At 40.6% G+C, this 288358-nt stretch overlaps 7 protein-coding genes across 11 annotated transcripts; 4 read left to right on the top strand and 3 right to left on the bottom strand.

Moving 5' to 3' along the window:
- The first annotated feature begins 26852 nt into the window (after positions 1-26852).
- NIPA1 (NIPA magnesium transporter 1) lies at positions 26853-42423 on the top strand. Its single transcript, XM_066545194.1, is given in 7 exon segments — positions 26853-26877; positions 26880-26925; positions 26927-27180; positions 30368-30415; positions 34342-34432; positions 35669-35829; positions 37118-42423. Coding segments are annotated over 7 exon segments (1137 nt in total). The 3' UTR covers positions 37630-42423.
- Positions 42424-45163: 2740 nt separating this feature from the next.
- Positions 45164-59022, top strand: NIPA2 (NIPA magnesium transporter 2). 2 transcript variants are annotated; one of them, XM_066545192.1, is made up of 8 exons: positions 45164-45186; positions 49317-49373; positions 53149-53212; positions 53568-53783; positions 55515-55571; positions 56346-56436; positions 56976-57136; positions 58051-59022. In XM_066545192.1, the coding sequence occupies exons 4-8, from the start codon at positions 53645-53647 to the stop codon at positions 58686-58688; spliced, it is 1086 nt and encodes a 361-aa protein (XP_066401289.1). In that variant the 5' UTR covers positions 45164-45186; positions 49317-49373; positions 53149-53212; positions 53568-53644; the 3' UTR covers positions 58689-59022. The 2 variants fall into 2 exon arrangements, with proteins under 2 accessions (XP_066401289.1, XP_066401288.1); XM_066545191.1 differs by lacking the exon at positions 45164-45186 and adding an exon at positions 46085-46299.
- Positions 59023-61518: 2496 nt separating this feature from the next.
- Positions 61519-137622, bottom strand: CYFIP1 (cytoplasmic FMR1 interacting protein 1). Of its 3 annotated transcripts, none has more exons than XM_066545188.1 (31): positions 137465-137622; positions 119856-119979; positions 119201-119290; positions 118325-118402; positions 117191-117292; positions 115506-115687; positions 114340-114436; positions 114073-114201; positions 112509-112613; positions 112257-112348; positions 110925-111042; positions 110119-110241; positions 107004-107129; positions 106531-106697; positions 104603-104750; positions 103065-103212; positions 101211-101367; positions 100528-100624; positions 100065-100141; positions 99860-99968; positions 99168-99287; positions 97014-97213; positions 90037-90124; positions 79041-79184; positions 77421-77511; positions 68565-68695; positions 66176-66248; positions 64964-65058; positions 63635-63873; positions 62590-62737; positions 61519-62134 (listed from the first exon to the last, which is right to left on the bottom strand). In XM_066545188.1, exons 2-31 carry the CDS (start codon positions 119970-119972, stop codon positions 61970-61972), a joined length of 3756 nt encoding a protein of 1251 aa, XP_066401285.1. In that variant the 5' UTR covers positions 119973-119979; positions 137465-137622; the 3' UTR covers positions 61519-61969. The 3 variants fall into 3 exon arrangements, with proteins under 3 accessions (XP_066401285.1, XP_066401286.1, XP_066401284.1); XM_066545189.1 differs by lacking the exon at positions 103065-103212 and adding an exon at positions 102607-102760 and having other exon boundaries at positions 137465-137619; XM_066545187.1 differs by lacking the exons at positions 103065-103212; positions 137465-137622 and adding exons at positions 102607-102760; positions 137383-137404.
- Positions 81268-85884, top strand: LOC136553566 (fibronectin type III domain-containing protein 9-like). Its single transcript, XM_066545193.1, has 2 exons — positions 81268-81664; positions 83978-85884. Exon 2 carries the CDS (start codon positions 84098-84100, stop codon positions 84767-84769), a length of 672 nt encoding a protein of 223 aa, XP_066401290.1. The 5' UTR covers positions 81268-81664; positions 83978-84097; the 3' UTR covers positions 84770-85884.
- A 6390-nt stretch (positions 137623-144012) lies between the features above and the next one.
- On the bottom strand, positions 144013-167668 carry TUBGCP5 (tubulin gamma complex component 5). Of its 2 annotated transcripts, XM_066545185.1 has the most exons (24): positions 167487-167668; positions 164945-164998; positions 164752-164860; positions 162647-162743; positions 161946-162056; positions 161307-161386; positions 160694-160829; positions 159014-159131; positions 157503-157592; positions 156716-156809; positions 156126-156372; positions 155807-156009; positions 155022-155137; positions 153473-153741; positions 152387-152585; positions 151021-151209; positions 150300-150482; positions 149952-150036; positions 149732-149852; positions 148871-149049; positions 148010-148135; positions 147369-147457; positions 146144-146244; positions 144013-145060 (listed from the first exon to the last, which is right to left on the bottom strand). In XM_066545185.1, the coding sequence occupies exons 1-24, from the start codon at positions 167645-167647 to the stop codon at positions 145014-145016; spliced, it is 3204 nt and encodes a 1067-aa protein (XP_066401282.1). In that variant the 5' UTR covers positions 167648-167668; the 3' UTR covers positions 144013-145013. The 2 variants fall into 2 exon arrangements, with proteins under 2 accessions (XP_066401282.1, XP_066401283.1); XM_066545186.1 differs by lacking the exon at positions 161946-162056.
- A 29103-nt stretch (positions 167669-196771) lies between these two features.
- Positions 196772-203461, top strand: CHST7 (carbohydrate sulfotransferase 7). The gene has a single exon (XM_066545184.1). It carries the CDS (start codon positions 196775-196777, stop codon positions 198176-198178), a length of 1404 nt encoding a protein of 467 aa, XP_066401281.1. The 5' UTR covers positions 196772-196774; the 3' UTR covers positions 198179-203461.
- A 13295-nt stretch (positions 203462-216756) lies between these two features.
- Positions 216757-285821, bottom strand: SLC9A7 (solute carrier family 9 member A7). Its single transcript, XM_066545183.1, has 16 exons — positions 285511-285821; positions 253357-253556; positions 251978-252055; positions 251238-251314; positions 250496-250608; positions 249092-249197; positions 248668-248809; positions 245300-245405; positions 244859-244947; positions 244633-244746; positions 242143-242254; positions 240490-240643; positions 230197-230260; positions 227424-227506; positions 224125-224230; positions 216757-218492 (listed from the first exon to the last, which is right to left on the bottom strand). Exons 1-16 carry the CDS (start codon positions 285776-285778, stop codon positions 218244-218246), a joined length of 2061 nt encoding a protein of 686 aa, XP_066401280.1. The 5' UTR covers positions 285779-285821; the 3' UTR covers positions 216757-218243.
- Between the last annotated feature and the right edge of the window lie 2537 nt (positions 285822-288358).

The following is a 288358-nucleotide window of genomic DNA, read 5'->3' as shown; positions in this document are numbered from 1 at the left end:
TATCAATTCAAAATAATCACTTCATAAAATATTCGAGATGTATGCTGTTCTCTGACTTGCAAAGTAGCTTTGGAAATGCCAGCTTGAGTATGCCCACTAGACAGATCTTCATGAGGCTTTGGATTTGGAAGCGTACATCACACAGATATTCAGATATCTATTACAGACCTGTTGGAATTAAAAACATTTGACATACAGTAATGGATATGTCAGCAATTCAGATGGAAAAAAAAATCTATATATTCCATATACTAAAAAATAGCATCCTCCATATACTTGAAAATAGCAACTTCCATAGGCTGTCTATCATTTTCAAATTAAATACAATTCTCAGCTGAGAGCCAAGAAGAAAATGCTTGCATTTAAAAGGCCTTTTCAATTACAAGAACATTCTGTATAAGGTTAGGTAATAATACCATCTAAACATTTATTACAGTGCTAAAGTATATTCATAAAACTGTTCACCTACAAACACTAGATTTGCAAACTGGTCAAGATGTAATTTAAAAATCCCCCCAAACAACAAGGAAATGCTAAGGGCGGTAAAAATCAACACTGTATTACACTGGAAATTGAAAACTATCATTGTTATACTAAGCTATCTCTTGAGGGCAGAATTGTCCTAATACCATGGAAATACATTATCAGTATTCAAATTTGCAAATTAACCCTTCAACGGGCAATGCAACAAAAGTGCTTCACAATCATTTAAAATGATGGAGGGAGGTTCAGTAGGCACTTCCAGCAGCAAAACCATTTTGAATTTTGAGTTTAAAAAAAAATGTTGCAACTTTTTCCTAATTCATTAGGCAAAGCTAGGTCATTGCAGAAAACTTAGAACCAAAATGAAAGTGATTTGCCAAAATGAGAAAAAGCATTACATCTATTTGATCTCAAAAATAAAAAAGTCTCATGCCCTTTAGTTAGGGTGGGTGGCTGCAGCAGAAGGAAATTTTACTAGATAGAGAGGAGAACAGTAACCTTTAGCCAATAATCAGTGCATAAGGAAAATCTCCCAATATATGAGAAGGAAGTGGGATGCTAATTTTACTTCTTTCTATTTAGAAGCTACCGAGTATTGTATTTCTTGTAATGCCTGGAAGGTGGCCAAAACTACTTTAGCTTTTATACATTGCTCAGGATATAGGGAAATCCTTTGTGAATGTTGATAGGGAACCTTTACTCATTTAAGCAGGAAAGGAAGTGGTATTTCTATAAAGGATTTGTTAACCTAGAGCCATATGGTATCCTTTCATACCAAAATGCTTCATAAGGAAAAAAGAACAAATTTACTTTAAAACAAGAAAATGTTAGGACAAGTTCATCTTTTGCCGTGGATTGTCCTGGCTACAGGATGTTGGGAGGGGCGTAGGCAGTGGAATAGAAAGGTCAGGGGCAGGTGGGTCAAAACACAATCCCGGGTATAATGGCCAGGGTGGGGGAGGAGGGAAGAGAATAAAGACAAATTGTTAGGTCTGTCCTTTAATATTTTAGATAAATCCAAGCCCAAAATAACAACAGGCTACTCATCTTAATGAATCAGGCAAGTGTCCACAGCTCTGTTTAGAGAGAGGTGTAAAAACTGTTGTGGAGAATCTGTGCTGGGCTTCTCTAGCATGCCCTTTCATGAACAGAGTTTCTAGCAGCTCTTCTGTTTAGCCAACCCCACATATTACAATTTCAGGAACTTGTTTTATCCTCAAGAGAGAAAGGCATGATATTTCAGATATGTTAATAATGAAAATTGCACCATAAAGTTTGGGGTTGGAACGCCAACAATGTTAGTGATCTAAGATTAAATGAGCTCAAACAGGAAGGAAAACAATCTACTGGGACAATGTGTGCTTCAGCTTGTTCCAGCACTAGGTCTTCTATGGATTTGTGTTATGTTGGCTACAAGCACAATAAACTGTTGCAACCAACAGCATTTGCACCTGTTGTCTTTTCTGCTTTCAGTACAGAAGTATTAACACCACTGAACACTGCACAGGACCTGGGCCCATTATTTAATGCTTTCTTCAGAGCCATAGTTTTGCATGCCCTTTCAACCAGATCACAGATTTGTCCCTGACACATAATTTCAACATGCCAGTTTTTTGAAAAATCAGACTCAACATGCCAGTTATCAGTATTTTTGAAAAATCAGACCTCCGCTATCTTTTCTGCCTTATTCATATTCCTTTGAAGAAAATTAGAGCCTGGCAAACTGCTGCTATGAATCTTCTCATCTGTATCAATTTCAAATTACTGCAGTATTTGCAGACAGTATAGAAGATTTCAACAAACATTTATGAAAACTTTGCTTTAAGGTTGACTGAACGCTCCTCTGTGATAGCCATGCTGTGGGAGGACTCCTGCTTTATCACAAATCTCAGAGCCCTTCCTCTACAGCTTCCCTGCCACTCACACAAATGACCCCTTGTAATTGTGTGCACTTCTGGCTCTGTATACACATGCATTTCAAAACACCAAATACTCATCTTCCACCACCTGAAGAGTCTGATTCCTGCTCCTACTTCTTTCCAGAGGGACTCCATCTTTCACCGTAATCCATTAAAGAGTGATTTTCACTTTTTTATCCTTTATCACTCATACAATCAACCCTTTGCATTACTGATGGCATTTTAAATTCTTTTCAGTTTCCTGATAATTCACTTTTCTCTTTGATACTATTATTTATTACCATAGACTCAAGAGAACCTGAGAAAATCAAAACTGGCTTTGAAGGTAACCTACTGCTTTTGAAAGCAAAGCCAAAAGGTAAATCTTGTTTTACAGCCTGTCACATTTATATTGAAATAGTTCTGATTCTGATATTAGTGATGTTTGTTAATATCTTACTAATTTACAATATGTCATAGGTAAAAAGATTACTTTATTTTTATGAGTTACTCAAATTGTGACCATCTTCCTTCCTGTTTTGAGGACAAACAGCTGAAATCCCATTTGAAATATGCAGTTGTATTTACTTCTTGTCTGAGAAATACAACTGTAGACACAAAGTTTGACCTGGAGTAAACCAGGTAGAACTGATTTACATGGGTCTAAACTAGATATAATTGGAGGTATGTCACTAAGATTATGCATATAAAATACAGAAATATCAGATATAATACTCCAGAAGCATATTGTTTTATTATAATCAGTGACCGTCAATTCCCCTCCCACATACACTGCTGTAAGTACAGGTAGAATTGATTTTAGCTAGCATTATCCATTCTGAGATAGTCCTTTGGATTACTTCTAGTGTCAGTGACAAGGGATAGACACCTCAAATGTAACTCATTCTACCCCAAAGTGAGATGGAGGAATTGAGAAGTACAGGCATCTTTCAGCTCACTACACAGGAAAGAAAGAGAGTGAAGTGCAATCTGAAGCAAGGTTGTAAGGCTGGAAGAATAGACATATACAGAGGGTGCTCAGAGTAAACTCTTGTCATGGTTCTGTGACATTTAAGAAAAAATCGCAATATTTTTCTCTTTTTCTTTTTTTTTAATTAATAAGAGAGGTCACAGGACTCTCATCTCATTTCTAAAATCAATTCTGATAATAAGTTAAATGCAGTCACTCCAGTTATGTTAGTCCTGTTACATTACATTACAGCTGGCTTACTCCCAGGAAATTACAAACTAGATTTGGTTAGCAGTTCATGTGTTAACAGTAAAGTTCTCTACTCAGAAAATGCTAGTTCAAAATTGTCATTACAGCTTCTCTTCACTATCAGAATACTTTTTAGCAGTGAATTATGATGCCCAGATTTAAATCAAATTTATAAACCTTAGTCACCTCAACAGAAATATCACTACAAACACAATGCTTCTTGTCATATTAACAAGCTATGATGATGTATTTCTCATGTACATAATAATTAGGAAAATAGTTTAATTCCAGAATATAAGATGACAATGTATTAAAGAAAACAGTTACTGAATCTACTTAGGAACTTGGTAAGGCAAAAACATATCCTTTAAGCCTATAGACTCATAGAATATCAAGATATTTTATGTTATTCTAAAACTGGAAGGGATGCATAAAGGTAATGAAGTCCAACTCCCTGCTTCTCAGGGAGAAGTGACTACCTAAAACTTAGCCATATGACTTCTTGGACCCTGACATGCTTGGTGCCATCACTGCTGCCCTGGGGAGCTGTGCATTCCAGTGGACAACTGCCTGTGGTGAGCCTCTAGTGAAGAACACTTTCCTGGTATCCAACCTAAACCTCCCTGACAATGCTTCATTCCATTTCCTTGTGTGCTGTCACTGGTCACCAGAGAGGTTCATCACCCATCCCTCTGCTGCCCCAATGTCATCTCTTTTCTGAGACCTGCAAGCCAGCATGAGTTTCACTAGGAGATGCTTTTTATTGAAGACTCTTCTACAGTGAGATTTTCTCTAATGCTCCAGCCCTGAGGAAGGGCTCCAGAAACCTCTGTTTTAAAAATTACTTCAGAATGGTAATTTAGGCTGTATTGTCTATTTTCATTGTTCACTAACTGGTTAATTAATAGTAATTTGCCTGTATCCTTCCTTTTGGGTACCAGATACAGGAGTTGTTCAGAACACAGTCCAAAAGAAGTTCAGGGAGTTGTTCCACCATTTAATGCAGATATATCACAAGAGACTTCACAGAGTAGATGAGAGAGCACTCCACTATCATAGAGTGAAATGGAAACAAAAGGGAGGAGCTAAAAGGGCCTCCCCATACAAATATTACAGCACATCAACCCACTTATGCCCTAATTTTTCACTTTTTACCAATTGTCCAGAGTATTAGTGACAACGCTGAGGCAACATCCTCACTACTATGTCAATCCCCTGCCAACAAGTAGAGTAATATAGGAGATGCTGAAACATATATGGCTGTATGTATTCTGGAAGATTTTCCATATACTAAGAAATCAGTGTGAGTTTTAATTATCTTCAACATTTTGGAAAACATATGTTGCATCTGATTTTAGCATTGTTTGCTGTTCTGTGGAAGAGTCTCACAAAGTCTTAGCTGTAAATTATCTTCCCTGACAGAGTCCAGCAGGGGCAAAAGTAGACATTGCCTTGGTTCTTTATAAGATGAGCAACAAACAGATCTTCAACTACTTTACATAACTGTCATAAGTAGCTTTGTGGGTGATGCTTTGAGTGGTCAGAACTACATAAGGACAGAAGTTTTGCATTTATGCAAACAGCTCTCATTTCAGTAGCTAACATGGCACTAACTCCTCTGCATGTAACAAAGGCTTGCTGGCTGCTGACTCTGGTCAAGTGGCCTTGCAGTAGCAATGAGGACATCCAATATAACTTTAATATTTCACTACTCTAATTCAAAAACTAAATCAGTCCCACTGCTTTTACAGCTTCTTGATACATTGGATGTTTTGTAGATTAATCAAAACATAGACAACTTGGATAGACTCTAAGTGATGCTTTCCCTGACTTCACTGGTATATACTATCTGCTATCAAATCTACATGGCAGTCTTGTTAGCTTAGTTCAGCTGGAAAGAGCTGCTACTGGGCTAAACTAAGTTAGAGTTTGAACCTTAAAGCATTAATATCCATCAAAATGGACAGCAGCAATTAACATGTCACTAATTCTAGTACATCAAAAATATTACTGCAACAAAGTAAAGAATTATAATAATGGGAAAAGTGCAAAATAAATAACCCTGTAAATGAAAATTACTTTGCATGTATTAATTCATCTTCGCTTTTCAGAGTCTTGTTTCAATACTGTGCTGGTGATACAGAGTAAATACAATTTTGCACTGTAAGACATTTTTGCCTGTTATGCAAATATTACATTCAAATTTAGCTCTCAGGAGCATCCCATGTATTTTCTTGACACATCCATCCTGGACATGAGAAGAAATGAAAAATGGTGTCCAGTTAGTCTTCATTAACAACCCAACTGGTAACTAAAATAACAAACAATCCATTTGTTCACTGATCAGCACCTTTTGTAATGAAGGCATCTTGCAGAGCCATCTTTATATTAAAAAAATTAATCCTCTAACTAAAGACTGCAATCCTTGAGTAGTCGTGATTTTCCACAAGACTATTAGAAAGCCATACAGACCACACAAATTCTATTTTCATCACTATAATGTATAGTAATTTGTTATGGACATCAATAAAAATATATCAACCAATTTTTGTTCGATTTTTTTGTATTTGGCACTATTCTGGACTAATATTTTATTCCCAGAGTTCTCCAATTTTGAAATATATGCAAAAGCCAGTGTATCACCAGAGAGCACCAACAAGGCTAAGTACAGAAGAGACTGTAAGGAAGAGAAAGTACTTGGATGAGATGTTATAGTCTCAAAAGTCATATCATTCAAACATTGTCTGTCCTACTGTACTGCTACATCATGGATAAGTCTGGAAAAAATTTATTGTTGCATCTTTTGATTAGAACTTCTCATAAATTACTTCGTTTGCTAAAAATAGTCACCAGGATTTACAGTATGCTGCACAAGCAGGTGAATGACCTCCAGAGTACTTTGCAAGAAAACAACTACAAATTTCTGAGTGGCAGCAACCAAATGGCTGATGCTGAGACCACCTCTGGACTGCCAAAATTTTAAGCAAAGCCTATAATCTCAGTATGTAAAAAACATTGCAAGAAAAACCTCAGATTATCTCAGTGAACTTGAAAATCCCTTCCTCTTTGGTTCTAGAACAGGTTTATTTGAGTTCAGAATCAATGTCTGGGAGAAGAGCCAGATATTTATGCAGCCATTGCATTTGAAACTGTACAACAATCAGGTTTAACAGTTCTGCGTATTTTGGAACTCATCCACTTCACAGTGGGACATTGTAGAGATCAAGGACAGGAGAGGGTGGTTTTTACCCACCCTACCATTACTGGAGAGAAGAAACATTTTAGGAGCCACAGCACTGGCTGCATGCCTTACAGATAAATTTTTATTGCCAGTACTCTACCCTCATATTTAGAGGTGGAATTACACTGCATCAGTTTTTAAAAAATTGCACTGAATAAATATACATTGCAAAACACCAGTTAATTTCTAGAATACTTTGAATGAAACAGGGAAATCCCTTCTTTAGTAATTAAAATTATTAATAATTATAAAATAATAATTACCAAGGAATTACAGTCCTTATTATCAAGAAGGTAAGAGGTATGGTGACTAGAACCCCATGTAAGTGGTTAATAATTCAGTGTCTGCCTTTACAAGCATCCTTCCACCTCTCCATGAAAAAAGAGCAGCTCAAGTGCTCACCTTGTGGTTTTTTATTAGAAAAGGTCACAGCATAAATTTCCTGGAGTTCAAGTATGGCCATTTTTGCCTCTCTGTCCAAGGCCTGTTTATACAATTTAAGGGAGGCTGGACTAGCCCAAGCCCTGGCTCAGAGACTGTGTCACATGGTGCACCTGAATGTGTCCAGAGCAAGGACCCAATGGCCTGGAGCATGGCCAGCAGGCTGAATAAATGTCACCTGAAAGCAGCCTGGGAGACACACTCTGGGGGGCTGAGTGCTCATTCACACAGGGGGAGAGGCTTGGGGGGCAGTGACCTTCACTGCAGGACAGGCAGAAGGGAGACTTGCCAGCATTTCAGGCCAGAATACTGGGAGCTGAGATCAAGTGACTCAGGTGCTCCAGCTCATGAGAGCAAAGCTACTGAAAACAGAGTGGGAAGGAATAACATGAAACAAGAAATGGCAATGAACTACAGACTATAGAACCAGAAAAGCTCTAAGCAGAAAAGTCTAATGTTGCAGATTATAAAACTACATCATTAAAACACTTCAGGGCAACTAAGGATCAGAAGGAGACTGTGGCTGTAATTATTGCACTACCCATTTACAGAGGTGAACAAGAAAAAACTGGCAAGATACAAGGGTTCCTCTTCACTGAATATTTTCTGATCAATTCCCACAGTGTTACACATCTTTCCACATCTTAAATTAGTCTAACTTCTATGACTGTATCATGCATACAACTGTAAACCTTAATTTCAGAATTATTACATCATCCAGTTCATTTTTTCAACATAGCATTGATTGTAAAACTTTATGCTTTCAGGATCAAAAGCAATTGGCATAAAATATGTACCCAGTCTAGATATGAAGCCATCTAGAACCAAAGATGTATCAGGGGCTGAGTATATCCTCCTCCATTTCCCAGGTGTTTGACTGCTTGGGCCCCAGGCTGTGCAGCTGTCCATCCTTGAACCAGAACTGTAAGAAGTCTCATTGGTGGGACCATTCTTTTCTCTAGAGATGCTTTCAAGGTGACAGTCTTGTCCTTGGTCTCTGCCTAAGCTACATGGCAGCTCCACCATGCCTAGTGTTTACCAGTGACCCAGACCCTGACTTGCTGCCTTGATTTCCAGGCTTGACCTGAGACTTGATTCATCATTTTAGTCTTGTACAGTGATCTGGGCTGTTGGATGAGCCTGGTTACCCTCATGCCTTGTCAGTGTGGCACTGCCCCTACCTGCCCTGCTGCCACAGCTCTCTCCTTTCCTTTGCTGGGCAGCTCACAGTTGGACCAGATCTTCCATGACTTCCACTGGGAGTTCTCTCCAGCAGGTCATCACCTCTGCAAAACAAAATCAAAGAAATACATCTTTTTAAACTACTAAGTACTTATTCTTGCTGGTTTTCCCACAGAACTGAAGAACATCAATGCCTCCTCACCATAAGGAAGGGATTACATGTTTTGATCAAATCGCTGTTTGATTTCCCATAGAGATGTACAGGAAGTTCTTGAAGTTGTTCAGTCTCAGACATTTCCTTTTATCTCTCAAATAATTTACAAGCCCTTTTCTACATCATTGGCTTTTCAACATGCTCATGAAACATTATGAGCAGCATCTCCTATTTCTTTATGTTATATAGAGCACATCATACAGAGATCCTGTTCTGTGTCACATTGCCTATTTCTGGAAGTCCTCTTAGCTCTGCCATATCAAGATTGCACATTCAGATGCTTGTTCACTGAGGTGCTCCATCCTACTCACAGCAAACTGCTTTTGACAATGCACTTACCCTTCCTCTTCTTTCTCCCACTCCCTTCATTGCCTTCTTTGTTCTTGGGTCAAATTTGATGAAACCCCAATTATGCAACAGTGTGAGTTTCTCTACCCCACGAGAGCAGGGCACTTGTGCTGTCCTTCTGTGTGGCAAACTGTCAGAACAGCAGTGTTGCTTTAAGATAGTGAAGAATTGATGAGGCTGGTTGGGAAAACAAGCATTGTCATAAATCTAGTTTGTTGAGGAGATCAAGATGCACACAAAGACACTCTGATAAAGGTCAGAGGGCCCTACTGCTGCCTCAGTACATGGAGGAAGAGGATCAAAGTGTTTATTCTACCTCTTTTGTCAACTATAAACTTCAACCAAAAGTACTTGAGACCCTCATTAAGCTCCAGTAACATATTAAGCTCTTGAGATGCAAGTGAAAGAGAACATGGGCTGTGTAATGCACGTATGACCAAATAACACGTGATTGTTCTATCCTACTGGGACAGACCAAAAATTATCATATAAAAGGGGGACTTTGGGTAGAAAGAGTTGAAGGGGAAAAACATCTTTGCCTGCTCAAGGTCAGTCAACAGACCATGTCTCTCCTCTTCTCCCAGAGGGAAGCCTTTGCATAAGCTTTGCACCTCCATCTGCATTGAAACACAGCTGGGAATATTAGTTTATAAATATATAGTATGATTAGATCTTACTAATCTTTCTATGGCAACACATATGAACACTTTAGTTGGTGCACTTACCACCCACAATCCTGAACTTGCTTGCCTGGTACTTCAATAAATTCATGAATCTGCAACATTCCTAGTCCTTACTGAATTGATCAGACCTTCAGTAATCCTATAGCAGTTTTTTTCCCTGTAATTTGCCAAGCATCAATGTAAATCCAACCCAACTAGTTATCCAAAAAGGGTACATAAGACATCCTAGGCCAGACAAACATTAACATCTCATTCTTCTTATAATTTCCAAAATCTTTCCAGATATATTTTTATAACGAATGCAGAGATTGTCTCAAATAACTTTGTGAGAATTAACTTAGTGTTGTCATTATAACCATATTGTTGTCTCCTTAATGTAAGAGTTTCATACCTCCTTAATGCTGCTCTCATAAGCAGCTCCTCTAAGCACTGACTCTTCCTTCTTCTCGCAGTAGCCAACTGACTCCAATTCCCCTCCCAACCAATCCACTCTTTTATAGCACTCTTCTTCTTATTAGCTACAGCTGTAGCCTGTTAAAGTCAGGCCTGTTCTTAATCTCTAATAATTGGCTCAGCTGCAACTCCTTAGGGGTAAGATTACTTTCTATACTACCTTTCTATTCTATCCCCCTACAACTTAGACCTGCTAATTCCAGAACATTTATGGAAAGGTGATTCTGAAGGAATCCTAATTCCACATCTTTTGACTCCTGGAAGAAAGGAATGGAGATTTTAATGATACTATGAGGTCAGAGGAGCACTGAGAGATACACACAGCTATTGTATGGTACTGCTCCCATAGGTTCTATGGAATTGACAGACTGGAATTTAAGTCTGCAGCCCCAAATGGCTGACCTTATGAAACCTCTAAGACAATTCAGATAACCATTATACACCCAGGTCTGCACCACTAACAGGTTGACACTACAAAGCTTGGGCACAAAGTCTTCAAAAGTTATAGGCAGGAGACTTCCAGAGCATGTCCTCCCTTTCCTATACACATTGTGGCCTTTTTACACAAGGATAACTGGCTTGTATAGTATGCTACACAGGAGATGGCAGGGCAGCTCTTAAGAGTTTCTTCTTCTTTGTGCCAGAGAAGATGGAAATGGTGCTGCTGCACTAGCCCCTCATCCATGGCACAGCAGGAAAGTACCTTACCTACTGGATAGAGACAGGGCTAATAGAGTTATCTACACCCATTACCCACTATGACTTCGATTTTTTGGTTTCAATCATAATGAAAAACAGGTTGAAATTTTTCTTTAAAATAAAGAAGCTCAGCCTATTTCTCTCAACCATCATCTTTCCACAATCCCTTCCACTTTATCAAAACATCCACACAATTATGCTTCAGACTGGTTTATTTCTTAATATTTCTTTCAGCCTCTTTAAGCTACATTTCTGGATCAATGCCCGTTCTAGCTGTCTTTCTAAGGAAATGAATTTGAGTCATATCATATCTTGGCCTCCTGCTTTTATTTCTCTATCATGCTTTTCAAAGATATATATTTGTTTGTGACTGTTATGAGAGCTCAGTTCTCTCTTAATTTAAATCTAGCTACTGTTCATCTGTCCTGGGGTGACTTTATGATGCTGAATTGTATCCCCATTCATCTGTTTAGCCCAGAAATAAGTTTTGCACCTTTAAAACTGGATCTGAGAGTGAAGGGGGGAAGAAGGAGAGGTGGTGGAATGTCTGAGGCAGTTGTATTCAAAGACATTGGAGATAACAGTTTTCCTTCTCACAGCCTGTGTTGTCTGCAGTATGGACATGTGGGAGAGAGCTCTCCTTTGCTTTTTAGTTAGTTTTATTTTTAGATAGCTGAGGCAGAGAAGTTCCCTGGACTGTGGTTTTTCTTTTTCTTGGAACTGTTCAAACCTGCTCTGGACTGAAAACCCAGAAAAGCACCAGGAGCTCACACCTGTGGTCTGGGGCCAGGGCCAGGGCCACAGCATTTTCCAGCGCAGGAGGGACTGGTAAGAGACTAAGTGAGCCAAGCTACACCCCATGGAAAGGACATTCTGCATTTGCCATCTCTTCAGAACAGCAAGAGGTTCCATTGTTCAATATTATTCATTTTTTATGCTTGAATATTTTGCTTGTTAAATAAAAAGTTTTTTTCCACTTTTCTCCAAGGAAATCTTTCCCTAAACCAGTAGGGGAAGGGGCCACTTGAATCTGCTTTCTAGAGGGACCCCTTTTGAGGATTCATCCCATATTTGTCCTAAACCAGGACATATCTTTCACTAGGCTTGTAACAACAGCTGTTCCTGCAACAGCCTTTAAGAGTCAATCGAAAAAGAGCAGCCATTTGTAATTGCAAAATTCACGTTGAACATTATCCTCGTAGCCTCAGCCTAAAATTTTATGCTAGATTTAGCACATGGCCTGCATTAATCCCAGCCCAGCTGCTGCTCTGGGCACCTCTCGTGCACAGTTCCTGCTCCTTCACTCTACAGTTGTACTGCAGCACATTTTCAGCAGCCTCAGATATTGCTCCTGCTTCATCACAGTAAAGATTGAGCCAAGAAATTTAATTATTGATTTATATGTAAGATACCACTACAAGCAGGAAAACAAATGATTCAGTGCCTCTGCCAGCATCAGTTTTACTAAAATTGTGGCATAAGGTAATTTTTTACCTCCATCCTCTCAGAGATAACCAGGTTCTTTTCTAGTCCAAAAAGGAGATAATTGCTCTAGTTGGAAAAAAATCAACTTCAGTCTGTACTTGAAATTTGAGGAGAAAAAGGGAAAAAAAGGAATTATGCAAATGGAAAAAGCATTTTTCCTTCAAATAGGTCTCATTTCCATGTCATTTACTCATATAATAATTTTAAAGGAACCGTATTTTTGGGTGAAAGACTATTTGTGGGGAACAGGGAAAGAATGCTTGTCTATGTTAATAGCAATTATCCTCAAGTTTTATGTTTCCACGGGAGGAAGAGGCTATTAGAGACGTGTTCACCTATGAGAAAGAAGCAGCAAGGGCTCTACCTGGCTGCCCTTCTGGGCACCCTTGTTCTGCCACATTGTGCTACCAGGGACTCACCTGCCTGTGCTGGTTTTATCTTCTGCTGTAAATAGACCCAGCCTCTCAAAGGCACATCCTTCTCCTCAGCACCATCCACTCATTTACTAAAAGCAAACCTCCTGCAAATCCTGCTCCTCAAAGGTGAGTGCTCCAGAAGAGAATTCAGCTTCAACATTTATGGACAGCTATTGTATTTGTAGGGAATGCCCCGACAAAGGTGGGAATGATGCATCTGACTCCATGTTTTCAGAAGGCTAATTTATTACTTTATAATACTATATTATATTAAAGAATACTATACTATCCTATACTAAAGAATACAGAAAGGATACAGACAAAAAGCTAAAAAGATAGTAATGAAAACTTGTGATTCTTTCCAGAGTCTTGACACAGCTTGACCCTGATTGGCCAAGGAGTGAAAACAACTCCCATCAGAATCCAATGAAACAATCACCTTTGGGTAAACAATCTCCAAACACATTCCACACAGAAGAAGCAAATGAGATAAGAAGTGTTTTCCTTTTTCTCTGAGGCTTCTCATCTTCCCAGGAGAAAAATCCTGGGCGAAGGGACTTTTTCAGAGAATGTGAATACCACAGACAGGAAAGGGTCCTTGAGCAGCAAGGGGATAATTAACTGTCATCTAATCCTGCCTCTCTTCAGCCTCCAATCTCCTTCCTGCTAGCCTGTGCTTTGGGCTTCAGGAAAGGGCCTGAAGGAAACCTGGGCAGATGGAAATTCTCAGCTGACACTTCCTTTCTTTAGATCTTTCCCCCTTAGTCTTTAGGAGTAACAGGCTACACATATATTTGCACATAGGTTAATACTGTAAGGAATAATCTATATTTGATTCTGTCTCAGTATTTGATGCATCACTTTTTTAAGCTTTAGCTTTGTTAACCACACAGGTCTTCTGTTAAGTTTCTGTTAAGGCAGAAATATCATAAAAGTGATATTGCTTATAGTTAAATCCTCAGTACAGGAAACTGTATCAAAAAATAAGATCCTCTACTTTTAACTCAGTGTCCCTTGGGTTGAGACTGAGAAGTTTGAGCAGAAGTGCATCATTCAAAGTTACAAGAAAGTGAAATAATTGTATGAAAGAGTGCATAGCTCATTATTTTTGCAGCACAGACTAGACCATAAACATCTTGCACATTAGTGAGCACTTACACATGGTACCAAAAATTACCAGTTAATAGCAACAACTTACCCAGCCTATCCTTTGGAACAGAGCAAAAGCCCCAGAGGCATCAAGCACTGTGGAGCCCTGAAGCTCTTTCAGTAGAGGAACAAGTAAATCCTTTGTTCTTCTCCAGATGTTTCTCTTCTCACCGATACATCTAAGGCTTTATCCCACCTGAACATCACTGATGTTTTCAACACTATAATTTCACCAGTTACAATTCCAGTGGCTGAGCATTCCTGAAATAAACATGCCAAACGGCTTCTGTGTGAATCTTGTGCGATCACCCAGCCTCAGATCTGCCAGGTGAACCACATTAAAAAGACTTGAAAAGGTGTCCTTTGAGCTGTGGGGTCTCTCCCATATCCCTGAAGTCTAAAAGTACCTTGCAGTCAGGATTTTTCTTAAGCAAATGCAAGAGAAAAGTGTATGGAACCCACTCCCATGACCTCTGAAGCATGGTGATGGGACTACCTTCTGTGGAGACAGACTCCCCATTTCAACCACAGTTTCTTGCCCCTCTCCATACTTCCTTCAGCCTTGACTCCCTTTCTGCCCACTTTGCCTGCCAGTTTGTTCTGCTGGTCCAGAACAGGAGCCAGTCCCTTCTGCCTTGCTGCCACAAGGACCAGTGTGATCAAAACTCAGCAGCTGGGGAGGAGGTAAGCAGGAAGCTGTTCTCCCTGCTGCCCACTGGCATGATTTTCTCTTAGGTATATAACATGCAGCATTCCCAAGTTGAAGCACAGGCAAATTTAAAATAATTCCACTACAGGGATACTACTTCATACTCATAGTGGCATTCTCCATCTTCATAGTCACATAGCACAAGATTAAAATATATCAAGACCTGTACAATGATCAAAAATGTTTCAGACACCTTAGCCCTCCCTTGCCATAAAGGATGGAAGGAAACCTGCAAGCTGGTGTAATCAGTCTATATAGGTACAGCAAATCATGTGGTACAGGTACAGCTGCTGTAAGGAAGCTATTCTGAAATGGCTTTAAATGAGATTTGTCAGGGTTTGGGGCCAGCTCTTGCCTTTGTTCTGAAGGATTAAGTGAATTATCTCTCTGAAAGGAACAAAAAGTATTCCTTTCATGTATGCATTCAAGAACCTATTTTTTGCCTATTTCACAAGAGCTGCCTGTGTATTTGAGCTTTCCAGTATCTTGTCCCTGAGTGAGCCATAATTTATAAAAATTCAGATTCATGCTGGGCAAAAAAGGGAAGAGGAGCCTGGGAACCAAGGGCTGCAACCCTAAGAGCTGAAAGTATTTGGCTGATGGTTTGCAGCAGATGGCTCACCTTAAACACTACATTTCCTTCCCTAAGTGTATAGAAAATTATTTAAGGCATTACAACAAGGGTTTTTAATATAGCACTGATGCTTTTCTATTTAAAAACCATCTTTCCCTCCAAAATGTTGGCCTACTGCCCAAGAATTCAGCATAGGGCTGCTCTTCAGTGCAAGTTTAGGATTTACCAACCCATCCACCTATTTCTCTTGTGGCAGAGCTCCACATTGTGGGAGGAACATGCACAGGAGCAACAAAAACAAGGGATGCTGAGAAGAGAAAGAATTATCCAGAATTTACTCTGCTATTTCACTAAGCAGTTTTTCACAGTAATAATGTCAGGCAAAAACTCTAATCTTTCTTTTTTCAAAGAGAGGAGACTTATGATGACAACATTGTTTTATCCTAGTCTTCCCAAGCATGCTAGATGCAGCTCAGAAGTGGGGAAGTAGAGAGCCATCCAAGTCCAGTCAACTATTTAAATACACACCCAGCTAAACTAATGGTAAATTTAGATGTCTTGGAACCATAGGCACGGATCAGCATCCAGAAACAGCTAAATCTGAAGCTAGAAAATGTGTTCATCTTGCTGAAGCAATGATTTACTTTAAAAGTGCATGTGTTAGAATTTTCTATGCTATCATTTCATACCTGTTAAGTTTCTCAATGAATTTTAGACTTTAAAATGTAAACTGCATGTTTGCCTGTATTATTTTTAAGAAAAGTTAATAAAGGAGCCTATTAGTTAGCTAAAATGCAGGATATGAGAATCAGAATGCAATGACCTTTAAAAACGAAGTTGCTCAGTACCATAAAATTTTGTTTGTGTGCCATGACTGGGTGACATTTTGTTGTGCCAATTTTGTACTTGGCAAAAACTTCAATTAAAAAATAATTCTTCCAGCCTGTTAGTGACAGTGGTCAGCCTATTCTCTGTAACAATTTTTTCTCATGAGGCCAAATTCTGCTCTTTCAGGGGAGACAAGCCAGGAGCTGAGGGTGACCACAGGGCAGGCAGTGCCTTCTCCAGCAGGGCTCAGTCCCTGAGCAGGGCAAGCAGGGCACAGTGGTGACTGGCAAAAGCAGGGTGACAAATCAGATCTCAGTCTTGGAGATACAAACAGTTCAGGCATGTCAGGGAGCTGGCTGGGAGCACACACTGCTGTGAAATAGCTCACAGGCCCTGACAGCAGTACAGGACAGTCCAGCCACCCCACAGGTGCTGAAGAAAATGACAGTCCTGTCCATCTGCACCCCTAAGCCATCTGACATCTTTCAACTTCTCCAAGAAGGGAAGATCTCTGCCTCATAGCAGTCTCCTTCCTGATTCCATCCTTCTTGTACAGGTTCAGTGCTTCATAGGTTTATGATATAGCAATATTGCTATATCAGCAAACACCTTCACTAGAGTGTCAAATTAGAATTTCATGGAAAGGCTAAATTTGGGCATTTCTTGTCTGCAGCACCATTTTAAACATAATTTATGTTTAACCCAGATGGGCCATCTGAACTGTCCAGACTTCCAAACAGACTATAAAAATACACAGGCTACTGTTAAGCTGCTGATTCACTTTGTAAGTATTTCTTAAATGGAAGAAAAATACTTTCACAGCAAGGACATTGTTAGTTTAATTCTAGCATATAGGTATGGGGTCAAAGATAATGACTTCCGTTGCATAAAAGCTCAATAATCTATATTGATCTCCCATTTTCTCTACATTTCACTGTAGGAAACCTATTGCAGCAATATTTAAGTGTCTGACTAGAAAGGAGATAGAAAACACAAGGTTTCACCCATTCAAAACCATTAGTCATTGGGACACAGGTAAGCAACCAAAAATACTTAGAGTAGAATAGAAGAAGAGTTTGAAAATAAATCCTAGGAAAAAAAATCCTCTAAAAATACAGCAGAGAGGGAGCTCTGAAAGCTCATATAAGCAGAGGGACTCTGTCAAAATTTGAATAAGAAGCGAAGACCAGCAGCCAAAATTACAATTTTCCTGGCTGTTACGTTTTGCATGAATGATGCAGATTGTAGTTCTTGTCATGTAGGGACAGGAGACAGACCTGAGGCTCCCTCTGTTGGAGGGAGCATCGCCGAGCACCACCCCAAAGGACAGCGGGAGTTTAACAGCAGCAGTGCACTGCAATATTTACACCCAAGTGACTCCCAGGCAAGTCTGACAGGCTGCACAACTGCCAAGAGGGGACAGAGAAGGTGGGGAGATGACACCTGTAATTTCTTCAGAGTGGACATCTGTTCTCCCAGGTTCCCTAGCTTTTTCCCTGGGAGCCAGACAGGTACTAGCACACCTTGGCCCCTATAGAGGAATTTCCTGTGACAAAGGAGAGCCCCTGTCACATATGCACAGAGTGGCATTTGGGCAGTCAAATGTTGTCATGCTATTTTGGAATGCAGAGAAGTGCTGCTTTTCCCTCTGCAGTGTGGAAGAAGACACACTGAGCCAGCAGTCCTCAGATTGCTTTTCTACATCCCCCTCACCATAAGTGTGTTCTGCATTTTGGATGCTCCTCCCACGCAAGAGCTGCTTTTGCTTTGGGTGGATGCAGGGTGGGTGCTGGCTGGAGTGTAGCAGGGCAGGTGGCAAGGCAGAGGGAGAAGGGGACAAAGTAGCCCCTGCCAGCCAGGCTGAGGAAGGTCTCAGAAGAAGGCTGTAACTGCTGCAAGGCACAGAGCCAAACCAGCACCCCTGAGCTGGACAAGGAGACAATAGAAGAAGAAGGTTTTTCCCTGCAGCTCTCAAAATCCACAGATTGCCTCAGCCACACTTTTTGGTGAAGCCTGCCTCTCACCCAAAGGAAGCTTTTTAAGCACTTTGCTCCCTATGTAATTTTCTTGCTTTCCTACCTCCCCTGCTCATCTTTCAGCAGCTCCTCAGGGACAGGCCATCTTCCCTCACCAGAAGATGTATTCCCCAAATCCCTAATGAAGCATCCATTATCAGTTTTAGAATAGCTGTGCTAAAATGCCATGTCCTCTCCAAAATCATAAACAGTAGCCCACAGCCCAGCATCCAATTAATGAATTAAGATGTGTAGCTTTACTGAAGAAAATTGTTGTCAGGAAATGAAAAAACCAGGCAGGATAAGAAAAGCACACATAAACCAAACCAAAACACACACACACAGAAAATTAAAGAAGTGAAAGTGTTGACTCATATTCATTATTAACTCAAGCCCTCAAGAGAACAGTGCTGATGTGAAAGTTAGAAACTGAGGAAAAAACCTCAGAAGGCAAGTAGAAGACAACAGCTCATCAAGACAAAGGATTATCCTGCTCCAAGGAGCAACAGAGGCTGATGTTTTCCCACATGACTGACCAAGAAGAACATGTTGCCCTGCGCTGCTGAGGCCTGCATGCCAGACATGTTAGGCTATTTATCCCCACGGGTTAGACCTTGCTCCCTTCTGTCACATTCACCAAGGAATAATTGCTGGGTACTCAAAAACCTGTATGCTCCTGCTTGCAATTCTCTGTGCATGGAAAAAGATGCCCAAACATTAGTGAAGCAGTGGAAAAGAAGGCTCACAGTCCAGATGCTCAGGTGGCACTTGTGTGCCACTTTCTTCTCACCACACTGCTGTTGGTAGGTCCTTTTGCCCAAACTTAAATACAGAGAAGAGCTCAGTTGTGAATCTCAGAGCCTAACTGTAATGCAGTCATTTCACAGTTCAGATCAGCAAGTGTTCACATGGATTTGCTTTAGGCACTACTGCAAATAGCAGGCTGTTTGTTTCCTTACTTGCTAGAAAAAAACATTTCCATCCACTTTTTCTCAGCACCTCAGCATGGGGATCATTTCCTCGAGCCACTGTGTGGTGGTAGCCCACCTTGCAGTAGCAAGGCAAGCTATGGCTTTGATTCTGCTATTATTGTTCTTTCCATTTAGATCAGTTGATAGTTTTTTGCTTTTTGAGGAAATTCTAACAGCCATGGCTGAAAGCCTTCCCTGCTCTAACATGGCAGATGTTTCAGCACCTGTCATTGTCCCTGGGTATAACAGAAGATGTTAAAAGGAATGGCAGGAGGGGGAGGGGGGCAAAACAAACAAAACAAACAGACAAACAATGATTTATTTAAGGTCCCAAAGAGGGAAGTCTCCCAAATATCAGTTTTGGGGGTTGGCAAAACTGAAGTCAGCCAAACAGAGTCCAAAACAAACATTAAGGTAGAGAATTATTCTGTTCCAGCTACTGTCTAAATCTCAGACAGGAGGGAGCTTCAGGCACTCCTGCTGTTCTATTGCTGAAGTAGCAATTATCTTATCTCCCTTTCACAGTGCTATTATGCAGGCAGTCTCATTTGAAGGAAAGATGTCCTGAAAGAAAAGATTTAAAAATACTCTTTTGTTCACAGGTTCTTTTTAAAAAGTGTTGTTTTGTTCTGTTTCCTTTTTTAAGTGACGTTTATTTGACAAAGGAACTTCATAATTTCATTGAATTTAAGATTAGATCATTAAACCTGAGACAGTATTGTTATGGTCATCTATGACTCTCCACCACAACATCTCATTTCAGCAGTGGTCATCATTAAAATCATAATTAAAATACTCTTAATCAGTAAAACTAGAGACAGTATGATGTACATCAAAGATCACTTTATCTCTCTGCAGTCTATACACAGTCTATACATACATTGCCCTGAAGATTCCTGCAATATTTGCTGGACATCTCACATAGCCAGTAAACATTTCTCAGCACTTCAAAGTTAGTGACAGCTAAACTCAAGGATTCCTGTTCTCCAGGCTCATTCTGACAGTTTAGCACCTAATATCTTTTGTGGAAAAGGCAGCTGCTGCCAGGGTGCCAGTAATCACAATCTCCATATAGCCTGGATAAATATAACACTGTGACAACTGTCAGTAGAACTGTGAGACGGACCAAACCCTCTAGAGTTAAGTATTTGAGGAAAACAACATTATCAAATGAATCCATAAGACAGATGTATGTCAAAGAGAGCCTCAAATATATAAGTAGAAGAGCTGAAATAAGAAGAAACTCAGTAATTCAGTAGTCCCATGTCCCTTGTTCCTCATCTGCTAGGGACAAGAAACACGACTTCCAATTTCACCTAAGTAGTCAGCATTCTTGTCAGCTGCTTTGTATGAAGTCAGACCAAACTCAACCCAAACATTTTAGTCATCATTAAAACCCCAATTATGTTACAATCTATGATGTACAACAAGGCATTAATATTGACCTCTCACATAACAGGTCCTTTAACTATGAAAAATGACTTTTCAGCATGGACGCTGACAGGATTTAGAGAAGTTAAATAAATTTCCCTAGAAGGTGACAATACCATTCTGACCTTGACTGAGATCTTGATGCTACATTTAATACAAATTAATATAGCCTTGTCTTATTAAAAGGTGCACATCAGCATGTGCAATGATTGTGGCACAACACTGAACATTTGCTGAGCACAGTGAGATTAACCTCATGCCAAACGGTTTTCTTCCAGAATAGGTCAATAACTACAACAGCTGGCTTTAATTACAACTCTTTAACCAGATGTTTTATATATTAAACTCTATTTTAAATATATATTAAATACTGTCCTGGTTTCTGCTGGGATAGAATTAATCGTCTTTCAAGTAGCTGGTAAAGTGTTGTGTTTTGAATTTAGTATGAGAATAATAGTGCTGATATCACACCAGAGTTTAGTCCTTGCTAAGTAGTGTTGATACTAAATCAAGGAATTTTCAGCTTGTCATGCACTGACAGTAAGAAGGCTGGAGGGGCACAAGAAGTTATGTGGGGATACAGCTGAGACAGCTGCTCTAAACTGACCCAAGGGATATCCCATACCACAGGCCAACTTGCTCAGCATATAAATGGCTGGTGAGAGCTGGCCCAGGGTCCCTGCACAGGACATGGCTGGGTATTGATCAGTGAGGGGTAAGCAATTGCAACACCTCTTCTAGACATTATCATCATCACCATCATCAATAATAATTGTCTTCCTTTTCTGTCCCATTAAACTGTCCTTATCTCAACCCATGAGTTTTCTCACTTTTACTCTTCTGATTCTCTTTCCCACCCTGGCTATGTGGTTCTTCGTTGCTGGATGGGGTTAAACCACAACAAATATTAATTACTGCAGTAGCTGATCATAGAAAGCCTTCTTCCATCATGAACTGTCTGTAGACTCTCCCTAGAAACAGTTTGCATCAGCCTATCATGATTTCTTCAGCTAGAACTTTGTTTAGGCCATTAGTTGGGAATCCCAGCAACTCAGCATTGCTCTCCCAGAGCAGACAGACTGCTTCTTTGTGCTCTCAGAGGTAATGATGAGTGATGTTGCAAATGCAGCTTTGCTGCTGGGAAGTACACATTTAGTAAACAGAACATTTTGCTATGGTGGCATACCAAAAGCACCTGGAACTAAATAACTGGGTCCCAGAAGCACAATGGCTTCACAGTTTGCAAATGCATTGTCAGTTGAAAGTGAAGCTTCAAGAGGAAAGTAGTTAAATAGGGGCCATTTTCATGATATCCTATTGTTTGGTTTGAAGGAGAAAAATACAGTACAGATACATTGCAATGCATTTTCAGTTTTCCAACAATATTGAACAGTGAAACCCCATTCAAAAGTATCCACATAAAAATAAAATTTATCATGACATTCCAGCTTCAGAGTAGAATATGCGCTCAAGGATACAAAGATTGATCTCTGAACAGCCAGCTGGTTGCAATATTCCTTGAGGTCTTTGCTAGGAAAGATGTTTTGCTGAAGAACAATGTAGTAGAAAATCCATACATACATTGTTGGAACTACCCAGCAAGTCTGATGAGTGAGTTTACTTGATTAATAGGAGTGTCTGCTATGTTCCTCACTTGAGAGAATTTTAATTCTTCAAAACTCCAAGGCAAACCCTAAAATGTAGTCTTCACTCATGGAATTCAGCAGCTGGCCAGTTTAACAGGAAGAGACTTCCTGTAACCACAGGTAGGCTACAGGTAATTCAATGATTACTATGCTTTATTTAGGTATGCAGCTTATGAAGCAAAAAAGATCACCATGTCAAAGCTTAAGATAACATACAGACAACATCTGTAAGTCTGAATCACAAACCAGAACTCCCTTTATCTCAAACAGAAGATCAGTATGTCTATTTAACAGACAAGGTATGGGAAAGACAGGACAATTCTTCACATGAGAGATTGTAATAGAGCCAGGGGAGGGTGGACTTTAGGATGATTGTGATGACCATGCCTTGGAAGCCGTGTTCTAAAGGTTCATGCTAAAATACTGTGCTGGGCTTTTACCACACTCCTAATACAGGAGGAAAGGGAGCTGGATCTACATATGCTATACTCATCACATGAAGATTTTGTAATTATCTTTTGGAAATCAGCATAGAAAAGAATGTCCTCATCAGAGTTTGCAATTAATGTAGGTGAACTATAACATCTGCTACAGGATTAACTGGGAAATCTCAGCTTTCTTTTGTGTTCCCTAGTCATTCTGCAGAGCAAATGTGAACAGACATGATGCTAATTAGTGTGGATTCTCTGCAGCATGGTCATGCACACTTATCAGAACTAGCAATCTCATTTCTGCTTGCTGCATGAAGGACAGATTCTCTCTGAAGAGATCTGTTTTCCTGGCAGAAAAGCTGAAATGGTAAGGTCTGTTTGCAGTAGTCTTGCTGCACTTCCTGTGTCAATAACTTAAAATCAGTCTTGCACCACCTCTTCAGGATGCTGAAGTCCTCCAAACCCCTAGAACTATGTGTGGCCACTGTCATTTACAGAGTTGTTTCCCATGGGCAGTAAGCCTTCATTACTCATTCAGACCATACTCGCACATCACTAACAAGCTTCCTTGCACCAACCTTTGACCCTTTGAAAAATGAAACCACCCCTCACTTTTCTGCTTAAGACTGCACTGAGTTGCCTTGATTTGCAGCTGGTTGTTCTGTCCTTGAAGAGAGCAGGTGTATGCCAAGGGCTACCCTTCCTCTTGTAACCCATAGGACAGACACCACAGAAGCTTGTGTGAGCTCAGTATTGCAGGCAGAAGGCAACATTTCATTGCAGTCCTAGACAGTCAAACTCAGACATCAAGGCTGAACCTAATTTTTAGTTCCAGCAGCAGAGGAGCCAGTCTTGTGGCCATTGTCAACAGTGCAGGAGAACTCAGCACTACAATTTCATTTCACAAAGATCCCTCTGGACTTTAAAAGCCCAAATCTGGACCCATAAGATGAGAAGACCCTGTGGAACTTCAAAACCAGCAACCACCTTAAAACATACTCACCCACTGGGTTCACTGACACATAAGCTACTGGTCCTTGTTAATGAAATAGAGAGCCAAGAAGCTGACAGGACCCATCTTTGCAGAGCAATACCTTTCAGCAGGCTTCCGTACATTCTCCCATCCATACATATGGATGCACATAGCAAATCAAGGGTTCGAGTCCCTTCCCTTCCTTTCCAAAGCAGGACCACCTGTACCAGTGATGTCCCACTTACACCAAAGCCACTTTTTATACTCCCAACAACTGATCAAGGCTGCCTATAAAGGATTTTTAGGGTTTTTTTTCTGGCCTGGATCATTACACAAGTCTTCATATAACTGCCCTTGCTTTGGTCTTTGGTTCTCAAGAGCTAGAAAAGTAGGATTGCTGCTGTCTTCTTGCTGTTTAGTTTGCAATCTCAGTTCTTACTGCTTCAGTTGCTGGCACAGTGAATCTTTATAGTGCTTCTGCCAAGGAGATTTACTGCTGTTGCTTCAGGGTCTGATTGAGCTGTTGGTAAACTTCCACCCTGCTCTCCTAGCTATTTTATAAGGAGTTTCAGATTATCTTCTGGGCTCAGCTACTGCATTTTCATTCTATGCCAGATACAGAATTATCTGATTTTCCTCTAGCCTTGATAAAACAGCCCAACAACTGATTTAATTAAAAAAAAAAATCTTCTTTGTACATAAACCAAACATAATAACAGAGGAATCCAAGGCATTACAGAGGAAGCAATCAATTCCTTTAGATCAGGCACAAGCATTTTTCTTTGCCCTAAAATCGGGGGAAAAAACATCCTAATCAGAAAAGGTCCATTGACCCTGCAAAAAAAATGGTGTAACCTCTACCAACTTTGCTCACCCACTTTGAACTCCAGCTTACCTCAATCACTCATCCCTTCTGGAGACTTACAAAAGTCTAACAAATACTCCTCCTACCTCTTGGCTGACCCTAAATACCCATGCTAATGGAGGGGAGCAGAGCTTTTTGGAGGAAATGTCACATAAATCTGAGGTTCCTCCTCTGCAATTTGTGTGTCCATGAGACATCAGGCTGATATGGCATCAGTAATACTGATCATTGCAAGGTCAAAGCCAAACTAACTCAAAGCCTGTTATTTTGCAACACATGATGGCACAGCTTGGGCAGGAGGGATGATGCTATCACAATGAAACTAAGTCCCAGAAGACTAGATGTACCTAAGGAGTTTATATGTGCCATATATGTAATAGTTAAAAAAAGGTCATCAAATTTCCATTCAAATAATGATAACAGCTGTTTTCATTGAGGTACTTTTGTCTTGGTTCAAATTGCTTGTAAGCTTAATAATGCAGATATTGGGTGAATTCAGGCTGTTTTTCAAGATATTTGCAAATTTAATATTTATCACTGCTGCACACATTATTTTAGTCCATGACTAATCCACAGGAACACTATACCTATTATATGGCAAGTGCAAGAGTAACTACTGAATCAGGCAGATTAAGTATGCTAGAATTACCTATCCAAATACATATTCTGGAAAGGCATATATAAGATTTATAAGTAGGATGTTAGATTTATAAGCAAGATATTAAAATGACATGGTTGGAGTGGGCTGGAGTGAAATGAACTTGAGATCTCTGGTACCTGCTTTTGTCTTGCTTTAACCACACCAGGGAGAGATTTTGAGTGTAAAAACTGGCCAGGTTTGAGCTGTGTTTAGAAACTTGCCTGGTAATTAGATGCAAAGGCTGTTAAATATATATCATTTTTCCACTGTGCAAGCATAAATTATTTCCTGTAATAATTTTTTCTGTACATGTTACTAGGCTGTATATAGATCAGAAATGGGTATTTATAATTAGCCTGTATTTGTCTTCACCTCTATCTTTGTTTCCAAGGGTTGCTATGGATAACTGTTCTTCCACCTCCTGTGTACTCATTTTGCAGGTCTTGTGAGTCTCACAAGGATGAATCCTCTCTTCCATCACATTCAGTATTGATACAATGATCCGATGAAACAACCTAGGTGAAAATATGGGCACTACTGCAGTAAGCATTACATATCTTGCCATTAAATCTAAAAAAAAAATCATCACAGTGTTCCTGTGCCTTCCTAGGACAGCTGCCTCAAGCAGTGTAGGCAAACTAAGAAATATGCAGACAAGAGAAATATTTCCAGGAGTTTGCCTCTTTTCTAAACTCATATTTCCTGAAAATGCCAAACTATGTGCGAAGAACCATGTCCAATTGCTAAAAATTACAAAAATATCCACTTTCATTTATATTAAGCCAAGATACCATAGCTCGTTTCCTTAGACGGATGTTGCCACAGGAATCCATTATGGATTGATTTATTTCAACATATATCTGGAAATAGTAAGAACTGCAGTGAGATACCTGCTACAAAATATTTTGCTGAGCAAGTAAGATTACTTTCAGCTCAGCACTTCAACTTTGAGAGATTGAGGTCTCTCAAAGAGAAGTGGCCCTGTGATGGCCCAGCTGTATTGCTGCCAGAGGGATCTCCAGCCCTTCTCTGCAATGGCAGGATGGCTTCTCTTCTTGCCCTCCCAGGACCTGGAAGATGCTGAATGATAGCTGAGAGAGGAGGTTCATAAACGTGAGAATCTGACCTTGTTCTGTGCCATTAGAAGAGAGTGAATTTTTCCTGGAAATAAAAGTGGATTATTGGATTTACAGCAGGAGGGATTAGGGATCCCCCAGTTTTCAGGCAATGTGCGTGACTCCCGGCAGAGGCCAAGCTTTCCCAGTGTGCAGCCACACAGTGCCTGGCCGATTGTCCGGCTCTGCCCCTCACACTGACCTGGCAGGGTGGATGGAGGGGCAGCTCCAGGTCACGGTGGCGGCTGCAATGGCAGCCTTGACCCCCGCCTGGCCCTGCTGCCGCAACATCCCACGCTCTCGGGCGGACGTGAATTTTAGAATTAGAGCCAACGTGAATTTTAGAAACCCCACGGGAAAGCGAGAGGGCTGGAAAGAAGCGCTGCTCGCACACCTGAAACTCTGGCCCGGCGGGACTCATCTGTCCTGCACAACATATCCCTCTGCACGTCTTCTCGCATCCCTCTGTCTTTCCGCATCCCTTCGCCCTGCTGTCTCCCTCCTCTCCTTCCACATCCCTGCGCACATTTCTCCACATCCCCCTGGCTTACATCGTCCCGCACCCCCTGCCCACGAACGCTGGCAGCTCCGAGCCTCTGCCCAGTGTCTGCCCCCGCCGGAGACCCCCGAGAGCAGCGGCGGCGGGGCGTGCAGGCTGGCAGCGGGGCGGGCTGGCTCGACGCGGCCCGGAGCCAGCGGTACCGGCCCGGCCCGGCCCGGCCCGGCCGTGGGGCAGCGCGGCCATGACGTCACCCTGCTGCCGTGCCCGGCGGGACGCGCGCCAGGAGCCGCCGCTGCCGCCCGGAGCCGCCCCCGGCGCGGCGCAGCGCAGCGCAGGGCGGGTCCCGGCGCAGAGCCGCTGCCGGGAGCGCTGGGCCCGGGCAGCCGCGCCTGCAGCTCTCGGCGGGGCCATGCGGATGGCGGTCGGTGCGGCAGCGGGCGAGGGGGCAGCGCAAAGCCCCGGCCCCGCCGCCGTGTCGCTGGGCTTGAGCGTGGCCGTGGTCTCCAGCCTGGTGAACGGCTCCACCTTCGTCCTGCAGAAGAAGGGGATCGTGCGGGCCCGCGGGAGAGGTAGGGGCCCGGCGCCGCGGTGGTCGCGGGTGGGAGCGCCGCTCCCGGGGCGTCCCGGCCTCCCTCCGCACCCCGCGACCCCCCGGTACCCTCCCAAGTCTGCGGGGCCTCGGCTGCCCCCGGCGGGGCCGCTCCCTCCCTCCCTCGCCCGCAGCCTTCCCCGCGCTGCGGCGGCGGCCGGCCCGGAGCGGAGCGGGGCGCGGGAGGCGGCAGGGCTGCCCGGGGACCCGGCCCGGCGAGCAGGACGGGCACCCTCGGCTGGGTCGGAGCCTGTGTCGGTGGGTGGCCGTGCCGCCTGGTGTGCGGGACACCTTCCCGGCGTCTGGAGCGGGGAGCCGGCTTCAGTTTGTCACCTAAGTGTGTTTGACATCAGAGGTCCATGGCTGGCTCGAGGCGCAGGGGAGGTGGTAGATGAGAGGAGAGGCGGCAGGTGGGGTGCGGGTCAGTCAGGGGTATCAGCGCTGGAGAGCTGCGCGTCAGCAACAGCTCCCCGATGTACGGTCAGAGCCCTGGTCTAACACGCTCTAACACGGCACTGGGGACTTGGACGTTGTCTGCACTCCTTCCCACACACAGGTTCTTCTTTTTCATGTGCTTGTGGGACTTTACCACCAGTTTCTGTGGCTTGGATAGTTTCTTGCCATGAACAGCACCAGCAAGCACATCTTGTTGCTTGTTTATACCAGCGCTTCCACAGACACAGTCAAGTTGTATCAGTCATGTGGTGGTTTCCACTTTTTGAGAAGAGACAGATCAGTAACATAAATATTTCTTCTAACAAAATGTTTCTTCTATTTTTCATATTGAAATCCCATGCCTCATTATTATTTCCTGAGGTGCACATATTCAGGAACTGACTGTGCTGTCTAGACAGTTTAGCCAAAGCAAAGCTGTAAATTCACAAGTGTGAAGATCTTCTGAATTTTATTTTGACATTTGAGCTCCCCAAAGCATGCAGCTGAACAGCATTTGCTAGTTGCATCTTCATGCTTTGAACATAGGAAAATGCAATTTTTAAACATTTATTTATTTGTTTTTAGTATAATGTTTTTATGTAAGGGGAAGACTGTAAACACAGGTTGCATCATGCCTTTGAATTCTATTACTGTGGTCAATAGCCATTTGTTTTTGTAGGTGATGGTGTCTGTGTATGAGCATGTGTCCATAAGTTCTAGGAACTCTTTTTGATGAAAAATCCTTTTTAGTTCCAAGACAAGGTATTTTCTCTGTATACACTGCATATATGTAAATATGTACCTATATGTGCACATACATATAATATACAAATATATATATATAGATGTATTTGCATTTGCATTTCCATTGCCTGCTGCATCTAGCATGTTCAGGGTGAATGCAGTGGAGCAAAGCAAGCTTGGAACTATGTTACTACAACCTGGCAGCCTGATCTAAAAAGGTTTTTTTGCTTTTTCTGCAATGACCTTACATCTAAAGGCATCAGACAAACTTTTGTTTTGCAAGCATAGTCTCCCTTTCCCTCCAAGATGGCTGTAACCCATTTTGATTGTCCACAGAGAGATCACGATCACGTTTGCATAAATACAAACTTTTTTTTTTTGTAAGGGAAACAATGAGAAAACACACGAGAAAAATAATAATTTTGCAACCCAAGGCAGCTGGAGGAAGTTTCCATGAAGCTGTACTTACTCCTGAAGAGCTTTCAGTGGAGCACTGGGTTAAGTGAGTGACGGGCGTGTGCCTGTTTTCTCAGTGCTAGCAGCTGTAAAACTTCCTGTTTTGAAGGTATTACTGGTGTTTGTGCATCTTGCTGAGCATTTTGTAGTTCTTTCTATTGGCATGCTCAGTGAGGAGGCATCCAGGAAAATACCCCAGGTTTTTCTCTATTTCATGTTATGAAGCAGTAGGGATCTGCCTTGAATTAGCAGTTGGAGCTGTGAGTCTGAGATGGCCAGTGTCAAATGATGTCTTCTTTCCATTGTCTTCAGCAGGTGTTGTATAATTAACAAGGAGGCACTTCAAGTCTCTTCTGTCTTCTCTCTCGAATCAATATCATAGTATTGATGTAATTAGCAATCCTTGTCTAGTTAGAAACAGCAGTGGGTGACAAATATTTTGCAACGTTACCTTACTTGAGTCAATATTTTCTATAATTTCTGTCCCCAACAGGGTTTTTATTTTATATGCAATAACAAAAGTCTAAAAAATTACTACGCCCACTCTAAAGCTGGCCATTTTCATTAGTCATATTTAATCTCTTTTCAATTGTGTAGTGTGATTTCCAAGTGCTTAATACTTTATATGTCTCCAGAGTTAATGATGGCTGTGTTTTCCTTCCATTCAGGATTTCAGAGTAGGTACAGTATTGCCTATTATTCCAGCAGCTTTTGAGAGGGCATCTTCCCAAATGAATGCAGAGCTGTGTTGTTAGAAAGAGGAGCAAAACATAGGAGCATGACTTGATGCCAAGGCTGTGCTCAGAGAAGGCCATGCTTTAGTTCAGGAAGTGGTCATGAGCCTTGATGTTCTGCAGAAGCAGAACTTCTGTGGTGCACAGGCTCCACCTGGGCACATCCCAAGGCAAGAGCTTTTAATCTGACAGTGAAAATAATGACCCTCCAGTTTGGGAGGCACTAAGGACAATGCAGAGATTTTACTCCTCACTGAAACTGAACTATGTTAGAAATTCAGAGGCTTCAGTTGTAGCACTTTCCAATGCTTAAATGCAGGAAGATAAGGTGACACAATGGTCCTGCCAAACCTGTGTGCCAAAACTGCCAAAACAATTTCTCAGCTACATTTTTTCTGATACAATTTCACTGAGGTTGTATTAGCAAACTAACTGAACCAATTCATGTTCTGTTTCCATAGGTTTACAGTTCTCCTAGAAGTGGTTTTAATTTGTATGTTTAAATGTCACCCTCAGAAGCATTTGGTAACATTTTGGATGCTTTTCTACACAATACTGCATTAGTGTCACATAGGTGGTACTTCAAACGGGAAACCAGAACTTCTGACTAACACATTGTCTTAAGAAAGTCTTACTTGGAAACATAAGCCAAATCCAATATTGTTCTCTTTTTTATCTCAGATTCAGTTGCCTTGAAGAGTAGTTTTAAAATTAAGGTCTTTAATAACTGAGACAATTGTTTCATAGTTCCAATACTGTGATTTCATATTTTTCTAATACATTTTCCTATACTTCCAGGTACTTCATACTTAACTGATATAGTATGGTGGTCGGGCACCATTGCAAGTAAGTATCTTAAAAAGTTTTAATTTTTTTTAAGGGAGTTTTGCTTATATGGTGATAGGAGACATCAGGAAATCTGGGTTTTCATCTTGAATCTTGCACTTCCTTGTCATGAAATTTCCATCCCTAGAAATATTCCACTTTTAGTAAACTCTTACCATGGCTACCAAGCCTGGTGGTGTTTGCAGAGGCAAAGAGCTGGGACAAACATGAGTCAGCCATCTTTCCACATTTCTAAACCATTTGGTGCTTGCAGCCCTTGGCAGCCACACACTGCTCTGACTCTGGGTTCCTGCATGGTTTGTGTCTCTGTATTGCACTGGCCAGCTCAGTTTTTAATAAAAGTCAAAGCTGAATTAAAAATTGTTGCTCTGCACAAAAGGGCTCATTGAGCACATGTTATGTTTTAGATCAGAAAGCATTTAACCAGCCTCAATTAAAAAAAAAAAACCAAAATGCTTTTGGTTTCTTGTTCAACAGATACAGTTTCAGTTTTGCTTTTAATCTGCAAGATTAATGCAGAGCCTTCTGTGGTGCTGATATGAGATCAGTGTACTTTTACCCTTAATATCTTTGTAACTCTGCTAACACCAAGTTCATTTTCTGATGGGAATCTGGAGCATGGGGAGCAACTCTTTCTCCTCTTACATGAGCCCTAGTTCTACCCACAAGCTTAGAATCATACCCCACTTTTAGATTCTAATCCAGCCTTTTGTGAATTATTTGGAAAGTTCTGATGCTGTTTCTGAGAAGTATATGGGTCCAGTTTTGCCTCTGGTTTTGTGGCAGCAAGGTAGGTCTCTGATTTTTGGTTTTGTTGTCCTAAAGCCATGCAAAAAGAATGAAAACCAAGAGATCCCATTGAAGGACAAAGTTCACAGCAAGTGCAGAAGCCAACAGAGCTTCAGAAGAAAAGTCCTCAACTGATTTAACCTGAGTTTAGGTAGATCTTTGACAGCTTCCTCCCCTGACAGGATCACTACTGCCTAAGTAAAAGTAAATCTGTGCATCAGTCACTGTTTTCACTCCTGAGGCTCCCATCTGTAATCTCTAAGCAGAAGGAGTTTGAAAAAGGGAGGTCTTATTACAGGACTTATCTTGGTGAATCAGAAAAAACAATTTCATGCTTAAAGGAGCTGACTGAATTGAATGAAGGCAAAACAGCTGAAGGGAATGGTATCAGCTGGCTTTTTTCCAGTAGCTAGTTGCAGGTATTTCAAAACAAAACCTCAGTGGCTTTACCGAGGAACTGAAGAGTTACTTGTGGATATTACAGACTCAGAATGACAGCATAGTCACAAACAGCAGCAGCAAGGGCCAGGGAGGCACCTATGGGATGCAGAGAAAGGTGCTGTGTGGGGAAAGGTGTTACTTGTGGAATTAGCAATGCCCCCAGTTATCTGGGTGAAATGGCAACAGCTGACATCATTTTCTCAAGCAGAGAATTTGGAGTTTATATGACTAACAAAAACCACATAAACTCTATCAACTTGTTCTCATGGTGTTTGTTCAGATGGTGAATAAGTGTTTCTGTGTTGGCATGCTGACTCAGCATAATGCTGCCCAACCATTTGGGGGCCCTGGGATCCACTGGATTACTGAAGACTTCAGAGGAAGGGCTGCACATTCTGCTAAGGGACTTTTCCTTACTCTGTAGTCAAAAGAGTGATTGCAGCATGTATACAGGTATTTCAATGAGCATTAAACTAATTAATTGGCTAATTAATTAGTTTCAGTGCAGGTTTTGATAGCAGCAGTGATGTGGCTGGTTCTTACAGTGAAAACATCTGCATTAGTGTTGTATTATAGATGGGGAGCACACTTGTGAAGTGTATCTCCTGTTTGTCACCACAGATTGGGCTGTATTTCACATTTCATAGCAGAGTTGGGGCTCCTGACCTGGTCTTTAAAATGAAACTAGGTTGGAAGATGAATTCTAGGAACATACTTAATGTACTTGATGCATGTGAGCTGCAAATAGACTTTCAGTTAGTGGGAGCAGGCTGAAGTTTGTCTGAAATAAAGCCCTTGGCATGCCTACAATAGGTATCTTTTGCAGTTTAGGTCTACTCCTGGTCTCCTTGCTAATGGAGACATGCCAGTGTGCATCAGGTTTTGTGTTGCAGTAACTTTGAGGGTACTGATACTTGTTTATCATATTAAAAGCTTGGTGTGCCTTCAAGAACTGAAGTCATGTCTTGACTTACAGCACTGATGTATCTGATGAGAAATTTCTGTTCAGAGAGGACTGGATAGGTTGGCAGCAAAGGTTCTCAACATCAGGTAGATGGTAACAACCACTGAGCTGCTTTTTTAATTGGTGTTAACTAGTCCTGTTCTGTCATTTGTGGTGGTAAGGGACTGCTCCTACTACTGGTTGCTACTACATGGTGATATGGAAAATCTCCAGTAAGTTCAGTTACCTTACAATATGTTCCATTTGACTGAAGCTTCAGAGATCTACTTTATGGATTGATGTTGGTGCCATCTGTTAAGAGTTCTTCCAACAGAAAGTTCAGACACCTGACCTCCAAAAAAAGCAACCTTTTGTCCGAGTCATTTGGAGATGTATGTAATCTGCAGAAATGCAGAGTGCCAGCTGTGCACCATTCTCCATCCAAGATCTGCCCCAATGCCTTCAGATGCCTTGAAGATAATGCCAGAGCTGCTGCATAGATCTCCAAACAGCCTGAGGCTCATAACTGAGTTACTCTGTTCCTAGGGACAGGGAGACCACCACCGTCTCTTGTGCCTCAGAAATGCTGCTGCTTATCAATTTCTGTGTCTTACTCCTGCACATAGAGAAAGCCTCAGTGAATTTAATTAGTATAATTTTTCCACACTCTGCAGTTTTGCAAGTTTTTTGTCTCCTTCATATTTCCTGTAGGTTACACAGGTCTTCAGCTCTACTGATAATGTGAGCTAATTGGTAAATTAATTAATGTTTGCAGAGTGCTTTGCAGATGTAAAAAATTGGATGATAGTAATGATATTTGATAGTTGAGGGCAGTGCCAGCCTGAGCATAAAGACATCTTGGATTCTTGAAATGTTTTTAAATGCTGATAATGGCTTTTAACAGCAACTGGAAATTTGAGCTGTATGTAATTTGTGCTCAATCTCAAGCTTCTTGCCAGTTACCACAGACCCTGTAACTATGCAAATATGTTGACCTATTATAAACTTGCCAGCACTTGCAAAACCATCTAGCTTTTATTTTTTAACAGAAAACTTGAACACATGAACTGTTATCACAGCTGTGATGTGCAATACTGTGGTAAATCTTGGAATTTGCTTTTACTGGAGGAAAGAAAAATAAGGTTGGGGCTGTTACTGTGTCTTGTCAGGCATGTTCTTTTTACGGTTGTCAAGAATGAGTTTGGATGTTGCATAGTGTTATGAAAAGTTGGTGTAGTATATTGAAGAGCCCTTATGCATGTGCTTAGTGTTTCAGTAGTAGATTCCTCAGCGCTGTCTTTATTTCCCCCCAAAAACTAACACTGCTGTTAGGAACTATAATCAAGTACATTTGTTTCATGAGAATGCACATTCTAAGGATGAAACCATGGATTATATATACTTTTACCCCTCCTCATACAAATATTTGAGTGTAATACTGCGATTATAATCCATGAATGTTTCTAATTCATAGTCTTATTTATATTTAACTAAGAGAAGTTACAAATGAGATTATTTACTGTGCCCACTTGGATATTCTTGTGTGGCAAATAAAAATCTTGTATTAACAAATACAAAACTATAGAAAATTTCCAGCCATTTTGTTTACGTGCAAAATTACCAGAACTAAGCAAATTGTAACATCTGTTTTCCAGTTAGGTCAGTCTTTCCCAAACAGTATTGGGCAAGTTTTGATTACTTATTTTTAAGTAATCAAAGGGATTTAAAGGCTTATTTCTGGTTCTCTTGACAGTGGCACTGGGTCAAATAGGGAATTTCTTGGCCTACACTGCAGTCCCAACTGTGCTAGTGACGCCCTTGGGAGCTCTTGGCGTTCCATTTGGGTAAGAGTTTGCTTTTCTTGTTCTTATCTGGATGACATTACTACTTAATAAAATGTCAGATGGACTCAGTGCTCACTGGAGGTCCACTGAGAAATGTCAGGCTTATGGCTGTTCATGATGTGTTACAATGTCACCTATTCCTGTTTTCCCTGCGAAAGCATGGCTGGGAGAAGGCAGTGAAGAAGGGTTTTCCTCAGTATCTTCTGCTTTTAGTTCTCACTATGATTTCGAACAGATAAACTTTTTTTTCCTGCCTTTTCTGTGATTGTTCTGGACTTTTCTGCCTATTCTCTTGTTCACTTACTATGTAGATCTTTCCTTTTGTCTCACAGTTTTTCTCTGTCCAGTTATCTGCAGCCCACGTGTGTTTATTGATGCTGATTTCATTTTATTAGATCTGGCCTCTTGCCAAGGAGGAAAACTCAAGGGAGTTCCTTGCACATGCATGCCCCTGGCTTCTTAGAAGTTATGTTTGTGGGAGGCACAGAAAAGGCAGTGAGTTTAAGGAGTTTAATATGTAACTAATGTTTTGTGAATAGATGAATTACGGTTGTTGAACTACTGCAGTGAAAAAGCACAACTCTTTGAAAACAAAGCTGTGCATTACCTTGAGATTTTTCTGTTGCCTGCACTGGTCATCTGCTTCAGAGTATAGATGGCATTGCTTCATGTCTGTCTTTAGCTCTATCACAATGAAACACACTGATGATGCTTTAAATACCTCCTATTATTTTAACCTAGGCCACATATTTTTGCTCACTTTGGTCAGCTACATGTCTGAGCCCAGCCCTGGGATCTTTGTAACCAAAGGTCACTTTTATCTCCTGACTGCTTAGCATCTTTAAAATGGGGCTTTGTGACAGCTCATCCAATTGGTAGTGGGTAGATGTCTGCCTCGGGGGTCAGATGTCTGGTTTGGGGGATTTTAGTTTTTTGGGGGGAGGTTTGAGGGGGTGGTGTGGTTTTGCTTTTTGGGGTGTTGTGTCTAGAAGTTTTGCTGGGGTTTGTGTCTTATTTTGTTGTATTGTTTTGGGTTTTTTTTCCTAAGGTGAGATGCCAAGGATGGAGTAAAACTGCAAATGGATAAATCTTCCCTCAGATAAGTCAGAAATACATTTTGAGAATTCATCAGCATTTGATAGTATTCCTTTAAAAGGGAAATTCTTACGGCACAGCACCGTTAAACATTATTAACAGGATGCAGTCAAACTTCTGTTTTTCTTCCTCTTTTCAAAGGTCCATCTTAGCTTCTTACCTGCTGAAAGAGAAACTGAACATTCTTGGCAAGCTGGGATGTTTGCTGAGCTGTGCTGGGTCTGTTGTTCTCATTATCCATTCCCCGAAGTCCGAGAGTGTAACGACTCAGGCTGAGCTTGAAGAGAAGCTTACAAATCCAGGTAGTTTGTTTTTTCATTAATTCATGATTTTCTGAGGTTGAGCAGGAACATGCTTGAGGAAGAGGCTTACCACTTCTTCCAGGTAGGGAAATTGACTGATGAAGAAATCACAATGTGACAGAGGAAAATCAATACGGGTTTTGTGTAAGAAAACTATGCCCTGCTCTTCTTAGAACTTGTCATATTTATTGGGACATGTGTGCAAAAGGAAAACATGGATACTTTTGAAAACATTATCCTGCACAGCAAGCTCAGAACAATGGCCAGTTGAACTTGTAATTTTATAACATTATGAAAGACTGTATCTTGCTATGTAGAGATGAAAAGTGTAAATCTAGGACCTCAATTTAAGTTGTTTTATACAAAACAAAAAAAAAATACTCTCTTTCTTCTCTCCTTTATTTCTCCATGGTTTTTTAATTAAAAGTTTATACTAAATACCAGTTGTGTTCCCAGATTTATTTGCACAATAAAGGTATGTAGAAATAGGCTGTTGAGACATATGCTGAAATGCCTGTTCTTTCTCACCAGCTGCTGGAGGACACATACTGGTACTAATATGTTCCAGGCTCATTTTTATTTTTCTTGCTTAAGCGCTAAACTGCCAACTATTGTTTTTCTTGTATTTGCTTGAAGTGAGAGAAACTCAAACCTAATAACATCAGCTATTCAAAAAGTCTGCAAACAAAGAAAAGAAAACAAATACCTTAGTCTCAGTTTACCATTTAAATCTGCACAAAGAGCATTGGCTCTGTATTTTTTTTAAACTCTAAAGCATGAAATGTTTTTCACTGATCTTATATGTGTACTGATTGTATAATGTAAATAATATGGCCTCATCTTTGTTCTAACTGTCCCTACTCATGTGCTCACCTTAGTGGGATCTAATTTTATGTTGAAGCTCTTTGCTGGATCCACACACTGTGCTTTAATGAACTGTTTATGAATGAGGTGTTATCCTTCTGTCTGTCACAGGAGACTTTAAGGAGTATAGTCCTAATGGAAAAGAGAATAAGATTAAAAAAAGCCATCTGAAATCCATTTCAAATGTGCCACAGTGTGTAATTTTCCACATAGTTATTTGTTTTTCCCAAAGAACATGACATCATCATCAGGTTTTGATGCCAATATTTCTGGAAGCTCAGTGATTTGGGTCTATCTTCAATAGCAAATCTTAATTGTGATGTATCCCTGTAAGTCACTGCTAGGACATGATTTGCCTGCTAAAATCTTTAGAAGACCAAGAGTTCTCATCTTGATATTTTCTTGTTTTCTTTTTGTTTTCCAGTTTTCGTGGGTTATCTCTGCATAGTGCTGCTAATGCTTCTCCTGCTTATCTTCTGGATAGCTCCAGCTCATGGACCTACTAATATTATGGTTTACATCAGTATTTGCTCTCTGTTGGGCAGTTTCACTGTTCCCAGCACAAAAGGCATTGGGCTGGCTGCTCAAGATATCTTTCACAATAACCCATCAAGTCAAAGGGCTCTGTACCTCTGTCTGGTACTTCTGGCAGTATTAGGATGTAGCATTATTATTCAGTTCAGATACATCAATAAGGCACTGGAGTGTTTTGACTCCTCTGTGTTTGGTGCCATCTACTACGTTGTGTTTACCACCCTAGTCCTCCTGGCTTCAGCCATCCTTTTCAGGGAATGGAGTAATGTAGGAGTTGTAGATTTTTTGGGCATGGCTTGTGGATTCACCACAGTGTCAATTGGAATTGTCCTTATACAAGTCTTCAAGGAATTCAACTTCAATATTGGAGATTTAAACAAACCTAACATGAAGACAGATTAAAATATTTTTGAGGGGAAACTGGATGGCTCAGGGAAGGATGCAGAGCTGTTCATTTCTAGGTCACTATTTCAAATAGGATTCAGGTTGGTAACTACCCTCTGACAATTTGGTGGCCTATGTGAAATGAACTGGAGGCCTCCATCCAGTTTCAAAGGAACAGCTGTCCATGTAACCCAGTCAACACAATAAATGACCTTAATTGGAGCTACTAATTGAGTCAGCATAGAGACCGATGTATTTCCTCACTGTAAAAGGTAGTCCATCAGAAAAGCTCTGTGAATATTCTGACAGACCTGTGTGAAAGCTTGTATTGTGACTTCTGAGATACCATTTCTGTGAGCAGAGGACATCAGTTTCTAATGCACTCAATCTGATACCTTTCATCATAAGTGATGTATACCTTAAAATAAAGGGGGAAAAGTAAGTGGAACAATTTGTGAATCTCAGTATAGCAATGTCTTCACCATTAAGGCTGTGAATTCTCAGACAAATATTGGTTGGATCATGGACTGTAGATTTGTTCTTTTCAGTGACTGTCTTGGCAACTTTGTCTGCCATGTGGTGAAGACACAGGGGAGTTGTAAATTGAATTCTCTATACAGAGCAGTGGACCCTTAAATATCTTTCACTAATTACTTATCAGCTCATGGTAGTGTCCAGGTATGCATTTTCCTTTGTAACTTACATACATTAAGACATACTGCATTCATCTAAGAGTGTTTAAGTGGGAGCAGGTAGAAAGAGTGTGAAGGATGTGGAAATGATGCACAGGCTTACTGCCTACATTGTGGCTTATTTGTAAGCAGCTCAGAACTGTTTCAGTGCCTTTGCAATCAAAAAATACTGCATAATTTTGAATGTATTTGTTTCAGATGGCCTATGCTGGTTTAATAATTCAATTTTCTTGTCTACAATATAAGACTATATTCAAATTCTAAACACATAAAGCATCTAGAAGGACCATATGTTTTTGGAAGAACTTACAAACCTGAACTGAAACCCCTGGATGCCTTGACAGCTTCTGAAAAACTCATAGTCCTAATGGGAAAAGGAGTGTTGAAATCAGTCCAGCATACCTTTATTTTAGTTTAGTGACTAAATGCAGGAGACCATTTTGTTGAACAGCTAATAAATAGGGACCATTTAAAAAAAAAGTAATTTAAAAGAGAGAGGAGCATGAGATTTCTCATAGCTCAAAAAAGATGGTCTGATGTTCTTGTAATGTGGGAAAAGGAGGTTAAAGACTGAAAAACCTAAAGCATTCAGAGAGTTTTAGGTAACTGACAGGGACATCCATTCAGATCAGTAATTCATAGACTTGTGTGAACACTTCAGGTGTAATATTTTGACAAGTAGTACAGACAGCTTAAGCTACGATGAGGATGACTCCAAACAGCTCGGTTTAAACCATTTAGAGAATATTGATATGTTAAAGAATGAAATAGTTAATTTCATGTTCTACTTACATTTGGTAGCAAAACCATAATGGGTCAAAAAGTTGAAATCTTGAAAAGCAATCAACGTTTGTTTCAGTCTAAGTACAAAAATGAGTACAGTGGAACTCAAAGTCTCTAGATGAGAACATCTCCCAAGAAAACACAAAATCCCAATGTGATTACAAAACAGTATTTGAGAAAATTCACAACATTTTATCAAGAAATCATGAACGTAGCTTTGTGGCTGCCTGACAGGACCATGGATGTTGATTAGTGGGGAGTAATACTGTCTGCTCTTGTGAGGTTTTGTGTTGACCTGAATTGAGGTTTCCTTAAAACTCAGCCTCCATTTTCATTTAAAACGAATGCTGTAAGCCCTACTAATGGCAGCAATAATTGCAAAAGTGAATCCAAAAGATTTAGTGTTCTGAAGGGACTGTTCTGAGGGAGTAAGAGCCCTACTATGTTATTTGCAAGGTTGTTTTAAAACTCCATATTGCAGGGAATGGCTCTTGAGTTGGCAGAAATCTGCATTGTTACAGGCCAACATGCAGTAACTGGGTATCTTAATGAAATAGAGTAGCTCTAGCAGAGAAAAGACCATCTTCATGGATTTTCAAATATTATGCAAGGTTTTTAGAAAGTCTGAGAATTGTAGATGAGGGTAATTGGGCTATGAAATCTGGGCAAACTAGCCTCTGTCCATTCTTGATTGGAAGATGGTATCTTGGTTCTCAGCAAACATTCATATTTTGTCATGTTAATTCCCCTTTTTTTTTTGATTGAACCTGGAATTGCACATAGGTTATGAGACCTGTACTAACCTACTTGTTTTAAAACAATGTTACCTGTTTTCTGAGCAGTCAAGTTGTCTTTTCAAAATTCAGCTGAAAGTTCATGAGTTGTATGTTGGTTTTGTATTAGCCTTTAATCTCTGAAGACTTCTCTGAAAATCTTGATGTCAGAATGGAAATTATTGTGGTTTCATCTTACTCCTTCTTTGGCCATATTTGTTTGTCTTGGTTTTAAAATTAATTCTTAATTATTTATAAAGTGCCTGTCCTAGTATGTTAGATGCATATGCAAACTATTAGTAAATTTTAGATTCAGAATAACTTGATTGCCCTGTCTAAACCTTGACATTTTCTGCACCACACGAAGTTTACTTGGTAAGTGCTCACTATGCAGAGGAAGAATAAAGTAGCAACCATGTTCTGTGGTCCTCTGACCATTGTAACCACTGATAAATATCAGCACAGTTCTCTTCTCTTCTCCCCAGCTGCTCCTCATCTCTGATGAGCTTTCTAGAAATGTCTAATTAACCTTGATGTTTAAAACAAAGATGTCAAAAGCCAGCACATAAGGTGAAAGAAATTCTCGTGGCCTTGCACATCATTTGTATCTGCAGCCTTTTACTTCTTGAATGCTAAGTAACTGAAAGCTTTATTTTTGCTACTTTGTTCAGTGTAGCAGTGTTCTTTCAAGTTCTGCTGTACCTGGATCTGGTTCAGTTCTAACTTTAGAAATGTATTAGCATTTTCTGTTGTCACTGTTGATATGATTCTTTCCCCCTCCATCCCACACCCTCCTCTTTCCAGGTGTCCTACCTTTTTTAGTCCCATTGCTTTTCTGATTTAAAAGGAGGCACTGATGAAGTTGAGTTTTAGCTGTTCCCTCTTTTTTTCCACCCCTTTGACAAGTAAGCACTTTGAATAAGACAGATATGTGAGTTCCATCATCTCAGGGAGCAAATGTGCATAGTTGTCTCCTGAGCTCCGGCATTCCTCATGGGTCTGCCCTTTTCACATTCTCATTGTGTTATATGCATTGATAGCTGTAAGCCAGATGATTTCAGTTCTGATTCCAAAGTAGAAGTGGGAGAGGCTACCCATGGAAAAACTGGATTCATTACAGTGGTGGAATGCATTTGAATTCTGTTCAAATCCACAGGAAAGGTGTTTCACTCTGTATGTCTGACTTCTGTTATACTTGTCAAACATATTTACTTGGTACTCACTTGAGGATAGCTCTTTGATCATTATCCCTTCAGTGTATGGAGGATTTGCATTTGTCAGTCACGATCTCTATTAGGTGTCAAACACAAAAATCCCTCAAATGTTCAGTAGGAGAATAGAAACCTTTTTGATACAACCAAAAAACCACATTTGTTACACTTCAAGTACTTCTGTAAAAAAAGAAAAATATCTAAACAATTATCTGCTGTATTGACTTTCCAGGACTCTGTATGTGTAAATAGAGCCTATTTATTAGTGAGCTGCAACTAACATTAATAAGAACCTGTCATACCACAGTTTGACAAGTGAGGCTTCCTATTAATAATATTGATTTTATTGGAACATGTATTTTTCTGAAGTAACTAGCACTGAAAAATCAAAACACTGGATTAAGTTGTTGAAACAGTAGAAAGTAAGGTTTAGCTTTCATTTTATTTTTTAAAAATACAGGGTTTGTATTTGAAGAAATTTGGGGTTAATAATTGGGGGGTGCTTTAAATGGGAAGTTGTTTGCACATTGTACCCCCCCCCTCACATTCTTGTTTCATAAATGTAAGACATCAAGGATTCTACAGATATTCTCTGGTTGTCTTGAGATGGTGTAACTACTGAAGTTTTACTGTTAAATCAAGCATTATCAAATGTTTATCTGTTACCTGTTATCTTTGTAATAATTCTTTGGTGCTATCTATGGGCTTACAGAATGCAGATTTTTAATGTGTACTGTGTTAGGCACCAATGTTTTCAACAGTTATCATTACTAGTGCCCAAGTGTATCAGACAGCAATGTTGAAATGTTACAGATTAAGAAATATTTAAAAGCTTCAAATAAGTTTGTCTTTTCTTTATTGTTTGTGGTTGTGTTGGGTCCTTCCATGTCCACATCCCTCCCCAGACAGTTGCTCTATAGAGTGGAAAATATTGAAAAAGATTACACAAAAAGGGTATTTTTAAGTTTGTTTTTTTTTAACTGTGGAACTTTCTCTTTTTTTTCTTTTTTTTTTTTTTTCCCCGGAATGTAAAAAGTAGTTCTAATGGGATATAGGGAAAAGGTAGTTGGCAACAAAAATACAATGTCAGGTTTGGTTGCTTCAATGCTCTTGCAATATAGTTAGTACAGATTACATAAAAACAGTTTATTTTATTAGCTTCCAAATAATGTATATATAGATTTGTTAATGGCTTACAAGTCAAGCTTACTCTCTTTGCTTTTTAAAAAATAGTTATAGGCATGTTGTATTTGCCTTGTGTAAATTATAAAAGGCTATTTAGTAAGTTTTCTGATAACTAATCTATTTATTAACCTGTATTGTTTTAAAATAAATGATTTATTTCTAGCTCAATGCTTGTTTTGTGACTTGTTTTTAGCAAATGGGGTCAGGGGGAAATCAAGTTTCCTACGCACTGCTTTACAGGCTAATTCCAATTCATAAGCCTAAACTATTTCCATTACCCTTTCATAAAATAGCAGCTTTGCTTTTAATCAGAATAGCAGATTTGTGCCTGGGTACAGATCAGTTGGCCTACAGAGGGCTCAGTTGCCCTATACCAGTATCTACCAGCAGGCTGCAGTCTTAATGTTCTTTGTTGGACTGAAGTTTGCTCACAGGTAGAATGAAGACTTCTCTGGCAAAAATGTTTGCTGGGCCTTGAGTCACTTCAAACTGTGTATTCAGGGTTAACATGTGCTCCGTTCCTGCATTGCTGTACATTGGTTACTTGCTAGAGCTTCTGTTTCAAGATTTACTGCTCCACACTTGGGTGTGCATCAAGTGGCAACAGCTGTAAAGAAGTCTGTCACCAGTCTAATTTACTCTGTCATAATAGCTCTCTGTAGAAAGAATTGCTTGGAAAACTACAGTGATTGCCCATCTCATTCTTCATCTGAAATTCCTAGCCCCTCGTATCAGGTACTGGCAAATACATAACTTAGAGTCTGTGTATGTCTCTTAGATTTTGGTTGGCTGGGGTTTTTTTTAATAGTGGGATTTATGATTAGAACTGCTCCATTCTATGCATTTGTGTTTTAGGGGATGCATTGATATTATTGCCAGTCAAAATTCGGAGTTATCTTTAAAAAAGGAAACTAGCTCCTCAATAATATTAAATGTGTGCAGTGGAAAAGATGGATATGGATTTTTTATTGCAATTGTATTTTTAAAGGTATTTACAATATTAATGCAATGTACAAAGATAGCCCAGAAATTTTGAAAGGCTTTCACTTCTCCATGCAGCATCTCTGATTTTTAAGTAGGTAGGATAAGGAGTCTGTATGTTGTTAGCAAGAAAATTCAGCTATCCTTGTCTTGTGCATGTCAGGAGCTAGGCCTCTAAGGCAGCAGCATTGTGGTAAAGGTAAATGTGCCATTTACACCACTGGTGTTGTTGAAAAGTCTGGGACATAATGAATCCTAAGCATATTTATCTCAGCAACACAGTTAATATATTTATCTCAGCAATGCAGTTCATATTGGAAGAGCATTAAAGATAAAAATCTCATTGTGTCAAAAGAAAAAAAAATTCCTGTTGATTTTTTTGAGGCTTGTTCTACAAATTTTAAGTATTAAGCAGAGTCCCTTAAGTTCCTTGTGACACTGTAGATGTTGCACAAGTAGACTCACAGATGTGGTTTTTGGTTAGCTCAGCTGTCTTCACAAAACACAGCTGGAAAGTGGTCATCAGAGACCCTGTTAAAGCTTCCTGAGGTTTAGGTGTATTTTTAGGTGTATTTTTGCCCTTTGCCCTTTTAAATTTTACAAGATATTTATACACATATAGTAGATACTAAGCCCTAAAAAATCTGTCCACAGCCACACAAAAGGACCTACATTGACTGCTCTCATTAAATTCCTTGGGCACAAGGATGGTTTGTGCACCTGAATTACCCTATGAGAACAGGTTAAATTAGGCAGGTTACCACCATTCTCATGCTTGGTGTTCTTGCCAGATACTCAGGCAACATGCCTGAAATACTGTGCTGTTGTAAATTACTCTGAGATAGTTTGAGTATTTTCCATTACTGAGCACAACCCCAGCTTTGAAATAAATATTTATTGTGCCAAATTTTGTGCCAAATGCAAAGCATTGAATTTGTACTTTGAACAGTTGCATGTATGTTTAAGCATAACTAACAGCTGAAAAAACACGAGAGGGGATTAACAGAACAACTGAAGTTCCACAAATGTCTAAACTGCTTAGAGGTTAATATTAGAGTGAATATTTTCAGGTATTTATTCATTATTGTTTTAGCTTGGTTGAGAGGTGTTTTTGAAGGGAGGAGAGCAGAGGGAGACAAGAGTGGAAGGGGAAGGCTAAATTGACTTGCTTCAGTCATTACTCTTATCTCAGGAATATGTACATATACACATTATCAGCATTTGGCACAATCACAGGCACATGAAGTTCTTTAGTTTCTTTAAGCTTTGAACCTAGCTATCAGTACTTAATTGCATCTGTTTATACTGTACTGGTTTAGGTGGCACAGGTTTTAATCTTTTAATCCATTTGAGAAATTATTTTCACCAGCTGTTAACTTTTTCAAAGACTTCACAGTTTTGATATCTTTTGGTAAAACACAGAAAAGCCAGTGTCTTACTGTGTCAGTATGTAGGTAATTACTGTAAATTGCTTAGCAGCTTTTTTATCTTAAAGTATATTTTCATACATACATACATACATACATACACATACAACACTATTTTCTAAGTGCAAAGTTCATGTCAAGAATACTAGAATAGTTTTATATTGGGGAATGGAATGTTGCCTTAGAGAATAAAATAGGCCTAACATTTATCCATGTGCTTTGGGTGGTGTAGAAATGTAATTTTTGTGTCAGAGCAAGGGACCATTTTTAATGAGATATAACACAGCAGGTAATGTGATGAGGAGTGGCTTTGTCATGGGTATTCCACAAGGGAAAGCCAAGACTGGTTTTGTTTCCATGTCTTTCCAGGTGTTGCAAAAATGAAGCAGCTGCTTGTGCAGACTGGGATAATGTCAACAAAAATCCTGAGAAGACTGAAAAAATAGGAACTGCTGTCACTAAGGGATGTGACAAAACTGTCTTGAGTTTAAAGAGCTGCATCTTCCATGAGGAGATACCACAGGTATTTTGGCAGTGTTGGTTGTTCAGACTTAATGTTACAAGGCAGCTGTGTCAAGCATGCTCAGAGATAGTCATGAAGAAACCAAAGAACCCTCTGAGCCTGATGCTTGTTATGACTTTCAAAGACTCCTTGTGTGTGAGGACAAATATTTGTCTAACTGTATTTATCCATTTACTTTGTATGAGATTAGAGCAGTTTGGGTAAAGCACTGCTGAGAGTGGATGACCTGGATTAAATTGATTCATTAACCATTCCCTTTACCTGGCCCAGTGAAATGTCTCTCCCTTATGGCAGACAGCTTGTGTTTATTTCAGCCTGCAAAAGAGAAGGCTCGGGGTGACCTAATTGCAGCCTTCCAGTACCTGAAGGAAACTTTTAGGAAAGATGGGGCAAAACTATTTATGTAGTGACAGTGCAGGAGAAAACGGTATCAAAGTGACAAAAGGCATGTTTTAGATTAGATATTAAGAAGAATTCCATGCTGTGAGGGTGAAAAGGAGCTGAAACAGGTTGCCCAGAGAAATTGTGGATGTCTCATCTGTGGAAGTGGTAAAGGCCAGAGTGGATGGGGCTTTGAGCGAGCTGGTCTAGTCGAACGTGTCTCTTGTCCACGCCATGAAACTGGATGATTTTCAAGGTCCCCTTCCGACCCAAACCATTCTGTGACTTTACGATTTTCTGTGAGTGTAAAATCCGCGCAGCGCGGATGCTGGCGGGGCGGGTGGCGGCAGTGACCTACCCGGCTGCAGGGCGGCCGCAGCGAGCCCGGCGGGTGTGCCGGCACTCAGCCCGGCCGGGGATCGCCGCCAGCCCGGGGAAGGCGGCGCTGCGGGAAGGGCAATGTGACCCGCGGCGGGCGGGGCTCGGGCCGGGCCGCGCCCCTTCCGGCGGCCGCTGCCGGAACCGCGGAGCGGAGGGGGCGGACGGGCCCGGGACACCGCCTCGCCTTGCGCTGCCGCTGCCGGTCCCTCCCGCCCCGTCCTGTCTCGTCCCCTCATGGCGCTGGAGCGGACGGGCACCGGCCCCTCCCGCCGCCCACTCCGGCCTCCCCCGCCCCCGTCTCCTCTTGGTTCGCCGCTCCTGGCGGGCATGTGAGCGGGGCCGTGACCGCAGGTAACGGCGGGGAGAGGCGGGAGGGAGCCCAGCCGGCCCCGCGGGGGCGGGGGGAGGCGGCGCTGCTTCCCCGCGGAGCGCTCGGCGCAGGGCCCTCGGTGAGAGCGAGCGGGCCGGGGGCGCGGGGCTCCGGGCCCGAGGGTGGTTTCTCCGTAGTGGGAAACCTGTGCTGCTTTGGTCTGAGAGGGCCGAGGTTAAAAGCTCCAAATCGGGCTGTTTGCGGGGCTCTCCCACCGAGCGGGGTTATCCAGGTACAGTGTGCTGGCTCTGCCCGTGCTCCGGAGCCGCTGTGCCCCGTACTGGGGTGCGTGTGGTAAACCGGGGAGATAAATGGTTTGCCTTCGGTTTGGTCCAGGGTTGAGTTATCCCAGGTTGAGTCTTGTGCAGTATGGTTCCAGAGCACCTTCAGAACTTCAGAGCCCTGGTACATCATTCTGAGGTGGAAAAAGTAGTCGTAGCTTTGCATTGTAGCTCATTGTAGTCTTAAGCTGACGTGGGGAGGTTTAGATTGGACATTACGGCGAATTTCTTCATAGGCAGGGTGATGAGATGTGGAGTGGTTGACCAGGGAGGTACCTGGTGGAGTCACTGTCCTCAGAGCTGTGTAAGAAAAGACTGGACATGGCACTTAGTGCCAAGGTCTGTTGACATAGTGGTGGTTGGGTTATGGGTGTGACTCCATCTGACATGTCTTTTCCAGCCTAGTTGATTCTGTGATTCAGAGTGAAGATTTTTGTTCATTCATACACTGTGAAGATATTGCCTGGATCTAAGTCCTTCGCCCATGTTTTTCCCCAATCTTTTTCAAGCAGTCAACTTTCTCTATTTCACTACAATGTCTTTAACATTGTTTGTACTGAAAACGTGATAAATGTAAATCACTGTGGTTCTATCTTAAAGCCTTTTATGTGCCTTGTATACAGTTAGGGTTTTTCCCCCCGGAAGGTAACAGCTTCATCCATAGAAAATTATTCCATAGGTTTTGTTGGTATCATTGTATTTAGAATTCAGTGTCACATTAGTTCTGCTTTTGTTAAAGTTCTTCATTCTGATGATAAAATCCTGGTGACAAGAAGGCAGGTTATATTGGGTTGTCAGTCCTGTCAAAAGAGTAGCTGTGACTAATGTATAGATTGGACTTTACCTTCCTGGATTATCTTAAATTAGAAACTGCCCATATAAAATACCAAAGGTGGAATTTCAGTGACCCTGTGCTGGTTATTCCTCCCACAAGAGGAACTCATGTGCCAGGTATAGCAAAGATGAGGCAAGTCTTATCTTTAGTCTATTTTGATAGCTTTCCCTGAAAACAGTCAATGCAGTATCAGTTGCAAAGCACTGCCTGTAGTTTGTATTCAGTTAATGAATTACACTGTTATAGTGAAGATACTTTTTAGCTTTATGGGAAAGTGCTTTAATTAAAGGTCAGGTTTTTTTAGAATAACTACAAGTAGCACATGCAAAGAAAAGGTTTTAATGTGGATTTTTTTGTTTCCTCCTAGTTTCATAAGATCAAGTGCTTGTTACTTTTGCTTTATAAATAGAAATCTGCTATAAAGTATTAATTTTCCCCATAGTTTATCTAAACCTTTTAAAATAGAGAGCTGTAGGATAGTTAATGTATGTTTTGCTTTCTGAGCATGTGATAGTGCCTCTAACATTATATATATATGTGCATATATATAACATAAATATGATTTTAGCTTGCCTATGTGTAATATGTAAATAATTATGTGTATAAGTTTAGGCAGTCTTTAACTTTGGCAGAGCTGGAAAACTGTATCCTGTATTGGGGTAAATGTGCAGTACAAAATTGAACATATTGTTTCATGAACAGTGTGTACAGAATCTGTAGGTACTGTGTGCATCCATCTTGGCCTTTTAAAGGTGCACATGACTAAGGTTTGAACTCTTTTATCCTGATACTCTGTTGTGTCTGTCCTTCAGTATTCTCTCTGTACCTCTGTTTAAAAGATATGTTTGTGAGTGGAAGGAACATGACTGAGGAAGGCTTGCATTTAATAATTAGGTGTATTTGGGGGGTATATTTAGTAATCTAAGATCATTTCTGTGTTCATACTCCCCACTGCCCCAGCATTCTGTGTATCCAAAGGAGCGCTGCAAAGGTGTGAAGGGGGTAGAGGGGAAGATGTATAAGGAGCAGCTGAGGCCACTTGGTCTGTTCAGCCTGAAGAAAAGGGGACTGAGGGCAGACCTCATCAGGGTCTGCAGCTTCCTGATGAGGGGAAGCAGAGGGGTAGGCACTGGTCTCTTCTCTCTGGTGACCAGTGACAGGATCCAAGGGACTGGCCTGAAGCTATGTCAGGGGAGGTTTGGGTTGGATATTACAAAAATGATCCTCGCTCAGAGGGTGGTTGGCAGTGGAACAGCTCCCCAGGGCACTGGTCACAGCACCAGCCTGACAGAGTTTAAACCTGTGTGTGTTCAGGCACATGGTGGGTTTCTTGGGGCTGTCCTGTGCAGGGCCAGGAGCTGGACTTGATGATCCTTGTGGGTTCCTTTCAACTCAGCATATTCTGTGATTCTATATAAACATCCTCTGAAAACTCACCATATCAAAGCCAATAATTAAAACTTTCTTATTAGTTATTTTGCAATAAACGTGCCTTAGCACTTTAGTTGCAGAATGAAACTGAAAGAATTAGGAAAGTATTTCAGTTCAACTTTAATATGGTACCTTCCAAAGAATAACTTAGATCACAGGTTAGTTTCTTTGATTTGTGAAGTGAAAAACAAAAGGATGAAATAACTATGCCTTCAGGCAAGCTGTATCTAAGGAAGATCAAATCTAAAATCACACTGATTTGTTATTCAAAACATTCTGAAATTCAAATATTCAAAATATTCTGAAACAAAATCCTCTTCCTTTTAAAGCATACATTGGACATGGTCTTGTGTGTCATGCATGAAAATTAAATTGTCTTGAAATAATGGACATAATATTTGTGCCAAATTCTTAGCATGCCAATTAATGCTATTTTTGATATCTGTTTTAGAAACCTAACTTCCAAATACTTAAGAAGTGAATGCCTCTGGATTTCTGAACAAAATTGGTATGTATAATGAGCTGTCTACAGGCTCACCACCAAACATTTGGATTTCTGTTTTGTTAGGGAATGTTTGTTTCATGTAGTTTAATGCTCTGGAAGGGAAGGGAACACATAATAGCCAACATGAGACATAATAGTCCATGTGTATTTGTTAAAGCAATTTGTTGATTCAACCTCCTTTTCTTCTCTGACAAGCTTTATGGCTAGAAGGGCATTAAATAGGTGCTTAATTCCAATGTTAGAAACATAAAACTTAAGCAGAATTGACAGTAAAATACCATAGAACAGTTCAAAAGATACAGAATGGCTGTACCTAGAGTATTATTGTCTTGTCAAAGCAGGCTTTTGTTCAAAACTCTTCCATCATGTCTGAATCTTTGGATGTTTAATGTTATTGATCTGGCTCAAAAGACAGAGCAATAATCAGTAACATTGGGCAGGGAAGGATTGCCAGTGTGTAACCTTGATTGAATGTTTTCAGGAAACATTTCTAAAAAAAGAGATGTTTTTAAATAGGAGTAAATGGAAGGTATTACACCCAGGCAGGAGTAATTTGCTATACAAGTGCAGGAGGTTATACCAATAGAGAAGTTGAAAATGACTCAACAGTAGGTGACTGCAGAAAAAGGGCTAAAAAACCCACCTGATTTGGATGTTTCTTAAAAAGAAATACAGTCTACCACTTATTGCAGAAGTGATAATAACTCAAGCTGAAGTACTATATACAGCTTTGGAAATTGCACTTGAAAAAAGCTTTTGGGAAAGGACCCAGAGGGTGCCACAGCAGGAGACACCTGCAGGGTAATGTTGATATGGGGATTCAAAGATAAAGGGACTTGTATCTTTTTCCAGCAGTGGGATTTGGTAGTAAAAGTGAAGATGATCAGATAATGAGAGTTCCTAATGGCATCAAAGCATGGCTGCCACGTTTGTGAAGTTTCCTTTACAAGAATTTTGTGGGAGAAGCTTGGCTGAATTACCTATAATGAGGAGCAGCAGTGAATTATGTAGTAGATGGCAGAGGGTTGAAGTAAATGGCCTGTTAAGGTCATTTTTTCTTGCTTAATGACATCATCCTGATCATAGCTGAAAAGAGCAGGTTTTAAAAAAGATTCTTGAATTTAAATAATGTAGTGTATATTTAGATTGTTTCTTGTAAGTCTTTTATTAACTCTAGAGGGCTTGTTGCCAAGTAAGCAAAGTTGGAACAATGCACCATGTCTGCCTTTTCCAGCTCTTATTATTGCTTCCATACAATGTACAGCTTGTGGAAGTGATACTAATTTTCTTTGGCTGGTAACTCCCATATTCTTACTTATGCTTACCTGCTTTTAAATGTAAAATATTACTTCTTCTCATTACACCACTTTTAATGTTTCTGAATATTCAGAGAGGTCACTTGCTGCAATAAATGTAACATCTTTGGAGCACTGTGTTTGTGCTGCTTTTGAGAGAAAATGACTTCTGAGCACAGAGGCAAAGAAGTGTTATCCTGTGTTTTACATCAGAGAGTCTGTATCTTGCTAGCATTTATGATACATTTGGTTACATCTTGAAAATAAGCAAAAAAACTTTGTGGCTAATCTGGATTTGTTTATCTCCCACAGTTTTTTTTTTCACATTCTGAGTTTCTCCATCAATCCCTGTCTGATAACCTTCAAACCCAGGTCCCTGTGTGATCTGTCATTGCACTGTTGCACACTGAGAGTTATGACTCACGACGCCAGCAGATCCACAGGCAATTCATTAATGAGTGGCTCTTGGAGGCATGGTGGATGTTGTAGTTTCTGTGAGTAGGAGAGTCTCAGCCCTTCTTTACTTCTCTGAAGTAAAGCAGAAGCAGGAAACTAAGACGCCTCCATGACACTGCTGGTCTTGAGTGGATGAAGTGTTCTATGTGTTAAAATCAGCTGTGAACTTGATTAGAGAACCTTTGCAGCACTGCACAACTGCCAGCTTTATTTAACTCCTACATTTTCTGGCTCTTCTCTGTTTATAACCTAGTAGTGGCCCTAGCTGCTGGAATGCAACAGCTTTGGCATGTCCCAAGGCAGAAACATGAGAGGCGTTATTTATTCCAGAAACTGCTCATTTCATGGCATTTTCTCATGCCCATAGAGAAAATGGGCATATTTTTTCTTGATTATATTTATAAGCATGCATTAATTCTTCTTTTAGTAAGTCTTAGGGTTAGAATTAAAGTCCTGATTTCCTAAAGTGTAAAACTTCCAGTGCCTGGTACTGCTTTGACCTTCCACATGTCAGTTCTGCACATGCAAATTATATCTGCTGTATTCAGAGGGAACCAGATCTCTTCAGAGGGAAACTGGGTCCACCATGGCTGTGTGACATGTCTGCAACTGTAGACATCTGAATAAACCTTAGGTGGAAACAAGGCAGTCCAGCCAAAGTAACAATGGGCTGCTTGTGTCTGTGAGGACAAATAAATTCGATGGGAAGAGCTAGCAGTAATTTATCCGAATGTATGTAATTTAAGTGGTTGAGATTTGAGTTGTTTACAAGGTTAACAAAGAAGTTCACAGGGCACTTCAGCATATTTGGGACATGGGGGAAAGTAGAAATACTAGTTTTGAAGTGTAGCAACCTTTTAAAGTCTAAATTCATAAAATTACCTGTGAGCACACAAGGTTCTTCATTCTTCTGCGATCTAATTTTTCCTCTGCTGCAAAGAAAAGCAGCCTGTGCTTTCCCCTTGTTTCTGGAATGCAGTGGGTGGAAGTGTCAGGATGGGACTAACTGATGCTCTTTTCCTCTGTCAGTGTAGGTGAAGATATGCAAGCCAAGGAGAGAGGAAAAGAAAAAAAAGTGGCTTTGCCAATATGGAGAGTTCTCTTTTAGTAAAAAGCTGCACTAGTAAAATTAATCCCATTAATAATGGGATAGCTAAAGTAGCAACTAGTGAAAAAACTGGTAAAATATAAAGCTTAGCAAAACCAGCTCCTCCTCCCCCAGGTGATGCTGTAGTACTGTCACATTTTGCACCAGCTGGAGTTAGAAGAGCATTCTTAGCTCGATTACCTGAACAGAGTGCCTTACACCTGCTACAACAGATGGTGCAGAGAACAGCCACAAAATCTTATGTCTTTTCCTTGCATTAAAAAACTTCTTCAAGGGACTGAAAATCTTGTTTGAATTTCAAACCAGGATGATATTTATGCATTTGAAGTGGCTGGGTTTGGTCTCACACACTGATGAATTGTCTTTCTTGGTTTTATTTGTTAGGTGGTTTTGTGTCATGCAAGAATCCAGTTTATTTTTAAAAGTTTATAGAAAGTGAAAGCACTTTCTTGTAGATCATTTACTTAGCTTCTCCTACAAAATAAGATGTTAAAATTTCTGTGCAAGGATTAAGGGAAGTGGATTTGAGAATTTTGAGCTGTGGCTCATGCAGCATTTTGAGTATTGCTATGTTGAGTGCTTATTGTTTTCCTTTACTTTTTCACAGCCTAACTGGATGCAAGTAAGAGGATCTGTTCTCAGTTTTAATGCTAACCTACCAGTAGCTCTCTGTTAGGTTTTCCTAGAGGTACAGCAAATTAATCAAAGTTGAAAGCATAAAAGTACAAGGAAAAGCAATATTGAAAGGTACTTCATACAAGTATGGGAAACTGTGTAAAATAATTTAACAAAGGACTTATTTCTTGCCAAATTTTCCTGTTAAAGGGTAATTGCATGTGCATGCATATGAAGTTTGTTTGTATTATGAAAATGGCTATATGATTAAACACCCTTCTAATACTCCCTTTCATTTTTCTAGGGAGTTTATATGGAAGAAATGCTGCTGCAACTGTTCTCAAACTCTGTTACAGGCTGATTTCAATGTAAGTCATTTGTTGGTCGGTATCATGGTGTGCCAGACACAGATTTGCATACTCAATGAAAAGAAAAATAAATTACATATTTGTAAAATGTCCCTGAAGTTTCTCAAAGAATTTTTGTTTGGGTTTCAGTTTTTATATACCAGGTCAGAAACTCTTCCTTCTCTGTGTTCAGACTTGTTAGTTACTCATCCTTAGTGCAAGCTTATACATGCTTCAGATTGCCTTATTTTTGTTAACCACTCCTTGCAGAAGCCACTTGCAGGAGAACCAGTCACATGAGCTGTTGAGGATTTTCCTATACAGCACCTTTTTCTTTCAGCTTAATCCTAATGTGATTATTTTGCTCATGTTTCAGTGTTGCATCATTTTTTGTTGAGTATCAGAAGTTGTACTCCTCGTTGATCAATGTGACAGTGTTCAGCAGTTTACGAGATGAGCCAAACTCGTGGGAAGTATGACTTCTGTATTGGTCTGGTGTTGGCTATGAGTTCCAGCATTTTCATTGGAGGAAGTTTCATCCTGAAAAAGAAAGGTCTCCTCCGGTTAGCCAGGAAAGGCTCCATGAGAGCAGGTAAATACATCTTTTAATACATTGCTGATGTTTAGCTTTTGCTGTTTAACAGAAGGACGCTTTTGTTCATTAGTTCATCAAACTAATGATGTTGTTTTGACTTTCTTGGGTTTTTGTTACGTGTGTATGAAACCTAAAACAGAGCTGATGTGTTTTTTCTCTGGTGTCAGATACCCTCAACTCTGTGTGTGACACATGCTATTTAATGCATATGTAATGCCCTCTGGGGACACTTGTCAAAGGATTCCTTTGTGTGTCAGTTAAGTCTAAATTGTACTTGCAAATTGCAAGCAGCACTCTTAACTACGTCTGTGCTCCTGAATGAGTGAATTTAAGAGAGTTTTAACCATGTTTGGGCGTCAGAAGATTGTTTTAGAAAACTAAAAGTCACGTGTAGTAACTGTGATGAGTAGTGCACCTCAGGGGTTCATACTGGAAGCAATGCTATTAAATATCCTCATCAGTGATACAGACAGTGGCATTGACTGAATGTGCTGGCAGCAGGGTCATGGACCACACTGAGCTGAGGGGCGCAGTTGATGCTCTAGAGTGAAGGAAGTGGCATCCAGAGGTATGGATGGGACCTGGATGGGCTTAGGGAGTGGTCTGTGCAAACCTCAGGAGGCTCAACAAGAGCCAGAGCAAGGTGCTGCACCTGGGTCAGGCCAAGCTCCAGTATCAACACAGGCTGGGGAGGGACAGATGGAGAGCAGCCCTGGCCAGAAGGACTTGGACATGCTGGCACATGATAGGCTGGATGTGACCCAGCAATGTGCACTCACAGCCCAGAAAGCCAAATGTGTCCAAATCAAGTGTGACCAGCAGGGCAAGGGAAGGGATTCTCCCCCTCTGCTCTGCTCTGCTCTGCTCTGGTGAGAGCCCACCTCCAGTGCTGCATCCAGCTCCAGGATCCCCAGCGTGGGAAGGACATGGACCTGTTGGAGCAAGTCCAGAGAAGGGCCATGAGAATGATCAAAGGGACAGAACAGTTCTGAGGATAGGCTGACAGAGCTGGGATTGTTAAACTTAGAGAAGAAAAGGGTCTTGCGACCCCTTATAGCACCTTCCAGTACCTAAAGGGGGACAGAGAGTACCTAAAAAGGACAGAGAGATGAGACTTGGTTTTGGGTTTGTTTTTGGTTTGGTTTTGACCAGGGTCTGTATTGACACGATGAGGGGCAGTGGTTTTAAATTGAAAGAAGATAAATTTAGGTAGGATAGTTGCAGCATCCTCAGATGATTCAGAAGGTTGACTCTGAATATTTTTATTCAGTACCTGTCATCTTTGCTTCTAAAAGATGGTTGATCTTGAGATACATAATTCATGCACCCTGGTTTGGAATGAGAAAATGTGATGCTTGCACATGTAATCAACCACATATAGACCATGTACAATTTCTGCAGAGTAGCAGTCTTAGTAAAGAGACACATAACTTGGCTTTTCATGTAATTTCAGTGATTTGAAAGAACCCTGTTTCTCAGGGTAATGCAGTAATCATCAGTGCCATTTCTAACACTAAAGAAATAAAAAACTGGTTGTAGGAGGCACAGGCACATCAGAAACTGAAGATGCTTCGATTTCAACCCTTTTACCTAGAGAGCCTAGGTACCAAAAGGCTGCTCATGTTTTTAAGGGCATGAGTTGCAAAAATTATTTTAAGTCATGGCAGTGTTATAAGTGACAGGGTGTCAATGTTTTTAGTGGACTAGCCAATGTTCTTTCAATTTTAGGTCAAGGAGGTCATGCATACCTTAAGGAATGGCTGTGGTGGGCTGGACTTCTTTCAAGTAAGTATCAAAAATTATTCATCTAAGTGTCAAAAATGCAATCTGCATTATATAATTTTAATAAATAACTATGCCACAGATGGCAGCATGGTTACAAAAAAGGGAAAGAGATTGTGTTTCTGCAATACATGGAAATGTCACCTTGTGATTTGATGGATGCAGTTCAGATTTTAATGTAACTTCTCTTACATCAGAAGCTCTTCCTTTAATGTAACTGCCCTCTTTGTGCAGTGGAGCTAGGCAGACATTTGTTTTGTCTTTACTGCCCATATGCATTCTGGTTTTTATCTTAGCAGAGAAGTGCTTAGATATATAGGATTTTTTGAAGGGAAGCATATTTTGGCATTATGCCTGTCTTAATTTTTTTCATTGCTTGAACTGTCAACTTACTGTCTGTATTCAGGTAACTGGCTTACTGTATGTGTTGTGCTATATCTGCTATTGCAGATTTCTCCATGCAGAACTTCATGAGTCAAGCTGGCAGGCTGGGGGGAGCTACAGCACAGACACTAAAATAAAACACCTGATTTGATAAAATTAATTTTAATACCTGTTGTATGTAGTTCCACAGCCTGCTTTTAAAATCTAATAGTGGTGGTCAGGAGTAGGGGTGTGTTCTGCTAGTACTGTTAGCTGAATGCTGTCATTAGAATTTTGCATTGTTCCCTTGCTGCATGTTTGTGTCTACATGAACACTGTGGACACTTGCCCTGATCAGAGGTTTGTTACATGAGGCAGCCTAACTCCTGGGTTTTAATTGCTGTTCCTCTGCAGTGGGAGCTGGCGAAGTAGCGAACTTTGCTGCCTATGCTTTTGCACCAGCTACGTTAGTGACTCCTCTGGGAGCTCTCAGTGTTCTTGTAAGGTAAGAAACACTAACAGAAAGCAGGGTGACTTGAGACAGAAAAGTAAAATATTTCTTTAGAAATATGTCACTGAACTATGCTGTAATAAATGCATTCTACACAATAGAGTGCTCATAAACATCAGGAGTAACTTTTAAGTTTCTCCAAATACGTAGTGGCTATGATACAGAAGGGTTCCAGCAATGCATCTACATGTCCATCTCCAGAAAAAGCTATTGTCTTCTGCATTTCAAAAACATGGTGATCACAGCAGAGCAGTATTTTCATTCCTAAGTAAAGATTTTTGTCTTAGTAACATTATGTTTGCAAGTTCTCAGATCTCACATTTTTTTGGCAGGCAACATAAAAAAGGGGTTCTGGGCAGAGATGTCAAATACTAACAGGTAGTTCTGTCCACAGCAAGTATCTCAAGATAGAAAATTGTATATGTGTGACTTGTACAGTCAAAAGTGACTTGTACAGTCAAAACAACCTGTAACTTGATGAGCAAATTAATATTACTAATCCCATGTTTGTTGATGCCTTTTTTATTTCTTAGTGCCATTCTGTCATCCTTCTTTTTAAATGAAAAACTTAATTTACATGGAAAAATAGGATGTTTGTTAAGTATACTGGGATCAACTGTGATGGTAATTCATGCTCCACAAGAGGAAGAAGTAGAAACTTTGGATGAAATGTCCCACAAACTAGGTGATCCAGGTAAGAAAAATACTGGCTTGAGCTGTACACAGCCCATCATTTCTTCATTTTATAGTTTCATTACTGCTGCTTTCAAGTTCCAGGAAGATGGCCTGTGTCTGCTTCATGTAGACAAGTCCAAATAAAGTAGAGATTTGAATTCTGTAACATAATTCCATAGGGTGCTTTGCATGATGGCAAGATGAACTTGTCTGGCCTTGAATAAAGTGCCACTGATGTGATGGTTTAAACAAATGCAGCAGTACAGCTGGATAAACAAAATTTCTATAAATTTTGATTGAAGTGTGTCATCTCTAAGCCCAACTTTGAGCTGTCCTTAAAGTGAAAAGGTAGGTGTTGTGGTGCCTTCTGAGAAGTAAAGTCTTACAGATGAGCTGCTGCGTGGAAGACGAGGCACTCACAAATGCACATGTGCAAAATACTATTTATACAAAGGCAATTCTCATCTTAAACATGAGGAAATAACACAGAGATTAAAAAGTTGTTCTTAAGGAATGACCTAATTGTTGGAAATCTGCTGATGAATACAGCCACCTGCCAAAATGTATCATTGCCTAAAAAAGACTCAGTTCAGACTCAGCCTGTGTCCAGTGGCATCTACACCTCAGAGTTTGGGTGTAAGGCAGTTTAGCAATCTAATCCTGTAGTAGTCTTGCCAATAGACTGGTAATACATCATGCCTGAGCTACAGCCTTTGCTTTGGCTTGCTCACTTTGAAATCATCTAAACTGTGATGCTGGAGGAATAATGAGAAACATCCTGAACTCCTCTGTTTAAGCTGAGTTGGTCCCATTGTTAATGAGTGTTTTCCCTGCACCTCTAAGATAAATATTTCTGATAAATAGAGTCCATAAGTAACAACTGTGTCCATTAGTGTCTATAAATAACAAGATTTTTTTTTCCTCCAACCACAGGTTTTGTGGTGTTCGCAACGCTCGTTGTCATTGTGTCTTTAATTCTAATATGTGTGGTGGGACCTCGCCATGGACAGACCAACATTCTCGTGTACATAACAATTTGCTCTGTAATTGGAGCCTTATCAGTCTCCTGTGTCAAAGGTCTGGGCATTGCTATAAAGGAACTTTTCGCAGGAAAACCAGTGCTGAAGCATCCATTGTCTTGGATTCTGCTGCTAAGCCTTACTGTCTGTGTGAGCACGCAGATCAACTATTTGAACAGGGCTCTGGATATATTCAACACTTCAATAGTGACTCCAATATATTATGTAATCTTCACAACATCTGTTTTAACTTGTTCTGCCATCCTCTTCAAGGAATGGCAAGACATGGCGGCTGATGACATTATTGGCACCTTCAGTGGCTTCCTGACTATAATTGTGGGGATCTTTTTATTGCATGCCTTCAAAGATGTTAACTTCACCCTAGCAAACCTGCCCCTCTCTCTGCGGAAGGATGATAGAGCGGCCAATGGCACTTTGCTGAGCACATATGACAGCTTTAATGATGATGAAGAAAGTTCTGCCTGCCTAGGTGAAATGCAATCCACTGAGAGTCTCTCAGCCAGAAGAAATGGAAGCCTGTCAGCCTTCTGAAAATATCTACGTGTTACTTAAGAAAAGAACAATTCTGTAACCCTGGATTTTTTTTTTCCTGCTGTGAAACGTCTGAGCTTGTCTGGAAAGTCATGTACTTTTTAACAGTATGTGTAGACAATCGTTGATTTTTGAGTTTGATTCATTTGGATAAAGAACACTGAAATATTTTTTATTTGCCTTACTTTTACTTTAAAAAGTACTAAAATGACCTCAGACCACAATTGGTTTTGTTGCTTAAGTTATGTGTAAATACTTTCATTTCATTCTTCTGTTTTTAAGATGTATTGCACTAATTACAGTTTTATCAAAAATAAATGGCTTTATTTCTGCATTGGTGGTAAAAAGGTTGCAGCAACCCTGAATCCTTTGTACTCGTGCCCTGACTGACCATGGAGTAACCATATTGAAACAGGAGCTGCAGCAACTACTCCTGTCCCAGTTTGTAAAAGAGAAAAGGGAAGGCTACAACCAAGCACAACCAATCCTTGGAAAATACTGGTTAGGTAAACCTGTATGCAAAACTTGCTGGATTTACATCAAAAATCCCCAACTTTACCAAACCAGAGTGACAGGCTGGCAGAAACAGGAAGGCAGGAGCTTGTGTTCTGAGTGGATAGGTGAGATGGTAGCTCCTGCTGTGACAGTTTAAGCAGAAAGAAGGATCTGAATCATTACTAGTAGCCAGAGAAGCTGCTTCCTCTGCTGTAAGAGAGGTCAAGTTCTGTCTCTGTGCTGCAACACGTGCCCTGGCTTTGCAGACCTGTTCTCTGCTCCTGATGTTACAGCTTGAACTCACAGAATTGCTGTTTTGTTTGCTGTGACACTGAGATTTTCAAAAATAACCAAAATAATGAAACATTAATGACATTGCTTAAAAAAAAGAGGGGGGGAGTGGTGAGGCAGGTAGGGGGTAATTCACTTTAGTAAAGGCAGAAAATAAAAATTAGGGAAGAAGGTTTTATAAGAATTTTCTACTCTGCATGTGAAAGTTGGAAATACCTGGGACAGACACTAATAGTTACTGCTTGATGTTGTCAGGTTTAGTGCTTATTGTTTAAGAGAAATTAAGATTTTTCCTAGGACAGAAAAACCTCAAGTTATCACCTGTGAAACAAAATTCTGATGCCTTCCTTTCTTATGTGTCATAACATACAGGAGGGGTGAAGGTGTCAAACAAGAAAAACGTTTTTGCTAAGCGCTAATTGGAAATGAAAAAGTTACGCTTTTTGTGCACCTTGCTGCATTTTTCCTTTTATGTAGGAAAGGTTATACTAGGCAAAGAATATTTAGCTCCTATCAAGTCTATAATCCTTTTTGAAAAATAATAAAAATTTACATTATAAAAATGGGAAAAAAATCTCCTAGGACTAATGTCTGAATTGTCTTAAAATTTTTTCCCCCTCAGTGATCATAAAATATGTATTTAATAGCAGTTTTAGGATGTTAAGGGACCTATTCTCTTACTGCTGAAAGTTAACTGGTAAGAATTAGAAATTATTCGCATCAAGGTTAATTATTTTTAAATAGTTCTTAAACAAAATCAGGCTTTATTAATTAACCATTTCTGCACCAGTGCTGAGCCAAAATCTCAGGTGTATGAGACATCCGTAAACCAATGATGATGTCAGCAAATTAGGAAAGTTGTTCATTTGCTTAACTGGAAGTTGTTCATTTGCTTAACAGGGAAGCATCTGGCTGACCAAAAGTGTTCTGTGAACTAAAAGACTGTTTCTTAAAGAAAGTAATCTGTAAAGCACCTTGTAAAAGAAATCCTGCAACAAGCTGGTGTAACAAAGCACGAGTGCTTCTGACTTGTGTCTCCCACACACCGGGCAGCCTTGTGTGCACTCTCACCACGACAGACACCACTCCAGAATGGCAGCTCTCAAGCACAGATGTCCTAGGGAAACCTGTGATTGTGGAAACTTGCTGATAGATTGCCTGGAAAATCTCCATCCTGTTTTGCTGAGGAAATTTCAGTTAATTTCTTTCCTCAAAATTGAGTTCTCTGCCACTGCAATACCTACATGTTCCTCACTTCCTATGTACCTCTTCTGTCAGATGCTCATTTCTACCCACTGTTGGAGTCAATTCCATGGCTGTGAAGCACCTGGAAAGATCTGAGCAGGAGAAAAGATGTGCTGTAACCTAGCCGTGAACTACTAAGAGGGAAGGAAGAAAAACAGGTTCTCAAAGGGATGAATTCTTGGTTTCACACTATAGGTTAGAAACACTGACCAAGTAACATCTCCACAAATCCATATCCTGGGTAAAACATGTAATTATCTGTCTGTGTCCGTTTTGGCCATCATAACATCTTGGTTAGGGCTGATCCCAAAGTCAGCTGACAGGATCCTGGAGCAAGCAAGCAGGAGTTACTACTTTTAGCTGAATGGTTTGCATTAAAATTCAACTTCTGTAGTTGCAAAGTTTTAAAATTTTACTGATGCAGTGCTAGCATACAGCAAGTATAATTTAACAAATACTTTCCATAATAAATGATTAACATCATTAGAGGTTATGTACTGGGATAGACTACATCTGCTCACTGTAGTCAAGATTCTTGTAAGCAAGAATTCCTCATCACTTGTAAATGTGTTTGGGTACAGAGGTATGTATTGCAAACCAAAATATAAACTGTGTTAGAAGCTCTCATTAGGAAAAAGTAAACAGTCCCCATTCTAATCAAACTTCCACCTTTTAAAAAGATTAGAAACAAACACCTTAAATAACCTTCATTTCCATAATTACTGATCTCTGAGAATGGATTTGCAAAGAGGAAAAAGAATAAACTGACTAGAAAATTATTCACAAAGCACCAGCAGAGTTTGTTTTGTTGTTTTTTTCTCTTTTTTTTTTAATAAAGGCAAATTAAGCAATTAAGACTCTAATACAAACAATTATGCATTGATTTCTAAAAATTTTTTCTACAGAACCGTTTTTTACCCTCCACAGTCATTATTTCTATAGCTTCAGGGGAAAATTATACCAGTCCAGTCTAAAATGGTCACCTCGGACAGGAATGCAAAGAGGTTTCAAAAATCTTACAGGCTTTTAATCAAAGTGTATAAAATTTTAGTCTAGAAAAATAAGTATGGATTGTATACAGTTACTGTGCTTGGAGACTGGAGAGAACAGTGTGCCACTCAAATGGCACAGGCATACTGAAAAATGCAGATGAGAGTATTCTTCAAAACTGTTGGTGTGGGGTTTTTTTCTTGCTTTGTTTCTCACACTTTTAGACTAAAGAGGTGCAAAAAGTATTGTTAGGTGAGAATCTAGTTGCTGGCAAGGGACTGATGAATTGGTGGCTGGAAGCAGCGCACGTGTTCCACGGGTGTGCTCTCTCCATCGCCAGACTTCAAATACTTGTCCAAAATAGCAATTATTTCATCATTCAGAATCTGGAACTTGCGAATTCTCTCAACCATTTTCTTCAAAGGCTGCAAACATCAAAAGAACAGACACAGGAATTAGCTCTGGACATGAAAAGCCTTAGCCAGAAAGCCAGCAAATGCTGTTACCTCATCTCTCCCAGCCATGTTACAAATGTTTCCCTTACACTGCTAAGCCAGTGGAAATACAAGGTGCATTTTGGTTTCTGACAGTGCTGCTTTGGGTATAAAGAAGCTCAGTTTACAGCAGCCTTGTCATTTTGAGAATGAACATATATAAGATGGAAGGCATTAAGAAAATCTCATATATTTGTGATATCAGAATTCTGCTTGACTAGGCTTCTGACTCCAGCCTTAATCTTTTGTTTCTGAAAATCCTGGTGCCCTCATTTTCAGCAATTCATTCTAAAGAAAGGATTGCCACATCTACACTGCATCTGAGTACAAACAGCTCTGAGTTGTTGTCTTTATTACTAAAGCAAATACAGATGTTTTCAACTCACCACATTCTTGATAACCTCATCTTTGCCATCGTGCTTTTGGACTTTCAATAGGTGGTAGCAGAAATCCAAGACGTCAAAGCGCCGCTGCTGTCCCAAAAGCACGATGATCATACATCCAGCCCAGTGCAAGCCATCCCCAAAGCACTGCCTGCAAGAGGAAACACCACAGAGCAGGTTTCAACTACATCTTCAAAACACAGTCACAGCAAACACTCAGTAATCAGCCACTTCACTAAATAATAAATATGTTAGACATTCATCTAGAAAGCAAAAGCTCTGGTATATTAATTATCATTGGAGATTATCACAAGCAATTCAAATAGATGCTTAATAAAAAAACAGAACTCCCCCTCCTCCTTGAATTTCACATAACAGAGTTACTCCAAAAACATTTACTCCCTGTTAGACTCCTGTGGCATTACATTTCATTTTCAGTGGAAACAATGCTTTGAAAGAAAACAAAGTGGGAATTCAACACCACTCTGCTCCTTTAGGCTGCAGGCATGAAAGGAAGTAAATGTCCTATGCCATTTTCTAATTGCCATTTTCTAAGGAGCATGTTACAGCTCAAGAATTTTTCAAAATAAGTATATTTTCAAAACCAACAAAACCAAGAACAAACAACAGTTCCTGGTTAATTTGTGTTAATCATGTTAAATTCCAAGTGCTCGTTCCTGCTCTGAAATTCAGAGAATAAATACTTGTTAAAGTTAGATGCACAAATGTTCTGCTATTTTATTTAAGCTGGGTTTCTGTAGGGGCACGACCCCTATTGAAAGACACGTGCTAGGGCCCGTTTGTCACAGGATCATTCACTATACACTGGCAATAATTAAAATAGAGGGTTATTTTCACTACAGATAACAATAGTATCTGTGTTCGTGGCTGATGAGCCCCTCGTGGTGATGGCAGCCCTTCTCCCTGGTCCTGCCCTCAGCTCCTGCAGGCAGGCACACAAACACCCCCGCTCCAGCCCCACTGCCACAACAGCACAAGCCGAGCCCTGTTGCCCAGAGGGGCCCTGCGGGCAGCTGGCAGCACGTACTCCACAGTGAACTCGTGCGTTCCCACGGGGATGCAGTAGACGAACTGCATTGCGCTCCAGAGGCGATGGAATTCCACACACTCATCCACGTGCATCACCCCATTGCTGGGCAGGGGCCCGCGCCAGATGGGATCGTCCAGGAAGGAGCGGATCCGCGTCAGGATGACCTCAAACATGGACAGGCCGCAGCACAGGCGTTCTTTGGTCAGCAAGTCCCCTTCCCTTGCGATTGCTATTTGCTGAAGTGCAGAGAAACAAAGTAAAATCCTGGTAAAAGCCACTTCACCACAAAATTTTATTTTTAAAAATAAATACAATATATTTTTCAGTTTCAGGTGGTTTATTCTAGGAGAAATGTCTTCTGACTTAAAGTGAGGGCAGACACTGCTAACCTGGAGATCAGATCAGTGGGAAAACATTCAGAGAAAATTGTAAAATCCTTTTTAAGCAGACAGACTTTAAGCGAGTAACACTAACTGCAGCAATGCTAGGCCTGGATTTATCTCAGGGAAGTTTAAAGAATTCTTGGTCTTAGTGGAGCAAAACCAAAGAGTTCAGTGCTCTGCTGTAGCTCCTGCGTGCGCTCTCCTGCACACCTCCCTCAGCTGCTGCTGTTAAAGATGAGAAAGCTCCAAAGAGGAGCACCAACAGGCTCAGACAAAATCCAAAAGAGGAATGCTGCTTGTGCTTGTCCCAGCTTGTGCCATCACACAAGCTCTCTCCTAGTGCAGCAGCACCTATGATGACAAAAGCAGTCTGAGCTCTGCTTCAGGGCATTCTGCTCTTACTTTCTACTATTCACATCTCAACCACTAGAAAACTGCTAAGATTAGCAGGGTATATGCACCCTCACCCCTGAGAAAGGGGAATAGTGCTGAAGCTGCAAAGGCAGTTCAAGAATGTTCTCTTTGGTCATTGTTTTCAGGAGACCTCAACTCAAATGACAGCTCATTTTCCAAGAGTTTCTAAGTGGCTGGAAGAGTAACAAAATGTTTTAAAAACATATATACATGTGCACAAGAAAACTGATAGCTTTTGGTGGAATTTGCAGGAGGAGCTCCCAGGCTGGACCTTACACTGGGAGGGTATCCCATGGTAAACATAAATACCAATTAGCATTTTGCCCCAGATGAGTCACTTCTGCCCAAATCTCAAATGTTTTAAAATTATACGCTTTAACAGCTTTTTCCAAATTTATGGATTTAACTAAAAATCATTTGTGTGAACAAGGTGGATGTGCAGGTTGAAGTTCTGACAGAGCTATCAGGACAGGCTTTCTGATGCTCAGAAATTTCTTGAATTGCCTCTGACACAAATGAGAAAGATTACCTGGGGTGTGCCAAGTCTTTCAATGAGAGGAACCAAATGTAGTGAAGCATATTTTGATTCCAGTCTCTTCATTTTAGCATCAAGTCTTTCACCCTCTGAAAGAAAATTTTTAAAAAGTGAGCAATCATAAATTGTAATTAACCAAGAGAATTCTTAATTTAATACAAACTTTATCCAGGGAGAAAGAAAACTGTTCTTTTTAGGTAATTTAAGTATTAAATAGCTGGTTAATCTTCAATGCACTTTTAGAGAAATACACACATATTTTAAAATGCTACACTACATGTGCAAACAGAAAGAAGGATTTGCAGTAGAGTATATCTAATTAACTAAATTCAAGGAAGAATATAATGCTCTTTTATGCTGCTGCTGCCAAGATACTTGATCCCCACTTGTACTAAGACAACTAAGTTGTCTTTATGCAAAAAATGTTTATCTCTAGAGGTGAGGTAAAATGAGGATGCAATCTTGTGTATAGCAAGGCTAAAAACCAGCTGGCACTTCCTCAACACTGGCAAGTAGGAAATGTTCTCTGGCAAATGGGAAAATACTGTTTACAAGGGTCTGGTTAGTTTTATGTAGAAATGCAAGTAGCTACTGTGAGCTCGAAAATACTCTCAGAGTTTTGTAGCTGATGGGATTTCTCCAAGTAGAATAAATCAGCTGCTCCAGCAATGAGAAATTGAAAAGAAAGGAGACAGAGGAGAAGCACAGAAAGAAGAGAGGGCAAAGGGGAAAAGCTCACTTTCTGATGATGAAAGATGAGGAGAGCAGATAGGAAGCAATCCTACAAATATTCACTACTGCATACTCAGTTTAGTGAAAAGGAAGTGAAAAAGCTACAGGGACCCCCTTTGTTTACTTACTTGCTGACAGACTCCCTACACCCCATTTAACTGACAATTCTATAAGCTAAACAGCATCTTCAAAAAAGCCTCTCACTATATCCACAAAGCAGGATAATACTGCCCTGGGCATCCATCCTGCTTTTCCCTGTTATGGCATTCCTCCTCTTCCCCTTGTCATTTGCACAGAGCTTTGCCAGGAAACATTTGTTTTTTCAGCCAGGCAAACAGGCCTGGATCTGATACCTGTGTCCTGTAATTACCAGCGCTGTGGTAAAGGGTGGCTGGAGGTGGTTACTGAAGGCACAGCAGCGGGAAGGAAGGGGGAAAGCATTACCCAAGGAAGGTGTTTTCACTTTGCCCATACCTTTGACGTGAACCCTGGGCAGGATGTTCTGGAATGGCGCTGCGTGCAACAGGTCACACACTTCCTCCAGAGACTGGCACAGAAAGAAAACGAGAGGCATTTAGGACAGAAGCATCAATCCCCAAAGCACAGCAGACCCCCACGGTGGAATTCCAAGGGCAGAACGGGATTCCAAAGGCAGAACGGGACTCCAAGCGCAGGCCGATGGCGCTGCAGGAACACCAGAGGGCAGCCGGCCTCTGTCACCACGGCAGGAGCCGCTCCGAGGCCGGCCTCCCCTCACGGATCACTCCCAAAGACCACTGCATTTCACCAGCTTCCTCTGCACTCCCGGAGAAACCCCGGCAACTCCCCTCCCACCCTCCGCTGGCAGTTCATAAAGGACAGGGTATTTATTAAATAAACTAATGGAGGATGAGTAATTTCGGTGGGAAAGTGGCAGACAGCTCCCGCGCAGACAAAAGGGGGAAGAGGATGACTCACTCACTGCCTGGTTATTTTTACCAGAGCCACAACCCATTATCCTAATGGGAGCTTATCGTGGTGGGAGCGTCTCCCTGCCAGGCAGGCAGAGACTATGACAACAGCAGAGAATCATGTCTTAGGAAGTATTTTACATCTTTAGGGACAGGGGAAAGGAAGACATCTGTCTCCTGTTTCTTTGCTCCTTTGTACACACAGGGAAAATGCAGATGACCAGAAGCAGATGCATGACTTTGCTACAACCCTCTCCTCATTTTTGAAGCAGAGACCCTACTAATTTGTAATCCCTCAACACTTCTAATATTAGAAAAGTTGGTCATCATCCATACTCTTAGCAAGGCTAGCGTGCTGGGGGGCTCATGTGCCTTTTCCAGTTCCTTTTCTAATTCCTTGATGTCAGCCAGGGCAATGCATGAGACTCATCCACTACCACAGATATACTCATAGTTACACTTTGCACTGTGCTAAAATCTAGATTAGTTATGAGGGATCACCACAATGGAAAAATATTGAAATACATGACAGGACATGGGGGGCTGACTGAGGACAAAAACAAGAGGAGAGGCAGCGAGCATGGGTGTGTGACTGGAAAGGGTAACCAAAGAAGGTGTGACACCATGCTGGTGTCACTCTGGTACACCCTCAATCCTTCCAGGAGGAAGTGATGGCCCTGCCTGGCCTTTCACCAGGCACCCACTCAGACTGAATCCAAAGGAATCCAGCTTCTCATTCTGTTTCAGCTGTGCCATTATTGACTACAGCTTTGCTGTGTGTCTCCAGGCCCTACAATTACTCTCCACCATGAGGGAGGGATCCTCTAACACCACGAGCAGGAACCCTGAGGAACAGCCTGTCTTCATTACCTTATCTAACACCGACAGCTTTAATACACCCTAGAGAAGCCTTCCGTGAGGGTCTATTTTTGTTCAACAGCAGGCCCCCAGCCAGCTTGCTGAGGAAATGACGTGGCTGGTTTGCAGTCAGCAAAGATCTCTGCATGCTGCCCAACCTCAGCAGCACTGTGATATTGCACAGCCTGGGCAGGGTGCCTGTATGCACAGCAGGAAGAGACCCCCCCCCACTCAACATTCACCAACACCATGCAGGTAAAGAAAGGGAAGCCAGCACACCTGTTGCTGTTCTGATCCATTATCAATGCCCACCTTTCCTCTGTAAGCATCCAAAAGCATTGAAAACAAACAAATTACAGGTTTGGGCATCTTGTTTTAACAGGAAATACTAGTAACATGGGAGAAGGGTGGGAAAAGAAAACTGGAGGTAGGGATAAAGATCAGTTGTAGCACTGTACCATCAGCTGTGGGCAGGTTTACACAGTCTAAGGTAAACTCTAGATATATCAGAAGCAGCTGAAAGACTGACATGTTTCACAGTTTTATTCAAGCTAGGACAGACGAGAGGATTTCTGCACCACTGTCAGCCATCCAAGCCAGCAAGGAGGACGTCCAAGGATGTCCATTAACCTTGTCATGTTTCAGACCTCAACAGGAATGACATGCAGGAAAGGAATACGGCAGTACCAGATGCACAGCTCGCTGACATAAAGAGTGGCCACACTGTGGCTGGCTGCAGGAGTGCCAGGGGATTATAATTTAATTATAATTTATGTGATTATAATTTATGGTGAAGATTGCAATGTCAGATCTTCAGGTACCATGCAAGAGGCAGTGTCTCACCCAGCAAAGTAGTGTCATCACTGTATCTAACAGACATGAAAGCCCCTGCAAGACTGTGAGAGAGGAGTGCAGGGAACTGTTCCTACCCATCTGCCTATCAGTAACAGCAAACTCACAGATTTCAACCTTGTTATTGATGACGTAAGTAACAAAAATATGAGAGTACATTTTGAGAGACAGATGGATTTTAAACTAGCACAGCAGGCACCTACCAGACTCTGTTCAATGAGGAGGCAAAACAGGACAGCATTTCCCACTTCCCGTAAATTCTGGAAGCAGACAGTCTTCAGTTCTGCATATTCAACAATGTCCTTCAACTGATGGTGAAAAAACTCCAAGATACCTGAAATCAGAAGAGAAGCGAAAAAAAAGACTCAGAAGCCAGCACGAATCTAGTGATGACCACACAGGCACACTGTTACCTCAGGAAAGCAGACAAAAGATACTGGCCATGTGAATAAGAGTCATAGAGATCAGGATTAATTTCAATTTCTGCTTCAAAAGCCCTTTTCTAACCAATCTGTCTATTCAAAGGTTGCACAACTGTGCCTCCATACACTGTTTGAGAATACAAATAACCAAGGGTGCAGGTTTAGACTTCCCTCTCCACGTATCAGCACATGAGATTTTATCTCCAGACATGCAGCCTAGAGGAAACTGAAAGGAGCAGCATTTAAATGCATTAAAACTCAGAGATTATGAAATGTTAAGCCAGTGCACTGACCTTTTTAACTGGATAAATCATGCAAAGTGGAGTGCCTAACTTTTCACTCCTGGAAAAGGCAGCCAGTATAAGAGGTAAGGAAAAATTACCCAGGAGCAGGAAGAGAGACAAGAGCTCTCATCTGCTTTAAGCCCTGTTTAAGCCACTGTTCCCCAACCTGCTGCACCACTGACACACTCAATTCACAGCTGCTATTCTCATGGATGACAGAGCCAGCAAGGAGCAGAGAGCTCAGATACAGGGAAGAAGGGTAGTGTCAGGCTATAACTCTGACAGTGCCACAGGGCTGGAGGTGATCTGTGACCTCTCAAAGCAAATACAGAGATCACAAGTCAAGTTCTGCAGGCAAGGGTACACCAGATCCTGCTGACAAGCACAACCAGAACACAGTTTCTGTCAAAGTTTTGCAAAGCTGTTAAAAACCAGCCAAAATTATGATTTTCGAATCCACATACTTTACATAAATATGTGTCTTTTCCATCAAACTTCTCCTGAGCAATGGTGATGCGTAACATGCTGGTGGACTTCCAGTCTTGCCCTCCAGCCCCAGAAAGGCTGCACAGTCCCTTGGTTAGAGAGAAGCCTAGGAAACCACAGTCTCAGCAGCTTCTGCAGAGACCCAGTCTGGTCATCTTTCAGAGACTCAAGCCATGTGCAGGATGGGAGAGGAAGAGCAGCATGAACAGGTCAGACAGCTCTTCAGCTTTTTGCAAGTTAATTCTTAGCAGCATTTCTCCATCTTTCTGCACAAGCCTGTCTCTTCTAAAAAGCCACCAAAACACTTGACTGAGAAGAAAACGCATCATAAAAAAGCTTTCAAATTGCATGCTGCACACAGCAATTCATTTCCACCACACTGAATCAAGCCAGATAAATCCCCACCCAACTACATCTAAAGCAATTGAGAGAAGACAGAGAACACAGATGCCCTTCAGCACCTTCCCATGAGTTCCTTTGACACAACTCATGAACACTTCTCATGCAGGAGATCATACTTGATTATCTACCCAGTGAGGCAATGGCTGAAGGGAGCACACAAACATGAAATCCAGCCTGCAGCATATCTCTTCCAAGGAAATTCCTCAAATTCAGAGGTGTTAGAATGCATGAAATAGAAGCCTCTCTGAGTCCCTCAGAGAGAGAAAGGAATGCAGAGATTGAATTGGAACCTTTAGAGAAACTGAAATATATTAAGCCACACAGACATGAAGAGTGCAAGTTTAAGTAAGTAGAAATATATCTTAAGTGCCTTAAGAAACTCTATTAGCTAGTAAAAAGCTCTAAAGCCTAGTTTAAAGTTCAGTAGTGCTACCTTTCACAAAATTAACTTGGCTCTAGACATAAAGAAAACATAGCAGAACACTGCTTGCATTTCTAGATAGAACAGACAGAATTATATGCGTAGATTTTGTGTAAGAAATGACACTACTTCACATTAGACTCAAGCTTGGATAGGTGCAGGAAGAATGTTTTAGAATTGTGTTTTTAGCTGATTGGATGATTTATGAATGAAATCCCCCTGTACTGAGGTGGAAAAAAGGAAATTAAAAAAAAGGTGTGGGAGCTGCTGCTGTTTCTGCTCAGGACATTGGGACTCTATTCCAGAAAGCTTTTAGCATGGATTTTGATACTCTGAACTCTTCACTTTTGAGACTGATGTATTCCAGAAACAAACAACTTTACAGCAACCAACAACTGCTATTGTCTCTTTGAAGACCCAAGACTCACTAAAAACTTGACACAGAGGAACTTGAAAACATACAGTGAAGGAAAGCATTATGTAGGTAACCCACACACTTCTACAGAAAGCCTCATATCATTAAAATTAGTAACACAAAACACGTATAAACTGCATGATGAGGGGATGCACGGCTCTGTTGCATCTCAAAGAACTGTTTGCCAATAGAAAACTGACAGTAAATGAGTGTTCCCACATGTATTCACTGGAGGTGAATTTCAGACCTAACTTTTGTACATAAGTAACTTCAGAGAAAAACAGAACTGAAAAACTGATGGAGAAAGGTCAGATGTAGTGAGTGCTTGCTGAGCTTAATTTATTCCAAGGTAACACATTTACAACTAGCTAAAAAGCAAACAATGCCAGCACATCACCAATTCCCACTTCCCCACAATGCAGGGGCTGTGGAATGGAAAAGCTGTGGGAAAGGCTGTCAGTGCTCACTGAACACTGCAGGATACCAGCCAGTCATAATCCCCAGGTGTGGGAGGAGCACTGAACACTTGATGTTTGTCATTTAAACACACCTGCCCACCATGGCAGTGCTGAATACCAGGACTCCCATTTTAAAGGTCAGACTGAAAAGGCTGAAATTTTTTCCCCCAAAAGTTTTTGATGCTAGGAAGAAAATGCAAAGTTAGGGAACTGAAATCAGCTTTATCACAAACCTTCAGTGTGTTTTAGTTACACACCATAGTCTATTTTTAGTTTTTGTTGATGAAAGGATTTCCACATCTAGAAAGAAAGGTTTTCTAAGGATGAACTGCAAGAAATCAAATACTTTCCACATTCCAAGACTTTCTGCAAAGAAAAGTCTGATGTGTTATCCTGGACTTAAGTCTGTGCCATAGAGGAAATCGAACTAGAACATCTACCAATGTTTCTGATCTTATGATCTGTGCCACATACAGAGATTGATGGTGAACCAACAGAAGGCCTGGAAGACTGCCTGAAACACCATGAGGAACTGTGGACTTCTCCACAGGGTCACCATGGAGAGAAAGCACTATCTGAGCAAACAGGATATTGGTGACATGCATGGCCTTGGACATGCTCTTCCCTTTAGCTTGTGTGGTGGGTGGGGAGCAGTGTGGTGAGAAACAGAAGCTGAGCAAAACAGCAAGGAAGATTCTGCTGCTGCAACATGGAAACAACCATTGGTCATGACAGGGATCAAAAAGAATAGGGTTTTCCGACTCCATTAAATTCCCTACCCAGCCTTTGGATTTTCTGGGGAGTTTCAGGAAAAAAGGCTGACATCTGGAAAGGTGAGAAATATTTTTTCTCAATATGAGCAGTGAAATCCTAAGAATAACCTATGTCACCTGAAGCAAATATAAAGGAGCAGGATGGGACAGAGAGAAACAGGAGTAGCACAGAGAACTGTGACCAGAAACAAGAGATTCATACTGCAAGTGTGACTGAAACCAAAATGAGACATTAAGTCCACCCAAAAGCAGCAGGACAGTAAAAGTCAAAGAGGCTTGAGGTTCATACCATAAAAATTACCTACTGTCTTTTACAGTCACTCCAGATGACAGAGCTTGTGGAGGCCCTGGAGGGGCTTCTCCTAAGTTACACCCCATTGGCTCTTTCCCCTGTTCCTACGCCCGAACATAGGTGTTCCTGAGCCACTCCCTCCCTTTTCCCTGGTTGGGCCTCACCTTGATACTGCCTGGAGACCAAGGTCAGCCGGGAGACCCCTGGGGGAGAGAGGGGGACCCTGGGGGGGAGTGGGTGCTGGAGAGAAGAACATCTCACCGCATGGCTGAATTAAACATCTATGGATATTATGCCAAAGCCTTTTTTGCTTCTTTACCCTGGACTTTACTAGCAGCAATTCAAGCTGCAACAAGAGCTCCTCTCAAAGTTCCTTATTTCTTCACTCAAAGCCCCAATCTCCATCTACAGATATACAAATATGCACACCCGCACGCATTCATGAACAAATTGTCGTATTATTTTGAAAATCTGACAGCCAGTACTTAGCATGCAGGTGTTCCAAATGCTGCCATCATTAGTGTACTTCTTCCCTTTAGATCAAGAGCTTGATTTACCAGCAAAACAGAAGAAAGTTTACAGAGCTACACAGGCTATTTCTGATGAAAAACCAATCTGCTCCCCAGTGGAGTCCTGTGGCAGAAATACATCATCATGTTTTCATTAATGTTTGAGCAATGCCATTCCAAATTACACTTCTGTGCACATCACACAGAAGTGTATTTTTATGGAAGACTATGCATGCCTACTAAAGCCCTGGAAAAAGAACAAGTGTCTCAGGAAAATTAATTTCACTTAATTGCCTGCAACCTTCCTTCTTCCTCTAATTCTGTTTGTGGGTGGAATTCATAAGTTACTGAATTAGTTATATATACACACAGAACTTTGCAAGGTAAATGAATCAAGGTATTTTGCTCTCCAAAAAAGCAGTTTTAATTAAATCCCTCTATTCCTGCAGATGGGAGACATTAGGTGTCATAATAATTGATTACATAATCCCAGTTTCTGATTTACACAGACCTCAACAGAAGCAAAGACTGTTGATATAGAATAGACCCAGTAAAGTACAGAAGATTAGTAAAGGATTAGGCTCCCTCTCTGCTTCCAAAATCCTATCTCAACAGCACTCAAACAGCAGATGCCAAGTTTCAGCTGTGCAGTCTGTACACTGATTAATTTAGGAAGTCAGAGCAAATCAACACATGCAACTCAAAGCTGGTTGGATTCCTTCACTTTGGTCACCTTTCATTTCTCAATTCACACCTGCAGACTGAAATCAAACATGTTCCAGAGCTTATAACAATTCTGGTACCTAAAAGATTAGGACAAAAATGAGCTATTAATTCTAGAACTGAATTTCTGACTACAAACAAACTGGACCTTGATTATAATTCTTGGTCTAGTTGTGTTTTGGGTTATTTTCTGCAAAGAACTGACTTGGCTATTACCAAATAAAATCTACTAATCTGCAATAGCAAAGCTGCTCCCAAGAAACTGGGTGCTATTAAACATAAAAAATTTAGTTTGTGTTCACTTTCATAGAGACCTTCAAATGCTGCATCCAAATACTTCTCTGGCTTACAAGAGACATCGTTAACTCTGCATATCAACAGAGCTACCATTCATTCCCTTCAATGGAAATATTCATCAGGTTTAAGCATATACATGTATCCAGGAATTATGACCATGGAGCCTGTGCACTGCATTTATTTTGCTAGAAAGAATTATTCCATTTTTCTGCATATCCAATGAATTCTTAATGTCCTCTTAAAATCATCAAGGTGATCTGGGTTTCCCCTAAATTCTTTCAAACTGTCTGTGATGCCTTCCCAAATCCATCTCCACTGGACAGGTTTCAGGAAGACCTATGAAAACATTTCCTTCATCTAATGTGGACTTCATTGTGCCCTCACCTGAATTATTCTCCTGCTTATCTGAGTTTGATCAAAAACCTGGCATTACAGGTAGAATTACAAATCCTTCTGCTATTCCCCAAGTGATGCCTCCCTCACAGCCTCCAGCCACTGCTGCCCTTCCCCATGCTTCCCAGCCCAGGCTTGCTCCAGCTCCTATAAGACTTTGATCTGAAATATTCCAGAAAAAGAAGGGGTGGAAGACTCTTTTTTGCCAGACTGCTGTGCAGAAACAGCTCCCAGAGTGTAGCCAGCAGCACAATCAGCCCAGGGAGGGATGGGAACACAGCAGCCCGTGGCACAGGGCTTTGGAGGGATTCCTAAAACTGCCATGCCAACTTGTGGGACTTCAAGAGGTCATGGCCTGGGATAACAAGTGCTTTGTCCTGCACCAGCTTTGAGTGTTCTGTTTCTTTGGTTTGATTTTGTTATGTTGGTTTTTTTTTAAAGAAGAAACATGGAAATATTACACTTAGGACAAAAGACGCAATTTGGTTCCTTTCTCATGAAGTTTATATCTTGCTAAGGTCATTCGTCTTTTAAAAAGTTTATTTTGGAGGAGTGGTATACCAGTGACAAAAGCATCATCTCACAGCAGAGCTGACAAACTACTTTTCTTCATGGCATTCAATGACACCTCAGAGTGGCAGGATACTCATTCATTAAAAGCAGAAGTGACAGATTCAAATACTCAAAAAACAGCAGAAGAAAATGTTACCTCCAAGATGAAATTTCAAGCTTAAACTCTTACAAGGCAAATATTCCTTTAAGAGCTTTAGCAACTTTAAAAGGTCCCTTTAAAAATCCTTATGCCTAATGTATTTTTAGACAAATATTTTTATGACTACAAGATGAACAAGTTCCCCACTGCTTTAGACTGTTCCTATGGAAACAAACCCATTGGCAAAGAGGAGTCCTGAACAACTCTGATGCCACTGTCTGTACCCTGCTCCTTTTAGCAGCAATAAATCACCATTTAGAAACCCACAAGTCTAGAAGGGTGAAGGGGCCAAGGAATTGCAATCAGCAGAGGCCAAACAAAAATATCCAATTGAAAAGTCTGAAGTGCTTGAAAGAGCTAGAGGCTTACTTACTGAGTGTGCTTAAATCACTTTGCACGTGGAGAATGAACTCAGGAAATTAATTCTGAATTAATAAATGCATGTTACATCAAGGTAGATGAGAATCTGCATACTTCATCTAAAGACTGGAATCACAATTTTGGTCTGTATATGTAGGTTGTGTCAGTTATAAAGATGTTATAAAATGATTTGTTATGAAAGAACAGAAGCAGAGCACAGACATACCCCACCTTACTACTACAACTAACAACTTCTGAGGAAGCTTTTGGAGGCAGAGGAGGGAACAGACAACAGTTGGTGTGTTGGCTTGCATCTTCTGTGACAAAACACATAAACAAGGTGTGGCAAAGACTGCTGAAGAGGAGAATTTAGCACAGAAATGAGAGGACAGTGACTCAAAGGAAGCATACTCTGAGCCTGCCCTTCTACAGCCTGGCAGCTCCTCTCCCGATGAAGGGTAAAATCTGCAGCACATCCTCATCACAGGGAACATTTTCCTTTCTTAGCCAGTCTGTTCCAAGGGCAGCCCATGATGGGGACGTGTCAGAGAGCACAGGGCAGTCTTTCCCTGGTGTGAGAGAGCCAGGGAGGATATTCCACAAGCTCTTCTGTCTGGCGACTACAAAAGGGAAGGGAGAGATGGTGTGACAGTGCTATAAAGGCTGTCTCTGCATTTCTTGGAAGAGTCTCTCCAGGGGGTCATTATGTGTCCTCTGCTAGAAATAGCTCAGAACGGGAAAACAACATGTATTAAGACAAAACCCGACAGTAAAGGAGCAGAGAATCAGGTGGGGTTTTGAGATCCAATCCAATTCTAAAACTAAGTATGATGTTCCATTGTAAAACCAAGAGTTGCTTTGATCTCTTGGTACAGCAGGCATCTAAACAAATGGCATTTCTTTTGGAAGAGTAAATATGAGGTCAAAGTAGTTTGTTACCATTGCACCAGTAAAGTTCTGCCTTTCCTATAGGATGGATTGTCTTTCAACTTTAAGAGAAAGGTTTATCCTAAAATCCCTAGGCATCTCCTGCCAAATATTTAGCCCTTACAGGTGAGGATTTCTGGCAAGCTTCCTCATGTCACGTGTAGCATCACAGATCCTGGTGATGCATTATCTATATTTGAGAATACCTACTGCTTTTGTGGTCAGACCTGGATGAATGGCTAAAAGCCTCAGAGAGATTATTTTTATACTCCTAACTACCATGATTCATCCATCTCTGTGCTCCAGGGAGAAAAACAGGAAGGAAACACTTAGTAAGACCTCAATTTCATTTAACATTGGTAATGAACGTCAAGCAAGCTGTGGGAAGCAGAAAAAACCCAACCTCATTCCAGTTGGAGTGGCATTTAATAAAACTAAGTGACTCTGGAAAAATAAACTCAGGAGGTGGGTGGCACATGGAAGGACTAATTTGTGTTAATTAGAAGTTGTGAAGGAGGAATATTTTGAAGGAGAAAGCAGATTCAGAATTTCAGTGAACAATGTGATAAATACTAATTAGCCAATTATTTCTCCATAGTGGCAAGCAGCTTTCAATGCCATTTCTTCTTCTGCAACTGTCACACCTCCTGTTGAGAGGCTAAGATGCACCCCACACAAGCCTCAGACATAACTATTCTGGCAGGACCAGTTTACCTCCCAGCAGTATCACTCCTTTTATCCTGCATTTGGTGAGGGCAAAGGAAAAGGGAAAAGAGGCTGTTCCAGAGAACTGGGTTACCTAAATTAGACATTTAAACAGAAAAAATGTGAGAGGCTAACTTGCTGAGGCAAAAGCTCAACACACTTATGAGAAAGACAAGAAACAGAAACTATTGTGGACATCCCAGCTCAAGATCAATTATGTCATAAGGCTGTCTCTATAGAGATTGTCATCCTTTTGCCCTACTTACAGAAGTCTTAAAACTTCATTAAGTACTTTCAGAAAGCATAGCATTCAATGATTGTTTTGATGGGAAAAAAAAAAGAAATAAAAAAGTAAAGCTAGGCTAAAATCTGATTATTAGGAGAAAAAGGAGGGAGGGAAAGACACATATAAAGATTCAGAAGATAGTGGTTGGTATCATCTTATTAAGGCTGCTAAGGTAACATCAAACACAAACTAACCTGGAGAACCATACTCATGTCTTGGTAACCTACAGATCTTAGGCATCACTTCCATTAGGGTCTTGACATACTGAAGAATGGTCCCTTGTAACTAAGAGAAAACAGATGTATGTAAACATGTCAGTGCTGTTGAACTACAAAACTTTACAACAAACTGCATTCAAATTATACATGACCTGAAGCAGCTCTAAAAATCTTGCATTTAATTCTGCCAGTCAGCATATTTAAAAAGGCAACTTTTTCAAATTTAAAGAGTTCACATGGCATTAGCCATCTTTGCTACAAGAAGAGTGGCACAACAGCTAAGGCCAGGAGGGTAAAAAAGGAAAACATGTTTTTCTCTTATAGACTCTTTACTGTCTAACTAACTTTTAGGTTTTTGGTTAAAAAGCTGCATCTGAATGCTGTAAAAACCATTCAAAAAACATCTGAATGTGCTCAAAAGCAACATGAAAAAAGCCCTTATGATTAGGAATGGTGGCAGCAGCCCAAACTGGTTCTTCTGGCAATACCAGCTGAGACAGTCCCAGCCTCCAGTCAGCCTGTCTTCCAACCACTAGACACCTCTCCCTTATCTGTCCCCCTACATCTGAGCATCTGCATCAGGCATTGGCAGGACACCCTCCCCAGGCCTTTTAACCTTCTTTATAAGTGACCAAGTGTTCAATGCCACCTTTAATGAACTGAGACCGTTTACCACTAAGTTATAAAAACATCCCTCTCATAAAACACAGCAAACTAATACTTGACACTCAAACCCTGAAAAATATGAGTGTCTTCCTCTTTCCCTGAAGATTAAATGACAGCATCTTTTCAAGCAGGATTCAGCCTTTCTAGAACATCAGAAATGTACTTAGAACATTGTGGGAATTACTGTAAACAAACTGCCAAATGTGTCAAGTGCCTGAAGTACAATTATGAATACCACAGCTTTCCCTGGTACAGTTGTATTATTTTGGCAGCATGCTCCTACAAACAACAGGGAGGAAAATATAATTTCTTTGGCTTAAATTAACTGCAATGCACTGTGGCTGTATATGTAGATTCTAATAGTATAGCAAACAGCCAGCACCTCAACCTCCTCCCAGTTAAAGATACCCAGGATACCCAGGCTGTGTAAATAATGTCTTCAAAGCTGGCCTGAACAGCACTGCTAATCAAGCACAGAGGTTAAACTCCTGTTGTTAATGAGTCATCAATCAGTGATGTCATTAATGAGAGTCCTGAAGTTAGGTGCCAGGCAGAAAGCACACTACAGCTGTTCTCAAAAAATATCAAGAAAGTGAATGTACAGTATGGTCTTTAAGTTGTAATCAACTAATTTAAAATACTCATATTTTTCCAGAGCCTACCTAGGCCCTAACAGCTCAGGTCACCACAAATTGCATGAATCTCCATTGAAGAATCCAAAGTTTTCAAAACACTCCTGAGGGCACCAAGGCACTTATTTCTATTGCTCACACAAGACATTGAGCACTGTCAAGCACAGCTTATATCAAATTTTAATGGAAGTTATTTTAACTATTTTTATCCAGGGTCTCAATTTCACTTTGTTTTTCCTGAGACATTTCCTCTAAGAAACCATTTGAACTAGCAGAAAAATAAGGACAATTAGCATACCAGGCTCTTGACAACTTTCAGCAACTCCTCCATCACCACAGCAATGCCCTGATATCCAAGAAGTCTACAGATGACTTTAAAGTGGGGGGGACCAACAAAATTCCTGTAGTTGCTGTAAATGCTGGAATATGCCAAATTCAATGCCTAAAATAAGAAAACAGATATGATTAATGAAAATTTTGTCTGCCTGTATCTCAATAATAATGTAATTTAAATGTCATTTCAAAGCACATTAAAACTGAAATAAAACCTTTGTATCTCACTGTCTCTGAAAGAGGTTTAAATACACAATTTCTCTTTTGGCAGTTTCTCTTAAGGCAGGAACTTAAATCTATCAGCAAGACAAATTAGTGAGCACTCTGTTTTCAAGCAGACATCTTCTATTTACCATTTATAAAGCCACAAACACTTTCTCTTTTTTACTTTTCTATTTACACAAGCATAAAGGGGTATAAGTAGCCAATGCCATGTCCAGATCCCTGAATTTAAAGCACAACTTCTATTCCTCTATCTTCTATTTTATGTGAAAAACATCTTGAAAGAAATTACTTCAGTTTTCTGTTCATAATAGCTGTTTTAAGTCTCTGAGTAGTCAACTACAAAAAAAAAAAAAAGCCTTCTGCAGCTACTGCTCTCAGCAACTAATTAAAAAGGATCTTTCTTTTTCAAACCCCTGCACTGTACACAAGATCAAAGCAAATCTAAGTCTGGGATGCAACCTCATAGAAATTCTTCAACACTTGTATAAACAGGACCAGGTGCCTTGCCATAGTCATGTTTACTTCCATGAAAGTGAACACAGCTGTACAGACTGATGTGATGTGAGGATTTAGGAACCGGTTGCTGAAGCTGCAGATTAGAGATGGTTGGCTAACTTAGCATTCTCCATTTCTACAAGTGGGTTGTTCTCCTAATACCCTGAAATTTAATTTTAGCAGGAATCTTGGCCACCTTTCATACAGAAGGGACTGTTGTGTTTCCCTCAGTTTTTTGAATTTTCATTCTCTCTAAAACACACATGGAAAACAGCATACTGTTAAACTTTCAACTTCACACACAGCTGTAACAAAATATTGTCTAGGAAGAACATTCCCATCAATCCAGACCCTGCCCTAACTACCCATTCAAGTCAACACTAGATACTGTAACCACATGGCATTAAGCTAGTTGGAATTCAATTTAGAAAACTCTACCAAGCTCTGGAAGGATTTTATTCTCATAAAAGGACTCAAAAATCATATTTTGACGCACATATGCACATTTTTATTTATGTTGTATGTCTCTATATAAACACCAGTTTCCAGCTGAGGTCTTAGAAACTTAAAAATTCTAAATGCAAACTAAAATAGACACTTGAATAACTATTTGAATCCTAGTACATAACACAGTCCTGCTGTTACATCAGAGCTGGCTTAAAGGCCAAACTCCAAATGTGTCCCAGCAGGGCACAGCCTAAAGCTGTATCCCCCCCAGTACAACCTGTGCATTTCCATAGCTCTCTGCAGACAAAAATGAGGTCTGGGGCAAAGACAGCACAGAGAAGTGGTAAAACCTTAAGAACATATGTGCAGATGAATGTCCTGATAAACTAAGGATTTATACAACCGCCCCTAAAAAGATGAGATTTCATTTTTTGGTTTTGATGTTTCCAATTAGGTAAGTCTCCTACAACAAACACGTCAGAACTATCTATTTCAGCTACAGCACAAGGAGAATTTTATTTTAGTGGGTTAAAGCCTTTTACTGCCATGAGGTTAAAGGGAGAGAACCTCTCTCCACACAGCAGGAATTTGTCATAGAAAAGCAACCCTAAAAACACGATTTTTGTATTTAAAAAACTTGCCAATACATAACAATAAGAAGCCAGCCAATCTAAAAATATATCTCTCATGTAAACCTCATGGGGAAGTACCTAAAATTTACAGTCCACCTGTAAACATTGGATTAGTGGATCTTTCTAAACTGTAACAAGGAATTTAGAAAAAAACTTTACACACCAACACCACTTCCCCCCCCACAGTGAGACACAAAAGCATAAAATCCTTAGGGAAGAAGCCACTAACTAGAGGGGGGTGGAGGTGGAAAGGGAGGGAAGGGAATTTGCTGTTCATTATTTTTTAAGTTATACTTGCTCCCTCCCCTACTTAAATTAAAAAAAAAAAAGGAGAGAGTTGTTAGTTGCTGATGTCATCAAAGTGCTAACATTAATCACTCACAGCATCACTGGTCCACACACAAGAGTATATAGCAGGGATGCTCAGGCTGCATACTGCCAAGGGGAGGCAAACAAGAGAGGGGGGAAAAGACATTATTTTCTTCTCCTGTGAGGTCTTTAAAAAGCAAAGCAACAGCACCTTTAGACAAGATGTGCTCTTGCAGGAATTTAAGTGGAAGAGACAAAGAAACCATGCTACCAGCAGCATCAGAGAAAAAAACTGAAATCGCCAAGCAATGAGAATTCAGTCCAGAGAATCTGAGGAGAAGAAAAAGCAAACTGGCAAACAGAGATCAGTTAGGAAATAATTCATGTAGAAAGGGATACAAAAAAAGTGGTGTTTGTAACATTTTCACAGCAGCATCGCCGTAAAGAAATTCTGTTCTGGAATTTCCATCAGGGAGCGACGGTAAGTACTGACTTTATGATCCATAAAACATCAGATGGCTTCTCCAAACATTTATATGTCAGTAATTCTGTATTTTCTAATAACTGATGGTTTGTAACAATGGAAATGTATTATTGTTATTTAATTACAGTTCATTCTAATTACAAAATGCTAAGAGGATTAAACTGTTGAAACTATTTTTCTTAGGCTGTGTTAAAAAGTGTTCTAAAAATCCACTAGATTATAATAGACATAGATTATGATTTTAAGTAATAGGGAGCTACCAGTTAAAGAGAAGGTAACTGATCTCACTAATGCACCCTATTTTAATATCTGCAGTAGCTGGGTAGATGCCAAAATGTGTCTGTTTGTTAAGTTTATCTGATAGCAAACTCAGTTCCTTTATCTTGTTGCTGTATTAAAAAGGGAGCCTTTACCACAGAATTAGAAGAGCAGCATCTCCCCAGATCAGTCGTATCCATGGTTTTATATTGTCATGAAAATAAACATACATATTTTTCTTCCCACTTCTCAGTAAGTAGAATCCAAAACCCTTGAGCAACAATTTTCATACATAAACAGGCACAGAATTCTTACTATTAATGTAGTGCCACTATCTAAATCCCATTTAAAAATATCCTATAAAATATACATTTTCCCAGTCTCCTATCTACTATAAAATACTAGCATTACAGAATAATTTCAGAATATGTTATGAGCAAATCTCACAATCCTTCTTCCTCAGGAGAATTATCAATAATTAATTGTTACTTAGCCAGGAAATGTAACATTTTACGCTTGATCTTAAAAAAAAAAATTAAATTTTCACAACAAAGTCATAAACAATGAAATACAGTGTTACTGTCATAGGCATTTACAGTCATAAAAAAAGTGAGAAACTTTCAAAGTGGAAGAAAGCTTCCACAAGTGCCACTGGAAGCTGACAGTCAAACTAAGGGATCAGATTAAATTGCTGAGGTAAGCCCTTTTTCAAAAGTTACCCTCACAACAGTAAAAGCATAAAACCCAAGCCAAACAAATGAAAATACCCACTGGTTGTTATTATACACTCTTCAACAGATGTGTTTAGAGAAATTGCAGAAAAGAGATATTTTCCTTTCACTATTTACAGTGGTTACACATACTGAGAATCTCAAAATACTGGCAGATTTTCTAATTTGAATTGAGGACGAGGAGGAGTATAAATTCAGGGCAGGCAGACTATGGGATTACATAAAATGACTTAAAACAGCAAAGAGCATTAGTAATTTTTAAAAATCCCCACTATTTATCCAAAAGGTAGGCTACAGTGAAAGCTGTATTTCACTAAGCTTGACAAAGCTTTTCCAAGAGGCTGACTAGCATCAAGACTCACTATTGTGACACTGATATCACCAATGTACCGTGCTCACAGCCACTGCCGCAGTGTGGCTGCAGTGGTTACAGATGTGCAACTTAGCAGCAAAACACGGAGAGTATCATGTCACACAACAGACTGGCTTGGAAGGGACCTGAAAGGTCACCTAGTTCCAACAACCCTGCCACAGGCAGGGACACCTTCCACAGCTCCTCTGGGCAACACATTCCAATGCCTCACTGCCCTCACAGCAAAGAATTTCTTTGTAATATCTGATTTAAATATACCCTCTTTAAGCTTAAAGTCACTCCTCCTCTTCCTTTCAATATCTCTCTGCATAAAAAGTCCCTCTCCAGCTGTATTGCTGTATCTAGATACCAGAAGATGCTGTAAAATTTCCCTGGAGCCTTCTCTTCTCCAGGCTGAACAGCACCAGTTCTCTCAGCCTGTCTTCATAGGGAAGGTGTTCCTATGTGAACTTTTGAATAAGAAACTAACATAAGATATTGGCGACAAAATAATACAAAACATGTAGTCAGGTTTCCACATACTCTTTTGTTCTTCAACTAATTGTGACTAGCAAAAATAAAGACTTGTGAATGGTAGAGGCAATTATTCCTTAATATCCACTCCTGCCAACCCCTCTTGCCACTTAACATAAAATGCAAGATACACAGACTTGAGAAAAAAACACCTGCTGCATTTTTCTACAATCACCTGGGAAAAAAAATGTGAAAGGAAGTGATTCCCCAATTGTAAACTCTGAAAAAATTCACCATCTCTCAAGATACAATCGGTCACTTGTACAGGCAGCAGCTCTGGTTGAACTTCTCTAAGTTTATCTTTACACTTTCACTTGGAAGAGAAATACACATTTTAAAACACCCCAGACTTTATGAACTTTCATTCCCATTTTTACACTGCAGTGCCAAAGATGAGAGCATACTTTCCTAACAAACTCCATTCCTACATTACAGAGCACTACGATTAAGATCCAAACGACATCCTCAGTGCTGCAGCTTCTCCAAAGAACATCTTCCCTTTCCACAGGGAGATCAGCATCAAGAGAGGAAAAAAACCTCCCAAAAATCATCCTGATGGGAATAACCATCCAAAACATCACAGGAAACACAGCAATGGTAATTTGGCCAAAAATGGCCAGTTGTGTTGACAGCTTTTACAGCATCATGTACCACCCTAACTGGAACAGCATGCTGTCCAGCTACTCCAGAAAGAGCTTCCAGAGGGAAGAGAGGGTGCCCACCACTCGCTCCTCCTTTGTTGTTGAAAACCTGACTCCTCTCACGACGTACATCATGTGTGTGACCTGCCAGTCCGCAAACCCCTCCAGCGACCAGTGCAGAGTTTTCAACACGCTGGAACGAGACCCAGCATCGGCAAACAGCACCAAGAAAGAGCTGGCACTGGGCATCTGGCTCACCAGCAGCGTGCTGCTCCTCATCATCGCCGCCGTGCTGCTCTACGGCTGCCTGCACCTCCTCTGCCGCAGGAGACACCAGCGCCTGCAAGAGCGGGGCGGGAGCTCCAAGCGGGAGCCTGAGGAGCCGTGGACCAAAAGCACGGCACACACCTCAGATGAGTTCAGCAGGCAGAGCCAGCACACACAGGACGCTGAGGAAAAGCATCCAGGTGGCATCCAGCTGGCCACAATCATAGAGAATCCCTCAGTGTGCAATGAGCCCATCGTGACCTCTTCTAAAAGTCAGGAGCGAGTCCCAGTAACAGGACAGTGCTCTGCTATAAATTAGAAAGGTTTTTGCCACATAAGGTACCCCAGCTACTTCAAACACATCAGATGCACTGTTGGTGCTCAGAACAGGGAGCTCTGACTGCTCACTGCAGCACTTCTGGCTGTACCTCTGATTTCACACCCCTTTCCAACACCTTGTATGCAAAGGTTCATGTGCCCAGGAAGTAAGGACTTCACCTACCCTCCATTATTTAAAAATGAAGCATGTAGCAAGTAATTGGTCTACATTTCAAGGGGATTTTTCATTGCTTTTCTTTAGCCTAAAACAGCAAACAAATATAAAAAGTAGCCAAAAGTAACCAAAATAATTTTTGTTAACTAGCATGAATAAAACTGAGTAGGAGTTTTCAGATGGCAACCCAGACTGTTACACTATAGGCAACTGGAACATACACACAGAGTGCAGTGGTTTGCCAGTGTGAGTTTTACCCTGACAATCCCAGCTGCTTCCCAAAACACACACTACAAGCAGTACTATACTCAGACAACACACTTCACTGCCCATGGTGTTGTCCATCTCCCTCATCTGCACTGAGGTCCGTCTCAGAGTGTAAGAAAGACAAAGTCACCAGGATTTTAAGTGTTATCCTCCCATTTGTCTTATTTCCCATCAGTCTAAATACATGCAAGCTAGAGACTTAGTAAGGACACATCTAATTAAGGAAATATCCTGGGTTATTGCATTTTGCACTCTTCTGCTCCCACCACAAGCTACCTTCTGCTCCGTGGGCCAGAGACTCCCTGCAGAGGAAATGGAATCCAGAGATGCAGCTCCTGGCCCTTCCTTTGCTCTTTCCCTTTCAGTTTTAATGATAACATGCGTTAATCAGCTGCGAATTTCTTTCCAATTGCACAGTACATACTGTGTAAAGAAGTGGGGCAAAATAGCAAAAACATGCCAAAATGCATTTTATTTTTTAACAAGAAAACCTGCTGATCATCTCACTCTGCCTTGAGCTTCATGGCAAAGTGCCAAGGTCCTTTGGACAGAATTCTGTTCACCCTCACAATGTGACAAGTGTTGTCTGATTTACATGTGGAAGTCACCCTGTTTTAAACCTCTTAAGTGCATTTGTGTTCCATAAAAACATAATAAACCTTAGTATTGCTGTATATTATGCCTAAAAAAGACAAAGGTGCACTGTGAGTGCAGGCAGTTAATTGCTCTTGGTACGAATGTACGTGTGAAGTCAGCTCTCTCTGACACAGCTTGGTTGCACCAGTGAAGGCTGGAGAGCTGCTGGCTGGGCAGCTGCCATCCCCCTCCACCCTGGAAGCTAAGGGGGGATACAAGTTTGGCAAGAGAGCTCCCCATGAATATTTCACAGCAGGTAGCGGATCTTTTCAGCTACTCTATTTTGACAACAATTCCCATGACTTGTGAAATGCATCGACTCTGAGTGCTAAGGAGAAGCTGGCATAAGTGTGATGAATCTTTCTTTACTTTTTTTTTTTTTTTTTTTGAGAAGGATAAGCATGACACACAGAGCACTTGCTGAACGGGGGCGAGTATGACTTTCAGAAAACACTTCAAAAGGCGTTTCTATTGTGTGAACTTAGCAATAACGTGTTCTCCACCTGCTGCAGAGCACTTCCTCCAGCTGACACGTTTTCCTTTGTCTTGCACGTCAGTCTCAAATAAACTGTGAGAATAACAGCTCACTGCTGTTTCAAATGACAACGTTACATTAAATAGGCACTGAAAAACCCTCATCAGAACATGAAGCCAACACAACAGGTTTAGTGCCATAAAGGGGTGCCTGGGTGGCAAGGACAGAGAAAATGCTTTAAAATTATCTTGTAATCAAATTAACAGTAGCACTTCTCTGATTAGGTTTTCATCAAGAAACGATTATTTTAATATTAATGGGATGAGGCCAAGAGACACACAATCTCTGCCAACATCTTGGGCTCTTGGAAACCTGTTTACTTCTCTGCATGTCCATTTCTTTGTGTGGGTTTTAAGGCAGTCCAATACATATACAGACACACATTTATGTTATATACACACGTACATGCCATACTGAGAACAAGGAGCAGTTCTGCTTAAAGCAGGTTCGAGGCAATTCACCTACTGCATTTTGTTATTTATACACAAACACACACAACCAAAAGACATGCCTATATCCAACTGAGAAAGCAAAGAGCTACCATGGTAGTGGCTTCCCAAGGGATTTACCTTCTCTAAATATAAAACCATTCCACCCACCGAGTTTACTGTGCACTACTAAGATAAACATTTATATCATCTCACAAGCAATGGACCATCTCGCACCTGCTGCAAATGAGCAATTCATGCAGAGTGTCATCTGTTTTCTGCTCTAGTTCTGAAAAACTCATGTCATCACATGCTCACAGAGCTGCATGATTCTTTGTTTCTTGCTGAGAAAGTTTTATTACAGATTAATTCAGGGTTATTCAGGCAATTCTGTATTAGATTTGGTAATTCTCCACTCAACAGTCATCCAATAAGGGGCAAACATTATAAGTGATTACCAAACTGATAGCAGGTTCCAACATAGTGCAAACTGACTTTAATTTGTGCACCAGCAGTAGATAAAAATCCTTATATTCACAGTGAGAAGTACCCTTCAAACACATATTTTTCACAAAATAAATGAGTTAGCATCTACAAAGGGCTGGAGACATAAAAACATGACAATATTTGGAAAATATTGTATAAGACAAAAAGAAAGCCCTTCAATTGTGGTCTACACAACCTCTATAAAACCAAGTATTTCATGGAAAATTAGTTCAAGCCCCCAGAAAAGGTACTTTCTTATATATATATTATAAAGTATTTCATGCATTCACCCAATGTTGCCAGATTCCAACCTGCTAACATTAATATCATTAATCCTACAAACACTTTAACTGAGTAAAGGGATTTCAGTGACCATGCTCAACCAAACGTTTAAAATAATCCAGCTCACTTAAAAGGCTAACAAGCTTTTGTAGGCTGACTCCTTCCCACCTGACAGCTCTGCTTCCACATCAACCAGAAGAAGGAAGTTGTATCAGTGGGTTTTTGTTTTGCTAATTACATGAAGATATCACTCAGAAAACTTGAGTTGCTAAAGAGAATGCTATCACAACTCTCTATGCTAAGTATCAAGACACATTAATACAGACCAGATGCTTTGATCCATTTAGAAATATCTGGGAATATGTGAATACTTTGAGATACAAACAAAAAATTTCTTTAGTTACTGCTGTAGTAGTGAAGCTTCTATAATGTAAGAATTCCTATCTGTTACTGACTATATAAAGTGGAAATGTTAACTGGCAATATAAAGTGGAAATGTTAAAAACTCCAATCAGATATCCTCAATTTCAAAATACATTCAATTCAAGAATAAAAATATTCTCTTGTTAAAATTTAAAACTATAGAGAGTCATGAGTATTTTCTAATATAGGCCTATGCAGTTATGAAATTTGCCCAAAAATGCAAGTAAGACCCCCCCCCCGGCTTGATTGTTGCTGCTCATATAGAAAAATAATCAAGAATTCTGAAAATGTATAGCTGTCAGTGTGAAGATTGCTAAGCTCATTTTAATAATGTAACCTGACTAATAAAAAAAAGTGATCCCCAGTTAATCTGTCACTCACCCCACTGTATCATCACTTAGATAAATTAAGTTAGCAATCTCTATGAAATTCAGGTTTTTGCTCTATGCTGCATCTGGTCAGTTACTAAAATAGTAAGGAACACAACTCTAATGTAAGAAAATTCCACTTTCCTGTAATTTACTGTTCCTTTTTGGAGAACAATTACATAAAACATTATTTACAGGAGCAGGCAGTCAGCTGATACATTCCACATTAAAACATGTGAATCTTTTTCTACCTCCTTTAGATTTTACAAATGCAGCAGATATTTTAGCACTGAAAAATTCGTAACTCCTGAGATATCTCAAAACCTACATTACTGGGTTAAAATTGCACCATACAACTATGATATGATGTGCAGAAAATAAGAGTAAGACAAGGACTAATTATGTTCATGCTTAAGTAGGAGGTAGATATTGAGAGTAACCCATAACACTTACAGCACACTTGCATAAATTAGATGCATAATTAAGTAAATATTTTAAATAATTTTTAATAATAATACATTTTAAGCTTTTTTATTGTCCATCCTCTAATTCAATCCTTATATTTTCTTTTATTTTTTCCATACTTCAGCTTGCCACCCTGATAGTCAAGAAAACATTGCAAAATATAGAGTGACACCTTGTCATATAGTCCCAAATGATTTGCTGAAGATAGCACTGCTGGTTTTTACTGCTGTTTGAAGTAGATCAATATTTCTGACTAGATATTAAAAATGTAAATATATGTTAATGCACTATGTCTTTAACTGTCATTAAGACACAAGAAATAATTCTGAAGAATAAGAAAATAAATCTACAGTGATCTGGGAGAACAAATCTCTTACACATGAGCATAGCATTGGTCCTGTGAGTGCAGGCTAACTTTCCTCACTTGGGTAGAGAACAACAGCCCACAGCTGTTCTCTTGTCTCAAGCACTCTTCCAAGCTGTCACCCACACAAACTCCTTTCCAACCTCAGCATTGGGGATTGCCCCAGGGACAGAGTATGTGACTGCACGTCCTGTACCCTTCTACTGAAAACTTGCACAAACCTTCCCAGCCACCTAACTGCAAAGCAGGAAATATGATGGTAATACAGAAGATGAGATGACCAAGACACCAAGTTCATCACAATGAGTTTGCAGTTCTGGGGCTGTAGAGTACAAAGAAATATTACATTAAAAAAAATAATTGAAATAGCTAGGTATCTGATAGTTTAAAATGGTCAGAATCTATATTCCTCTTAAGTCAGATAACGTCTGAAGCAGTTTTTCTATCTATTCCCTTTTCTTCTGTCATCACAAGGGAGGGCTGCACCCAAGACGGGCTCTTGTTCTCACTTCACCAGATGAGTAATCAATGAGTAATTAATCTTTACTTTGAGTCTGCTCTGCCACTGTTAGCAACTGAACAATGCAAGGTGGTTGAGAGAAGGGTTTATTTTTAGCTTTGTCAGATAAGACTACACATCAGACTAACCAATTGCACTTTGGCTGAAACATATGGTGAGCTTCAAGCAAAGTCTTAAAAAAAGGGTATGTTCAATTTAAAATACACACAAAATGTATTTCAGTCCATTTCTAATAACTTTCACATACCATAGTTTCTATAATTAAAAAGATACCTTTAAGCATTAGCAAACCATAAAGATAAAGGGAATCAAATCCAACCTTTGATCCATAGAGATACTGTGGCTGTGCATTAGGCTGCTTATCACGCTGAAACTCCTGAGAAAATGGCAGCACGGTCCGAACAAATCTATATAAAAAAAATAAAAACAAGAATTCATTATTTATACTTAGGTGTGCACCTAATGCACCCTACCTTGTAGAAGACTGCTTTTGTCTGCAAATACAATCAAAGCCAGAACTTTCAGCCCTAGTAGAAACTGGGGAAGCACACAGCCTGAATTGCCCAAAAGCACAGACACAAACCATACTGCAGTTCAACAATTACTGCTCTTCCCATAGTGTGCAGGATCCCAAAATATTCCTCACCACTAGCCCAGGCCAGCAAACAGGGAAGTAACTAATCAAGTAGCAATAGCCTCTCACAGGGAATAATGTGCTTGCAAAATTAAGTCCTTGAGAAAGAAGTATGCCTTCAAAGAGGAAGATGGCATTTCTGTTTAATGTTTCCGAGCTTTTTCCCCCAAAATTCATATCAGGAGAAATATGTTAGATGTTACCTTTTAAAAAAGCATGAGAAAGGGTATAATCCTTGCAGCAAAATCAATGTTTTGAAAGTTTGATCATAGCTCAGTGTGAGCAGGTACCAATACAAATCATGCTTAGCTTTAACTTTGATTACGGTTAAGAGGACAGCAAGAGAACTACAAAGATATGGAGCACTGCCAAAGACAGGATCAGCCATCCCACCCACAGCTGAGGGCACCAGAGCCTGAAGGACCATTCCCAGTCCTCTTGGGAACAAGCAGCACAAATCTTCCCCCTTGATGTTCCCTGTTGACTGTGTAATGCACATTTGGCAGCACTGCAGTTTTGGGGCAGGAAGAAGTTAATCAATATCCACTACAATTCTGATTCTGCTTAACTTCACTAAACAGAGGAAAATTATTGGGGATGTGTGTTTACAAGCTAGATGGCTACTCTATTTTTTACCTTGATTAAAAAGTACTTCTTGATAAACGGTGCAAAGCTGAATATGCACAGCAAAGAGGGAAAATAGCTATTTAAGAAGTGCACATCAAATGGTTGTATAATATCAGGCTGGTCTGATACTATATCAGAGAAATGTATCTAGGAAAATGTTTCAGGAAAGAAAACTTGCCTTACACTATAATATCATAAGATACAATTATATCTTGATCTTTTTTGTTTAAAGTATTAACATTTCATCAGCACACAAAATTATTATTATAATAATATATTATAATTATTATAATATATATATTATAATAATTATTCATTATTAATTCTTCCTAGAAAGAACAGAGACATTTTATTTTTAATATATCCATCTTCTAGCTAAAAACATGAACAGCCATGATAATCAAAAACTGTTTCACCAAGACCAACATAAATTGCACCATGTTGCTTACAATAACTTCCACCGTGTTTTATTTCTGAATCATTCTTGTGAGAATCTATAACTTCAGAACAATATTTTCTGCATTTTTAACCTTCTCAAAAACAGGTACAGCTACTTGTTCATACATAGTTTAGCCACTCTTCCTAAAAATACTTGTACTTGCTGTAGTCCAGAAAGAGTTTTCATTTAGAGCTTTTGAGGAAAAATACGTTATTTATATACATTATTTTTGATACTATATATATTATTTAGATATCCTTACATTGTAAGGATATCTAAATAATATATATAGTATCAAAAATACTATATATATTCCCTCAGCTTACAAGTTTCTTCCCTTCTCTCTCACTTACACAGAAACTGAAAACTCTCCTCTGAGAGAGATTACTTGAATCTGTACTCTGCAGATACTTCATTAATGAGTTTTCCAGAGATGATGCAAACATTTGATGGAATTCAAAGTAATCTGCAACATATGACAGTGCCAGAGATTACTCTAGTCCCCCTTTTTTTCTCCAAAATCTCACTCCTGTTTAATCTGACATCAGTTTTCAAGCCCTAAGAGAATCTCTTATCTCAAATGATACCATGTCATTTGAGACAAGACTGGGTTTCAGTGTGCAGACATATGTGGCAAGAGCAGATTTTTTACCACTAAATTAAAACACTCACAAGGAAAGGAGTGTTTTGACATATAAGGGGGTGCATCCCATGACTCTGGAAGCTGTAACTATAATTCTTAGACTCATCAAAAATTATTGTGTATATATGTATCAATTACAATGTAATTAGTGTCTGGGAGCAAACTAGTCACTGCAAGTAAGTGCTCAAGTAACTCTTGTGTGCTTCCCAGTGCTCCTCTGCATGCTTGGGGGTTTTCTCCATCTCTAATGCTTCAGAATAGTAGAAAATAGTCTTAAAGTTTTCTTAAAGACTTGGAGCAAACACACTTGCTTATATTTTCTTGAGTGAAAGAGGCCAAGAGAGGAAGAAAAAGAGTAAGGAAATAGAGGCAAAGGATAACAGTCACTTGTTAAGTTATGGAGAGGCAACATGTAGGATTGAAGCTACAGCAGCCTAAAGAGTGCATTATCCTAGAAGGTATGTGACTAATCCCAACACATCATTCAGGTAAGTATTAGAAATTTCTTCCCTAAAAACTAAGGGCTATATGAAAACCTTACAGTTCAGCATCATCTACTGTTCTTCAAAGTTTTTCCATGTCCATATGTGTGTGTGTGTGTGTGTTTTCTTTCTTTCTGACATTCTGCTGGTTGGTTTCCTCCTGCTCCTCCTCCAAGAAAGAGGAGTATCTCTTTGAAGGACTGAAGCTCTTTGAATATCAAAGCTAAAGCTAAACAAACTTTTACTTCGCCCTGGATACTGGTAGGATACAGGTTTCAACATACTCCAAGATAATCAGTTTCATTTTTAATCAGTGTTGATGATCTCACAGCAATTTATCCATTTTAATCAGCGCAGGTTGTAAGCAAAGTAGATTAAGCAGATGAAAAGCCTTCTGGCTTACCAAAGCTTTGCAAGTGAATTGCTAGAGGACAACATGAGCCCCCAAAGTAAGTATTTTAGGGATCAAATAATTTAATATTATTTTTTCTGCGATACCTACCAGGAAGGAGTTCACAATGAGCACTTCACAAACTAATCTAAATGATTCTGTGATTTTACTATAATCTGTTTAAGGAGATAACTGAAAGAGACTGCTTTGGTCAATGAGCCTGCTGCATTGCAGGCACAGGGGCTGACAAACCTCACTCACAAACTTTCTGAGCTTCATCTTAGAAGCAATAAGATATGACAGTCTTCCCTCCCTGCTCCTACAGAGAGTGTTCCTCTGCACCTCCCTGTCTAATTGAACACTTCTTGCTTCCAGCATTCTCAAATTAGTTTGTCCTGTCTAGCAGAACAAACGGTAGCCCTACACCCCCTCTCAGTGAACGCTAGATCTGACTCACCCTTCTTAAACCTGGATGCCAAGATGGAGAGAACAGAGGAAAGAGCAAGGAAAATACTGCATGAGAGGGTAACAGATCTGCCAATCCATTGCTGTCACTTTTCCTTTTGGCAGAAGGACTTTGGTTGGTTGCTTGTCTTTTTAAGAGGGAAAAGGTAGTTGACTACAGTCACCCCTATGAGTGAGCCTACGAGTCTATATCCCTGTACCATTTGGCTCTTGGTAGCAGAAACTAGATGGTTTTCACTGCTACTTTTCAGGTTTGCTCCAGCACTATGTGCAAGGGCTGAAAATTTTTCTGAACAGTGACTGTCAGAGTGTATGCAACACAAGAAGACACAGCTGTTCTCTCATGAAAGCCAGTCTCAAAAGCAGTGTGAGAGAGAGAGAGCTCGCAAAAGGAAGCGGGAGAGGCTGTCAGGAAGAGAGAAAAATAAAAAGCTGGTCTTTTTGTTCCTTCTGTGACAAATCTGTACCCTTGGAAGAAACATGTCATACTGCATTTGGAAGAGTGCTATACACATGAATTTATACCAGAGAACACAGATTTGGGTTATGTGTTAAAGGAGATGAAGCTACTACTTTGACTACTGTCTCCAGAAGCTTGTATCATTTGTGTCAAGAAAGCACAGAAAACCTTCAATTCAAATAAATGTAAGACTGTCTCACACTTGCTTCTCTGTTAGTCCTTAATACAAAACAAGCTGTCAAGGAAGGAAAAGATCAGCTTAGAAACAGTAAAGAAAATAAGGCAGAAAAAGGGACACTACAGGCAATGGAAAAGGAACTAAGACTGAGTATTTGAGTCATTTGAATCTAGATAACCTAACTTAACAAGGAAAAAGTTCAGATGCAGGCCTAAGCATGTCAAATATTCCTGGTGTGGAAAGACTTGGCTTGAAAAGACATGCAACTGAGGGCAAACAGAGAGAGGGCTCTTGAAAAACAATCCCAGGCAGCACAGAAAGGACAACAAGTGGGAAACATCTGTTTATGGCCACTTTCAGTAAAAGAATTGGTGGACAATAGCTTGAGAGCATCTAAAAGAGATGCAGCACAAGCTTCACTGTAGACTCCTCACTGGAGCAGACAATGAATGCTAAAGCCTCACTTTGGCAAAATGTAAAATGCCAAAGCTTTATAAAAGGGACAGGACAAAACAATTTGGAAAAATGAATACTCCTGTAAAGGGCCACAACTGCACTAACATCCCCTCATTTTTGTTTTACAGAAACATCTAATCATTGCTAGAGGCTGGCATGTTTCCTGGGAGAAATCACCTCAAGCCTCCCTTGTTCAAATTCAGCCTCTTTATGGCTGCTGACAGCATCAGGACACTGGACTAGAGACAGCTTTGACCTCACCTGCAGCTCATATGCTTGTGCACTATCCAAAGGTTTGCTTTCTTTCTTTTTTTCATGATGGTCAACAGGTGGATAAAAAAATACCCTTGTATTTCACTGCTAAGGCCAATCTGCAAAGATCCTCTCACTCATCTCTCCATTCCTTCTCCAGAAACTGCTGTCCCTGAGTCTGTGCAGCTGGCCAGCATTAATGGCAACTCCAATTATTAAATTGCTAAATCTGTTAATAGCAGTCTCACTGTCTAATCTCAGTACATTATCAGATACAAAAAAAATGTCCAAAGTCCCAAATAATTAAACATGCAATGTGTTCCAGCACTTCTGCATGAAGAGCTTTAGCTTTTGAACTAAACCTGCAGGGTTTCTACATAGTTGAACTCTTCTACAGATATATGAAATTATGGCGTTCAAGCATTCTTGGGAAAAGAGCTTCAAAAGGTACTGGAAACAAGTTAATCTGACTAACTTTAAAAGAAGAACTCTTATACCAAGCTGTCATATTAAAAGAAGAGTAGCCACAGGTATGACCCATTTTCTGGGAACTCTGCCTCCAGCCCCTCACACCACCAAGTAACCTCTCTGCTTTTCCTCACGATTATATCTCTTTCTTCCAGCCTTTATTTGCTACTTTTCTTCCCTTGTTTACATGTAACCTTCATGCAAGACTTTACCTATGAAGAGTCAAGCATTAAACCAGCAGCTCTCACACAGCTCCTCACAGTGCACTCCTGTGCATTCAATAACCTGTACACTTGAATGCAGAGAGAGCACATCAATTTAAAGTTCATGCTAACAGCAAGGCAGCAATGAACATGCTTAAGGACTATAAAAAGGCCAAAAACTTCCTGTTCTCTCTCTCACCAAAAATATCAAAGGGCATTGTACAGCATGTGCAACACATACATTAATTCTCTCCACACTTGGCTTTTGACTGAAACCAAAGCACTTCTGTGATGAAATCAGACACATGGTACACATACTGCCTAAGATCTGGCTGCTTTTAACATCTCCTAAATTAATTATCCTGAATTAATTACCCAACAAGCTGAGCCTAACTCAATTCTTGTGTACAGATTTTAAGTGCTATAGGATCCTGCTAATGTCCTTTGGCAGCTCACACTTCCCAGGTGCTGTGGTCTGCAGTAAGGCAGCCCTTGTAGCCAGGATGAACACAGACTAAACTGTACAGGAGCTACTGAATGCCTTTCAATAAAGCTGATGGGTGGAAGAGCAGCATTTCATCAAGATTTTTACATGATTCTTAATACAGCACACTGAATATTCCAATACTGATCTCCAGACACATTAACTGCACAGAAGCTCCCTCCAAAATAAATTCAATTTTCCCATGCAAACAGATTCCTGTAACAGAAGTTTCTTGGGTAAAACTTAACCACAAAAAAAAAAAACACTTTTTTTTTTTTTTTTTGCAGACAGAATCTTGGATCTAAAATAAAACATAACCATCACAGAACATGTCAGACAAGGAAAGCTCTCCATGGAGACAGTATGAGAACAGACTTCCTCCTCTTCCTACAGCTCAATATTCACTATCACTTTACTGTCAATTCACGGGGCTTTAAGCAAAACCTGAGTAAAGACTAAAAGTAACACAAATCCTAAAAACAGCATATAAGCAGGAAGCACAGATATGCAAAATCTTGAACACTGTTCTTCCCCCTCATTCAAACCTTAGATCCTATCTTCTTCTTTCTATTTCCATTACTCACTCTCCTTAAAGGCTACAAGTGCAGTTTGCAGTGAATACTGAACTCTTCCTTTCTCCAGAAAGGAAGAGTTCAGAATTCACTGAACAAAAAGAATCAGAAATAAGAAATAATGAAATAAATATCAGAAATAATTCACAGAAAGAATCTTTTCTTCACATTAGCACAGAATCAGGACTATAATTTTATTTCCATCATCTCACCCTGAGATCCTGTTTCAAAATACCTTCCTGATATGCACTTAGCAGTGTTTTGACACGCTCTGTTTTTCAGCATATCATAACTACGTCATCAAAATGTCAGAATTTGGTTGCTGTGGTTCCATTTGCCTTCTATTGTGGACAAATAACAGGCTTTCATGCATTTAACAGTACTTGGTAAAATGACTCATGCTGCTTCATTTCAAGTAAAGCCTTAGAAGTGGAAAACACTAAATGAATGGAGATGAACTTGTCAGCACTTGCTAGGGAGGAAGTAGCAGAAGGGTGGTAGAATAAATAAAAAGCTGCAAATAAAAAAGCTGCCTTGCTAACCTGTTAGTTGATCCATTGTAGCAGTAGTTTGGAAGGAAATCATAATTGAGTTCCCAAAAGACGTGAAGAGTGATTCTGCCGTAAGGGGCTGAAACATTGTGGTTGGCTTCTCTGAACATGGCATCAAAGCTGTCCAAGGTCATGTATCTACTCAGAAGCTTGTGAGTCATTTTGTTTATCTCTATCAAGCCATCCAGCTCCTATGAAAAACAAGGGGAAAGAAAGGGAATGATGCATTTCATAAAGTGGAGAAACTGAACAAAGTACATAAATAACCTTGAGTGAAGAGAAAACTAGAAAGAAGTCAAAATGAACAATTGACTCTCTCCCAGTCTCTTACGTAACAATAAGGGCTGGACAGAATCAGTACTCTTGGGTTTGTTCCTTAAACCTTCTGAGACTTTAAGGGTATTCAGACAAAGATAGGTCTCAAATACAGATCTGTACCAACACTTCCTCCACTGAGCAAAACTTTAAACTCCAACATTTAAATGGAGTCAGATATAGACCAGAAACGCCTTTCTGCATTTCCTACTTTACAAGCAATCGCAAAAGTAACTTCTGCTCAGTAGAGCAGCTGGTGAAAGAACTATTGTAGTGGTAATGTTAGGAATAACATCACATCTACCATAAATCCTTCTCGTGGCCCACTCCAGTGAAGGATGTACAAAGATGCAATGAAAAACCAGATCAGACATTTACAAATGTTGTGAAGGTATCCACAAAATCACTAGCTGCAGGCTACATGACTATATATGAGTACTGCATTTCATTACGTTTCTCCTCTTGACAAGAAATTCCTAGTATCTGTTCCGGCAATTTCTTTAAAATAAAATAAAATAACTCCATATCTGCCATCAGGCACTGATGTAAACACCAAGCACAAAGTACACAACCTTTACTTGCAAAAAATCCAAGCATTGCTTTTAAAGATTATTGTGCAGTGACCTACTGAAGAAATATCCAGTGGCTTCTTCTAGTTGTGTATCCAACTATTACTACTATCTTCCCACAGACTGCTCTCTGATTTAAGTGCTCCATATTTCAAAGGAGTTTTATACCTGAGAGCAAGTTAGTTCAAGAAAAAAAACCCACTATGATTATTACTACAGAATTAAGTCCAGTTTGAGGAGAAAATAATAGCTCAGTCTTGTAAATACCTTAATTTAATTTATTTATCTGGAAAAACAGCAGAAATTACAGATTACTTAATCTATTTGGATCAGTTTCTTGTTGAGGAAAGCAGCCAGTTTTCAACAGAAAATACTTTGCATAAAACAAAAAAAAGGACACCAAATCAACCAAAAAGAAAAAAAGGAGGAGCATGGTAAAGGGACAACCCTTAGTTCTGTCACTCACTTACTTACTCTTACTCAAAGAATGAGAACCTGTGACCTAAGGAACACATCATTGATGGTTTCTGTTCACTCAGTCACTAAGAGTGTACTGCACATAACAAAGAAAAACTATATTTCAATATTTCAAAGTTATAAAGCCGAGCATTCAGAAGTCAAAAGTTTGTGTGGCCTCAGTATTTGATTTCTCTTCAGTAAAGAATGAAATCAAACCAAGATAGTTAATTGCATGACAAAATGTCACTGGTAAAAGTCTTATTATAGAAAGAACAACAGTAAAGTCTTTTGCACAACTTTTAACTTCTTTTTCATTCCAGCAGAACTGAATGTGCCTGATATTTTTTTCTTGCTGACTGCATGTTTACTTGTCAAGTTCACGCTGTCTTGAAATAAAATTTGGTTTTTAGCATTTCAACCAGGAAACTAACTCAAAAGGACATCTCAATATTGCACAGATGCTTTTCTTCCATGGGCACAAGTCAGATCTCTTTCCTTCACAAAACAATTATTTTTGTCATGCTACAAAACCAAGCTGCCTGAGTAAATCAACGAATTTTGATTCTAACAAGCACAAGGCTGTTTTTTTTGATGTCCAATTTATTTATAAGCATGGGCAGAAGTGGGCGCTTACAAAAATTTATATCACAAGGTGATTTCTTTCTTTGTTTTCTCACTGCTCCAAGTACCTGCCTTCTCTACACTTTACCCCCAGGGCCCTCAGCTGCAGTAGGTTTGGGGTTGCTCCACCTCCTCTGTGTGGTGTGTCAGTGATGTGGCAGAAGGGCAGCAGAAGACTCACCACGATGGAGGTCAGGTCCTCGCTTTCGAAGCGGCCGATGGCCAGCTCCATGGAGCGGTACATGGCTGCCGAGATGCGCTGCGTGATCAGCCGGTTCAGGTCTATGGACCTGCCTAGGAGCTAAGGGAAAACACGCGTGAGGCTCTGAACTGCCAGACAGGTTACAAGACACACTGTACAAGGACTGTGAGACTCCCCAGATTAACAGACTCTCACTTTGTGAACTTGCATCCCAAACACACTGACACAAAGCAGATGGACAAAATGTATCAATTCATGAGCAAATGCGGTTCTACAATTTGCATCCCAATTCTCACAAAAAGAAGCAAAAGTACACATTGCATCTACATTTAAGTACTTATATCAGCATTTTATGCTTCCATCATATTGTGCCAACAACATACTGAACACTGGTGAAAGACATTACTAGGAAGACAACACTACCACCCATGGCGTTCCTATTTGGCTCATATTTTCCTAACTGCAACAGACATTTGCTTTAAAATAGGATATTTTAAGTTTTCTTTCTTAATTTACACCTTCATATGACAAAAAAAAGCAGATCTCAAGTGCTCAGTTATGCTGCCGAGATGACAGAACATGAAGCACAAAATGAGTTTTGTCTACCTACATGAATCAACACCACTGGAAACCTGCCAAGCCACTCAGATACAACATTGGAGTTAACTCACTTGAACGTGTCTCTGTTTCAACAGTGTCTCATAGCGGTTGGACTGCAGCAGCTGAATGGTTGCTCCCTGGTTCTTGCACTCAGAACGCAGCCGTTTATCCAGAAGCAGGCTATGAAGAAAGGAAGAAAATGCTTAAGGTATATTAAACAGCAAAGCAGAGCAGAAAAGTGTGAAGAAAAGCTCTCATAGTGGAAGGAATAGCTACCTGCCAGCCATTGCCTTGTAGTATGCAAATATTTGGTCTGCCAGCTTGTAGACAAATTGGTCAAAACACAGGTTTACCTTAGGGAGAAAAATATCGTATGTTTACAGAAACTTAAAATTTAAAAAAGAGCTTCTCTAAAACCTCCCACTGTTTATCAAACATAGTCAAGGAAGTTAATAGATCTGAATTTCCCAGTACAAGAGATGTGGTTCAATTTTCACCATTAATGTGAGGGATTTTTGCACAAGTCTACAATTTTCAGCATTAATGTGAGGTATTTTTGCACAGGTCTACAGCTTTCCTCACAACATATCACCCAATCAGTTACTCATCTTCTGGTCAGTCTTCTCAGTTTTTCTGTTATCTCCAGCTGTTCTGAATCTCTTAAAAAGGCCTTGCCCTTTAGCATGATTTTCACATTCAGGTACAGATGATTTTTCTCCAGTAGCTAAGGTTACTTTACCTCTGCCTCAATTTCATCATAGAGGAACTGCTTCTTAAATTTGGTAAGTGCATAATGAGCACTGTCATTATAAAGGTCCAAAGAATACAGAACATACCTGCAAGGAAAATAATAAAACATGAGAGTTACATGTGTATAAAATGATTCTTTAGGATGGTGCACTCAAGATGATGTAGTAAGGCAGTCAATATTGTAATCCACAAGTGGTTCACAAAAACAGGGTATTTTCCTTTTTTAGTTTATATAAAAAGGATCACAATTTTTCCTTTAAGAAAATATTTGCTGGTTTAAGAAAAGGTGTAGATATATTTGAAGTCTAAAACTTGTTTTCTAGCTGTCCATCAAAATGGAACTAGCTGTTCATCAAAATGGAACTTCAACCACTCTACATTATATTTGACATCTTTAAAGAATAAGTAAGGAGCACTCAAGGAGCAAAATACGTGGCTGGTGCAATGATATGAAAGGTTTAGCATTTCAATTATTCACATGAAAGGTTTAGCATTTCAATTATTCATGTCAAAAAGAAAACTTAGAGACTCTGAAAATGGGCAAATGTAAGACAAAAATTTTTATTAAAGTTTAGAATACCTTCTCAATACCTACTTGTTAAAACCAATTATAATAAGGAATGGCAATCATTAAGAATAATCATTCAGTGGAAGAGCACAAGCGGGTCTTACTCCATCATTGATGCCTCTTTTGTCTCCAAAATGTGATCTGTCAAAATCCAAGGCATGGACATCTCAATGGGAAACTGGATTCTTCTGCCCATGGTCAGCTCTAAGAAGAATTCCCTGAACCACAGCTGGGACAGATCACAGCATTGCTGCAGGGTTTCTTTCAGAATGAATAAGGGAGAATTACACTTCTTATAGAAATACATCAGGTACAATACAACTGTGATTCTGATGATGCAATGCAAAACAAAAAAAAGCAGGTGCAAGTCACTAGAGCTGTACATAGGCCATATAATCTAAAGCAAATTCAAAATGTAAAGCCCAGGACTTTTTGTAAGAGTTTTGAATTCCTCACTGGCCCCCAAAGTGGTGCCTTCTAATAGAAAAAAAAAAAAAAAAAAAAAAAAAAAAGAGTGGAACTGGATGAGACTATCAGTTAAACATAAAAACTGTGTACACAAGTAAAAAGGGATTTCTAGTTTAATTTCTCAGCCGGGGCCTGAGAAAGCCATACACTGAATTTGGGAAGCAGTAAGTGAAGGAGGCAAAATTGTACTGGAACTACCAGTACCATCTCTCCCTATGAAGAACTGAATTGCTTCACATGTTCCTGTTGATTAGATGGGCAGGAAATGACAGACATACATATGAAGTAGGGATTAAAATAACAAGTTTCTAAGGATGCCATCAAGGGCACAGAGGTGTGCTTCCCACCTTTCCAGAAAACACATGGTATAATCCTGCCTTTCCTGAAGGCTTGTGAACTAAAACAGAAATGAACTTTTTACACTAAGACCTTCTGAAGACCTTTTGTAGTGCTGTTCCCCAGTTAGCACAGTGACTGGTATTAAGACTCCCCCTTCTCCAAGGGTAAAGGAGATCAGCAGCAAAACAAAAATGAAAGACAACACAGCATGGTGATGACAAGGACTAGGTACACTCAATGTCAGTAGGTGAATTCTTTAGGACAGCATGTTTCCGATTACAATTAACTGAATAGTAAGAGTAGTGAAATGACATCAAATTTACCACAACAGAGAATTTGTTTCCTCTGTACTTAAAACAAAAACAAAAATAAAATATCTCCCAAAACACAAAAACTACTTCCTTTAAAAAAATTTCAGTGTGTATAGGCTTATTCTTTATGTAAGTACATACATAAAATAGAAAAAGGAGGTAACAATATGAAATTTGACGCATTAGGAACAAACATATAACAAGTTAAAATAAAAATCCCACCACAATGCTAAGTACTATCTTAGAAAAAGTTTGGACAGACCAAGGCTTTTGATAAATAAACCAAAAGTTAAGTTGACTTAGGCAATCGGAAACATTTTCCAGATCGTGTTAGAGGTGTTAGGACATGCTAAGCTGGACACTGATCATCTACATATCTTACCACTGAAATTTATCAAATGAGTGTAGAAGAAAGACTCGCGATGGAATTTTTCTATGTCCAATATGGTGGGCCCCTCAAGGCTACTTCTCAAGGTTTTCTTGGAACCACTTTTGTCAGCAATGAGGGACTCTAACATAGTTCTCACCATGTAAAGCTGTATCATTAAAGGAAACAATTATGGTGGAAAGGGGAGGGAAAAAAGGAAAATACACATGGTACATTAGTTGAGCAACACTGAGAATTACTATCAGTAAGCGACTGCTCCACTTCAAACTGAAAACTGGCACTGTGTGGATAAAAGCCTTTGAGGCAAGAGGAACAGATGCAACACTAGCCTACACACCAGCACAAATGCCTACCCGTGCCAAGGGGACCTCCACTGACACTCAGCAGCAGACCACTTGCAGTGGAACAGTTCACATCACCACAAAAAGTAAAAGTAATAAGTAATGTCTTACCACCAAAGTTTAAAAGAGGCGGATAGATGTAGGACTGCCTCAGAAACTTGTGTGTCACATGCAATAGCTTTTCCAATCCCAGAGACTTGAGCTGCTTCAACAGCTCAGCAGAGTTTAAGGACTCTGTCATAGTGCGAACCATGAAGAGCTAAAAACCAACAGACAGGGGCAGGCAGGGGAAGAGAATCCGTTAATAAAAACACACGGGTGAATACGGAACGGGAAAGAGAAGCAGAGAAAACATGTTAGTTTGTTAAAAATGAAAAGCAGCACAGTAAGCATGCAGAGGAGGCCATACAGAAAGGTTGTTCAGAAAAATCACTGCAATCTGGGGCTCCCTCAAGCAAAGGGAAAGTTCCTGTTCATTTCAGAGGATGCTCAGAGAGCCATTAGCTTATCAAATGATTTAAAAATCATTAAGCACCAATTACCCATTCATACACAGCCATTTTAGAACCACATGAAACTGAGGAAAACCTATCTAAAATGGATATATTTGACCTCTTGCCTTCCTGTCAACCCAGACAGACAAGTGTGCCAGCCCAAGAGCAGAAAAAGCAGAGAACCACATACTCTTAACAGCCTGTTGCAAAGGTGAAGCCCTTAAAGCACAGGAGAAGCAAATTGGTGGTGATATTTAACCTTTTCTTTCACCCCAGGAAATTAGAAATCAAAACAATTTTTCTGCAATTATCAAAACAAAATCTTCATTAAACCAATCTTATCACAAACTAAGCAACTTTTTATTACCCAAAATTATTAACCATACATGCTCTCTTTCCCACAGATTTTAAGTTTTAAAAGATTGTCTTCACAAATCACAGTTGCATTCAATTTTTCACCCCAAGTACTCAGTACTTCATTTTCTCAGATGAGCTATGAATATCAGGCCAATCATTCTCCAAACACATCCACAAATGAAATAAAGAGAACCATATGGAGGTAACAAGAATGAGCATCAAGGTATGGGATTTTGATGACTACCACAGAAAACATTTGAAATATCTCATTTTAGTGGCAGCAGCAGACAAATTAGATTCTAAGAACCAGCTTTATCATTCATTACTGAGCACTGGGATTTTGTAGGAAGTCACATACTTTTTCATATTTTAACAGACATTCATTTATATTTTAAACATATTTTAAAACTACTGGACATCTACTGAATAGTGTGATTTAAGAAAAAAAATTTCACCAGCCATACCAGAGATAGAAGTCAGTCTAGAAATAATTCATATAGTTCAAAAATATTATTTAAAAACATTAGGAGCTCAATGAGAAAATATTTGTTCCCAGAAAATCAAATTAAAGAGATTGAATCCTTAGAAAAATTATGTATCAGAGTAGAAAATTACAGCAATCCAGGCAGAGGATCTTGGTTATGTGCATCTAATTTTGCAAATTTAAGTCAGAGTAGATTTTTAGCATTAAGAAAAGACCGCAATAAAACCTGTAATTTTAAAATAGTTCAAGACAGAGAGAACACACCTCATGCAATAATTGTTGACAGGTATCACAACCACCAGACAGGAAAATACCTGAGTGCTGGAGGGTCCAACTGCACGTCTTGGGACTTTGATGTCAAAACCACTTTTGGGGTCCTTCTCTCCTCTTAGAGCTGGGTCATTGAATGGCTCGTGACCTGCTTCCCAGTCACACACTGTCTTCCTTATGGCCTGCAAAACACTGAACACAATTCCCACATCTTCAGACTGCACCACATCCAAGTGCTCTGATAGAACACCTTACTTTTTTTAAGCATTCTTCCATGAGCACAGAAAGTTTGCAACAGCATTCACGAACTCAGAGTAATTCCGACCAAGAACAAAGTATTTCACCAATGTTTTCAAGAATGACACAGCCACAAAATAACCACTCCATGCTGTATATCAGAAAAGTTAATCTAGAGCCCTTCAAGACCATCTAGTTCCAACTTTCCCCCTGCCAAGGGCAGGGACACCTTTCACTACATCAGGTTGCTCAGGGCCCCATTCAAGCTGGCCTTGAACACTTCCAGGAATGGGGCACCCACAACTTCTCTGGGCAAACTGTTACACTGCTCCATTACCCTCCAAATAAAGGATTTCTTCCTAATACCTAATCTAAACCTGCCTTCCTCTTTCAGTAAAACCATTGCCCCTTGTCCTGTCTCTATCTGCCTGCATAAAAAAGTCCTTCTCCCTCTTTGTCATAAGCCCCTCTGAGGTACTGGAAAGATATAATAAGGCCTCCCAGAGCCTTTACTTCTCCACACTGAACTACCCCAGCTCTCCCAGCCTGTCTTCATATCAGATGTGTTCCAGCCCCTGATCATCCTCATGGCCCTCTGGACCCTTTCCAACAGGTCCACATCTTTCTTGTGTTGAGGACCCCAGAGTTGGATCAATCAAACCAAATTCATACTAATATAAATACATATTCACTATGAATCCAATTAACATTCAATAAAACCAAAGCAGATTATTAACCAAATTAAAGAGAGACAATGATGGCTTGAAATGAAAAAAAGCAGAATTCCTGTTTCCAGAAGAAATTCAGATTCCAGAATTCAGCTGAAATTTACACAAACAGCTTCATACTTTTAGGTCCAAATATTGAACTGGAACTCAGATACTTGCCAGGAACACAGTCAGACATAATCTGTGGCATGCTGAATGATCAAGAAAATGTCCCATCCCAAATCTGAGCAGTTATGAAAGTAATATTTTTCTATTTCATTAAAATCCTGTGACAAAAACACTTTCCCTGCAAACCTGATAATGTGGAGCAATTTATTTATTTTTAACTTATGATGATATTTTTGTGGCAGACAGAGCACTTAGCAATAGCCTAATTAGCTAAGGACTTTCACCTCTAAGAGCTTTGCAATGAAATGTGGGAGTAAACACATGATAAACAAGTCAAGATTAAAAGCAAACAATTAGGGACAAAAAAAATAAGGGTCAGGAAATGTCACTAATCAGTGTGGGCAGATGGAGCACTGGAAGAGAAATGTAAGGCTAATAAACCAAAAGCAGCAGAAGCTGAGAAACAGGACAAAGCACTAAGAGAGGCAGAGAGAAGAGAGAGTGGGATAAACATAAGACACAAAGAAAGGAAATACTGGAATCATAAAGTGGACAACAGTGAAACCTTTCTTCAAAATACAAACACTGATTTTTGCTTTCAGTATTACTGCATTTGTATTTTCTTAAAATAAAAATGAACAACAGGGAAGACAAGACTTCCTAAAGTAGTGCTAAGAGGCTCAGGACAGCCAGGACTCCTGCTGCAGCCATGCTGGCAGCTATCCATTTTTAACTTCAGACTGCTTCAACTTCAATTCCTATCCAATCAAGCTAACCACGAATGCCAGACAGATTGGGAGAACAGATTTAGGTAAAATTTAACATCTGTGCAATTCTGCAACTAATTTACTAAGGTCTGGAGAGAAGAATATAGAAAAATATGAGAACATTCATGCTACCTCTGAATGACATTTTTCTTCTTTTTAATAGCTTGTCTTAATGGCTCCCTAAGTGTGACCTGGGCAAAGTCCTGAAGAGCTGCATAAATGGTATGACGAATGGCATGATTGAAAACACTTTCCATTCGTCCCATCAGCACCTGAAGACCTTTGATCATGGCAATCACCTGCAAAAAAAACCCAAAAAAACAGACAAATGTATTTTTCTTATTTTGTTTTTATATTTGTACAAACAGTGCATTTTTAAATAAAAAAATGAGAAAAGAGGAATTAACAAGTTACAAATGACAAAGGATAGATTTGCTGTGCTCCTCTTATTTACTGAATGGAGGAACACAGAGTTAAACTCTGGTTTCAGAGTCAGCACAGGGCAGGCTGTATCTTTGCACTGGGTATGCAAAATGCCTAGAGAATGTTCTCTTTTGTACAGAATTAATCTTTGGAAAATCCCTATAGAAAAATATTTCTCTTACCTCAACCAAAGCAAACTTCTCCTCACTAGTATAATTGTATCTTGTTGCTCTTTCATATTCTTCTGCATTGTCAGGACAATCTTTATTAGAATATTTGTCAGTAGGGTGCACCAGCTTCCACGAGTACTGCAGTTCACAAGGCAGGAGAGGGAGAAAAAAAGATGGGAGGAACAAAAAGAAACAAAAATGCCTGAGAAACACAAAACACAGTTGGACACAAATAACATGCTTTGAGAAATACCACAGCATTTTCATGAATATTTGAAGAATATTATTTGGTACTATGTTCAAACCTTGTGTAAATTCTGAAACTACTATGTAGTGAAAATGCCAAACAATAATTTTCCTAAAAACTTCCTGAAAACCAGCAATTCTGTATTATTCCAAAGAAATGCAACTCAAACTCAACAGGTATTGCACTTAAGGGTGTTTTTTACTGTCCAAATGTTAACATAGGCAAAAGTTCCTTCTCTGCTTCAAATATGAGAAACACAGAAAGACTTCAGAACATAAGAAAAAACATCCATCAGACCCACACACAAAAAGAGGAGCTTTCTACTTGATGAAATATTCACATTTAGATTTCAAAACACAACCAGAAAACTACAGGTTTGGGTTGTTGTTGGTTTGGGGTTTTTTTCAGGGGGCTTGATTTTTGACTTTACTAGGCTGAAATGTGTGGAAATAGTTGTATTGCCTGTGACAATATGATCTGCACAGCATGCACTTCTCTTAAATACTGCCTTTTCAGTCACTGCAAACACAGCTCAAAATGTTCCTGACCAGCATCAGGCTGGCCTCATATCCATCAGGGTACATTCACCTAGGTGAAAAATCCTAGTCACATTTAAATACAATTTTCTCACAGTTTGAGTTCAGCATACAACAAGACCTGGTTGATACCACCTTAGCATAAATATTAGATTACAGAGCAATATAAATTTGCCTACTATAATGGATTAACAGCACCAATTCACCTTTGGCAAAGGGGAGCATCACACCCTGCAACCTGAGTGCTACAAAGAGGGCACTGGGGAAATGATTAAACAAAGAAGGAGTTCTTTGGGGGCATTGCACTGACAGGGTTAAGATGCACAACAAACATATGCTGCAAGTTTTTATCTGAACACAATGCACACAACTATGTTCATGGATACTCAGTGAAGGTGGAGACAGGTAAATAATTAGGATACTTCCTATTGGAATAAATTCTCAGCAGGACAGGAAAAAGGTGAATACAAACTTGAACTTAGATGAGAAGTATTTATGGGAATCCATTTAAACTAGAAAGACAATGAAAAGCAGTGAGAATAGCCAAAAAACCTGCTGTGATGCCCAGAGAAAGTTTGGACTGGAACGAGTAAGACAGAAACAGAGCTAAGAATGAGAGATTTCCTGCAGAGATATTAAAAAATAGGAAGATTTTCACTGTGAAGAGCCCCTGGATGCAGCAATTTGTGATGACAGAAATAAAGGGTGCAAGTCTAGGAGCTGCAGAGGCAAGGAATAGATGACAGCAAACTCCCTTAAAAAGAGAAAAGAAGAACAAGATTTTCACCATTAAATACACTGTGGATTTAAACAGGAATAGGATAATACAGGGGAAAGCATGACTCATCTACTGGCTTTTAAAAGAGGCAGTTAAAAATACAAATGAGAGAGAACTGGTTCACCAGCTATGCCCACTGTGGATCACATAGTGCAAATTACTTAATGTCCCCAAGACATCTGAGGAGCAAGAAGAAGAGGAGCAAGTCTGGCTTCTCTCATACAGTAAGTCACATTCCAACCCTTCCTAGAACATGTTTTGGTTCAGCTAAGGCACACAGCTTTTATTCAGCGTCTGCACCACAACAAGGACTCCTCTTCAATTTCTGCCATAAGCAGTTTTTTATTGGAAAAAAGCACAGTCACTTTTCTAATTGGCATCTGCTTTTAAAATAAACTACTACAATACAGAGAAACAACTCAGAATGTTATTTCCCCTCCCTCATTTCCTCTCATATTTTCCTTTTCCTGCATTAACTTTCCTCTTGACTAAAAGCCCAATCTAAAGCCAATGGGAGCCCTTCCATCTGTTGTATTGCACTAAATAGTTTATTTAGTTGTTGTTTTGCACTGGGTGATGGGAAATTTTTACTGAGTATGTCAGGTCACGTGGATGACTGATTTTTTTCCCCCTCCCCCATCCCATGGTCTCTCCCTCACCCACTCCCCCTGTTATACATCCCTGGTGGTCTGTCCCACGGGTACCCCTCCCCTCGCCCCTCCCCAATGGCATCCCATTGGCCGCGGTCCTCTTTCCCCGCCCCCATCCTCGAGTATAAAACCCCAACCCCACTGCAGGTGTGCCACACCCTCTCTTCTACCTGGGTGGCCGCCGCCACCAGCAGGGTCCTGTCCCAAGCCAATAAACAGGATACTCGTCCCCACGTGGAGAAGAGCGCCTCTCGTCTTTTATTTCTGTCTGTGCGAGTCTGTGTGGGCCAGAGGCTGAGCTGGCCGGGTCGGACTAATACAACAGCCCAGAGAGCCACGGATTATTGCATCCATCCATTTCTGTGTGTTAAAACCATACATGCTTCTATTTATTCAGGGGTAATGTCTAAACACAGCCAGCTGGAGCTGTTCTGTCACCTCCTTGGTGACTGCATGACAGTACAGATGCTTCCAACAATATAATTTTGAACACTGTTTAGAAGGAAATGATGAAGTCTTAGTCTACAAAATGTTTGTATCAAGAGTGACATCAAAACATCTGGTGAAGGTTCACAGGTGACAGCCTATCCACTAAATAGAACAAGCTGAATGTACTGTGTGAGCTACAAGCTACTGGATCTTCAAAGCAGCAGCATTACTCCAAGACTCTGTGAACTTCATGTGCCATCCTCCAAGAATGAGGTTTGAAGCAGAAGGAGAAAAGGAGTGAAGGAAGAAGGAAGAGGGAAAGTAAGGGAACAAGATTCTTGTTGGGTCCCTTCCAACTCAGAATATTCAGCGATCCTTTGAAAACACAACATACATTTTTCAGTCCAGTAAAGCTAAGCAATTTTATTCTCTCTAAGCTCACCAAGCCACCTCTTTTTCATCTGGTTTTATTTCCTATGTTACATACCACTTCCATGACATGGGCACTCCACTGGGAGAGAAGCTGCAGGCCTTGGAGAGAGAGATCAAAGAGCTTCCGATACTCCGCATCTGTTTTCTGAGCTTCCTGTCGACCAGACCCAGTCACCACCTAGACATTATAAAAAAAACCACAAAAACCCACATCCAAATCCACATCAGAATGTGCTGTATTCAGCATCCACAGCCAAATTTCTACATCAACTGAAGCACTAAAAGAGCATCATATATGAACACCTGCTTTACCATCTAACATCAGCTTTTTCTTCTAGAGACTTAGGAAACTTCACAGATTTTGGTCAAGAGATGGAAATCACTGGTATCCTGAATGACTACAATACTGTTGCAGATTAATTCAAGATATCAATTATATATGATATATATAGTTATTTTTTGTCTCTATATACTATATGAGTGTGTGTATACATATACATTTCTGTACTCTTTTACTAATCCTAACTTAGTTTTGTTTAAACTGTTACAAGCACCTCTTTGGAATAAGGACTACATATTCTAAATGAGACATACCAAAATTTCTAGGATAAATCTGAGATACATAAAGAGAAAGGGGCTGAAGGATGTTAGAGTTTGTATGATATATCATTATTATGTTAAATTTAAATAGTGCAAATATAATTCAGAGAATGGGGATTAGACCTGCAGACAGCTTTTCTTGACTCAGGTGGCCAAGCTTTATCATTTAGCTAGCCAGAGATTTACCTGCTTTTCAGATACTTAATAATAACTGTTAATGAGTGATGTGCAATTTGCACATGTAGCTCTAACCTCACTCACCTCACTGTTGCTGTAACGAGCCAGTTCAGATATGAAACGCATGTGGTCTTCTCTGATTTGGATCATCTGCTCACATATATTGTACTGGGGACTGCTACTGGAAGATGTGCATGTCCATCTGGCTCAGAAGACAAAAAACCCCCCACTTAAATCAGTTTTGATACTGCAAAGAAAGATCCATAATGCATTACTTTATTTTTTTTTACCCGTTTTCCTTCTCTGTTGTTTGAGGCTTTTTCTCCATTCACATCTTTACCCCTGCAAAAGCCATGAACTGCCCCTCTGAATTCAAATAGCACTTCTTCCAAGTCTTAAGAAAAAACTGTTCAGTTTTTCTTTTCTCTTTTGGAATATTTTCTTTTGTTTTTTAAAGGCTGCTGCTATGAAATACGAACCAGCATCTCTCTTCAAGGGCACTTAGGAGCAAGATCAAAAAGGATTAAAAGCTAGGGCAGAAGTGCAGGTATAGGCTGCAAGATGCATCTAGCCACCTGCAGATACTTTTTTGTTTATTCTTCTTGAGCTCTGAAGAGTGTATAGTATGCTCTCAGCTATAAAAAATACATTATCAAGACTATTAACATGTTATGAAGAGGCACACAAAAACATGCTACCAAGAACATCATGTTAAGTAGCCTCATATTTTTAGTAGCTCAGTAGGCCCATTGCCATTGATTTTCTCTTAACAATTACATGCAAGTTATGTGGTTTTTTCTGCAGGAATTAAAATGCAAAGCACAGCATTCTAAATTCATGTAACTGCATAGAGGCAAGGTCTTGGAGGAGCACAGAAAGGTTCACTAAAACAAAGCATTAAACAAAAACCATGGATCCATTAATGCAACAACTGGCTGCATTTGCCAACCATTTTGCTGTGCTGCACACCTAGCCAAAAAAAAAAGTAAGGGGGAACAAGCTAAGTTGCTGCTCCATGTACAATGTACACATGCCTATTCACCCATGCACTACTACTGCTCACCTTGCTTAGTAAAATCCTTCATTTCTTTTAAAGTTTCATATTTAAAGGAAAAAATAAAAACTAAATTAGTGTAAGATAAAATTAATTTCTTCCAACCCAGGTAATAAGAAATGTCACAGATACAAGAATGAGCTCAGCAGCACAGAAAGGTTTCTAAGCCATCTGTTTCTTTAGTTGTATCTATTATACGAATTACATTAATAGTGAAATACCCACACCAAAAAGATGACAAAGTGAAAGTCCTTAATAAATTACCACAGACCCATGGACTAACAGGTGAGTATGAAAATATACTCCAAAAGTCAGATCTTCCCCATCCCAGATGCTCCACTCTGTTTCTTTCTCCTTCCTACCTGGATTTATTTTCCTCGTAATGGGCACTGGTCTTAATGTATCTTGCAAGTTCAATCTGCATGTCACCAAAGAGTGGGACAACCTGCAACTGCTGTACACAAGGAACAAATCAGATTAGATAAATTAGTAACACAAATCATAGTGAAAGGAAACCATTATTTACCCATATTGTAACCCAAAGTGATTTTTTTTTTATTTAAATATATTTAAAATGCAAGAGAAACTACCTTTAAAATCATATCTTAACCAACCTTAAAGTACTTGTCTATCTTGGCTAAATTTATCCTTTTCTTTGCATCCAACTTATAGATGTTACTGACACTTCCATCCATCAGGTATAATCCAAAGCCCATAACCTGAAAAAGGAAAAAATTAAGCCTTCGACAAAAGGACTTCAGAAGTAAAAACTTTTAAGTCTGTTCTTCATATAATTAAAGAAGTAACATTTTAAAACCAGTCCTGAAACACCCAACCTCCTTCAAAGAGAATATATTTTTTAATACATACATTTATGTACTATTCTTTTTCTACTGTATTAGCAGTTTTTACATTAATATTAGGCTGATCAGTTACCCTTAAAAGATGCTGCTTGTTTGTATAAAGGTTTAACATTAAAAAAATCTCACTGAAATGAGAGTCTGACTATTTTGAGACCTTTTCTTTTCACTTCCAGTTTATTAAAATTCTGTACGTGCAAACTGATTTGGTAACAGAAGTTTAGGTTTAACATGTCTGAGTGATTGTTTTTCTGGCTTTCAGTGCCTCTCTGAATTATACACCCAAGAGCTCAGAAGCATCCAAAAAAAGTCTAATTACATTTTGTCCAAAGTATTTAATTAACATAAGGTTAGGAATTTATCAGGAAAAGGTTCTTCACCCAAAGGATGGTTGGACACTGGAACAGCTCCCCAGGGCAGTGGTCACAGCAGCAGCCCTGACAGAGCTCAAGAAGCATTTGGACAACACTCTCAGGCACAGGGTGTGACCCCTGGGGATGGTGCTGTGCAGTGCCAGGAGCTGGACTCAATGATCCTTGTGGGTCCCTCCCAGCTCAGCATATTCTTGGATTCTACTTAGTATTTACAGGAGTCAAGCAGAGCAACTTACTGTGTTCTAAGCATCTCTAGTGAACAAAAGGCCCAAATACAAAAGTCACGGGGCACCCTTTTAGGTAGAATATGAATGCTCTAGAGTTCATGTGTGGTTTCAGAAGACTTTTGTTTACTCCTAATAAACAGAGCTTTTCGAAAGTTAAACACTGAAGTGTCTCAAAATATTTGTCATGAGGCATATTTTTAGCTCTTACTCTATATCTTTTCTTCCACTGCAAGACATGCAGCTGATAAAAATCAGCCACATTTCACATTGCCCAGCACCTTCTTATTACAGGTACATAGTCCAGCTAACTAAACTGACTAATTAATCCTAATTTCAAGATCCTTGTTCTTTGAAATATTTGATACACAGCCTCACTTCCAAAAACTTTTTAAACAATCTTGCCACATATCTAAAATAAAGTGCAGTAGTTCCCTTCTGTTGTCATTATACTTCATACAAACACAATTCCATAGAATTGGATGCAGTTCAAATGGGTCAACTCCAATTTTTGAAAAACAAAAATGGATTAAAAGCTTTCAAATAATTTTAGCATGTAATACAACAAAAAGACAATAATGGGGAAAAGCAGTAATGCGAATTATTTGCTTAATCTGGTTCCTTTTAAAAAAACAAAAACAACCGGAAACAATCTGGAATTCAAACACCTGTTCCCTCCTCAACATTCTTTTTTTAATTTTGTACCCAAAAGAAACCTACTTTCAAAAGCATATGTTTCTCACTGGGTGTTAGATACATTTTGTTTTCATAGTAGTCCACACACAAATTCACAATATCTGCAAGCAGCTCCTCATAGCCAACAATCACCTCCAACTGCTGCTGCAAAGACTGGAGAAAAAAAAAAGAAGGCTGTTAGTTAACTAGTTACACTGACTGGGAAAAAAGTTACTACCAAACTGGAAGAGCTTTTATTTTAATACTTTAACAAAGCATTAGGTAACTTGCAAGAAGACAATCCAAGCTTACTTGTGTTATCTTGTTGTGGTTGGCAAGGAACATGGAAAGGTTCTGAGATTCTTGAATGGACTGAGGATCTGCCATTTTCCGGAGGAACTGAGCAGCTCTTTAAAAACAGAAAAAAAACTGTATTTCCCTTGGCCAGGACTGTCTGTAAGTAAATCTATCTCCTCAAAAAAAAAGGTGAAAAGTTCACTAGAAGACAGAGATGGACCTAATTTATCCAAAATAAACAGGTTTACTATCCCAAATTCCACTACACCCCTACTTAGGTGGTCCAATAAAAAATGAAATGAAAAACCAAATGAAAAACCATTTGCTATATCCTTTAACGGGGTGCAGCTGTGGCTCTATAGATCCAAGCTACTCAACACCCCAGGAAAAGTCAGTCTTCATGAAAACAAGCTTTTGGGCTCCAGAAACACACCTCCAAAGAAAAAGAAAGGCAAACCAAGTAAGTTTAAGAGGTCTCCAGGCCCAACAGCTACAACAGGTGGAGGTAGAAACTAAATCTCACGTAAGTAGAAACAACACAGGTAAATTTGGCTAGTCATTGACTGAATAGTTTTCTGCATAAAAGACTACAGATGCTAGAGCTGGCATAAAGCTGCCTTTCCCTGTTGTTCTGACCACTGTGTTCAATAGAAGATACCTGATACCATCTGGTAGCTCATGCACAAAATTTGGCCACAGGTATCTCACCCCCTCCCTTCCCTGCTATACCTGCAATTACAATGACTTTGAACAGCAAAGCTGAAACATCTTTAGAACAAGTATAACAACTCTTGGCTAAAAATGGATGCCAAGAATGGAATAGATCAGAACAGGACTAGCACAAGTGACCAGAAAGTCAGCTTTCTCTCAAACTTAAAAACAGAAGCTTTACTGAACAAAGTATATGCATTGCATTTAGCATACAACAAGACAGAAGTATTTGACAGCTTGGCACTAAAGGCAGAAAAACCTTTTGCTGCTGGAAGAAGAACACAAAGAAAACAGATGTATTCAACTGCCTAACTGCAGCCAAGCCATCCCTAGTTTCAAGGTAGCTTGTCCCACATGTGAAGAGACTATTTTTGAAGAAAAAGCTGTGAGAAGAAAAGCAACTGCTGCCATCTCGTGGGAGGCCTGAATCCTGGCAGCAAAGGCCGGGTCCTGCTGCCCCCTGCACTCACCGCTTGTAGGCTGAGTGGTCGTTCTTCACACTGCACTTCATGTTCTTCAACTCATCCAGCACTGCAAACATGTTGATGAATTTGCCCAGTGTGATCAGATAGGCTTCAGACACAAAGTCCTTCCTTCTCTCTGCGTGGCACAAACGCCTCACCTCCCCACAAAACCGTTCAATGGCATTTCTCTAATGGGGGGAAAGACAGAAAAACAAGGAGTCAAAGCCATGACATTTCCAGGGAGAAAGTTTCATCATGTACCTAGAGCTGCTCCAGTGAAAAGCTCCAGTGAAGCAGAAAAATGTTTAAAGCATGCAAAAGTAGCAAGGTGTGAGTACAGGCCTTTCAGCCCCTCCACTGTGTACTTGATGTCTGCTGCAAGTGTCACCAGTGATTTTTGCCAACAAGCTTGCCTGACACAAGAGCCAAGGTCCTTCTTTGCAGATAAAAGTAATTAAAAGTACAAATGAAAAATAGGGCAAGGCAGGGAGTAATGTTTTTTAACTAAAAGGGTCAATTTAGATTGGATATAAGGAAGAAGTTTTTTACAATGAGGGTGGTGAGGCACTGGAACAGGTTGCCCAGAAAAACTGTGCATGCCCCATCCCTGGAAGTGTTCAAGGCTAGGTTAGATGGGGCTCTGAGCAACCTGATGTAGTCAAAAATACTCCTTTTTCACTGCAGAAGAGTTGGATTATATGGTTTTCAAGATCCTTTTCAACTCAAACTATTCTGTGATTCTATGACATTTAAAATCCCTCAGAAAAAAGGGATTTCATGCTCTTTGGAGAGGAAGTATATATGAATTAAAAGGCAAATTATAGGAATGCTCCCTTCAAACAAACAAACAAAAATTCACAGCACACTGTACATGCCAGCTCTGTTAAGTCATCCTGGCACATGTTTATTTGAGGCTTATTTCCAAGTGCACACCAGGGCCATTTCAGATGGAGATTACAAATACCAAAAAGACAGCAACTTCAAACATAAAAAGGAATCTTTTCTGACTTTAAAGCTCTAATCTGCTTGAAGGAGAAGAGATTGAATGAAATGTAACATTTCCTGTTGTCTTTCCCAACCAGGGTTCTTACTGAGTACAACAATCTCCTCCTTCCTGTGTGCTCCGAGCCCCACAGGCTCTAGCTGCTCCATCTCTGAATAATGCCTGGAAACATCCTCAGCCCATTGAGATAGATGGCAAGCTGCCAGGAGGGAGGAGAAGACAAGACAGACTGCTATTCTCCAGCTCGGGTGGCTGGCAGGTCACAACAACTGGGTTAGCTTGCCTCAATTATGAATTGCCATAGCAAAGCTGCACCTGCTGCTCTGCTGTCCAGACTTGTGGATCCCTCACTCCACAGCAAATGGTTTCTGTGCTGAGATGTTTGTGTTATACATGTGAAACACATTACATTTCTATTTCCTTTCTTCCTGAAGTGACATCTCTGTCCCCATGTGCTGCATAGGGATTATACGCAATTACATTTGATTTTATTTTGAAAGTCTTAATGGAGATTGACTCAATTTTTTAAGACAGATTTTAAAAATTCTGCCCTTCTGTAAGAGAATATGGTGTGTTTTTTCTAAGATACAATGACTAGGTTCAGTACTTGAGCACACAATATAAGGTATACAAAGCAGGAATATAAAGTTACAAGCCTACTGACAAATTTTGTTTCCATTCCTTTTACCTGAAAATACATAAAATTCATCAGTTTTGTGACTTCTGGCTCCAGAACTTCCACAGTTTTCTCATAAATTTCTACTCTGTTAGGCTGCTCGTTGCACTTGACCTGTGGATAATTAAAGAGGTTGTTATACTTGGAATTTTCCCTGATAAAGCCTCAGCAACTAAGATCCTGAGAAAATGCAATATCATCCAAAAGAACCAAACTTAAAGACAAAAATTTCCAGGTTTGGTAATCTTATGCTTATCTTCTGAGCTTAATTGTGTGTAAAAAGTCCCAAAACAATCTAAGATTTCCCTTCTACCTTACAGCAAGTAATTTAGTTGTCAAACATCTCTGCAGGTTGTGTACGGTGTAACCTTTCCACATTAAGCCACTTGCTCAAAATCATGCACTAAAATAGGGCCAGAACTGTAAATTAAAACAGATTACCTGACTTCCACTCTAAATATTTAAACCACAGGATCAGCCTTCCTAGCATTTCAGTATAAAAATAATTGCATTACAAATCTGTAAAAAAGGAAGGAGTCAACTCATGGTAATAATTGTGTTCAGTTTTCTGATGCCTCTTAATATTCTTCCCACCCCACTCCTGTACAGCCACTCCTAGACACTTGAAGCTGACTTGTGCCCAATTCACAGCAGGAATTTTACAGATCAAGAAAGCACTGTGTAGCTCTGACCTTTAGAAAGTGGCTATCTTGGAGTAGAAGTGTCTAGAAACTTACATGTTTAACCTGAATGTTAATCCTTACATGCTATGCCACCTGTTTTGAATTTAAGAATTAAAGTGGGGAGTGGGAAGAGTCCATTCTCTTGACTGACATGTTGACCTCAAGCAGATCTCACAATCAAAAGTTTTCCTTTTAAAGCATACTACCCCTACACTGCTTTTGATCCAAAAAGACTGACACACACCCCATGTGGTATTGCTATAGATGCCTTATAAGAAAAATAAAGTCCAAGTGGTCCCCAAGTGCTAAATGACACTGTTCTATGGCATGCCCAGCTTAACAATTCAGGAGTCAAAGCAGACTCCACTTCGGATCTCACTGACAAATCTCTGTCTGTGTAATTCCACCCCAAAACAAGACAGAAGTTCACACATTGCACAACAGTAGAGTTTTCATCCATTACCTGGGGAATGGCTCTTGAGCAGCTTCTCCATGTGTATAACATGATTGCATATTCCTGGCCTTCTTCTAGCATTTCATTCTGTAGGGAAGACACTCAATATAATTAGGAATTGTAATACAAAAGGATTATATCCATGTGTCTTCTGTCATTCCAAGCCCATGTCCAAATGAACCTATTTCTCTTATCAGAATGTGTATGTACAAACACACATGCATTGCATGCTGAATGATACATCATCAATTATTATCTCCCCAGATTATACTGGTTTATTATACTGGTTTCTTTCTTCCCAAAACTAATGACACTACGATCTGTAAGTATAAATAGAAATGCTAATCTTGGGGTGGGGAGGGTGATGGGATTTATTATTCTTTTTAAATTCAGGGACCCCAGGTGGGATGTTCAAGAATGAAAGAGTCAGCACATGCAGAACAACTTTCTACATGGCAAAGGAGAGGTACAACAATATCCAAATAATCAAAATGGGTAAATGAGTAACCATATAATTTTAAAAGTAGATTGATGTAAACATACATAATTTTAAGTAGCATGTTACCAGGTGCTATCTGCCCATTCCAATGTTTATGAACTGGCCTCTAGAATTATAAGACATATTATTCCTAATTTTCTAAGAATGCCATGAAAGAAGAGAACCTTTGAACAACATTAGTTGCTCAAGAAGAAAGGCAATTTAAAAAAAATTTAAGAAGTGTGTTTGAAAAAAAAGGAAAGCCACACACTTTTGCATCTTACCTCCCCCTGGAGGTAGGTAACCTGTTATCTGTGACCATAATTCTTTTAATGAACTGCAAGAAGACACATTCCTCTCCTCCTGTTTTATGCAATACAAAAGTGTGTATTGGAACATCTACTTACCATGCTAGAATGGACTGTAGCTTGCTCAATGTATCTGGCAATACCAGTGACAAATGCATTTCTGTCTTCAAAATTAGTGTTGAAGTTTGGCTGCAGAGAAAAGAAAAACATGGAATTAAATCTTCCATAGCAGCATGTCCCCTATGAAGGAAAACTGAGGACCTGGCATTTTTCAGCCTAGAAAAGAGAAGGTTCTGGAAGACTTTATGGCAACATCCAGGACCTAAAGGGGTCCTGCAAGAGAGCTGGAGAGGAACTTTGCACAGGGGCATGTAGTGACAAGACAAACAGGAAGGGATTCAAACTAAAAGTAGTTTAGATTAGGTATTAGCAAGAACTGACTGACTGTGAGGGCGGTGAGGCACTGGAACAGGTTGCTCAGAGAAGTTGTGGCTGACTCATCCCTGGAAGTCTTCAAGGCCAGGCTGGATGGGGCTTTGAACAACCGGCTCTAGTGGAAGGTGTTCCTGCCCATGACAGAGGGGCTGGACTAGATGATCGTTAAAGTTCCTTCCAACCCAAACCATTCTATGGCTCTATGAAAATAATTTTTATATATATTGCCAATATAAACACAATTCGGTTTTGGGCAAAACATACTCTTTCTTAACAGCACTGGGAAATGGAAAAACCTTTTCCTCTAATGAGAAAATACCTGGTAGAGAAGAGATGATGGTGGGGGCTCAATACATGGTTGCTGATCCGGCAATGGTAATTCTTCCAAGAGATCCACATTGGACAAGGCATCCTCCAGAGTTACTTGAGCAGTCATTTTGCACCTGGTTAGTAAATACACACATAAATGTAGATATGTGGATGTGTACACCTAGATATAACTTTAAATGTGTTACTATATACATGGTAAATAAATGAGTAACATGAAGAGCAGGCAACTATTTATATTGTGTGAAATGGGAAGTTTTCCTTCAACCAAAACAGAAGGGAAACATTCAAACAGAAACCCAGTTGACTTTCAAATACAAGTTTTATTTAAACTTTTCACACTAACATCCCTGTCCTTACTTTTAGGACTCAAGGAATGTTTCTCCTCCCCCACTGCTGGACACCAGAAACAGATCAAAAATAGAGGAAATGATGATGATTCTAAAGCTCAGTTTTGAGCCAATGCACTTTCAAAACTTCATGCACTACAGCTTCTACAGCCAAATCATGTTCAGGAGACCAGGCTGTCAAAAGGTGCCAGCAGTTTCCAGTGTTTCATGTCCTAGGACAGCCAGATCTGCTTTGGGTAGCTGATGAGAAACCCCTCAGGGCCATGGCAACCTCCATAAACCTTTGACTGCTGCTGCTGCCTGGGGTTCTGAACCAAGAAGGGCAATGGGAAGAAATCTGGGCCATCTGTGACCAGTGACCAAGCACTGGAACAGGTTACCCAGAAAAATTGTAGTCTCCTTCACTGGAACTTTTCAAGAACTGCCTGGCCCCAATCCTGTGCCATGTGCTGCAGGATGACTCTGCTTCAGCCAGAGTCAGGTGAGCCACTGTAGTCCTTTCCAACCTTACTCATTCTGTGATGCTGTGAAAATTTACGAAGAAAACATGCGGTGGAACAACTCAGTCATCCACTTTTGTATAATGATCTACTCAGTGGAGTGAAAAAAAAATTGATTTTTAAGGTAATATCTCTAATCCGGATGTCTCATTTTTTTGCAAGTTATTTCCCCCCATTTACTAGAGAAAAACCATACACCTAGGGTGCAAGGAGCAGCTGAGCACTGCCCTCAGCTCTAACCAGGAGGAAAGGAACACTGAGCACCCACATCCCAGAGGAACAGGACCCTGCCAGGCAGGTGACATCCCATGGACTTGTTACATCCCCACATGTAGGGGGGGGTACAAGCAGATCCCAATGCAGCTTTGACAAAAACTCACTTCAAGACAGCTGGTATGGGCTGGTGATCCCACCACTCACTGCACTTTTTTATTGGCTTGGCAGAAACACCTCCTCACTTTCTCTTGCCTAATTATAGATCCCTGCAGAAAGATGCACAGAAACAGCAGCTTTACCTCCAAGGAAGGGCTCAGCTGACAAAAAACACAGAACCAAAACCTAAACCCAAGGAGAGAAAGCAACCAGGACCTGGAATTAAGCAACTACCTGTCTGTCTCCAGAGACCAACCCTGTGTACCAAGCCATTGCTGCAAAGCTAATGTACCACATATGGAGAGAGATTGCCAACAACTTTATAAACAACAACCAACAGAAAGATTCATAGGTCTGTTTCTTCTTGAATGCCCAGCCCAAACCTTGCTCCCAGCCTGAGCCTATCAGTTTTTGTTAAAATAAATAAAAAAAACAGTGCTCATATTGTGCAATTTGTGATCCTTGCCAAAAAAGGGATGGAGGACTGGACTGACAGGAGTGCTGGCTGGCAAACCTGTGCCAGGATGTTTGCCCAACACCTGCCTACACCCAGATCAAGCTCCAGAACAAGAACCACACTTATTCTCAAATAAAGAGCATGATGTCCTTCCTTCAATAAATCAACACATGCCAAAAAACTTCCATGGCTGGGCAAAAGTCCTGTGGGGAGGTCAGACTGAACAGTTTTACCCTAGAGGAAAGTGAGGTGCCAAGCAGTCAGAACATCTACAGATGAGTCTATATCTATAGGCACATTATAGAAGAGTCTGACTATATAGTATGCAAATCAAGCTTTAGCTAAAAAAAAAACAGATTAACCGACAGGCTCCTTCCAACTTGACACTCCTCTTCCACTCAGCCTCCCTGTCAAAGTAGAAATGCCCAGTGTGCAGCTGCTCTGGGATGTGCCAGGGGTGGGATCAATGGGCCCACAGCCCTCTCCCCCACCAGACAGGCAAATGGCCACATAGCATTGGCTCCAAGAAAGCACTACAAAAATTGTTCTAAAACCCATAGTGAAGAATGACCAGCCATTCTACACCAAAAACTACTGCAACTATCTGTGTAAGGAGGAGGTGTCACTGCATGCAAGGTAAGTATCATCACCCTCTCCCCAGTCCACACATCTTCCTTCTCCTCCCAAAAATATGGTCCACCAATGACTTGTGTCCCTGCTGTTGAAGAGAGACAGGTATTCACAAAATCCAAGCTCATGACTTGTACTTCCTCAGCACTACAAGTGAATATTCTGAAGATGTGGCTCGTACATCCCAATTCTAAAAGCACACCTGCATGCTTTTGGCCTCAATATTTACAGATGCACAGGAGTATTCCTCCAGCATCAGCTATGTTCAAACTATAAGACATTAGACTATCTGTGGATTTGTTTTTAATACTTAGAAAACAATTTAAAAATAGAACCCAAAATCCCAGCTGACTTACACTGCCATCTATTTAATAGCACAGGTCTGGGAAACCCCCACTAACAGGCCGGTGGCACAAGTAAGAAACAAAAAGCTTCCTGCTGCCCTCTGGGTTGTGAAAAGAAATACAGGAAGGAACATTTTTTGAAATCCTTCAGCATGATTTCCCAAAGCTCAGCTTTTTTCAAAGCAGGAACATAAAAGCCATTGGGCACAGAGAGTTGTGAATGTCCTCTTGCTCTGAGGTTGCTCGCTGACAGCTCCACTTTGCGATTTTGCCAAAGGTATCCACTGGCCTGGCGTTTCGTTGGCCAAGTTCAATGTCCCTGTTCCCCAGCCTTTGCACTCCAGTATCTAGCAAGACATGAAAGAGGAAGCAGCTCCTTCCTGCCCAGCTTTGACACACTTGCAAACGTTGCAAGAGTGTGATTCACATTTCCCCTCTGACCTCCCAGAAAAGAGCAGAGGAGTTTTGACAACAGCAACGGCAGGGCGACAGCTGGAATTGGCTCAGGGGTTTTCTCCCCTTCTTTATCCTTGTTGATAAACAAGCTCCAAAAAGACAACAGCTGTTTCTCATGTACAATGATGAGGGACTGGCAAAACCAGATTTTTTTTTTTCTCCCTAAGCTCAAAAAAATGAATTTAAGAAAAGCTAAAATTCCCAAGACACAAAATTGGATAGCTCTGCTTCCTTAATAATCATGAGTTTTTAACAGATGAAATTACTGGGTAGAACAGCTAATATTTTAACAGATTCCTTTATGGCAGAGAACATCAGAAACTTCAAAGACTTATTTAAAAAAAAAAATTTGATTAGGAGTTTACATAAATGCGAACAGACTAAAATGCTGTAGTCATACTCATCATTATAGTTACATGAGGACATTTACCCAAACTGACTTTTTTTTTTCATACTAAATTCCTACAAAGCTGTGTTTTCAGTTCTGTACCCACATGAAATTCCCCAGGATAGCTTTTCTCAGGCAGAAGATATGTAAGCATTACTTCTGAAGTAATATTTTTCTCTTTGGTACCTTTTTATGACCCATTCTTAAAGCACTAAAGTAAAAATGCATGAACAAGAACATGTTTTCCTGGTTGTACACAACTTAATTAGTGAACATTCAACATTCATGGTCTGACATTCTCCCTTGAGGAGAGAGAATCACATACACCAGCAAGCTGTTTTACTAAATGTTGGTGTTTGATGAGCACACACAGCTTTCTAAGCAGGGAAGAGCAATGCCTGTGCTAATTCTCAATTCCTTTTTCTGGATTTCAAAGCAAGAAAATCCCTGTCTGAAAAGAACTTCAGCCTCACAGTACCAAGTCCCACCATGTCCAAGGGTCAAGAGATATCAGTCCCAGGGTTTGGGGTTTCTTTTAGTATGTTAGTGAAAGGCCACAGAGCAGCTTAAACTAGGATATCCTATTTTTCTTCATTTCTGAAGGACATGAGCACCACATGGGTCTGACCTGCTCAGAACAGCTTGTGCTGTGGAGAAGTGCACTGAGCTGTCCCTCACATTTTGTCCATGTGAAAAATCAAGCCAAAAAAAGGAAGCTCTTCTAGCATTGTCTACACTTTGATTTAACTTCAGAACCAGAATATTATTGAAAATATTCACAAAAAAAAAAGAGCTGGCAACCTTTTTAAAATGTCATAATTCTGCACCATTGCTCTCAGCCCTGCAACTGCATGTAAGCAATGCCCTACTAACAACATTGATTTGGTATCTAGAGGAGATGATTGTCAGTCCTAGTTGAGATACCATTTCCACATCTCCATCCCTACAGAATAATGTCTGAGTCTTTGCAGAAGGTCTGTATTCTTAATTCTAAGCATATCAGAAAACAGCCAGCATGCATCCCTCAGCCATGCTCTTCTGGGCCTCCCGAAGCTTCAGATTATTTGTAAGAAAATATGAACAGGAGCAAATTATGGGGAAAAATGGTTTTGGGAAAAAAAAAAAGAAGGAAAGAAGGAAAACTGACCAGAAGAAATAATAAGAGCTACAGAAGGTAAGGACTGAGAAAGCAGATAATAAAGCATTAATTTCAGAATCACCATCAGATAAAGGATTGCTGGAACTATTCTGTTCTCAAACTTAGAGGTAAAAAAAAATCCCTCAAATACTAGAGAGTTAAGTAACAAGCTTTTAAACTTTCTTTCAGTGATAAGAGTTAAGCAAGACTCAGCCTATTAATAGCTGAACAGGAAAAAATATGCTTGATGATACAAGACAGTTCTTATACATGTTCAGTAGGAGTGCATAGAATCCAACAAATATAACTTGTAGTTATATAAATGTGGGTAAGGCAAATGAACTTAGATAACTGTACCCTTATTGAGATCTTCTTATAAGCATAGAAAATACCACACAGTTCCTCTTTAGGCTATGGCCAAGACTTCCCAGAAATGTCCTCTAATGGTCTTATGAAATTATCCAGCTGAGCTTCAAAAAGACATTGATTCCCAACATAAAAGTTCTACCTCAAATAACTGGGTTTGATGATATCTACTTACTGGTGAAAAATAAAGCCCTTCATGACAAAAGTTATCAGATGCAATGTTATGGCTGTGTTAGACAAGACAGGGAGATAATGAGGTTGGTATCATGCTAGCACAAAACATTTCAAAAAACCCAAAAGGTATATTGAGTATCTTGAAAATACACAGGGAAAGAATGGAAAGTCCTTGGAGAATACAAGTACTTATGCCATTTAAATTACTTGCAAACTGTCACTATCATCTGCACTAAGATTGCCAAGTGAACATTCCCACAGAAAACTGATAAACAGTATAATTCAGTCAATTAACAGTATAATTAGTATAGTTAGTATAATTAGTATAAATAGTATAATTAATAGCTATAAAAATAAAGGTATAGAAAATATCAAGCTACAGTGAAAGCCAACTTCAGAAGATTTAGACACAGCAAGCAGAGGCATTTACTTTATGACAATTCTTGCTTTACTTTATGGAGGTTGGAGTTACAACATTAAACTTCCCTGAAATAAATAATTAAAATATAAATCCCACAGCTGACAGGCACTTTTTTCCTTTGCATCACTCACTCAAAGGTTTGACACCCTGAGAACATCTAAGCACCCTCACTTTGAAATCTCTAAGGATTTATCCTCACACAAGCATCAGAGCAGTAAGACAGCAGGCTTCCCTCTTAAAGCACAGTGGATGGCAGCAGGTAACAGTCTGGAAATGGATTTCCAGGTGTTTTTTGCTGTCAGCTCCTTACAGTACATCTCCTGGTACATTGCTGCATACTGGAAACACCAGACAGTGGACACAACTGTGTCTATTGGAATTCTTGCTTTACTTTATGGAAGTTGGAGTTACAACGTTAAACTCCCCTGAAATAAACAAAAATAATTAAAATCCAAATCCCACAGCTGACAGGCACTTTCTTCTGCAGTGACAGCACAGCAAACCTCTCCTAAAGTCCTGTACTCTTCAGAGCAGCCCAACTATTGCTACTGCCTCTTTTGACAGACCCTCTCCCTCCTTGCCCCAAAAGGCACATCCATCCCAGCACCTCTGACAGCACCTGGCCAGGCACTTGGGAACAGCTGAACATGCAAAGATTTGAGCTGAATCTCAGGGTGAGAAGAGACAGAGGAATATCAGCATTGATCATATCTCACCATCTTGGTACCATGGTACACACTATACCAGCATCTTAAATGCATTTCTGAGTAAAAAAAAAAAAAAAAAAAAAAAAAAAAAAAAAAAAAAAAAAAGTTGCTCTCCACAACTTTTAACTTTATTTAACCAAAAGCTCACAGAAAACTGATATTTACACTTCAAACAGCCTGAAACAGTTCTGGAGAAACACATCCCATAGTCACCAAAGTGCAGGGCGCGTTCCCAGGCCGGCAGAGGCGAGTTTGGGGCCCCTGGTCACAAAGGGCTGGATCGGCAGCTCTGGGCTGCAGCTGGCAGCCAGGGCCTCACACCACGCTCTGAGCTGGGATCAGCACAGCCTGGCCCACTCAAGCAGCTTCTCTCTCTTTCCCCACGGCAGGAGAAGTTACCGCAGAACATTCAGAGGTCTGTGAGTGGCACAAGCAAATGTGCTCAGCACACCCCACCTCCAGCTGCACCCAGCCCAGTGTAAGCCCTGGACACCAGCACACGTCCAAGAGCAATAAATGCAAATATTAACTGGAGAATGCAGCCCAAGGAAGCAGAGGTGCTCTGGGACATCCAGGGAATTGGTTTGGGTTACAGCATTCTCTACGTAACCCAAAAAGCTCTCCAAGACTGGAATTTAAAGTGGCAAAAAATTATTTCATATTAAAAATATGGAGAGGGATCATGCCAAAGAATGAGTTAATTAAGGTGGAGTTTCAATGACAAAAAATTGCTGGACTGCAGAAATTTTTGAATATTTTCTGACTTTGCAGATGAAAATAGTGTTTCATTTGATTGAAAAATGATGTTGGGAGGGGATGCCCCATGCCTTTTTGCAGTCCACTGGACACATTTTGGTTCTGAACATATGCATTTGATCTCCAAGTGCTTGTACATGTTCCCAGGCTCAAAATAAGACAAAGAGGAAGTATGTCTACACTTTAAACAGCAACTTCCTTTGACACTGTGTCTCTTCTTTCTCAAGTCTGCAAAAGCAGAATATTTGAATCTTAAATTAAAATGTAGCATCATGGATACTGAAGATTTAAATTGTCGTGCAATCCATTAATTGAAATATGTATCCACACAAGTGGTTTTTGCCTAAAATAAATTATTATCTATTAATATAAATATTAATAACTAAATGCCTTTTGCATAAATAAATCAAAGCTTACCCTACTTAAAAGGACAGATGAAAATCAAGAAAATTTTATGTACTGCAGTTAAAGAGGAAGAAGAAAAGCATATTATTTACAAAAAAATAAAAAAAGCAAAGATATTCTGCAGTCCACACACTGAGGGAAAGAAATTCAAATGAATGTATATTTTAAAAGATGATTGACTGGCCTGCTGAACTGGGGTCTTCAGGATCAACCACAGTAAACTCCATGGCAACTACTGACAACATTCCCACAAGAATAGAATTGGCCAGCACAGCAGCAGAAGTTAAGTTTTATTCCTACAGCAACACAACATTTTCAGGGGTATTTTGTCCCATTGTGTCATTTTTCTATGTTATTGGATTGCAGAAAATCAATTAAATAATTTTACTATTATGAAAATGTGATTAAATATTCAGTGTAATGTTCCTACTCAATCTAAACCATGAGATTCCAATCACAAAGAACCCTTGTAATAGAAAGAGAACAAAAAGAATGGATTTTCTCTTCCAAGAACAGCACAGTAATTACAAAAATATTCATTTTTATTTCAAACCTCCAAGATCTCTCTCAAAACCTCCCTTTTAGTTCTATTTTAATTAAATTTTGAACACCTCAGCCATTCGACTGCTGACCTATCAATTCAGACTGAGAAGAAAATATTTTACACCCTGATAGCTAAAGCACTTCAGAGAACAGCAACACGATGGATTCTCTCTGTTAGAATGCTCTTTTTCTGTGCTCTGGACAGGACAATCTGCCTTTTTGCCATGCAGATCAGCCTAAGATGTTCCTTTTGGGACCGGAGCTCCTTTCCGTTCCTAAGCAACAGATTTGCATAAGCTGAAGGAGCAAAGAAAAATGCTTTTCACATCATTTACTGGCCTGCCTGATTAAAGTAAAAGACAGAAGAAAGCAAACAGCAGCTGACAGTCCTTTGTGCAACAGATTTGACATACTGTTAAGCTTTCAAAAATACATCTGCAAACGGAATTTAAAAACACGCTTAATATGTGAAAAAGAGAAAAAAAAATTCCAGCACTGTATTACCCCATCCAAACATCATAGCAAGTCCCAGAAGAATGGCCATATAATAGAAACTATTAATTTAGTATCAGACTCCTACAGGGTGATGTGGCTCACAATAACTGCAGGCTTCCAAAAGCAGGCACGGACTGGGGGAAGAACATGAGGCTAATAGCATGGGAGGAAGTTTTTTTTCTTTAATTTTTTTTTTCTTTTTAGCAAATCTCAGCTTCCTAAATTAAAAGCTCTTTGTGTTCAGTCACATGTGAATTTTTCATACAATCCACACTGTTACCTGTCTAGCTTCTGTCTCCTGCAGGGAAACATCCCAGCAAGCAATCCCCATGCCTTCCATCTCTTTATCCAATGCCTGTGCTATGATTGTGCAAGCCAGGTTCAAGTGCTCAGTGATACACCAGTCTTATCACCTGGAAAACTCAATTCTGGGCAGTATCAGTAGGCAACAGCAGCACCATTAATGCAACATAAAAGCCACACTTCAGTGAGTCAGTACAGTTCCTCCCACAGGATAACCAAGGTCAGAAGGACAGCCCTGCTAAGGATGCTGTCATGGAGCTGAAATGGCTTGCTGACACACTGACCACCAGGACTCAGAGAACAATTAGTTATGCTTGTCAAGTAACTTCCTTTTCACTATCCTGGATGAATTCAAGCACTTTCCAATAAAAGGAAGGTCTGGCACTCTACTATCATCGCAGCAGATTAGGAATGGGGGAGTCTTGGGCTCTTTGAATGAAGCCTAGACCAAGACTGGTGGGTGATGGTAGTCCAGAACTGCCTTTCCTGACGCCTGCCACCATGTGTATGTCTACTAATGACTCCTCTTTACAGCACCAGTAACAAAACAACTAGAGAACACAGTGCAACCTCAGCACTCCTGTACCATAGCACCTGGCTGGAGTCACTCTAATTTTGCTAGCAAGGCACCACAAGAGTGGATTTATCTTTTCCTGCTCTGTTAGCAGCCAGCAGGAGCACATGGATGAGCACATACTAATTCTACAGCAGCAGCATCTGCAGTGGATGATGATGAGGCAGCAAGTAACAACCAGGTATTTCAAAGGGCAGCCTGGCCAGTACCATGCATCTGCAGCATCATTCCACATCTTGAAACTTCAGAACAGAGATACAACTTCCTGATGTCAAAATACAGGGTGAAATGCTATCCCTCTGCAGGAAGCTCAAGTGGAGGATGCACACACTTCAAAAATGAAAAATTAATTTTTTCATTCCACTTATTTGAGAATCCATTGCAATGGCATGGGAGAAGCCTAAGCCTCTAAAATTTCCTCCAAAAGTATCCCACTTAGATGAACAAGGAGGGAGGGCCTGTCTCTGAAGTTTGTCCTGCAGCATGCAACCCCCCTCTGCAATGGCACTTGGGTTACAAGAATTCACAGAGGTGTTTTGTTTGGTTTGCTTTATCTGTGAACCAAAGTCTGAAGCCCAAGATAAGTCACAAATGTTTAAAAAAAATCTGCTGTTGATGGGGCTAGATGGCTGAGAGGGTTTGTGGTTGTTTACCAATTAATTCCCACAGAACTGAGTTAGCTCTGAGTGAACTAAGTAATGTACAGAATGAACTCCCTTCTGCAATATTTGGCCTCTCTTCAGACTGCAATGAAGCTAGAGATTTAAGCATTGTTTCATTCTAGGTTAGGTGTGCTGAGATCTGTCTTGTTACACTGACTTGCCTTACCCTATTAATATTCTCTGGTATTACACCTTTGAATTGCACCATTTCACCTTCCTGACCAACCCCCTCACCTTCTCTTTTTTGCATTCTTTTCTTCTCACCCAGTTCACTCCTCCACACTCCTTTTTAATCTTCTCAGTTTGCTGCCATTTTTGCATTCTGCTGAGCTGCTCTCTCCTGCAGCTGTTCTCCACAAGCATTTCTTCTGTACTTGTTCCTGCTCCTGCTGCTGCACGGCTGGTAGGAAGCAAAGCTGCACAGCAGTGCTTTGGAGCAGACTGAATTTTAGCACAGAAGCACAGCACTTACAGCATGTGAAAACTACAACTACACTTGTGAAAAGCTCTCTCACTTCTTAGCAAAGGTAACACTCCCACTGTGAACGCTCTGCAAAGAATGGGAAAGTGAGCAGCAAAAGCAATAATCACCCCAGAAAGGAGAAAGGAAAGCAAGTTCACATGGGATGAGCCTGGCATGGCTGAGGATGAAGTCTTCCATCACAGACTGCTCACACCTGCTCAGCATGGTTTCCTTGGCTGCCCTTTGTGTCTGGTGTGTACAGAGTGCTGGTACTGTAATCAAAAAGGGCACACCTGTGTAGGTGGGCTGAAAGGAGCTGGGGACGGGGGAACTGAGCACCCCAGTGGATGGAGGATGGTCATGTTACAGGTAAAAGAGATGAGCCTCAAAGATGGAGAGAAAGACAAGAGTCTGGAGGCTTCAGGTTTCCATCTAAGCAACAACACAACCCCTCAGCCTTAGACAAACTGTTTATTTGGACTCATAGAATGACTTTGTTGAAAAGGACCATAAAGACCACACAGTTCATCCCCCCTGCCATCAGCAGGGACACCTTCCACCAGACCAGGTTGCTCAAGGCCCCATCCAACCTGGTCTTCAACAGAGATAGGGCACCCACAGCCTCTCTGGGCAATATGTTCCAGTGCCTCACCACCCTCACAGCCAGGAATTTCTTCCCTATCTTTTAGCTAAATTTCATCTCTTTCAGTTTGAACCCATTACTCCTTGTCCTATCACTACAGTTCCTGATAAAGCATGTGAGTTCTGCACTTTTATTTCACAAGAATGGAGAGAAGTAAAGAAAAAAGAGCATTGTTTTCTCAGGGGAGGGGAGGACAGCACTCTCTTCCTTAGCCCAGTTACATAGATGGCTGCTCCAGGGTCAGTCTTACAGCTTCTCAGGGGAGTCTGCCTGGCACCACCCCTGCCTGTGGAAGGACACCCACCCCACCACTGCTGGGGGCAGCTGTCCAGGCAGGGGCAGCTCCCAGGTCCCCCTTGCACGGTGCCTCTGCATTTCGCATCCAGCTCCATCTTACAGCTTATGTCCCCCAGTGACACAACAGGCATTCATTACATCCAGTGGGGTTTTGCAATGCAAGCCTGCAGCTGAAGCTCTGGCTTCAGCATTGCCTTATTTTGAGTTTAAAAATTGAACAAAGGCTTTAATAAAAATAACTCTGAGAGAGAGGCTGTCTGCTGTCATTCCCACTCCTTCTCTATACCTGTAGGTACTTGGTAAGTCAACAATACAGTACTCTCCACTTTCAGTCAAAAAAGATCACACAGCTTCATCGGAAAAGTAAGTTGGAAGATATTTTAGACAAATTTGTACTATCCATGCTTAAAAGTAGCTTTTTATTTATTATCTATAAATAATAATAATGTACAATTATTAATGTACAATTATTATTATAAATAAAAATAATGTACAATTTTGCAAAATTACAGGATTTTAAAAGAAAACAAAATTTTAAAAAACCAAACCAACAGGCTTCAGATGCTGTTAAAAAAAATCTACCATTATGTGCATTTCTGTGAGGAGAGAGTGAATCAGACAAGAAGTAAATAACGGTTTAATAGTTCTCTTAAAAAAAACCTAAAGAAATAGTACATGACCGAGTAGAAGAGAAAACAACAAATAAATTTTAGTTTCTTAAGCTCTCTTTTTCCTCAGAAAGAGCTCATCATCTGTAGTACTTTATACAAGAAAATACACAATCTCAGTGAAAATTCATCCAAAGCATTACTTCAGGTGTCATCTGACAAGCATTCACATCCATCTTGAGCCGTGTGTCTTGACAGTTTGCCTGAACTTCACACGCAGAATCCATAATTCAGTGTACTCTCCTTATTGATTTTATATCACTGAAACCACTTAAAATAATTAGAGTTATCCTGAAAGAAGGCTATAAATAGCTTCAGGTCAACAGCATTTTTATTTCCTGCCAACAAAGCATCCATGTCCCTGTCAAAATTAAAGTATTTTAACTGAAGTACAGCACTAACATATTTTTATCTAAACCCTGGAAACAAATCTGTTGTATAGGTGTAGAGTATAAAGTAAGCATCTCCAAAAGTACCTTGTGTCATTTGCACAGCTGGAATCACTACTTAGCATGTCAACTTTTGAGACTTATGTCCTAACATCAAACCACAGTACTGGCATTTGTTTCTAAAACTGAAAGCACCATTTAATTTTTCTTTTACTTTAGAATAAAGTAATTTGTAAGAACATTACTGAGACTCAACCCTGCTAATCATTTGCAGAGAGTGTCATCTAGTAAGCACAAGTCTACACACTGACTGAATTCTTAAGATGCCTTTCAGTGGAGGGAGAGGAGGGGGGGATGGCATTTTTTTCCACCAAATGAGCAATTACTGGCTTTAAAAAGTTTGTTTGTCACTCTATTACCTCCTGACCAACAGTGACAGAAAAGAGACCTGCAAAAACCAACCATGTGAAAGGCTTGCTGAAAGACAGACTGTTAAACTGAGAACATCTCACACAATATGGCTCAGGCAAAGAGAAATCCTACAAGTTCACCCCAAAAATAACCACTTTGTAAGCTGGGAGCACTCACAAACTGGGAAAAGGAGGGCACCAGGCCTGCTGCCCTGGCATTTACCTCTGATGAAAGCAAGAACAGAAGCACCAATTCCATATGTGTTACCTGACTACTTGAATAAGAAAAGCTTTAGTCAAGTTAACAGGTAGAACATCCACTCTTGTGGAGGACACTCACTTTAAGCCCTGCCCAGTCCAGAGCACCTGTCCTGGCAACACGCCCACAGAGAACCACAGAACAACCACCCAGTCAAAGAACTACCATGTTCACTTTTACTTCTCTGTAGTCATTGAGAAGAGTACAGCAGGGACCTCATCACAGCTTGGCTAAGAGGGCTGCAAATCCACAGCAGACCGAGCTGGCTAAGTCCATACAGTGTGTGCCTGGCAGGCAGACAGTGTAGCAATGAAGGGATTCCCACCCTGAGAGTCCTCCTGAGCTCACCATCAGACTGATGCCCTGCTAGGGTCCCTTCCAGCAGGAGCAGAGGTCTGGCAGAATGAAACACCTACAGAAAATGTGGGGAAGGGATAGAGCAGCAGGACACAAGTGCTGCTCCTCAGGAGCAGGGACCACCACCATCTCCCAGCTGGGAAGGCTTGGAGAGATGAGCTCCTTCTCTGACACCCAGAGCCAGATCTGTGCTCAACTCGGCTGCCCACAACCTTAAATCACCTCTCCCACAATGGTCTTTCTGCAGAAAGGCTACACAGATATAAATTCACTTGATATTTGCTGATGCTCAGCCTGAGGGAAAGAGGGTTTCTTCTGAGATGGCAAATGCCTGATCATTATTTGCGCCATACCAACCTTTACCACAACTCCAATTTTTACAGTTTAAGTCCAAGATAGACACTTTTCTCCCAAAACACTGAAGTGTGTGAATACAGGATTTTCTTCACAAACATTTGTGAGTGCACATATATTTACAGACATAACAGAGCCATACAGTAAAGACACAGAGAAAAATCTTTCAAGTCTTATGAAGAAAACATGCTTCAGGATTTCTGCCAGTGTGTTTACAAGAGATAAGGAGCTACCCAAAATATCTTACAACATTTTTGGTGCCAAGAGATAGAAAGATTAACTACTGTTTTGCAACCTCTGTCTTCTTGTAGCAAGACCCATCAATGCATCAGACATTATTTTTACCACCAGAAAGGCAGTGATGTGGATTAATGGAATTACGTTTTAACAAAGCAAATCAATAGGCACTCTGTTATCAGCATTACACAGCAAAGTGTGCCCCCGAGCCCTACTAATGTCAGCTTCTAAGGGCAGACGTGCAGTAAAGAACAATCCTGAACTGACATATGTAGCTTAAAATATAAAGCACCATCACCAAGCTCTTTGTGAGTTTTTGTAGGTATACGGTCATATTTCAGAATGTTGAAATGTCCTTCTTTCATTTTACTGTCTCAGCTCTGCATAAAAACCAGGACATGGATAGGCACCTTTTATTTGTCGTATGTACAAATAACAATGTAGCCAAAGAGTAGCAAGATGACCTTCAAGAGCAAAGTCTGCCAGAGGCCACTTGTAACAAGGTACATTTTCTACAGATCAGAAATTTAAAAATCTGTTACATTTACTCCTCCCTCTTCGCCTCCATCCCTGGGAACATGAAATGAATCCCAATCCCACACGAACGGATGGATCCGCCTCGAACCACTTCAGTGGCCACTCACGCCTGGGCTGTGCCACGCTCCTGCAGCATCCCCAGGTAAACAAGCACCTACCCCGGTTCAAGCATAATTGCTTATTAAGTTGGGGCTTGCCATAGTAGCTGCAGTTATTTAAAAATGTATAAACAGTGGAAATTCAGAAAGTCCCACAGCCACTGTTCCAAGCAGTGAAGTCAATCGCACAGCTGACTTCCAGCTCAGCAAGGTAAAACTTGCTGCCCAGCATTCAAGTTTACTTTACTTGTTGGTACAGCAACAAGAAAACCAAGGAACCACTTGAAGAACTTGCCCAGAGAACATAGGGCAAATAAAATGAAACCCACTTGATATGCACATAAAGGCATGGAATTACATTAAAATTAATTTTCTCTTGTATAGCACTGCAAGCAGTTCTAGCAGCTTTCAGGCCAGAGCATGAATACAACTGTTCTGACAAATAATGAGCTTTGTGGGGATTTTTTGTTCCATCTTTTTGTTCCAACCTTGCAGCTCAATTCAAACCACTCTGAATTTTCCACCTCAACCTCAATATCTTGGAAAACTTCAAAAACAAACTTTAAAATAAAAATCAGATGATTCTGACAATAGGGTTATGGCAAGGTTTTTAAACCTACCCTCAGGAACAAGCCACCTTCCAAGACAATTCTCTGCCAGAATGAATAAACAAAGCACTAACCAAAACTTAAGGAGTGTATCAGACAAATATCTAACATGGAACACAGAGCTAGAACAGATTCCTGGTAATTACTTAATTATGCTACGAAGTCAGCATAATGGAACAAGAGAATCTCTTGGTTTAAGCCCAGAGGACAATTTCCATCTAAGGCAAACTGAAGAAACAAGAATTTTGTTAATGAATACTTTGAATATTACAGGTGCATCACTAAAGCACTATGAGCTTTTTTATAAGTCACACATTCAGAAGTTAAAACTGAAAAGTCTGAATTGTTTGTGAAACATTCCCTTTCTTATAACATATATTTTTAAAAAATATTTAAACAACTTAGACAATTTGGCTCCATTTAAGTTTGAATGTTGTGATAACTATTATGGGAGAAATTTTTAATTAGCAGAGCTGAGCACACCACTCCATTCAAACAGCACTCCACTCTCAGCATCATGACCCTCAAAAGAAACTGACAAACCCAAGACCTGTAAACAAAACCAAGTCTTTCAAGAGGGGATGTTGGGGGATGGGGCTATCTGGGTGTTTTGCTAAGACTCAGAGAGGTTTATTCTCAGAATATATAAACAAGCTAACAACCTGAAAACCAAAGTACATTAGAAATATTCCATCAAGTACATAGTCCTTATTAAAAAAAAAAAAAATCTAAGCTGCCACAAAGAAAGACTGATGTACAGTTTTTAGAGGGCAAGCCAAGCAAGCTTTGATGATACCGGGGTAAAGCCTTCCCAATGCTGTACAGACTTCTTCCAAATTCCTCCTCCTCCCTCCTGGCAGTTACAGAGACAACTGGCTGCCTACACCAGCCAGACTTCACAGACCAGTTGCCTGGGAAAGCTTAAAGAGTCTTTTATAGTAGAACAGGAGAAACTTCGTGTTTACAAAAGTTTAAAAAAAAAGTTTTTTAGAGGTAAAAGTGGGACTCAAATGAAGTCAAGAATCAGAACTTAAGTAAGGAGCAGCAATGCTTTTTCTATCACATAGCTCAGACATTCTCTGAGCATAAAACAGTTTAAGTACAATTAATAAAAACATAATTCAGACATTGCTGAATTGCACTACAATATTATTATAAATTCAATTTTGAAGAAAACACTACCACACAACACTGCATATGTACATGTTCAGTAAGCTTATTATAATAAAGTTATGCCAAATAAGTAACTGGAATGCAATAAGGACTGGAGTCCTCATTAGCCTAAGCTTTCCATTTCCCACAGTTTACAGAAAAGCCTGGTATGACCTTCTAATTAAGAAGAAATTCCTCCAGCTAGCTTTCCTCCTCCTCCAATACACTCTCTCCAGCTAGCACTTCAGGCAGACTGGCTGCATCCCACAAAAACAACTTCCTCCCAACAGCCTTGCTGGCACAAACAACTATTTACATGTCGAAATGCTACTTCAACCTGCCATCAACAGCAAGGGAATAAAAATCAAGGCAATGAGAGCCTACTGAAAGGCAAAATATTAGTAGAGATGTTGATGAACTACAGGAATACTCAGAGAGATGAAGTGCAAGTCTGTCTTCACCTTTGCTCATTAGAGAGGAGGGATGGGGTGGCAGACCCTCCATCTGGGGATTTTCAAGCTTACAGTGCTGCTGCCATTATTACAGCATAGTTATTTTTATAGGATAATTCTCAAGTTCCTCACGAGGGAGTTATTCCACGTCCTTAGACAGACACTCCAGATCACCTCCTTCCTCTCAAGAGGGAGACGAACCTGCACAGACCTTTTTACTTTTTTTTTTCCCCATCTAGCCCACTCAAGACAGCCTAGAAGGCAGAACTCTGACCCCTCGAGTGCTGAGACACACGGGCCACGCACGAGAGAGAACAATCTACATCTTACCCCCAGAAACAAAAACCAAGAACGGCTTTTCGGCGCCCACCGCTGAGGGACCCAGCCCGCCTGAGGCCAGGGCCGCCCGCCCGTGGCTCCGCACGGCCCTTCCCGCTCCGCCCCGGGCACCGCCCGAGCAGCGGGACCCCCGCGGCACCTCCCAGCTCCGGGGAGCCCCAGACACCGAGGGGGGATGAGCCCACCCCAAATAAGAGTACGGAGCTCACGGTTACCGGCGAGAGGGGCGCGGCGGGGGCGCGGACCCGCAGATGAAGCGCCCGAATCCGGGGGAGGGCCCCGGGAAGCGCAGCTCACCCGCTCTCCGCCGGCTCCCGGGAGCGGCGCTGCCCGGCGGCGGGAGGAGCCCGTCCGTCTGTCTGTCTGTCCCGCCGCCCGGGGGCTCCGCTCGGCCCAGCCGCCGAGGGTCGCGTCGGCCCAGCGGCTCCGCTCCTGGGCCGCGCCTGGCAGGGAGTTTCCTGTCTGAGTCACTTCAGCCGGGAGTTGCGCAGGGAAACACCCTTCCTGCCGCTCCAGCTCCTCCTCCTCATCCCAAACCTGCCGCCCCTTCCCGCCCCCGGCAGGCTCCGGCCCCGGCTCCTCCTCCTCCTCCCGGGGAGCCGGGAGTAGTCCCGGAGCTGCCGCAGGCGGCAGAGCTGCGTCCGGGACCGGCGCTTTGCCTCTCGGAACACAAATCTACGCCCAGAACAACCGTGCCCACTCGTACGAACCCGGCACAGTGCCATCCAGTGCCCGCCCCAGCACCACCGCAGGGAAAACCAGCGCCACAGGGACACCGGGGCGGCAGTAACAGGTCAGGGCCGGGGCTTCCCACTTCGCAACTTCGCCGGCATGGCGAGGGAAAAAACACCAGCCGTAAGGATGAAAACCTAACCTTTAACCATCAAAAGGGATCCGGTGGGAAACCCCTTTAAACATCCTGCAGAGGGTGCTCATGTCTGTGATTTTGTATCCGAAATAACCGCACTTCATTAAAATCAAAACCATAAAAACCAGGCAGGTTTGGCAGCCTCCCACTTGAACTTTTCTGTAAATGACACCAAACATATGTACTGTCTCATTTTAAAGTTTTCTTATTTTTTCCATGCAGTGTTCTCCCACTGAAGTTCAGCTTATTTGCTCAAGATTCCATCTAATGAACTTGACCCTGCACCACAAACTCAAACTGACCATTCTTTTTCACGGAAGTTTGTCAAGATTGCTCTTTCCAGGCACTGTTTTATGGCAGAAAGAATCCACAAACTACTCCACATAGGGAACAGCTACCTGAGAGCATGGGAACTTCCAAACAATTTTTCATCAAAGCTTTGTATTTGCTTGTATTTGTCTGCTTTAAGTTGCATCCAACATTTTATTTACTTTTGAAAACCCTCTCTATAATCTAACCAAACTGCACACTGTTGCCATAGCAAGCACTTCTAAGTCTCTGTTTTCAACAGCTGTTCAGGGGACACTGTGCTATTAATGATTTTTGTGCTGAGAACAGAATAATTAGTCCTTTACTTCAATTATCGGTTGTTGGGTTTTCCCAAAAAGTTTGCACTGCCTCAAGTTTCTTTAAATAACCATTTTGTAATAGCATCTACAAGAATGCCTGTGAAGAGTGGGGATAAGGTGCTAGACCCCCAGTTTTCATTATTTCAAATTTGATCGAATCCAATTATTCCACCCTTTCCATGTCTCAAGAATTTCCACAGCTTGTGGAGAAGTTATGCATCGTTGCAAAATGTTATCATTAGCATTTCATCATATCACAGAGACATCTTCATAGCCATGTTTTTTTCCAAGTACTGCAACATAGTCTTTTCTATGAAACAATTAATTTTCTAAGACATGGCTGCTATTCTTCTCTGTCTGTGTATATTAATGAACATTTTGAGTGCATATACCAAATGAATTCATTTCGATTCCTTTCAACCATCACAGTTCTTTATCAGCCTAACTTCTTAACCCAGCTTAAGCAAAAGTGTAAAATACAACCAGAGCTGGATGCTTCCATTTCCAAAGTGATACCTGATTGTCTCCAGTGCCATCCATGCTATGCCCTTTTCTGCAAATTCCGCGTGGGACAAGGAGCTTGATTAGGTAAATTACTCATCTTTGTAAAGCAGGATTAGTTTTGTTTCCTTGTCCTGAGCAAGTGCAAATTCAGAACAGCCTTGTTAATGCAACCCCTCAGCCTACATCAGCCTACATCAGCCATGAGACATCTGTTACCAGGCCACAACAGAGCAGCAAGGATGGCAAAGTCGAATGCTCCCCATGAGATCTGATCAACAGCAGCTTGTCCCCACATGGGCAATACTTCATAGCCTGCCAGTCTGTCCCAAGCAAGGCCACCACTGTGGCTCCCCTACTTGCTGACAGCCAGCTGGTGCCAGGAGCAGCTGCTCTGTATCAAAGCAAGACTGCCAACCAGCACCATCCTGTCCAGGAAACAACAGCTTGTCACAAGGATTGGCTGATGCCCCAGATCTTGCCATCTCCATCTAAATAACTGAGTGGGGAAAGTAGCTGCTTCCCCACTGATGGGGCAATCTGCTTTTTATTAGCATTCCTATACATAAGATCATACAAAAAAAGCTACTCAAGATCTGTGTTGGTTTTTTCTATTATTTGATGTAGGAATTACACAACAATCACTTTTTGCCTTCTGAATGTCTATGGTTTCATGTAACACGTGATTTGCCTATCAGAAGCATTTTAAGTGAGCCCACAGAATACCATTCCAGTTGCCTGATTTAATTCTGTAATGCCTCCACAACTCCCTGCTCTTTCCACTTTGGTGGAACTTAAGTAGTGCAATGACAGTACTTGATTAAAGATGTTCAGCAGGTCTCCATGAGCTGCTTCTCCCTCTACTGGTATTTGTCCTTCTCAATTATCCCTACCACACTGAACACAGGCCTCCTAGCTAGAGAGACATGTATCTACATATTCCCAATCAAGCCACTAACCAATATCCTAGCCTCTGGAAATTAGGTGTGGTTTTTATCAGGCCAGACTTAGGGCAGTTTGAGATCCTTTCTTGGGTGGAATTGATTTTAACCCATGCCTGTCAACAATCTTTAGGAAGATCTGCAACAGTAGCGTATCCTTGTCTTGGCAAATTATGCACACTGTACCTAAACCACACAAGTATCAGATAATATGATAGTAACAAGCTTAACGCAGTTGTCTGAGAACTGGATTTGCCTTTGATCAAGGCACCATGCTACAGGACACCCACAGGTCTACTTCCTGAATTCCAGCTAATTTCCCTTTATTTTTACTTTTCCTTTAACCATTTATCCAAAGGCAATGAAGGAATCTTTTTCAAGAGCCCAAAGGATTACACTGAAGAGTTTCATTCCACAGCAGCCACAGGAGACTCAACAGGAGTCCTGTGGTTCTGCCACTGGATGTCTACTATGTCTCAGATGGTGATGTTACTCTCTGGTTTTGCAGATATTTTGGTTTTTAAGTTTAACAATACATCTAGCTATTCATTTAATTTTTCTTACCTTCATGACTTCAGAGATTTTTCATCCTCATAAAGATCACAGGAAATTGTCTTGATTTGACACAGAAAGGTATTTAACAAAATCACGGTATGCAATGGTCCCGATGACCTCAAGAACAAGACATCATACAAGAAAATAGGTAATTGTCTATTAAACAATTTAAAAATTAAATCCAGCTTCTGGGAACATATCAGCCCCTTGTCCATACTCTGAAGAACTGGACAAGATTTTTCACACCAGAAGTCAGCACAGACTTGGTATTGTATGTGGCAAAAGGTTTAAAGCTCAACAAGGCTACAAAAATATTATAAGGTTCCACACTGCATACAGTAACACATTATTTCAGCTCTCAGGAGATAGGCACTTATGAAGAGGACACAGCACTTGGGAGAGCTTAAGCAGAAGAGACCAAGCATAAAGCAGCATCTCAGAGGTCTCAATGAGCAAAGTGAGAACCTAACCCACAGCAGGAAGCCTACACCAGCTACCTAAACACAAAACTCCTATTAGGAGTCCTCCACTTCACAGGGCCTTACACAAATGCAGTGATCTGGTCACTCATACCTACCTTTAATTCTAGGAAAAGCCAGATTCCTACCCCCAGGTGCCCATGTTCTGCCAAGAGCACAGCTGACAACAGCAGGTGTGCTGCATGTTCATAAATACTCATTAGCATACAATGACACCTGCAGCTCTCTGGTTCCCATTTCCCTCCTAGAGCTGAGTGACACCATCTGAAATGGATCTGAGCAAGCAGGGTTCCCTACTTCTGCTTTCCAGCTCTCTGAAACACTAGACCAAGGTTTTATTGTAAACTTATAGGGATTTAACTCTATATGTGTGTACAATGGGCCTGTCTCCCCTCACCCTGCCTTCCAAGGCTGCTGCACATCGTGCTGCCAAACCACACCAGAGCCCACCCAATGTCCCTGACAGACATTAACACACGTTAAAATCTTCCTTGATTCCATTACAAATTACATTCACTTTGCTCGTGTAGGACATCAGTGCAGAAATCAAGGCATGTATGTTAGGCAATTCAGCCCCCTCACTCTTCCCCCCAGCCCTGCCCCTCTATCCCTGGGAACTTCATTTGCTCTCTAGGCCCTCAGACCTGTGATCCTGTGCAGCCTTTCCAGCACTAAATGCACGGTGCAGCAACAAGACACTACAGCAGCCAGCAAATACCAATTCAATCAGTGAGGAAAGGTTTGTCTCTAAGTGTGCAAAGTAGCACAAGAGGAAAGCTGAAAAACTTGAAAATCTTTAGTTAGTAAGATTTAAAAGCATGTCAGAGGAATTTTTTTCTCTATTTTTAATCAGCCTGTAATATAGTACTGCTATCTTTAATCCATGCTCCCATGGAAACCATCCGATCAATGACTGGTTGCTAACTTTTTTTATATCAAGAGTTTGACACAACCAAAGGTCCTCAAGTACCTAGAGGTTAACTAGGGGTTATTAAAACTAAAGAGCAAAGAAGGTACTGGAGAATTTACTGAATCAATGCTAAAATGTGGCCTAGAGATAACAGAACCCCACAGGCAAAAACAAAGGAGAAGAAAGAAAAGTAACAAGTCAAATAAGGGCTTCTATGCTGCAACTTTGTTAAAACTGCATCCAGAAGTTAAGGAGAACAAATAAAGGTAGAAATGAAATTGTGACAGCATCCAATAATAGAGTGTGTTCTTTCCAAAGAATTTTATACCCCCTTAGAAGCTTAGAAAATTCTGTTTCTACATTCTTTGCTGAGTGTTTTATGCTTTGCTTTAACTAAACTTGCAATTCACAAAACAATAGGCTATGACAGAAGTCTTTTGAATCTATACACACATGGAATAGATTATACCTTTCCTAACGTCTCCAAAATTGCTTACTTGAAATTCCAGAAGAGCAAGTAAAGCATATTCAAATGCTGTGTCTCCTCTAACAAAGAGGAAAAGTATCCAAAAGTTAAGATTCAAATAATTTCAGAAATAACTGACAAAAACAGGAATGTGAAAACAGGGTAAAAAACATCCAGAAGGAATGCATTCAGGACAGAATCCAAGAAACAATAGTTCTGTAAAGAAAACAGAGAATGTTACAAGGAAATCTGAGTAAATATATAAAGATACTCCATATCTCACATAAAAGCCATTTTTTCTCCAAACAGGTAAAACACCATTTTAACAACTGCCAGGGGACTGATGGAAAGGTCCTGGTGGCATCACAGGGCATGCACACTAAAAGATAGGACTTGCCTTTTTTTCTATGGCTCTGAAGAAAAAGGAATGCCATAAGATTGACTCATTGAAGGGAATTTGTCAGCCAAGTAGTACTGACACACAAAAAGTTAAACACTGAGGATGTCCATGACTAGAATCAGTAAACGTTTCCAGAGCCAGACTTTCCACTCTGTTTTTGTGATGAGAGATGAGCAAACTTGGAAGCTGGCTGAATAAACAGTGTGCAGGCATCACTTGTCTACAAAGTGCACAGAAGTCTCTCTGCAGAATGCAACATTAATGCCTAAGCAGGAAATTGGGTGAAACAGCAAAATCTTTCACTTACACGGGGTCGTTCACATAAAGTAAGTAAAATGGGCAAAGGGATTTACTAGGAATTGTTTCAACCACATGAAGGATTGAAGGATTTTTTTTCTCCCACATCTAGCTAATATTATCCAAGGTAAGGCTATGAAAAGTAGAAATTTCATTGAAGGTAATCTCTGTATAGGAAGCAGAAATAAAGCAACCACATTAGATAGTTCAAAAGCACAGAGTACAAGACATAAGTGCTGAAATTCCAAGCATGACTTTTAAAACTCTCAGTATGCTACTCAATTTTACTCTAAGAAAGTTACTAAGCAATGCACTGTCTCTGCTAGCAATAAATAAATAATCTGGAATCTTAAATGAGAACAAGTCATGGTAAACTAGAAGTACAAATTACTTTTGTTAATAGGTATCCAGCTACCACAAAAAAATCCACTTGGAAAAGTGTGTCATGTGATAGCAAAGGACAATACAAACATACTGTTCTCTAAAGCAAAACCTCCACTCAGTCAAACAAAAGACATGTTACAGGGCAGCAGAAACTTCCTCAGTGGTAGACTTGAAAAAAAAACAAATTTCTTTTCCTCAAAACATTTAATAGCTATAACTTGGAAGAACCTTGAGATCTCCTGTTCAAACACAAGCATTCACTTTCATATAAAATAATTATTAGTTTACAGCTGAAAAAACAGTTTTATAATGAGCCACATAGTCCCACTAATAACATACATTTACCTTAAAGAAACACATCTCAAACTTTAAGCTACTGACTTAATTTCAGCAGAAACACACACAACAGTGAAACTGTAATTATCAAACCTTTTATTTATTCAAAAAAATCATTAGGTAAATAGCTATGATTGATTTTCTTTTTTAATGCAGGTATACTGATGCCACAATTCCAGAGAAACTTTAAAGGGGAGGAGACAGGGCAAGTCATTTCGTGCAGAACAAATTCCACATTTACTTGTCCAGAAATGTACACTTCTGTACCACAATCTACTGCTTTACAGGAGATCAGCTATTAGATGTAAATGTTTGCTTGCAAAAGGCTCAGAAGAAGGATAAAGGTCAAGTCATATCTGACCAAATTTGAAACATCTCAACAATCCAATCATCACAACTAATACATTACACACTTTCATCTTAATCCTACTTAAAGTGACCAGAGTTACCACTAAAATTAGCAAGCATTTGAACATTTAACATAAAAAATACTGATGTTTTATGTTCTGCTATAATCCATTTTGATAAATTAATCTTGTAGTTTTTTACATCAGCTTCTTGTAACAGTCTTCCTAAAGATTTCTTAAGAACAACTAAGCAAAGAAGATGAAAGCTTCTCAGCTTTTTTGCAAAGGAAAAAAAAGGCCAAAAATTAACTCAACCAACCTTCTAACACCAAGATTTGAGTCACACCACTCCACACTGCCCTGTGACCTATTCACAGCTGAAAAATTAATGGAAAAAGTAAACCATCAATTACTCATAATTAAAAAAAAAACATTCATTTTTTCAGCATGAAAAATATTTAATGTATTTTCAAGTAAGATTTTTTACATGGAATGCATTTTACACTATACATGTTTTTTGATGTTGAAGCCTATACAAACACTGCCACAACCAACACGCTTAAATACCTGTACATTATTTACATTTTAAAATATTTTACACAGCTCCAAAACACCAACAACATTTAGCTATATACATTTTAAACTGGAGTGCAAAATGCTTACGGTTCTTTAACACAGAAATTTCAACATAAATCCTGCTATCAGTTCTTCCTTAATTCAGTGAAAGTGGGTGTTAACTTTGTTCCATGCCAGCCATCAGTGACAAAGCTAAAGATTCCACTGTGAAACAAACCATATAAATGTAGTTAATATTTGCATTTGCAGCATTCTGCAAACATTTATTGCAATATTCAATTCTGTCCTTTAAGAGGATACCAGTTTAAATTGTAATACTTTAGGACTTCAGGAGTGCAAGACATTTTTTAAGTCTCTGACAGATAATATTTCACCACACTCATCATCAGCTACCCATTATTTCACGTGGTAACAACTGGTAAGAAATTAGCTCATTTGTTTGCAATACTGTTGTACATAAAAAAGAAGTTGTGGAGGTTTATATACACCAAGCCATTCTCAAGGATGGTTCTGCAGACAAGCTCTTGTAGATGTGAATAGCAGTGATGGCAAATATTGCCTGTTTTAAACACAGGTTTTAGGTTGGGAAAGACCTTTAAAATAATCAAGTCCAAACATTAACCTAAGACTGCCCAGTCCACCACTAAGTCATGTCCCCACGGCACATCCACAGGTGGTGTAGAAACCTGTGAGAACACCCATCTGGATCCCAGTAACCCTGACGCCCCACAACCTCACTGAGCAGTTGTCCCCCTAACTCAAACTGGCACTGATGAACAATTTAAGCTCATACCAGGTTGTAAGTAGAAGCACAGCTATGTCATCCTCTGCTGTTTCTACTGCCAAGGAAATAACTTATAACAGATGGGCAGAGCCAAGAGCCCAGTGCAGTTGCAGCTGAGGCATCATAATGCTAAAATCCTATCTGCTCAAGATATATCACAGCTGTCATTCCCAATAGCAACAAAAAGAATGCTCTTCTATGCCCCCAGAACTTAGTTTCATTAGTTTAGAAAACTGCTTGTCACTTGCTTGGCTACACACCTTCCCCTCATCAAGTAAACAGATAAACTGAAGATAGCTGTCATGGAAAAGCTTGGCACAAATACTCTAAAAAAATAATGACTTCAACTTAGTAAGAGGTGAAGTCTTGGTGTCCCTCTGTGCATGATTCACAAAATGAGATTATTTAAAATGTGCCAACAAACATTAGAACAGATTAAAACATGAACACATTCCTAGCAAACTTGTGTAAGCTCAGGTATGTGAAAAGCCTCATGTACTTACAATGGGGAAAAGAGCCTCGACAGACAGCTTTGTTGAGAACAGTTACAAGAAACATGTGACAGTTTTTAAAATCAGATTCCATCTTCTCTATGGATTCCATCCTAAAAAACAGTTTAACAGAGGAATGCTTAACAGACCAGCCTCTATGTTATCTTCAAAATATGACCAAATTTCACAGTAAATGACAAAAGTTACTCTTTACATAGAATTCTGGCTTGAACTAACAATACTTCAGTTATGCCTGCATATGCTACTTCTAAAAAACAAAGGTAATTTTGACAGGAGCATCTGAGCACCATCAAAGAGGAAATAATTTCATCATCATTTTAGAAATCTCTGCAGTGACTTGGAGGAGCTGTGTGATTCTACTGACACCTATCATTCCCACATAGGTTTGTAAGCAAGAGAGCCTTTCCTGGTCCTTACTGCTTTGGAGGTCCTTGGGGACCTACACAGTCAGTGAAACAGGGACACCCACACTGCTTTACTATCCAGCAATCTCTTGAACTCTGCTTTGGACCCTGTCAGCCAGCACTCACCAGTCAAGGGAGAAGACATAGCTCACAACAGTCAGTCCTTTTCCTTTTTCCCCTCTCCCAAGAAGATACAGATGACAACAGCTATGACTTTTTCCTGCCATGTTTTCCATGCTAAGAGTATGCTATCACACGCCCTGAGTTTCAGTCTTTATCAACAGCATTCACAAATTATTTCTGACACTCTGAATGAGAAAAACACGCCAAAAATAGCAACTTCCTAATGTCACAAGAGAGTAGGATCTAAGTTTTAAGTAGCATCTGTGCCAAAGAAAATAAGTCCTGAAAAATATAAAGTAAGCCAGTCCACACCAGCTGGCTTCAGGACCATACATCAACTTCTGAGTGTTTGACAAAGCCTTGGAGACTTTCCCAGCATGATCCATCCTTCAAAGAGCAGGCTGCACAAATAGAAGTATAAATGGGGAAAGAACTGGCTGTAAAAAGGGATCTGAGGGTGCTGGTCAACAAGAACTCAACAGGAGTGAGCAGGGAGGATGCCCAGGCAGCCAGGAGGGCAAAACCATCCTGGGGTGCATCAAACACAGCACAGCCAGATGGACAAAGGAAGTGACTGTCCCACTGTATTCAGCATTGGTGCAGCCTCACCTGGAGGTGCAGTTCTGGGCACAAAATCATACTCAGAGCTGCAAAATTATGACCATGTAGAATTTTAGTTGTGTACTTACTTCCAAGCCCCTAAACCAGCTTGCCAACGGTCTGCAAACATCAGTACTAAATTTAACACTTTCATTATGGCTTCCTTCACAAAGCTCACCTAAAATAATTAAAACACAAGGAGTAAGTCAGATATTCATTGTTAAGCATAATAATTTTCATTATTACACTGCAATACAAAGGCTTCACACGCCATTTAATCTAACCTGTAAAAACAATCTCCTAAGTACAATGTGATTCTTCCAAAGTGAAGATGTTTGTATTTGTTCTCCAATTAATTTCCCAGCTGACTACTTGGATGTGGACTTTGCACAGACAGTATGTGGGATAAAAGGTGACAAAGCTATACATACCAGTATGTATAATCCTCCTAACATTAACAAGCCTTGGTTAGTCCAAAAACTCCCATCTTCTAGAAACAAACAAGTCATGTAGTCCCCAATATAAACAATTCAATTTTATCCTTTTTCCTTGATAGAACTGAGCTGAGAACAGCAAGGGAAACTGGATCTCAGTGTGAAAAGCTACTTCCTCAAGTGTACCTATATATTGCTTAGTGTATATATGCTGCAAAACAGACTGCATAATTAGTACACAACTACTTTTTTGTCCTGATAACTCAGTACACCAAATATACTAATTTTTCACTCACCTTTTCTCTCAGTAAGCAGCGATCATGAATCGTAGATAGATATCTGTAATGAATCTTTATCAATTGATCTAAGTCTTTGGCTTCTTCTACCTGATGCTGAAACTCCAAGCCTGTACTGTGGAGAATCTTAAAAAGAAGACCAAAGTTATTAAATTCAATGCTGTACACAAGTGATTGTGACTCTCTTCCAATATATTTTTAAAGAGCCTGAAATTGCATGATTCATTTACTCTTCCCTCTCAAATTTTAGGATTAGCCTCCAAATTACCATCAATAGCAAAACTTCAAGCTCTTCTCAGAACTACACAGCAACATTCCTCACAGAAATAGATATATTGCCACTACACAGGGACACAATGACTATCCTGAGAGAGGCTGAACTGGAGCATATACTAGTTTTATTAAAAGCAAAAAAGGCAATAATAGAGCAGATATGTATCTACAGGCATTGCCTTTGAATTTAGAAAGTCATGTATATACTGTGTACTAGAGATTTTTGAGAAGAATCCATCCAACTAAAATATCTGTTGTAACACTTTTATAAGCCTAATAGCTTTTAAGTTACAGCCTTACAGAAACCTCACCTTACATTACTGTACTTAAGTCATCTAGAACTGGGAGAAACAGGCAAAAGAATCAGTAACACCCAAAGATCAATCACATGCATGTAGAACTTCAACAGCATTTTTAGAATTACTGATTTAAAATGGCCAAGTTGAAACTGAAACATGTGCGGAAAGGACATGATATTTACATTTTGCTTTTTATTTGAGAGGGTTTTTTTAGGTTTTAAAGGAAAAGGAATACTTCATCTACAGTTACAAGCTCCTAAGATAAATGAAATCGTGATATAAGACAAACCCTAGTCATGATGTAGTTGTGCAGGCTGTTGACAAAATGCATAAGTTTCACTCTTAAGAGGAACATGCGATGTATTTGTTGTTTTATACTTTCTTTTTGTGGTCCAAATACAGCAAGTGTTCCTTGTTCTAATGAAGTTCCTTCCTTCACCTGTGAGTTTTCTGCAGCAGAGACTAATTCTTAAAAAAAGAAAAGCAAGAATGTTGTGTTTTTTGGGAAAAGACTTAAACAAAAAGTCACACCCATAAAGTTTAAACAGTAAAAAACCATATCCTTTCAGGAAGATAATTACTTAGCTGATGTTCAAAATACAGATGAACCCATCAATTTCCTAATTTATATTTCTAAGACATGAAGTCTATATCCACTTTACACGGGACAGGAAGATTCTAACATTAACTTGGTGAACAAAATACTAAAAAAATCTTTCTATAATCCCCCAACAGTTTACTGTTTTTCAACCTCAAATAGAGTATTTTTTTCATCTTGTTTTCTTAAATTGTCTACAAGGTATTATTCATAAAAAGGACTATACATAAACATTAGGGTGTGGTAGACAGACTTTCTTTCACCAGCAAAGAATGAAGTAGCAAGTTTCCAATATAACTAACTAGACGTGAATCAAAGAGACAAAGGGGATGCATGAATGGAGCCGTCCCTGACGCTAGAAAGAAGTGAAAAACACGCCCAGCTTACTACATGTAGTTTGTGACACTAAAATAGATTATTATTTTATAGAATGAATCAAAATACTAACTAGTTTATACTACTTACTGCAGAAAGCAGAAGACTAATCATATCCTTAGACTACAAAACAGAATATGTTAATACACAGAAACTTTCATTGATGAAGTATCTTACCATCAAACCGTAGAACATCTAGACTATATTTGGCCCACTTTATTTGCAGCAAGAGCAGAAAAACTTGATTGTAAATTTTTTGGCATTCTAAGCTTATAACTATATCCACAGGCCAAGGAACCTAGGAGGAGGAGAGGATAATAAAGATAGAAAATGTAAATCAGTTTCATACAACATTTCAAATCTGTAAGTGTAAGAACTGCAGCCATTTTAACTCTACCTTGTAACTCAATGTCAAACCATCCAAGGTGTGGACAGGGAGTTTCTTCTTTGCTGTATCAACACTTTCAAACGATATTGACAACCTATGCAAGGAAACAGGTGATATAATTGGTGAGAATCTGCTTTAGATGAGTAGCTAGTTTCACTAACTTCTATTTCTCACTGCTAACCATTAACTGTCTGATTTAATCTGGAGGACTTGAGTAGAAAAGAGGAGAACAGCTCAAAACTTCATTAAAACATATTTTTATGAGTACACAATAATTAGTATTGTGCTATGCAAGTGAAGTACATTAATACAGCTAAGTGAGAAAGAAACGTAACTAAAGCATATTTTGCACTTTACCTTGCACTGTCCTCAGGATATCGTTGTCCAACTGCTTCTTGTAGATGAACATTTAAGAAAGCAACATTCTGCCAAGTTTCCTTTTCTCTAATTTTGTCAAAAATAGATGTATAGAAGTCATACATGGTATCTCCAGCTTCAAGTAAGAAAAAATTTCTCATTGCCTGCAAATATTCTACAAGCCTGAACAGGAGAAACATATAACATTTCCTGAGTCTCATCATACAACTGAATACAAAACACAACTGTTACAGAAACAAAAATCTTAAAAACTCAGTATTGAATACAAACATAACAAAATCTACAGTGAATCCTTTGTTTAACCAAGGCATTTTTCCCTGTAAGCTTTAACAGCTCCACTGACTTCACTGGAAGATATCTTAGAGGCTAGGTAATTCTCAGAAATAGCAGAGTTTGGAAATCCTGTCCCTCTCCGTGAAATGAATTTAAAATGACAACACTACTAAGAAATACTGTTGGAAATAATATCCCCACCAAACATCCACTGATGACAAATGACAGCTTTGCTCTTGATTCATGCTAGACCAAGTTTTCACCCAAGAGTCTATCGTGTCAGATATTATACCTCTTCTCCTTAATGACTTTACAGCTGTTTATCAAACTGGAGTAGAAACACAACACAGAATTGCTTCTTTTCGTGATGACATACCACTGGTAATAAAAAAAACAAAGTTAAGGAAAAAGAAATCTACTTTCTTACCTATAATCCTTCTTTAAAGTTTGCATCAAATTACCACAGCATTCCAAGTATTGCTTGTCTATGTGAGGATAAAGACAAGACCTCAGTGTCAGTTCAAAAGTCTGGCAGGTCACAGATTCTGAGGATCTATCCACACAGACATCCCCACCAGTAAACTTCTCATGAAAGTCACTCTGTTCCAAATACAATCTTCAAAATAAAACAAGATATTTAGGGAAGAAGGCTCATTATTCATAAAAGGTATAAAACAATCTCTTACCTTTAAGGATTTTAATAAATTGGGTCCTTTGCTCTGAAATATATGGTGCAGGGCAATAAAAGCTGATTATAAGCAGAGCATGTATCCAGCCTATAAGGTAATCCATCATACTGTTTGTGTATCACCAGACATGAGAGTACCACAGAGGACAGCATTCTACAATCACATATCTGCTTAAGGCACACTCCCGAAAAACATATTATCTGTAATATTGTATGATGGGAAGAAAGTGTCTATGTTACACATTTGGCAAGTTTAATTGTTTTTACAAAGAAAGCATCAAATTATTGCACCAAATATTCTTTAAAAAGCTAGGTGCCAGTTGTAACTACTCTAAGAGGAAGTCCACCTCATAGCAGCTATTGCTAGGATAGACTAAATGAGCTAGATATTAAATTAATGTAGCAATTTTGACAACTAGAATAGTCCCAATAAGCAAGGGAAACCAAGTCCTAGCTATGATTTTTTTAAAACAAGTTCCTCCTTTTCTAAGGTCAGTTTTAAAACATGTAAATACACCATTAGTATTTAGTAAAAACATAAATAGCTATTTTCTTATTTGTAATCACATAATAAAATTTTTAGAGTTTATCCTTCCTGCTAATTTCCAAAACATTTATACTCTCTATAGGACTTCCCTCACTATGAAGAATGAAGAATTTTTATGCAAGTAATGTGAATTTTGGAAGGCTTTTACAGTTAAATGATTTAAGCACAGCAAAACTGAAGCTGCATTCTTCTAAGAATATACTTGGTGCAAATCAAAGACATTGTGTACAAAAACCAAGGAAACTCATTGAAAAGTTCAGATTTAACAATGGCATTCACTATTAAACCACTTATTTGCTAAAAGCCTGCTATGATAAAGACTACCCCAATTTTCTAAGCTACCAACTGCAGGTAGCACATTATTGACTGTTTTTAATTGTTTTTCTTTAACAATGCACAAGCAGAGTGTCCATTTAGCTTCTGTCATTGATTGTTGGTGCTTGCCTTTATTTTGAACTTGCTTGTTTTCAGTAGCAGCAGTAATGAAAATGTGATCTACCAAATGTCACCAGGCTGAATATTGCTTTCAACAACACAGCAGGAAGATCATTCATTTACCTGGCAAAATTAATAGCCAGCAGTGGGTCATGGACATCATCCAGTTCCAAGTGTCTTTCTGCTATGGACTGCATCTTTATCAGGCTCTGCTTTGTGGCCTGCTGCTCTGTAATAATGTCTGGGACAGACTCCTCCCCGTGCCGTAAGCGAGACTGCACAGATTCCAGGAACAGCCTATATAAACTCTTCCTTTCAGCATCTGAATTGGGCAACACATTGCACAAAACATCATCTCAACTGAAAGAACTCCACAGTCCAACATTCACAAGCTAATTTTTAAAATGCTACATTTAGATCTCTATTCAGATAAAATACCTTCAAATAAATGTTTAAATACATAGGACTAGCTCAATGCCTAACATCAGGCATATGGTCAAATGCACGGCAGAAAGGGTATCTGAAATATCAAATATTTTTGAGATTGTTAAACAACTTTCTACTTCAGGTGCAAAGGCAATTAACTTTAAGCACCTGACAATCTTTCAGTATGTACTGAAGTGAGTCTCCAAAATAACTTAACTACCTCTATTTTTAAACATGAAGAAGCAGCAAAATGAAAAAAATTATTTTGTTTCCTTAAAAAAAAGGCAAAAAACCCCCCAAACCCAACATTAGCTATAATGTTGTATTATGTTTTACAATCACTCAAGATGAATATCCTAGATATCCAAATATCTTTGATCTACTTATGAGTAAGCTTTAAAAGTAAATTCCACATGCTATCTTAGATTACTCAACCACTGAGTAATGGAAAACAATTATTTATTAAAAACTACCAATTTTACTATTATAACATACAAGCTGATTTTGTCTCATAACAAAAAAATAGTTTTCTAAGCACATGAAAAGAAGTTTGTGAAAAATTTAAGGCAATAAAAAGAACGTGGAACTCTCAACTTTATTCCCTTTGCTCTTTTCACTCATTTGGATTGGAAGTGTTTTCCATCAGACCTGAAGTTACCAACCACAATACTGGCATTCCACAGAGTATTATATTATTCTAAAGCCAGGGGAAGCCCATTACCAAAAATACACCCATACTGTTAGACAGCCTAAGGCACAATGGTGTACAAACTCACATCTCACCTCTTGATGCAGCCTGCTGTGGAGAACCGTCTTTGCATTGAAGGTTCTTCAATAGCTGCATGGATTTTCCAGCCATAATAATTTGCTTTAGCACAGGTTTTAGAAAAGAAACCATTGTGTGCTGTCTGCTTGAAGGGGCCTGATCACTGCCAGAACTGGCACTGGCATTATCACTCATCTTTTCTTCATTCTCTGTCTTTTCTGACACACTATATAACGTGTAGGTAGCATACCAAAAATCTCTGTGATTAACTGGAACGTTTTTGTTTCTGCAAAGAAATAAAAAGCTCTTGAGTATTTTCCTTTCCAAAAGAAAACTTTGTTACTAGAGGATATGTATCCTCTCTGTTCTGTACTTTGCCTGTCTCTTAGAACAGCCACAAAGTATTTTCAAAACTGTGTAAAATTAGCTCATCCCTATTTGCAAACTGTCTAGGAAAAGGATAAACAACTAGCTCACGGGAGATAAAACAACTGTACAAACAAATAAACCCCAAGAGCAAGTCAAATAGAGCAATTATAATTAAATTTGTTCAGGATGTTAACTATTCAAAGAAGCATACATTCTTAGCGTCAAAATGATGAGTGAGTATTTAAAACCTCAAACTGAAATAACTACTACTAGGAAAGCTGAAAAATTCTAGAGTAGGTGAAACTCAATTTTTAGTTCACTTTGGATTTTTTTGTTGTTTACATCAGATACTCAGTTTGGTCTTTGAAGTCAGATGGACAAACCTGAATTAGACAATTCAAATGAAGCATAAATATAAGTTGAGATCAGCCCTGTTGGTAGCACTGAAAACGTAACTAGAGAATCACAAAAAGAGGACATAATAAGGATGCTAAGGATCTTTGGTACTAAGGAATAATTACAATAGTACTGCTAGAGCTGTTGTCTTCATGCTCACCTCAACATGTGTTAACAGACACTGGTTCAATTAAGTTTGGCAGATAGGAAAAAATGGATTTGTAATTACAAGCCAGAACTTTAATTTCTATATTCACTTTCCCCTCCAAGCTGTCAAAAAAAGGGACCAACAAAATGTAGCATAGCAACAGAACAAAAATTAATAGCTCAAGTAATGTTTAGGGTATGCACATGTAATTTAAGACACCATATTAACTTTACCACAAGTCAGAAGCAATGAGTATTTTAATTACAAATAGCATTTGATTCATAACAACTTAAGATTAATAGAAGAATTTAAAAGCAAATTTTGTAATTTTTGCAAATGTCTTGGGTTTGAAAAATGGTTAATTGCTTTTAAAAAAAGTCAGTACACTCCAAGTCAGCCTGCTCACTATTTACTATAGATGGAAAAAACACAAAATAATGGATTTCTACTCTACAACAATATGTGATAGAGATCCATATCTATGTAATTTCCCTAATGGGAAGTTTGAGACAAGTTATGATTAAGTATGATTAAGAAGTTATTAAGCAAAATTACAAATGTGAAAACCTGCTTTTACTGTTACCCTTTGCCCTAGGTTCTACAGCAGGTTTACTTGCATAGCATTATGTGTGTCTAGTATCAAGCATCCCTACCTCTGAATAATAAATTCCTTTGCAGGATCAAACAAATTACCATGGACTATCCACTCATCCACTGTCTGTAAGTATGGCCTCACAGTTTCAACCCAGAGAGAGAACAAAAGGGATACCTGAATTCAAAGGAAAAAAGAAAAAACTGGCTGAGTGTTTTTATACCAAACATTGAAAGCAATATGGTGAAGCCTAATCTCTTAATTGTGTAATCAGTTTGTAACATATACACAACCACACTAAAGGATTTTAAAGATAAAACATTAAAATAAAAATGGCAGCTTTTTTTTTAATGGAAGCCTGCATTATTCACGGTTCCCCTTGTTACTCTTGTAATCACAAATCCAAACAGTATCTTTTCACCCTAACATCTCTGAAGCAGCAAGGGATGAAAACACTCTGTGTTTTCATAACATCAAAATCAGGAAAACAAAAGGCTACAATGACATCAACCATATCTTCAATAGTATAATCAAGTTACTGTAAAAATCCAAACCCCCACATTTCAGCATCAACTGAATCATGCAGCTGTAGAAATAGGAGGGAAAGCTATTCCAAAGTTCCCTCTTTCAAAACAGCTTCCTGGCCCCTGATTTTCCAGAGTCCTTCCCCTCGGTCCTCAGAAAACACTGCTCTTGTGGAGAGAAAACACTCTCATAAATCCATTTTCGTCCAGGTTGAGTGAACTCGTGTTAAAAAACAATAATGCATTAGTTACTAAATCTAGTAACTAATTTAGTTATTTCTAGTGTGTTGTTCTATTAAGGAAGGAATTCTTTTTCCCCTACCGTTTGCTCAGATGCCTCTCCAACACTGTCATATTCCAGAATAGCTTTGTAGAGGGTATTAAGCAGATGAGATGCTCGTACAACATTTCTAGTGTCAGGTGGCACTTCTGCTACTCCTGTGCTGAACACCTTGTGAAGCACCTTCAGCTGGGCCAGTCTGGGAGACAACTTATCTATTACTATAGAAAGTGTGACTGTTTTATCTGGAAATAAAAGAAAAAACCCAAGATACATAAAATAACATCCAACAAAAACGCAAATTTTGTCAGTATTAATTATTTGTGTATCTCCCTCATGTAAAACTTTCCTTGCACTGTACCTTTGTTGATTATACATTTTTCAATTTCAGTAAGTTCTTCTTTAAAGCTAATAAAATATTTATACAAAGCCCACATAAAAGCTTGGTAGGTTCTGAATGGGGCTTCAGTAGTCTTCTTTGGAGTGGAAACTGTTCCATGCATTATGCTTTCTGGGCTGTGTCCCATCACTTCATCAATAAACTTCTGTAGTCTAAATACAACTTGACCATATGCTGCTATCTGCTCCAATACAGATCTCAGGCAATTCTAAAAAAAAAAAAAAAAAACCAAAAAAAAAAAAACCTTTTAGAATCATCTAACAAAAACTGTATTTCATAAATTGAATTACAATATTATTTTTATGAATTAAAATATTATAAAATTCTGTAATTGCTATTGCTTCATCACATTCTCAGATATAGGAAAAGCCCATTCAGTTTTATTAAGCCAGATGCTCCAATTTAGATGAAACAGAACTGTAGAAATATGCAGAAAAATTGTAGAAATTTCCACAAGCACTTTAATTTCCTATTCCCACAAATTTCCTATTCCCACAAATTCCCACAAACTTTCTAATGACATATTCCTCTGAGATTCAAAAACAACTTACATGGGTTAAATGAGTTACAATAATATCATTCCGCACAGTCACTTTTCCATCGTTCAGCTGAAATATAAAAAGCTTTTTCACTCCTGAAAGTAGCCTTGAAAAGAAACAAAAAGAGTAGTAATTTTCTCCCTTAATGGACTTATATGTAATTAATAAAAGAACTAGCTCTCCCTTGCTTAAAAGTTTATTTTCTTTGAGTAACAGGAGACCTCAGATCAAGTATGATGCTATTGGTACTGTAAGTTGTTGCCAGAACCAAAACAATTAAACACTGGCATGAAGTAATTATTTCCTAAAGTTTCTTTCCAGTTGAGATGATTTCCAGATATAGGATGACTCAGCCTGCTTTCTAAAACTGGACACTGTTTTATAAATCTATAGGGACAAGATAAGAACAAATAGGTTCTTTTTAACAACTAGACTTTTAATAATCAATGCCAAAAAAAAGTAGCAAGCTACCTTCTTCTTCATGAATCACAGAATGGAAAGGACCTTAAAGATCATCTATTTCCAGTCTTTAGGCCATGAAGTGACCCCCTCTCACCAGACCAGGTTGCTCAGAGCTGCACCCAACCTGACAGGGATGGGGAATCCACCAACTTCTCTGGACAACCTGTTCGAGTGCCTCAAATGGTAAACAACACATGCAGCATCTTTACTGTCAGAAACAGTGTAAATTAAAAGCTCAGTAATAATTCCCTCTTCAGACATCTTCAAAGATAGCCCTCTCATCTCCTTGAGAGAAACACTAAAAGTTAAAATGCAAGCTTTGTGATGCTGCACTTACCAAAGAGTTTCTCGTATAACCTGAGTTTCTGTGACCAGTGTCCTCTCTTCTGGCACGTACAAAGGATCACTGGTGTACAAATGGTGGTCCCTTAGAAAAAAAGGAAGTAAAAACAACTTAATGGCTGAAATAACAGCTGAATCACCTGAAAGTAAGAATGAAGCAATAATCTTTAGGTTTAGTTTTCTTCTCCTCACATCTGAGCAGATTCAATGTGCATAGGGACATTTTAAGTATATCAAAAAAGCACAGTTTATTTTCATATTGCTAAGCAAGATACAGTGGGAAATAACCAAATATTATCTCATCTTACATAGATAAGAAATTAAGTAGCAAATGCCTGAAGTATTGCATTTCCACTATTTTAGAGGCAGGAGAGGGAGGGAGGTTGTAGGTTTGGGGATTTTTTTTAAATTATTCAGTTATTTCTATTCAGTTATTTCTCATTCAGCGCTGTGAAATCTTATCATTACTTTCTAGAAAAAATACTAAGCTAAAAACAAAAATACCAGTTTCTCTAACCCATAAAAGAAAATTCTCCCTTTAACCCGCAAGTTTACTTAAGAAGTGGAAACTTTCATAGCCACCGAAGAATTTTCTCTTATGATCCCGTCTTAAGCAATTCTTTGTAAACCTTCCTCAGCACCTTTTCATATTTTAGTGAAGTATATTATAATTTAGAATGATTATTTACATTTTCAGTATTTTTACTCATCGGTATCATCAGTGGAAAAAGTTATGCAATCATATTCAAAATCACAAAGTTCAAATTAAGTAATACTAGTTATATACCATACATATATGTAAAACATACATCTCCTAACAACACTGCAGCAGAAGCAGTGTTGCTTTATTGATGTTACCCATTTTCTAATATTCATTGCAAATTGTGGTTCATAGCTGGCTAGACAACCACCTTATACTAAAATAACTCCTTCATTAAAAAATTCATTAAATTAAGAAAACCAAGGGCAAAGCTAATGACCTTCATTACTGACACATCAAAATTTGGAACAGGAAAGAATTAGACTCCCCTTTATTTTTAATTCTCATTTTCTTTCCAAGACCATGGCAGATTATGCCAAAATACTATTTTAAGTTCCTTCCCCACACAAAATTTTTGTTTAACTTTGTAAGGGAGGCACGAAAAACGTTTTAAAAATTTAAACATTAGGGGACTCCTCACTTCCAGGACTACTTACAAACCACCTATATTAGGTCCTCAGAGACTTTCATAAGGGTCAAGCCAAACAAAATTCAACAGTAAGATTCATGTCTTTAAAAAATGATATCCCCCCTCTCTGACATGAGAAACTTAATAAAACCTAAATAAAAGGATAAGAATCTATTAATAGAAAAAGCAGATAATTTGATCATCTTAATAATTTGCACCCCTTTAATTCTGTTCTTAAGTGAATTGTCATAGCCATAGTATCTTAAAGAGGCTTAAAAAAGTCAATATTTAGCATTGTATGCCAGGAAGGAACATGTAAGTGATATTGTGTTCTTACCAGACTGCAGCCAGGTTGGAATGCAAGTGCAAACTATGTGAAAAGCGAGGAGCCCTTCCTGTCCAGTACTGAGGAACCACGTGCTGCTCCAGCCAGCTGCGGGCATCAGGCTCAGCAACTGTGAAAACACAGGACAGGCGGCAAGGTGGTTTTATTTGTGCAGGAAATGCTTACAAAACACAGGAAAAAGTTATTAATAAGCCTATTCATTCAGCTGCAGAATCACAAATCTTTTCAAATGAATTACCATTTACAACCATTTACACTTTATTGCACTGGGAATTTAATACCACTGCGCACAAACTCATTGACACAGAAATTCCACATTTCACAAATGTTGTAAAAGTCCTAAAAAATAAGCTCTGCTCAGTGCTGGTAAGGCCTCACCTGGGTACTGTGAGCTGTTTTGGGTGCCACAATATAAGAGAGAGCTATAAGAGTGTGTCCAAAGGAGGCCTACCCAAAGACAGTGAAAGCCCTAGAGGGGAAGCCATATGAGGAGCAGCTGTGGTCAGTTGGTCTGTTCAGCCTGGAGAAGAGGACACTGAGGGGAGACCTCACCATGGACCACAGTTTCCTCAAGAGGGAAAGTGCAGGAACAGACACTGATCTCTTCTCTCTGGTGACCAGTGATAGGCCCTGAGGTGATGGCGAAGCTGTGTCAGGGGATGTTTAGGTTGGATATTAGGAAAAGGTTCTTCACCTAGAGGGCAGTTGCACACCGGAACAGCTCCCCAGGGAAGCAGTGACAGCACCAGCCTGACAGAGTTCAAGAAATGTTTGGACAACACTCTTAGGCACATGGTGTGACTCTTGGGGGTGATCCTGTGCAGGACTAGGAGCTGGACTTTGATGGTCCTTGAGGGTCCCTTCCAGCTTAGGATATATGATTCTTTAAGCTTGAAGATTTACATGGTTTCCAATTTTTTCTCAAAAAATGCTTCTGTCTCAGGCAATTCTCAAATGCTATATACAAAAATAGGCTGACTTAAAAAATAAACTGCCAAATGTCATCAACTTTATCACTACATTCCTTTTTATTAGACATTTAGTACATTACCTAAAACATTTTTTTCTAAAATGTGAACAGGACAATTTTCTAAAATTGCCAACAGGACTTTGCCTAATCCCAGTTAGATAGCTACTGCTCATATAATATATACTATGTAGTTGTCATGTGCCAAGTAAACTGTACCCCACAATATTTTATGAAAAAGAATACAGCTACATTTAATACTCCCTGAAGGTATTCAAGAGAAAGCCACTGGTGTTTTAACTAAATAAACCTTTTTTTTTTAAGAAACATTTAATACCTGCAAATGAGCCAAGTATTTCTGTAGGAAAATAAATTTTGTTTCAGCCTTCTGATACTTAAAAATTTACATTATATCCATCCAACTACATGCTACACTAACTCTAAGTTTTCATTTCTATATTGGAATATTCATGTAAATTTCCACAGGAATGAACAGAATTCTTCTCCATTGGCACCAACAGAAACCAGATCAAACTTTCCATATTGTTTCTTTACTGTAAAAAAATTAGTAATGAACAGTAACATGCATCGTATATTACACTTATAGATCTGTAACACAATACCTTGCTAAAGAATAATAAAAAAACTGTATTGCCTTGCTATATTTTAGTATCTATATCAGAAGAATTACAGCTTATTCTAACCTTTCCAGGAAGCATTAGGTACTGCCTTCTTATTTGGATCTTGGTCTTCTAAAGGTGTCCTGTCTACTTGAATACCAGAGTCCTCCCTACTCAAGGGCTGAGTGTCCTCTTCCTCTTCACTTTCTCCAGACAAATCCTATGAAGTACAACAAACACCAGGACACTTCAGTACAACATAGCAGACACATCTATATTCAGGTCCTATTCCCACCAAACATTAACTATTCTTTTTTACACTATAAAGTAAATTTAGGACACTAGGATTAACATAACTGTCTAACAGAGAATGATTTAAGTTATACACAACATTAATAATCAGAGGTCTCTCATTAATAATGAGAGATCTGGAAAAGATCACAGAACTGCAGCAAGCTCTGATTAGGTAGAAGCAAGGGTCAGCAGAAGCAGACAGTTTAATTGCAGGACTAAGTCAAAACATTGTGAAAAACATAAGTATTTTATTACTGTTATTCTGCTGGTGTCTGTCTTATTTCATGGGGAATCCTGCAAGAATCAACATGCAGAGCATACAAAGTAGGACAACTCAATCAGGTCTCTAACACACTTCAAACTAGTTTATACAGTTGGGGTTTTACCTTAAGAAATTACTTACTGGTGTATCTACGCCAGGGCCAAAGTAAATTTCTTCTCCTTCCATCAAATACTTTGCCCAATCAAATTCTTCTTCCTTTTCTAAGAGAAATATAAATATAAAAATAGTAAGTACCACATAACTCTTTCTTTTCTTCTAGAAACACTTCTGAAGTTAAAATTATCTTGATAGTCTATAGCTAAAACAAAAGACATTCCCTAAAGACATTCCCTGCCACTTAAGGTTACACCACTGTTCCATTAACAAGGTTACGGAACATGACACAAATTGCGACGTATCAACCATGTATATCACTTACTAATTCTCTGCTTTATTGCTTATACACTCAAAATATGCAACAGTGTGCCATCAGCACATTTAACTATATTATGTTACTCTACCCTACACTTCAATCCTGGAAAAACATGCAAGAATGCAGCACACCACTTATTGTGACTAGGAAGTCCCATTTAGCTCAATGGAAACATTCTAAATGTATAATTTAAATATGCACAAGGATCCCAGACTGTAAACAACATAAACCAAGAACTGTCTTACTCTCCAAAAAGACACCACATATCCATGATGTGATGTGTGATACTTTCAAAGTAACAATCACACTTACAACATATGATATCTTAAACATGAAGCTTACTCAACTGTAATTAGTGTTGTTTGAGATAACTTCTTCATATTCACATTCCTGGAATGGGCTGAAAGTGCATTCAAAACACCGCCGAGGGAATGTGCAGAGATCATTCAAAAAGGAATCTTAAGATGCAAGATTTTCTTTAGGTTAGTCTGAAATATTCTTCTTTCAGTCTATCATACAACACTGTAAACAAATGGGGGATGGTATCCACTCAAGCACAAGCCTCATTCTCAGGCACTGAGTGAAAAAGTCCTATTTTCGAAAGCAGGCAGCTGGGATCTCCCTCTGGAAACCTTCAAATGTATCTCCCTTTCCTTGATTATGTAGGAAACGTAGGAATTTACATCACCAAAACTTTTTCAAGAGATATAATATTGAGGTGCAAGACAGAGACTCAGGATAGAAATCCACTGTCTGTCTTTGAGCATGTAAGCACTGCTGAACGGGTGGAGAAGGTTTGTTTGTGATAGTTGTAAAAGTCAAAGAGAGTTCCCAAGGTACTTCAGTGGCTGGAAAAACTTAAGTGATGCAACATAAACAGGGGTAGGAAAGACTTGCAAGCTATTTAAAATGTATAAATTATAAAGACAACCAATAAAGCAATGTGAAGTGAAGGAGATTATAAAATGGAAAGGAAAAATGTTCTTCTTGTCAGATTGCATTGCAGATTGTATCTTTCATTAGCCATATAAACATCTTGCAAACTTACCCACTTCTTTGACTCTTGGTTTTTCCACATAGGTGGTGTTGGATGGTGAATCAGACAAACACAACAGAAGAGACAGTATGGAATAGTGTGTATCCGTCTTTAAAACACATTAGAAAAAAAGCAAGTCTGTGAGCGGTCTAAAAGATTTTGCTTAGTAACAAAGTCAGCCTATTCCTATGCAGGAATGCTCCCCATTAGTTCCCATTCCCCAGTCCTGAATTACAAAAATAACATCTGCAACATGTCATTGAATGTTACCCATTTTCTTCTGCCTATTAATTAGCCAATCAGTATACAGATCCTTCAAAAGCAGCCACAGCATACACTGCCTCTTACTGAGCCAATAATCAGAGAATATGGAAAAGGTGAAAGAAGTCACCTCAGGACAAGGGATAATGGACAGCCACATAAACATGGATGAACTGGAAGGACACAAGTAATGGGCCTGTAGGAAACCAAGTCTTAGCTTCCTTTTTCACATGGCCAATTATTTCAAACAGAGGCTAAAATCACTACATTTTAATATCATTTTCACATTATCTTCTCAGATCTGAAAATCTACACAAATCAATAAGGATGAATCTTTAACTCCAATATTGTAGTTGTGAAACAGAGGTCTTCCATCAGGTTAGAATACTCTGCCAACACTGGTATGGTCCAGAGATTTGTATTATTGTCCGTTCCCTAAAATCTGTTTACCAATGTACAACCATTTCTTACTATAAAGAGATTTTTCTTTGGCCTCATTGTAAATTTAGAAAGATCTTCAGCCATTTCACATCTAGACATTCTGCTGTCTAAATCTTTCACACATTCATAAACACACAAAGGTGATTTGGAATGAGTTCCAGTTGCATTTTAGAAAAAAATATTCAAATTCGTGATAAAGCAGCATGATACTCACCTACTATACAAAGATTATAACATGTTCCTACCAAACATTACTGATTTTGTCAAAGAAAACCAGTAGGTCATTGACAGAACCACATGTGTGAGCTGGTGTTCCACTTACCAGCCATAGAAACCAATAAATACTTAATCTTCCCAGTTATGTGTCACTGCTAAAAACTAAATGCCATTTAAATTCCCAAAAACAAGATTAATCTATGTCCAGCCACACCCCAGTTGCATTTTTAAGAAGAAAAGGAAATAAAAAAATCTTAGGATACTTGGAACATTCAAGTATGAAGTGCTTGCTTGGGTGTTTGGTTTGGTTGGTTTTAATTTCATTCATATCTCAAAACAAGCAATACTAAAGGTACATTTTCCAAAATCTAGAGACTACACTATAGTAACTGAATATGTGTAAGCTATTAAGGGCTCCTGGGTTTTCCGCATAAATTAAAAGGAACCTAGAACATCCAAAGAAAGATAAATGTCAGTTCAAAGAGAATTATAATCAGACTGCAGCTCAGAACACATGATTCTATTAAAGAACAACATTATATGGAGCACCGCCTCTTAAATCAGAAGCTTAAATCTCCCAACAGGAGAAACTTTCTAAGATCCAGTTCATTATTACACTGCCACACTGGAGAGAAAACTGAGACAACTTTTGCCATATTCATCCACTCCATATCCTAAACTGATTTGATACAAAGTGCATCAATGGTGAAACACACCCAGTCTCAATATGGAAGCTACAGAACAGGAGCACTCCAACTGAAAACCCCAAAACCAAAACACCCAGATGGATTACTTAAGGTAAAAAAAATTGGCAAAGAATAAGAAATGCTCAGTTCATTGTTGTTTTAGTACAGACAGGAATCCAGATTCACCTAGACTCCAGCTGCAGCATTTGTACAATGCTGACCCTAAAACACCTGCTCTGCAATGAGATCATGCACTTTAAATCATGAAACTCTATGTGCCGAAGACAAATTTTTTAATTTCTAGAAATCCATGACCTGAACAGCAACTCCAAAGCCCACTACTAAGTTGTAGCAACGTGGGGGTTTAGATGGTGGTTGCTGCTACCTATTTTATCCTGAGGATTCCACACTAAGTCACCTGAAATTTCCAACACGTTACAACTGAAGCTCCCATTGTCGGTGCAAATGCAAGAGGGATGGAAAAAAAGAACAAGGAAATTGCAATGTACATACCTTTGTTTCTTCAGTACTTGGGAGGGGCAAGTTCAGAAATTTTTCTGTTAGTCTTTTCCAGCTTGCAGCTTTTCCAAGGTCAGAATGAATTACCAATTTTTCATGTATTCTAATAACACAAATAGTATCAAAAAGTTTTTTTAAAAACGTATATATAACCAATGCATTATTAATATATAGACATAAAACTTACCCTTCTATTGTTCTCTCTACTTTATGACTGTTCACATCAAGAAAACGGTGAAATCTGTGTAAGAAATCTGTATTAGAATATGTTTAAAAGGAAGCTAAAGAAGAAAATAAAGCTGATTTACACATATGAAGACAACATTATTAGTTTAAGAATGCACACTTAGTTCAGTAACAGCATTAAGCAACAAAAAAATTCAATTTTGACATCTCTTAGCTCAAGAAAGATTAAATATAATTGGCCTGAAAAGAAGAAAAAATTGAATACAGGTTACATCTAACCAGCACTCTAAGCTGAATGGAAAATTACTACTGTACCAGCAAACTAAGCAATTAAAGTATGCTGTCTGCTAAGTCAAGTAGAGCAAGGAGATCAAGAACTGTGTTGTCAAAGGCATTGATGTCAAATGGACAAAATTATTTGGGACCTGCATTGCAGGCATAGGCAAAACAAACACACACATGGGAAGGCCTCTAAACCCAAAAGAAGCTCCTTTTTACAAAGGATAAGGGAGAGTGTCTAAGTGAAAAGAGAGCTTGATCAAAAATAAGCTCTGGTATGATCAAAAATAAAGACAGATATACCAACAAAGGTATATATACGTATAGGGACAAAACAAGAACCTATGAAAAGTAAAATGGATTTTGGAGACTAAATTAGTCTATGAATAGGTTGTTTAGATACAGAGAACTAAAAAACAGGGAATAAGATGTGACAACACTGAGCACAAGGTCAAGACACTCTATATGCCCTCAAAACCAAACCAATGTTTCCAGCAACAGGTGATAGAAAGTGATAAAATTCTCAGGACCACAGACAGAAATGAAAACTGCTGAATCCCAATCATGAGCAACAGTTAAGCTAAATAGATTGAAATTCAAAAGACAGTATGAAATCACCTCAATGCCAAATGAGGTAATAAACTAGAATAGAACGTGAAACTGTAAGGCAGTTAACAAGGATTTTTAGTAAGAAGCACTGCAGGATGAAGATAGGCACATGCTATAGAAAAGAAAAAAGACTTTGTTAACTACAGATATGTTAGTCTGATTTCAACTGTGTATAGGGATTTGGCATAAGAGCACAATAAAATATAGCTCTAAGTAGATGGCATTTAGCTTTAAGAAAATATCTAATTTATTACAGCACATTAGCTTACATAGGAAATCATCAATTCAAAATGGTGGTAAGTGTAAGAACTGGAAGATTTAGAATATCACACTGAAAAGACAATAAAAAATCAAACCAAGAATCTGTCCTGAAAAAAAAATTAAGCTGCAGGGAAATTTTTAGTGAAAATTATTTAGTCTGTTACCCAAAGCTTTAATTAATGTCTAACATACATGCAAAAAAAAGGATCTTTTTTTTTAGGCAAGTTGGGAACAACATGAATAGAAGACGACTTGAGTGCTCATGGAAATAAATAGGTGGATCCAAGAAGCACAGCACAGAAACATCAAGAAATTTAACAATACAAATCACAGGTTTCACAAACTTGAAACTAAGGAGAATTTCTGCTACAATCTAAGGTCTCACTGTTTGCAAACGTAATACTAGACAATTTCAGGCTGATGTTCCATGCACATTCCTTGGACAACAATTCTGGCATGAAAAAAGCCTTCCTCTTCCCAACCCTCCCTGTCAAAAGTTTCTTGTTCACTTTGCATCACCCCCTCTGTTTTCTTGACACATAAAAAATCCAAATAAAAGCTCAACAATTCCCCAATCTAAAAGAGCACACAGCTTCACAAGCATATAGCTGACAAAAACTGAAGGTCAGATTGCATATTAAAATAATTTTATTTGAGCCTACTAATAGTTAGCGTTAGCAGATGCGATGCTACTGCTTCCTCAAAAAAAGCACTTAATCAGCATCAAAAACGTAATGTAGCATTGATTTTACATGGATTAGCCACTAGCTGCATACAATTTCACAGAGGGAGCCATTTGTAAGTGCAATTGGAAATTCATCGTGTAAGAGTTTCACAGCTTTCACAGAACACTGAGCTGAAAAGGACGCACAAGGATCATCGAGTCAAGCGGACAGAACAGACTGGAACAGTAACTGTGATAACTGAAAACTGTGTGTGAAACTTGAGTAAGGGCATTTTGGGTGGCAGTCTAAAGGGCTACTACGTATTACAAATTAATAAAGACCATGTTTCTGGCAAGCCCAAATAACACCAAACACGTTCTTTTCCTGTAGACTGATAACCTTTCACACAAGCAGCACAGCATTCTCAGCCAGAAGGTTTATCTCCGTTTGGCAGAGTCCTCCTCACTTGCTCTTTATACACAACCATAACGTATCTCCCTCCAACAAAGTTCGGGCGGCTAAATGAACACGCTGAAAGGCACCTTCTAACAGAGCAGGAGAAAACCCCTAAAAGATCAAGATCCAAAAGTGACGGAGCAGCAGTCATTGATCCTGCGGCAGAGACTCGCACACGGCGCCCGGCGCTTCCCCAGCCAGGGCTCAGGGCGGGCCCGCGGCCCCGTCCCACACCCCGCGGCAGGCACCGGGACCCTCCATGCTCCCGCTGACCTGAAGTTGGACCAGGCGAAATTGAGCGCCGCCTGGAAGCGCTCTCCGCCCAGCTCCTCCTCGGGCAGGCTGGTCACGCAGCGCACCAGGGCGCGGACGGCGCGGTCCTGCTCCTGCTCGAAGCGGCTGCGGGGGCCGGGCGAGGCGGGCGGCGCCGCCATGGCCCGGCAGCGGGGCAGGGACACCGGGGCGGCCCTGCGGCGCGCACTGAGCCGCCACCGCCACCGCCTCCCGCCCTCCTCTCGCCCTCCTCTCGCGAGGCTTCCCTGCGCCGCGCGTGCGCGTGGCCGAGGGGCGGGAGCTCGGTGCCTCCCAGCGTGTGAGCGACCCCGGGGGCGTGAGGGGCCCGGCGGGAGCGGGGGAGCGGGACCCGGGGGCACTTCGGCACCGCTGGTCCAGCCCGACTGCTTCAGCATCCCCCTGTCACGGAAATTACTTCTGTCTTCCGAAACATCCCCATAATCACCCGGGATCAGTTATTACTGATTGATCACAGAATCACTTCGGTTGGGAGAGCCTTCGGAGGTCACCGAGCCCAAGCTATGAGCAAACGCCACCATGTCCATAGACCATGGCACTAAGTGCCGTGTCCAGCCTTGCCTTAAACGCCTCCAGGACGGTGACTGCACCACCTCCCTAGGCTGCCCATTTCAATAATCGCCCTTTCTGTGAAGAAATTCCTCCTAATGTCCAACCTGAACTTCCCCTGGTGCAGATTAAAACTATCCTGTTGATAGGGTGATTACTTGTGGAAACCCAGGGCACTGGGACTATTTCTCTGTCTGCTCTGGGATGCCCTGACCCCCAGGGGAGCACTGGCTTTGACCTCATTCATGGACAAAGTTTCCTGGAATTCAAGATAGATGAGAATCTACAAAAGTGTGAAGTAGATTATAGAGAGTAGTGTAGGTGTATCACTTGGTGAGAAATTTAGGTTTTGGGATTTTTATTATGTTGTGGATGGAAGCAAGATGGAGGGCACCAGGTGTCATCCTAGGTTTCTTTTTCATGCTTCTTCTTCCTTCTTCTTCATGGGTTTGGGTGGCATTTTGTAATTGGGCAGAAAAGTCCCCACTGGGGGTTCTTTGAGATCAGTTATTGGGTTAAAAGGCAAAATAATCTAGGTGCCAGTTCTTAATTGGATACTTTAGTCTTAATAAACCTTGTAGCAAGAGATTGCGAGCCATTTTGTGCCTTCTAATGAAAAGCTGCTGAACTCACAGTAGTGAGACTGTTTCACTGATAAGAAATAATAAACATCTGAGTCCAAACATGAACTACCATCTCAAGTGCCTTCAATCCAGACCCAGAGATACCGATAGCTGGTACCCCCACAATTACTCATCCAAATTAGAACCCCTGTGTTCCTCCCTGGATGAATCCCTACTTTTGCACAGCTGGAGAAACCACTGCTGGTGGATGTTGTGAACACAGATCCTGAGCAGGGACATCAGGACTGCAGTGGGAAACTGGTTTGTCTCAGTTCTATGTCAAACCTTTGCTGAGCAGCTTAAAATACTTTTGTCTGTTCGTGTGGTTTTAGAGGACTGCAAGGTCAACAGCCTGGTTGTGAAATTCCTTCTGGAAATAATAAACTAGCCAAATTGGTGGGAAATTGTATTATTGTTCAATTTCTGTAGCAATCCCTGCATTGCTGCAGTTGTTCTATCCTTCACTGTCGGACTTTGTCCCTCTTGATCTAATCAACAATTATTGGGTTATAATCCACCTCACCAAATTTTTTTATTCCTCTTCTCCATTAAGAAATATACTGGCACAATGAAAGGAGTAGCCAGTAGTGGGTCAGGAGAAGTGGTAGGAAGAAGGCCTCAGAAATGCCCTAATGAAGTTAAAATATATTTAATGTACCAACATAATGTGAAGAATTATGTAAAAATGTAGTGATTACGATAAAATAACTTTGAAATTCTTTTCAGTTAGGGCATATTAAGAAACACTAGTACATTTTTGTCTGGGTAGGCTACAACCTACCTTAGGGTTGAGATGCAGAACTGCAAGGAAGTGACAGAGTATTTATCCTGAACATGAGCTCAGACGGTCTCTGCTCCAGGGCCTTTCTAATAGAGTCTTAACTTAATGAACATTCAAAGGAAAAGTCTCTAAAACTTTACTGGTGTTCCTCAATCTCCTCTTGACATTGCCTGTGTTGTCCACATTAGATTAGCAGCAGTCTTTTCTTTTTAGTTGATGTACCCAAACATCAGCCATAATTTATATATATTTTATTCTATATTTTAACTAAGGGTCTGCACAGTCAGTAGACACGCCAATGGTTGGTCCAGTAGTAATTAATAATTGGAATACTGTGATTAGCTTTTAAACAAAATTTTTATATACTAAGACTTCAAATGTTCCTTATACAATATTATTGTGGCTATCACTTATCTCCTATGTATTTAAGCATACCTGTGCTACCCCTGCAATCACTGTTCAGAGGGGAAGTTCCAGGCTTTGCAGCAGAAGAGTATGTGTGTGTCACTTGTGCCCTTTGTGGTGAGAGGAGTGTGGCAGCCACCTATTTCAGCATGCCATCACAAAAGAAACAGTGATATTTTTGCAGTGAGAAGGATTCTAGGTCTTAGCAGCTGCCTTGTCACAAGCTGAGTATCATCAAACATGGACTTTAATGACAGCGGTATCTGAAAGGTTTTCTGTTTCCCAAATGTCTTATACAAGTCCATTTCCCCTCAGACCACACGCTCAGCTGGGCTGTCTGTGGAGCAGCATGGTGAAATGAAACAGAGAATAAGTTAAAAATAGTCTTGTTTCTGCTTTGCTAGAGGTTTTAACTCAGATCAGTTCACTGATCTATTCCTTTGGAGGTGTCAAGAAGTGAGGGAAGAACCACACTCCCAGGCAGTGGAAGGCCTCCAGGCAACAAAAGTACACCCTTTGTGACTGGTGAATCAGAAATCTGTGGCTGGTTTTTAAAACAGGATACCAGGGCTGGGGCAAATGTATAACATCTGTGCTGCCTCAGTCATAAAAGGCTTTAACGCTACAAATCTTTTCCTTTTTACCCTCGTCACAAGCCTCATTTCTATTTTTGTTTCTATTTTTGTTTTACCAGGCTTGGTATTGGATTTCAGCTCAGAGAGGGAGCACTGGGCAGGGAGAAGGCATGAAGACTTGCTCTAGAAGCAAATTTAAACTGGATTTTTAAGTGAAGTTTGATACTAGGAAGCTTAATAGTTTCCTTTTTTACTCCTTTATTTTCATGTGGTAACTGTCTCTTCCCACCCAACTGTCCTTCCATGTCACACTGCTATGAATTAGAAGTATTTCAAGTAAAATCTTCCTTTCTCATAGGATTAGATTGTATTTGGGAGATGTGTCCCTTTTCTGTAATAGCATTTTACAATGTCACCTGTGTCTAGTCACATGTTGGAGGGGGAATTACAATGCGAACCTTCTAGTGAACTGTTTATCCTTTAGAGAAACTGCTCTGAGCAGGCAACCTCTCCTCTGCTTTTCAATCCCAACTGATGAGCCAATTTGCTAAGCAGCATTCTAAGGCAGGTAAAGGAGTGCATGAGGTGAAACAAAGGCTGCAGGGGATTATTCAACAAGCCAGCCACAGGAGTTCATGCTTCATGCATCACTGTTCACACCTCTGTTACCAACAAAGCTTTGGGTGAATTCCACAGAACAGATGGACAGCATATTTAAAACACTGTGTTTGAAGAAGTACTTAAGATTTTAAGGATGGGGGTGTAGTGAATCTATAGAAACAGTCATTTAATAATTAGCTGGCTGTGGGGAGGGTTACAGAACACTGTTGTGGCTTTACTTCACTTTAACCTCATCTTTAGGATATATGAGCTTGATGTGCTGAGCTGCCTTTTTATGGTCATGCAAAAATCAGTCCAGGTGACTGAATATTAGAGGAAGCTATAGCTCATCGTTTACACTAGAAAAATTGAGCAAAATTGCCTCTGAAAAGCAACTGATCTTTATCCCTAACAGGAAGGAGGCCATCTGATAACTTTCTACTACAGTATCTTTGAAGTGCACTCTAGCTTCATAAACTCAATTCTTCATCTGATGGAGTTTCGCAACTGAATGTAGGACAGATTTAAAAAAATGCTGAGGCTGATGTTAAGTCTGCATTTTATAATGGTTTGCACTTTCTGTTTTTTGGATGAATATTTAAATAGACATTTCAGGGCCTTAGTTTAGAGTATCATTAATTGTAAACCAAAACACTTTTATGCAAGACTGATAAGGATATGGTATAAGGTTCAGCTTAGATTTGTGTGATCCATCCCATCAGGGCAGTAGGTGTAGCTGTAATACCTTGTGTTTGATTTCATAGAAGACCCAGTCACAGGACACAGAAATCCTGTTACATCCCAACTATCACTGTCTCCCCTTGAACATCAAATTGTTAGAGTATTGAAATATCTGCCAGAGTTCAAGAAGCATTTGGACAATGCCCTCAGATACGTGATGTGCTTCCTGGGGCTGTCCTGTGCAGGGCCAACTGTTGGATTTTGAGGATTCTTATGGGTGCCTTCCAACTCAAGATATTTTGTTATTGAATAGTTACACTTCAACTGTCAGGCTGTAGCTTAGTGAAGCTGGATCTTCACCTCTTGCTGAAATGATGATGCTTTACTCTGACTTTTTAATTGGATATAATACATTTTCCTTCACTAATATTGTTGTGAGTGGAGTTGCCCTGGTCCCAGGTTTTCTTACCTGGAACCTATTTTTTTGTAAATTAGGCTGTGGAACCATTCTTTCAATCCCTTGTGAGAAGCATGCTTGACCTCCACAAATGGTAGCAAGTGTTTCAGTTTGTGGAGCTTGTCACAGCCATTTATATAATTTCTTCATTTTCCCTACCCAATTAACTCCTCTAGACAGTTTTACCATACACTGCTTTATTCTTTTAAAAAAACAGAAAAAGAGAAGATGCCTTCTTCTTTCATTGTACCCTTTCTAACTAAAAATATATTGCTCTTCTAGAACTGTCTTGATTTTTTCCTTTCCTTATAAGTGCACTGCCTTAAGTTTCCACCCGTGACAGATCATTCTGGAAGTGTGTTGTTATTCTGTTCCTATTTGCAGAAATGTTATGACTTGTGTAGTGGTATAGTTGCTTGGTTTTGTTAGTTGCACTGATGTGCAGACATAGATAAAACAGTGAATGGATGACATTCAAGAAAAAATGAAGTATAAGAAATTAATTTAGCTTGTCCTTGAGCTGCAAATTTCTAATGAACATAGAGCAAGTGATGTAATTGCTATATAATAGGCTAACTTGTTGGAAACCTGGTAATTTAGTATGACTTTAATAGAAGTGCTCAGTGACAGGACCTAAGGGAGTGGCCTGAAATTGTGTCAGGGGAGCTTTAGGCTAGATATTAGAAAAAGGTTCTTCACCTGGAGGGTGGCTGGGCACTGGAACAAGTCCCCTGGGCAGTGGTTACAGCACCAGCCTGACAGAGTCCAAAGAAGTGTTTGAACAACAGTCTCAGGCACATGGTGGGACTGTTGGGGATGGTTCTTTGCAGGGCCAGGAGTTCCACTTGATGGTCCTTGTGGGTTCCTTCCAGCTCAGTATATTCTGTGATTCTGTGAAAACAAGTTGAAATAATTGGAAGAATCCTTCATTTTTCATTTGAGATAGTTGCAAGAAAATTGCAAGTTCCCTTATCTGTGCTGGCAGAGAGATTAGGGCAGCTTTCTACCCCTGGTAAATATCTCTGCCTAAAAGGAAGAAAAATGATAGATGCTTGGAAGTTTCTCAGGAATTACCACAGGCATCTAAGAACTGTTTTAATCTAGTGACATTTGGAAGGATGAGAGATAGTCCAGGTGATGAAAGAGGTAGACAGACCTCAGAACAGTCTAAACAGAGTTAACCATACAACCCTGAGAAGAGATATTTGTGGGGTGCTTGGTGAGAAGGAGCTTGGTGACAAAAATTGTCAATTTTTCTGACTCTCTGTATGTTCAAAAAAGCAGAATTCTGAGTTTTCTTTTTGATACAAAGAACAGTGCTGAAAACTATGATCCTTCTTGAGTTTTCCTTTTAAAATCAAATAATCTGCATCAAATCCCACACTCATATATCACCCAAACCTTTTGCCAGAGTGGGGATGAAATTGATGCCTGCATGCAGTTTAGTCGCACAACTTGTGCAGGTAGCACATCACTACAGAAAAATCAGTATTTGCATGAGATCATTACTGCAATTTTACAGACTAATTAGCATTTGCTTGATGCCTTACAGTACAGCTGGCTTATGCCTTTTGCTGAATTTAGCAAATGCATCCCTCTGGAGATGCTAAATTAGGATAAACTCTATAAATTATGAAGGTTTTATTAGCCTATTTTTCTAGATTATCAGGGAACTAGGAATCTTCATCTATGTCATGGTTTAACTCTACCCAGCAGCTAAACCCTGCTTAGCTGCTTGCTCACTTTCCCCTGGTGGGATGGAGGAGAGAATTGGAAGTGTAAAAGTGAGAAAACGCGTAGGTTGGAATGAACAGAGCTTATTAGGGAAAGCAAAAGCCACACACGCAAGCAAAGTAATAGAAAGAATTAATTCACTGCTTTCCATCATCAGGCAAGTGTCCTGCCATCTCCAGGAAAGCTGGTCCTCCTTTTGCACCCTCATTCTCCTCGCTGATGGGGTGGGATGGGAGGCAGAAAAGGCCTTGGCTCTGGGTAAGTGCTGCTCAGAGATAAGGAAAACATCCCTGTGTAATCAGCACTGTTTCCTGTACAATTCCAAAATACAGCCCTAAACTGGCTGCTCTGAAGCAAGTTAACTCTGTCCCAGCTAAACCCAGCACAATCCAGCTGGTCTATGACTGAGTGTAAAGTATATAAAGTATATAGTTTGGGGAGCAGCAAGGGAGGAATGTTTATCCAGTTACTTAAATATTTTCCCATGAGAGTTACGAGGCTAGAGTTATGAGACCAGAATTTGCCCACCATGACCTCCCACAGCATTCCCAAAAAAGACACAATCAACGAGGGAGGATTTGGGAAATGAAAATAATGTTTTTTAGCACATCATTCCCAAGAGATAAACTCCAGGTAGCTTTGTGGCTAGAGGGGATTATATTTTCATCTGTACCCAACCACCTCTATGTTCAGAGGATGTCCCATTGCATAAAAGAAGTCTTACTGAGGAAAAACTACTGGGAGCCAAGCTGGCCTCTGCAAGAGGTCAGCTTAATGTGGAGAATGCAATGACCTCTTGCAAAATACAGAAGAAAACAAGGCCCTAAAATGTCTTGTAGATCACACCAGTAACGAAAATTGAATTGAATAATGTGAAATTAATGAGAGAAACTGGCAAAATTTCAGGTAAAATAGAGAAATTTTAATATCCTTAAAATTACTGTTAGCAGGTGGCCCAGTTTGAGCAAATTATACATCAAAAATCACTGTCATCAACTTCCAAAATTTTCGTGACAGAAACCTGGCAGAGCTGCCTCAGTGCTGTTGGAAACAGAAGAATTGACACAGAGAAAATCACTCAGTGTAAGAACTACTAGAGTTTCTACACCAGAAAAACAAAAAGCAAACATAGAGTAATGAAAACCTATTCTAAAAATAGTAAAGGTGAAGGTTCTTGTTATAGCTTGCTACAGCGTGTGTTCCTTGAGGTCTTTAGGGATGACATATAGTGCCTAGGTAGCAATTCTAATACAAAATAACAATGTTAAAATCTTGGGCACGTTTGGACTGGTTCTGAGTCTAGTCCAAATGTGAGGTGTTGCTGTGTAAATACACTGTTGGTTCATGGAGCTCTACTTCCAGATACATAAAATGCCTTGAAATTCTCCAGAGTGTGCTGCAAAGACACTTGAGGAAAATCCAACTATTACTGGCAAATGTACATGCCCCATTGGTTGCAAAACACTCACAACACTGGCATGTCAGTGGAAACTCACTGAAAGAGAGGGCCAATAGACACCTCTTCAGTAGCCCACCAGTAAAGAAACACTCAATGTTTCAGCATAAAAGACAGAAACATTCAGTGTTTCAGCATCTGAAGAGCTGCTTCAGTTTCATACCAGCAGCTGTGAAAATGAAAATATGTAAAAACATGAGAGAACTACTGATAAAACTGAGAAAATAACAGCAAGAGCGAAGCAGCTTAACAGGAAGCAGCAGAAGAAAGAAGACTGAAGCAAGCTTCATGAAAGCAAAACAAGTGAAGATAAGCAGTTTCTAAAAATTGTCCTGAGCTCTGTACAGAGCAGCTAAGCAGGCCACTGGGAGTGGCTGCAAGGTCCATGGTCTTCTTGCCACTTTCTCCTGGTCTGACACAGAAGAGTTCTGCAGGTGGGGGGATGTACAGGGGTTGGTACAGGGGATGTACAGGTTGGTACCAGACAGGAATGTAGCTACACTGCTCTAGGAATCAAAGTCCAGGGACAACACAGACACTTTCCCATGACTCTGAACCCAAGTGAATGACAGGAACCCATCAGGTTCAAATGGGTTCCTACACATGACTCACCCAGATGTGTCTAGACCACCCTCCAGGTGCACTGGGGAGCACAGTGCTGTAAGGAGCCCAGAAATACAACACTGAAGTGCTTCTTCAGAGACATGGCATGCATGATTCCATGATCCCTTCCACTTATGCTCCACCTCCATATGGACTAAGGTAGTGAGCTCTGTGTGGCAGTTGAGGTGCTGGTAAGCCTTACTAGCTTGGGCACAGGCCATACTCACAGCACCTGCCAGTGCTAACTCTTCCAGAATCAGAAGTGTGAAGCATCTCACCCTAACTGCAGTATTGTTTTTGCCCTGCTAGCCATGAAGAGGGTGACTGTAGTGAGCAGATGGATTCCTTTAGATTATCTTAATTATTATGAATGCCCTGATCTGTTGAAAATATTACTCAATGCAAAAAGAAAAAAATTGTACTTCAAGAAAAGAAATCAAGATATATTGCTAGATGCATTCCAAAACACCTGATTGCATAGTATTACAGGAACAGCAAGAAAAAAAATAGTTTTGCTTATTTATACAGGCAATGAGCAATGAATGTCTAAGCAACAAATCACTTTCATAAATTAAGAATGTCTCTCTCAGAAATATATGCTTTCAGTGCAGCCTTCATACCTTTTTAGTGAGGGGACAGAAAACCACTAGGGTATCTATTAAGAAAGACTCATTTATTCCAAAGTCAATGATCCTAGCAAATCCTCAGAGAAGATTCTTCTTACAATATTAAGAATTCTAACTAGGATAAGCCCACATCAGCATCAAGCACAGCAAGACAATTGAAAGACAGATTTAGGACATCATCAATATGACTTCCATAACAAGTGATAATATGGATGCCATCTGGAAAACACAGAAAGGGAGTTGGATATGGATGAGCTTCTGTCAAGTTGTTTTCTATTTTTTTTTCTGCTATTTTTTGTGCAAGTTCCTATCTGTGATTATTCTTATATAATAAAAACCCTCATACTCTTAGCATGCTTATGGGTGGAGCAGTTCTGAGACTTAAGGGCTTTTGGGGGGCAAATGCTTAGTTCTGCAAGGTTCAGAGAAAGATTTTAATCTGTCTGGAATTGCCATAATTTGCTGTGATGTGTCCTAACAATTTTGAAACACATTTTTCACTGCCACAAACAGAGAAAAGCTGTAAAAGGGTTGCAGGTTCCTGAATATATTGTAGGTTGTTCTTATGATCAGGTATACTTTAGCAACTGTTACTCCTGTAGGTCTCACAAGGACTTAACTTGTCTGAAGACAAGCCATTCCTGCCCTGCCTGGTTATATATGCATGAATTCCTTTCTGAGGCTGGCACACCTGAGTAATTTAATTGGACTTAGTTCTTCTTTATAACACTAAGATGAAACTCTAATCCTTTAAAGGAAGAGCGCCTCATTTTATCACTTTCAAATTCGCAAGCCCCTTAGAACTTGTCATCTTCCTGTTAGCAAAAAAGGGACCCTGCAAGCTGTAGTGGTAATAATCCCCAATTTATGGTAATTACTCACTGTCTAAAGCTAGTTACAAGCTATGTTTCTTGTTCTCATTGAAACAGCCATAAAATAAGTAGCTGTTGAGGCCTGCAATATAGAAAATTTATGTGCTTCGATTCTCGTAAATTCAGATCCTGTTTAGCCTCTTTGTCAAAAGGGAGACATTTGCACAAGGTAATTGACCCATCTATTGGTAAGTTGATACCAACAGAGGGCAGGCCAGGTGGCCAGCCTGGACTCTGCAAAGCACAGTGGCAGATCACAGGCTAATGCTATCTGGGACAGTGTTTCACAAATTGGGCAGTCATAAATTAGGGCTGTGTTTAGAACTGAAGTGTCATGACCATGGGATACAGGATGTCTCCAGAAGAGTGTTTATATTCAACTGAATCACCAATGTGCCAAAGAAATTAATTGGAAAAGCTTTGCTGTAAACAGCAGGTTGTAGCTCAGGGGATAATGCCAGAGCACACAGCTTGTCAAGGGAATCAGCTCCTGACTCCAGCCAGCTGCAGACGTGTCCTGGCAGCTCCTGGCTGAACAAAACTAGGAGAGGACCTTGGGAATCTCCTTAAACACAGATAGCCAGTAAAGTTTGTGGTTGCTCTGTTTGTTTGTTTTCTGAATCTACTTTCTAGTTTCTTTATTTTGCTTTTCATCCGGTCATCTGGCAGCTGTCACCTAGCTTGGTAAATACTTTCAGCAGAAGCTGGCAATAGTTCAGGTGGCTTGACTTCAAAGGAGAGCAATATAACAAATATCCACTAGATTGCACCTAGGCATTAAGCCACACATGCTTAAATTAGATTCTCCTGCTACCTTCTGGAAGGAAGTTGTGCAAGGCAAAGCTATGAAAGAAGTGATGTCCTCCAAGCAAGTCAAACTAGGCAAGAAGCCAGCTTAATCCTGGCTAGATAAAACATGATATGTCAATGCAAAAAAAAAAAAAAAAAAAAAAAGGGAGGGAACTAAATGGAAATAGAAAAAACTATAACAAAGAGAGCATGAAAATCAGTCAACAATGCAATGAAGTTGTCGACCAAGAAGCAGATGGCAATAAATTGGGGCTTCTCAGCTTCTAAGAATCCTAGAACTAAGGTAAGGAAGCTCAGCACTGTGAAATATGATGATCTGATACCTGAGGGCAGGCAGATATTCAGGTACTTGAAAGAAGTTCTTATCAAGCAAGCTCAAGCTGGTCATTTAAACAAATGCAGAAATTGAATTCTTGCATACAAAATACTATGGAGTTGATACTACAACAGCAGAAGAAGGTGGAAAAAGCTCAGAGAGGCTGAGGAGCACTTTGCTTTGCTGGAAGTGGGTTTCCAGCATAAAGCAGCACTAGTCCAGCTCACACTGCACAGGCTGGGACATGCACCTCTCATATTTTGAATCTGATCAGCGTGTAGGCGGGAGTCAGAGAGAGTCTGGGGGCAGGAAGAGGATCTTGTTTCCTTCAGTCTAAGGGTATGAACCCTATAAGACACTTTTAGTTTCAAATACTGGAAACTTCCTCCCATGAGCAGGAAATACGCTCTCTCTTTGGCAAAGAGAGACCAGATTCTCAGAGAAGGCTGCCAGAAAGCAATTACTCGGGTTAAGTGCACAAGCTACATCTGGGATGGGGATATTGCTCAGTGTATTTAGCAAATTAAGTTATTTCAAGGTAATACAAATAGAAACAGATTGCTCTTATTTAAAGGGTAATGAAAAAGGAAGAAGCACTGGACTCTGTCTTTCATGAGTCAGAAAAAAATTACTTGGCTGAAAGAGGCAAGTAAATTACTGAAGGTATGCCTGAGTGTAAGTAGGAGTGGACATACCTAAAGTGTGATAGTACCCCATTTCCACTTTGCCCACCAAAAGATTTCTTGGACTGTATGTGTCCTCTCTGACATATATGGACAGTACCCAGAAGGCTTTTTGATTTCTCTAAGGACTCCTAGTAAAAAAGCACCAGATCTGAAGATGCATGACCAAAGTCTGCCATCATCACTTAGCTGGAATTTCAAAACATTTATAAAATGTGAACTAGTTCAGACAGGGCAATGCAGATTCAATCTTGTCTTCATGGGTGAAATTTTCTAGCTCAGCAGTAAGCTGAACACAAAGGGTTCATAAAGCCGTGTCAGGAGACTTTAAAAGGTAAATACAAAGATGAGAGAGGATAAATCTGCTCCAATTCTACATTCCCAGTGCAGACATCTGCTTTGGCATTGGTCTCTCTCTGCAGTCAACTGAGAGCAACAGATGTTTCTGGGCATGACTCATCCCATTCAAACCTGGTACTTGTGCAAACAAGGTGCACCTTGAGATTGCCACTCTCTCCAGTGACTGAGGAGGGTAGACAGGGTCATCAGCTCAGCCTCAAATGTTTCCTACATAGATGCACAAAAACAAGTTAGAAGATTGAATGTTGGACCAGAAGACTTACAGAGGTCCATTCCAGCCTCAAAAATTCTGTAAAGTTCAGGCCAACTGCCAACAATTAAAATTGGATCAGCCAAAATTAGAGCTGCCCCTCAGGTCACCCAAACTAGCTATAAGTCCAGTCTTTCACAACATTTTAAATGAAAGCAGGGTGGGCATGAGGGGTCAGTGATATTATCCCATAATTTACTCATCTGGGTGAAAAAATGCAAACTTTGACAAGAGAGCATGTGCAGAGGCTCATTAAGTGATTGTCAGAAAAGCAAAAGAAGACATACTGAAGTGTGTGTCTTGTTATTGAACTGTTTTGAATTGTTATCTTAGTTTTGTTAAGATATTAATCTGTGTACCATTAGCCATTTTTAAGAAGAGATCAGCTGAAACTGTGACTCCTGAGAACAGAACATACAATTTTTTGCATACTCTGAGACTTAACCAGCTACTAAATAATGGTTTTTATCCCTTGTGGACAGAGAAACAGGTGCTGAACTGATGTCCAAGCCACTGAGGAATATAAAGTGCCTCAGGCTGGAGGGAATAAACGTGCAGCTGCCATAGGAAAAGGAAACAACAAAAATGGTATGTTTCTGAGGAGACTATGATGGCCAAAGAAGAAACTAACTAGGAAGAGATCACGTTATTTGCCTGAAAGTCTCATTCTGCCACTAGTTTCTGGAAATAGATCAACTCAGAGGAGTAAGTATAATCATCTCCAAGCCATTTATGAGCCTGAGATTAAAGTGGGCTGGTGGGGTGTGAAGAATTATGGAGGTGTGAGGAAAAGAAAATGCTCCTCTGTAACTGCTGTCAGCTACAGCATCCAACTGCCCATAGGCTGATTGCATTACAGAGGAAATGAAATACATTTTGTAATCATCACAGAATTTGGTTTTCAGTATTCTTTAGATTTGTGTTTTAATGCAATTGTGTCGGCCCTCCAGGAGCATCATGACCTGTGATGGCCATAATTCCCACCCCAAAAAAACCCTTTAAAATTTCTCCATATTTTTAATGAATTTGGGAAAGAAATAACCCCCCAAAAAAACCCCAAAAATAAACTAAAGAAAAAAAACCAACCCACCCAAAAACAACAACAAAAAACCTGAAAACCAAAACAACTAAGAGAAGTAGCCTTTTTCACTTGCCCAAAACACTACTGAATATTAGCAGGTAGCTTGGACAGGTGGACTTCCATGGCAGCTGTATTGGACTAATGCCTGCTCAGAAGAAAAGGTTTATATTACTTTATGTGCCCTTTCTCTTTTCAGCACTTTCAGTCTTGAGGATTTTATGGGTAAATCCAAGGAAAGTACTTTGGTGTACAGTGACAATATCAAAAATGTACATTTACTAGACAAATAAATTTTGTTAAGCAAGCCAGGATCATGATAAAGAGAATATTAAGGAGAGAAGGAGAAGAAAGAAAAACAAAATGTCAGAATTTTTGGTGACTGTTGAAACTATTCCTTTTCTGACTCCAAAACACAGTCAGATAGAGAGAGAAAAAGGAATGCATTAGGTTGGCATTGGCAATTTTATATTCAACCTCTTTATTACTTTGCTGATACAGTTAGTTCATAAGGGATCTGATTCCTCACTTTGTTATCCAATTTGAAATTAGGTAATCACAAAAGGTAATACCTGTATCTTTTACTGTGCCAAATGAAGCAAACTGGCTTATGTGGCAAGGAAGTAGATGATCTACCAGGAGTATTTAATATTTTAATATAGTGCTGCTTAGTTTTTTAGTTCCTTACAGAAGTATTTCCCCATGTTCCTAGCCAAAGGAATGTGCCATGCTCACAACTGCCAACAATCGCTGTCCTGAAGGAGCAGACAGGCTTTGCTGCTGCTCAGCACCTCCAAGTCCCATGTATGAGATGAGGTAAGGAACAGCAGCAGATGTCACAGCATGGATAAAACAACTAGGAATAAATCTTAAAAAACATGGACTCCTGTGCACTACATCAGCAAGGACGTGGTGTGGATACCAATCAGTTTGAAATCACTTTGTCCCAGATCTTGCAATGCCTCCAGTCTATCTGACTCTACCCTGAACAAGTGCAGCATCTCCAGGCCTGGCCAGTGAATTTTCTGGTATTTGATGCATTCAACTCTAAAGTCACTCACATAAATAGACAGGGGGAAAAAATAATCAAGTAACGCTTTTCTGGTAAAAACATCACAGGAGGAGCCCACAGCCCTCCAGAAACTAGAAAAGCAAATTTTTTTAAATTAATAGATACTGCTTTTCAGCACATTTTGATAGTCTCCATTATTTTGGTGTTTTTTTCATCTCATCCCAAGGCATATTTACATGTTTGATTGTTTCTTTCCCTCTCAGATTTGCTGTGACGTCATAAGCAGTTACAAACACTAGGCCAAAAAAGCATAACAAATGCTAGACCACATTTATGGATTCTCAGCATCCCAACCCTTTGCAGTTTCTGAAACTGGGGACTTTCCCCGTCTCATCAGGAATTCCTGTGGACTCTCTCCTGGCTGGCAGAGCTTCCATCTTCAGTGGCCTAGTTCAGATTTACTATCCATGCCCTCACCTCCAAACATTACTCTCTCTTTTAATGTTTATTCTCTGCTTTCTCTGCTGGCTGCAGCTGCCTTAAGCAAATGAAAAATAAATTAAAAAAAAGGGGTGGAAGGTACTGCTTTAAAAGGAGTGCCCCCAAGTGAATCCTGCAAAGGTTAACCTGCATGACTGTTGTAAGTGCAGCTGCTGTCACAGGAGCCTGGAAAGACCAGCCCTGTGACCCATTTTAAACACACAATCCCTGATTCATGGCAGAAATCTCATTATGGACATGCATTTTTTTAAGAACTGCTGAGTAGTGGGTAACAATATATCTTCAAATTAAATCCAGTTCAATAAATAGCACAAAATTAAATCATTCAAGGTCTGGTCTGCCTTGAGCTATGCTTAAGCCCTGTGCATGATTAACAGATTAGAATGTGAAAAAAAGCAGCTTAATATGTCCACTGCAGAATGCTTTTATTCCCCTGTGCTACAAATTGTTTTATCTCTAGATACTACACCAGCCTGCTCTGCCTGTAGGCCTGAGCAGATGGTGTGGCTACAGGAACACTGAATTTCCAATTTACCCTGAAACCTGAATATTTGTGTTGTGTTCTTTTAATGATAATAGTGTTTTCAATTCTTGCAAAGAGCTATGCATTTGTCTGTATTACACTCATTACAGTAGTATTCCCAGTCAAGAGCAACACAAACAAATGCTGAGAGGCTCAAATTGGTCCCAAGCCATGCAGTAATTCAGTGTAAAAGAAAAGGCAATGGCATCCACATAGCCCAAATCCTACCTTCATGCCTTATCTGTAACAACACACTATCTCCTATGGGGCTGTCACTTATCATCCTTTAAATTTGCACTTTCTATTAGGACATTAAATCCTAAGTATTCCTCACAATGAACTAATTAATTAACAAAGCCAGCATTCCAAGCTTTTATTCTCTTAAATGGAGCATACTTTTATTTTTTATAAGACTGCATAGCTGCATGACTACACCACTGCACTTAAAATAAAACTAAAGTAGATTAATATAAGGCTCAATACAACAGAATATAATTTAAATTCTTCTGGCATGGCAGGACCATGTTTCACTTTCAGCAGAAATGGAGAGGTGAGAGGGCTCAGCCTTGTGTAAGATAAAACCATTTGCAATATTACATAGCACTGAGGACAAAGAGAATCAGGCAAACATTGGGACCATTCTCAGGTCTCACTTAGAAATATCAGTGATAGTCCAGACTCAGGTGCCTACAATATCTCTGCAAAGCCTTTGGCACTTAAATAACCAGAAAATCGTTGTCATCATTTGCATTTCATAGCTGAAACTCACTTAAATATAGGGACATATCAGAATAGCAATGAGAGGCACTGGCATATTCATGTATTTTTAAATATGAAAAAGACCACCCTGCTGTAGCAGGTGACATTTTGCAGTCTGCTCTGATACCCTCCTTCAATCATGCCAACTTCCAGCAGATGTTTTCTGCCAAAGTGCCTGAACAAATTAGAATCCTGCTGGCACAGGGGATTTTTCAAATTGAGCAGTGGGATTTTAATTTAGTGATTCTCTTAAACATAACACCCTTAAACCCCTCTGTGGATTCACAAGTTACACGGCCAAGTCAGACTTGCCCCAGGTACAAAATCCCATTGACAATCAGCCTTCACCAGCTGTAAAAGCAGTGAGCTCGTAAATACCATTGCAGAGTGGTGGTATGTCACCTGCAGCTGCTGCGGCACAGGCTCATGTCAGAAGGAAGAAGATGTCCTAGGAATAGGTATATCTGTGATATTGTTTCCTTTTGGTAAGGTTTTGTGTCATTTTCCTCTACCAAGATTTCAGAAATTAGTCAGGTGATAAATGACCCAGTTTTGAACAGGAAGGTTCCCCAATTTGCTCTGCTACTGTGAGCATGTGTAGTCTTCTGATTTTAAGTACATCTAAAGAAAAGAAGAGTTGGTTGAATAAATCATTAGTTCTTTGTTGTAAGTTTTCAATGAATTGATGTTTGAGCATCAAGCTTTGTTATGTTAGAGGTTTTTTCATAACAGCAATTTCTGTAGTGACTTCTGCTAAAACAAAGGCAATGTGGTTTTCAGACCATTCAGTGTGATAAGGCTGTGCTGAGAAATTAAGGACTTGCTTGTATATGTCCTAATACTTTTCTGAAGAAATAAATCATAACAGCAGTCTGTAATATTGAAAATTGTGAGCACTTTTCCAGTTGCTTGCATAAAAATGACTGCATTTTTAGTGCTCTGCTTCAAAGTCAAGTGGCCACAATCCTGTTACCGGAATGATCTGTAAATCTTGCAGCTTTGATTGTGCAAAACCCCTAAAAAATTATCAAGTGTGTCTGAGGCATCTAATATTTGAGGAGAGACTGACTTTCCAGACTCCTCAAAACAGAAAATCACAGGAAAACATGCCAATGTCAACAGCTAAGCCTCCCAGATGCTCTCCAGTTCACCTTGAAGCAGCAAGAAAACATCATTTTATGTGATGAGCTCATTGTCTACAGTGCCAGACTTTGCCCTTCCAGAATCCCAGGTGCTGGGGAAAGAGTCAGTGAGCCCAGCTTCTCTCACCTTTTATTTTCAGTCATTATTATCATTGCCAAAGGGACATCCATAGCCATGTTCTTTCTCTTTTTTTGTTGCAACAAGAGCACTGACAGCTTTGCACATGCCAGGTGTAAGAGGCCCATATACACAGCCCAGCCAACATCAGCAGCCAAAAAGACATAGCCAAAAAGATCAGTCCCAAAGTCTCAGCATCTTTCAAACATGCCAAATTTGCTGTGAATATGCTGATCAGCAGGGCTCCTGCAACTGGTCTGAGAATGTCCAACTAACCATGTTAAGTTTGTCCAGGATGGCTGGAAAGGCAGCAGGGTTGGCCAACAGAAGTTCAAAGACTGCAGAAGCTCAGAGTGTATCAGCAGCACTCCAACCAGAGCTGCAGGGAGGTCCCTAGCTGCACAGTGATTTCTAGAGTTTGCAGTATGACTGGGGGAGGAAAAAAAAAAAAAAAAGCTGTCAGTAAGGCAGGAGAGTGTAGGTGAGAAAATTTTCCCCAGATTTAACAAGATCCTAAATATTTTCATCGAGAGAATCTGCAAACAGTTCTTTGCATCTAAAATAGCCTGGATATTTGAGAGTGTTGCGTGCTCTTGTTTAATTAATGTTTGTTACAAGACCTACTGAAACTATTTTTCTCATGTTCATATTATAAAGACTCTGTGATAGTAATGTGAGACCAACAGGAATAATCCCATCTGTGTAAAAGCTAAAGGGAGATCTGTAACTGATTGAATTTTATTGTGTTTCAACTACAAAATACATATTTTTATATCAGAGACACATAATAAATTACATTTCTGTCAGTAGGTAACACAGATGAGTACACCACTCTATCAAAATGAAACTTTAGCCATTTCCTGTTATTAAGATTATGATTCTTGTAGCCACATCCAGACTTTGGATCCAGAAGCACATCCTTCCAAAGATGTTCCTTCTGGACTGATGCAGGCTGACACAGAAAGGGAAAAGAGCAGACAGAGTTAATAAAAGCAGGAGAACTGTGAGGTGTAGACAGGAAATACCTTTTCTGGTTTTAAGTAATTTGGTTTAGTTTGTTATAAAACTTATATTGTTCAAAGAGACACGGAGAAAATGAGTCCTTTTTGATTCCTGGAGTTCAAAATTATGCATCTTAAAATTGTAACAGAAAGACACCAGTTCAGTTTGTTTGGAAATTACTTGGGATTGAAATATTAGCCATGTGCACTTTCATTTTGATTGTTTTTTTACTTTCCAAACTGAAAAAGATAAACATATTTTTCATTTTACAATTCTTTTCTGCTTGTCATTTCCTCTAAATGTTGTTCAAGGTGTTTTGGATTATAGTGAAAACCTATGTATTTTTGCAGCTGAGAAGATGCTTACTTGCCTACTGACTGCTGAGGGTACTGATGGCTGACAAATATCCGTCCTTTGAAAATTTGAGATTTGTCACTATAATTACTAAGCACATCAAGTTATTTTCAATTTATTGACAGTCTTCCCATTCAATGGCAGCAGAAACTGAGACAGCATTCAGCAAAACCACAACTTCGTTGTTGACACCAGTTTTACTTTCATCAGGAGACATTTGGAGGCATCACTAATTAAGTCAGAAAAGACATTAAATGCTTTTTACTAGAGCATGTTGTTGGACAGAAGGAATTGTGGTTGAGAGAGTAAAATTCCATCCTACAACATGCCTGGCTGGAACTCAGATCACAGGAAGCTCTTATTTGGACCATGGAGGGAAGGAAAACGGGTCTCTTAACACAAACAGAGATAATTTTAATTACTTTAATTGTTTTTGCAGGAGCCCTTTAAAGAGAAACTGATTTGTTTAGGACTCCCACGGGATAAAGGTAAGTTAACAAAGTAAATAGACACAGAGCATCTTAAATCCCAGACAAAACATTTAAGCAAACAGATCTCTTTGCTTGCAGAATAACTGTCAGTATTCCCCAGAGGAAGAGGGATGGCACTGAGAAATCCCTAGGCTTCATCTGAACCCTTCAAGTCAGTAAAGCCAAACAACTGTGAAAAGTGATGATTTAGACTTCACTACAAAAACCTTTTGATTTAGACTTCACTACAAAAACCTTTTGATGGTACAGTGAAGGTGTAGTACATCAAAGCCCAAGATACTCTTGAATAAAGGCAGTTCATACTGAAAAGAAAAAAAAGCCACCCAGTTTTATCAGAGCAAGAAACAAAATGGATCAAGAATGAAGGAAATGACATTGAAGAATTTCTCTAAGGACCAGGCATGGCTAAATTGACTGATATCCTCAGTAACTATCAGTAAGTCACTGATGCCAGGGTCCAGGAGAGCTGGATGAGGGCCAGGTACTCCTGACCAAGTCTGTGTTTTTAGGAGGTCTGCCTCAGGAGATGACTTAAACCAGAGCCTCAAGGAGAGCCTCAGTGCTCTGCAGATGAAAGTCTGCAATGGCTGAGTCACTCAAGAGATGAGGTCATGCCACTGCTAAGAAATGCCTTTATTTCAGGTCTTTCCATAGACCATGACCTTAGGTGAAACCTGTTTGGAAGCTTATCACCAAGACCAAGTAGATAAAACCCCAAAATAACTAAAATGTAAAGCAACTGTTTAGCTCCCTACTTTAGCTAAGTCTGGAAGCAAGCATGACTCTTCATGGTGAAGTTTTTTTCCTCAGTCCCCATACTCAAGAGGACATCCCACCCCCTTTGCAAAACAGCTGTGTGTGCATCAAGGAGGCTCACAGAAGACAGACTTGTGTTATGTTTGGAAGGGGATATACAGACAATAACTCACTAGTATGTGTTTTAGGAACTCTGACTGAATACAAGTGGGAAAGCCTGATCCCTTTCAGCAGCAGCTCAGCTCAGATGAAGGTGGGTGTCAGCAAAGTGACTCTCAGCAGAAATGAAAGCCAAAGGTGCAGAAAAGTGTCAGTTACAAAATGCTGAGCCCCTGAGGGCACCCCCTGTCCCTTCCATATCCTATGGGGTTCCCCCACCCTCCCTTAGTCAAGGATCCCATTTCAGCCCAGCCTGGACCCATCAGTCAGGTAAGGTCCCCATTAGAGTTACCTTCCTTGAGGTAACTTACCTTCCTCAGAAATCAGATGGAGGCAGCTGTGACAGCAATTTCAAATACCTAAAATATTAGAAAATTTAGTAAAACTTTCTTCCTGCTTTGCTAGTAGTCTTGCAGTGTTTTCAAGGGGTATTTCCCAATGGTAGGTTGGAGGAGAAATCACTAATAAAAATCTCCACCCAGTAAAACCACAAAGTATGACTATTTCTCAAAACAAGATGTAAAGTAGGGGCATTTCACCACAGTACCAAAAAACCATGAACAGTCCTCTGTAGCTCCTGCCTGGGCAGCTGCTTCAGCTTCAAATGGATCAATACTTTTCCTTGGAGGCTGAGTGACAGGACCATCCAGCAAGAGGATAAACATAAAAAAACCTATAGGTAAGAGGACTGAAGACAGTGAAGGAAGGACAAAGGAAAAATCAGCCACCACCAACAAGAAATACAGCAAAAGAACCTAGAATAAATTTTCCTTTAAGCAGAGCAGAGGTATAGGGAGTTCAAATACATGCTCCAGCCTTGGCCATTCCTCATGGCCAGGAAGCTGGAGCAGCCTGGTTTGACCACCTGCAATGCCTACATGCTCTTCTGCATACAGCAAAGTCCAGCAGCTAATAAATAATGTGTGAAATCTGCCTGGACAGAGGATCGGGTTTTCCCAGAACATTTCCATAGTCAGCCCAATTCTTCTAAGAACCTGAGGAGTATTGCACAAATTGTGCTGAGATCAGCTTGAAGTTTTCAGGATGTATTTGAATATTTTCTCTTTGAGCTGCAAGGTTGAAATAAATTTTTGCAGCAGCTCAGCAATTGCATGTAACTTTTTTTTGTTGTTGTTCAGCTCCAACAACAGTTATCTCTCCTGAGAAAATCAACCTCTATATCCTGTAATGACCTTTTACTCTGGTGTTTTTTTCCTGTTCACCCACTTGTTTAATGAGCTAGGCTTGTGTGTTTTCTCTTCCTTTTTCTACTAGGTATAATTAGAGTGAAGCTACTGAAAAGCAGATTATTTCTCTGCTAAAGCCTTAGTAAATTTCGTGAGACAATTTTCACAGTCATATAAAACCTGAAACTGCATTAAATTGTCTATGTAGCTAAAGTAACAAAGCCTGACAATCAACATTTGCATACCAAAAACTGCCCAGAGAAAATATCTCTTTATAGAAAGCAGTGTACAAATTCTTTGTTTACAGAAGTTTACAGGAAAACCAAAATGGTTTTCATCCACTGTTTACGCATACAGACATAGGGATGTCTCACTAAATAAATGATGTGCTGCAGGTGCCTAGTTGTGCTATGATTGCTTTGGACAAATTTTGTAAAGCTTGTAGTGAAGGCCCAAAGCAAGAGACCAACACCAATTTTGAAATCTGCTGCACTCATTAGACAGCTGAAAAAATAAATTGTGGACTGCTGACTACCATTCCACTTGGACACCCCCAATTAACAGCATAACAAGCCTTCCTCATTAATAACCAGTAATGACAGGCAGGGAGTTAAATTGGTTCCCAGAGGTTCCAGGAACCCAGGAATTTCTCAGAATCAATATCTTTTTGCCTACTAACATTTTCCTCATGAAAGTTAAATAATCTGGCACAAGCATATACAAGATTAATTTTGGAGTGAATTATACATTCTGGCATTTGTCTTTCTTCCATATAGTCACAGTAATATCTCTTGGGAATAATTTGCAGAAATTATTCAGAAATTCTGAATTTGCAAAATTATCTTTAGAAAACTTGATGGGACATATTTATAAATTAGGTGCAGTGATTGAGCACTCAGCTTTTTCATTTGCATATGTCAGTACAGATTTGCACATATGACTGAAATGAATAAAAAGGCAGATAGATGCTCAGTCCAAAAACTGTATTCTGTGCATGAAAGTGTTGCCTTAGGACGTGCAGGAGAATTGCAAGTATTTTGTTACAATAGCTGTCAGAGGGGTTACTTTGGGGGGGAAAACCCCCCTTTAAAAATAGGTCTTAAATTTTCTAGTTCTTTTCTTCGCTTGAGTGAACTGTGAAAGAATTAGTTCCCTAATTATGCCAACACAATGGCTTAACTTGTTGAGTGTCGAAAGCTTGCTGTTAATCAGCATCTCCAATTCAGTAATAGTAAGCCTGTGACAATGAGAGAAAGCAGAAAAAGATTCACAGTTTCTGCCATTAAAAACTATTATTTCCCACACATTTAAGTATAGAGGTCGTTCTAGTACTCAAAGCTATGAGACCCCAGACACGCATTACCACAGGAATAATTTGACTGTGGCAGCTACTGTTAATGGCCAGGCAGTGGGAGGGAGGTGCTGGCTATTGGAGTGGTGTAAGTATTTCTGGGCTGTGAGAGAACTGCCTTTCTGCTAATGGGACAACAGAGCCCACTCTGCAGGGGAGAGGTTTAAAGTCTTCACATTAGAGTCATCCTGGGCAGAATTTAGGAGAACTCAAGTTACATTAGCATTGAGTTGGATTATAGAATAGATGTTTTTTTCTTTCATTGTTGCTGATTTATCTGAATTTACACTGTTATAAATACTAACAGACTTCCTTCTGAGCTTCCTCTTGAACCTCACAAATACATAAGCTTACTTTGCTCTTTGCTCTGCCTTCCACCTCCTGCATTTTCTTATTACATTTCCTAGTAGCATTTTCTATCATCTTCAATGATGGCATTAGTGTCTTTCTTAGAGGAAGTTAGAGGAGCTCACAAGATCGCTGATGACATAACCATGTTTTAAATTTAAAAACCCCAAACCTTCCTGCTTCCTTCTTTTTTTTTGGTTTTTTTTTTTTGTTTGTTTGTTTGTTTGTTTTTGGCCATTTCAATACTCAGATTTCACATTCTTGGAAAGCCACCGACAATCTCTACTCTGACAATTACAGTGTAGTATATTTGTTATATTTTAATTTTTAAATAAATCAAAAGCAGAAATAAAATGTCCCTGCTTCTCTTGGGCATAGATGTGCTCCCCTAGCTAGGTGCACATCAGGCTGCTGCAGCTGGTTCAGCGATGCTGCACTGGGCTACCAAGCATCCCTTAGCCCAAACACAGGCTGCAGTGCTGAATTTGGCTTAATCTGAATCCTTTCTCAGCTCACTCCCTGTACCCAGCCCTTATGTCAGGAAGCAGAGAGCAGCAGTGGGCTTAACTTTACAACTTCACCAGTTCTTAGGAATAACTGGAGAAATCTGGGAGAGGAGGGAGCAATGCATCCCCTCCCTTCTCACTCCAACTTGCTGTTGGTCCCCAAATTCCACTGTCCTCTTCCCTCAGTCTGAGGAGAATTCATGTACAGGAGTCTCATGCCTTTCTCCTGCCCCTGCTCTTTTGCAGAGCTATTGTGTGGTAGGGGATGCATGGTGGCTGTGTGATTGTATTTACCAAAGCCTGAAGCTGTACAGAATCACAGAATAAGCTGAGCTGGAAGGGACCTTCAAGGATCATTAAAGTCCAGCTCCTGGCCCTGCACAGAACCATCCCCAAGAGTCCCATCATGTGCCTGAGTGTTGTCCAAATGCTTCTTGAACTCTGTCAGGTTTGGTGCTGTGACCACTGCCCTGGGGAGCCCGGTCCAGTGCCCAAACATCCTCTGGGTGAAGAACCTTTTTCTAGTATCTAAACTAAAACTCCACTGGCACAACTTTGGGCTGTTCCCTTGGGTCCTGTCACTGTTCACCACAGAGAGGAGATCAGTGCCTGCCCCCCCCTTCCCCGCATGAGGAAGTTGTAGACTGTCATGAGGTCTCTTCTCAGTCTCCTCTTCTCCAGGATGAACAGACCAAATGCCCTCAGCCACTTCTCATACAGTGTCCCCTCAAGGTCCTTCACCATCTTCATTGCTCTCCTTTGGACACTCCTAGTTTTATATTTTCCTTATATTGCAGCACCCAAAACTGCACACAATATTCAAGGTGAGGCTGCCCCAGTGCAGAGCAGAGTAGGACAATCCCCTCCCCTGCCCAGCTGGTGATGCTGTGCCTGATGCCCCCCAGGGCATGGCTGGCCCTCCTGGCTGCCAGGGCACACCAGTGACTCATGTTCAACTCGATCAGGACCCCCACGTCCCTTTTTATGGTTCTGCTTTACAGCATCTCATTCCCCAATCTGTCCATACATTCTGCCCCATCCCAGGTGCAGATCTAGGACTTTGTCTTGTTGAACTTCATACTATTGGTGATTGCCCAGCCCTCTGATTTGTCAAATGACTCTGCAGGGCCTCCCAGCTTTTGAGGGAGGTAATAGCTCCTTCCAGTTTTGTATTGTCTAAAAATCTGCTTAGTGTCCCTTCCAGTCCTGCATCCAAGCCCTTTATGAAGATGTGTAAGAGCACAAGACCTATGATAGAGCCCTGCACAGCCCCACAAGTGACAGGTCACCAGTCTGATGTCTGTGTTCACTGTAATCCTTTATGCCTGACCTGTGAGCCTGTTGCTCACCCATGTGTTTATCCAACTGTGTGTTGGACATTTTGTCCAGAAGGATACTGTGAGAGACAGTATTGAAAGCTTTACTGAAATGCAAACCCTTGATCACCTGGGTGGGTTACCTTGTCATAAAAGGAAACCAGGTTTGATAAGCAGGACATTCCTCTCACGAAGCCGTGCTGGCTGTGACCAGTAACTGTACACCTGGCTCCTCTCAAATCAGCCCACAGAGAAACTCAGAGATCTGGACTTGTGCCAGTGTAATGATTGGTACACAAGACCAAGGTAGTTAAGAATGCTACACTTTCCTGCATCATTTCCTTGTCTTCCTTGCAGATGCTCAAGAGTGACATCAGGTGTACATGCAGAAAGCTTAATTGCTACCTTCTGAATGTGGCTTTGTGTCTGAAACCACTTCCACCCAACTTACCAGCCCCAGATTAGAAGTCTACTCTGCTTTTCTCTTACTTTCCACTTTCTTCAGATCCTCTAAATTTCCATTGAGTCTCTCAGAATTTCCGTGTCATTTTTGACCTTTTTCAGGTCCTCAATCTCTGTTCCACTTTTGGGAAAAACTATACTGCAAAAAGTCCCTTCTGCACCAGCCATCTCGCCTGGACCAGCTTGTCCTTCCCATTATTCTCAACATGCCCTTTCTAAAATGTGAGCTACTAGGGCTGGTGCCATATGCGAAACATGTGGTATTGCACATGTTGGAACATCTGATGACAAAGGAACTTCCAAAATAAGGACATTTGTCCTAGCTTGTTGGCTTCTGGAAGGTTTTTAAGCTGCTACTAACCACGGACTTCCTCTTGGCTGAAGCCTGTGAGTGACAACATGTGCAAGCAGAGAGCTCATTAACAGTCAGGATGTTTGAGGGCGGTGCTCCGTGTGCAAAGCATGTTTAATTTTATCAGCAAATCAAGCTATTTTTACTCACAAAGTACTCTGTGAAAATGACAAGAGCATGGGAGAGCTGAAAGATTGCAAGATATAGAGACAACTATTTCTATTTTGAAGCCTCTGCTGAGAAGATAAAAATTATTGAGGCTGAAATGCTGCATTCCAGCATTTACTGTCTCTCTTGACAGTAGAAGCACCGTGGGAGACAGAAGAGCAAAAATTAAGTTAGACAGATAATACACAGGAAGCCAATGTTATGTTATATTAAAAACAGCCAGTACTTACAGTGACAAGCTTGGAAACTAGAAAGGAAATACTGCAATACTAAAGTATGCAGAACATGTTATGCCTATATTCTTTCCCCCACTCTTTACAAAAGAATATTAAGCATATAATTATCACCAAAAAATGGCAGGAGCTAGATGTCAAATGGGCAGACTACTTCACAGATCAGAAGAAGAACCTGGCTGTCTTCCTTGGGTGCAGAACTCTCCTGATCTTAGAAGGAGATGCAGATCATTTGTATATTTAAATGGTATCTTCATGGTTTATAGAAAAAGCCTAAATAGTGAAAAATCATCTCTCTTATTGTGCTGAAGAGACAATGCAGTCTGGAACTGAAAATTGAGAAAAGAGAAAGCTGATCTCTTCCCACTCTATGCAAAGCAGCAGTCCACTCCCCAATGCTCAAATTAGGTACTTCTTGAGAAGTAGGCACTTTCTTCAGGAAGGCTGGAGCTCAACGATTATAAGTCCAGCTCAGACACCTACTGGGTGACAAAATAAATACTGGCTTTGCTGGAATCTCCCTGTGCCAAAAACAGCTGTAACCCAAAACAACTGACGTAAACACTTACAGCCTAATCCTCTTGCAGTAGAGGAACCGTTGTGAAGGTGCAGAACAAAACATTTACTGTCATTCTTTTTTGATCTGATAATCTTTTAACAACTGTGGTTTTATCTTTACTAAAGTATGTAACTTGTGATAAAGCTATTTGCATCTTTCATTTTTTCTAGAACAATTGCCACAGAAGTTTGTAGCTCCACTCTCTGAAAAAAAGTCAGTGTAAGACGTACATAGTTTTATTTCTATGGTTTCACATTTTTGTGATGGGTTGTCTTACTCTGTGAGATGTTTGATTCTTTACAAGACAGCTTCACTTCAGTTAGGCAGGTTTAAGACCTTGATTTTAGTTCTTAGGCCTAAGTATGTGTCACAGAAACCCATACAAAATTAGTTTAAAGTAACATGTCCTGCGGCATGGCTCATAGGCCATCACTGGTGCTGATGCTACTGTCAACCCAGTATTTTGTCTTACAAAGGGGAAATCCTATTTGTAAGTCATCCATTCTCATTGGCACTTCTCAGGATCCCATCTTGGTAAATCTATCTAAATTACTATTTTGCATGATGCCACAAGTCAGCTACACTGAAGATTCTCAAAATACTGAATATAAATGGGTTTTGGATGGGGAAGAGATTTTTTTGACAAGACTGTAACCTGATTTTGGCAAGTGTGTTTTTATTCTGTTGTCCTCCTTTAGTTGTTTGAGAGTCTGGATGAAATCCTGGTATTATTGAGTCAGAGGTGAAACTCACACTGCTAATAGTGGGATACTGGTGTATCTTGGTGTTTAAAGACATAAGCAGTGAAATGTATGTTGAGGCAGAATTTCCTTTCCAATGCTATAATTTTGACATTCTTCTGCTAAGGAGCTCACAAATCTTGTTTGGCACCATCTACTCACTCAGCACGCTATAAAGGGCAGGAAGCCCAGTCTTTAACACTTATTAACATGGGGTAAGTAAAGCATTAGAGGACAACTGGCTCACCACCTGGACAGAAGAGAAGCATGCTTTTTCTCTCTCACCTTGACTTCTCGTCCTGTGCTTTGCCTGACAAATTCAAAATTAGATTATTATTTATTAACTGGACATTCATACTGTGCCCAGCATCTTCAGGCTGTGTATCTGTATATCTGTATGGATAGAGCATTTTTAGAACCCATGAAACTAATGGTAGTTTCTGTTCTCTGTTGCATGTGGTGTCATGTGTCTAATCACAGGTGCTTATATACCACAAAGACTCTTCTGGGAGTCAAAGGGCAAGAACCGTGTTATCCTCTCTGAATTTCACCCTGCAAACCATACTTAAGTACTAGTAGTGTTTTACGGAGGATGCCACCTATTGCCTAGTGGTCAGGACTGTCAGGAGCTCCCACTACACCATCAGCAGGACAGGGACCTAACTTTCCTGACAGCTGGATGCTTGGACCAGGAACATGGGATCATGGTCCATCTCCTTATGTCCACATCTTCCAAGGTCAGGCAGGGGCTGGGCTGGAGATTCTGGGACTATATCTTTTAATTTAAACACCTGAAGTCACCATCTTGTTGACTTTCCACTTCCCAGGAGATTTCAAATAATCTTAGATGTCTAAAAAACTAGAAGTCTATGTTGGAACTGGTAACTTTATGCTCCTACTGTAGTTAATAAAGAGGGCTATCGGGAAGACATCCACAATAGGTTGACTGTCCCTCTGTGGGGTCTCATTTCTTCCTTCCAGCCGAAAAGGGTGACCCGCTCAGACAGCTATGGAACTTATAGGTGTAAAAACTGGAGCAGTGAGTCATGAACGAGATGTCCGCATCCCATCAGCACACACACGTAGACAAAAGTGTGGCTGAGAAACTCCGCAGCTCCCTACAGCGCAGAACTGCAGCATTTCTGAAACTCACTGCAGATTTTAATAGCTGTCGTCTACCCTAAAAATACATTTGCACCTCTCCTCCTTACTGTAGCGTCTTGCGCGTTCTTTCTCCGGAGGTCTGGTGGATACCAGGACCAGCCACTCCTCCTCGGGACACCCTCGGCTGCTCGGTACCTGTCCTGGCTGGCACACCTACTTTTCGGTGCGCCCCTTCCCGGGCGGGGGTGAGTCCCGCCGTGCCGAGCCCGCCCCTCCGGCCCTGCCCGGGGGAGGGAGGGAGGCCGGGCGAGGGGCGGCCCGGAGCCCGGCGCAGCGGCACCGGGAGCAGCAGCGGCAGCAGCCCGCGCCCCGCCGGTGGCAGTGGCTCCTCAGGCGGCAGCGGGGGCAGGTGCGGGCGCTTCCGCGTCGCGCTGCGAGGAGGAGCAGGACGAGAGGGAGGAGGCGGCGGAGAGCGCGGCCAGCGGCCCGGAGCCGGGCCGGCGTGCCCGTGGGCGTGCTCCCCGGCGGGGAGCACCGCCCGCCGCCCACATCCCCGCCGCCGCCGCCGCTAACTTTGCTTCTCCGCAAAGAGCCGCCCTCCGGCAAACAGAGGGTCGGCGGAGCCGGGGTCCGAGCCGGCCCCAGCGATGAAGGGCCGGCGATGGTGGCGAGGCGAACATCGCCGCTTCGCCGCGGTGCTGGTGCTGTACACGCTGCTGCTGCTCCTGTTGGTGCCCTACGCGCTGGACTACGGGGCCAGGCGCGGGCGAACGGACGAGGAGCCGCTGCTGCGGCGCTGCCCGAGCCTGGAGGAGGCGCTGAGTGAGTGGGGCTGGGAGCAGCGGCCGCCGCTGGACGAGGAAGAGGAGGAGGATGAGGCGGGCACGGCCGGGGCGGCGGGTAACGGCAGCGCGGGGACGGCGGGGAAGCGGCACATCTACCTGCACGCTACCTGGCGAACGGGCTCCTCTTTCCTCGGGGAGCTCTTCAACCAGCACCCCGACGTCTTCTACCTGTACGAGCCCATGTGGCACCTTTGGCAGGCGCTCTACCCGGGGGACGCGCTGAGCCTGCAGGGAGCCCTCCGCGACATGCTGCGCGCCCTCTTCCGATGCGACTTCTCCGTCCTGCGCCTCTACACCGCCCCGTCCGGCCCCCGCGACCCGCTGGCCCCCGCCCCGCCCGCCGCCGACAACCTCACTACGGCCAGCATCTTCGGCTGGCGGACCAACAAGGTGATCTGCTCGCCGCCGCTCTGCCCCGCAGCCCCGCGGCCCCGCGGGGAGATCGGCCTCGTCGACGGCGCCACCTGCGAGGAGACGTGTCCGCCGCGGGCGCTGCGGGAGCTGGAGGCCGAGTGCCGCAAGTACCCGGTGGTGGTCATCAAGGACGTGCGGCTGCTGGAGCTGGGCGCGCTGCTGCCGCTGCTGCGGGAGCCCGGCCTCAACCTGCGGGTGGTGCAGCTCTTCCGCGACCCCCGCGCCGTCCACAACTCCCGCCTGAAGGCGCGGCAGGCGCTGCTGCGGGAGAGCGTCCAGGTGCTGCGCAGCCGCCACCGCGCCGAGCCGCGGGGCCCGGCCCGCCACCAGCAGCAGCATCTCCTGCTGCCGCCCGGGCTGCTGGGCGGAGGGCGGCCGCCGCAGCCGCAGCACCGCGCCGAGTTCTTCCTCGGCGGCGCGCTGGAGGTGATCTGCCAGTCCTGGCTCCGCGATCTCCTGCTGGCCCGGCGCGCCCCGGACTGGCTCCGCCGCCGCTACACGCAGCTCCGCTACGAGGACCTGGTGCGGGAGCCCCGCGCCGAGCTGCGCCGCCTGCTGCGCTTTGCCGGGCTGACCGTGCCGCCGGCCCTGGAGGACTTCGTGGTCAACATGACCCGCGGCGCCGCCTACTCCTCCGACCGGCCTTTCCTCATCTCCGCCCGCGACGCGCGGGAGGCCGTGCACGCCTGGCGGGAGCGCCTCAGCCGCCAGCAGGTGCGGCAGGTGGAGGCGGCGTGCGGAGAAGCCATGAGCATCCTCGCCTACCCCCTCAGCGCCGGCGACGCCCGGTAGCGCCCGAGCCCCACGTCCCGGCCGGGCCCAAGGGCGGACGGACGGACGGACGGGCGCCGTCGGGCAAAGCTGAGCGCGGGGGTCACCGCTGGCATGGTAGGCGCCCGCTCGGCGGGCGGGGAGCTCCTTGAGGGCAGCCCCGGCTGAGGGACACCTGCCTCGCCTCGGGTACGGGCAGCGCTACAGGGTGCAGGCCCCCCGTGCCGCTGTGGCTTCACTGTGGCTGTTTCCCTTCTGGAGAGGGCGGGGGGATGTTATATTCACGAGAAGGGTTTGGTAAGGGGTGTCCTCCGAGTACGGCATCACTCTTGGAGCCTTTAACTTGAAATTGTACAAAGAACAGGTATACTACAAACAAACTGCATGAAAATTTAAAAATCCCCCAGGTGAAGACTCTCAGCAAGGAACTAGAGGGCCTGGAAGGTGCTCCTGTGGGAGCATTGCCCTTCTGGATCACACTAACCTCTGTCCTATTGCTACGGAAACAGAAGAGGCTTCTGTGAAGTCGCTGCAGGGGTCAGCAGGGGCCTGGACAGCCAGGAGGAGGGTGCCTGCTGCAGGGTAGGACTCAGCTCTCCTGCCCCAAACCTGCTCTGCAGGGATGGGCTCTGCCCCTGCTCATTGCTGGTGCTGTAGGCAGGGGGCTGAGGGAAGGGGAACCGTGGCCACCTCTGTCCCTCGTTCTGAGCAGCAGGGTAAGCAGTGCAGGGAGGGTAAGCATTCACCTGCTTATGTGTTTTGAAGTTGTCTGTGGCAGGAATCTTTGCTTTTCTAAAGAAATCTGTAATTGTTTTGAAAGTAGGATTTTTTAAAAAATATACTTACATTGATATAGTTTGGTGATACTCGTGTGAGATACAGGTGACTGACATGTTTCTTTGGAACACGTGTAGGGGTGAATGAAACTGGAAGGCAAATGCTTGACATTTCTGTTTTGTTTTCTCTCTCAGATGAGAGAATCACTTTTCTTCCCTTGCTTCCGGGCTGACACATTGTGCCGTGCACAGGGTCCTCCTGATCACATCCCTTCCAAACAATAACATCCTCTCAGCTGGCAACTCCTGGACAAAAACAAATGTTTCCTAAGAGGCTAAGACCAATTAATCATGAAGTTCCCTAGTAAAACCTTACATTAAAAAAGCAAGCAAACAAATAAACAACAACAAAAAAAAAACCCTGAAATTTTATTTTGGATTTTAAAATCACATGTTCCTGCAGATATCCTGAAACTTGTGTGAGAAGTGGGTGTGTATCTGCAAGTACCTTTGTTTATTTCTTGATGTGGGGGTAGAAGGTTCAGTTGTAATTTAGGGATGCAGTTTCATAACTTCATAGAGACTGCTTTTGAATCTGTTACAGTCTGGTAGTCTTTGAATGGCTCCATGAGAGCGTACAGGATTACAGGGATGTTTACATGCAGTCCTCAACTACAAACCCAGAATATGAGTTTCAAATTGAGGATAGTCCAGGATCAGGAAGAAAGCAGTATTTAGATAAAGTGCTGAAAATAGAGGCAGTTCAAAGATGTTATGTTATCATAGAGGAGGTGTTTGAATTGCACTGTACATTTTTGTGCTCTGAGTGTTATGCTGTACAGCATGTCACTAAGTTAGGATGAACTTTCATTTATTTTGGCTCTTTTTCCCCTTGATCTTCCCATCTGAGAGTATGTTGGCATAAGAAGCAGGTTTCTTTCATTATCTGACAGGAAAATGTAGTCATGATAATATTTTTGAACAAATTTATCCATTTCTCTGTAGCATACTTCATTCAGTTTTGCAACCTTGGGCTTCTGCTTGAAATAAGAATTACAGGGTCTTGTTTTGTGCTGGAAAAACTTGTGTATTATCTAAGGGATGTTTCTGCATTCTCTCACTGTGCCTGTGACACCAAAATTTGTCTCTGAGTGTTCCAGTGGCATTTAATAATGGTATTTGTATAGCTAGTACCTGTACAATGCCTTGATAACCCGTGTCAGGTAACCTATTTTGGACGGCTTTTCTGGGACTATACCCAGCCTGGCTTGTAGTGACAGGTTTGGAAAGAAATTAAGATTTTTGTGCATACCAAAAGATGATATGGTACTTATTTTCTTAAATTGGATGGGAGATTAAAATCCAGTATATCCTCTTTATTTGTTCTTACCAAGCTGCAGTCACAGAATTGTGTGATGCAACAGTTAAGCATTCTCCTCACTTTGACAGAGAATCTCATCATGCTCTTTCAGGTTGTAGATATCTTTCCTAAGTCTTTCAAAATTCACACTTAATTTCCCTTAAAATGGTTCATCATGATGAGGAAAGAAGTGTTATCATCTAGCTTAACTTGATTCTTATAGCTGGGAGGAAATTATTTGGTATTTTCTGAAACTGTTTCCCTGTTTGAGCTGTAGAGGTGGTGAAGAACCTTGAGGAGAAGCCGTATGAGGAATATCTGAGGCGACTTGGTCTGTTCAGCCTGGAGGAGACTGAGGGGAGACCTCATTGCAGTCACAGCTTCCTCATGAGGGGGAGTGGAGGGGCAGGCACTGATCTCTTCTCTCTGGTGACCAGAGACAGAACCCAGGGAATGGCTTGAAAGTGTATCAGGGGAGGTTTAGGTTGGGTATTAGGAAAATGATCCTCACTCAGGGGGTGGTTGGGCACTGGAACAGGCTCCCCAGGGCAGTAGTTACAGCACCAAACCTGACAGAGCTCAGTAAATTTTTGGACAATGCTCCAGGCACATTACGTGGCTGTTGGAGCTGTCCTTTGCAGGGCCTGGAATGGGACTTTGCTGATCCTTGTGGGTGTCTTCCAACTCAGGATATTCTGTGATAGATGCATTTTCTGTATCAATAATTATTTCTGTCAGCACAAGTTGTTCATTAGCCTGGTTGCTCTCTATGAGTTATTATTTTAATTTTTAAATTTTTGTATAATGTGAAAAAGGCTCCATTGGGCAAAGTGTACAAAATATAGCAAGTGCAATTTTTGGTTTGTATTCAGTGGACCTGAATTCATCAGAAAGCTCATCTAAAAAGTCCATAGGGAGTATCTAAAGCTGAGAAAGGAGCAAGCAGGCCAGAGAGACATCTTAGAACAGTGTATGGATGACAGTTGCTTGGTGCCTGGTGGTGTGACACGTGTGCTTCAGTCACTGGAAGGTTTTCTAAAATTCCTCTGCCCAAGGAGGACAACTAAGGCTCACCAACAAATGCATCCCATTTTTCTCTTCATGGTGTTTTGATGGCATTGGACAGCATCATTCAGGGTGTTTACAGCATGTACTTGGTCTTGAAACTCAGGCCTTGAAGAAAAAGCAAATGTACTCTCAAATGTCAGTGTTGGTATTTATTTGAAAAAGCAGAAACAGGCCTGATTAGGACAACCAGCATGGAGTTTCAGTGGCAGAGATCTTTGGAACCAACCAGAACTTGCTGAAAGCAGGACACACATAGTTAGACTGCATTTTTAGAGCAGCTGGACATTTATGGCTTGGGCAGTTTGAGGTGAAGTCACAGTTCTACTGGATGATGTAGAAAATTGAACTGCTCATTTAGAGCAGAGCATAGCATGATAAGCAAGAGAACAGTAAACACATTTTTATATCCAACCTGAACTTGGAAGGCTTAGAATCACAGTGCAGGACTCAGCTATAAAGTTTTAGTATTTCAGACTGAGATTGGTGAAAATGACCTACTTGTGCTACATTACATACAATGAATTAACAACTAATTTATTAAAAAGTCATAGTGGGAAATGGGTGCAGAACTGACAAATGCTCACAAGACAACTCTGTTGTCTGTTTTTACTTAACTTCTGATTGTCACACGTCCAAGTTAAGGGAGGTAGAAACTTGAGTACTGTAATTATTCATAAAAGGCTGGGATGCTTCCATGCCATGATTGCTTGTGGGAAATTATGAAAGTCCAGGGCCAAGAAATACTTGGGCCCTGCCTTATTTCTACTCCTTAGGATATGGAGTCCTTGTAGATATCCACAGTACGTACTTGCATACTTGCAGGTACAATAGAAATAGTTCAGTATCAGTTGCAGTATCTAACAAAAGTGTTGGAATGGTTGTGGAGTTACTTATTTAACAACTTCAGTATTGCATGAGTCATTTTAGCCCCCTCCTCCCCCATCAGTCTGGGCATCAAGAAAAGTTCTGAGTTTCTGCATTAAGTTCTCAGTATCACCACTTCCAGTAAAGCTCAATGATAAAAATGCTGCAGAGTTTTGGGTTTGTTATGGTAACGCAATTAAACCACTGAATTAAACCCCGAGAGCCAACAAGCCCGACAGCATGTTCTGTTCCTTTCTTCAGCACAGAGAGCTGTCACTGAGACTCTCTGATGGTGCCTGTCGTTTTTCAGAGTCACCATGCAACCCGTGCAGCACTGGGACTACCTGAGATGCTTTGTCTTTCCTATTTAACCTAATGTGACTCTACCACCATGGAGGATGACATGGGAGAAATAGGATTTGTCAAGCCTTGCATTAGCAGTTTTCAATACCCCTCTGGCAGTGTGTGTGTGTGTGTGTGTGCGTGTGTGTGTGTGAATGAGGGGCCAGGTCCAGACTGTCCCCTTGGCTGTGTTTCAAAGAGATGAAAGCTGGATGCAAACACATTGAGGCAGTGGGTTTCAGTGATTGAGGGGCCTGTTGTTTGTTGGTGAGACATAGATCTGGCAGTCTCAGCTCTGAACAACAGGCTGCAAGCTGATGAACGTTGTAGCACTCGCAGTCTGGGTATTGAGTACTGTGAAATTCTTGCTTCCAGCACTGAGATGTTCAGCTCTGCTGCTAACCTGGGGCACCTGCAGTGCCATTTCTTGTTGCTGTTAAATGGGAATCCAGTCCTTCCCTGGAGCTTCAAAACTTGTTGCCCTGTTTCTGAAGGTCCAACTTTGCCAAACTTCAACTGTATATAGACTGAAGCTTTTTGTCATGGGCATAAGGTTTAAGTCTTTTGGAATTTCAGTCAAAGCAGTTGCATATTCTTTTTAACTTAGGATGTTGTGGTCTTTTGCCTGTGTTCAAATATTCTCAAAGATATTTCTTTGAAATAATTTGTCACTTCAGTGTTTTGGGACAGGAACTCCAGTTTGGGTAGGGGAAATGACCTTTTTGTAGAGGATGTCCCCTGCATTTTTATTTTTACCTCTGCTTTCTATTCTGATTTGGCCAAATATATTAATGTTTGTATAAAACGGATAGCACGTGCTCAGTAAAAGTGGTTTTGGTATGTGTGTGTATCTTTATTTTATACCAAATAAAATCTGCATTGATCTTCTCTCCAGTGAGCATGTGCAAACCTCTTTCTTTCCCATAGAAAACTCAGTGTGGTACAGAGGCAATCAAAACCATGTAATCATGGCAGGGGCTGCATCACTGGGCTTAGCAGGGAGGATTCTGCTATTCCTGGTTCCCACTGATGCCTTCTTCCCTATCTCCTCTTTCCCAGTTGTAGTTGTTCCTAAGGAAGACCCCCCAAAAACACCCAAAGACCCCCAAATCCAGTGTTCAGCTTTCCAGTGCTTAATAATGGGAAGTTCTATAGGTGAGAGGGAAGAGACATTGATGACAGATGGGGTTAACATGAGGGAATGGAGAAAGTAATTCACTTTTGGTTGAGGATAGTGGGATTTGTTGGGCAAAGGACTTGGGTGTGAGATGAATGAAGGACTGGGATTTGATGAGGAGAGGCAGGAAGTTGTGACTGCTTTAATTGGAAAAGTTGGCAAGGAGTGTGTGAGGAAAGGAAGGAGCATAGAGGGAGCAAACTAGCAGAAGAAGAGACCAAGAACTGGGAATTGCCCCAGTTGTATTGTTTGGAGGAGATAGAAGAAGACAGCTCAGGGCAGGAAGAGGGGGAAGATGGAGAGCAGAGTGAGTCTGAGTCCAAATTGCAGGGGAGAACTGGTTACTCTTCAACAGCAGCTCTTGCCTTGTTTCAGCTGAAATGGCTCTGCAAACAGCTGGCAGTGGAACAGCCCCTGGGTGGAGAGCTGGTCCACAGGGCAGTGGTGACTTGCCCTCCCCTGTACCTTTCCCAGCCCACATAAACACATTTCTCCTGCAAACCAGACTCCCCTCTTTCTCTCTGTATAAGGAATTTATTAACTGCCCCCCCTGCTCTCCTAGCAGCATTGGGGTGGGATGCATGGGAAGAAGTGTTCTCCTGCAAAACTGAAGTTTTAAAGCTCAAATTTGTAAAAATAAAGTCTTTGCCCACCTTCTGCTACTGTTGGGCTCAGCTGCCTTTGTCTGAGCTCCATTTGGGAGTGTCTTTGCAGTCCCTTCTGCAATGGGCATAACCACCAGCCACCAGAACAGAGGAGTCTGTGGGAGGTCCTTGTCCGTGTCCTTGGTTCAAGTGACAGATGTTTGTACACTGGATTTAAAAGTCCCAGTTCTGGCAGTGACTCATGTGCATATCACTGACATCTATTGTTTTCAGTGTAAGCTTTTAAAAAAATGCCAGGAAACCTCTTGTCTATGCACCGTGTTACAGAGGCGTTCAATGTCTGTGCTGCACAGTCAAGCACTGAAGGAGTCAGACTCAGTGTCTGCTGCCTCTCCTTTCCTGCTCCTTCTCAGCCATGGATCACAAGTGGTTGTTTTTCCTCCAGTGCAACACTTGATCAGCACTCAAGGTTGGACACACCTGGGGCAGGAATGGATTGTGCAGCACGACTGGCACCATGAGCACCTGGCACCTGGTCTCTGCCAGAGGTTAGAAAGTGTGCAGGAATCTGCCGGGAGACTGAAGGAGGTAAAAAGGATGGAGGCAGTATCTCAAGGCTGAGGTATGTAAAAGCTCTCAGAGGAGCTGGACTCAGTCCCTGGTGCCACAGTGTCTGTGAGATGCTAGACAAGTTAGATTTTCTGAAGAGGCCAAGTCCAAATCAAGCAGAAGCTGAGTGCCACATTTGGTATGCTGGATCTGGCTTTGCAGAAGTGCTGTAGCAGCAGTCAGGGTTCAGGTGTGCCTGGCCAGGGGGCACTGGTGGCTCAGGGGATGACTCTGAACCCCAGAGTGATCCCTAGTCGTGAAAAGGGTGAAAAGAGTGGCATTAACATGTTCTTTGTCATAGGCACCCGAGCCCCAAGGGTGTGAAGTTATATTTTTAATAGGTACAGAGAAATGTCAGGTGAAATAACTTCTTGAAGAGGACCAAGCTGTGTGATTTATTTAGTCTCAAAGTCAAGGTTGAAAGAGGACAGCAGTGCACAGCAACACGAACAGCAGTGTGGAAGAGAGGTAATCAAGCTCTGAACAATACTGGCATAAGAACAGATTTTTACACAGCACTGAATCATTTCAGCCTGGAAGTTGGAAGAAGGTGGGTTTTTTTTTTAACCATAGGAACAGCACAGCAGGAAGGGATGAAAGAGACAACTCATTTTAAAAGACAATTCCTGTAATTTAGAAATAGGAACTGATTCGGTAGATTACTATGTTATGACTAGCTGATGGTCCAGAAGCCCTGTGACCCATAGGAAATACTGTACAGAGTGCTGAAGTCTTCTGAAAAATCAGCTTTAATGTACAAAAAGACCAGAGCCCTAGTTTAAAGATGCTTTGTACATTTTGCTTGTGCTCTGTGAAAAGGAGGGAATGCTGACTTTCATAGAAATGTTGTTAACTCCAGACTTCAGTTTGTTCTGGAGTACTCTGCAATAAGTTAGTGTCTCATAACATTTCCTATGAGGAAATCTGGCAATTGTGCCTCTGCCAGTATTTGAATAAAATATATTGGAGTTGTACAATAAATCAAGAGGAGCACAAAGCCCACACCATTAACCCAGTAGCTTTTGCCCCTTTTTTTCCTTGAGATGAGAGGAGCTGAAGGGAAAGGAAAGGTGGAGTGTGTTTGTGTAAGCAAAGGCTGCATGGGTGTTCATTTGCCATGGGTAGAAATCCCAGCTGTGCCAGCAAGTGCAGGATGTGGGACCACCCAGCCCTAGCACTGCCCTCGCTGTGACTGAGCAGCCTTTAATGCTTTGCCATGCAGCTGTAAAATGATTAGTCCCTTGTTTATTTATGCACAGGCATGAAACTAGTTTCAGGTGGGCTCTGGCTAGGATCTGAAGTGCAGCACTTGTTAAAATAATGGAAAAGAGCTGTGGGAGATCAATCCAAGTACAGCAGAGGCCTCTCTGATGGAAGATTTGAAAACCTTTCCTTGGCTTTTCATAGTCATTTCACCCTGCTTAAGCAGGGGTGACTTGACTGAATTGGTGTGAGTGCTCACCCCCTCTCTTATTTTTTTCCCCTTTTTTTATAAAACTGGTTTAAGAACATTGAGTGATACTTAACTCTTTCTCAAATGGACTTAGAGATGAGATGGTAGAACATTTGTCACCTGTTTCAAGCTGGTTTTAAAGTAATTAAGGACAAAGATTTCATCTAGTATTAATTTACTCCATAATGTCTGTATGTCCGCTGTTAAAAACTGCTCTTAATAATCTGTTTGAATCACTCTTGATTTGGTTTAAGCCTGGTACTTCTCTTACTGGATGCAGAAAACAGCCTGCTACCATCGCTCTGTGCTTTTTCTTGTCACAAGCACATAACTATAGAGTTATTTTTTTTTACACAATAACAACAACCCTCCCCCTTCCCCAAATACTCGGCTTTCAAGTTTATTCATTTCCAATTCAGGTCTCCATTTTACAGTTTTTGTTTCAATAAAGCACTTTTGCAAGGTTTGTTTGTCCTTGCATATTGATCAGCTTCCATATTCAAGTCCCAGTTTTGCCTTCATGCCCCCTAATCAGATAACCAGATAAATATTTAAATCATTTGTATAACATCAATTTCTTGCATGGAAAGAGATGCTGTTGCTTACCTGAAAATCAGTTTTGTCTGTCCACAATATTTTTAATGTCTAAAATGGGAAAACTGCTACAAACCAGGACCCAGCCTCAAGCTGCTGCAGCAAATGAGGAGTTGCTTTAGCATGAATTTCATTTTGCATCCTTAAATTGTACATTGGAAACCATATGTTCTTCTCTGTAAATTCTTATTAAAATATTTGCTATTTGACTATTCCAATAACTTATGATCAAAGCAGTTGCATTTAGATTGGATGGTAATAATAATAATAAATAACTAGCTGATATTTCTAAAATTTTGTTCCTTGCTAGGAAGGGAGTTAAAATCTTGACAAGCAGTATAGGCTATGTGTAGCTGCCTTGATAGTTCTGCCCTGGAAAGTGGCCCTCCTGCTGCTTTTAGCTCTCTACCAGAGGTTAACATGTTGCTTGTAAATTGGTAATGCTACCCCTGAAGGAAGCAGCTAGTCAGCAATTTTAAGACTGCATAAACTTGGCTTATTTCTAAAGTGAGTTTCAGGTTGCTTGGAGCTGTCAAAGTGTGTCTGGTCATGCCTGAGCTTACAGCTTCACAGATTCCTGCCAGGAGGAATTCCAGTTCTGAGACACTGAGCTCCTGAGGGCTGACCTTGGAGCACTCCTCAGCACGCAGAGAGTAAAACTCCTCTACTGGCTACTGAGCAGGTGAGTGATGCCCCAGTCCTCATAGCAAAACTCCTGTCCTTCAGAAGAGTTAGGCTGTGCCTTTAATAAACATTACTTTAAAATTCTTTACTAGCGCATGAAAGAAAAGGTCCAGGGATAAGTGGGAGAGAAGTCTCTTGTGATCTGTTACAGAATAGCTAGAATAATTTTGAGCTAGACATTTAATTAGTAAAATTTTTCATCTTCTAACGATGCTTTGATCTGGGGAATGCACAAGTAGTCTAGGGCCCTACAGAATAATTCCTGGGACTTATTTCTGAATGCCTGCAGGGCTTCATCACTGCTCTACCCAGGAGAAGTTCATTCCAATATTGAGGGGTTTTAAACTAGTGAAGGTAAAAAGCACCCAGGGAAGGTGATAGTTACTCCTTAATCTAAACCAACTGGAGTATTAGACGTTTCTAACTGTAAGCAGTAATTTGAATACCTGTAATATCATAAGTACAATTAATACAGAGTGAAGTTTGCATCCTTTGAAATCCTTTACATCCTGACTTGACAGTCAAGTTTTGCAATAACTGCTAAAAGGTAAAATCAGGTTGATTTTTGTAACCAAGTTCTTTCATACAAGCATAGTGTTATTCTCCAAATAAAGTGTGAAATTCTACAAGACAAATTGCACATCCGTCTTTGCATATTTTTGTTGGCTAAAGGCCCAGTATGGACCACCTTCCTTTTTAGAAGCTTTTTGGATTTTTTTATTAAGTTACTGCTGCCCTGCCCCATGCAGATACAGCATCTGTACTGAAGTATGCAGCTATGGATAGCTTCTAGTAACCTGAGGGTAGTTCTGTTTACATTTGACCATAGTGTTGTAACAGTTAATTCTTGCCTAGTAAAGGAAAATCTCTGGAAATTTGCTGGCATTCCCTTCTCCTCCCTTTCTAAATACCAATGTCCAGGGTAAATCACATCATGCCCTGTTTAGTTTTCCAATAGGATTCTACCAACATGGATGTTTCTTGTGCTTGAAGAGACTTTCTCCCATGATCCATTAGATGAAAGTGCACTGTGCACCTTGGGTCCCCTCTGTTTCACTGCCTGAAGCTGCTCAACACCACTGCCTCTCTGGGGTCTAACCCCAAATTCCTGCTGTTGGCTGAAAAGCCCAACTGAGCTGGTTTTGGCTGGGGAGGTTAAGTTTTTCAGAGCAGCTAGTATGGGGCTGTGTTTTGGATTTGTGCTGCAGACAGTGTCAATAACACAGGCATATTTTCCTTATTGCTGGGCAGTGCTTGCACAGAGTCAAGGCCTTTTCTGCTCCTCACCCACCAGTGAGGAGACTGGGGGTGAACAAGGAATTGGGAGGTGACCCAGCCAGGACAGCTGACCCCAGCTGGCCACAGAGTTGTCCCAGGTGATGTGGCCTCATGCTTGGCATGTAAAGCTGGGGGCAGAGGAAGGAAACAGGAGATGTTTGGGGTGATGCTGTTTGTCTTCCCAAGTTACTGTTGTGTGAGCTGGCCCCTGCTGTCCTGAAGATGGTTGAACACTGCCTGCCCATGGAAAATAGTGAATGAATTCCTTGTTCTGCTTTGCTTGTGTGCACAGCTTTTGCTTTCCCTATTAAACTGTCTTTATCTCAATCCACAGGTTTTCTCCCTTTTGTCCTTGTGATTCCCTCCCCCATCCCACTGGGGATGAGTGAGCAGGTGGCTTTGGGGCCTCAGTTGCTGTCTGGGGTTAAACTACATCACTGACCATGGATGCACACAGTTCAAATCCCACTCTTCAGTTAACCCAGCTGGCTCTCTGTCTGTCAAGGTCTGAGTACCAGGGAGCTGGGTGGGAGCAGGTGGCTGGAGCTCCACAGCCACATCCAACCCCACAGCATCTGGTCCAGTGTCTGGGAGCTGGCTACCTCCCACACCATGGAGGGCACCAGCAAAGCTCTGCTTCCTACTGAGTGCAACTTGTTTCCTCTTTCAAAACCTACCACACAGGACAAACTCACTGCTGTAATAGCACAGAAAGAATTTTCTGCACGGGAGGACCAATGGAGAGAGAGTAGTGGAGCACAGCAAACCATGGAGAAGCACATTCTCTTCATTGCAGTGTAAAACCTAAAAGCACTGCTGAGCAGATGAGGCTGGCAAAATACAGGTGCGTTCTCTACTGCAATTATTATAGAAAATTTCATGCCATAAACCAAGTTTCTCTCTGTAACTGTGGCATGTGTTTAATTACTCATCCTTTCTCGAACAAAAGGTACTTTCAAGATACCTGTACACGTACCTCAGGTTATAATTCCCTTTTTCAGATTGTATGTAATCATTTTTATATTTAAATTTGATTTCTTGTCCCATAACAAGAGAGCAGTTGTGGTTTTGTTTAAGATTTTTAATAGAGATGGATTTGATAATTTTATTTCATTGATCAAATGTCTCAGGACACATAGTGTATATAGAAATAGTTACATTTTCAAGTGTTACCCTACACAAAAACTAAATGTAAGATGTCACTGCTTATTCTTCTAAAAATTCTTCTTAAAAGGAAAAGAAAACAGCTCCTAACTGCAAAACACACCAGGCTTATTTTACTTTAAGTGCTTCTCAGAAATCATTTTGTCTTGGACTGTGGATTAGTTTAGCAGGAATAGTTTTTACTTTGTGAGCTCACTCTTGTTTAGGAGAAATAATGGATACCAGAATTAACAAAATTCACTTTATTTGAGATTATTGAACTCAGTTGTGGCAGAGGTGCCCTAGTCTTGGAACAGAAGCAATGTTAGATTGACAAATATCCTTTATTAAGTATGTTTAAGAAAATACAGAATGGCTGGGGAAGGAAAGTCAGTGTGCAGAACGTCTGTAACTCTTCAAGCAGAGTTAAATTCTGATCACCATCTCTTTTCATTATTTCCACTCCCCCTTTGTTTGATCCAGTTCAAATATTCAGCTGATGTTAGCATACTGAAAAATTCCTGTCTATATTTGAAGGGATAATGCAGGACAAAGCAGACTCTGGTATGTCTGCCCAAGCTCCACCTCACATCCTCAGAGGACTGGCAGAGCCACCCACGCATGGCTGCTCTGGACAGCACGGGCCAGCAGCTCCTGCACTGGATTTACAGTGCAACAGATGGGTTGTGAGTTTGGCTTCAGCTCTCAGCATTGCCTTTTTAATCACTCCTGCTGTCTTCTGAACACTAACCAGGGTGATTCCAAGCTCTTTCTGACAGACAAGCAGCTATTTTATAGGCTGTTGTGCTTTTAGGCACACACACTGGAAATGCTTTTCACTAAGTGCAACACCCCATTTTACAATCAACCTTGGGTTCCAGAATTAACTGCATATCCCCCACATGTCTCACTTTCCTGTGATTCCCTTCTACAGATCCAGCCCTACAAATCTGTAGATGACAGTGCTAGTTGCTTCTCTCCATTGTGAAAACTGGTGAAAGGATAAGAAACAGAATAGAGAATAAATGGTCAGTTATTAATCCTCATAGATTCATCTTCCTACAGTGACTAAGAGAGCATGAGCCAAGGCTTTTTGAGAAAGGACATTCCAAATATCTCATAAAATTAAGTATATCATCAAGACCTCCTTTGTCTTCACGATCATTCACTCTTTCTAACGACAGATTTAGAAGTTATAACACCTCTCTATCCCATCCAGGTTGATGTAAATCTGTATTTTATTTCTCTACATAATGTTTACTTTTTGTTGTACCTTGCAAGCCTTCCTAGGCTGGAGATGCTCCAAGGTGGAAACCATTAATTAGATTTTAAGGAAGGGAACTCTAAATCAATTCTGTGCTGTGAGAAGAGAGCTGAGTTGCTGGCTTTGCCTTGAGGAAAGACCTGACAGTACCAGCCTTTTTCACTTCCAAGATAAAATACAAAGTTCATGTGTATCACAAATGTGTCAAGCCACAGTAAGTTTTGTATTACTATCAGCCAAATAAGAAGAGAAGACATATTTCTGATGACTACAAATGACAGCTATGATTAGTGCAGCCAATGGTGTGACTCACTGTGAAACAATGAACTCCACAAAAGCTACCTGCTACTTCCCAGTGAGTCCAAGGTCTATTCAAAGTAAGGAAGTAATAAGAAATGGAAAGGTGATGCTGATCTGCAGCAGTAACACCATCTTCATACCTGACCTGAAGGTTGTTGGCAGAGCAGGAGTTCCAAGCAGCACTAACATTTCCTCTCTTGAGAACAGAAGGCTTGGATGAAGCCTCAATCAAGAGACTCAAAGCTGAATTTACTGCAGTATCTTGTCCACATGAATGAAAGCTTAGCCAAGCTTGTACAGAAGCCAGCCACTGGCAGAAAGCCCAGCAGGTGTTTATTCCTCATCCTCCACTGCTACTATCCCCACAACATGGAGAGCTTCCACAACATTTTGCTTTCTCTCTCCTCCCCACTCACTGTTGTATTTAAATGATAATTCCTTGCCATTCCATCCTCTTTAGGATACTGAGCTTCCAAACTAGGACTTGGAGACCTGCCCACTGTTGGTGTGCTGAAGACCAAGAAACCAAGCCCTGGTACTGCAGAGTTGCGGTTCTCCTTACATTCTCACTGCTTCACATGCAAATATTGAAAGGACAGCTATTGTGAAGCTGTCAACACAATTAAGAGGATCTGTCAGGGGATACAGGACTATATTCCAGTTCTACTAACCTCTGCTTACAGCAATTACTTCAGCATTGTTAAAGATATTTGGTGCAGTAGCACCCAGTTTCCTGCACACAAGAAACCGTGTTTATCTCTTGGAAGGCTAGGACTAAAGATATATTACAGCCCTCCCTAACGGCAGTTGGACCACTCCCAGCTTGAACCTACCATACCATGCAGGCTTTAGGTGCCTCAAGGGAACAGAAGCACCAAAGGTTTTGGACAGACCATCTACCACAGTCAGGACAGCATGATATGCTTTGGATAACTGGTGCATTTTTATGTTTGAAGTAACCCTAAGACACCTCCTGAAACCTTACTGATATGTTTATATCATAAGTGACAAGAATGGCAAACTGAAAATTCAGGCTAAATGCTGCTTCTGATTTTGAGCATTATGAACAGACCAAAACTAATTAACAGGCAACCTGTAGCAGCCAGCCTGTAAGTGCAAAGGCAAGGCGTGGCATCCTGTCTCCCTTAAAGGAAGGAAGCAAATTTGGGACATCCTTAGATGGCTTACATTCTCCTTGCTCCACCAGAACCAGCTGTGGGTTGTGTGATTTTACCTCCCTTTCTTTACTTCTGATATCCCAAACTCAAATCAGACAAACTTACCTCAAGTGACCCCGTGTGCTGGAAGTTGTTATTTCACAACAGCTATTACTAATCGGCTGATGCGATCCAGAAGAATGCCTTCTGGTGTTCTGCTCTCTGGTATTAATCTGTGTCAACATCAAGACATTCAAGCCAAGCAATTCAGGACTGAAATTCAAAATCAGGCAGTGGAGGATAACCTCCCTGATTAAACTAAAGTCTGGAAACAAAAGTCATAAATATATTACAACACAGAACTGCATGACCTACTTCTCCCTGCCTCAGTAATAACAACTTCAGAGATTTTACTAGTTAAAAAATAAATCCAATTCATTTCTCATAGCCTAAAGTTAAGTATTTTAACATTGCAGCAAAAACCTTTTAAGTTGGGCATTCACTTTCTCTGAGGGAATGCAAATCTGGAGGCTTTTTTTTTCAATTAGAAGCAAGAAAGAGACCTTTAATTGCAGCATTTCAAATTATTGCCATTTAATTAATCAAATTTGCATAAGTTAGCAGTGTAGTATAGCTTTGAAATTGTACTCAGGCACTAAAGTGAAGTTTGACTATTCTGCCTCATTCTCTCCTTTTTAAAAATCTTTATCTAATGTGTTTACATACGACATTTTCAAGCTCCAAAAGGTTAAAAAACTGCAGGAAATGGGGCTTCAGAAACTTAAACTAAAAATTACCATGTTAATAAAAGCTAGAACTAACCCAAATATTTTTAATTTTCCTGGGACAAAGATTGCTGCTCCCTTGCATGCACCAATAGAAATCTTTCTGGCTCTGTACTATTGCACAAGAACCTGAGGGGAGCACTGGCTTTACCCTTGGCAGATTAGCAGGTGTTCAATAAGCCAGGGCTTCTCTCCCTCCTGCACATACCTCTCTCCACGAGCAAGTTCCCTGATAGAGACAGTGCAGGCAACTAATAAAGTCTTTTATTCCAGAATAAATTATAATGAGCTGTCTCACCCATTTAACATTCATTAATATTCCCTAGATAAATCCTCAAACCCACTGGCATTTTGGATGTCAGCAAGTCCACGTGGGGCAGTGCAAAATAGATTATTATCAAGAAAGTACCGGAGGAAGAGTGAATAAAGCAGCCAAACCAGATAGATCATTTTATTACCTGAAAATCTGAACTGATTCTAATTCAATTGCTTTGTTGCAACTGTTTAATTTCCATAACAAAAATTTATGTAAATTGCAAGTATCAAATGAAGATATGAAATGTCATTTGAGTCTGCAACACAGATTCAAATATTAGATAAGCATTTGCATTCTGTTTGTAAGTGTGCATGTTTCATAAGGCTCCTCCATATTTATGACACTAATATTACCCTAAGAACTGCTCTCAACATTACTATAGTCAGTTTAGAACCAGGAAAACATAGTAATGATGTGAGGTTACTTTAAAAAAATTGTTCAAAGTTACTTTCCTTACTCTGGAGTAGAAGCAAGTCAGTGCTACCTTGTGAAAGCCTTTAATTTTTGTGATCAGATAGAATGGGGTGGTTTTATTACTTTTGCATTATCCCACAGCCCTTGTTTTAGATAAGGTATGCAGAAGCCAACATAAATTCTCAGCATTTAGGACTGCAAGATTAAGAATAGCAATTGTTTACAGTGCTGTTCCCACAGTAGAGCTGCCTGTTTAAACCATTTCCTGGCTTTGTAATTCACTGTTTCCTCCACACTTTCCTCCTCTTTCACTTTGCAGGCGTATTTCTACTGGAAGTTATTTTTCAGAATGGCACTCCGAAAAATTCCAGACCAAGAAGTATCTGTGGTTTTTCACTGTGCCATATTAAGCTCTCCCCTAAACCCTGGGACCCTGCTTCTGCATTGAAAATAAGGTTTGCATGGGCTACTTCTTACAAAGAGTATTTTCCAATACAGGGATATTTGAATTTGTTAATCGACGTGATTTTGACTGATTAATGTGTTTAACCTATTCAGCAGCTTTGTCCTACTTTCTGCAAGTCTGATTATGACCAGGATTGTTCATAGCCAGTCCAGGGCATTTACTGGCTGCTTTTCTCCTGGATGGTCGTGTCTCCTAGTTGTGGGTTGTCTTCCCTTTCTTCTAAAGTTTCAGTGGGTCATGAGTTCAGTAATTTTGGAGAGGAATACTCCCTGCTGATGCATCTGTAACTTCTCTGGTTTCTCCCCCAAAAAGGTCCTCCCCCAAATGTTAAAGAAAAGCATATGAAGTTTAGGCTTGAGAGTATCCAAATTCCATTCCCACACTTGTGCAGAAGCAGACACCATGTCTGCCAAGGCTGAGGTCAAGCATGTTATTCCAGGGAGCTGCTTCAGAGTTAAAAGAAACACTGAACCTTTCTTTGAAAGGCATATGAGGCATATTAGTTCTTAGGGTTTTATTGTCCAGAATAAGACTAAAAGACATTCTGCTGACCAACACTATCTAAAGAGAGATGCAATTGGAGTTAAATTGATATTATCCATGAAGGACCATGCCAATCTTATTATAAAGACAAAAATCACAGAATGTGGCCTCTTAAGTAGCATGAGCAGCTCATAATATCTGTTAAGGTTGCTAGAATTCCAACTGTGAGAGCTTTTCCTCCCCCCAGGAGTAAAACATAGTAGCCATCATTTCATTAATAATGGACATAATTTTAACCTTTGCTATTTACTTGTTTCAGATCAGCTCTTCAGAAGGTCAGCCAAAAAAAGAATTCTTTTCTCTCCTCCAGTTAAAATTCCTGCAATCCTTTCCCCAAAGGCAATTCCTTCATTGTCAAAGCAAATAATTTTTTTTTTTGGTCTTTTCATAGGCCAGAAAACATGCATCCTTGGAATAGGGCTAGACTTGGTCAAGTACCAAGTATGTGGTACTTCAGCCTTGTTCAGGCTTATCAGAAAAGCCAGTTTACATTGCATAGTAGATATGTAGCAGGGAGTGTAAACACACTTATCATAGTGCTCCTCCTTTCTGGTAACTGGAGATCGAGGATCAGAGCTGCTCCTGGAGCCAGCGGCAGCAGCGCTTGGAACACCCCTCACAGAAAGCACCCTGGAAATTCCAGTGCTGGGCCCCTGGGTGTAGCAGGGCTCTTGGCAGTCACAGGATCTGCTCATGGCTCCTCAGCTTTAACTGATAAACTGCCTGTGCTCCCAGGGAAGTGAAGGGAATTGGCTTTTTTTTGCAAAACACATATGGGCCTGAAAAGTTGTTCTGCTCAGCCATCTTCATCAGGGTTTGTAACCCTGCACCATTTAAGAGCAAAGCTCCCTCACTTCAGTCTACAACTTCCTCGTGAGGGGAAGAGGAGGGGCAGGCACTGATCTTTCTCTGTGGTGACCAGTGACAGGGCCCAGGGAATGGCCTGAAGTTTTGACAGGGGAATTTTAGGTTGGATATTAGAAAAAGGTTCTTCTCCCTGAGGGTGTTTGGGCACTGGAACAGCTCTCCAGGGCAGTGGTCACAGCAGCAGCCTGACAGAGTCCAAAGAAGTGTTGGACAACACTCTCAGGCACAAGGTGTGACCCTTGGGGATGGTGCTATGCAGGGCCAGGAGTTAGACTTGATGGTCCTTGTGGATCCCTTCCAACTGGGAATATTCTCTGATTCTATATTGGTCTTACAATTTTTCCACAAAAAGACTCCTAGTTTCCTCGTCTCTTTTCTTAATAATGTGAGACAGTCTTTACAGATCAATACCCTTTATAAATTTTCCTTGGAGGGACAGACAGGAGGTAGATCACTCATTAGAGAACACATTTAAAAGAAAGCAGACTAGACAACACAACCGCAAAGTTCCTCTGCAGCAGGAAATTCACGTACTGAGGTTAGCCCAATAAGTTTAATAGTTAAGGAAAAACAGAGTGGGTATTTACTCACACACAGTTTTATGAGAGGAACAACTGAAATGGCAGCAAGAAAAACACACTTTTTGGACAAACTGATATTACATCACGTTAGTGGGCCACAAACTCTTTAAAAAAATAAATCTTTTGAGACATGAGAATGAAATCACATTTTAGCATGCTTTAAATAGCTGAAAGGCTCTTCAAAGCATACATTTTCAGCTATTGGCAAAGACAATGATTATCTCCTCATCTGGAAATTAAAAAGCATTTAGCAATAAGTTAAAGCTAGCCTACATGTAAGTGGGCTAAATACTAGTCAGAGATTCTTCCCTTTTCACATTTAAGATGATACTACAGTTCATCACTTCTGTAGCTTATATGCTGTTGTGCAATGCCCCACTGAAGTTTCACATCTACTCTGCGAGAGAGAACAAGGGTAAACAGCTTTCTTTTAGGATAGTCACAAATGGTAAAAACAGTAGTATTTGTTTGTCTGTTTAATTAGATGTTTGCTGTTTATCATACACAAGAACTGTAAGCAGAATCCATGAATTCTGAGCAATATGAAACCTCCTGTTTCCATGCAAGTTCAATACTGCCCCTCTCTCTCTCTTTATTTCTCTCCTCCTCCTATCTGCTGTTTTTCCCAGCCCAAGTTTCCAACTATCTTCATATGAAAGAAAGTTTTACTTTGTGACTGCTACCCAAGAGAGCCTGGCTCCAGGCTCACATTGGCTTCAGGTACACCTTAGACCACAGGAAGCTGGATGTTTTTCTTTTGAGGCACTAGAAGTTAGGCTAAGAGTAATAGTCAAGTTGCCCAAAGCTAAAGGGACAAGTAGCTTTCATGGCCTTCCTATTTTAACAGCTGGCCAGCAAAGAAATCTTATTTTCCCTTTTTTTCCCTGAATAGATTAAGTACATTTTGCAGTAACAGATTCCCCAGTCTTTCATTCACACATCTGCAACCCTAATGTTTGCTGTCCCATTCCAACTGAGTTTCCTCAACCTCAAGAGAAAAGTTAAAAATGGATCTCTTCACATTCAGATACACACACAATCTTTTTTGTCTCTTAATAATTTTCAAGTTTATAGTTGTCCTTCCACATTCTCAAGCTAAGCCAAGACAAGCTCAGTTCTATGACATTTTCATGTACCTCTCTTCAGAGAGAGACCTGCTGCAGCTGAACAAGACAATTGCAGCATGCTAGTTATACTTGGATTTGATAAGCAGTTGGAAAGAGGAGAATAACCAGTTTTCTCATTTGTCTATTTTCAGACATTTAGAAAACCCCTCTGTCAGCATCTTGAGTAAAAAATAGGTGACATCTTCAGACCCTAGTAAAACCACTTCTGCGTGTTAACTTGTTTAAATAAACACCCCCACCTCAAGTGACACAGTGGCCTGCAGTCTTCCTTGATCCATTCACAGAGCAAGAGTTATTTTTACTGAGTCAGTAATCATGCATTGTATTCCAGAGGAAATACTAGCCGGGTACCCCTGCTTGTAACTTCATGATCTGCTGCTCCCAAATCATGTTCCAGTGCTTCCTCTGAACTACTTTTTGTTCTCCTGCTGTCAAGGTTAGTGGTAGCTGTATGGGGACCAGAAGAACCATTTGCAGTTATTGTTGTATCACCATATGTCACGGTAAGGTCACCATCATTCAGAATAAAATCAGAATCCTCTTCTCTAAGCTGTTCCTGATTCTGAAAAGAGGAAAAAAAAGAAAAATCTTTATACAGTGCACTGCACCTTTCTTTGCCCAGAACATAACTGAGGAATTCGCCTACATGTCACTACAGAAGAGATAAGGTTCCACCTTAAGAAATGTTAAAAATAACCTTGAAGCCAGTGTTTGCAAATCAGCTTACTGTTCCCTGTATAACTACTGCTACTGGGGAGAGATGAGAGGGAGCTGAAGCCAAGAACTAGGTTATGGAACGGGTAACCCAGGATTTAGTAGCACTGGAAGTACAAGAGATGAGTGGTACATATTGGGTATTGCATGACAATTTAGAAGGCAGTACAGGAGAACAAACACAGTTGAGCCACTCCAGATACAGTGTTGCATCTCTTGTTAATTAGTCAAATTCATTAGTAAACTTTTCATGCAAGTCAATAAGAACTCAGAAAGCCCAAAACCTCTGTATTCAAGAATTCTTCAACACTTTTTTGTTACACATCAAGAACTAACAATATTTTTTCAAACTATCTCCTTACTTTTACCTATTCCTAAATAAAGAATTACTTGACCTAGTTCTTCGGCATGCTCCTGAGCCATAAAGAATGGATACAACAAAATGCTTCCTTCATAGTTTTGTAACTAGTTCTGATGTGTTTTCTTCTCAAAATCATTTAAGTGGCTCACAAAACCCTGTGAATTTATTTTGGCAGAGATGGATTGAAATATTTAGTCAGAGAATAGAAATTGCCAAAGTGCAATGAAACACTTCATTTCTCTATCACAGCATAATACCACAATAATTGTACCATGTTGCACTCCTGTTTAACATGGTAAAAAGCTGAATTGGTCAGAAAATGGGCTTTCTTCATATTTGAAGAAAATTCCAATCAGTGCTATAAGCTTGCTTTCTTGCAACAGAAAGCAATTCTTTCCCCACATGAGTGGCTCTGCGCTGCTTAGCAGGAGCTGCAACGTGTACTGCTGTTCCCTCGGTAGGCTGGACACGGATCAGGCTGCCTTCTCAAAATGCATTATTTCCTTGTGCTGCGGCAAAGGAAGGGGGGCACAGGCCATGTGAGATGGGATGTCTGGGATCAACGTGAACAGAAAGCTCTGCCTCTACTGCAGAACAGGAGTTCAGGGCACTGGAGATGGAAAATGCTGATTAACCTGTCCATGATGAAAAATGCAGCTCCTGGCTAAATAAAACTTCCCAGGAAAGCTTCCTGTCATTATGTCAGAAAGATAATCAGACAAAATGAAGCAGCAGAAGTCTCTAGATGATACAGAATATATAACTAACAAGGACTAGAAGAGGTGTCAGGAGTTTGCCAAAATCAACGAAAGAAATGGTGCAGTTCAGTGTTGGGTGCAAGACAAGCTCTACTTCGAAGGAATGCTAATTTCTTAAAACCTTTACGGCATCCAAATTTATCACTGATTTTTGGTGACAGGGTTAGTCTGATAGAGAGCACACTGTTCTCAAAGAGCAAATATGGGTTAGGACACTTGCTTTTTGATCACAAAGAAAACACTGATCTACTGGCACCATCTTAAGTAGAAAAAAAAGGGAGAAATGAAGGGGTTCAGCTATAATTGGCATAAATAGCCTTTGCAATCTTTTAGTTGCAAAGAAAAAAAAGTCTGAGGAACAAGACCAAAATTATTAAAAGGGTCACAAAATAATCAGTTTAAGAAAATCTGGTATCTGTAGATATATTGTTTTGAAGAAGAGGCATTCAAATAAGGATGAAAAATCAGAAAAATGAGTAAGAAGAAGGAAATCTGTTACTGTTGACTGATTATGTTTTAAAAAGTCAAAGAAGCTGCTAAGGTCTATCACACGCTCCCCTTCATGGTTTTTGCCCTTGGAGAGGCACCAAGGAGGGGAAGGCAGAGCTAGCAGAGCACCAGAAGGTATTGCTGTACCAGGCCCACGTGTGAAGTGGCTGCAGCAAGCTCCCAAAGCACCTCCTGTCTCCACAATGCTATTGAGCAGTGAACTCCTGCAGCCACCTAGCAGATAAGAAACTGTAAGAACACACTACACCTGAGCTTCCCCAAAGGGCTGAGTGCTCTTGGATACGTGATACTGAAAGAGAGGGTCACAGGCTTTATACTGTATGGCAAGTCCTGACTCAGTCTTTCTTGGTTTGTCCCAGGCTGCACTTACATGTACCTAAACATCATCAGTTCCAGAGAAAACACTGAGCTTTCTCTCAAGGTAGTGAACAAACATCACCTTGTATGAGCCAAGGTCCACTTATTTGTTTCCATTCTGAATAGTACTGCAAGCAGCATGGATTTTATTTCCTATATTTCCCTTGAGAACACGCACAAAAAAATCTCATGTATTATACAGTTTTACTATGTTTGCAAACAAAGAGGATGGGTGAATAAACTTATCGTGTTTCATGCAGCATGAACAATTCGTTCAAGAAAGACAGGAAATGTATCCAAATAGATCCACAGAGACTTGAAATACTCCCAAGAATAACCCTGAACAGGCCTCTGCAATCCCCTAAGGTTCTGCAGGAAAAGCTTCAATTCACTCAGAAAACACAGGTCTGAACGACACTACTGAAACTGACACACTAGAATGGCTAAAGACCTGAATCCAAATCTGCAAAAGCCTGAATTCTGCTTTGATATGCTGATCATAACCTTGAGGGACCCTTGAGGGACCTCTCTGCAGACTGTCCTCTTTGTGGTAAAAGCTGTCCCTGCTCCTAAGAATACATGCTGGAGATGTTTTTTGTTATAAAAGCTTATTTAAATTGAGTTACTGCTCACAAAGCCAGTCTTTATTGCCTCCTAAGACAATGTAAAAAAAAGCACAAGCAAAGTATGATGTATGTGCAAAATGCTGGCATCACAAATGCTGGTGCTGAACACAACACAGGCACCACAGATAAGAGAACTTGCATTAGAAGTTACTTATCCTGTGGCTCCAAAATGAAAGCATGCATGCAAAATATATTCAAACTTAAACCTGATGGTCCGTTTAACTTCTCTTTCTCAGTTGAATTTAAATTCAACAAGGAAACTAAGTAATTTTTGCTATGAAGCTAGAACCACTAAGGAGGGGGAAGGGGGAAGCCTAGCTGAACAGTTTTCCTATCCATTTTGAGAGTTATCTTCTCCAAAGATTGCAAATCAAGTTTCTTCACTGGGCTTGCATATTTATAAATTACTTCAATTCTTTCTAGTTTCATACCAAGTTATCATACTGTGTATGTGCAAGAAATACTTTTTTTTAAAGCGTGCAAGAGCCCTGAAACAAACAAACGCCAACAACAAACTATCCCCAGGAGGGCTTATTTCACTTGGAATAAATGACTGATAGAACAGAAAATTACTAAAAGTTTCAAAGGACATTTCAAAAGAAAAAGCAAAATAACTGACCTACATCAGTTTGATCATGCACTGAAAATAACACCAGAAGAGAAAAAAAGTAATTATAATTTTTAAAATTTAAGCTGCTAACTGCAGCACCTTTTCATGCTTTAAATTCCAACTTGTCTGTCTGGGTTGGAAGCAGCCTAGTGGCACAGCCTTAAAGCAGTGGAAGAATGTCAGCAAGGAACAGTAACATCATCTCTGGAAAAAAGCCACTGTACCTCACCCCTGTGGGCTGACTCAGAGCCCTACACATTCTCCATGCAAATTGAGGCTTAGAGGACACGATCTCATGCTGAGGAATAAGTTGTGGGTGGGCTGCATTGGAAGATTATTTGACTTTCAGACTTTTGAACCCCCTTTGGCATTTAATTAAAAAGACCTACTCCCACTCGTGGAAGTGAGAGTGAATTCTAAGTAAGGTTGTGATGAAGTCAGAGAAGAAAAAGAAAACCTGAAAAAACAAAAGCTAAAACCAATCTGCAAATATACAGTCAGCATAGCCACATACCTATTGCTTTCTTTTCTATACAGATATCATAACTCAGACATGCACATGTAATGAGATCCAGGATTGAACACTTGTTTGGGAAATATATTTTACAGCTATGCTGTACTTAATTAAGTATTTACAGATGATTAATTTTTCTTGTTTAACTGACAATCTTGAGTCTTTAATTCTCACAGGTGTGCCATTTAATTGTCCTGGAAATACCTCACAAAAACACTATTCTAAGCAGTTTCTGTCCCCACAAAGACATGGCTGTCTCTGTTGCTTCACCTGCAGTTAATAGAAAGGCAAAAAGATTCCACAGCTTATTAACCAGTAATGAAATGTCATAGCCGTGCTGTGGCAAAGTCAGCCATGTAAAGAAACAAAAAGACAAACCAACTGCAGCGTTCAGAAATCTTAAATGGAAGCTATAAAACTTCAAAATCATATTCTTTCCTAAGACAATTGCAGCACTGCACTGAAATAGGAACAAGAAAGAGAATACAATAGGAAAGTTCTGTATTATACACCTTAACAAAGTATACAACCTAACAAGCATTTTTAATGAAGTTAATGTCCTGTGTGTATCACAGAGCCAATCCATTAAATAGTAAGTTTCCACATCTGGTGGAAGCCAACAATGATGAGTAATCAAGAAAAAAAAAAGGAAAAGAGCCAACTATAAGAGAAAATGAGAGTCAAAGCTTGCATGTTCATTCTAGTTAGATCCTCAGTTACTGGACAATTACTCTCATAAAATCATAAAAATGCAGACATATGGGTAGTGCACAAGGGCTAATTGGTCTGATGGATGCATTCCAATCCTTTCAATGCCTTCAAGACCTCCAGTGCCATTGCAAAGATGGGAACTAGGCCAATTTCTTGCATTACTGCAGTTCCAAATGGGCAACAGGTATCTCTAAGTTCTTTGAAATTTTTCTATCAAGTACAAGTAAGATGCTAATGATACCCAGAAAGAAATGTGGGGAAGATTTCAAAGGTGCAATTAGAATTTGTAATTTTTAGGAAATGATTACTGGACAACTGGTCCAAGACTACTTGAGCATAGAGATATTAATATCCCAGAGAACCTGCAAATTTGAGATGTCCCACACAGTAATATGGCTTTATTTACAAGAGCTCAAGAAAGGTTGTAGATTTCAGAAGCACTGTGCAGATAAGAAGGAAAAGTATCAGGATCCTACAAGAGTAATATGAGAACAGAGCACTAATTATTGCAAGACACGGCTGTAAAGACAGTGTGGTGACCTGCTAGACTGAGATAAGTAACTGATTAACAGTTTCTGAAATCTGATCTCAAATTTTGCAGTGGAAACAACGAAGGGAAGCGCTATGAGTTTTTTTCCCAGCTGGGTAAATGTGTCAGTGACATCTCTAAGGAGACCTTGAAGTTTAGCAGTAACAGGCAAAGAATCTTGTCCAAAAGCCTTGAGAAGGGACTGAATATTTTGAAGTGATTCACTGAACTGGGTTATTGACTATGCATGTAACTTCCCCATAACCTTAAATGTTATTTTTCTAATGTACTATTTGAACAATAAGATAATTCCTGATCTCAAACACCAGCTTTTGCCTCAGAGACAATCTTAAATCTTTTCTGCCTAGGAAAACCAGGACTTTCTTGCAGTATGTCTATCAGACCAGCTGAAACCAGGACATTACCTAAAAAGAAAAAACACTGATTTGCTGAAGTTTAATACATTAAAAACAAAACCAAGAGGCATTGAATTGTTCTACTTACATCATAGACCTGGGGACTTGTCAGACAGCGGGCTATCAGGCCACACCAGCTGGGCAGCGTTGTGGTCAGTGGAGGGCCACTGTGAGTGAGAATTGGCTTTAAATAACTTCAGTAGTTAAGGAAAACACACCAGTGCTCAAAAACCACTATTGAAAATAAAGAGACAATTGTACATAAATGTGGTTCTGCCTTTGAACTGTGATATGCAATAATTGTACGTAAAACACCCTCCCAACATTTTCCCCTTGATTGTTTCAAGGGCGGTTTCTTTACTCACTAATCTTCTAAAAGGACCACTAGCAAACTTTCTTCTTACAAGTTTCAAAGAGTTGTTATGTTTCTAGGTTCTGTGCTCTCAAGTAAAAAGGAGAAACCAAAGGTGCTTTAGTGTTGAAAGGTCCAAGGGTATTTCTGCTCTGAAGATGGGAGCATGATGTCAAGGTTGCAAGCTATAGGCAGCAAGCTGACATTCCTTCATGGCTCAGTACAGGGAAATACAGAAATTCTGTTCATTCAACATCCTCAAAGCAATACAGCCACTTGATCTGCTGGTTACTGAGCCACAGAGGTGCAACCAGAGGTATTACCCTGGCAATGCTCACAGACATTTCTGCAGTGCACATATATTTACCACATGGAGCCAGAAAGGCAAAGGGAAAACTGTATGAACCATGTACCACAGTATCAAAGGAAAGCAGTGCTACCTAGATGACACTGAGGGAACATGGGCATGGGAAAGGAAAGTGTCTTTACCCCTATTTTATGGTCTGTGCCCTGGTAAATCCACATTTTTCACATGAGTACTCCACACTGATGATATGCCTGAAAAAAAATACCCAAGAGTCAAAATATGTGTTTCTGTTAAAAAGCAGCATGTTGATCTTGACTAGCACATGAATCAATCAATCTTATTTTAAATTCAAATATATAAGTTGCAGGTATTCTAGTTACTTTCTTAGGCCTCTAAGCATGGAGAGAATCAAGTCCATTTGGAAATAGAACCGTTTTCCCATTAAGATGCTTAGGGTAAAGAGAGGGTTAAAAGGGGCCTGTTTTAGGAGAGAGCTAGCCCTTCCCTTTAGCAGAGCCTGGCATAGCTGTTTACTCCAGCAGAGTTATGTTTCCTCCTTTCCTCCTTCCCTAAGGGTGTGGTTACACCCATTCCTGGAAAGAAACAAGCTCTTTGCCCTTGCACTAACCCAGGCTCCATCCTGCCCTGTGCCAGACAGGCAGCAACCCAGCCGTGAAAAAACAAGCCCCGTTGAAGACATCTGCTACTTCATCAAACTTGCAGTTTTCTCCATGTTTAACAGTTGTGGGTGAACCAAGGGAACAGCCCACAACATTAAGTGAACTCTGCATTCCACAGGAGTGAAGTTCCCACTCATCCATGTGTACAGAGCTCTGCAGGCAATAGTGAGCTCTGGAGCACACTTTTCCATCAATTACATCTTTTTCAAGTTAAGCTCTCTTGCAAAGAGTGAATTTTGAGACAATATGCCTTTCTACCCAGAAACCAAGTGAATGCACCAGCAAAAAAAACCCCAAACATTTAGCCATGGATATAGAGGTGGCAATTCTAAAGATCATCCCATCTGTACCAATGCTTGTCTGAATGCCTCCTTCCAACAGCGGGAGCAGATTTTTACTTCTACATACAGTAAGACAGTTCTGCCTCTCAATGTCAGTGTCCTTGGCACAAACTTCACAGAAACTTTTAACTTTTCCTAAATATTGCTAGTCACTATTGGGAAAAAAAAAAAAAAAAAAAGGGAATGCACTGTCAGGATCCTTTAAGTGTCTGTGAAGAAGGTAGTTGGGCTATAATTTTCTCCAGGCACTCTCCCCGCCTTTGCTGCAGCTGCTAGGGAAGGACTGTTCTCTCTGCAAGCATCAGCTGAGGGAAGTCAGCATTGCCAACTACTCCTTTCATCAGGCACATCCCTTTTGTAAAGGCAGGGGATGAGAACAGCTCTGCTTCCTTCTTAAAAAGGCAAAAAAGAAGCAGTCAGCCACAGCCAGATCCGTTCATGATTTTAGCACCAAAGTCTCTCTGTTGTTTTTGGGTTTTTTTAATAATAAAAATTGATCTTGAGGCACTTTGAGGCCAGTAACCAGAATTTGAAGAGTTAACTTGGAATTACAAGCATTTATGAATATTTAAAATAGCACATACACTCCCTTCTGTGCTTTGGGTCAGTACTACTGCATCTGAAAGCATTGGTCATAAACAGATTTTATCCCAAAGATGCAAGTGCTATTAGATCCAAACATTTTCAGCCTGTTAGCTAGGTTTGCCTGGGTGTGAAAGCCTTCTGCACAAGGCTTGGAAGGAAACTACCATGCTCCAACTAGCCCAGCAATCTCTCATCAATCAAAGGCCATGACACCAGTGAAAAGACTCACATGGAAGCTACAAGAACATTAAGGCCCTATCTCTGGTCAGTGTGTATATTTAGCTGCCCCAGAAATTACTAGGAATTCAGTATTGAAATTTCTCTGGGTTTCTAGGTGTGACTTGCCATGGCCACAAGATTATCTTTGCATTTCCTGCCAAGTCACTCTAAGCTGTTGAGGAGGAGCAGCTGAGACACACTTAATGTGTCATAATTAATATTGTACTGATTAAGCTAAGTAGATTAAAAAAAACCCAAAACCACAAGCATGAAATACAGGACAGCTGCACAAAAGTTGCTCAGAATCTTAAACAAGGTGATCAAAATAGTATAGTAATAGCTTCAGAAAGGTTATACAGTACTATGTACACTCAGAGACACTCTGCTTTAATACCCATAGTACCTTCTGGATATACTTAAGGAGATCAGCTGGATCTCATGTAGATTTTTAGTTCCAGAACTTCCTCTTTAGGAATCAACCACAGATTTTGGGACTTCATCACAAAAGCAGATGGCTCTGCAGAGCAATGAGTTGAGGCTTAGATATGTACAATGAACTGGAAACCTAGTTTGTGCTATTAGCATCATTGAAAAGAAGCACAGACTAGTAGAACAAATCAGAAGACCTGAAATAGTTAATTGTCTGTCTTATTGTTTAGGTAGGTACTTCATCTCTGACTGGTTTCTGTCCTCCAGCAAGTGTGACACACTCCGCATTAGGGAAATGAAAGGTCTGACTGCTGAGCCAGTGAATTCAAGCTTCAGTTCTGTGTCTTGAGCCTGTCAAATACTTGAGAGTCAAACAGGAGAAAGATCAAGTGCTTAGGGCTACATATGGGTACATGGAAAGGAAAAAAGTGAACATTTCATGCCTTGAAATTAAGCTGTGTTTCAAAAGGATACTTATGATCAAAGCTGTACCACAGCCTGAAGAGCCAAGCGCTTTCCTGCTTCGTCCTGTTCCTTCGTGCAGAATCTTGGCCATCCTAAAAGTAAGATAAAAACATTTTCAATTACTTCAGGCAGAAAAACGCAGAACTATACACTCCAATAATTCATAATGTAATGTTCTGTCAAAAAAAAAGAGGCCAAATTCAATATGTACTTGAAATGCAGAAGAAAGCTGTTTAGAGACTTGCTTGTACTGAGTTTACTTTCCCTAGAAAGACCAGAAATGACTGCAGAGAACCAGGCTGTCTTCAATGCACTCATGTTACTTTAAAAACTCCTCTACCACCAAGTTCCCTGGAGCCCAAAACCCTATCTCACTGTTAGTCTAGTAACAGATATGGAATTAACTTCCAAACTGACAAATAAGCCTTGTGATAGTCCAAGACTGATTCCTATTCATTGCTTGCTTGGCTTCCTTAATTCTAGGTCTAGATCTAACTCTAGGTTTGATGGCTTTTTCTTAAGCATGCTGCTTCTTTGGAAAAACAAGGGAAATTACAGTATCTGATAAATTCTCAGAAACCTGATGAAATATATCACATTTAAAAGAAATGTGCTTAACAGAAAATCCTTATAAAGATTACAGTTGAGGGAGGTCATGCAAATCTCAGAAATGCTGGATCAACCTTGAAAGGGCTAACAGTGTTAAATCTAATCTCTTAACTCACAGTGCTGCAAATCATCACACCAGCTGCTCTGCAGCTGCATTTGTTTTTACTTTTGTTATTGTTTAGGGTTTGAGTGTTTTGTTTTGTGTTTTTGTTTTGTTGGTTGGGGGGGGGGGGGTGTTTATGGCCAGAGGCCAGAGTTAAACACAGGAAAACAAATGAATGTCTTGTATGAATCATCTTCCAAACTACTGGAAAAGAACAAGACAGGATTACACTGTGTACTTCTGACCTGCAAGAAGCCATGATCCACCAAGAGTTAAACCTAATACATTTTCACTCCCTCCCCTTCCCAAATGGTACATTTTCTTTAACTGTGGCATACTGCTAATCTTGGCTTGGTGAGAGAAAGATGAATCCAAAGGGAACTGACTAATGAACTACATTAGCAATGCAATGCACAGCTAAAGATGGAAACAAATGTGTAAGTTCTTTATGTTTGCATGGGAAAAAGCAAACATGATTTTTCCACAGCAGACACTGAATGAGAACAGAATACCCATGCTCTGTTCCCATTACAGCAATTCCTCAGTTACTGAGGACAAGCTCAGTCTGAACTGGCCAAAGCCATCTTTCCATGATACCACTTCCTAACCTTGGCTATATGCGATAATTGTGGCCTTCACTGTAAAAGCTCTTTTGAGGCCTGGACTTCTGGTTATTCCAGATAGCTACAAAACAAAGTTCACCCTTACTCGTAGCCAGCTCCACTATTTCAGCATCTATTTTGTGTGCTGGACACAGGCTTTTACAAAGAACATAGAGATGCCAAGTGCAGTGTCTGAAATGAAAGAGGTGCTTCCTGAGCAAGTATCTCTTCCCTGTACAACATGTACCAGGAAAAGAAATGAAAGGATTGGGGAAAAAAAAAACCAAAACAACCACCAAAAACCCTACAACCAACCAACAAGAAAAAAAACCCAACAAAACAAACAAAAAAAAAAAAAACAAAAAAAAACCTGCCAAAAAAACCCCCCAAATCCCAACAACAAAACCCACCAAAAAACCAACCAACTAAACAAACAGAAAACCCCCTAAAAAAACCCCAAAAAACCCAAACAAAACCCAAGGCAGGAGAAACCACTATGAAAAAAGCTAATCCCAAATACATTCATCTATCTCTGACAAGCCTGAACACCAGCATCATCATACAACACTTGTTCCCTAAGCATCCTCTAGATCCAAAGTTGCCTTGCTCAAGTAGGTTCCTACATAAGCAACCAGCTGTGCTGCTGATCTATCAGTGTCAAGCAGAACTCTGGAAGAGTGGAAACTAAGATCTGGACAGGGGAAGCTCCCAGTTAAGCCTGAGGAATTTTTGAGTTGTTTTGTTTTTTTCCAGACCTTTCGTTCCTCCTGTGAATCAACTCTAGTTTATAAATGAGCAAAACTGAAAATTCTGCTATGAACAACATTATTCCAATGATCTATGCCAACAGCATATTTCAGAGGGGAATAAAAAGTCAACTCTTGGGTTGTTACTTATGCATGGAAAGCTTCCCTAAAGATTCACAGCCACAGTTTGCTGAATACAAATGGCAATTTGCCTGTGCTCCTTCTGCTTTACCCAGGTGATAGGTAGTCCAGGCAGGATCCAGCTGGCATGTGGTTTGGTATACAGGAGTTGAGATGAGGTTAGCAAACCTCATCTTGGATTCTAACCAAGCCCAAGGGCTAAAATTCGGTATCAGTTAAGGAAGAGGAGCCAAGAGTATTACCTCTGAACTGAGAAGAACTTTTTGTGCAGTAGCATGCTAAAAGCAAGCATGTTGGGTAGGTGGGGGAAGAGGAAAGTGCATTGTTATACAGTGTATTAGTAGATTTGGGAAGGTTTGTGATGCCTCACATACACACAAAAATGTGACCATGACAGCGTTACACCCAAAATCACTGAATGTTTTTCAGTGGGCATTACTTGAATATTACAAAGCAAAATCCCCTACTGACTTGCCAGCTAGGACAGAAAGGTTTTATCCATGCATACAACTTCTGCAGTTTTCTATTATCTTAGTTATAAAATAAGATCAGCCTAACAGAGAAGTTATGTAATTACTTACTCCTTGTAAGACTTGAAAGCTGTCATTAGTAGGTGGAGGATCCTGATCTGGGTCAACCCCAACCCTACAGAAACATTAGGAAAACAAAGCAAGTGGTGTTACTGAGGGTTGGCAATGCTGTAAGTTTGGCAGAATGCATTTTAAAAGCACTTTAGGCACCCAGCAAAGCTGAATCAGAGAGGTTATAAGAATAGACTGAGGAAGAGCTGTTCATTACTCCCCTGCAGTTACACAGCTATAAACAAGATACGTTTTCACTCAAGAAACTACTGTAACTCTATGTCACCATCAACCTCTACTGCTTACCTTTGCTGCCAATTTTTTAGAGCAATGGAAAATACTATTTTTGCCTTAAAAAGTGGATAGCATCCTCTTCAGTGGAGAGTATCTCTCATATGCAGCAGGAAGGAAACAGAAACTAAGGATAAAGCCCAGCCTAAATATTTACCCAGCAAATAACTGCCAGATAAATCTGTGAATGGCTGAAATACACAATTTTAAAAAGACATACACACTCCAGGTTTTAAAGCAATATGGGAAGCAAAAAAAAATTAATTAAAAAGGGTCACAACATTAATTTGCTGCAAGTTTCATTCACCTAACCCAACACAGCCACAGTGGACTAACACATGGCCCATAGTCCATCTGAGTGAGGAAGGATTTGTGTAATGAGGGGGTTGACAGAATAATATGTTAAGAAGAAACTGTCTACTCACTTTTGAATAATTAGAAAGCATCTTATTACTCAACCTTCCTTGCAAATAGGGCTCCTATCTACTCAACCTTCCTTGCAAATAGGGCTCCTATCCAAGATTGGCATTTAATCATTGTAATTATGCTCAGGTTTTTCTGGTCTGGTTTGGGGGTAGACTGTACTTGTCTATTTTATATCCTATTCATGCCCTGATCTCTGTCATTTCTTGTAGAACACAAACCTCCAACCTCAAAAGTCAGATAAGATTCTCAGTCTCAAATGTGTTGTGTTTCAGTCCCACCATGTCACATAGTAAGTGTGGGGAAACACATGTGACAGCCATTTCAGACAACAAGATTTTGTTAACGTTGTCACTTCTACTCTCTTATAAGGGGCTGAGCTGGTTTGGTGCAATGTCCTTGTTACTTAGACTTTTTGTCAGCTAATCATTTTATAGCCATGCTGTTTATGCAGTGGCCCTAAGAATCACCAGAAGCCAAGGGAACCTTGCTGGTCAGACCATATCATTGGTTGGTCCCAGGGACATCATGCTTAGATCAAATAAAAAGAGAACACTTTCAAATAGCTTCCAGGGCAGCATCTTTGATAGAGCTATAGAAGAAGAAAAGTTTTAAGTCATCCTTGAGGACTCACAGCCATCTCAAGGCGTCACATGAATGAATTAATGTAGTTCAGAGATAATCCAGAAGGCTGCTCTGCAGCAGCCTCATATAAAACTAGCGCTGACACAGTCCTTTGCTTGGATTTCTTTCTTTTTTTCTAAGCATCTTGTTCTTTCCTCATTACTTCCTTTTTCCATATATAGAGTCATCTCAAACTTTAGGCACATTTAGCCTGCCAATTCCTTGGCACTGACCAGCCTCTGAAAACCAGAACTGAAAACTTCAGTTTAGGAGAACACTGGATAGACAGATTGAGTACTGGATTGTAACACATGCTAAAAGAAAACACCACACACAAGAGCTCAGAGAGCTCACAAGGGCTGAGGTGTTACTGCCTTGGCTATCACTGCATAAGAACAGGCTTTGGCAGGGAAACTGGGTTCTAATGCAGAAAGCTGACAAACAACATCAGGAAACCAACTCAGTACAGTAATGTATGTATATACACAAGAGTATGCATTCCTTCATAAGTACACATGAAAATAAAAGAAAAATACTTGTGGCTTTCCAAACTGCACATGGGGGAAGGTTCAATGTGCTGTGCAAAGCAACCAGGCTCAGGTTGACTGCAAAGCTGACACTGTGAATGGGGAGTTCAAGAATTTTGCTCCAAAAGATGAACATAGCTCGCATTCCCCAAATAGTTTTTACTCCCTGGGCTACCTATTCACTTCACAGTACATAAGAAAACCAAACAATTCAGTGTCTCAGCTTTTACTTGACTTACAAGGTTGTGCATTTGTTTTGAGAATTTTAACTGCCCTTAGGCAGGGGAATGGGGCTTAATGGAAGACCAAAACAGGAAAAAAACACCGTTCAGTGAAAAGCCATAGTATATCACAGACCAGAAATTTGGGTTCACTCTTGTGCTGAAGAGGCAAAAAAACCTTTTCTATATTAAAATGGTTCAAATTTTAGGGGAAAAAAATCAAATCATACCACAAATGCTCCTTTCAATGTTGAAATCCACACAGGCTTGTCCATTTAACTTTTTTCTAAGTTATTCTGCAAATGAATTTATATTTTGAATATTTATAAATAATTATTTTCCATAAATCACATTAAAAAAATCACTCTCAAAGTCTGTTCCTCAGTTCAGTGATTAACACCAAATACATTTTCATTTTGAATTCTCACAATTACTTTTTGTATCTTTCAAACAATATGCTTTTATCCTCTATTCTAGCATCAACTGTATAGGAAGCTTAACTTTTTGTAGCAAGCCTGCCTTTTTAAGTTTCAAGGCTAAATACTCTTATCTCATGACAAGCATCACTTTTTTTTTTGCAGACCCAGCCACTAGAATTCTAAGGAAGTGTCATTTTTATCACCTGAAACAAAACAATACCAAGAACCAGTCAAGTCTGTCCTAACCTCCTTTACAGTGAAAAGAAGCACAGAAAACACTTAGTTACTTCATCTTTGCTTAACTACTTCAATAATTAAAAGTACAAGTTAGGCTGATACATGTATGTCTTCAACATTGATTTTCTTCTTATGCTGAAGAAAAAAAATCAATTTCATATGCTTAATATATTTTAAAAGCTTCCTGTCAATTACATGTGCTGCAAAGGTCAATATCAGCTCTCATTTATTTAACCTGCTTGATAAATTAAACTTTTCCTGGATGGATTTACACAGATCCCTTCCCAGAGGTCGGAGACACAGGGAGGGCAGCCTTGCTCAAGGTGTGTGGGATTCCCAAGGCTGTACAGATAAGTAACTCTTAAAAAGAAGATTTCAGATGAAGAATATGAACAGTCTTTCAGCTGTAACAATGCATATATGTTTCAAAATCAGTGAAAACTCCATTTATTTCCCTGACTGGAATAACTTTGGTATGTGATAGACACCTTATTCCTTCAGTACAGATAATTACTAGTAAGTAAAATTCAGACACCTTTATTTCAGCCTTGGGAAGGCCATTAGAATCTGTAGACAAGAGTATGCTATAGTAAAATTATTCCAATTTAAGTGTATTTCTTCACTCCTCCCTAATGAAAACTTCTTTTTAAGGCAAAAGAGGCTTTTTGTGCTTTAAGATCTCTGTAACAGTAAAGGGACTAGTCTTGAGCTCCTAATGCCCAACACCAAAACACAGCATTTCTGCCCTTAACTGACTCCTGGACTTCTTGGTCTTTATCCTACAGCTACAACTCCAGCACCACATGTAGGAGAGGAGCTACTCAGATTTGATCTCTCAAAACATTAAGCTTATGTATAATTCAGTAATTTAAACAGTGTGGGAGAAAGTGGTTCACTCACAAAACTGAGCTAAGTGGATGGAAATGAATGGTGAAAAGGCATGTAGAACTACAACTTCTCTGCTGCATCATTTTTAAATGGGGGGAATGATTTCTTCTGATACTTCAGAAACTTTTCCAGGGCCCTACAACACATGAATGACAAGCTACTGAAATAGCAGGCATTATTAGATTTATCATGTGTAGTCACTACAGCCAAGAATGACTGTAATAGATTATAGTTCTCAGATTGTCTGTACAAACTAACACACTGCATCTCTGACAAACCTAGTGGTTTGCTGGAAACCTTCAAGTGAGACAAGGTACATGAAAACCTTTCATTGCTCCATCCCAAAGGACTTTCTTTACATAAATACTTTGTATGTTTTTATGTGCACACACACACACACACATTGCCTATAGATGTCAGTTAGAGATTTATCTTATTTTAAATTCTCTCTCTAACTATTTATCTGTTCTAAAAACACCATACCAGAATCCTAGTCTTCTCTGGTTCATATCTCTCTGTTTTGAAAAATATATCCCCAAAAAGGCTGGGCTAAATCACCCATGAAGTACCTTCCAACCTGAAGAGTTACACAAAATAACCTCAAGCAATGCTTGAGAATACCTTTGTTATTAAAGATTATAATATCAAATCCATTATTTGATCTTATAATCTTTTTCAGCTCTCAAGTCTTCTAAGGTCAGAGATTCAAGTTTTGCTTTATTAAATGTCCATACACAGAGTGCAAGAATGTGTTTTATAGTTTCATTTTTGACATGATGTGTGACCCACACTCTCACAGCTCAGAATAGGTGAATAAAACTCAGAGTTGAGGAACATCTTTAGTACTCTCAGAAAAGAAGCAGCAGCAGCATGCCACAGTATAGAAAAAGAGCACACACTCAGTGTTACAAAGATGAAAAAAGCCAAGCACCAGGTTAATGTGGTATCAAGGAAAGCACAGTGTCACCTGAAATACAGCCAGTGGCTTTCACTCATCTCTTCCACCGATGGAACATGGTCACCAACTCTGGTACAGTACAAGAATGCAATGTGAGTAACAAAATGCTCATGAGATGGAGGCTCTACAGAGCTCTTCAGCAAAACAAAGCAAAGCAACAAAAAATAATCCATACCAAATCAAAAAAGACAAAACATACATGAAAAACAATGGCAGAGCAATGACAAAATGACCAAAAACCAAAATTAGCAACAACATCAATTTATGATTGATGTATATCCAGTAATATTCTTCATACATTCAGATCCCAGCTGGCAACTGTATTAATGACAGACTACATTCCCCAGAAAAACAGATTCAGTAGCTCTCTTTGGTGCTGCACACAGACAGAGCCAATCTAAGACAATTCCTACCACTTCAGACCTGCACATGGTCTGAAAGAGAATGAGACATCACAGGAAGTAATCATGGGAAGCTGTACATGTGTGAGATGGGTCAGCAATACTGCCTGGTTCCAGAGCACTCCAAATCAACTGGTAACAAACCTAAATCACTGCACTGCTTTAACTAAAAATTGACTATCAGTTTTTGATTTAATCTCCAGTCATAGCAGAGTCTGGTTTTACTCATTGCTTTGCCATTTTCAGTTCTGTTTCTGGGGGTTATTTTAGGCACAAATGAAAGCAAGTTTGGTTTCCAGTATTTTTCACATACATTCCTTAGCAGCCTGTGGGGTTTTTTCCTCCCCATATTTTTCCACGAGGGCATGTGTCATGAACTATATATTGCTTCTGTGAAATAAAAGCCCAGATGATCAGAAATCCACAGAGACCTCACTTTAGAAAAAGCAGGTGTACACACCCTGGTTGCAGCCTGACATCTTGACTAACCAAATTTTTAAGGCCATAGCTTGTGATACAAAAAGCATGTACTATTCTAATCCTTGAATACTGAGGCAAATACCAGACTTGAGATAGCTTTGATTTTGATTCCAGGTTCAATAGCTCTTTTCCCAGCCCAACACACACTCCAGGTCAGAGTACTCTGCTCCCCAAGGCCATCACAGAGATGGTTCTGCATGTACAGCAAAAACTAAAATTAAAAACTGCCTGATAACTTCCCTTCTATGACTTCTTTCTCTTTCCTGTATGTTTGCCAAGCCAGTATACTAAAGTTTTCCCAGATGTCTGTAATGAGTACAGCATTTTTGGAAAATTTTAGCTATTTTTGAAGAGTTCAACAGTTTCTCAGAAGATGGCTGAGGAAGAAGAGAACTCCCACCACCATGTTTTAAAAAAAATTAAAACCCAATTCCTAAAAACCTCTGGAATTAGGAAAAGTTGTGTTGAGTTGTTTTAGGATGCCTTAGGGTATTTGTTTACTTCACCTAACCAAGACAATGACTGCAGTCATTGTCTGGCCAAGGCTTGCCAGAGCTTGGCAGTTCAACTCATGTCATCTATGTGCTCTAGATGTGTCTCACCCAACTCCCACAGTGTCTTCCCCACACTTTTTCTCTGCAGTGTGAATTGCTGTGTTTCAGAGAATGAGAAGAGAGAAAAGGAAACATCTCCCATGCTCAGTTCCAAACTTCCAGAGGAATAGGTGATCTCTTTCCTACTAAGGGAAAAGCCTAGAGGGATGAAGCTGGAGGCTTGGAAGCTGCACTGCCCCACTATTAGGGGGAATCAAGACTGATGATGAAAAACTAGAGATTGGGAAAGGAGGAAGAACAGAAAAACTAGGGAAAGACAACTGGAAGAAACAGTACAGAAAGGGATGGGCAAGGAAAAAGCTCACAACAGAGGGCAGAGGACAGCCCCTGTGACTGTGCATCTGCCTTCAAGGGCAGCAGAGAGTAGCTGAGGGCAGTGAAGGATCCAAGTAATACAGTAATGGAAACAGGCTGCAAAACAGGAGGATGGAACCTCCTATCAGACATCCCCCAGCCCAGCCTGGAGCACAGCATGAGGCTGGGTCCCAGCAGCAGCAGCACCCTCCTCCTGCCACCCCAGCACACCAGAGTGTGGTGTGTAATACACATTTTATCACTGCACCACCTGGTAAGGGAATGGAGAATAAACACCAAGCCAACACTTTTACCACCATCCCAGTTAGTTAGGTAGTTCACATAGCAGCTGGATGAGAGTTAATGTTTCCATATTTCTTTTTAAGTTTCCTCTTTTACCAAAAAAAAAAAAAAAAAAAAAAAAAAAATCACTAAATAGAAAGTTCATTAAAGATTGTATAAGCAAAGTCAGACATAAGGCATTAAATATCTAAGTTGGCATTGTCTGTGCAGGCTTTAGCTTTTATGGTAAAAATAAATCTAAATTAAGGCATGAGGTACGATGCTTTGAGGTTTATAAAAAGGCTTCTAAGTATAACTGAAATTACTTCATTAAAATAAGCAATAACTTCTGCATTTGCAGCAGGTTATGAAGAAGAGGAAGGCACTAATCTATGTGTTGCTTCATTGAACATGAAAAGAACCAGGTCACTAACCTCTGATCAAAAGTGGAAAACACATTGTTTTGCAATACAAATGCTAGGAGTTCCCTTTTTTTTCCTGTGACAGATAAATGAAACAAGAAGTCAGCTATTTTTTTGAAAAGAGGAATTTTGCCAGTGGTTTTGATTTACACAGCTTTCAAGTTTGCTGAAACTGTTAAAGCTTCAGCCAGGAAATTGTTTCTTTGTTTAGGTCTTAAAGGATGAGACTATATTTTTAATATCCAGGTCATGCTTTAGTTTCTAAGGAAAAAAAAATCTACTACTAAGAAAATGTAACTGTTTACCACTCAAATGTTGGATGTGTCTCACTGATAGTCAGCCAAAGAACTCTAACTCATGATATCACGGCTTTAACTCCAGTTTCTGGTGTTGGTTTTAAATTTCCTCAGCATCAAGTGGCAGAATCAAAAGCATCTCAAGATCCTGTTATTTCTCTACTCAGATTTTGAAGTTGTGACCTCACATTTCCAACCAGCTAAGCAGTAAACTGAAGTTAAGCCTCTGCTACAAACCAAAGGTCCTTTGCTTAGCTGTATATGAAGGCCTGGTCAGTGGTCCCTGGTAACCTACCCCATCTGAAAAAAAATCTACTACTAAGAATGCTGCTCATCAAATACCTGAAATTTTCAGAACAGCAAGAGGAGGCAGAGGGTATTTTTTGCCTATTTTCCTCCTTATACTGCTTTTTACTATACCAAAGCTTAATTTTCATGTTCACTTCTCTATCCTTTACCTACTTTTAATATTTGGTATCATGGGAGGGAAGGGACCAACAGTAAGTAAAGAACCAAGCACCCATCCCAAACACTACACAGCTAACGGTGTGGCCAGAAGGCCAGTGCCTCTCCCTCTAAGGCACAGCAAGGCAATTCTGGATCCCTGTGCAGGCCTGGCATTTCCCCTTGCATGCCCACAGCTGCTTCCCCATGAGCTCAGAGTATCAGGCCAGGCTGACACTCCTGGCTGGAATCAGTGCCCTGGTACAGTTCTACTTAAATCATGAAGCCACCACCTGAAATAATCCCCTTTGGTTTTCATGTCTGTCTTGGCTCCCCTGACTTGCCCAGACATGGGCCTTCTATTGACCTCCACACTGGAGAAAGGCCAACGACTTCATGAGGACTTGGTAATGGCTGACTAGCCTGCCTTCCTTCCTTCCTGATACAATGGGTATGACCTTCACATCAGAACTGGACTCTTAGGAGTCCCCACAAATCCTGACATTTAAGTCCAATATACACATGGCATTAATTTCTACATCCCTTCACTTCATCTAGGAAGCAAACCACCTTTTATCTTATAACCTCTTTTCTGCTAAATAATCCTGCATGTGCCCACCACTGATTTCCAGCCTCTGGCAATCGAATTTATTGTGCAAGTTCCAAGGCTCAGCAAGCATCCTAGGGACAAGTTTCCCACTGCTCAGCCTCGGGACTGCATCAGCACTATGCCCTGCTGCTGAGTGAGGCACTGGGACAGTGCTGGGACAGCTTCATCTCCTCCTGTTTACCCCTTCCACTGAGTAGAAGGGGATAGAAAAGAGATAACTGGCATAATTGAAAAATTCAGCTGGAAAATAATTTGTCCCTCTTTTTTAAAAAAATCTGTGAAGTCAGAACTACTTCTTTTTTTATTTCTCCAGCAGAAAGTGTTCAGACCACTGAGCACAGTTTCTAACTCTCGATCAGCTGCACACGGCCGCCACCTCCTGGCACAAATACGATTTCTTGTGGTCTCAGAAGATGCAGACTGCTCCTCTGGCAGGCCAGTGCCTACCGAGCCAGCTGTAAAATGCTTCCTATGTAGAACTTCCTTATTAAAGAAAATCCTTCCTTTGACCGGAAAGTTAAGCCTTTATTTTCTGTCAGCCACGCCAAAAAAGTGACAGCTAAAATTACTGCTGTTTACTCGCAAGGATGGGTAAACTTCCCCCTAAACCTACAGCTAAACACTCAAAACTATGCTTCAGTCAGCTACCTTTTGGTACTTACTTCTCTAGGGAGAATGGTACCATAGCCTTTACAGCTAGGAATGGTAGCATAGCCTTTACAGCTGTTCTGCCTTGTTGGTCACACTAATGACTTTTGCAAGTCTAGCCACCTCAGGGGATAAGCCTGGAATGGATATGGGGTTAGTCCTCTCTGCCTGCAGGACCAGCTCATCAGGCAGGCTTATGGAGTCTCACTACTGAGCTAGATTAGCCAAAAGAAGAAGTGCATAATCTAGGATGCCTCCTGGTTTTGATGGAGGAGGGTGGGAGGAAAAAAAGCTGCTACCTCAGAACATTTTTGCAGCTGGCCAAGGGCTGGGCCACATGCAGGATTTCAGTCCTATCCTACTGCTGATGACTGAAGGAGCCCTGTGGCAGAGGTAATGGTTGGTTGCACTCAGGGCTTGTACAGCTTGTATTGTTGTAATTCCCCTCTATTTATCTTTGTCTCCCAAACTACCAAAACTTCCAAAATTATATTATATATGTCTTTAATAATGATTGATTTGTGATTCTCTAGCACATCTCTTGATAAATAGTCTCAAATATGAAAGGACATGCAGTCAAAAGTACTAAGTATTAGCCAGGATTTATAGTCAGACATCTATAATCATGCAACTTACCATTTTCACAGATCTCCTCGAAACAGGAGGAAACACACCCCAACGACCAGCAGGATCCCATTTATCCCAGTTGCTTAGATAACATCAGGTTTTGTTTAAAGTACATTCACCTTAGCACCACCCAATAAAGAATCTACTGAACTTAAAAACCTTAACAGGCCCATTATGAAGAGCTAAAAGAAAGGAAGCAGTCTTAGTATAATATGAAGTTTATATGAGATTAGATTAATTCTTTCTTTTCAATATAGAGCTGCTTTATCAGGCAACACTATTCCATATCCTGCTGGACTGACATAGACCTAGATACCTTCTTGCAGAGCACCAGAGCACCTTCAGGCTGAATCCCAGCAGCATCAGAACATTTTCTTCACCAGACTGCACTAGCACTGTCCTCTATAAAGCATCATGTCCTAAATACCTACCTACATACATATATATATATATTTATATATATATGTATAAATACCACGTTCTAAATTCTTCTAGCAAGCATCAAACAAGTTCTGTAGAGCTATGCCAAATTAGTACAGCTGCCTATTGAAAAGTGAAGTTTCTCCAGCATAGAGCTGCATACCAACCTGATGTTCAGCCAGGACAACATGGGGGTTGTGCCTCCACCAACAATCCACACAGTGAAAAACACGATGAGCAGAGTTGTTGAGAACATCATTTGGTGGGAGTAGGTGGCAGTATCTCGTATAGCCAGGGCAAATGCCATGGCTCCCCTGAGACCTATCAGAAAGAATGAAACAGTGCAGCCTTAGAAGTGCAGGCATGACTGTGGATAGCACAGCACCTTTCCTTACTCCCTCCCACAAAGTGTCAGGCAGAAAGCACTGGGCTACAGAAACTTTTAATTTCCTTAGATTCCCTGATAAATTATGCCCTGGGATAATTTACAAGAGAATGTTGTAATTCTCCTGGTTTCCTGTAACTTATAGAATCCACAAGTGCTGTGAAAAGGTGTAAATGCTCCCAGAAACTAACAGGAAAGGAAGACAGAAACAAACAAGTTGTGAACAACAAACCATTATGTAAGTTAAGCAGCTCCCTGAATCAGATAAAAGTTCAGACTTTTCCAGTTGAATCCATAATTGAAATGTGAGTTCTTGACCTGACATTTTTATCAGCTATAAAAATAGTCTAATTAATTACACGGTCACAGGCAAACTATATCTTTCCTCCTCTCCTCCCAGTTATGAAACTTCACTAGCAAGAACAAGCCATGGCATTGGACCACCTGCAGACTTCTTATGCAGAGGAATTACAGGATGGTTAAGGTTGTAAGTAACCCCTGGAGTTCATCTGGTCCAATTCCCCTGTTTGAACAACCCCTGCTCTACCTGCAGTAAGTTGCACAGGACCACGTCCACATGGCTTTTGAATATCTCCAGGGATGGAGATGCCACAACCTCTCTGGACAATTTGTACAATGCTTGGACATAGAAAAAAGTTTTCCTGATGTTCAAAAAGAAAACTTCATATGTTCCTGTTTATGCCCATTATTTCCTCTGGTCCTGGCACAGGGCATCACTGAAAATAGCCTGGCTCCATCCTCTTTATATCCTCTTTTGCTTGGACATAGTAAAAAAGTTTTCCTGATGTTTAAAAAGAAAACCTCATATGTTCCTGTTTGTGCCCATTATTACCTCTGGGCCTGGCACGGGGCATCACTGAAAATAGCCTGGCTCCATCCTCTTTTCCAGGACTCCCTGGAACTTCTTGAGGATGCACATGTTTAGACACACAATGCATAATTTGCCTTAAATTACAAACTTGAACAGTTATCTGTGTGACAGAAATTATAAGGCAATTTAAGTCAAATACCTTTGTCCAATTAAATGAGAAAGGGTACCCATAAATACACCTCAATTTCTCAGCAGGTATCTGTTTCTGCACAATGTGAACATCCTCTCAGCTAGAAATAACCTTTTGGAAGAGATACATCCCAATTCTCCCATGTCCTTCACAAGCACTTCAAATGAAAATGCTCTATTTCCCAACAGCAGGTGCTGCCTTCCTGCTGTGAGCAGGTAGCATTTCATCCACCCCAGGCATGGCACACTTTCTGTAAAGGCTGAAAGACACAGGATGGCATGCTGCAACAATCAATCAGTAAGCCTTCCCTTCAGGATGCATGAATGTGGATCACAAAAAGAGAAGGTAGCAGAGTCAATTGCTTATGAGTTAAAATTAAGACTTTTTGCATTGCCCAGAATTTTTGCTCTTACCTGAAAACATCATCATGTGCTGAAAACTCCAGCTGATCTTATGCCTTCTGCCCAAATTCAACAAGAAGGAGAGAGGGTAGATATGTGCAGCTCTGCCCAAAAAGATTGCAACCTGTTTGCAGCTGAGGGTTAAGGATTTCTTTTTCCTGAGGTATGCAGTTTTTGCTACCTGGCTTTAACATGAAGCTTTTGTTTTAGTGAGAGATTTAGTGAGATCATGGTATCAAGTGTTCTTCCTATAGCTGTGCATCTAAAGCAGTCTTTCCCCAATTTTACTCAACTTGTGCATTCACAAGTGATTGCACAAAACGCACATTTTTACTAATATAACTAAGTTTTTAGATGAGCAGTGAAATTATACCTATTAAAATGTATTAAAATGACCAATTGTACAAATGAAGACTTTACTTTGAATATTCACACTTTAAACAATGATCACCAGCACCATGCAATTCTGAGTTTTGGAACAACAGAAATGCAGCCCTGTATACAGAGGGGAAACCAACTCAAGACCAGCAAGTGGCCACCCCATTATGACTCCTGCAGAGGCAAAATATCCTAATGGCTAGCAAACACCAGTACAGAGTTACTAAGAATATAAATCCAAAAGCCATTTGTCAGCACTAGAATGAAGCTGAAAAAGAATAATGAAAGAGTATTGTAGAAATTCATGACAGTAGGTGGTAAGCATCCCCACTGTGGTGCAAAACATCCAGGGAAGAAGCAGAAAGCTGAAAACACTCTCCACTGTATAAGGAACATTTTGGGAAAAACTAGATTAATGGGCTGAAATCCTGTAAAGTGCCAACACGGCCAGAAGCCAAAGAAACACTGATCATTTGCTGCTGGGATGGGAACATTAGAAGAATAATACATCTCCCATGGAAAAGAAATAAAGAGAATATAAGAGCTCTAGACACCACTGGGTTGTTGCCATAACTAAAGAAAAGCAATACTGTCAGCAGGGAATATATCTAGAAAAATCAGATTTTGGTTATTACTTTGTACAATAACCCTCACATAACTATTCCAAGCAACTTTTATACCAGTCCTTTTGAGGACTGCAGAAATCAGACATCAGAAGCCATCAAGACAATTAATGTAGGAATAATAGCTAAGATTTTGCCAAGGATGCTGAGGCTCTAGCTCTGTCTTTACAGTCCAGCCTTTCAAGAACTCTGTGATGTCTCTACATTTCACCCCTGCAAGTTGTTAACTCAATGGGGACCACAGGTGTTGAGTAAAACACGGGTGCTAGTACTAGTTGCCCTCCTCACAAAGGTAGAAAAGCACTCAAGAGGTAACAGAGGTTAAGTGTAGTGGTAGAAAAAGATGTGGAAAATGCATTAAAAGGCAAGTAGGTAGAGAAACATCTACTGAAAACAAACCCAGGGCAGACAGCACAACTTGAGAGAAGATGGAAGGCTACACTAAGCATGAAAAATTGCATTGTTTAGTATACCAGGTGTGACTATTTTGTTCTTATCTTTATCCAATGTCTGCCAGGCTCTGGAGCATTTCTTAGGTCAGAAAAGTGCACGTGAGGCAACACAGGAGAAAATTTATCACTGTTCCAGAAAAATGTAAATGGCCAAAGGAAAATAAAAACAGATGTGGTAAATCCTGAGAAGTAGTACAGAAAACAGTAGAAAGAAGAGAAAATAAGTACATCTCATACATGGCCACCCTTATATGTCCTTTTACAGGGTTTTACCTCCATTGCCAACAGCCCTACTCCTACAGCAGGCAGAGGGAAATGAAGACTGGAAGACTGGTTCCCGTTTCCTCATGCACACTTATAATTCAGCTGAATTTTCAAGCAGCCAGGAATACAGTGAGGAGAGAGTTACACAATCCATTTCAACAGGGGCAGGATGCAGAGCTTATATGAGTGTGACTACTACAAAGTGTTCAGTTCTGGGGAGTTTGAGAGTCAGGTACCAAGTGAACCAGAGACAATGGCAGAACCTTTAATTGTGTACCCTTCATTTAATGGTCTGCACCCCAGTTGAGTTCCTTTCTCCTCCCATCACCCGAGATGCTGACCTCTGGGAAGTTGCTCAAAGATGATCTATTCACCCACATTCCTTTTTATGTATTTGAAGTTTGCCCCTTACCTTCTCAAGGGGCCACTGGAAGTAGAGAGAAGAATTGGTCCTTTTCTAGGTCTCCAAAGTTCAAATACAAGAACAACATAAGCAATGTTGGCTGTGAATAGCCAAAGAATGCAGAAAAGCATATTCATTTCTTTATCTAGTGAAATTATATGGCTTCTAACATTCAGGTACAGAGCCAACAACTATGTGGCACAGAGGCTTAGGGCTTTGATGTAAGGTGTAACCAAAGATTTTTCTCCAAATTATTGCACCTGCAAGACATTAGGAAAACTTAGGGCAGCCACCATTCTCTGTTTGATAAAGCCAACAGACATCACAAGTTTTTGGGCCCATAAGAAAATAGAGAAACCTCACACAATGTGAAAAAGGATACAAAAGCTCCAATAATGAAAACTGGGCTGAATATGTGCTTCTGGAAAGTAAACAGTGCCAAGCCCATATAAGAAAATATGAAGTTCTCCGCCAGGAAGTGCAACACCTCAAAGAGCTAGAGAGAAAACCATCACATGTTAAAGGGCAAGTAAAAAAGATGCTGTAAAAACAAAAGTACTTGGACTACTACAGCAATGCACTGTAAAAAAGGTAAAAGACATCCTTGCCTGCTTAGTGCGACTTCTTGATTCAACTGACAAGTTATTGTATGTATAATGTGCCTGGGTAATTCCACAGAATAGGACAGCCACCACACCTGTGAACAGAACCACATGTAAAAATCAGCCTGTTTACTGCCAGCTCACCACACTTTCCCTTCACCAGCTCCATTTAATTCATACATCATTCTTAGCCTTGAGATTTATGACTCTTCTTCTCTTGACTCTTATGATTCAAGTGAGTGAGATACCAGGTTAGGGAGATGGGGCCTGAACCAAATCATTGCCTTTTTTACACAGTGAGCTGCAGCTTCAACATTGAACAGAAGGCAAAAAAAACCCAACAACAGAAATTTAGGCACAAACATATTTCTCATTGAAAAGCTTTAGTGAGAAAGTGGAAAAATAGCTGCTGAGATGGACTTCTGTGCTTAAATCCAAGCAACTCACCAGTAAATCCACATGCTTCTGCGAGCAAGAAAGTGCTCCAGGACATCAAGAAGAAGAGAGCCGTTTCCAGCAGGGGGAAGCAGTGCAACTTGGTAAACTTTGTCACGTTAAGTCACTTGTTAAGGGATCAAAAGGAAATCCTTTGGCTTCTCTGTTCCCAGTACTTCTGAAAAACACTTTTATGTACTAACAGCCCATGCTTGCTGGAAAACAAAACACTTTTGATGCTGAAAAATGCAAATTCCAACACATCAAGGCAAACTTCAGACTCAACTTGCAACAATCAGTTTTGGTTATTTTTGTTGCACATCCATAGCATAAAGTGTGGCTCCACGTCTTAGAAGTAATATTATCTTATTCCATGGTTCCCTTTGAAGAGCTAGCAAGGAAGGGACATAGACCTGCTGTTCCTTTTAGAGTGTGTGTGCCTTGGCTTTTCAGGGGATTGGTGGGGGAATGATGTTTAGTTCACCCTGCCAACCTCAATTATGAGTCCCACTCCCACCTCCAAATAAAGCATAAAATGCATTCAAAAGCATTTAATTTACAGAGCTGTTCTTGACTACAGCAACCCTAAGATCAACAAGAATTTTTCTTCTCAGATTTGTTAATAAGTCTTTTCCAGCAAGCGTGGCTACTTCAGTACTTTTAGGGCAAAACAATTGCTGCCTACAAAATGTATTCCCTCTCCTTGTGCTGATGTGTTTTAGAGAAAAGGCCAACTCAGAGCAGCTCAGTCTTTCAAAGGAAAGAAAAAACAAGTTCATCTTGCAGAGGGGAGCAAAACCTGAGGAACATCAAAGAACATCCTGAATTAGCAATTCATACAGTTACTGAAGAAGCAGAACAGACTTTAGTAGTATTAAATTTAGCTCTTCACACATAGGTTGTTCACCTATTTATAGAATCCTTTCTGTGTTGGTTTTTTTCCTGAGCACTACTCTGGCAGCAGGTACACACTGAACTGCACGCTGTATCTGAGGTGCAAACAGCTATGCACAGCTCATATGAAGGCAATCAGAGCCAACTCTCCACTCACACCTACTTCCTGCTGACATTCTCTGCTAACTTGGAGTAGAGCAAACATATACTCCAGCTACACCTTCAGCCATGACCTTGCTTTGTCAGAAGTTTGCTCTCAAAACAAAGCCCAGAGCATCATTAAAAAACACAAATTAACCTCCATGTTGGCATTACACCAAATATAAAACACAGCATACTTCTTAAACAGCTGTTAATTCTGCACAGAAACCACATCTAAAACTTCTGAGCTCAGCTGAATTCCTCCCCACCACTTCCCCCAAACAGATCTATTTTCTTAGATCATGCTTCTGAAGCAGCAACATCCACCATAACCAAAATTGGAACCCATTTCCCCACAGAGTACTCAGATAATCCCAGTGCCTGGCTCAAGGGACATTCATAGATGCCTAAGGAAACTGGATAGCAACAGTCACTCCATGGGAGAGGAAAAGGTTAAACCTTGCTCCCCCAAAGTTAGGCAAGGGGCCTTGTCAGAACCAGTTCCTTATTTCCAGTCTTTTCTGGCAGTTTTATGACTCAAACTGTTTAACTTGCTGTTATTGTCAGTAACCACACCAAAATATTTCATTAAATCTGAAACGAAAACCTGTGCTCATCCTTTTGGAGGAAGCTCAAGGCGAGAGAAAGGCAAGAAAAGAAAAATATTTTATTATTTCATATAATTGATCAAACTGAAATGTTAGCTGAAACTAAATTATTCTTTATTTTTCTTAATTATTTTCTTTACTTGGTAGACATGGCCTTGTATTCCACATCTTTTCAAGCAGTCAGATGCTGCAATTTAGTAAAAATATAGAATGTGGTACTATAACTATTTTAAAAAAACAGAGACAGCTTGCTGAAAGCCAGAATAAGTCCTTGTATATCATCTGCATAATTTGGAAACTGAGCATTCTATGTATTCTCAAAGGACAGTGCATGACTCCCTTACTCAGAGAGGTACGGGTATAGGTACTTCACGCTATAGAAATATTAAATTAATACTTAATTTATGGGTTTTAATCAGCTATGAATAGTAAAATGCAATTTTTTTTGCTTATACATCATTACATGACATTAAGGATGTTTCCAAAAGAAAATAGTTGTATAATTAAACAACCTAAGAAAAAGAACAACACAAAACTGAAACAGAACAAAAATAAAAATATCCCCACCACACACACAAAATGCCACCACAGAGGCTTTGTTCTATACAGCCTCACATCACCTTCCTGAGCACAATCATTAGAAAAAGCAAGGACTGGCTGCTGCTTCAGAAGCATAATTTTACAAAGTGGATCTGAAGGCATTTCAGCCAAAACCCACAACGACTGCATTTCAGCAGTGAGAGCTATGCATGGCTGGTAGCCTAAAAGCCAGAGGAGGAATCGTGGTTCTTGGTCACACAGATTGCAGATCAGTGGAACTGAGACCGAGCATTAAAGCATCAACAGCACTTCTTCCCCATTATACGTAAAGGGTTTCCATCATGCAGACATGTCAGGAAAATCTGTACAGTGTGTATGTAAGATACAGTTCAGACAGTACAGCTTCAGAGTCACAGGTTCATGACCATTGTGCAGAACATCACATTTTACCCCTTTCAAGTCAGTGTTCAGAAGCCTGGGCACATCAGAGCAGCCTGGGATATGTACAGATACGGCTGTACTAGCCTGTCAGAAAGCAGAGACTTCATTTTGTTCCTGAAGAAGCATCATGACTCCTGGACTAGGTCAGGCTGAAGGTCTACTGCCTGAGCCTAAAACAAGACCCACACAAATTGCTTGCTAAGCACCTCAGAGATCTAAACAAACAACAGCAACAAGCATCAAGAGAATGGAATAGATTATGCAAGGCACATCATGTTATTGAGTAAAACTCTCACAGAGATAAAATCTTATCCAGGATGTATGACATCAGATTTCTGGCAAAAAGTTTAAATACAGGACTCAAAGAATGCTGTGGGGGTCAGAAATAGCTGAGAGATTTTGCTGAAGACAGAATCAAATACCAATTATCATAGGAGATGTTTTTCAAGGCTAATAATAAACACTAGATTTTATAACTCCATAAAAAGAAACTGGACATTGTTAGGACATGCCTTGGTTTGCTGCAGCAACATCACTAAAACTTCTACTATGGCCTCAGTTTTATTGGAAAGGGTTGGTTTCTGTGGGTACCTATAATGTCTTTCTATAGAAAAGAAGTCAAATGAATACTCATCATGTCTTCACACTTTGAATTAAACAAGCTATAGTCAATTCTGCTATAATGGGAAACAAGAAAGCCCTGATAATATCCACATGTGCCATCTCAGCTGGAATACCAAATATGAAAAAGGATATCAGAGCTGTCACAACCCCTGTCACTGCTCCCATCATGAAAGAACCACTGAATATTCCCAGGAAAACACCAACAGACTTGAAAAATGCTGCAGCATCAAAAGCATGGGTATTTTCACCTGTTGGCTGGTAGGCAACTATAGATCTAGAAAGAGAGAACACAATGGCAAGTTAGAAGTGGCATCAGGAAAGATTTTTTTCTCTAGCAGCACTACCTGAGCTACAGGGAGACAATCCCATGCTGAAGGCATATGTGTCATTCTGTGTATGCATTAGGGGCCTTGGAAAATGTTTGCAATGGTTATCAATCCAGTTAAAGGCAATCCATTTAAGCTTAAAATAATGTTTCTCAGAAAAAGCATTTATTTTAGACAAATGCCAAAAGCAATTTAGTGATTTCAGAGTAGAAAATCCCATAGTTACTTACGAGGATAATACAATGGCAACAGCATCATTCAACACGCTCTCTCCAAACAGAAGGGCATAGAGATCCACATCAGCATGCAGCTCATTAAATATTGCCAGCACGGTAACTACAGACAGAAAAGTGGAAAACAACACTGCAACGACTGCATGAGCTGTGGAACAGACTTTCCAGTTTGGCTAAGCAAGAAAACCCAGGAACTGAAGTAACAGCATCAAAACTAAAATGGGAAACCATAGTCATGTTTTCCTACAAGTAAGCAATTCCTCCATCAGTTTTGGGGCAGCTCCATTAAGGGGTGGCTCTTTTGTCCCCCTATCTACACAGTGTTCATAGCAAGGCCCCCATGAGCAAGGGGCATGGGGCAGACAAAGTCCTTCTACGCAAGCCCTGATATTATTTTAGAACATATTCCATATAAATCAGTAAGCAAAATGTTGCACAGCTCTTCCTGCTTTTAAAAGCTGTATGAATTGTTGACACAAGTTTATCATTTCAGCCACTGTAAAACAGCACAAATAATCCTAAGTGTTCCCCTAAGTATCCATTATGCCACAGGTGTGAATTTCCACATAATTTAAAAAGGACAAGAGTGCTAAATATTTTTAATCATTCTTTCAAGAAAATTCTGAGATGAAAGACCATGATCTTGAAGATGTTCCCATATACACACTTCAAAAATCACTTGGTGATTTTTTGCATAAATTGTATGCAGCCACCAGCTGTTCAGAGCTCAGCTCAATCACAGGAGCTACTTCCCATTTTCACACTAATCACCTCAAATAAACTGCTTTAAATGTCAAGCTGCATATTCAGCACTCCCCAGCCTGGCCCCTGACCTTTGCCAGCCCTACAAACTGATCTGACAAGTGGAGACTTCAATGTGAGCCTGCTTGACTCTGAAGGATGTCTAGATTATTTGGGCAAAAGCTGAAATTACGTGGCCAGAGAAGCATTCTTCTGCCTTCACTTCTAAAACATGAAGTCTATTTGAAAGAGGAACAGGAAATCCCCCACCTAAAGAAGCTAAAAGGTTCAAGTACTGCTCTTAAACTGCCCAGTCCCAAGCAATGTAGCTGAAGAAGGAAGTCCTGCTATCCAGAAAAAGCAATAATTTCATCTATTTGCCATCCTAAACTTGATACACACTTAACAAGAAGCCATTTAACAAAAAACATTTAAGTATTTGAACAGGAGGGCTAGGCTTTACTCCAAATATACCATGATGTCATGCCAGTTCAGTCACAAATCAGCAGAGAACAGCTTTCAAAATGCTCAGAATTTGCATGTATTTCAGAGAAGAGGTTCAGAGATACTAATATGAGGTAACTGAAAATAGAGTCCTGTTAATATGCAGCTGAAAATCCTAACAATAAGGTTATTTTGGAAAAATGTTCATCAAGGTACCTGGATCAGTGGCAGATATTATCGCTCCAAAGAGGAGGCAGTCTGTGTAATAGAATTTATCAGACAGCTGACCCACCAACTTCATTAGCTTCACAACCCCATACATGAGATTCCTGAAGAGAAAGAAGATGAAACATTCCAAGTCAATCTGGTGCATTTCAGGCAAACCAAGGGAAAACACAAGCAACAGTATTTCAGACAGGCTTGTTCATGCTACAGCTCAGTGTAGCAGAAAGCTCTCAAAGTGAACTTTCTTTTTATCCCTATGAAGTAAATCAAGAAATATATGATCCAGAAGACATAATATAAAACCACTAAGTAAAGTCTGAAATCTTCACACAATTACCACAGAGCCTACATGTTTCTTCCATTTCCCACCAAGTTTTCTCTGCTCAAAATTCCCTTCAGTATTATTTCTCCCAACACAATACATAAGCCAAAAGCTCTGAGGTAAGAACAATCTATAATAATAGACTACTTCTCTAGTGAAATTCGTAGAGACACAAGTCAAGATCACAAATACAATTCAGGATTTCTGTTATTCAGAATATCCATATACAAGACAGAGTAATATGAGCAGGATAAGAGATTGTAGGCAAGCAAACCAACGTGACCAGCTATCTTAAATTAAATGTGTCTGTATATACATACATAAAATATATATATGCAGGCAAAGACAGAGAGTGTGCTTTATCAGCTTAAGCTTTAGTGTAGAGAGAAACTGATATCAGAGTTCACTTACCCAATAATAAAACAAGACACTGCTGTTCCTAAAAAGGCATAAGCCAAAATGGACCCCAAATTCCTGAAAAAGTGTCTCTGCACAAGAAAAAGAGGTTTGTATACTTACTTTAGCAAAGTTATATTGCCCATTCAGAACCATGTAGCACACTACTTCACTTGTATCAATACACAGAAGCACATGTCTATTTCAGAGAAACATTTCAATTACTGCTAAGTAAATTCAATCTAACTTCAATAAATTGAATAAACCAGATCTGTGCCATGCATTAGACCCTACATGAAGCTTACTGACAGAAGGCTTATTGACAGAAACCAGCACCAATTCATGGTGTCTTCAAGCAAGATCAGAATCTGAACCCTTCTGCCATTAAGGGTCTGGCACATCTCCTCTGGGATTCAGGGTTAGGTCAGCCTCTCAGCATAGTTTACTGCATTTTGGGCATTTGAGAAGGACCAAACCAATTCATAACAGAACATCATTTACTTTAAATGAAACTGACATGAATGTCTGGCTAAGTTCAAAGGAAAACAAATCAGCAAAATTAAGTAAGTTTTAATACATTTATACTCAAAAATATATGTATTTTCTCTTAAAACAATATGACCTAACCATCTCTAGAGGAAATTAGATTTTTCTTACTGTAAGTAAATGCCTGAAAGGAGACTACAATCCTGAACAAATCAGCAATCTCTCATTAAAAAAAAGGATCTCTTCTCCTCAGAAGTTATTGCACTTACTTTCTTCAGGCTATAACCAGCATGAAAAATAATAGGAGGCAATAGAATGTTGAAGAAAACTTCTGGGTCAAATGTTACCTAAAAAATAAAATATAAAATTTCAATTAGAAAGAGACATATACAAATTGTTAGGGCTTTTTCCTCATTAATTTGCTGACAACCACTATTTTTGGTTGATGAAATAGATAAGCTGACCTTCTAAAACATTGTCCATCTCTATTTGTACATGGCAGCAAAAAGCTACAACTCCTGTTCATAAATAGCATCTAGAAAAAACAAGCATTACATTGGTTACTTGTGATCTGGCAGCAGTCCCAAACACAGTCCCCTATTTAGATTAAAAATTTCTAGTAGAAATGATGCTGGAGAAGATTTCTCCTGTTGTGATACCTGATATTGGTATAGCTGCAGATGAAATGCTATTTTAGCTTACTTTTTTTGTGCATATTTAGCCACTGAATAGTTATTGTAAGCCAATCAAGTCAGATACAAGACTGGTTTTCAGCAATTTGGATCATACACCTCTTCCATGTATTTCAGTAGGAGTGCCAGATATCCATGAAGGACTAGACTACACTAAAAATAAAAATCAACAGTTAAAATGCAATCAGAAGACCTTCACAGTTATGGGACTAACTAGGCTCTCTTCACCTACTGCCTAAGCACAGGTTAGAAGACACACACTACAACTGTGCCCTCCCAGGGTAGGAGTCATTTCAGCTAACTTGAGATACCCACAGCAGACAGATACACATAGACAGCTAACCTCTCTTCATAATCTGCAGAAAGAAGTACTTTTAGATCCCAGTCCTATGCTTCAAAGTCTAGCTTTGATACAAACAAAAGCTGATTAATTCCTGACATTGAATAAAAAGGCAAATAACACATCTGAATAACTGCTAATAGGTGAATTTTACTTCTAACACCAGACCACCTCATTTGGTTGTTTATAGGGTGGAAGCAGTAACTATTTCCTGACAATAAACAGATTTTAAAACCCTAGGGAAAAAAGACCAAAACAACAAGGAACAATCACTTCTCATTAAGAAATTAAAATTTTCCTTACTTTCCATTTATACAAGGCAGCACAAGGCTTTTATTTTCAGTTCAGCTGGTCTCTGTAAATTCTGCATATGTTAGAAACATACATTAAGTCTTCAAACCAAGGCCTTTAGGAAAGCACCACATACATGTAACAGAGCACAGGTTCTCCAGCAGTGATATAATACAGAAGGTGCTTTTGAATTAAGCATTAAAGTGCTGTTACTATCAGGAATACTGACACTTGACACTGCCTGAGGTGCAAAGAGGATGGAGGAGGGAGGGAAGCATAGATGAAGGAGGAACTTAGCCAAGCATGTGAAATGGTACAGCCTCACCTTTCTCAACATGTCATTTTGCTCCACGTTGTGGATCTTGCCAGGGCTAATTTCCCCTTTGAGCGTGTACTCGAAGAACTTGCCGCTGACATTGACCAGCAGGGTGGTGAAGGGCCTGTCCTCCTGGGAGCAGCTGAATGGTTTGTCATGGCCACTGGTGGAGGGGGTCCCATATCTCAGGATCACCCCAACTATGAGTCCTGGAAGAGAGGTAAAAATCCATGAGACTGCTTTGATACTCCTGCACTATACAAGTTTCAAACATCATCCAAGGGATCGTGCATGAACTTTACAAGCATATGGGCATCATAAACACGTTGAAGTCAATTCTTACTATCAGTTTCCTGCAGGGGAAGAGAGGCCCTGAGCACATCAAAACTACCAGTGAATCTGAAGTATCTGGTACCTGGCTGAAGTGACAAACAAACAGCTCCATTTCAGTTTTTGTCCTCCTCACCCTCATTCACACCTTGAAAGTGTAAACCCCCAGTCACATGAGAGGCTGAACTTTAGGACACATCAAATACATTTCACCTGCCTTAGGACAGAACCAAGCGAACACTATTGCCAGAAAGCAATGACTGCTGGAAACACATGACCATAACTGATCTGGAATAGTGATGTTTGCCATATTATTTGATGCTGCAGCAAGAACACAGGTTTTAGTCTTAAAATTCTAGGCAAGTAAACAATGCCTGCTGCACAATCTTCTGTGTACTCCACAAACTTTAAAACTAAGACAGATGACATGCACAAAGAAGTCACTATATGTGATTTGCAAGCATTTTTCACATTTCATATAAACAAAAATAAAATAAGGTGTAAATGAGCAATCATAAGAGATCTGGGATTCAGGAAGATAGGACAAATCACTTAGGCAGCAGAGAAAATCCAACCAGAAAATCCTACCAATAACAAATGCTTCAGACTCAGTGACAAAAATAATTCCTAACTTAATGCCAAGGGTCTGGAGAAGAACAAAGTTCCAACTGAGCACCATTCCTGTTACAATGTGATAAGAAAAGAAAATCTGCAGAGAGAACATATAAGAACAGTGAAAGTGGTTTTGTTCTGGTAAGTAAACAAATTGATACCCACTTACTGAAGGCTCCCTGTTGCCTTAGGATGATCTGCAATTTAATCCAGGCAACTGCAAGATGAAGATGGATGTTTGGTGCTTTTGTTGATGAGTAGTTAGTGTTGGGTTTGCTCCCTGTGACCCTCCCTCTGCATCCATAGCTTCCCCAGAGAGTAAATGAAGCTGACAGGTAATAACCAAAAAATAAATGAGGTAAAACAAACAAAAAATCTACCACACATAACAAAAACCCCAAATAGACGTATTGTCATGACATAGTGCAAAGAGTAACCAAGCTGCACCCCAAAAAGCCAACCAAAGAAACACATCTCATTCTCCCGAAGTCCATAGTAACAAAACTGTTTTAATGCAAGAAGATACAGCAGGTAGCAGCTGTGACACTAGTGGGAGGCATATCTCCAGCCTTCCTTCTCTAAGAACAGAGCAGCAACATGATCATTCCAAAGTAACCAGAATATTAAGAGACATTTTATTTAGAAAAGGGAAGTACATACTCAGAGAGAACACAGGAAGAGATCTCCTAAACAAGATAAATCTACTTACTGAAATTTCAATGCTAATTTAAATACAGATTTACAGGAGCATCTCCTAACACCACCAGAGCATTTTGCAGCTATGTATGATGAGGCAGAAACACAGCTCTGCACAAAGTGAGTTTACAGCCAGTCACCTCCAAGCCACTTGCACTACCATTTATGGCTACAGACCCCTTCACCAACCCAGCCAAGCAAGCAGCCTAAGCTTTCTGCTGCTCTCACCCTACTCACAGCTAGGAAGGGCTACACTCACAGAAGACATCAGGAAGACTGACTGTGGTAAAAATCAATCTAACCAGCATCAGCCAGAAATCCTGTAGTAAATCAGAATGTAAAAAGAAAACTGTACAGATGAGCTTATACATAGCTGTGGCATAAAGCCAATTCAATATTGCTACTCAGCTGAGAATAGAGAGGGGGACACTTCTTAGAGTAGCTTCTTAGGGTCAGAGACTGTCCTTACTGAATGCATTGCAAAAGCAGATGAGAAACCCCATTACTATTGCATTAGGAAGAGAAACCTGAGAGCAGGAGGTGATTGCACTATGTGACTATAACCCACTTGGCTATAACCCACTTGTACATTCTCCTCCATAATGAGATATACCAGTTATATGACAATTATATTCATAACTAGTACTTCTCATTTGAAGTGAAACATTCTATCCCATATCCTCACTCTCCCATGGCCCAGCAGCACAGCTACAGGGACTTTTCATTCACCTCCTATTGATAAAACAGCAAAATGGGTGAGGTTTTTATACTGAGCACCATGCAGTTTAGGAGCACGTGGTCTCTGCTGTCAGGGTGCTGTCTTGCAGCAGGATGCACCTGGACCTTTGCTGAGGCAAAAGGCTGTCAGAAGCAGTCAAGTGGGTAAAGCCACCCACAGCTCAGTCATTAAAGGAAACATATGAAAACAAAGGGGGCCCTAGGAAGACACACAAATTCCACAGCCAGTTTCATTAGCAAAATACTAGACATTTGTTAGCTCAAAAGATGAATTAGAAGAATGGAAAGCTCCCTGACTTTACAAATTTACAGGCATACTACTATATACATAATGTAGTCCCAAACCAACAGGTTTTGAATATTGAAGTGAAACATTAAAGCACACATTTGACAAAAATCGTTAGTTCTTTTCTTAAAACTATTTGAAATCTTTGCAGAAAACTATTTGGAAGAATTTTCTGGTTTCCAATGAGCATTGCATCTTTTACACACTAAAAAGTTACTGGACTTGTTATGTGATTTCTACATCACATCTCACTTGATAATACAACATTAACAAAGTTCAGAGAGTTCAATCAGCTCTCCAAGATCACAAAAAACTAAAACCCCAAATGCTTTTCAGGCAGAAGAAACAGCCTGATTTATAGCCTCAGGAAGGATGCCCTCCTAAGCTGTCTGCCATTAGGTGTTATACAGAGACCAGAGTATCCTCCATAATTCTCTCTGGATGCTTGATTTCAACCATTCCTGAAACATCAGAGTTGCAGCTGAAGGACAAAAGCAGAATAGAGAGAGAGATACCCAGAATTTTTCAATGGACAAGCCTAGACTAAATCTTACTGTTAACATAAGCATAAATTCAGTATGGCTCTGTTGTTTATTTGGAAGCAAGGAATGGCTGCTGGAACCTAGGAACAGATACAGAAGAATCAGTACATAAACTCTATGTCACTCCTACCCAAGGGGTTACTGCTGAAGAGCTTATGGAGAACCTGGAACAAAAGCAAATATTTTTCTGACTGCTTAAGAACACTCTACCTCTTCTAAAAGAGAACCTCTAGGCCAAATAAATCCAGCACTGCCTTTTATTGCAAGACTGCAACAAGACAGAAAAAGCTATAAATGGGTACAAATACTTCAAAATTTGAGAAGGGCCTTACTTTCAAAGTTTTGGGTTGTGGTAGCTATTGCAAGGGCAAGTTTACAACATTGCTCAAAGACTCTTATGAAGTATTACCTCAAAAACTAATACCTAATAACCTGTATGCATGATTTGGATTCTCACTTTTAATAGAGAGCATTTGTACCAGCAGCTTGCCTATACAATGCTGATCATGCAGGTTGTACACAAAGAACATCTTACTAAAAGTGAAGCATTAAATCCTGGGAATATTTTGTCCCTTCTGAAACAAATCACTATTGATAATGAAAAATACTAGATTTCAGACATAGTCATAGAATCATTTAGGTTGGAAAACACCTAAGATCATAGAGTCCAACTGTTAACCTGGCAGTGCCAAGTCCACCACAAAACCATGTTCCTAAGTGCCACACCTACACAACTTTTAAACACCTCCAGGATGGTTACTCATCCACCTTCCCGGGTAATTCCAATCCTTGACTGCCCTTTCAGTGAAAAAATAATTCTAATATCCAATCTAAACCTCCTTTGATGCAAATGGATTGGTCAACACCAATCTAACAATAGACCATTTAAAATGTCATCTTTACTTTTGGTTTTGTTTGAGTACAGAAGTCAATGAAGCGAGAACATGGATTCAGACAGACACACATAACCACGAGTGCCTTTATCTGCTAAGAGCTGTGGACTGTGTGATTTCCAGCCCAGTTCTCTGCTGAAGCTGCCCTGAGGTTTCAGGGAGAGCCAGCTGGCAGCTGACTGCAGGAACCAGAGGCATTCACACTTCACATCACACAGTTTGATCAGTGAATTCAACTTGATCTGAGGATCAGTGGAGTGGATCAATCCATGAGCTCAAACCTGTCTAGATACAGTTTCTTTCACACATTTCTGGTAAAGAGCTAGGTGCTGAAAGCTGAGGGTCCTTCCCCTCCAACCTTCAAACTGAGGGAGACTTGGTAGAGATTTTTCTGCTGTTTGCAGCTACTCTCTGAGGAGACAGAGAAGAGAGGGACAGAATCTTCTGGAAAACGCACAGTGATTGAGAATAAAGGCTACAATCTTGTTGCAATGCAGGTGAAAAAAATTAGGCAAGACTTGTTTTTTGAAACAATGAAGTGGCTAAGCACCAGAACAGGCTGTCACAAAGGCTGCATCATCTCCTTCCTTGCATATAGCCAAATCTCACTTGAGTATGGCCATGAGCAACTCAAGCTGAGGGGGCCTGCTGTGAGCAAAGGGCTGGACAAGACTCCCTCCTAAGGTCTTTTCCATGAATGTTTGGACCCCTCAGACAGACACCTCATACTGCAAACATTTCTTTAAAATCACCTTAATTGCTTTCTGGATCAGGTCTTGGGGCTATCTGTTGCTTTGGAGCTGGATTTTTATTTTGCTTAAATGACAGGCTGATCTCCTAACTCAGTAAGTCAGAGCAAAAGAAATAGCAATGAGTCTCACCACAATAGCCAAAGAGATCCAGCAGGCCAGGAGGGGGCTGCCTTTACTGCCCCAGTCCACCCTCACCTGCCACCTGTCTTGGGCCTCAACTGAGCCTATCAAAAGCAGCCAAAAGGGGTGACCAGGAGATATTCAGCTAATTCCACATAAATACAGGAAAGCAAGTACTGTGATACATCACATAAAGCACTTGTTACTAGTACTTCTCTTGGGTTTTTTTGGTTTTGATTTTTTTTTCAATACAATAGTAGTATCTTTTGGAAGTGACACTACAGAAAACCACTGACAGGTTTGTGAAGCTGGGCAACACTGTCAGTGGTGAGAGCCAGTCTTGGCTTGGCAGAGTTTGTCATCCCTTAGTGCAGCCCACACAGAGGCAGAATAGCAAATTTTACATACCTGAACACCAATTTCTTCAGTGATAGAGAACAAAATACTGTTAGTTTTTGAAAATACAAAGAATGTGGGGAGGAAAAAAGGATTTCTTATGTTCAGAAGTCTAGATTTTTCTTCCCTATATCCAAACTGAACTTTCTACCAGCTTGAAGGCAAAGAAACAAAGCTGAAAAAAACTTGGCAAGAAGGACAAAAGAAAGTCCCGTATGTATTTTCAAGGTGAAACACTAATAATAATACACAGTGTTTAACACATAGATCCCTTTTCTTCTGCATGTTTACGTGCATCAAGACATTACACTTGGAAAGTTTTACTTTAAATAGCCTAAACAAATAAAGTATTTTTCCTATTACAGTCATCCTTTGAACATCACAATCCACACCTTCAAATTTCACAGTGATTTCTGACGAAGTTTCAACACTTGTACAAAATAATTCAAGCATTTTTTTGATCCAGAACTGAGCCAGTAACACTGCATATTTAAAAAAAAATCAGATCAGATATTACATACCATCTCCAGAAGCACTAGCAACTCACTCTCTATACCTATATTGGCTTGCCATTGATTGTACTACCCTGCATGGGAGGGCAGAGGAACACCACTATACAACCCCTTCAAGAAGGGTTAAGCCAGTGTCTGCAGAACCCCAGGCCTCTGAAAACACCTGTATTTTCCATATACTCAGCACTGGTGAGGCCACACTTTGAGTGCTGTGTCAAGTTGTGGGCACCTCACTTCAAGAAGAACATTGAGGGGCTGGAGCAAGGCCAGAGAAGGGCAGTGGAGCTGGTGAAGGCTCTGGAGCACAAATCCTGTGAGGAGCAGCTCAGGGAGCTGGGATTGCTAACCTGGAAGAAAGGAGGGTCAGGGTGACCTTATTACTCCCTAGAACCCCCTGAAAGAAGGCTGTAGCCAGGTGGGGTCGGCCTCTTCTCCCAGGTAACCAGCAATAGGACAAGAGGAAATGGCCTAAAGCTGTGCCAGGAAAGGTTGAAGCTGGACATTAGGAGGAATTTCTTCACAGAAAGGCTGATTAGACATTGGAACAGACTGCCCAGGGAGCTGGTGGAGTCACCATCCCTGGAGGTGTTTAAGAAACAGCTGCACGTGCCACCCAGTGCCATGGTCCGTTGACCTGGTTGTGTTAGGTCCCGAATTGGATCTGATCTCAGAGGTCTTTCCCAACCTAATTATGATTCTGTGATTCTGTCTTGCACTCAGCATGGCTAATCATCAACTACTTTCTCAGTGATGCAATGTTGCCTGTGTGGCATTCACCAGCTTGTCACACCGCTGCAGAAGATGCAAGCTTTGAAAAATGGGAAGCAGTTTATGTTCAGCAGTGTGAGCACATAATAAATCCTCACTACATTTCAGTTTAAAAAAATTTAAACCCAGCCTTTTTCAACAGGGAAGGAAGGCAGAGGATGCCAATTCTTGAAGTCTGGAAGAAATTTTGAGGATATCCAAACTCTAAAATTCTGAATAACAAGTTCAAGGTCATGCTTTGTCATCGCCTTGGGGCTATTTTAGATAAGGAAGTTAAAAGACAATAAACAAGCGGGTAGTTCCTCCTTGTAGGCAGACATAGCACTATGCTATCAAGGGCATCTTTGTAATAAGCATTTGATTCACTTTTAAAATAAGCCAAACTAAGCATAGTTTTGAATTAAAATAAACAGATTACACAAAAAAGTTATTGGCACATTGTGCAGAGCCAAATATCAAATTAACTTGCTGGCTTTGTGCTGCCAGACACATGTGCACTGTGCACTTGTGCCTTCTCACAAGACTGTGGTTCCAAAAAACTCACAGGAGTGTGGGGATCTAGTTCTTTTTCATTTTGTGTTATGTTGTATGATTTACATACTTACATGTATAGCAAAATGGTTAAAAAATTTATGACCTACAGGGGCAGGCAGGTATGTTTTATTCTGTAATGCACATTCTTACTGACAGTGGGGTTAAAGAACAGGTTCAAAGTAGAAGATTGATTTAAAACACAACTATCAAGAGATTTAAACAGAAGATTGCTTTGGAATTTCAAAAGTTAGTTTCTGAACAACTATTTAGTTTCACATACAGCTTTACATTTGCACAGGAGAACTATAGCCCCAAAAAAATTACTTTGTTCCAAATAATTTGGAGGGATGAGTATACCCTATTAGCAAGAGGGCAGCCACAGAAAGATGACAATAAATATGTGGCAAAATGACAGCCAGTAAGAAAAAAATGCTGGTTTTAGTCTCCCTTAGAATCTAAAATTCAGAAAAGACCAAAAAATGTTTAGAAGCATTTTAAAAACCCCTAAACCCACAAAACACACAAACCCCAACCCAACAGCATCTGTCAAACAGCCTGAACTGACAGGCAGCCCTGGAAGGAGCTGCTGTCCTGTGGTAATCACATGTGGCCTCTGGTCCAAGAATGGGACTATGAGTCAGGGCTCCTGAGCCAACCCCAGCCTTAGTAATGACTCAGTGAAGGACCTTGGACAAGCTACAGAAGACAATTTAAAGAGAATCTCAACTTAGAAATAAAATACCACAGTTATAAAGGGCACAGGCAATTGTCAGAGATTACAGTCTGCAACGGATTTCAACTCAGGTGTTTTCAAGTTTAGTTACTGCATAATCATTGTTTCATGCAACACAGATTAAAGCATTTAAAGCATTTTCTGTTAAATACTTTATAAATAACATCTTAAAAGCTCCTTTATACTTTTCAAAATTTAAGTTTCCCTCCTTATTTATAAAATCCAAATACTGAAAGCCATACATGTACCAATACCACATATGTTCCTAGAGGTGTGAGCAGCAATGGGCCATCACAAAAACACCAACCTCTGCCTCACTGTGTCTCCCTTTCCTTCCTTCACACAGGAGTGACCCCCTAACAGAGTGCCAACTGCAACTGGTCCCAGTCCCCTGCAGCTGCAGCAGAGCTGAAGCATTTCTTTCAATGCAGACTTCTAGGCCAGATGAGTAAAACCCCAAACACCAAGATTCTTCCCCCCAGGCACATCAGTGACCATGCTGGCAGGCACCAAGAAGAGCAGCAGGACCAGCAGCAGGTTTTATGGTTTATAACAGAAAGCTTTCTATTTAATCCTTGTGCTCTGTTACTGCTTTTTCTTCCATTTGCATGTTAGAACACTCAGCATATCTCAAACAGGAGGCCGCAAGTTCACCAGAATCTGAAAAATAATAATGTCAAGTCTTTTGTTATGAAAAGATTTACAGTAATAGGACCTGGCTCGGGCACTAGCAAGAAATGAGCCTTCCACTTTAAAAAAAAAAAAAAAAGCCCAGAAAATAATTATCCCCCCTCCTAAAGCTTCAGCAGAAGGAGTTATTAATCTGTCATTGCAAGGAGTCAGGCTTCAATCTGTAACCCAATTGAAACTCATTAAGCAGCAACAATCTCTTTCCTGACTCTGTCATTTAATTTTGAAGGCTTGACTTAAGGCAAGGAGGAAGGGAAGGGTCAGGAACTGCATCCCTCTTGCTACAGTTTAGGGTTCAGAGATCCCACAATAGCTACAAGGAGTGTAGATAGGTCTGTTTTTTTACTAGGAACATTTTGACATTGCCTCCTCAGGCCTTTACTCATTTGTAGAAAGTAACAGATATGTGTGGAGGCTTTCATCCTAAAAACCATTTCTGGGAACTTCTGAAAAGGATAGGGGCCAAAACAAAGTCTTAGGAGGAAAAGGACAAAAAGAAATTTGAGCAAGGTGAATGAAATAAAACCTGTACCAGAAAAGTTCTCCTTGAGACAACTGAAAACATTCCAGTACTTCTCTTCCCAAAGATCTTTTTGCACCAAGCCCATTCCAATTACTAACAACACAACCTTCTACATGGAGAGGGGACAAACGTTTCAAGTTGGCTGAATTTTCAGGAAAACAATTTTTTGCTGAGGCAAGCCCCATGTTCTGTAGCTGTGGGCAGACAAGCAACCAGCATTTGTAGATAAAATGGTTTGTGGCTTGCAGAGAAATGTACTGACCCAGAAGACAGAAATAGCAGCAAGATGACAACTCTGGCTTTCTGTGATCGTTATGTCTGACCATAGAAACCTTGTTATTACAGCATCCAAACACACACAGTCCAACAGAAGATCTACCCCATCTCATAAAAGCAACCTGCCCCTTACAGATATGTCCCAAAGCAGACCAAGAAGCCACATGTTTCCTGTTTCTCCTTTCTGGGTGACTGCTCTGAGCACAGGCACTTCATTGACCATGGCCTTCTCACAACTACACCACAACTGTCAATCCCACTGGACAGCTGTTCTAACATCCATTCCACTATATCTGCTTTGAACCAAAAAATGCTGGCAAATCCTCTTCTAGGACCTTATGGACAGTGTCCAGATGAGCAAAGGAATCTACTATTACTTGTTTTCATATGTAGTTCAAAATTGAAGCAGTTTTCTTAGTACCAGCTGCAGAAGTCAGCAAATGACTTCTGCCACAGCCTGCAGTGCATGAACAGTTTCACAGCACTTCTGCCTTCCTGACTGATTCCCATGAACTGAAGAAGAAGAAAGAAGGCACTTTGAGCTGTAACCAAAAAAAAAGCCATCCAAAAGCTCAGCCTGCTTACAAAAAGCACATTGTCCAGAGGTCCCACAGCTGCAATTCCCAGCCTCCTACACAGCTCATTACCACCCTTCTTTCCTCCTAAATTGGCACAAGCTTTACCTTTTTCCAGCTGAGCTCACCCTACAGTTCCTAGCCACTAACTTCTTGCTCTGCTCCCACTACACACTGATGCCTCCTTGCCTGCTCCCAGCAGACCTCAGGTGCTGCTGCAGCCTGGCATTTCTGCCATCCCCATCCCTCACATCTTTTTTAGCCCCAGTGGTACCAACAAGGTGCCTGAGCAATCACCCATTTCATCTCCTCTTTGCATGCCGCAACTCTAACACCAGCATGTCTCATTGGTGGCACAGAAGTGGATGGGAACCTATCATTTCATGTTTCCTCCTAGGCAAAAGGTGCCAGATGAGGGCTAATTAAATCAGATTTACCGGAGATGAAGAGCAGCCAATTGCTGCTACATGGAATAATCTGACCCACTGACATCCAGGGCAGCTACTGACACCACAGGGTTTTGGTGCAAGACCCCGTGGCAGGACAGAAAAAGGTAAGGAATAAAACTCCCTTCCATACGCTGATCCCACCTACATGAGCAGAGCCATCATGCACCCCATGAGCTTCCTCTTAAACAACGCATTTTAAGTGTGTAAACCCTATTTTTTATTTATACTGTCTTTTGGCCATTCATTTTCCCCCCTGTATATTTTCTTGAACAAGCTCAAGAGCAAACATAAGAAACTCTCAGAAATTCTGTTAAGACAGCAGGTTTTCCCACAGTTTCAACACAACAGCTTTCAGCCCTACACTAAAATTGTGGGTTTGGACATTTGCAAAACAATCACTATAAAGCAATTCTTGCATCCCAAGGTAGAGGAGTACCCTCTCAGGAAGATACCAAGCCAGAAGAAGGCTCTTCATTTCACTTTTTTCACACCACGGCACTTTCAGGGCTGTTTCAGATAAGCATCACCAGAATCTCCTCCAAAATTCCCTAATTTTTTTCTCATGACATGATTTATATGAATTCAAAAGTATCCATTTTCATCGATAAAACTGTGTCTAAGCAGTTCAGTTGAAAATTTGCTTAAGTCAACTTGCTCTTTAGATAATTAACTGCACATGATACTTATAAAAACCCATTTATTTAATAAAAACCTAGGAATTTATACATTTGCTACCAGAAGTATGAATAACTCCCCCTTGACATAAAACTAGAGGACAGGGTGGACACACAGCCATGCTCACAATGAAGGACAGACAGCAGCAGGCCATGAAACCAAGCACTGCTGCTCACCATGCACATCCTTGACCCTTTTTGCATACATGAGTTTAAGGAGCCTGCCACATCACTGTTCAGATGAAACCTTCACAGCCTTTTTTTTCCACTTTTCCATTTAGATTTTTCAAGTCAAGTACAGTATCAGCTAATTCTGGCTTCTATTCAATTTCACTTCTCCAAAGACTAAGAAAGCTGCATGACAAACTAATACAAGTTCCAGTGACAGCAACATGTAATATTTTATAATGCATTTTGTCCAGCTTGCAACAGCCATCCCAAACCACAGAAAAAGCACCTCATTTAATAGCAATGCGCCTGCTAGGGCCCTGGTATCAGATAAGTAGTTGAAACTAACAGAAAAAAAACCAACAAAAAACCCCAAAGAACAATGGTATGTATAGATTAAATGTTACTTCACCCTGCCCTAAGTGCTGAGACAATCTATATCCATCAACACTGCTCATGGAAAGAGCTACCTCGGGGAGCATGCAACTGGATTTTTGTTTTTAAAAGTTATGTGCTAGTACTGCTGCTTTTGGACAGCATGGTTAAGAAACAGATGACTAATTAGGGACTTGGAGAAACTCCTCTTGAAACTTCTTTTAAAAGTACTTATTCCAAGATTTTCTACCATGTGAATTTGCAGGTTAAACGGCAGGGTATGGCACTCGTTAATATCCTCACAGCACAAAAGCTTGACCAGTAGCTAACACATAAAGACCTCAGATTTACTCCAGTGGAGGTAAAGGATCTAGGGCAGCTCATTGCTACTCCTATTTTGCCTCCACCAAGCTCTGGTTTGGTACCAGCCCTCTGTATACCTTGACATTTAGGGAAGCCACCAGAAGTGGTGAATGGCACTTGGCCAGAGCCAGCAGGAAACACAGCTCTCATCTCTTCCTCTTCCAAGCATTAAAACAAAGAGAAACCAGCCCAGGATTTTCCCTATCTCCCATTGCTGCTCAAAGCACCAAGTCAGAAGACAAATAACTTTTCCTTTCAACCCACTGCTTGAGGCTTCCAGTCCAACACAGCATTTTCAGCACAACATGATAACTTTTACACCTCAGAAGAAACGTTTTAGTGTCTCAAAATATTAGAGTTGAGTTCATATACACCTCATAGGCAGAAACTGAATGTCTTTTGTGCAATTCATGTTAAAAAAGCTACAGATGTGCTTTAAATGAAGTTCATTTTTTTCAGACACAAAGTCCCTGGTGCACTTGAAGAGAGTTCTGATTTAATGATTTGCCTTTTAAAAGCCATTAGCAGTTTGCAGCAGCTCCCACACATTTATCTTCCATGCTGTTCATCACGATGGGTGAGGAAAAAAGAAAAGTACACAGCTGCAAACAAAACAAATTAAAGTGTTGAAGAGTTAGGACTGACTTAAGTCTGACAAACAAATCTAAAAGTTCAAGCTCCGATTCACAGTTTAAAAACCTACTAGGACAAAACATTTGCAACTTGAAACTGTCATAACTACAGAGAAAAAGAAATGGCCAAAAATGTGTTCAAGCCTCCAGGAAAAAAAGAAAAAAAAAAAAAAAAAAAAAAAAGGATAAATTGCTTTTTTTCCTTAGATGTCAGCTGAATGTTACTTGCTAAAACCACTTTTGAGTCCTACAAAAAGCCACTTCCTAGGTTTAAAGACTGAAATGTTTTGGAAGAGTTTTAGAAAACTCCCAAATCACATAATAGATCTTTTGAATTTCAGCTACACAGCTTCTTACACAAAAGTAATTCAAAATGTGGTCACCTATAGCATGGATTGCCTTGGTGAAACACACCCATTTATTGACAAATACTTTTAGATTTGTGCATTACTTTCTACTGGCTAAGGGTTTGCAGAATGAAGGAAGTCAGATTCTTCACTTAGACTGTCCAAAAACTGGGAGAGGCAGTAGTTTCAAAGACAGCCTCCAACTCAAGCTAGCAAATTTGGAGTGCACAACGCAAGGGATGAACACTTTCCATTATGACAAGTCCAACTTGCAGGATTTTAGCATTAGCAATCCTAAAAATTGACTCCTGTGTGTACAAAGATGAAAACAGAGTTCAAATCAGAAGTTTGCAATGAAAGTTTATTCAGACTATATTTCTCTAAGATTCTCCATGGCTTTTTCTAGAGACACACACAAAAACTTGTCTTTATGGAGCAGGCTCAGCTGCTTTTCCCAAGCACATCAGCAGACTTTCTGGCACATCTGCTGCTTTCACTGTTACCATTTCACTGACAGATATGGGTTGCCCCTCTCATTCATCTCCTCTGTTCCCTGTGGAAAATCTAGGTCCCAGTGAACCATTCAGCAACAAGTGGACAACCAGAACGTGCAGGCTGCAGCACCACCTGGGCACTCCTAATACTCATCCTCCTAAAAAGGCAACTTGAGCCTTGCCACAGTCCCCACTGAGCAAACCCAAGGCCCTGATGTGCTATACAAAGTATTCTTTCTGCAAACTCCTTAAAGGTTTCATACAACAGGAGCATGGAGGCATAAAATTGATGGGTGCTCTACCCATCACACATGGAAGCTCACCTCTAACTTGAAAGAGTCTGGTAAGAACTCTGACAAAAGTAAAAGGTGGTTTTTAAAAGAACTGCTCTCACTCTGAGGTTGCAGAGTATGAGGCTTATTAAATATTAAGGCCAGACAAATTGCAGAGATGTCAACAAGAGTCAAGACTTTGCAATCCAATATTGGCAGGCTTAGCAGTCACTGTGGTATCCTCATCTAATATTGCTGGAGATTTTGCAAAAGGCATAATTACATAAAAAGTAATTTGATGTTTTCTCCAGACAAGGAGTAGAAAATATTTCTGTTAGATCAACATTTCACAGTTCCAGTTTCTGAGGATATATCTCATAAAAGCAAGGCAAGTTCTATTAAATAAAATTTGTATAATTCTATCTTGCTAGATTTAAGCCTTATCCTCACTGATGCCTGTGCTTTAAAATAAATTTACTGTAAAAGATTAACTTGAGACCTCTATAAAAGATTTTTAAGGGGGATTAAAAAAAAAAAGTCAAGATTTCTTAAATAAAAAACAAACCAAAAACATAGCAATAGTAAGAACAGTTATTTTAGCTGTTAAAAGAATCAGTTACTACACTAAGAAGAAAAAAATCCAAATTAAGTTATGACTATTTTCAAAGAGGCTTCTATAACAATTCTGCCATAAATTATGAAATATTAGAAACAGTTATATTTAGCTGTATATTTTGCTAGGCTTCAACATCTACCTTGATGAAAACTACAGCCCTGATTCCCAGGACAGCAGAAGACCCACAAATGCTGGGGCAGGGAAGCCACTGTGACATAGCTCAGAGAGCAAGGAAAAGAGCTGGGTGATGGCAAACTGACTAACAATGCACAGACAAAAACACTTCCCAAGAAGCAAAGTGCAAAGAAGATGTAACCAAAACTGCAAGGACCTGCATCCCCTGGCTTTTCTTTTCCCTCCATCACTGGTATCATTGCTTCATCTTAACTCCAACGCTATGTTTCTCTGCAGAACACAATTTTCTAAAGCAAACTGAAGCATTCCACTCTGAAATTAAGTTTATTGTGCTGCTTGTGCAGTTTGCTTTAGAAAATTGCTCTCCACTCCCAGAAATCAGCAGGCAGAACATGAGAACACTGTGCTGGGTTGGACAGCTAAAACACAAAACCCAGCCTCATTCCAACACATGCCTTGGATTTACTCTAAGATTAGCCTTGCTACACCTCACAGGAGGCTGCTGAGCCCTAGGATCACGTCCAGTTTGTTGAAATTTGTTCAGGATATCAGCAAGGTGGGTCTCTTCCAAGAGTGACAAAGCCTTGAAGCAAAGCCATGCTGTCTGCTGAGTTAGATTCCAGGCTTGAGCCTATGAGAGCTACCAGGTGATGCCAACAACCACAAGTCCCTTTTCACCAGGGGCATGACCTGGCATTCTTGAACAAATAAGTATTTAGGGCTTTGGTTGAGAAGAGTAGTGGGGCTTTCCACGTTTCACTGATACATGAGACCATATCATGTTTCACTGATACATGAGACCATATGTGGGAGCATAAGAAAAGAAATTCCCAATTGCAGGCATCAGAAAGGAGCAGCTGCAAGCTGCAGTGAATGCTTTAGGTTTTGTTCCTTGCCACAGCTCCTCACCTGCAAGATGAAGCCATAGCACTGCTCTGCAAATGCATCTCAGGGTTTGGTGATCGTGTGAACCTTGGGAGTAGCCATCACATTCCCAAAGAATAGAAGGAAGGAAGAAAACTTTACAGAAACATGTTCCATGATAATAGCTTGATATACCACACTCAAGCTCTCTGCTAGAAGAAACAGAGACACCATGAGTAAAGTAGGCCTTTCAAGACAACTTTTGGAGGTGATTTGCTGTTTTGGATACACTATCTCCAACAGTATCTAGGAGCTGTTCCTCACTGCTGCTGGAAACACAATATCCTTCAGTCTAAGACAAAGAACAAGTTGGACTAGTGCAGCTACAGCACAGGCGAGGCACAGTGGAACACAGTGGTTCATTTCCTTAGAATGGGCAGAAGCAGTGGACAGGTTGTTCTGGTACACTTTCAGAGTATGAATATGACAGTCATTCTTTTTGCAGTATCCAGAGACCTGGTGAAATATCCTAGGAGTCCAGATGAACGTGGGGTATAGTAATATTGGACATTGTTATTCAATTTTCTGTGCCAGAAGTAGCATGGAAGCTGGTTCACACAAACATACTATACAGTCCAGTTCCTTCAGTGTGACCTGTCAAAATCATCAAGTAGGAACATGAAAAAAATTTTATCAGTGACATGGCTATAGTAATACAAATCCAGCCTGACAGATAACAGCTGGGCAACTGATGTCTACAGAAGTGCAAATATTCAATTAACAACATCTCTGAGCAATAATCACAGGTGTCCTGATGTCAGGAAATGCAGTCACACCATTACCTGTCAAACCAGGGAACACACGTACATGGGCAGAGAACTGCAAAAAAGCACACCACTGCATGCTCAAGTCTAACACTAGCAAAGATCCTAAAGGTGGCAAGTACATACAAAATAATTTCACTGAAAAGCTAAAGAAAACAGTGTTCAAAATATGCACCTAAGTGGCTTCTATAGCACTGTGTCTTCATCAAGGGAACAACTTTTCCCGTTGCTTGCTTCCTGTCCTCTCTCTCCATCTCTCTGAAATAGCTGCTATTTTCAAGCCCTTAGTTTGCTGTTCAAAGGCCTTCATGCAAGAGTTGTCAGTAACAAACTACCAGGAGCAAAACACTGTTCAGAGAAAATTGTCTTCAAAAAGCAGCACTAGCATTCACCACTTCAGTAGCTGTATCAAAGTCTGGCTATATTTGCTTGTTGACTCAACCAGAAGAGATTCAAAGGCAAGAAAACCTTCTTCAGACCAGAATATTAATATTGTTTGCCATAAATGACACTCAATGAAATGCTGTATTTTTATGTCATATATTTGGTTTGTGCAGTTGCTAAACCAGCTACTGCCAATGGAATCAGAAGTCCCAGGCAAGACATGCCTGTACCAGACACCCTACTCACACATACCCTCCAAAACAATTACAAAACAATTTCAATGTAATTCTCTGTTTTAAATTACATTGTACTAGCTTCCCATGTTTTATCTGTTTGAAGTGTTGGTTGTAGTTGAACCAGGTTGTTAACATGAGATATTCCAAAGCTGCTCCACTAATGGAGCACTTGGAAGTGCTGTATGCCACCTGAAGGTACAGCAACTGCCCAGTGGCCATTTACTCCTGATTAACATCTTTTGCAGAAGAGATGGTTATCACTGAGGATAGAGCTGCTAAAGTGCTTTATCCAAACATCATGGAAAAAAATCTGCATTTACCAACACCTACCCCATCAAGGGCATATTGGAATATGAAGGCACCCACTCTTGGTCACAGTACTATTTATATTTGAGAAGCACAGGGAACATTTCAGCCTTCAGAATCAACTCTGATCTTCAGCCAGCACAGCAGAGTGTTCCTTGTTCAGTGCTCCTGGCATAACAAAGTGCAGCATCCCACTCAGAATTGTAAGCACCTTTTGATAAGACTTGTCTGATAAGATAAGCACAGCTAGCAATGGAAAGTAGAATTAAAATCCAAAATTACAAGCTTTCAGTGAGAAATAAACAAATCAATCACACTTAGGAAGAAAGACAGCATGTGCTGTGCTAGTGTGTCTTGGACTATACACCATCTCTGAGTACTCTACTGTGCTTTTAATAAAAAGAGTATGTTACCGAATGCTAACATTTTTTTCAGCCCAAATACTCCACAATATACTGACAACTGAATAAATGCCCAGGACAATCTGCCCATTCATGGCTGCTGGAGTTCATCATTCCTACTTATTCTTCATCCTTTGCAGATGCAGTAATCCTTATGAATGCAGGCTTTCTTCAGATTGTAAAGAATGGCAATAGAGTCATAATGAAAATCAATCCAAAGAAAATCCAAGCTTTCAGAGCATGCACTGAAGATTTGTTGATCTGTACAATGGTCAGCTAGAAAACATACACACTACAAACAAAGCAGGAAAATGGTGAGAATTGAGTAAAAATGGTTTATGAAGCACTGCATCATTTAAATGTTCTATTTCAGAAATCACATGTGCTTCTGTATGAATAAGTTTTTTCACAGTATCTTCCCTCTCAAATATGCAGAAGGGCTACCTTTCCCCATTCCTTTTTATTTAGGGATCAGTAACTCCCAGAAAGAAGGAAGGACAAAAATAAAAAGAGGTTACAAATAGGCTGAAACATTGTTGCAATTGTAAAAGGTATTGTAAAGCTTTCTGCTGCTTCTGTACAAAAGTATGTCCATGTCAGGTCCTGATGTGTTCTGAAGCTGCAGCAGTTAAAATAGTTATTGAGAGAAGAAAAATTATTGCTGCAATGCCTATTCATTCCAAGGACCTCAAGAGAATTACTGCTTCAGTGACCCTTTCCTCAGCAGCAGGCAAACCAGCTTCACAGTGCTTTTCCTAGAGCCCAACAGAAATTAAAAAGAAAAAATCCCTCCCAAATTCTAAAAATAAATTACACAATTGAAAACGTAACCCAGTAAAAAGATTTTTTTTTCTTTTAACAGGCTGTATCAGTTTAAGAAAGAGGAATTATTATGAAATATGAGCAGGTTAAGTAACAATAAATGGGAAATCAAATTGAATAACTGCTCCTTACAGTGAAGTTTTACCTGGCTGTTAGACTCAGGCATAGAGAACCAGTTTTGAGATTAATTTGAGCTAATTATCCTGAGAAAGCAACTAAGACTCTTCAGCCTGCCATATTCTTCTGAAATAAATAGCTGTAATATTTCAAAAGGAACAGCAGAACTTTGGGGATGAGCACAGCATTATCATTGTTACCAAAATGTTGCAGGCTATGAGACCCAGATGAGTGCAGGAGAAACTGTCATATTTGTTACAATAGCAAAGCACTGACAAAAGGTGTGCCCAATTGCTCGTGCTGGACAGACTAAACTGCCAGATCATTGGGAAAACTCAGTGTCAGGCCGCCAAATTGTAGGCCACAAACATAACAATTAAAAAAAAAATTGGCAGACAATGTCACTACAGATATAAAATTCACATATTCATTATCCTGCATAATGACTGGTCACTACTAAAGTATTTGCTTTGAGGACTGGATTTAGTCTCAATTACTCTTTGAGTAAAAGATCATATTGTCCAGCAGTCTAAGTGGAAAACTTACCATTAAATTCAACTCAAAGTTAACAAGGTGTGCCACAATCCTTCTGCCACAACAGTAACTAAAAATTGCACCAAATCAAATGGAAATAAAGGACTGAGAGGATCTTGCAACATGAGTAATGCACACAATGGCCAATATGTTTGTGGCAAACACCAAAACCCCACAAGGCAGGAAACCCCCCACTCGTTGTTTTACCAATACTCAGACACCCTTGGGAAAAAAAAAATAGTCACCTCTTTTTATAATAGTTGACTAGAAAGAAAGGGCCACAAGAAGTCCCTCCACGCCTCTGTGCTGGGTTAAGATCCATGGGCACTCCAGCACCCCCCAGTCTCTAACTCACACTTTTCCTGTAAGAGAGGTGGCAGCCTGCCCGCTTTGCATGGCTGTAACACAGGAGGAGCAGGGATGTGTGGCAGGCACAGTTAGATAGACACAGTCAGACCATGTTTAGCTGGGGCTCTGTGTGATCATTGCAAAAGAAAAGAGCATGCACAGCATCAACTGCTTCAGAGCAGAGGTTCTGCTTTTCCTGGAACTGTAAAGGCAGCACTGACGGAAATCTCTGAGCAAGGACAGAATCACAGCTCATGGTCTGATTCAGCAGTCAGTTTCCCAAGCTACCTTGAGCAAACCTTTCCTGTTGCACTTCAGACCTGGTATTATTTTCCATCTTTAAGAGGCAAAAATTAAAATGAAAATGTTTTACAATGCTTGGATACTTCTCATGGAGCTGTAAATATGCATACTTTTTTTTTTCTCCATCCCATATAAACAGGCAGTGATAAAACCTGAGTTCCAGCTTCAGGCTGATAAGCAGCATTAGCCCAACTATTCCCCTACTCCCTGCTATCATACTGTTCCTGTAGGTGTACCAAGCAATGAGGAATACAAAGAAAAAAAAGCAGCAGCATAAACAGGTGACTAAAAATATGTTTTAAGGGCTGAGCAATTTACTTGTGGTGGTTCAGAGATGGTGCAACTGACATTGACTTCTGAAAACCTTTGTCACTATTTACCTCAACAGCCTAACCCCACTCACAGCCAGGACTCTCCTCCTTCATTAAGTTCCTAAGAGAATGTGTTCTTTTTCAGGACTTCCTATTTATTATCTCAGACTAAATAGAAAGGTCAAACAAATAGCACAGGAATATAGCAAGGAAAACTAGACTAGTAAATCAGAATATTTTTCTTCTTTGCAGAAAGCTAGTTTTTCAACCATTGATTTGCTACCCCTAAAAGAATTTCATATCACCCCCGATATTTCTGTCTTTCCATAGCCAGCATCTCAGGCCATTTCAATAAGTCTGAATCCTCTGCCTTCATCTCTCTGCAGACACAATTCAGACAAGCATTTCTCCTTGGGGCACCTTTTGCTGCAGGAATCTGTTCTGCAACTCCTTCTGGCCAGGTGACTTCTTCAGTTCTGGCTGACCTCCTGCTCACTGAAGCTTACAACAAGGCTGCTTGATTCTCAAGCCCATCAAATCCTAAATCATAGATAAACTTTCCTGGCCAATACGACCACTTGCCTAACAGAACATGTCCTGCAAATGTGACATCCCAGTAGTAGTAACTCCTGGTCCAAGAAACTTGGTCAGTTCAAGTTACAGTAGGAAAACCAGCTTTGTTCCAGACATTACAGACATTTTAAACATACAATACTGTTTTCAAAATTATTTTCCTTAGCTTTGAAGCCCAGCAGTATGGAAAGGACCTCTGGCAAACTGCTGCTAACAGAAATCAGTAATGTCTTCCCAAACCTTTTTATCAGCTCTAGAAGACCTTCCTGCTTGCACCAGTTCACTGCCTCCAAACCTCAGAAGGCCCCTGTTTGAACAGGAACTTCCCATAATTCTGCATTTGTCAACAAGCTGCTGTCCCAATCCTCTCAACCAGTAAGGCAAATATAATGTAACAGGAAAACCACCTACAGTAAGAGCAGTTAAATTTAGGAGTGTACCTAACTATTAACTTCAGGTGTATCAGCTTTCCACAGGCATATATTTATCTCAGTATATGATTCACAGACTTTTTATATTCTCCACACAATATACACTCAGTTTATGTATCAGGACAACAGAATGATGAATCTAAGTTTCAGTTGAAATGTTTTTCTGGTGTTATTAAAAAAACCCACCATATCCACATGTAAAATGGTATATTTCCTATACTAAATCAAATACAAAGAAATAGTGTTTCCAATCAAGTGCAGCATCAGAAGTCTGTCTCTGTGCTCAGACAGGGTATTACACAAGAACAGGCTATTCTGGAAAGTGAGCAATTCAGCTCTGAGGTGTGCATGTTGTGTGTGGGTGCACACACATGGGTCAAATGTGATCTGTTCAAGGATTAAAAATGCCACGCACGTGTTGCATCACTGGGATTCTGGCACGTTGACATAATTACAAAAGCTCCAATTATTGTTCTTATGCATTGCCGTTTCCTGCATTTAAGTCTTCTGAGGATCTTGGAAGGTTTAACTTACTGAAAGACTACTTTTTTACAAACTTGTTATAAACATGTTATTTATTATAAATGTTACAAATTAACTCAAATTTCCTTGCTTACTGTTCAAGAAGAATTCTATAACGTAATCCTGGTGGTAAATAGTCTCAATGGTCCAAGCTTTCTTCTCATAGCTGTCAAATCCATACATTGCTCATGAGGCAAACTTAAAGCCTTTTTTTAAAGTATAAGGGCTAAAAAGTAGGTTTTGGTCTTGACACAGTCTATTAGCAAGTTAAAAAATGTTAGTTTGATTCTTGTTATGATTAAATGGTCCTAGAGATACTGGCATCTTTATCTTTCACTTTACTGTGGACAACTGAGAACATAGAAACAAAGCAAGAGAGGGTCAGGGAAAAAAATTTCTTATAACACAGACAGCAAAAGTTTAATCTGAACAAAATTCTCCTGTGCCTTGAAAACCAGAACATCAAAGGAGCCAATGTTGAAGTGAAAGCCTGGACTGTAGATATGTAGAGAGACATAGGAATTCATGTCTTACTCCCATGTTACCTTGAAATATGTTCCACAGCTTAAGCAGCTTACAGGTGAAGACAAGGCACAGATAGTTTCATTAGTGCTCAGGGGAACCAGTCTCAGTGATGAAGACTGTGGTAGCAGGAGGAAGATAAAAGTGACAAGCTATTTCAGCCATTCTAATATTGAGCCAATCCTCACATTCCCATGAGGCAGAGAAGTGAGCAAAGGTTTTTAGTTTACAAAGGGGAAAAAAAAATAGGTCTGATGTATGGAGAGGAATTGAGGCTGTCAGCTTTAAAATAAACTATTTTATTGCACCATGGAGAGAAATGAAGTAACAAGGGAAGAGTGTTAGGAGATTCCCACAAAAAACAGGTAGTCAGCATAAAATTTCTCAGAGAGCTAAAACACATGACAATTGTAATACCCACAGGAACCATTGGAGAGCAAGGCTTATGTGTCATCATCATGCAAATGAAGGAAGAAGAGCAAAAGGAGGCTAAAAAAATTGTATAGACATCATGCTCCAAAAACTGTGCGAGTCTCAACCTTCTCTTAGAGATGTGGTAGAGGGAGCACCTAATGCAGAAAAACAACTTGTGGCCTGGTACCAGAGAGGTAAAGACAATCTGTAGGGTTGTCTGGTGTTTTTTTAAGAACATAACTAGAAGTTTAAGCAGTATCTAGAAGATTGAGACCCTGATGGGGGGCTATAGCTTTCACAGGCTAAGGATAAAGTGATCATAAATGCAGAGTAGATCATGCCTACACCTCCTGCCCCAGCCTTTAAAAGAGGGGCTGTATCATATGTATGAAGAAAAGATAATGCAAAAGTTCCCCTATATGTGATTATGATTGACAAAACACTAGCTAGCATCATAAGCACCTGATGCAATAAGGTTAGATATTTGTGTTTGAAGTACAGAGAACAAACAAAAAAAAAAAGTAACTGTCCCATCTTTTATACTTTGGAAGAGATCCCAAAACCATTAGGGTCAAAAAATGAAAATGTTGAAACAAGTAGACTCAAGCATTTGCCAGCAAAAGCAATAAACCCTTTTTATGGCTCCCTGAGGAAATGGGGGACATAATCAAGTACTAAGTATCATCAAGATATCTATGTTGACATTTCTCTGTTTCATGCAGGCACATATATAATCAGAGTACGCTGTATTTTATTACTGCAGCTTAACAAGCAGATCATCATTAGGAAATCACTGACTAACTCTCAAGTCACATAGAGCTGAGGAAAAGATGCATTTTATATCTATGTATCTCTGTAAAAGATAATCAGAAAGAGATTGTGTGTGTGTGCTTGTGTGTGTGTATACACACATTGCTTTACCATGAGTGAACATGCTTGAAAGAAGGTTAAGAGTCTCTAGATATAAAAATCATCTTCATAAGCAAATTTTTGCCAACTCAGACATACTGCTGTGCAGAGATCAAAAGCAATAAAGGTTAGCCTGAAACAGTGTCCTGACACTCAGTTGTCTGTGTAAAATTCTATTCCAGCATTAGGGTTATTTCACACACACCAACACATCTTCAAAATACCCATCTTCTTCCAAGAATAATTCACTCTAACCCATGTCTAATGGGAATATATTCCCTGTAAGACACTAGTACTGCAGATAGGTATGACAAAGCCACACCCTTTATGCTGTGCAGAGTATAAAGATGCCTCTCAAAGTAAAAATCTTCAAGACAAACCAAACAAGCAGAAGTGCCCGCTTGAATTTTGTGAGCCAGGAGAGGATGCTACAGCCAAACCTGCCAGGCATGTCTGTGGAAGGTCACTTACAGTCAGCCTCCTCTTCTCTTAATATATAACATTACATAATAAGCAACTAAAATATCAAAGATAACCCAGGAGAAAGAATGGGGTGGCACTTCCCCAACAGAAATAAACCTTTACACCAGTTTTCTTTTTCCATATTTTTCCTGTATTTTCCAGAGTGCAAAACTGCAGTGTAGCCAGTGATGCCAACTCCAGTCACTGCTTCAATTCTCCTGTGAATACCCTTTCCTCCAGCTAGCCAGGGAGCCCTCTGTGTTTGCCACTTTGAACTCTTCTAGGGAGCCTAACTTCTAAAGCATCAATTACACAGCAAGGCCAAAAGCCAATTAAAATAAGTTGGTATTCATTCACTAAGAAGGCACTTTAAGAAGAACAGTCATTTTAAGAAGAACAGTCAAGTTTTCTCATGGATGAGGAAAATCTTTTTCAGGAGAAAGGTCATTACACAATCAGTAAGTACAATGAAGACTGCCACAAAGGAATGAGAAATAGGAAGAATTGTGCAGCAATAAAACAACAGCAGAGAGGTACATGACACTTAAAATGCAGGTTCCCTTTCACTACTGAGGGACTTGATGTCAGGTGCTAAGAAGTGCGTGTGTGGGGGAAATAATTTCTTAGGATTAGTGTGGAAGCAATAGCATTCATTTTAATAGATTCTGAGTAAAAACCATAAGCCAGTCATGTCCATGTGGGTCACTTGCTATTTTTAAACTATCATCAGTTACAACATCTTTCTGTTAGTATCTCATATTCAAAGCAATGGCAAAGGTTAACAGCAGTTTTCATATTGAATCCAGCTCTGGAATTAATGGAACAGCCTCTGAGTCTCAGAAGCAATAACTCCATTCCCAGTATGTTGGCACTGCTCATGGTCATGGCATGCCCTGCTGCAGAGCTGACACAGGGAAGACTCTCACACATAGGTGACACCAAGCCACATGAGCAGCTTTCTCTTCACCTGGGTACTGATGGCAAGAAATGCAGGTGCACACACCACACTTCCATAAACAGCCAGTACATTAAAAACTGACATCTTATGCACAGACAAGTTAATTGCATTTTAGAATCCTTTTATAGCATGCTCCTTTGTTTCCATCCCTTTTATTGCTAGGAAGAGTCCCCCAGTTTTAGAATAAAATAGCAGATGAACATGTCAAACTTACTTTAAAAAAAAAAATCTCCTCAATCCTAGCTTAATTTTTTTAAGTCTAAGTGAGAAGTGAAGACAGCTATGGAAAGGTATGGCATTCTGAATAAGCAGACCACTTTATTTAAACATTTCCACAAATCCAGCCACCAAGACCCACAGGTCTGCTGCTCAAACTCCCCTCTCCAATGAGCTTACAGGGTAACAGAAGAGGAATCAGTAACACATTCAAATACACTTAAAATATGCAACAGGTACTCTGGTGGCTTCAGCTGCCTTTAAAACCATCTCCTACAGATCTATTTTGACAAGGAAGAGGCACTTTGAAAAAAGCTACAAACAGAGAAAGTGGCAGCTGTGGAGAAGTAGCCCAGGCTACAGCCAACCCACAAGTCCCACCAGGGTGGAATTAGGGCCAGGACCCTCCGTGGCAGCAGCTCCACCCATTGCTGAGCCATCAGGGACAGCAGCGTAGCCAAGCCCACAGACACCCTGGCAGCAGTGCTGACCCACCAGAGCTCTGCCAGGAGAGGGTGTGAGCTCTCTCCATGTACCACTCACACATACATCTGCATCTAGAGAAATGAAGAGCTTCCAGCCATGTCAGCTTCCTTTGGCATTCCTTTGAAAAGCAACACGGAATACCAAAGCCTAAAGAAAGCACAAGAAACCACACACCTCCTCTGGTTGAAAGCAGAGCTCATCTCCTCAACTTCAATTCAGAGAGAGCCTTCAACTCTTTCTCCTCAGTAAAAGAAAAAAACCCCAACAGTTTCTTCCACCATAAACTCTTTAAGTACTTCTGAAGAAAAGTGATTTGTCTGATTTCAGGACATGGAAAAAAAACCCAACCAACAGTTTCCCACAATTTTGCTTTTCTCCCTTCACACTTGGTTAATTGCAGGCTGAAGTGCTTTTTAATAGGGGAGAAAAAAATCAGTGCATTTTAGCTAAATTACTTATGTCTGGTAGGCAAAAAGATCTGAACTGCTGAGAATGACTGTGTATTCTTTACAACACTAGTAAAAAACCCTTCAACATAAAACACTCCTCTAAAAAAATTGCATGTATCACATTCTTTCAATGTAGACACCACTCAGTGTAAAGCAGGGCAAGAAAGGCTATATTCAGTATTTAATGGGGTTAAAGCTTTAATCCTGAGTCACAAATAAGTACTCTGTGTTGGGGGAAAAAAAAGTCTACAAGCTGGTATTTCTGGCTGTCAGCATGGAAACAACAGAGTTGAGTTAAATACTGAGGCTGTCTCAAACACACAGGGACAGTTCACAGCCCAGTGCTGGACTCAGAGCATTCAGCACATAGGCAAGGAGAGAACATCCATGGTACACAACACCTGTTAAAGACCTAGAGAGAAGCTACAAAATATTTTTACTTCTGGCCCCTAACAGGCCAAGAGACATAGTTCTAGAATGCAAACTGTGTCCTCTAACATTTTTTTTCTTTTAATAATGGTGGAATTGAGGTTCCTGCTTCAGATATCTTGTTTCTAAATCAGTTGAGGGTGAAGCTACCACCTCTGCCTAATGGAGATAATGGTTGGGTTGGAATAGCTCCCTAGCAGAAGCAGGAAATGCTAAGTAATGCTAAATGCTAAAACTAAGATGTTTTCAACTACTCTGCAGAGCCAATAGGTAAGGGGAGCCCAACTTTCAGAAGGAAGGAGTGGGGGAAAGGGCTGCTATGCACCCACAAAGAGACTGAGGATATAAGAGGATCATGGCTAGCTGAACCATGACAATTTTCTGTCACAGGGAATCGAGCCTTCCCATCACTGCTTGCAGAGCTATCTCCATGCACTGCAGGAAACCATCCTGGCTTGGAGTCCAGGCCAAAGCCTTGACAAGGGAGAGTTTGGGTAAGTCAGAGGCAAGGCTTACATCTGCTTCCACTTGTGCTGGGAGCACACAGAGCAGAGGTCTAGAGTTCTCTCATCACTCTGTTAGTGAGCCTAGGACACTCAGTACTTCATAAAGGTGTTTCACAGGTTGCACATATACTCCTAAATGGTGCCCAGGACTGCCTGCACAGGTGACACAGAAACACTTCCTGATGTATGGATAATTACTTTGGGTGAAGGCAATTTCAGTGTTCAGGTGTTCCAATCTTTCTATAGCACAGGAATTGAGAAGGGTTATTAAAGATGCACTGCAAAGGAATCACACACACACACATCTACAACCACTTCTATTCAGCACAATATTTTAAAATTAAATTTCTAAAAGAACAATATCTGAATTGTTCATTCTGTTTGAATAACCATTTACAGTTCATTACATAAAATTTACAATGTAGTATTGTGAAATCCACAGATAAGATTACACAGTAGTTGCCACGCATATTTTTGTTAACACAGCCAAAGAAACTTTCCCTTTCAGCTTTCTCTCACCATCCTTAAAGCAAAGGCCTACTTTACCAAACATAAAGGAGACAGGTGAGAACCCAGGCCTCTCTCCCACCAACCTCTTGCCAAAAACATAGACCCTTAAAGACTAAGTAAAGAAACACTGAGGTGGGGATACCATCAACACCTGAGAAGTAACTCTGGGCATCCTGTTGGACTTGATAGCTTTTATAGAATCCCTCACCATCTCCTTTTCTGTTTTCTCATCTGCACCAAGAGCAGAAGTTACTAGAGTAGCTGCAGATGCTCTGCATCTACAGACCAGTTCAGTCCTTGTGTTCTTTCAGGAAGAATCATTGGCAGAACTGTTCAGAGACATATTTCTACTGCAAAGCAGCAAAGAAAAGCTGAAAGTGGTTCCAAAAGAAATTTTCTGAAGTGGACAAAGGAAAACCTCCAGCTCCTACAGGGCCCAGACATGTGCAACATGAACCTGCCATGGAACCACCTCACTCTGACAACAAGCTTGTGCAGCAGACATCAGGTTACCTCCCCTCAGCTGAGCACACTGCAGCCATCACAACCAGAGCACTCACACAGGAGCAGAAGGCAGGCAGGTGTGTAAGCTCTGCAGTATTACAGACCTGGCATCTGTTTGGGATGACTTTCTAAGTTAGATGAGAATTACAGGACGTGCAGAGGACAACCTTCCCCTTTCAACCTTTGTGTGGTTCCTACAATTACACAGTGCTGCAGAGCAGTACCAACTTTAACAGCCAGGTGTGTCACCAAAGGCTTCCTCAAGCAAAAGAAATCCAAGTTGCCATTTCTCTCTTCTTTGGCTTATGATCAGAGGGTATTCTGATCAGAGGGTATGTCATGATCAGAGGGTATTCTGCTGCTGATTTGGCAGAACTTCCTATGAAGATGAAGTTAACAAACAAAAATGAACTTATTTATCTTAATTAAATACACTATCCTTCTAGAAACAAATTAACAAAACCCCCAAACCCACAGAAACAACAACACCCCAACCCAGAGAAACAAAGAAAGAAACCCAAAATCACTGCCCTGGGGACTGTAGATTGTACTCCAAAGATATTTCAGAAACACCATCAATTATAAGTTATCCAACCACCCTGCCTAAAGACCAGATCTGAAATACATGCAGGTTAATAAAAGCTATATAATGTTTCTTCTAAATTTCTCTCAAAAGAAGAATTTATAATTTTTCTATCCAGCCACATGCCATAAAGCAAACTTAGAGAAAAGATTTGAATTACAATTAAAACATACTGAGCAGTCAAAAAGCTGAGCAAGACTCACTTTAAAAGCCTGTAACAAAGTGATTTAAAATAATATTCAGGAAGAACAAGCAGGTTGCCAGAGAAAGGATAATGTTCTCAAAACTGGCTGCTCAGTTATGATCCTCAATCTAGTATTAGGAGGCTTATGTCAAAGTGGCTTATTAAAAACCAAGACTGACATTATTTTGCTGGCAGTGGAGATGAGTTAGGTCATCTCTAGCATGTGTAGATAGATACTAGAATTCTAACAGAGAGCACTGCAGCCTGATGAGATAAAAATAGACCTTTTCTGTATCTACTCTGTGGATACAGAAACTTAGTCTGATACAGAGTATTGCAGAATAGATATAATGTTTTTATCCTGAAGATTTACAGCTTCTCTCTCATTTGTTTTCCACAAATGGTAACAGCAGTACCATGTTCCTCTTCATATACTGCTTTTCTTTCACTGTGCCCTAGTCCAGTTTGCTTTTACTTTCATCTGCAGCACTAGCATGTGTGGCCCACAGACAAGAAGGTACCTGATAGGACTGACACCTATGCTGATTCATGGGTGGCCAGTTGCCTGAATTACCACTTCTGAAAAGGGACAAAGTAATTGCCTAGTGGCAGTGATGCCACTGCTCCTGCAGGAGACATCTACTTATCTGGGTGGCTGCTTCCTAAGGAGCAGGATAACAAGAGCCCACCATCACCTCCCACCCTTAAGTCCACCTGAGCTGTCCACGTGCATGGTCCATGTCCTGTTGCTCCTACTACTTGGTGATGTTTCTTGGTAGAGAACCAAGGAGCCTGCAAAACAAAGTCACTACCAAACCTCTTCAGGAAAAACATGTTGGAATACTTTATCCTCCAGCTCAGACCAACACTAAGAACAGCAAGCACCATGATCACTATCTCTAGCTGAAACACACGTGTCAGCAAAGTTTCAATTCCCTTATTTCTCTGTTGTGGATTGGTGTTTGCTTGGGTTGTGTCAGACTTTTTAAAATTGTTCTGTAATAACTTGCATTAGCTATATTAGCAATACTGTTGCTGGAGCAGCTGACACTCGCTATTATTTAACTTCCACAGAGCAGCACCTTGTTACAGTTTCAATGCTAGAATTCAATTCTATTTAGCACTAATAGATATGTGTGCTTTTAGGACTACAAACTCTTTCTTTGACATGTTGCATTATGATTTTGTGTTTAAGGCAGAGTGATCAAACGTATGCACTTTAAATAGATATACAACTTTTTTAAAAGTGCATTTCTCAGATAGCAAGTTATCAGCAAAATTGAAACCCATCTATCAGTTTAACTGCTGTCTTTTAAACAACAAGGAAGGAAGAGGAGACTTATGCCCAGTTAGCAAAAGTATAACAAAGTTACTCCGGCACTTACTGCAATGATCTGTGTGCTAGAGCACACATAGAAAGTCTGTGAAATGTTAAAGTGAAGCCAGGTCTCAGCAGAACTTTACTAGCATGGAGGTTAACCACATTAGGTAGGAACTGAACATACTAAACATGTTTCCTAGGATGTTTGCCATGAAAAGGCAAGAGTCAGTTTGTTTGGGAGGGAGAACAGCATGTATTTTGATATAATAAGGGGACTCATTTAGAAGGCAAGTATACTGGGGAACAATCTATGAAAGTAAAATTATTTAAGTGAGGGCACACCTAGAAAATGTAACAGTTTGAGCCAATTATTCTTTTATGGATACTGCCAGTGGGGCTGAAAAAGATAGTGCCTTTCCTAAGACGAAATTTCATCATTTGCACATCAAATGGGAACCTGACAACCCTTTCACAGATCATGAACTGCATGTTAGAGCAAACTAATTTGAGTTTAATGAGAGGCAGAATCTCTCCAGCTGAACAATTTCTCATTTCCCACGCAGCTCATCAAAACACATACCCAAATGCCCTTGATGCCCTGACACTTGTACTGCATGCATTAGCACACCCACATGCACAAGATTTTCAGCATAAACTAAGCCACTAAAGTGATCATAGAAACATAATAAATGAACTTTCCAAAGGTGACAACACTAGGGTAATACCTAAACATCTTCAATACCACCTTACCCTGTCTCTTTTCCGATCAATACACACAGTTAATCTACTGTCTCCTGGGCACTTTTCAGCTGCTAAGCATTATCATGCCAGTGCATAACTTACTTATGTGCCCAGCTGTTAATTTGTCAGTTTTCAGCAATGAGCATACGTGAAGTACACAGCAGTGCAGCAAAGAGATCAGTGACTAAGAGCAAATTGGGATGGTTTAAGGGAAGCATCAGCAGAGGAAAATTCCACTGCTTTGCAAGCAATCACATAGCTCTCAAGAGCAGTAGTACTCATCGGGGAGGAAATGCTTCACTTTCCCCCTCCCCTCGAGTGCTGAATTTCTCATGTGTGGTTACCCTCAATATGCTTATCCCGACCAACATCGGGCAGGTGCTTCACACAGCTCAGCAGGAACAGATTCCGCTGGTGAAGAAGAAGAAGTGCCCCCGGCACTTATGGCAGCAGCCAATCACCAGCAGACAAATAATTTTTCAAATGGATGGCTGCTCTTCACCGCAGCCCACTATGCTCTGCGTGGTGAACTGCGCACCGAGCACAGCCGCGGAGTTCCCCGCGGAGCAAGGGCTCTGCGTCCCCAGCTCAGGCTCACCTCTCTGCTCTGTGCCAGGCACTGACAGCACCAGGGGGAGCAGACCAGCACCATGAACACCATCCTGCAAAGCCCAGCTCCTCCGGGCCATCAGCCCCACAAACGCAGGGGAGACACACAGCTTCTTCTCCTGAGGGATTTACCGTCCCTTTACTCACATCCACCGAGAAGAGGGGCCCGGAGTGGGCGAACTCAACTCGGTAGAGCCCCCGTTCCACTAGGGGGGCTCGGGATGAGCCGCAGCCAGTGTCAGGGTGTCTGCTCAGTGTCACTGCGGTCAGTCGGGATCCGCAAACGCGGACCGCCGGTGACAGCAGCGCGCCGACAGCCAGGGAGCAAACCCGGAGGCTACATACGCTCCTTTCCGCGTGGTGCGGCCACAGCGCGGCGAGGGCAGCGCGATGGCGCTTTCCAAAATCATCTCTGCCACGACCTGCACGGCTCGGCACTCCATGCTGCTGGAAGTACGGCCGGCGAGCTGCCTTTCTGCGGCGGGAGGGTCACCGGAGCGCCGTCCCCGGCAGCACGGCCACGGCGGCGGGGCGCACCTTCCCGCCGGACACCGCTCCGCTGCTGCACGGGAGGCTGCGGTCCGCGCGTCCCCCTCAGTGTCCTTCTGTCCCCAACCCCAGGAAAGGCGCCGGTGAGGGGAGAGGATCCAGGAGCACCGGCGGAGACGGTCGGGCTCTGCGGCGAGGGGCTCCCCCTGCCCGGGGCTTGGCCTACCGGGCGCTGCCGCCCGCCCGCCCGCCGCCGCGGCTCGGTGCTGCTCCGGCGGCACGGAGGGGCGCGGCCGGTGCCGGGCCCTCTGCCGCCCCCCGCCCCTCCCGGCACCTGCCGGGGCTGACACCGGCGCTGAGGCGCGGGCGGTGCCGCGGCCCCGGCGGGACTCACCGTAGATCATGGCCAGGCCGGTCTCGTGAAGAAAGCGGACGCGCCGGTGCTTGAAGAGCCAGATGGTGAGGATGGTGAGGGTGAGGAGCAGGATGAAGGTGAGCAGGCTCACGCTGTCCTGCCGGTGGCTCTCCTCCGCCTCCTTCTCGGTGGCGAGCTCCTCCATGGCGCTGCTGCTGCCGCCGCTCCGCTCCGCCGCTCGCAGCCCCCCGGCCGCCAGCAGGAGCAGCGGGAGCAGCGGGAGCCGGCGGCGCAGGGGCCCGGCCATGTCTGCGGGAGCCGGGATGCCGCGGCGCCCCGTCCCCCTCCCACGGCGGCGGCCCTCGGGTACTGCCCACCGCCCGCCCGGCCAGCGGGGGAGGGAGCGGGGAAGGGAAAGAAGGAGGGCGGGAGGGAGCGGCCCCGGCGCGCAGGAACCCGCCCGCCGCCGCGGCCTCCCCCGGCCCCTTAAAGGCGCAGCCCCGCCGGGCGGCGAACGCTGCTCCGCCGTGAGGAGGCGGTGCTGCTGCTCTCCCCGTGCCCGGCCCGGCCCGGCCCAGCCTGGCCAGCCCCGCCCGGCAGAGGTGTCGGGGTGGGCGAGGTTTCCCCCCGCCCCCGCGGGGCTGGCTCTGCTCCGGGAGCTCCAGGAGCCGCCCCGGTGCCGCGGGCAGAGCGGTGGTGCCGGTGCCGCTCTCCCTCCCCGCGGTGCAGGGCAAACCTGTGAGCGGCTCTCACACCGGGGCCGTGCTGGAAATCATCACCCCAGAGCCCGCCCTGCCCATGGCCCGGCTCGGACTGGGCCGGGAGCGCACGGCCCCGTGAGATCTGGCAGGCAATAAGCGCTCTCGTCTTTTCCTTTCTCTCCTTTCTCTCCTTTCTCTCCTTTCTCTCCTTTCTCTCCTTTCTCTCCAATACGACGGAGGAAAACTTACAAAACGTAAATTGCTGACTTGGAGGTTTTCATCCAGGTACATCCTACTGGACATTTGCTTCTAGGAAACAAGACAATTGTAGGAAATGAATAGAGAGCTAGTCAGCAATTTTAATTTGATTTTTTTTTTCTGAAAAGAAAAAGAGCAATATGTTCACTGTTTGAAAATCATCTCGAGTTGGGGAGATGAAGGAAAGAAAAGTCACTTTTTGCAAGCAACCCAAAATCAGCACTTTCTCCTTTAGCTTTTTTCCCCTTTTTCTAAAATGATTCATAATCCCTTTAAAAAATGAAACATTGAGCAGTGAAATTGTTAGGGTTTAAAGAAATACAAGCAGCTGTAAAACTATGTTTGTGTTTTCTTTTGGGGTTTTGTTGGTTGGTTGGTTTTGGTTTTTTGTTTTACCAGCCTTGGCAGGAGAGTGCTCTGCCTTTTTCTACCAGAGGAATACCCCCAGCTTCCAGTGGTGGTGTAAGCAGTGCTGACATTTCTGCTCCTGGGGCCTTTCTCCCAGAGCTGTTTTCAATCACAACATCTAACATGTATTTTTAGTCATTATTTTGCGTAAAAAGGAAGCACAATAACTTTGGCCATATTTTAAATTAGTTACATGCCAGAGCTTATCTCCTTTAGTGTTGTGCTCTTTCTTAACATTGTTGCCATGTTTCTGAGGGTATTTATTGGGATGCTCTAGTCACAAGAAACTTTTATCTCCTCCTAATGCATCTGGCATTGTCTTTGCGATATATGCTATTTTTCAGAAATTCCCTTTTATAAATATTTCAAGATGACAGCTATGTAAATCTACACTTCTATTTATATGTAGTCCTTTTAAAGACAGTATTTATGCAAACCCCCCTTAACAACTTTAAAAATCCAGTGTAATTAGTTGCAATTATATTTAAGTATTTGATTGTGCAGGGCTGAAAGCTTACTTTGATAGCGCCATCATTTGTAAACCTCTTAGAGATGAAAAGAAGTAATTTGCCTTGAAGACCTAGCTCTTAAACCTATGTGAACCATTAAAAATTACTGCCTCAAGGCTGACTTATGTTAAATCTCATATTCAAAATTAACATTTCTGATATAATGAGAGTATTATACCACTGAATCTTTACTGTGTATCTTTAGGATACACAATCTACATACAATGTAACATATATCTTTAGGATATAACAACCTACAGCCCTCCTAGCAGACTAGAGTTATGCACTACAGTGCTAAGTATGTGTAATGCTAATAAAGTTGTAAAATAAAAAAACTGGATAGCAATAACAGGCTCTCCTCTGTGGGTTTGGTTTTTATGTGCTGCATAGTGCTGGGCAGAGTCTGTCACTACATGATGGCTTTTTTTAAGGAGACAATTTCCATGTATATTGTAATTTTATCCACCTCTCAGCTAAGCTGCAGTCAGGGTCTTAAGTTACTTCCTGACAAGTCTTCCACCAATAACCTGTGTTTTATCCTTCTACAGTTCACTATATACTATGTCTCTTGCTCTCCATGCAATAATGAGAAATATCCAGGCATTTTTTAAATACTTAAGGATAGTAGACAAATTTTCCTTTTTTTTTTTTTTTAGCTGAACTCTGTTGTTTATGGAGGAAAGTATTCATCAGTTTGATGTGTCAGTGCTACCATCAGCTCAAGCCTTGAACTCCCATATTCACATTTACCAGGCTTTTTCACTGCTATCCTGCCCCTGTAGCCTTGTACAGGTATCACTTTGTCCTAGGAATCTTTCTTCAATTATTTTTATCAAATGAAAAAAATAATGTTCACTACTGTTGTGCACAAAAGTGAGCACAGCTTATTCTTTCTCTGGACTCTGTGGGTGTAATTAAATCCTGTATGCAAAATGGTGATGGCAGCATGATTGTTTCTGTCTGTGCAGAGCATCAAAGTTTAATAGTGATGTAATTGACTTCTCTTCAACT

The sequence above is a fragment of the Molothrus aeneus genome, chromosome 2 (assembly GCF_037042795.1).
Source record: "Molothrus aeneus isolate 106 chromosome 2, BPBGC_Maene_1.0, whole genome shotgun sequence".
Classification (NCBI taxonomy): domain Eukaryota; kingdom Metazoa; phylum Chordata; class Aves; order Passeriformes; family Icteridae; genus Molothrus; species Molothrus aeneus.
The sequence above is the reverse complement of the archived record's forward strand: the minus strand, read 5'-3'. Positions and strand labels throughout refer to the sequence as shown.

Excerpts from the sequence above, each read along its gene's own strand:
- NIPA2 (XM_066545192.1), top strand. The coding sequence starts at position 53,645 with ATGAGCCAAACTCGTGGGAAGTATGACTTCTGTATTGGTCTGGTGTTG. Across the intron at positions 55,572-56,345 it reads GTGGGCTGGACTTCTTTCAA|TGGGAGCTGGCGAAGTAGCG; the intron begins GTAAGTATCAAA and ends GTTCCTCTGCAG. Across the intron at positions 56,437-56,975 it reads GCTCTCAGTGTTCTTGTAAG|TGCCATTCTGTCATCCTTCT; the intron begins GTAAGAAACACT and ends TTTATTTCTTAG.
- LOC136553566 (XM_066545193.1), top strand. The coding sequence starts at position 84,098 with ATGGGAATAACCATCCAAAACATCACAGGAAACACAGCAATGGTAATT.
- CYFIP1 (XM_066545189.1), bottom strand. The coding sequence starts at position 119,972 with ATGACTGCTCAAGTAACTCTGGAGGATGCCTTGTCCAATGTGGATCTC. Across the intron at positions 63,874-64,963 it reads AAAGACTTGGCACACCCCAG|CAAATAGCAATCGCAAGGGA; the intron begins GTAATCTTTCTC and ends TCTGCACTTCAG. Across the intron at positions 62,738-63,634 it reads ACGCACGAGTTCACTGTGGA|GCAGTGCTTTGGGGATGGCT; the intron begins GTACGTGCTGCC and ends TTCCTCTTGCAG.
- TUBGCP5 (XM_066545185.1), bottom strand. The coding sequence starts at position 167,647 with ATGGCGGCGCCGCCCGCCTCGCCCGGCCCCCGCAGCCGCTTCGAGCAG. Across the intron at positions 160,830-161,306 it reads GCCCTGGCGTAGATACACCA|GATTTGTCTGGAGAAAGTGA; the intron begins GTAAGTAATTTC and ends TGTACTTCATAG. Across the intron at positions 149,853-149,951 it reads GTTTGACATTGAGTTACAAG|GTTCCTTGGCCTGTGGATAT; the intron begins GTAGAGTTAAAA and ends TCCTCCTCCTAG.
- CHST7 (XM_066545184.1), top strand. The coding sequence starts at position 196,775 with ATGAAGGGCCGGCGATGGTGGCGAGGCGAACATCGCCGCTTCGCCGCG.
- SLC9A7 (XM_066545183.1), bottom strand. The coding sequence starts at position 285,778 with ATGGCCGGGCCCCTGCGCCGCCGGCTCCCGCTGCTCCCGCTGCTCCTG. Across the intron at positions 250,609-251,237 it reads GTGTCTTGTTTTATTATTGG|GAATCTCATGTATGGGGTTG; the intron begins GTAAGTGAACTC and ends CTTTCTCTTCAG. Across the intron at positions 240,644-242,142 it reads GCACATGATGATGTTTTCAG|GTCTCAGGGGAGCCATGGCA; the intron begins GTAAGAGCAAAA and ends TCTTTCTGATAG.